Raw genomic sequence first — 288,358 nt, 5'->3', positions numbered from 1 at the left:
CCTTCAGATGACAGGAATGATGGAATCATTTCAAGTTGTTTCTCCTCATTTTTTTTGCTATAAATATTACAAAGTAATAAATAATAACTTATATAACGTTAATAAAGAGAAAAGAAGAACATACTAGGAGCTTTTACTGGGCAACCACTAAGTGTTTCTTCTTCTCCTGATTTTGATTTTGAGAAGGGGCACAAGATCTTGGAAGAACATTGACATAGGTTTCACATGCCTGTTAAAATATGAGTCATATTAAAAATGTTAAGTCTGTTTGAGCAAAAGTTGATTCTAGTTGGGCTATGCCAAACTGGAAGCAGTTAGGAGTTCTACCAACAGGAGCTTGGGAAGGCACTTTTCCAGAGAAAAGGCCCAAACAAAGCAAGGAAAATATTGATTGGCTGTAGCTTAAAGCCTAGTTGGCTGTTTGAGATTGGTTGTCCTTAGGTATAGATTTCCTAACCTTGAGGCATTATAGGCTTAGATTTTGGTTTGCTTAAGTTGGCCACCAAGGCATTAGAGTCCCCCCACGCAGTCTAATGGCCTCCTTGTTTAATTAATTTAACTTGACCCAGGTCCACACTTTGTCATTAACTAGCAGCCCATCACTCCTGGTGACCTCAATTTGCTCATTGAGAGAATGTGTAGTTAGACAGATAACCCTGAGGGCTGATTCTAATGTTCCCATTCAGTGAGTGTGGGATGGCACTGTACCCTGAACTCCTCTAGCATGCATTCATAATACACCCTACTCCATTGTGCAGCTATTAACACACACACATTTGATGGGACAGATCTAGATAGAAGGCTGAATTCATATGTTAGATTTTTTTAAGAATTTTTTTTTAATTTTGAAAATGTTCAAACATATTGAACAAAACAGATATTAACATAGCAAAATTCCAGGTACTTATCACTCCAGATGAACAATTATTAACATTTTGTAATAGCTGTTTCATATTTTTAAAAAGTAAAAATTATCATCGTTTTTCACCCCTCTTTAGAGGTAACTCCTACCTTGAGGTTGGTGAGTATTAATTCTGCCCATATTATAGTGCACTAACTCCCTGAAGATGTATCCATTAGCAAAATAGAGTGTTGTTTCTTGCATTTAAAAAATTTACATAAATAATGTCAAACTGTTTATATCAGTCTGCATCTTGCTTCTTGCTCTTAAATTGATAATTTTGAGACTCATGCATATGAGTACTCCAGGATCCATGATGTAGTTCTAATTCACTCACTTCAACTGTCATATAGAATTTCATAGTATAGATATCCTATAATTTATTTATTCACCTGTTTGATGGCCATGTAGGCTATTTCCATTTTTAAATTATGACAAATGATGCTGTTATGAACAATTCGTGCATGTCTCCTCGGGCACCTCTGCAAGAATTCCCCTAAAGCATATACTCAGGGGTGAAATTTCTAGGGTAATGTGAAGGAAAAGCTTCAACTTCACGGTGCATTGCCAAATTTTTCTTCAAAGCAGGTGTACCAAATAATCCTCCCAGTAAGACTTGCCGACTTCTCCCCAAATTCTTGTTAAACTTGGTACTATCTAACTTGGAAATCGCTCCCAATCTGATAGGTAGGACATGTTATCCCATTGTTGTTGTAACGTGCATTTGCATATTCATTTTTTTTGTCCATTTAGAGTTCTTTTCCTGGGAATTATATGCTCCTGTTTGTATCAATCAGAATCCCAGCAGAAAACAGATGGCACGCTGAAATTAGAATAACTTAAGGGGATTGTTTACAAAGTTGAGGGCAAGGGTTTTTTTTTTATGGTTAAGGAACTTCTTTACTAGTTGTAGTTTGCTGTAAAGGTTTTTATTTTTTATTTGTTGAGAGAGAATGACAGTCTGTTCCAAAGGAAGAACTGTGATTTTAAACGTCTCCTGTTTCTCCCTTTCTACTTTATTCCTGGCAGTGGGATTGTGCAAATGGTTCTGGGGCAGCAGGAATGTTTGCTTTCAATTTTCCCCCCAAAAAAGTGTACCATCAGTTGAGCATCCAAGAAAGATCCCCTATTCCTTCTATCTTCATTTGCAAACTACGGGCCTAGCCGCGGAGTGGGATCTTCCCGGACCGGGGCACCAACCCGTGTCCCCTGCATCGGCAGGCGGACTCTTAACCACTGCGCCACCAGGGAAGCCCGCTGCTCATATTCTGATGGGGGCAATTTTGCCATTCTGTCTCATATAGAGTATTTCTATTCCTTTGTTTGAAATTATGTATCTCTTCCTTCTACTTTTCCTCCTTTCTTCCTTTCCTCTTTGAAGTCAGTCAAACTTGGGTTCAAATTCCAGCTCTGTCATTTACATAACCTCTGCAAGCTACAATCAAGCTACAGTAGCTTCCTTATCTGTCGGGGAGTAACAATACCTACCATGAACATACACGTACCTATGCACAGACGTACATACAGACATATGATTAACACACATATGCAAACTGGAAACTGGGAGGAAGTTCATAAAAATCTTTAAGAGGAGATGACGGTGAATCAAATGCTAATGAGTAGGTATCTCCCAGGCAAACAGTGAGATTGGGCTCTCCAAGCAGGGAGAGCTGTATGAGCAAAGCAGTAAGAGTGAAGCAGCTCATCCTATTTAGAAGCAAGCAACTTGGTACATAAGGTGCAAGCCAGGAGAATGGGTGGAAAAATGTAAGGTAGGAAAGAGAGGGAGGGTAGAGGCCTTTAAATGCTATTCTATGGAAAATGCATTTTGAATGAAGTCCTGTACACATAAAAAGCTATTGAAGGGTTCAATGCAGAAGAGTAATATAATCTGATTTGCATTTTGGAAAAAAAAATTATTCTGGCATTTGGCAAACTAGAAGGGTTTGCGTAGTGTTTAAGAATCTGTGCTCTATTGGCTGACAAATGGGTTGGATTCCTTGGTCTCCGCCTTTATTAGTTTTGTCAACTTGGGCAATTTATTTAACCACACAAAGCCTTAATACCCTTCTCTGTAAAATGGAAATAATTATATGCTTATCTCATAGAGTTGTTGGAGGATTAAATGACATAATTCACATAAAGCACTTGTGTAGTGCCTGGCATCTAGTAAGCAAAGTTAGGGATCTTCCTGAGTTTGTAAGTCTTTGGAACGATCTTACTCTAGCCCAGAAGAGAGCTTACTCTTTTGAACTGCCCCAGTCCTCTGGATCAGTCGATGCTACTCTGGATTGGCTGTGGGGCTGAATTAATGCTGGTAAAAGAAGGGAAAGGAAAATACAAACTAAAACAGAAATAAAAGACAACGTCGGCTGATAAAGAATTTGTGACCTTTTTGTGTGATGAAACAATGTGCATAAAAAAGATTTCAGAATATTAAAATGCAAAGACGCCAAGTAGACATGATGCTAAGTGGAGGGACATCAAGGATATGAATACAGTTAATCTGACCTCTCTCTGGGAACCACTACCGAATGAGTCAGTCATGGACATTGTGTAATTCATTTTTATGACTTGCATTCAAGGAAAATGTTCAGTGCAGGCCTAAATATTCCATCTTGAATATCTAAATTCAAAACTAGCATATGACATTCCTATCCATGCCTGCCTGGGCCTTCCTGCAAAATGGGAATCCTAGAGAAAAGATGGATGTAGAAGAATGGAAATGGTGTCATTGGAAATATTCCTCTTCCTGGCATTTCTTCTCCAATTTGGTATTCACTCCATTCCAACAGATGTTAACATTGTTCACAGATCCTTGGGCAATTTATAGGCATTTCCACTACAAAGCTCAGTTCGCTTGGATGGTATTGGAAGTCTTTTCTGAAGAATACAATTTTAAGATAATAGACAAATTATTTCTGATGGTTCTAGGCGAGAAGAATGGACGCTCCTGAAGAAACTGATGTAAATCTGTATTTCTGCACATCACAGATGGTCGATCTCTTGTCAGGACAGGAACTTCAGTGATGCTCTCAGGCTCCAGCTAATATCTGTGTGTGTCTCCTTGGCAACTGGAACCTCTTTGACCATGGCCCTCAAACAGGATGATTTGCTAATTGGTTTGGGCTGCCATGAGGATGTGCTTCTTTGTGGCTTTGTGGGAGACTATTTTTGTTTTGTATTATTTTATTTTTCAAAATGAAGTTAAATATATCAAGGGAAAGAGAGTCAGAGCATGCGTATATGAGTGTGCTTGCATAGAGGGACAAACCCCTAACAGGGTGCCCCTCACCATGCACAACTTGTACACAACTTGCACAATTGAGCAAGGTCTGTGACCTTGGACAAGTCCCTTTGCCTCTGTAGCTTCAGATCCTCATGCCAAGAAAGGGGGTTGGGTTAGTAGATCCCTAAATCCCCTTCCAGTTTCAAATACTATGAATATATATTACTCACTACTGCTTACAGATGCTTAAAATCAAACAGAATTCTACATTTATTTTCTAAGAAATGTAGTATTTATCGGCTTCATAAAAAGAAAGTAAGGAAGGAGAAAACAAGAACAGCAACTCTACTGAAATATCAGATTGTTTTGTGTTAAGAGTGAATGGGATCATGTACGGAATATATGTCCTTGTAGGAAAATTATAGAGACAGTGATTCTTACAGGATGGGAAATGAATGAGTGGGGTTGGAGTGAGGGCATACCATGCCTGAACTTTAAATCTGGCCCACTGCCTGTTTTAAACAGAGAAATCATGGACTAAGTTCTGTGTTTTAGAGAATTTCTTGTAGTTCAACGAAGACGGTTGATTTGATAGGAAAGACAGACTAGTTTGAAAGGGATCCTGGGAGTCAGGAGAAGAAATGGTAAGGGCTTGGACCTGGGCAGCTGCCACCCTGACTTACAACTGAAATTTTATTGAAACACGGCCAAGCTCATTCATTTAGATTTTTGTCTACAGCAGGAGATTTGAGTAGTTGCCATAGAGACTGTATCACTCATGAAGACTAGAATGTTTATTCTCTCGCCCTTTACAGAAAAGTTTCCCAACCCCTGCTATAGGAAATCAAACTGGCTTGTCTTAATTAGTATTCACGGAGCTCTGTTCTTTATGTAAGTGTTCTACTTGCAGAAGAGTTTGGAAAGCTCCCTTCAACTGGAGGACTCAGCAAGGACCGTGTCCTGACACTACTTTTCATGGGTGTGGCCAATGGATCTTCAAATCTGACTCACATTGACATTTCAGGGGGCCCCGGAGTTTTAAATGACCCTACTCAACAAACACCTCTTTTCCGGAATGATATCAGTGGTGGACATTTTAGGTTAGAGAGCTTTTGGAACAGGGGACTTATGTCTTTCTTGAAGTAATTGCCTAGCTACATGCTGCTGTGATGTGAGGGCCAGACTGGTGAAGGATGTGGACAGGAGGATGGCTGGTGTAAGGCAGGGTGGCTGATGCCCTGGTCCAAGCTCTTATCATTTCTTGCCCTGACTCCTAGGATCCCTTTAACTTATTTAATTTTATTTCCTTCAATTTTTAATTTTAATTTCCCTTTAGTTCCTCTGTACCCCTTCAGGTACCCTCTGACCGATCCTAAATTCCATGAGGGCAGGATCTGAGTGCAATCTATGCTTTTATCCACTGCCCAGCCCCCTCCTTTTATTTATTTATTTATCTATTTATAATAAAGATGCTGAAGACGTTGTCTTTCCACTGATTTCTGTATTGCCAGGGCCAGTGGTGCTACAACAGAGTGTGCCTTCAACCATATTTGTAGAGTGAATGAACGAATAAATAAATAAATGTTGCTTTGTAATTAAAAATAATGTTTTGTAAAACTAAAGAAGGATTGAAACAAAATTTGTATTCAACTTAAAGGATACTACTATAAAGATAAGAGAAAAAAGATTCTGAGGAACTTGGGTTCTAGTCCTAGATCTGCTGCTATGTGACACCAAGGAAACTACTTTCAAGTCCCAGTTTCTTCATATGTTAAAAAAAAAAAAAAGGAAACTAGTCTCCAGGACCTTTAAATTCCTTTCCCGCCTTAATGTTTATATTTGGTTTTGACGCTCTAAGTCTTCTTTTGATGCCTGGTGCCAATTACCTACAGTATCAGGACACCTTAAATAGCACAATGAAGCAAAGAGGAATTTGTCCTATGGAAAGTTTTAATGGAAAATGTGAGCTCTGAGAAAGGGTTTAGAGAAGGGGAAGCTGGTTTCTAATTAATTAGAATTTTATGTTGATCACAGGGAAAAACATTAGAAAAATATACTAGCATAGGGGAGATGGGTGAGAAAAAGAACAAAAATAAGAGAGTGAGTGTGAAAACAAAGGGATAACACATCAGTTCTTCCCACGAACTATCTTTTTCCACATATGCAGGTGACCCTACACTCCCACGTGTAAATTTGGAGTTCAAGTCATGGTGGGTATGGGTGTATTTGAACACCTATGCTTCCCGATTTTGGAAAAGATTCTCTCTCTCTCTCTCTCTGTCTCTCTCTGTCCCCCTGTCTCTCTCTCCCCTCCCACCTTCCTCTACCTCATTTATTTTTTTCCAGGGTGACTCCATACAGCCCAGAATATTCTCCTCTCAGCTCCCACATCTCAGGTCCTTTTAATGCATATGCCATTTAGTGAGGGTTCAGAGATTAATAAGGCAAATACATTAAAATGCCCCTAGCTTAGTAGAAAGGGGTTTTCAGCTGGCTGGGAATTTATGATTCTGTGCAACTCCGAGACTCCCAGGAGGAGAGCAAGGGAACCATTTAATCAGCCTCTCCCTGTCTGTGTCTACGCTCAAGGCCACAAGGGCACTTCCCCCGTGAGATGGTGGGGAGGAGCCATTTTGCTTCCATGGCGTGTGAAATTTCCGGCAGATTTTATTTTAGAAAAGATCAAGGCTCAGAAGAAGAAAGAGGCTTGACTGGCAGACGGCCCCATAAATTCATGTTTCATACTGTCTGTGCACTTGGTATTCAGTGGGAAGACTCTTCACGGTTCTAATTGTCAGTAGCAGTGCCTGTTAGGACAAAGTAACTAGCTCTTCAGAGGATCAATTTTTCGCCATCAAAGAAACCAGTCAATCAATAGGAATAAAAACCTGATTAACTAATAGACTTTATTTCTTAGAGCAGTTTTGCCTTTACAGGAAAAGTGCAGAGAATATACAGAGTGTGCTCATATCCCCCCCTTTCCTGGCCTCCATTTTTCCCTATTAACATCTTGCGTTAGTGTGTTGTATTTGTTAAAATTGATGAACGATATTAATACATGACGTTAAATAATGTCTATAATTTACATTAGGGTTCACTCTTTGTGTTGTACTGTTCTACAGATTTTGACAAATGTATAATGACATGTGCCTATCATTACAGAATCATACAGAGTCGTTCCACTGCTGTACAGAATCCCCTGTGCTCCATCTCTTCATCCCCTCTCCCTTCCTCCCTACCCCGGGTCCTGACAACCACTTTTTACTCTAAGATTAGCCTTTTCCAGAATGTTCTATAGTGGGAGTTGTACAGTATGTAGACTTTTTAAACTGGCTCCTTTCACTTAACTGTATGCATTTAAGCATCCTCCAGGTCTTTTGTGGCTTGGTAACTCATTTCTTTTAATACCTGAATAATATTCCTTTGCATGAATATACCACAGTTTGTTTATCCATTCACCTACTGAAGGACATCTTGACTGTTTTCAAGTTTTGGCAATTGTGAATAAAGCTACTATAAACATTAGTGCGCTGGTTTTTACGTAGACATAAGTCTTCAACTCATTTGGGTAAATATCAAGGAATATAATTGCTGGATCATATGGTAGGAATATACATACTTAGCTTTGTAAGAACCTGTCAATCTGTCTTCCGAAGTGGCTGTGCCGTTTTGCATTTCCACCAGCAGTGAGTGAGTTCCTGTTGCTCCACATCCTCACCAGCATTTGGTGTTGTGAGTGTTCTGGATTTGGGCCATTCTCACAGGAGTATAGTGGTATCTCATTGCAGTTTTAATTTGCAGTTCCCTAGGATACATGATGTTGAGCATCTTTTCATATACTTTTTTTGCCACTTGCATATATTTTTGGTGAGGTATCTATTCAGATCTTGTGCCCATTTTTTAACTGGGTTGTTTGTTTTCTTATTGTTGACTTTAAGAAACCTTTGTATATCTTGGATCAGTAGATTTTAATGAGCTCCTTCTTCTGTGACAAGACTCATGGGAGCCTCAGAGTTTACTAGTAAATCCTGCCCTCACTGAGCTCATGATCTAGTTGAGAATCAGCACCAAAATTAACACACATCAAGCAGAGAAGGGCACAAGACAATAGGTAACTGTCACCATAAATGCATTAATTTTAGTCTGCAAGATACAACATGAAAACTCCTTAGATCTGTTTTATAGCCTTTTAAGTATAGTGGAGTGCCACAGGTTTCTCATTTTTGCATATTTCATCATTTTCTAGATCCCTTTCTTCCATTCTACACATGTACATGGGCAATTAAGAAGTTAGTATTTGATGTTACTGGTGGAGGAACACCCAGTTTTAGGTCATTTTCTAAATATGTCCTGTAATAAAAGTCTATGTTAGGCTTCTAGATAGAGAGTCTTATATTTAATATCCTGGGTTAAGTCAGTGAAAGCATATAAGATTTTTGAATTAGTGAATATTTTTGTTTGTTTTGTTTTACTTTGTACTTATTTTTGTTTTCTGTTTGTTTGTTTTTAGAAAGATGACCTTGAAAAAAAAACAAGCCTAGGAAACATCCACCCTGATGATCTTAAAAGGGAAAAAAATCAGAAATGTCTACCATGCTGCTATTAGGAAAGAGGAAATTCACAGAACTGGAGATTTCTTGGAAAACTTTCTCTCCTGCCCCAAAAAGGCAATAAGGTAAACTTAATGGAAACCAAAAGGCAGCACTCTTAACCGACCTTCTATTACAGTAACAATGAATCATTGCATTTACTTAGCACTTCCCAGTTCACAAGGCATTATCTCATTCATCCTCACCCTACATAGCAGTGATTATGAATTTAGTTTTATAGATGGGAAAACAGTCTAAGGAAGTCCAAGGAAGATATTTTGGACAAAATGGTGAAGTAGAAGGATGTGAGCTCACCCCTTCTTACGGAAACACCAAAATCACAGCTAACTGCTGAACGGCCACTGACAAAAAAACCGCTCAAACCTACCAGAAAAGATACCCTACATCCAAAGACAAAGAAGAAGTCACAACGAGATGGTAGGAGGGGTGCAATTGCGAAAATCAAATCCCATATATGCCAGGTGGGTCACTCACAAACTGGAGAAAAATTATACTGCAGAATTTCTCCCACAGGAGTGGAAGTGCTGAGCCCCATGTCAGGCTCCCAAACCTGGGGATCTGGCAAGGGGAGGAGGAGCCCCCAGAGAATCTGACTTTGAAGGCCAGCAGGGTTTGATCATAGGAATTCCACAGGATTGTGGGAAAGAGAAACTCCATTATTGGAGGGTGCATACATGGTCTTGTGTGCACCAGGACCCAGGGGAAAATGTCGTGACCTCATAAGAGACTAGGCCAGACTTACCTGTTAGTATGGGAGGGTCTCCTGTGGAGGCAGGGAGTGGCTGTGGCTCACTGCAGGGACAGGGACACTGACAGCAGCAGTTCTGGCAAGCACTCATTGGCATGAGCCCTCCTGAAGGCAACCATTCTCTCACCAAGACCCGGCCCCACCCAACAGCCTGTAGACTCCAGTGCTGGGATGCCTCAGGCCAAACAACCAACAGGGCAGGCACACAACACCACTCACCAACAGATAGGCTGCTCAAAGTCTCCTTGAATAAACAGGTGCCCAAGAAACACACCCCCTGACATGGCCCTGCCCACCAGAGGGACAAGACCCAGCTCCACCCACCAGTGGGCAGGAACCAGTCTCTCCCACCAGGAAGCCTGCACAAGCCTCTTAGACAGCCTCATCCACCATGGGGCAGACAGCAGAAGCAAGAAGAACTACAACCTTGCAGCCTGCATAATGGAAACCACAATGACAGAAAGTTAGACAAAATGAGACTGCAGAGGAATATGTCCCAGATGAAAGAACAAGATAAAACCCCAGAAGAACAACTAACTGAAGTGGAGATAGCAATCTAACTGAAAAAGAATTCAGAGTAATGATAGTAAAGATGATCCAAGATCCTGGTAAAAGAATGGAGGCACAAATTCGCGAATATACAAGAAATGTTTAATAAAGACCTAAAAGAACTAAAGAACAGACAGGCAGAGATGAACAATACAATAACTGAAATGAAAAACACATTAGAAGGAATCAATAGCAGAATAACTGAGTAAGGCAGAAGAACGGATAAGTGACCTGGAAGACAAATGGTGGAATTCACTGCCGTGGAACAGAATAAAGAAGAAAGAATGAAAAAAAATGAGGATAGTCTAAGAGACCTCTGAGACAACATTAAATGCATAAACATTCACAGTATAGGGGGTCCCAGAAAGAGAGGCGAAAGAGAAAGGACCTGAGAAAACATTTGAAGAGATAATAGCAGAAAACTTCCCTAATATGGGAAAGGAACCAGTCACCCAAGTCCAGGAAGCGCAGAGAGTCCCACACAGGATGAATCCAAGGAGGACCATACCAAGACACATAGTAATCAAACTGATAAAAATTAAAGATAAGAAAATATATTAAAAGCAACAAAGGAAAAGCAGCAAATAACATACAAGGGAACTCCCATAAGGTTATCAGCTGATTTCTTAGCAGAAACTCTGCAGGCCAGAAGGGAGTAGCACAATATATTTAAAGTGATGAAAAGGAAGAAGCTACAACCAAGAATACTCTACCCAGAAAGGCTCTCATTCAGATTCCACGGAGAAATCAAAAGTTTTACAGACAAGAAAAAGCTGAGAAAATTCAGCACCACCAGACCAGCTCTGCAACAAATGCTAAAGGAAATTCCCTAGGTGGAAAAGAAAAAACCACAACTAGAAACAAGAAAATTTCAAATGAAAAAGGTCACTGGTAAAGGCACAAATACAGTAGAGGTTGTAAATCATTTGCACACAAATATGATATCAAAACCAGCAATTGTGAGGAGGGCACAAATGCAGGATATTGGAAATGCATTTGAAATTAACAGACCAGCAACTTAAAACAATCTTGTTCATATACAGACTTCTATATCAAAACCTCATGGTAAATGCAAACAGAAAATCTACAGTAGATACACACACAAAAAAGGAAAAAGGAATCCAAACGCAACACTAAAATTAGTCATCAAATCACAAGAGAAGAGAACAAAACAGGAAGAGAGGAAAAAACACCTACAAAAACAAATCCAAAACAATTAATAAAATGGCAGTAAGAACATACATATTGATAATTACCTTAAACATAACTGAATTAAATGCTCCAACCAAAAGCCATAGACTGGCTGAATGGATACAAATACAAGACTTGTGTATATGCTGTCTACAACAGACACACTTCAGATCTAGGGACACATACAGACTGAAAGTGAGGGGATGGAAAAAGGCACCCCATGCAAATGGGAATCAAAAGAAAGATGGAGTAGCAATAATCATATTAGACAAAATAGACTTTAAAATAAAGACTGTTGCAAGAGACAAGAAAGGACACTACATAATGATCAAGGGATCAATCCAAGAAGAAGATATAACAATTGTAAATATCTATGCACCCAACATAGGAGCACCTCAATATATAAGGCAAATTCTAACAGCCATAAAAGGAGAAATCGACAGTAATACAATAATAGTAGGGGATTTTAACACCCCGCTCTCATCAATGGACAGATTATCCAGACAGAAAATCAGTATGGAAACACAGGCCTTAAATGACACATTAGACCATATCGACTTAATTGATATTTATAGAGCATTCCATCCAAAAGCAGCAGAATATACATTCTTCTCAAGTGCACATGGAATATTCTCCAGGACTGATCACATGCTGGGCCATAAAGTGAGCCTTGGTAAATTTAAGAAAATCGAAATCATATCAAGCATCTTTTCCAACCACAGTGCTATGAGATTAGAAATCAATGGCAAGAAAAAAACTCTAAGAAACACAAACACGTGGAGGCTAAACAATATGCTACTAAACAACAAATGGATCACCGAAGAAATCAAAGAGGAAATAAAAAATACCTAGAGACAAATGAAAAAGAAAGCACGATGATCCAAAATCTATGGGATGCAGCAAAAGCAGTTCTAAGAGGGAAGTTTATAGCAATACCATCTTTCCTCAGGAAGCAAGAAAAATCTCAAATAAACAACCTAACCTTACACCTAAAGCAACTAGAGCAAGAAAAACGAACAAAACACAAAGTTAGGAGATGGAAATAAATCATAAAGATCAGAGCAGAAATAAATAAAATAGAGACAAAGAAAACAATATAAAAGATCAATGAAACTAAAAGATGGTTCCTTGAAAAGATAAACAAAATTGATAAAACCTTAGCCAGACTCATCAAGAAAAAGGGAGAGGGCTCAAATCAATAAAATTAGAAATGAAAAAGGAGAAGTTATAACGGACACCACAGAAATACAAAGCATCATAAGAGACTACTACAAGCAACTATATTCCAGTAAAATCGACAACCTAGAAGAAATGGACAAATTCTTAGAAAGGTACAATCTCCCAAGACTGAACCTGGAAGAAATAGAAAATACGAACAGACCAATCACAAGTACCGAAATTGAAACTGTGATTAAAAAACTCCCAACAGGGCTTCCCTGGTGGCGCAGTGGTTGAGAGTCCGCCTGCCGATGCAGGGGACGCGGGTTCGTGCCCCGGTCCAGGAAGATCCCACATGCCGCGGAGCGGCTGGGCCCGTGAGCCATGGCCGCTGGGCCTGCGCGTCCGGAGCCTGTGCTCCGCGGCGGGAGAGGCCACAGCATTGAGAGGCCCGCGTAACGCAAAAAAAAAAAAAAAAAAAAAAAAAAAAACTCCCAACAAACAAAAGTCCAGGACCAGATGGCTTCACAGGTAAATTCTATCGAACATTTAGAGAAGAGCTAACACCTATCCTTTTGAAACTATTCCAAAAAATTCCAGAGGAAGGAATACTCCCAAACTCATTCTATGAGGCCATCACCACCCTGATACCAAAACCAGACAAAGATACCACAAAAAAAGAAAATTACAGGCCACTTTCTCCAGAAAGTGGACATAGAGGAACACACCTCAACCTAATAACAGCCATGTGACAAGCCCACTGCTAACATCATACTCTACAGTGAAAAGTTGAAAGCATTTCCTCTAAGATCAGGAAAAAGACAAGGATGTCCACCCTTGCTGCTTTTATTCAACAGAGCTTTGGAAGTCCTAGCCATGACAATCAGAGAAGAAAAAGAAATAAAGGGAATCCAAATTGGAAAAGAACAAATAAAAATGTCACTGTTTGCAGATTATGTGATACTATACATAGAAAACGTTCAAGATGCTACTAAAAAACTACTAGAGCTCACCAATGAATTCTGTAAAGTTGCAGGATACAAAATAAATACACAGAAACCTGTTGCATTTCTATACACTAACAATAAAAATCAGAAAGAAAAATTAAAGAAACAATCCCAGGGGACTTCCCTGGTGGTCCAGTGGTAAAGAATCTGCCTTCCAGTGCAGGGGACGCAGGTTCAATCCCTGGTCAGGGAACTAAGATCCCACATGTTGTGGGGCAACTAAGCCCCCACACCACAACTACTGAGCTTGCGTCCTTCAATGGGAGAGCCCATGTACCACAAACTACAGAGTCCATGTGCTCTGGACCCCATGTTTCACAACTACAGAGCCCACACGCCCTGGAGCCCGCACTCCACAACTAGAGAAACCCACATGCCACAACGAAGAGCCCACGCCACAACGGAAGATCCTACATGCCTCAACAAAGACCCCACATGCCACAATTAAGACCCAATGCAGCTGAAAAAATAAAGAAAAAGAAATTCTAAAAAAAAGAAACAACTCCATTTACCATCACATCAAAAAGAATAAAATACCTAGGAATAAACCTACCTAAGGAGACAAAAGATCTGTTCTCCAAAAACTATAAGACGCTGCTAAAAGAAATTGAAGATGACACAAACAGATGGAAAGATATACCATGTTCTTGGATGGGAAGAATCAATATTGTCAAAATGACTATACTACCCAAGGTAATCTATGGATTCAACGCAATCTCTATCAAATTACCAATGGCATTTTTCACAGAAGTAGAACACAGTAATCTTAAAATTTGTATGGAAACACAAAACACCCTGAATAGCCAAAGCAATCTTGAGAAAGAAAAATGGAGCTGGAGGAATCAGGCTTCCTGACGTCAGACTATACCACAAAGCTACAGTCATCAAAATAGTACGCTACAGGCACAAAAACAGAAATATATTGAGTTGGCCAAAAAGTTCGTTCAGTTTTTTCCAGACCATCTTACAGAAAGACCTGAACGAACTTTTTGGCCAACCCAACAGATTAGTGGAATAGGATAGAAAGCCCAGAAATAAACCCACACACCTATGGTCAATTAATCTACAACAAAGGAGGCAAGATTATGCAATGGAGGAAAGACAGTCTCTTCAATAAATGATGTTGGGAAAACTGGACAGCTACATGTAAAAAAATGATATCAGAACATTATTTAACACCATGCACAAAAATAAACTCAAACTGGATTAAAGACCTAAATGTAAGACCAGATACTGTAAAAATCTTAGAGGAAAACATGGGCAGAACACTGTGATATAAATCACAGCAATATCTTTTTCGATCCATCTCCTAGAGTAATGGAAATAAAAACAGAAATAATCCAGTGGGACCTAATTAAACTCAAAAGCTTTTGCACAGCAAAGGAAACTGTAAACAAAATGAAAAGACAACCCACAGAATGGGAGAAAATATTTGCAAACGATGCAACCAACAAGGGATTCATCTCCAAAATTTACAAACAGCTCATGTGGCTCAATATCAAAAAAACCAACAACCCAGTCAAAATATGGTCAGAAGACGTAAATAGTCATTTCTCCAAAGAAGATATACAGATGGCCAAGAGGCACATGAAAAGATGCTCAACATCGCTAATTATAAGAGAAATGCAAATCAAACCTACAATGAGATATCACCTCACTCTGGTCAGAATGGCCATCATCAAAAAATCTACAACAATAAATGCCGGAGAAGGTGTGGAGAAAAGGGAACCCTCCTACACTGTTGGTGGGAATGTAAATTGGTACAGCCACAATGGAGAACAGTATGGAGATTCCTTAAGAAACTAAAAATAGAGCTACCATATGATCCAGCAATACTACTCCTGGACATATATCCAGAGAAAACCATGGTTCGAAAGGATACATGCACCCCAGTTTTCATTGCATCACTGTTTACAATAGGCAAGACATTGAAGCAACCTAAATGTCCATCAACAGATGAATGGACAAAGAAGATGTGGTACATATATACAATGGAATATTACTCAGCCATAAGAAGGAATGAAATAATGCCATTTGCAGCAACATGGATGGACCTGGCGATTATTATACTAAGTGATGTAAGTCAGACAGAGAAAGATAAATATCATATGACATCGCTTAAACTTGGAATTAAAATAAAATGATACAAATGATCTCATTTACAAAACAGAAACAGATGCACAGACTCAGAGAATGAACTTATGGTTACCGGGAGGAAAGGGTTGGGGGGCGGGATAGATTGGGAGTTTGGGATTGACATGCACACACTGCTATATTTAAAACAGATAACCAACAAGGACCTACCGTATAACACAGGTAACTCAGCTCAATACTCTGTAATAACCTAAATTGGAAAAGAATTTGAAAGATAGATACATTTGTATGTATAAGTGAATCACTCTGCTGTATACCTGAATCTAACACCACATTGTTACTCAACTATACTCCAATGTAAAATAAAAATAAAAATAAAGAGAAAGTCCAAGGAATTTGTTGAAGAATGTACCCCTGGTTTCAACTTGTATAGTAGGGTATTTGACTTCAAGTCCAATGCTCTAGACTGAAGTTCTGTCTTTGCCTTATGATCTGGGCTTACCACTGAGAAACACCATCCCTAAGTGATGCTGCCTCAGAAAGAGTCTAGGTCACAAAGTTGTGTTTAGATTGTGCTTTATAGTTATCTCTAGTAGACCTACTTATTTGTTTAATTATGTCTGTCATATTTATTCATAGCCAGATTCCCATGATATTGAACTCATGGAGTTTTTATAAAAGACTTTCAAATTTAATATAATCAGTTAACAACACAGGAAATAGTCATTGAATATATTAAATGAAATTAAGTGAAAACAAAACAGAATGATTAGTGTGACTAATTTAGCTACATAAACATGTACTTACATATAAGAAATAATATTGGAAAATTATAAACTAAAATGTGAACAAATATTATGTCTGGGAGATAGCATTATAGATAATTTTAGATTATCTTTTTTTTTTTTTACTGTTTTTTATTTTCCAGATTTTCTTCAATAACATGCTACTTTTGTAATTAGTGTCAAGACAGACAAACGAATGCCATTAAAATATTACTATAACCTTCTCTGCTATAAATTCTCCAAGCTTCTTTGGGCTGACATTACCTGGGAGCCAAGATCTCCATCATTCTCCTCTATGGGAAAAAGCCATCATAGGAATACAATATGGCACACCTATTGACCACAGCAGCAGAGGTGTCTCAGTCAGGACTCCCAGGACCTTGCCCTCCCAGAACCCCTCCAAGCAACATCAGAGCCAAACTGTGTTTTGTAGAGATTTTACTCAGTGCTCGGGAAGCAAAACTGTTGTAGTGAGCTTAAGTCAGGTATAAAACCTAACCAGAGAAACAAAACTCACTTGCAAAATGCATCAGCCACAACCAGACACACAGCTAGACACCCAGTTAGGGATGAGCAGAACTGGAAGAAAGCAGGAGCAAGAAACAGGAGCAAAACTGGCAAGAAAATAAAGTTTGGGCAACTGTTATGAACAGGCTGGTAATGCCTGCGATGCCTCCAGCAGAGTTGGTTGGTCGTTTATCTTATCCTTTGTCTGGGATCGGGTAGGATGGAAACATCCCGACTAAGGGAGAAGACCACAGGCTTGCATGTCATGAAACTGTATATTTACCTATACATACTACATATTGATAATATATGTCTATAATGTAATTGAAACAATCTAACTGCATTTATCTAAAGTCTTTGCTGGGGGAAACTTGAGTCCTGGGTATTGTAATTTGAGGGATAGAGGAACTCATGCCAGTAGAGATTTATTACTTTGTGTTAAACTTTTCGCTATCCAGGATTCCTCTTAATAGGATTTATATGCTCACCGTTTTCACTCTGCCGAGCCTCTCTCTGACACAGTGTGAAATAATCTTTCCACCAAAATTCACACCCTCTGACTCATTCTCTCACTTTCTAGAGAAATTACTGATTTGCCATTTCAACTGGTTGTTAATGCTAATGTCATACTGCTTCCCAGGAGTATGTGCATTTCATTAAAAAATTAATAACCAAAATCCTAACCCCGAATAATGACTCTCTGATGGCATAAATTTTACCTCTCCTGAAAGAAGCACTAAAGGGCTTTTTACCCGGTCTTCCCAAATCATACTACATAAGAAGACTCATTCGAGGCCTCTGGTCCTGAGCAAGACACACATGTGCTCTGTATCCTTAAAGGCACCACCCAGATCCTAACCATGTTTGGTTCAGCAGACTTTTAAGAAGCTTGCTCAAACGTATTCATCTTATCACAGTCTGGGAGCCAATGCTCTTCTAATTGTCTGGAGCTCTATGATCTTTGTCCAATTAATGTTCACACAGGTTTTAAGAACTTTTTATTGATGGAAAATATGACTCACGGTGGCTTGCTGCATACTGTGTTGTTTTGAGGTCCTGTTACCCAAAGATCTTAATTTTCTTAGGAGTACTTGGGTTCTAAATGGCTTTTTTTCTATTGGTCCATAAATAGAAAGTGTGTTTACTTTTGCCAGAGATATATTTTTTTAAGGCATGAGTTTCAATTCTAGAGAAAGAAAGAATTTCATGATAGCCAGAAGACAGGTCCAGAATTGGAGGAGTCTTTGAGTGTCTTTGATGACAGCCTCTATCCCCACTTTGGCCCCCACTGCCCACAGCAAAAGGAGGGGATCTTTTGACTCTGGCAGGCCAGAGAGAAATCATAACATTTACCTTGACTTGCCATTCCGGTGACTTTGGACAGATGCCATGAATAGGACAAATAAAAATGAAGGCTGCTGTTTAGACTCCCTTGTCTAAAGCTGGGACTAGATCTACTCAATGAAACTTCTGCCTAAGGAACTCAGAGTTGCTGGTAAAAAGTACATGGGGCAGAAGGGAGATGACTGGGCACAGTCAGGCCTTGGGCATTCAAGCACTGGCTTTGCAAAGTATGGACCAGCTGAATCTCAGTTCCCCTCCTCCTCTAAGTAGTAACTTTCAGCTACAGATCCCTACTATTTCTACAAAGTTCATACTTCTTCCTTGGAAAGTATGATAGGGGAGAGGAAGAGCTTTTCCTGAGGCTATATTGTTTGAACGTATCCTTTCAGGGTTGAATTCAAATCTCACTTTTCTCAGGAGGGTTTTCCATCCCTTGAGCAGAAAATCTAATTGCGATTGTTTAAAGTGTTTGCTAGAAGAAATCTGGGTTCTATGTATTCATGTTCTGATGCATAGAAGTCCCATATTATGATTATTTGCATGTGTATATATATTTCCTCTACAGGAGTGTAAGCTTTTGCAGAAAGCAAACAGATTTGGGGGGAAGCAAAACTGGGTGCTCAAAAAGGGGATTGTGTTAAAATCTTCAGAGAGTAACTTTTTATTAAAGAAACTATCTTTTTCGCTTAGTAAAGAGGCTGCCTACGAAGAATCTAGGCTACATTTTTGGGGTTTGGAGGATGCTTCATTCCACAAGTAGAGAAGAAGTGATCCCAGAAGTGTTTCTTCCACCCAAGGCAACAAGGGAGGATTTATTAGGATGCTGCTGGCCGATTTGAGGAGAGAGTTTGTGTATTTTGTGTTATTTTCTTGCTCCATGAGTGCTGGTCCTGGTGTTTGTGTGTGTGTTTGAAGTCAGCACAGGAAGTTTGGGTTATGAGAGCCTCACTGTTGGATGAATTCCAAGGTCCCAGGAGCATAAGCCAAGCCATGGGCCAAGAGCCACACAGAATGCTGGCCATTGTGTGAAAAAGTGGGGCAGAAGCGAAGGATGTATCCTGGCCCACTGTCAGGGAAGCCAGTGATTTGGGGTCTGGGAGGAAGGTGGGTAAGAATATTGTGACAGAACTATCATTTAGGATTTCCTTAGCTGGCTGTATTTGTCTAACCTCCAAGATACCTGGCCATGACCCAGTGTGGTAAGAACACTGCTGTGAGAACTTGGACCATAGTCACTGTGGAAAAAGATGTTGCTTCATTGTGAAACGATTTTTACAATCTGTAATTTGCTATAGGCCAGCAATCCTCCCACTGACAGCCTTGAAAAAAATTAAGAATAAATTTAGAGTTTATGCATAATAAAAACTTTATGTGCCATAAAACTGTTTCTCTGGGACTGCACTATGATCCTTGCCTGAGCCACATCTTCTGGAGCTTGTGTTTGGTGATGTGTTGATTTAATTTTCCGATCTATGCCAAATGAAATAAATACCCTTATTTTTGATCTGGTAACAGAGAGCGGGTGGCCAAAGGGATGTGTGATCAAAGGTTGTCCTCCCGCAAGGACTAGGAGTTGAATGCTGTACTTTATACAGCATTTATACTTTATAATACACTATGTACTTTAGCATATTATAGCTTCAGACGGGTTGATAGTCGGGCATATGTTTAACACCGAGACATGTAGTAAAGTAATTGTTAAAACAGATAATTGACTATGCCCAGCTAGTTATGCAATTGGCTTCAGTTGCACATACTTTCATTTGAAGTGGGTCAGCGGAACTCAGAATGTTCCATTTGTAGCATCTTAGTTTGTTAGGATTATATTGACCAAAATTAATTGCATTTGGCTAACACAGTGAGAACAGCTTAATATTTACTCGGTGTTTAAAGTCTTCTGGAAAAGTCATACTGAATCAATTCAAATCAGATAAGATGTGCACAGCGTCTTAAAATGAGCTATTCATATTGCCGAATACCTGGTCCAAGACCATGCCAATCTCTGATTTTGGAGAGAATTCAAGTTTTCTGTCCTTGAAAGATGGTTGTAGCCTCCCCATGTGTACTCTGTTGGGGCCTCGGGTCCTATGTGCAGGGGTAGCCAATCTCACCAGCATTCCCGCCAGCCATCACCTTACTGAGACACCTGTCATTTGCAGATGTATTCACATCTCCTCTGATGCCCCTGTCCTCACATCTATGTAGGTGGACATGTATCTCTGCTAACACTCAATTTCAGAAGCTTCTTAAATCTTCACACTACTACGGAATACATATGGTGACAGAAAGCTATCAAACACAAACCAGCCCTCCTCACAAAAAAAGAAGGGACTAAATTTCAAGTAGGAGTAAGTGTTGTTTTTCTCAAGGGGTTTGGACCAATTTCTTCAGATATTGCATGTTTGAGGAAAAACCCCAGTGGGAAATGTAAGAATAATCCTTGTATGTATTTGTAAATTGTTTGTTTTCATTGTGAAGTGAATGATCTCTGCATGTTAAACAAAGTGGGAAATTGAGACACCAGAGAACTTCAGAAACATGTATGCTGAGAGCAAGCAGTGGATACTGAATCACAGGTCTATGCAGCCTGGATCCCACTTTCTTCTAAAAATCCTGAACACCAAGGAATTCTAGCTTATGTTTACTTCCTCTCTTTGTGTAAGTTATTTCAATGTTTAAAAATATTCCAATAAGCTAAAGGTCATTACTACAGTAAAAAGCCATTGTCCAGTCTGTTTGAAGTAGATATCTTAACATAGATAAAAGATATCATAATGCCTGTCATTCAGTTAACACAACTGTATAGAAGAGTCTAATTGCAGGGCTAGAAACAGGAACCTGCTGTTTGAACACTTCTGAACCATCGGTGTTTGCAATTTTAATGGCTACAGCTAACATCTTCCCATTTCCCTTAAGTGGAAAGATCTCTTGCTGTAAATATTGGTCTAACATACAGCCACACACATGCATACATACAGAATTATCATATATGCTTAAAGTTTCCAGTTAATTTTCTCACTGGTACCATTTTATGTCTTAAGTCCTTAGAAAATAATAGCATTACAACCTAGATTCCTTCAGCATTTTGGAACTGATTGACCACTTTGTGGTAAGACAGTCCCCCAGACACTGTATTCCATAAGGAACATAAATAATAAATATTATTTCCAAAGAAGTTATCTGGTTTTAAATTAAAATGCTTTTGCCAGTTCTAACTAAACTTTTAAATCAGTACTCTACTATGGGTAAAAGAAATACAAATAGCTCCTTTCGCAATGATACCTGGAAGATTTGAGTGGACTCCTTTATACTGACCACTTCCTTTAAAATCACTATTTTCCTAATTTAACTGTAACATTCCATGTAGGCAGATTTTAACAAGTTATGCAAATTTTTCAACATACACAAAAGTAGAGAAAATAATGTAATAAACTTTCATGTACCCATCACCAATCTTCAGCAATTAGCTTTTTTTTTTTTTTTTTTTTTTTTTTTTTGGCGGTACACGGGCCTCTCACTGTTGTGACCTCTCCCGTCGCGGAGCACAGGCTCAGCGGCCTTGGCTCACGGGCCTAGCTGCTCCGCGGCATGTGGGATCTTCCCGGACCGGGGCACGAACCCATGTCCCCTGCATCGGCAGGCGGACTCTCAACCACTGCGCCACCAGGGAAGCCCGGGGACGGGGTTTTGATTCAATAGTTTGGCAGAGGATATCTGAACTATAAGGAAGCTGGCTGGCTAACATCATCTACCCATTCTCAGTTTAGGATTCTACAAATTTAATAATGGCATATATAGTGGGGAAGAATTCTTGAGTAAATTGGAGGGGGATATTATCTCCAAAGTCTGAAATAGGAAGATGGCCAACATAGAGGAAAAGGTTCCCATATTCAGTCTTTCATTCATTTAACCTGCAATTACTAAGCAACTGTTACATGCTAGGCATTGCCAGGCATCAGGAAGCAAAGATGCTATCTAGCCTTCCAGCGGCTGACAGACTGGTAGGCAGTAGAAACCAGCTCTGCCTCACAGCTGACCTCCACCTTAAAAGAACAGAATGGGCTGGAATGGAAAAGAGAAATCTGTTTTTGGTTTGATGGGAAACTCAAAAACAGAATCTCAAAAAAACATACCACAGTAATAAGAAAATTACCATGGAAATGACTACAGTTCAGAGGATAGAATAAGGAACCAGCAAGGGCTTCAGTTCAGTGGATAATATGCGGGTTACAGAATTTCGGCTGAATTGAGTCCAACCATAAACCAACCAATACGGACTGGACTCAAGCACTTAAAATGTTAAGGAAGGCTGATAAAGACAAAAATCCTAAGGTTGTTTTGCAATCCAGAAAGTAAGAGCAAAGTAGGGAAGTTTTTACTAACCCTCAGAAGATAGATTCTTCTAAGACTCATAAAGAAAAGAAATTGTTTATTTTCTATGTATGCTTTAAATAAGCAAATCTTACTTCTATATTTAAGTATCTTCAACGGAAATGTCCTCTTACTTGCCGGATGAAATGAGGAACAACTTGCTAGGTTAAGTATAGCCAATGCTTAAAAAAGGACTGGTTTCATGTTGGGATAAATGGTGGGATAGAGAGAAAAAGAAAAGAACAGGGGGAAAGGAAGAAAAAATGAGAATAGAGGGCTTAGGTCATAATGGATGAATAAATAAAGTCTCACCATTTCCTGGGAAAGCAGCCCTGGAGAGTAGTAAAAAGCATAAACTTGGCCGCCTAAATGCCTGGGTTCAAAATCTGCTTCTATCGTTAGTTAGCTGTGTGTTAAGCAAGTGACGTAACTTCTCTGTGCCTCAACTTTCTCATTTGTACGGTGGGGATAGTAATAGTTCTGCACATAATGAGCTTGTTAGGAGTATTATTTAAAATATACAGGAAGGTACCTGTCATACAGTCTGAACCACACGAATGCTTGCTATTTATCAATTTGGCCTCTCCTCACAATTCTTCATATAAACAATCATTTACTCTTCACCTAATAGCCTCAGTGTAGGCTCCCGCATGTTTGCTCTTTGAACAAACCTTCAGATAAACCATTTCTATCATATTTTCCTTAGAAAGCCCCGGTTAACTGGTCAGATAGGGCCTCTGGCCTCTGGTTTCTGCAATCCTCTGTCATGTAGAAAGAAATCCCAATGTAAGAAATAAAGTGTGTGTGTGTGTGTGTGCGTGCACACCCGTGTGCACAGGAGAGAGAGCAAGAGAGACAGATTGAGAGACTGATACCCAAACATTCTGAAGTTTGGGAAGCAAAACTAGGGCAGAAATAGAAACCACAAGTATGGGCATATTCAAACCAGAATTATATAGGAACTTAGCAAGAAAGAATATTATGTCCTGTTGTGGTTTATCCACAAGTTGGAGTGCTGGGCCAATCCTGGAGATTCTAAGCCTGTTTTCAACTCATAAATTCCTGTTTTAGAAGAGCCAAATGACTTTCTAAAATGTTGCAAATGGACCAAACATCTGCAGGTAATGGCTCTACTTTCTGTGCTGCAGAAAGGTGGGAGCAGGGCTATTATTTCAGTCTTGTAGGATGCTGAGACAACAGATCTCTGCAGGCTCCTGAAATGGATCTCGGTTCCCCCTCAGGGAAAAGATTTTCCCTGGAGCTATTGAAAGATATTGTTCATCTTTTTGCATATTCACCCTTTTTTCAATCTGATGAAAGAGTGTCTATTGTCAAATGGGCCTCAAGATTTGTTGACTGAATGAGGCAATGGGCAAACTTCTGCTCTCTGCTACTAGCAGACCCCTTACTTGCCTGGCTCCCCACGCACCACGTCTACATGCAAAGTTGGGAAGGTGGGTTGTGACGGTACTTCTTGGAAATCTTTTTGGCCATCCCTTTGAGAAGGAACTGGCCTGACATGTCTACAATTTTTCATTCAGTATCATTTGAGGAAACGGCACCAAAACCTAATGTATTGCCCCAATTGGCCTCTCCTCACAATTCTTCATATAAACAATCATTTACTCTTCACCTAATAGCCTCAGTGTAGGCTCCCGCATGTTTGCTCTTTGAACAAACCTTCAGATAAACCATTTCTATCATATTTTCCTTAGAAAGCAATTCCATTACCCTGTCCCAGCAGTCCTCTTTTTAAATGCAACTAGTCTGAACTACCTAACCACTGTGGAACCCTGAAATGTAAAACAAATCCTCAGATTGTTTTCTCTAGGAATCTAGGGAATGAGTCATTGTAGAAACTGGACTTCTGGAGAGGAGACACAGTCAAAGGGAAAGAAAAACGTAGAGAGAGCCGTGGGAACAGGAAGCGTCATCTTACCTACTAGACAACGCAGTTAGGAAAAGCAGGATTCCATCACTAACAAGTTTGAAAACTCTCATTCTCTGTAGCTCAGTTTCTTCATATGCAAACCAAAGATGTGTGGTAGAGTTGTTGAGAGGATGACACGACAGATGGAGAGCTTTCGGAAATTTTCCACTGAAGTAGGCGAGGGCACTTAAAGGGTGGGTTGTGGGGTGCTTCCTTCAGACATAGCCTGAAGACCTTCTGCAAAAGTAAACTTTCTTAGAAAACAAGTTTTATTCTAAAAATGTATAGCTAGTTTGTATTCTATCCAAAAATATAATTCTTCTTTCCAACTCTCCACATCTTTAAGTAAAATGTTTCCCTGAGATGACTATGTTTATCCTGTAGCTTTGTAGACCCCTTGAACTCCCTGATATGAGAATCTCTAACATAATGTGTATAAGAAACAAAGTTTCCTCAGCACAGTGTAGGTGCCAGTTTTTATTATATTTTTATTTTTATAAATATTATTCCTTTACAACTCTGCCAAGGGACAGACCTAGTGAGAACCCACACATTTTCATCATGAACCCTGGACGAACTGATTCCATTTTGTAAATGGAAAAATCGGGTGTAAGTCTCAAACCCTTTTCCTCTCTGGTGTTGTGTTTACCTATTTCACTGAGATTAGCTATTCCTGTGTGTGGCTTTCTTACTAAAAATGTAAATTCTGCAGTGGGAATCTAGAGCTGCTCGTGGTTCATTTCTTCCTCCAGTTTTTCCATTCATTCACTCACTTGATCAATCAATTACATATTCAGTCAAAAGTAACCAAGCACTTATTTCAGTAAGGCGTTAGGTATGTGACTGTGTTAGAAATACAAAAAATGAGATGGAGTCCCCATAACCTGAGAATGCATTTTCCAAAGCCTTACAGATGCAAAGTTGCAGTGGGAAACAAGTCATCGTAACACAAAAAACTAATAAATTGACTGTTTATAACATGAATTGACCCATTCCAACAACATTCCTCTTTAACTCTAAAATCTACCTTCACTCATAATAGCAATGTTTTTGTCTAATAGTTTTTTGATAGCTAGCTGATATTGTAGGCAGCTGAAAATACATTGGGAAAACAATGGGAAAAAAAGAAGCAAATTTTCAAATTTAGAAAATATTCAGACTTTTCTAACATCGATGAAATTGAAGTTGGAAGTATAGTCAATCAGAAAGAAAGCTCTTGACAAATGACATTCTAATAGGGTTTTATTAGTAAATTATTTAAGAAGAGAAAAACTGACAATGATGATGACATGATGGGACTTCCAAAGAGAAACCAGTCCTTCAGAAAACTGACAAATCTTTCAAAGCTTTTACAAAGAAAAAAAAGGAGAAACCCAAACAGGAAGTAGAACTAATTGCATTGTGCTATGATACAATTTTATTAGATAAATTATGCCAAAAATCCCCAATATTTTAATTCTCTGTCCTAAGATTTAGCACATAGCCACAATAATAAAGTTTATTAGATGTAAGGTAAATAAGTTGTCTTAATAATTTTTAGTTTTAAATTTCATAAACAAGACCAAAAGACAACCCTCAGAATGGGAGAAAATATTTGCAAATGAAGCAACTGACAAAGGATTAATCTCCAAAATATACAAGCAGCTCATGCAGCTCAATAACAAAAAAAACAAACAACCCAATCCAAAAATGGGCAGAAGACCTAAATAGACATTTCTCCAAAGAAGATATACAGAATGCCAACAAACACATGAAAGAATGCTCAACATCATTAATCATTAGAAAAATGCAAATCAAAACTACAATGAGATATCATCTCACACCAGTCAGAATGGCCATCACCAGAAAATCTAGAAACAATAAATGCTGGAGAGGGTGTGGAGAAAAGGGAACACTCTTGCACTGGTGGTGGGAATGTGAATTGGTACAGCCACTATGGAGGACAGTATGGAGGTTCCTTAAAAAACTACAAATAGAACTACCATATGACCCAGCAATCCCACTACTGGGCATATACCCTGAGAAAACCATAATTCAAAAAGAGTCACATACCAAAATGTTCATTGCAGCTCTATTTACAATAACCAGGAGATGGAAAGAACCTAAGCGCCCATCATCGGATGAATGGATAAAGAAGATGTGGCACATATACACAATGGAATATTACTCAGCCATAAAAAGAAACGAAATTGAGTTGTTTTGTAGTGAGGTGGATGGACCTAGAGTCTGTCATACAGAGTGAAGTAAGTCAGAAAGAGAAAGACAAATACCATATGCTAACACATATATATGGAATCTAAGAAAAAAAAATTGTCATGAAGAACCTAGGGGTAAGACAGGAATAAAGACACAGACCTACTAGAGAATGGATTTGAGGATATGGGGAGAGGGAAGGGTAAGCTGTGACAAAGTGAGAGAGTGGCATGGACATATATACACTACCAAATGTAAAATAGATAGCTAGTGGGAAGCAGCCGCATAGCACAGGGAGATCAGCTCAGTGCTTTGTGACCACCTAGAGGGGTGGGATAGGGAGGGTGGGAGGGAGGGAGACGCAAGAGGGAAGAGATATGGGAACATATGTATATGTATAACTGATTCACTTTGTTATAAAGCAGAAACTAACACACCATTGTAAAGCAATTATACCCCAATAAAGATGTAAAAAATATAATAATAAATAAATTTCAAAGCCAAGTTTAAACTGAACTTTTTATCTCCCACCATTTTCTACGTCCACTTTGGCCCTGTTTTCAATGGATTCAGTTGAAGCTTTTTATGGTACTAATTAACCTCAGATAATGAGAACCTTTTATACATACGTACATGTTACATTTTAAATAGAAACTTACTGTTTGCAAATACTTTCACATATTTTGTCTTGTTTAATTTTCACAAGAACCCCATGGTTAATTTATTGTTTTCTCCACATTACATAAAGTAATATTTAAGATAGAGTACGTTGCTAGTTTTCTTAACCTTTTACCTTTTTAATAACAATAAAAATCTCATGTTTCCCAGAAATTCTGATCTACCCTATCCCTTAAGGGGGGCAAGCCTTTAACCTTTGATTAAGAATCATCAGTATTTACAAAATAGTCATTTTCTACAGGCACTCTGCAGCCAAAATTTGGTTAAACTTTCCTTTCTATAATTTTTGGTACAAAAATAATTTTTGTTCTAAGACATAAAGTTATACTATTGAATACAAGGTTAAAACAATCTGCGATCCCAGATTTCTGGCAAGTCTTAACTGAGTTGTGTACCTGTCCCTTCTCAGACCAGGTTGGAAATCATTTAAGCAAGATGACAGAGACATCAAATGGCCAAGTTAGCTCTGAGACTTAAGCCTCTGACTCTATCTCAGTGCTGGTCTCACTACTGGAGCTCCCTTTAAGGTCCATGACATTTAGGAGGCACCGTGGCCTGCACAGAGAGTTAACCCATGGGTCCAGCAAGACATGGAAAGCTGACAGTACATGAACGTCCATACATTCTGCAGGAATTCAAAGGCCTGAGATACTACAAGGGCCTGGGGAAATGAGGCTAAATGTACTTAGACGAGATGTCCAAAGATGGGCATGATTCAGAAGGAGGCAGTATTTCCAGGCAAGAGAACAGATAAGGCCGAAGAGAATGGTTTAGACCACAGTTGGAAAGGCTGATGAAAGCCAGGATAAGCGGTGCAGACCTTCATTCAGTAGGCTAGGGGAAGGTGGGAGGACCTCTTCAGCCTTTGAGTAGGAGAGTGAAACAATGAAAGTAATCTGATGCTTCTATATAACAGGGAAGGATACTAAGAGATAAAGGGTGAATACAGACCCGTGAAAAGGTTATTAAAATACATACAGATGGGAGAACCTGAGAGCTAGAAGGGTCTCAGTGTCCTCTAATTGAACATTTTTCCATTGCATTCAATAGGTGATAAAGACCAGAAAAGTGGAAGGGCCAAATAGAGATGGTGGAGTGGAAACACCGGGAAGGCAATGAGTGCCAGTCCTCCCACAAGGAAGAAGCAAATGTGTCTTTAAAGTTAACAAGGACCATCTTGTCCTCTCATCCTGCTGTCTTCCCAGTCTTCTTCACTAGCCCTTTGGAATTCCTCTCTAGCTTCCCCTTCCTCCTGCTGGAGTAGAATCTATTCACTGAGGATGGATCTCCCTAGTTTTTTTTTTTTTTAATAACCTTTAAAAATTTTACTTATTTTATTTATTTTTGGCTGCATTGGGTCTTTGTTGATGTGCGCGGGCTTCCTCTAGTTGCGGTGAGCGGGGGCTACTCTTTGTTGCGGTGCGAGGGCTTCTCATTGCGGTGGCTTCTCTTGTTGCAGAGCATAAGCTCTAGGCTCACAGGCTTCAGTAGTTGTAGCACACGAGCTCAGTAGTTGTGGCTTGCGGGCTCTAGAGCGCAGGCTCAGTAGTTGTGGTGCACGGCCTTGGTTGCTCTGCGGCATGTGGGATCTTCCCGGACCAGGGCTCAAACCTGTGTCCCCTGCATTGGCAGATGGATTCTTAACCACTGTGCCACCAGGGAAGCCCCCCTCCCTAGATTTTTGAAGTAGGTCTTATAAATCTAAATTATACTGTCCATTGACTGAGTATATCCTGGATCTGGGACTATAATTTGCCAAGTGGTAACTGGGCCATTCATAGCGGAACACGGTGTCAGTTGGGCCCAGGCTTTTCATAATCATTACTCACTGGGACTCTGGGCAGGGGTCAACACAGTCTGGTAGCTGACATTTCCAGAAATGGAAAGGACAGGACATTGGTGTCTGAAACCCCAAAGAAATTCTGGAGTTATTGCTCAGGGCTGACAGAGACTGCAACCTTTGCCCACTTTTTGTCACCTGACTTTGCTCAGCTCTCATTATTCTTTTTGAAACTAGATCCATAAGGAAAAAGGGAAATATGGGCAAATAACACCTGTTTGGCCTTTACCAAGCCTCTGACTCTTACTTCAAAAAGCTGTCATTGCATCATGCCTAGGCTTCTGCAGATATATGGCTAAAGTCACGTTCTCTATAATCCTTATTCGGGCTTCTGATGTTTATTGGATCTTACTGTATGTCAGGGGCTGGGGAGGCCATGACACAAAGATAATTTCCCTGTTCTGAAAGGACTAAAAGATGCATAAGAAGAGTGACATTCAGAAAATAGTGACATTAGAATATTGTGCTGGCTATAATGAACCATATTTTTAATGTACTGAGTTGATATTTTTTAGGGAAAGCCCCCTAGAGTTGAGAGGAATTTATTTCGTTACTGTTTTTATAACTATTTATAATCTATTTTAGTTATTTGCAACTTTCTTTTGAAAAATGCTGGGGCATTCTAAATTTGAGTCCAGCAATGTTTTTTATAACATTTTTTTTTCCCTCCAAGGTGAACTTTTTTGCTTTGCCTTTTTTTTTTTTTTTTTTTTGCTTTTAGAGGTAGCGGTGAAGGGCAGGGGGAGTGGGCAGACGATGCTTCAATTACATTGCCTATTCCATTGAGGGAGTTATGCAACCAAAGGGAAAAACGCATTTTCCACTCTTGAGGCCCTTTGATCACTCTTACATAACTCCCTAACAGCTGGAGTTGTAAACTTGAAAATTGGCAGGAACATCGTTCATATTGCGAAAGGAAATCCAACCCACAGCTTGAAGAGAAACGGCTAGATATTTGAAAAGCGATTCCAGTATTTGTGTTCTTTAACATTCAGTGAGTGCTGGTGATGTTGGCATGCATTAGGCCAAGTTCCTTGTCCAGAAGGAGTCTTGACTGGGACTGCTATCAGCTGGGCTGGCCCAGGAGAATGGGCCACTTTCTTACCCTTCTTTTTATTGTTGAGCTCTGGTCTGTGGCAATTCGTCTGCCCACAGATGACCAAAGGAATGCCCACTCGAAAGTTTGGGGCAGCCAGGAGTGGAATGATATCAATCCACCCACTCCTCTTCCAGCAGTCTCATGGTGTTCACTGGCTTCTCAACGGTATCATTTCCTTCAACTCCCTGCCGAAAGGATCCCCTGCTATCTCGTTCCCAGATATCCCCCCCTTTCTTCCTGGGTTCCCTACCTCTCTTCTACCTACTTCTTCTTCCTCCTCCTTTGTCCCTTCTTCTCCTTCTCCCCTTCCCCCTCCCCTTCCTCTTCCTCCATCTTCTTTTTTAAGTTTTGAATATGAACTTGGTGTTCCCTAAAGTGGAAATAAATCTGTACAAAACCACATGTTTGTTGCTGCAACTGCTACATCACGATGAAAAATAGTCAACTCAGTTCAAACCCACTACTTACTTCGGGACTAATAACTTCTTTCAACTGCATTAATACCTAAATACGGTTTAAAACCAAATGCAGAAAATGGTTTCTAGAAAGGTCATCACACATCTAACTTCCTGAAATAAAATTAAAGAAAGGCAAAATTGTGTTTTTCAGAGTGAAACAAGCTACAGGAATCACTGTTACTGGAAAATCATTCAAATGTCTAGAGTTCTGAGGAAACAAGAAACTCGGGCACCTAAGTTCTTCCTGTTATCCTTTCTTCCCCATCAGAGAACTGAATGTGTGGAATTATACCATGAGCAGCAACTGTGGCCTTAAGAGAGACTCCAAACCTGTATCTCCAGGAATGGCAGGTGGCAGGGGTGGAGCGTGACATTCGCCACCTTGTTATACTTAGATGCAGTTCCTGCCAGTTCAAGAGCCTCTGCCCTGAGGTCCTCCAGGATGGCTACTCTGAACAGAGAGACAGCCATGCCTCCATTCCCTGTTTCTCAGGGGTCAGCAAGCACTTCATATGGGAACCCCATCGTGGCTCCCTGAAGCAGAAGCCACCTTTGTCTTGACCTAGAGGCCTCCTCACCCTTGCCACTAGCCATTCTGAATTCTGCTGAAACAGAAATAAAAAAAGGGAAAGGGCTAAATCCACAGAAGTGAGGTCTTGTTTCCCATTCTTTTGCTGTGCCATGATTCAAACTGCTTCCCTTCTGTTTTTAAGCCATGTCAGGGTTCTTATTATTCTGAAGAAGCTTTCAGCTTTTCCTGCTGTGTCTTTCAATGCCTGCCCATCTTTGTTCTTCCTTCTGCGGTATTGAGTGTGTATTTGTGCCTGCTGTAACCACTCTTCCTGCTTGCGGGATGGTGCTTTCGGGCCTGCCTTCCATCTACTGCAGAACGTGGAAGCTGCAGGTTATAAGAAATGCCTAAGGCAGGAAAGCCATCAGGGAGCACTGAGTCTTCCCAGTACTGTGAATCACTCCCATACCCTTCCAGGATCAGGCCAGGCTTCTGAAGCATCTTGAAAGGATTTTCAGGAAGGAAGAGGTATGATCTCTCAGGAGTACAGCACGAGGTTTTTTATCTTTAATTTTTGAAGAATTTTGATGTAATAATAGGATAAGTAGGATACGAGACTGCTTTCTTTCTCTTTTTTTTTAACTTAAACGATGTATATGTTGCTTATCCTGGTGGTTATAAACTGCTCATTTCTTTAATGGTCGAAGAATGAACTGCTTTTCGCTATTTTTTTCTTTCCACAGAAATGTTACAGTGCCAAGCACAGGTATATCAATCAGGCATGCCTTGGGGTAGAGAAATAGCTCACAAATAAGGAAATAAACTTTCCATGAGGCTTAAACTGGCAAGTGCTCAATTACTACAGTAATGACGCTGCTGCTGCTGACATAGATGATGGTACTTATCACATCACGGCATTTGGTGTGGAATTGGGAGCTGATAAATTGACATCACTGGCCAGCAGTTTGCCGGCAAATGCAAGGCTTCTGCTAGCCACTGTCCCTTATGACTCTCGTATGCAATCTAGCTATGACTCTGCCAGATATAAGTTGCTGCATCAGAAAGCTTGCTGGCATTGTTAGAAGTTCACCTGTGACCGTGCCATTTTTCCTCAGTGGAAGCATTTTTGGTTAAAGGAATAAAGAGCTCATGTGTTTGCAGAGGAAGGGGTGTGTGTCTATTTCTTCTCATCTGCTGGAAAGTTGATGCTTTTAGGAATCTTTGCCGAACTTTTTTTTTTTTTTTTTTGTCCTCATGTGAAAGAATTCAAGAAAGAACTTGATGTGAAGTGAGATTTTTAATGTTTTCCATGCCATCTTTATTTTCCTTCAAACAACTTCAGTGATGATCGTGATAATAGTTGACATTCATTGAGTTCTTGTGGCCACGTTGCATACTTAATCCTCATAAAACGTCATGCTACAGACACCCATTCTATAGACAAGTAAACTGCCCAATTTAGAGACAAGTAAACTGAGCCACTGACAAGTTTAATAATGTGCCCGTGATCATACAGGTAATAAATGGTATATGAAATTTAGACCCAGGCATTCTGACTTTAAACCAAGCTCATATCTTGATTTTATGCTGCCTCCTTTTATGGAGATAAGAATAACTGTGGTTTAATCGACAAAGATTTATGGAGCTCTTGCTATGTGCCAGGTTCTGAATTAGGCACTGAGAATACTGAAACAGCAAAGCAAATATGGTCACAGTCATCATGGAATTTAGAATCTATCAAAAGAGATCAATATTAAGCTAATAATTAAATATATAATTGAAAACTATTCTACATGAGAGCATATAACAGGGGACCCATTAGCTCTCTGAATAAGTGACATTTAATGTGAGATCTGAAATAGTACTGAGATGGCAAGATGAAGCGGGGAGATGGGAAAAGGGTCAGAAGGAGGGAACATTTGTCAAAGAGAAAGGCTGGGGATTTCCATTGTCCAAGTGAATATAGAGTGACCACATGTGATGCACAGTTTTGCACTGATACTTCCTTTAAAGTATAGAATGAAATTTGATTTTTTAATATATACAAATGGTCATGACTAGATCATATTCTAATTAGTCATGAGATGGTGAACGGGATGCCTTATGATGACAGAAGCACATAAAGTACGAAACGCCATTGGAATGATTCGGAAGAACAACTCCAAGGAAACCAGAAGTGACCGTGCCCAGTGGGAAAAGACACACAGAGAGAAGATGGTGAACTGGACAAAGGCAAAAGATGTCCTCACATTAAAAGGGTAACGGATTTTTCCTTTTCTCCCCTGGCTAAGAGCTATAAAGTATGATTATTGTGTTCCCAAGTAATCCATAAGAATCCAATATTAAATGAATTATAAAGCCAATTAATTAAACATTGTGGAATATATAGATTAACAGAATGGATAGGAACTCAAGTCATACACTCAAATATGCACAGGAATACCGTATATCCTAAGGATGGCACTTCGAATCAGTGGAAAAAAGATGAGACTGCGGTAACTAACTATTCGTTTGGTTAAAAACAAAGCCAGATTCCAAATTCACTCCTTACACCAAAGTAAACTCCAGATAGAAGAACTTGAATATATTTTATGCTATTAAAAATACTAGAAGAAAACATTGGGGAATATTTTTATAATCTTTGGTTGGGAAAGGCCTTTATCCGCATATCGGGCCCAGTTTATAGACTTTTCCAGATTGGCTGGGCTGTTGAGTTCTGCTGGAAGTTACAGACAACTCTCCAGGAAGATTGCCTTGTACCAACGCCACTCCTGTAGCCCCAAAGAGGGGGGTATGACTTCACTGAGCTCTGTCATAGCTTCACTCTTGCTTCCTCTTGATTAAAACCGCTGCCTACCAATAAAGCATGTAGAAAATTCAGAAACTACAAAGTTAAAATTGGACTCTATAAAAACGTAAAATTTCTGTACAACAAAATTTATGATAGGCAAATGTTTTAGGGTCCTCTAAAGGAAAGTACTGTAGCGTAATTCTCCTTTGAATTAGCACTGGTTGTTCTGCCCCTTATGAAAAGGCTCTTAACAATCCCCTGAACTCAGACTGTCCATGAACTTGGATGGGAAAAAATGTTATCTTATTTTCTCCAACCTCTAGCAGATCTGACTAAAACTTAGCATGTCTTTCAATTATGAATATAGTGGATAACCTATATTAGTATTAGTGTCACCTGTGACTCCATCACTAGTAGAAATCAGATATTTTTATATTATGTTATAGTTGTCACAGATATAATTTACCCCCAGCACTAAATTCCAAATTTATGGTAGTTATCAGACTCACTGCTAGATCTCCTTATTTGATGAGGTAATAAAAATTATGTATATTTCTGTATCACACATTTGTTTTTAAAAGCTATTTTGACAAGTACAATTTAACATAATTAGTTTCTTTTGTAATCCTGTGTATTTTATTTTACATATTTAAAATCTAGGGAATTCCCTGGTGGTCCAGTGGTTAGGACTCCGCACTCTCACTGCCGAGGGCTTGGGTTCAATCCCTGGTCGGGGAACTAAGATCCCACAAGCAATGCAGCATGGCCAAAAGGAAAAAAAAAAAATCTAATCTGAAAAGGGGTCCATGGGCTTCCAAACACTGTCCCAGGAGTCTGTTATAGAAAAGTTTAAGAACTCTGCCTTAAGGTAATGATTTACACAGAAAGACGGTTGTCACACATATATACATTCTTCATGGCCAGCGTCCCCACGCGAAGCCCCACTCACTAGGTGGGTGTAGAGGGTGTTAACAGCACACATAGCACAGTGTGTCTGACCCTCCGGAAGTGAGCCCAGCAGGTGGAGAGAATGCCTGGTGGGCTAGGGCTCCCAGATGACAGTAGCCAGTCTCCTTGCAGCTGGGGAGGTCAGGTCCCACAGCTCATGCTCTTCTGTGGTGTCAGAGCAGTGACTGCTCTGCTGAAGCTGTCTCCCTGTTTCAGTTGAGGATGAAAATGTCTTAACTTCATGGGTCCTTATGGCCATCTCTTATCCCTTAGAGACTGGCACTGAATCATGGGCTGAGAGTGTTAATATATACCAAAAGTCTTAGAAATCAGTGAGAAAAAGAATACCCCATCAGATAAATAAACACAATGTCAACAGGCAATTAAAATGGCTAAATAACATATGGGGAAAACGGACTTGGCCTCAGTAACAATCAAAGAATTGCAAACAAAAGCAAGATTTTTTAAATGTCCATCGATTTGGCAAAGTTTAAAAAATTGACAAAACTCAGTTTGATAAAGACATGGGGAAATAAACAATCATGCCTTGTTAGTGGGAATGTAAACTTTGGGGAAAAGTTCAGTTTAATAATATTTATTTAAAATGTTATTTATGCATACCCTCTGGCTCAATAATCTCCCGTTTAGGAATTTACCCTCAGGAACTAATCATAAATATGTAAACAAATATATGTACTAAAGTGTTTATTACTCCCTGATTTGTAGTAACCCAAAACACTGGAGGCAGCCTAAATGTCTTATATGTTGCAGCAGGGTCATTGATCCAGATATTCTGCTCTGTCTTTCCTGTACATTACCTCTACTCAAGAAAATGGGCAGGCTTCTTTGCCTCAGGGGAGGTGTGTGTCCTACAGCAGGAAGGAGAAGTTGCCACCCAAGAAGGTCTTCCTTGGCTTTTGTTTTTTGTTTTTTTTTTGGAAAATGAGTTCATTTTCAAGTGGTTAAGCCAGGGAGAGGGAAAGTGAGACAGAAAGAACAATGGAGGAGGTCCGCAGAGAGGAGACAGGGCTCTGTGGGTCCTGTGTGTTGTTGGGTCATGTGCTCTGCTCCCAAGCTTTGCCCAAGGGTGGTAAGAGAATGCGGGCACAGAAGGGATGCTCGGCCTGAGACACCTGACCCCACCAACCGTGGCAACAGAGACCACCTGGAAGCACCAAGGTCATTGGACTTCACAGAAACATTTAGGCTGAGTGGATTTGATCTCTGCAATTTCTGGAACGGGTTAAAGGCCAGAGCAATTTCTCTGAATATAAGGCCCCTTGAGTTGGCGGGTGTGGGGAAGGTGGGGGGCAGGGTAGGAGGAGAAGGGAGCTTCAGCGGTGACTGCCTTTGACTTATCCCCCAGCCTGGATGAAAGTGAAGAGTAAGATTTAATTTGATTTAGAGAAGTTTAACCAAACGTAGCATTTCCTGCCCACCTGAGTTTTCCAACTTGTGTCAAATCTGCTACAATGTCTTTCCTACTAACTAAATCTCCTTTCTGATAAATAAGCAGTGAGAGGGCTCACAAGATGGGAAAAGACTAGGGCTGTCCCATGACACACAGTCTCATGCCAGCTGAGAGAGAGAATTTTTTTGCATAAAGGCGATATTCAACGAAACTAGAAACAGAGCTGTAAGAAAGATGTACTGATGTGTTGTTACAGAAGCCACATGCCAGCTGAAAGAAACTGAGGGGAAACTGCTATATGGTTCCAAAGAACAAGGTCTAGTGCTCAAGAAACAGTAAACCACCTTATGAATAAAGGGAACGGAAGGTCTATGGAACCTTTGTCCACTTCTCACTCAGGGCTGGTCTTGGGCGACCAAGGACTATGCAATTGGACGTTGCCACAGAGCTGCAGACTGCAAATGGCTTCTGCACCTTCCAAACAAACAGGAGCAGAACGTTTGCCTTTGAGAGTCTGAACTAGCATGGGTCCAAACACACCGAGAGTCATCAAGCATTTAAAATCAGCAGAGGGGGGTGCCCTGTTGACACAGCTTTCTGATGAAGGGTTTGAGAACCTCAAACCAGATATCTCTTTGGCCCTGGCTCTGGAACTAGCCTTCTGGATGTAGCTGGACTACAAACCTGATTTACCTTTGCCAACTAAGACTGGCACATGCATCAGAGTTTAGAACCAAAAGTCACGAAACAGGAAAACCCAGTCAAAGTATGAAGGGTAACTAACACTGTGCTTTTATTTCTTGGTTTGGGTCTAAAGTGAGTAAAACCAGTAACTGCCTTGTTTCTTTACTTCTCTTTCTTTTTCCACAAAACATTTTCAATACTCTGATAAGGTAGACAGCACATCATTCCATGAGAAACTCCAGTTACCAAAAACAACTCTCAAGAGATGAACCTGGTAGAGAATTGGTGTTTTGTTTTCTTCAGGTAAATACACAAAAGTGAAATTGCTTTATCATATAATAGTTCTATTTTTAATTTCTTGAGGAATCTCCATACTGTTTTCCATAGCGGCTGCACCAATATACATTCTCATCAACAGTGCACAGGGTTCCCTTTTCTCCAAGTCCTCACCAACACTTGTTATTTGTTATCTTTTTGATGATGGCCATTCTGACAGGTATAAGGTGATATTTCATTGTGGTTTTGATTTGCATTCCCCTGACGACTAGTGATGTAGAGCATCTTTTCACGAGTCTGTTGGCCATCTGTATGTCTTCTTTGAAAAAATGTCTATTCGGGTCCTCTGACCAGTTTTCAATCTGATTGTTTTTATGATATTGAGTTGTTTGCATTCTTTATATATTTTGAATGTTACCCCCTTATCAAACGTATCATTTGCAAGTATCTTCTCCCATTCAGTAGGCTGCCTTTTCACTTTGCTGATGGCTTCCTTCACTGTGCAAGAGCTTTCGAGTTTGATGTAGTTCCATTTGTTTATTTTTGCTTTTATTGCCCTTGCTTGAAGAGACAGATCCAAAAGAATATTACTAAGACTAACGATGTCAAAGCCAATTTTTAAAAACCACTATAGACTAGCGTCTTCTGTTGGGAGCACACTGAACCCCTTCATTTGCTTTAGGACTCCTAGACTCTGCTGCTTGTCTTCCCCAAGCTGGACCTAACAGAAAAATAGAAATACAGCATTCAAAAGTAAGTGAGCCAGAGCCACAGCTCTGCCTTTTCGTTTCTTGCAACTGAACCGTTGAAAACAATAGCAAGAAAGGCTCTAATTGCGTGGAAATAGCTTATACAGGATGTGAGGGAAGATTTGAGTATTTCAGGACATAGACTGAGAGGCCCATCACATGCCTTTTAAAAGAGGCACGCCTGCTAATCTGTGGCATGTCAGAGCCTGAACACCAGCGTGTGATATGCCTATCACTTTACTGAAAGGAATCCCACATGCCTATCCCTGTAAGTGCTACAAGAACCCCTGCAGCCAGCTGACCTGGCTGCCAGGCCCCCAGACACCAATGCCTACCAAGGGAGAGGGTGACAGAAGGACAACAGCATGACCAGGCACAGTCTGCGTGAGATCTGAGACGGTCATGTAGTTATAAATGGAACCCACAGAATGTGGCCTCCTTCACATTCATTCCTTGTAATGCCTGATGACACTTGCCGCAGACCAGAGATCCTCAATAAATTGTTGATGATTGCGATAAAGATTTACATAACAGTGAGCCTCACGTGTGTTGCCCCTTCTATAAAACCAGAGACGATGTAAATAATGTATTGGATAGGGTGTTTGGCTTTCGCAAGTTATAACCTCATAGAAACGGCTTGTAAAATGTGAGGGCTAGGACGAATATTAGAGACCCTAGATACTCTAACTCCCTCATCTACAGATGATAAAAGAGGTTCTAAAAGAATATAATGACTTCCCCAATGTCACAGGTACTTCTTTAATATGAATGTTATATAAACATAAATTTTAAAAATATATTGGGACGGTTAGTACTTGTTTTTAGAAAGATATATATATTTTTTTTTTGGGGGGGGGGAGGTAGGATCCAAAATCTAAATTGATCTGAGGTCCATCAGTTTAGATTTTCTACTCCAGTTATGGATGTTACAGAAAAAGTGTGTAATCTGGGCCCCACGGACATCTCCTATAGTATAGCCATTAGCACTGTGCCGGGAGCAGATAAGCATCAACAAATACTAATCATCATTCTTATTATTACTTCTAAGAGTGTCTTGTGACTGCTGTTACAAGTATGTCCAAACATTTCTGATGTACTACCCCTATTTGTAAAACATTTTTAAGCATACTTCCCCCAAATATATATTATTTATATTTAAATTATATAATGGACTACTCAATGTATTAGTTATATTATAAAAATGCATGAAATAGAATTAGAAGGGTAAAATAAAAATTAAATATACATATTTGCATACATGAGGTTTATTTTACCAGTCTGTTACTTTTTTGTATGTTTAAGTGCTCCCACAATAAAAAAGAAAATGGGAAGAAAAATATTAAAAGGAAGCATTTTCTGTTTCTAATCCTTATGAACTGTCTTGTGGTATCTCTTTGCTTTTCTAACTTGAAAGTACAGAATTTAATTAATCACCGAAGACATCTTCTTTGACTCCCTTCACTTTGCAAGGGGCAGGCAGCTTCCAGATTAGCCCACATTCAATGCCTCTGAGAGTGAAGCTTACAAGAAGAGAGGAAAGTCATTCTCATCTGTGTATCCATGCTACGCAGACCTAGCAGGACATACACCTTGAGCTCTTCCATCATTTCAATCCCTTCTCCTTCCTGACTCATAACCCAACAAAGCATCAGAGCCAACTGAGTTTTCTAATGTCAACCACATATTACTGGGTATAGGCGGATCCTAAACGGTGTTGCAAAAGGGCTATTATGGCATTTACTTTCATCTCATCCTCTGATTGGAAGTGAATTTAAAAAAGAACAACAATCAAAAGAAAACCCCTCCCGCCACCAAGCACACAGAATCATGAGAATCATCCATAAAGTACCTGGCAGCCAGAACAAAAGAAGCAGCTTGTGGAGGGAACACAGACATGCTTTTGGACTACAGTATCACACACTCGCCACCAGAGTTTGCAGACTATCCAGGGAGAAGGAAATCAATGGATGAACAATTAGATGCATTTTTAAAGGGGAAAACAACTCTTAGAAATGAGGTTTCTGAAGCAAGGAACAAATATCCTCACTCAGATCTGATCAGAGCACAGGGGACCCAGAGCAGAGGCAGGACCTGGCTAGCTCAGAAGACAGTCCCTGAATTACACTGGCTGAGGATGGTTGTCTGCTCTTAGGTTAGGAGGAACTGCCACCTGCCATCAGCATCAGCGCACATCTTTTAGAGGTTGTCATTCCCGGGTATGGACTAAGAACTAACTGATTTTTCCACCAAGTATGGTTTCAGCTGTTTTTATCACACCCTCCTGTCATCTTCATAAAATTCTGAGTTACGGTTCCCCATGGGTTTCATTTTCTATGGGTAGATTTGGTAAATCTACCTGGTTTTTGGAATCAAGATTCTAGTGGCCAGAGTGGGAAGCCCAGTGCAGTATGGCACCACTTCCCATTCATCTGCAAATCCCCAGTGCCCAGCACAGTGTCTGGTATACAGTGGGTGTTCAGTGGTGTAGGATGAACTTCTGAGCCGGTCCCAACAATTCTTGGCAATTTCTCCTCTGCTCTTCGGAAGCTTTTCCACTCCTGGCATGTGAGTCTCCTTAACGGCCGCTGAAGGTACCTGGCTTATTCTTACCCTTGCTGCTTCATGTTTCAATCTGGAGTAATGCTGTAACTCCTTGCTCGGGACTCACTTCCTCCAGGGAGCTACACGGATGGTTGCCATGTTTAGTATCCTTTCTTCTTTTGGGTCCGGTTAGGGACTATGCTGCATTGCAGAGCCCATACTTACATTCCCTCAGCTGTTCTCTCCCTGCACGTTGTAGGTACACAGTGCCAGTGGGATACATATTGACCTGGGAGCCAGGAGACCCAGGTGTGAATCTCAACTCTTCCTCCGATTAGCTATTCAACCAGCAGTAAATCATGTTCCCTTCCATATGATTCCTCCCTCCTTTGTTAAATAACGGGATTCTAGCTTTAGAGTTTTACAGTTGTTTCCCCAACTACACCGTGAGGTTTTTGAGGGCTTTTGATTTTTACAATAGTATTCATGCATTTGACAGGTGCTCCATAACTATCCGTACGATCTTCATTATGACCAACTAAAAAGGAACTCCCGGCTCACAATTTAAAGGTTTTGTACATTCAGTGCTGCAAGATAGCTTGGATAAAAGGTTTGTAAGCATGCATGAGGAGGCAGCAGGGCGCTGGCCAGAGCTGGGATGCCTGTTTCTAGTCTGGGGCCTGTGTTTCCACCTCCCTCAGGTATTGACCTCCAGCCTCGGCTTCTTCATTTGTAAAGCTGGGTGGTTAGAGGTGATAACTACTCTCACTTTAAGATCCCCAAATGTAATTCCCCCCAAACAGCACAATATCGTCTTAGGCAGCTTCATTCTCTCATCCAGCTTATCCACCTTTCTGTAGTCAGGAGCCATGCAGCCATGAAAGACAATGGAGATCGTGGTCTGTGCTTGGAGATACCAGCACTGGTTCAGCCCAGTACCCCCTGGGAAGTTGCCGAATGACAGGAAATTCAAGGAAGCAACTGAAAGCAGGGGGGGGTTGTTGTGCCTGGGGGGAAGAGACAGGAACAAAACACAGCTGCTCATTTAGTCCTTCAGCAGCAAGACTGTAACATGCTGTTCTGGCAGCTAAGAGGAAGGTGACAGGAAGCCTGAGAACAGGGAACTTAATTACCGCTAAAGCTTCCAGTGACACCTCAAACCTCGTGTTTTCTTCTAGCTTTGATCCCGCACCTGAAACTTACAGCCCCGGTAGGTATTATGCGCCTTATCTGTGTTGGACTGGAAGAGAATTAGGTAAACTGGATTCTCTGTTCACCCATGAAACCTCCGTTTGCTTACGGGTTGAATCTATATAGGATGGAAACACAGAACTTGAATATTACATATAAAATGTTATTAAGAAAACAGAATGTGAAATACAGGCTCTACATGGTATTTTTTGTATTTTGTGCAAGGCATAGCTATTTCTTAATGAAGTCCCAATCCTTTGTTAATTCACTGTTCAACACATTCATACGCTCACTCAGCAGACAATTTTTTCAGCACCATTATGTGTCAGGCACTACCCTAAGCACAAGGAAGACCAAGATGAAAAAAGTATTAGTGGGTCCTGGCTCTTGCATCCAATGAGGAGACAGAACAGACAATTACAATATACTGTGATGAGAAATATACTAGAGACAGCTTAGTCTCCGGGCTCAGCCCCTCGTACGCTTCTTTCATGGTACCCAGTCTAGATTGTACTTACTTTATTTATGTAGTGACTTTGCTCTGTCTCTCCAATTAAAATAGAAACTCTATATGCACAAGGATCTTGTCTGGTGTTTCCACTCTTGGATACCTCACACCTGACCCAGTGCCTGGCAACAGTAAATGCTCAACAGTATTTGTCAAATGAATGAATAAATTTGTTTGTTGTGGAATTCAGTTGTTGACTAAGGAAGTCAAAACCCTGGGCCATTTTAATGTATAGCACTAACTAGAAGGTTTTGAAAGCCGGAATCATTATGAACTAAAATCTGAAATGTAAAATTATAGGAGGCAGATATCTAGATTGTATTGTAATTGTACAGGGCATATATCTAGATAATACTGTACGTATACCTCTGGATAACAAGTGTCTACTTTCTTTTTCAAGGAGGGAATATTCAAAGTACAAGCTTGGTATAGAGACAGTCTCCTTAAGGGAAGAGAGGGGAAGACCATGACACAGAATTGGAGGTTTTGCTCTAAGCCTGACACCTGTTTCCCTGACCAGCTGCCTGGCTAAACACATTTCAGGGTAGTGGGTTATGCATTCTGAGAGAGGAAGGAAGTCTTTACAGTTCTTTGCCTCCCCCGTGGGAAGCCTTAACTGGCGAGATGGTCATTTGCAGCAGGCATTCACATTTTTCTAGAAGCCCCTCTGCCTTTCCTGCCCCACCCACAAGGTTGGGGCTGCTTAGGAGGAGTTTAATGGTGCTCACTCTCTCCTGCCCGGAGAGACACAGTGCCAGCGAGGCCCAAGGTCATAGTCCCCTGTCAACAGGTGCAACCCGCCTAGAAAGCTCCACAGCCTGGGGCGTGGCAGGGTGAGGACAAGTCAGGGCTGCCAACACAGACTTTAGCAAGTATGTCACTTAGTGGCTGTGTGCTCACCACTCCACAGAGCAAGAGAGAACAGAGCTTCTCCCCCACCCCAAGTGCAGTCAGCTCAGGACCAAGGCAGCGTCACAGCCCACACAATCTTCTGCTGAGGCCAGAGCCTGAGGGGAAACCCATCTTCTCCCCAAGAGTTTGTCAGAAGACAGGAATCGGGGAACCCACGGTGCGCAGAGTTCATGCTCACCACTGACTTCCTTCCCCCCAGGGTCTGTTGAAATGGTCAAGCAACCTCTTAGATAAAACTGCTGACCACAATTCACCTTTACGCTCTGGTCCTCTAGGCATGGCCTTTTTTTCCCCCTGAATTGCTAGAGTTAACTTCTGAGCACTATGGAGAAGATAAGGCAGGAAGCAGAAGCTTTAGAAAAGGAAGTGAATCTGTGGGTGAGAGACAATGAGAGTCTATGTGACAGCATTCACAGAGTCTTTGGAATACTCTGCTCTACACAAATTGTCCTGTTCCACAAATTTTAGTTTCGTTGTACCCACAAATCTCCGGGGATATAAGGTTTTATATCACTTAGGATTGGATTCAACTGAATACAAGAGAAAGTCCCAAATAATGGTGGTTTATATACGAAGTTTCTCCCTCTCTCTCTCTCCCTCTCCCTCACTTCCTCACTCCCTCACCCAAGGAAAATTTGCAGAAAGGCAGCTCAGGGCTGGTATTCAGTAGCATGACGGTGCCAGGGACTGGGCTCCTGCTGTCTCTCCCAGAGCTATGGGATCTTGATTCTCGTGGCTCAAAATTGCTCTTCTTCCATAATATCCTTCTCAGCAGTGCAGAGGATGGGGGAGAGGGGAAAGCGTATGCCATTTTCTTTTAAGGAGACCTTCTAGGAGCATCACTCAACACAAGCTTCCACCTCGTTGGTTGGAACTTGGTCACTTCATAATTTGAGCCTTAGAAATGTAGTCTTAGCTGGGTAGAAACATAAGTGATTAGTAGGGATACGTGATAAGATAAAAAATGGCCAATTAAATTTGATTTTCAGATAAACCTTTTTTGGATATGAGTACAATATTTGAGACATATTACACTAAAATTTTATTTGTTTCTTTTCTGAAAGTTAAGTTTATCTTGGTAATCTGTATTTTTATTCGCTAAATCTGGCAATCCCAGGTAGAAATTAGGGTTTCTCTACCGAAAGGAAGAAGCAAATGGATACTGGAATAGGTAAGCACTGCTCTCCATCACAGCTACTTGAAAGGACCTAACGCGATTAAATGTTTTCCAGCTATGGAATCAAAAGATGGACACTAAGATAGGGGATAGGAACATTTCTGAGATCATCTTTGCTATCTTTGAAAACAGACCTAGACTAACAAATCTTTACTAGTAAAGTCAGTGCTTGGGACCATCACATAAAGTTCTTGACCTCTCAAGTCTAGTATTTGTTAGTGAGACTGTGGGTACTTTATGTGATTTTCTATGCATACACTAGGAAGATACTGACCATAACAAAAAAATCTTTGAAAATTGCCTTTATAGTTCTGTAGGTGAAAAGACACACTCTTACACAGGGTCAGATTCCTCTCTTTGAGTCTGGTGCAAAGTATGACCAGACCATGTTCCCTTCTGAATGATCCCTTTTTACTTGTCATAGGTTTTGAATGTTAATTCAGACTTTCTATTTATTTAACTCATTTAGTTTACCTTGGAATATGAAGGGAGCTCCCAGGGACCACCAGTTTTATTTTCGGCACAGGCTGAACTTCCTAAATACAGAAACACTTTTCTGTCAGATCATAAGGTCATCTCTGAATGGAGTAGCTTTCATTCCTGAATGCGCTTTCAGACATCCAGGCTGGATCTGACTCACAGCAAAAAGGAACACTTTGCCTTTCTATTTACATTCCATTTGGCGGGAAGCAGCAAGCTACACCTTGAAGATAAAGCCACGATATCCATACTTGCCTGTCTGCACATCCTGGCCCCATACACTGACCATGAAAACTACATCTGATAAAGATGCCCTTAAACACTTTTTCTTGTTCTCTGTCTCACTTTTTTATCCTTGCCTATTCTCTCCAGGATATCTGTTCCTCTGACTTCAACGAGAACATCTGTAGCAAGTTTTCAAATTATAGCATTTTTATTGCAATAGAATAGAATACAAAAGAATGACTAGAATTTCAGGAACTATTGCTTTTCTTATCCTTTCGGATTCTGAAGCTACTGAATGATTCATAATTCATTTCCAGGCATGAATACTATTCTCTGGCTACCTCTAAGTCACGATAAGGAAGAAAAGAATATCCTCAGAGAGCAAACCGAGAAGCAACATATTTGTGGCTCAAGTTAGATGAGTGGAAAAGAACAGAACACTCAGTGGATTAAACAGGATCCTGCGAAGCTAGGCTTAGTGGTTGAATGGTCGCCCAGTTTATATTAAAGGACTTATTTCCTTTTACAAAATGATTCCCTCTGTATGGTTCAAGGCTTAATATGCTGGGCATCTTCCCAGTCCTAAGCATTTATTTTAAAAAAAGCTTTACATATCAAGAAAATTCAGGTTCAGAAAAGATAAATTTAGTGATGAGATCTACAACTTGAAGTTCTGGCTAATTTCAGGTGCCGAACATCCTCCAGCCATTTTTACTGGAATGGGAGGGTTACATCAAATGCCACGACTCGGTTCCAGTTGTGTTATCACTTCCAATCAGATGAAAATGCCCTTGAAACTGAGGATGTGCAGAAACTGAGAATGTAAGCCTAAGAGTGCTGACATTCAACATATGGTTACACAAGGCCAAACTTCAAGATGAAAGTGAAGGGAATCAGACCGTTGCCCAGAAATTTCTAAGTATTGGCAATATATCTGGATGAATGACTCAATTTTTCACTTTTCATCCATCTCTGTGTATAACTATCCAAAATGGACGTTACCCTGGTGGGTGCCCTGACTTGGCAATAATAGACATTATAAGCTTCCTAAGATCATGGCTTGCAGGACTGTGAATGTTGATATTAGTGTCCTTGAATCCTGACACATTCCAATGCGATTACTGGCAGCTATGCAACTTTCAGTGCAAGGTCCGATTGTTGATCATCTCCAGCTCCTGGTTCTCTGTGTCAAGCCTGCCATATGGTTGGCACTTAATATGTGTCTGGTGAATGAAATGAAATGACTAACAAGGCAGTGGTAACTTAACCACAATAGCTGTTACACTCAGTAGAAATATTTCCAAAGCTAAGCCAAGGAAGAGTTTTAAAAATGCAGCTTGTAAGAAGGGAGCTAAAACAAATATGAGAACCAAGACATAAAGCCAAGTATCAATAAATCAGTAACGGGGCTCCATTGACGTACCCGGTTAGCATCTCACTGAACTTGGGTTTCATTTGGAGGAGTGCACCCCCTATAAACACAAAGACCCCTATAGCAACAAATAACAGTTCAAAGGGCAACATTAATTTAAAAGGAATGGCTTTCTTTATCATTTGCCGCAAAGAATAATTAAAAGGAGCTTACTTTCTAATCCACAGCAATGTTGAAACCTGTCCCTTCTCTTCATTTTCTTCATTCATCCCAGTCATTCATACTCTCCTCAATCTCCTTCACTCTAACTCCCAAGACAATACTATTCTTCCTCCCCTACCCCCCAGGGCCTTTTCCCCTCCTTCCCCTCCTTCACAGTATTTCTCTCAGCCCCTCATTGTGTAGGTAAACTTAACTTCTTTCCAAGTACCAATAATTTGGTCCCTTTAGGGAAAGTACAGAGAAGGGAAATTGGGTTTAAAAAACTATAAAATTGTCTTTGGCAAGCTGGATGAGTGTCAAAGTCTGTACATATTTTCAGATTAATCACTTTTGTCCCAGTGCAGTAATTCTTAGTCACTTAACAGGAGTCAGCATTCGATGTGTAAAGAGAATGAGATCCCATCATGTGTGCAGTATTTATAAACACAGTTTCTTTTACAGCCATCACAGACATTCTAAGGCATAGTAAAGCTCACCCTGGCAGATGATTTATCTGCTATAGTATGGTAGCAAGGCAGGTAGGTAGGATCATACCATTTTTATAGCACAGATTTGGCAGAAGGTGTTGTACAGAACCTGGCACCCTTGAACTTAACAATTTTTAGCCCAATACGTGTCTTGCTTTAGATAGCAGTACTTACTGGTGGAGGGTGGATTAGCCACTTAGCTTTATGACCACCGTGAGCATTCAGGCAAAACAAGATGTCCAAAACTAAGCCAGGTATTTCCCACTTATCCTCTGGTGGCAACATATGTTGTGTGACTATTTCTAGAGAAGGCTCTTGAGGGAATTCTTCTATCACTTAGTGGCAGTGGTTCAACATGTCCCTTTCTAAGGTCGTGTCTAGCTCTGAAAAAATGTCTTTACAAAATCATCTCAACTATAAGTGTTGAAGACGTGTTGTTTATTAAGTAGACATGAGGTCTAGGCACTGACTGGCTATCGCCCACATTGTGAAAATCGGATTAATTTTGGAAAAACACACTAATGCGATAAAGGTAAACACATGTTAGAATGAAAACCAGAATATTATATATTCTGGATGGAATTTCAGATATTGTTGATTATGCTTGAAGAATTCTGAGGCTTTAAAAAATGGTAGTAGAGGGACTTCCCTGGTGGGCCAGTGGTTAAGACTCCACGCTTCCACTGCAGCGGGCACAGGTCTGAGCCCTGGTTGGGGAACTAAGATCCCACATGCTGTGCGGCGTGGCCAAAAAGAAAAAAGGAAAGCATTCAATAAACAAACTATTTAAAATATAGTAGTAGATGGGGAGCTTAGTGGGACTGATATTACTAATATTTTTCTCTCCCTGACCATTCCAATCCCTTTTGAATTGTGTTCCCCCATGCTCCTGTCACGGTCATCCTATCTCTGTGCTAAACGGTTTTCATTTAACACGTTTACTTTCAAGTCACAGGTGTATCCTACTGGACACCTGTGATGTCCCTCTCCAGAAGCCTCTTGGTCGTATTCCTCATTCTGGCCACTTCTGCATTGGCCAACCTATGCCCTGCAGGCTTTGATCAGATCAGCACAGCTTTCAGGGGTCAGAAGCACCCAACAGTTAGTTTGTCTCTGCCCCCATCAGATACTGCTTGCTTCCTCTCCTGGACTTATCTACTCTGCAAAACTGGAGTTGCTCACTTATACATTCACAACCAGAAGCCTGAGAGTGATAATTCCTGAGTCCCCTTTAGCATTGGGGGATGGGAGCAGAAATGCTTTCCTGTTTGTCCCATGTGATTAGCTCTGTGACGCATTTTATAAGATTCCTCAGAAGGTCCCCGCAGAATGCACCACCCGTTTCCTGTAGTAGAAGCCACCTCCACAACATATTTTTGCACAGGTTTTCCCTTCTTCAATATTTTCCTCCCCTGTCATGCACCTCTGTTCTAAAGGATCCCATTCCCAAAGAAATCATGGGCACACGAGTGTCCGTCTCAAGCTTTGGGGAGACACAGGCTCTAATATGCATGTGTCACACTGGTGGGAATCCTCTTCTTATCCTTTGGTAAGGAAGAGTTACATAAAAATCCTTTCCGTGTTCCTTTGTTTGTTTGTTTTGATTACCAAAAACGTATGCCTTAGAGAGGGAATCTATATATCGACACTGTCCAATCAGTAGGTACTAGGTACATGTGGATATTGGGCACCTAAAATGTGGCTAGGCCAAACTGAGATGTGGTATAAATGCAAAACACATACCAAATTTTGGAGAGTTAGGATAAAAAAAGTCGTAATTTTTACATACAGTATATGCTGAAATGATAATATTTTACATATATTGTCTAATCATGTATATTATTAAAACTAATGTTGCTTTCTTTACATCTTAAATGTGGCTACTAGATAATTTAATATTTCATGTGTGGCTCACATTATCTTCTTATTGGACACTTCTACTACAGATGAAGGGAGACTGAAGAGACGAGTCAACTGCAATGCACTGACTCTGCTTGAAGCTAATTAAAACAAAAATTGTGTCTGAGATAAGTCAGACAGAGAAAGACAAATACTGTATGTTATCACTTACATGTGGAATCTAAAAACCAAAACAAACAAATGAATATAACAAAACAGAAATGGACTCAGATATAGAGCACAAACTAGTAGCTACCAGTAGGGAGAGGGAAGAGGTGAGGGGAGGACACGGGTAGGGGATTAAGAGGTACAAACTACTGTGTATAAAATAAATAAGCTACAAGGATATACTGCACAGCACAGGGAATATAGCCAATATTTTATAATAACTTTAAGTGGAATATAATCTGTAAAAATATTGAATCACAATACAAAATTAGTACAAAATGAAACTAATATAATATTGCAAATCAACTATACCTCGATAGAATAATTATGTAAAAATTATGAGACGATGAGAAAAATTTTAAAACTGCCTGGATATCTGACATAAGGAATTACTGTTAAATATTTTTTAGGCGTGAGAAAAGTCTTAACATTATGGTTTTGTTTCTGTTTTTGTCTTTTAAAGCCCCTATCTTTTAGAGATATATACCAAAATATTTATGAGTGAAATGACATGATGTCATGTGTTTGTTTCAAAGTAACCCATGCATGAGGTAGGGACAAAGTGGGCAGGCATATAAATGAAATAAAACCGGCTTTTAGTTGATAACTGGTAAAATTAGGTAATGGTAGCTGGGAGTTTATTATCCTATTGTCTCTACTTTTGTATGTTTTTGAATTTTCTATGATAAAAAATAATTTACCAAAAGAAGAAAACCTTAATGTCTAGTGATGGCAAGGCGCTGACCTATAGGCTCTGTGTGCAACTGATGATATATATATAATAATTTCTTCTCAGCCTTTTGACAAGAAGGGATGACATTTGATACAGTTTTATTGTAGTGGATGTGCACAAAATACTAGGAGTCCTCTTTGCCTGGAGAAGTTAACATGACTAAGTCACGTGAAGGGAATTAATGTGCATTCAATTCCAAGATGATCTTGGTATCATTCAAAGAAAGGTAGCTCTTTTTATATTATAAACATAGAATGTAAATAATATATTCATATATGGAAAATATATTTATATATTAATCTTTATATTTATTATTTGTTTATATATAAAATTAACTGTATAAAATATTTAAATAAATAATATATTTATTTTTTACTTATAAATATATTATTTATTTATAAACCTGTAAGTGTAAAAGGAGCTTCCTTTTAAACAATGCCTTGTTTTCTACTCTCCTCTCCAAATCATTTGCATTAAAATGCTTCTAAAATGTATAGACTCATTTTCTCTCCTTGTTATAAAAGTGTTAGAATCTGATGTTCTATCTTATAAGCTTTTCAGTGAGTCAATGGCCACATTGCAGTAGTCCTGAGACAGAGCAAGATTTAATTTACCCATTAAGAAATAAGAGATGCTTGGGTTCTATAGGCAAGTGCTCTAATAAAACATGTCTGAACTAGTTGTGTTCTGGTAGACTGATATTTGGGGCCATTTTTCTAACCTTTCAATTCAGGAGTGGATTTGGGAGTGGGTAAGGGTGATGGGGATGGGTACTTTCCTTTTTATGCCCTGTCTCAGGATAAAATGACCAGTGAAGATCATTCATGTAGAGCATTTTCCATCTGCTTTCTGATCTCTAATGGATAAAGTGCACTTGATTTCACTGTGCCCCCAGCTGGGAGTCAGGATGCCACCATGCTGTCTACCCTGGGCCTTATCGCATAGACCCCTCAGGCTGCACTGTACATGTTAAATCTATCCAGAGTAGTTCCAGTTAGCTAAAATAAATAACCTATTATTAAAAGCTCTAACTGAGAACACTCCATGTTGTTCTTACCTTGCCTTTTTGAGGGCTTCTCAAAATGAAGAACATTTTCTGGTCCAAGAACCTATTAGACTGAGTATTCCTCAAGGGATTTCAATACTAGCACCTATGTCTATAGAGCCTGGCATGCAGAAGATGCTCGATGAACGTTTACGAATGAAAGCATGACCCAGATTGCTTGCCTGCTGGGCTATTGATCTCACATCTAGTACAGCAGAGAGATACAAGGTCTCTCCTTCTACTGTAGTTCTATTGATTTATAAATCAAGTTGCACTCAGATCTCAAAAGAACTAAAATATGTTTCTCATATTAAATTGTTCATGCTCTGGGATCCACAGAATCACCACACTTTAATCCAAGGTTACCTTAGATAATGTCTAGACCAGGGGTGTTCAAGTTGTGTCCTTGGGAACCCCATGATCCCGTGCACAGCTAACAGACTTCTGAGGGGACATGGACCCTTCACCTCCCTTCACCTCCAGCTTGAATTCAACTCAAGCTTATATTGGGGTTCAGTGGGAGGAGGGGAAAAAGTGATTCTTGGCTTTGCAAAGTTTGAAAATCACTGGTCTTGACCAACTGCTTTATTTTACAGAGAAGAAACTGAAATTCAGAAATATTCAGTGGTAAGTTCAAGCTCTCACTGTTGGAGCAAAACCAAGGCTAGAACTCCTGGTCCAGGCCAAACCCCTACATAACCCCTTCCCTGGGCAACTATGTTTTTCCAGGGCAGAAAGGTACACAACTTTTCTTCCTTTGTGGTCACACTGACCCAAATGCATTTTGAATATGTTTATACATTGTTTAAAGTGACCTTACATTTCCATCTTGAATATCCTCCTTCTATTTCCCAAAACCGATTGTAGTGTTCTTGAGAATGGGAGCTGAAACCTCTATTTTCTTTGTACCCTATTCAGTAAGTGTTCAGGAAGTTACAATATTTATGGACCAACTGACTGACAGCAAATGGAACCTAAGATATATGGAGATTTGGGAAAACTTTGGGGCTTGGCCACATAGGACAAAGGTAAGGTCTCTAATCTATCATACAACATTTTCTGCTGTGTAACTTGGAGACATGGCTTTGATAAACAGCTGCACAGGTCCACCAGTTTCCTAATTTAGAAAAATCTCCAGCTTTCAGAGTGCTTGGAAAATAGGTCACTAGCATGCTTTGTAAACTTTAGGAAAAATGAGGATAAGTGCTCATAATTTCTCACCCACGGCAGAGAAAATAGACACATGAGAACAGAGTCAGTGAATTAATATAGCAATTAATGCTGGCTGTGTCTGAGCTAGGATCAAGGTGACCTCACCGAATTTTAAACGGACACTTAGATTGTTGTTGTTTTCTGGCCTTTCAAACTTTCACAAAGGAAGGGAGGGTAGAGTGGAGTGTTTTCATGAGTGCACTTTGTAATCAGTCTATTTTTGAATCTCAGCTTTGTCACTTGCTAGTTGTGTAACTTTGGATAAGGTACTCAACCTGGCTGAGCCTCAGTCTCCTCTTGCGTTAACTGGAGATAATATTTCCTCAATAGAATTTCTATGAAGAAGAAGTGAGATATTGCACAGGCAATGTTTTGCACAGCACCTTGCCATGTTAAATGCTCACCAGCAATTGTGAGTAATACTGTAGCATGAACTGAGAAGTCACAGGAGGAAGACAGACACTTTAGGCTGCCGCTGTACCTATGGCTATTGATTCTAAGTTTACTTGAGAGGGCAAAACGATGATGATTTGCGCCCTTACTTGTGTCAATTAACTTTTTAATGCTACTGATGTGTGCTTTATATGTTTAGCAACATGTGTGCCACTTATAGTATGTAAGGTAGCTGTGAGAATACACCTCTTAGATCTCCCACTGAAGGAGTGTCACTGACTGAAGTCCCTGATGCTGGGCTGTGAAATCCATCCAGGAGTTAGTGCTGAGGCCATACGTCCCACGGGCTGCTCCCAGCCAAGCCTGAGCACATCGGAGAGACTAAAGCAGGTTCATACCTGGGTAAGGAAGGGGTCCTTTGATGGGCATCTCTGGCTGGAAGATCCCTCCCATTGGCCTTGCTGAACTTCCTTTAGACCTACCCTGGAGCCTAAAATTCTCCCACTCAAGCTGCTTTCCTTCCCCGCTCTCCTTCACAAGGGTCAGACCTACGTAATGATCTGACAGGTCTCCTAGCCTCTCCTGGTTCTCTTCTGATTTTGTCACACAGGTGTTTGCTTTAAGAAAATATTTGCATGTCTACTTCTATCCTGATATCTGCTTCTCAGAGGACCCAGGCTAACGCAACTTAACGTCACAGAGAGCAGGGCTGAAGAAAGTAACTTTGGTTTTCCAATACCTAGTGCATCTTGGATTACTCACTGAATATAATGGTGATGATCGAAGAACTCCAGAGCCATAGGGCACCCACAGAGATGGCATGCTTTGTTCAGCCTTGTTGTCTTGGGACAATAAACACTCCCACAATTGGGAACAGACAGCTGTTTCTTGTTTGAAAGTCTTCTACCTTGGCCACACATCTCAGATTTGTCTCACGTTCTTAAATAGATGAAACTTCTCCTGAGGCTGACAACAAAAACCATCAGCTGCTGGATACTGAGCTGAAGTTAAAAAATAGTTCTGATAAAGGCAAGCTCTTTGCTAACCGATTGGCCAGAGTGAATAGTATTTTACCTTAAGAATAATCTTGTGGGCTTCCCTGGTGGCGCAGTGGTTGAGAGTCCGCCTGTCGATGCAGGGGACACGGGTTCGTGCCCCGGTCCGGGAAGATCCCACATGCCGCGGAGCGGCTGGGCCCGTGAGCCATGGCCGCTGAGCCTGCGCGTCCGGAGCCTGTGCTCCTCAATGGTAGAGGCCAAAGCAGTGAGAGGCCCGCGTACCGCGAAAAAAAAAAAAAAAAAGAATAATCTTGAGAAAATGCTAAAATCTTTGTGTGGAGGAGTAGGGGAAAGAAATTAACCTGCATTCACTAAATATCTTAAAAGTACAGGCACATTATACATGTTAGCTTATTTAAAGAGACCTGTGAGGAAGATGTTAGTATTTTCCTTCTCTGAGCAAGGAAGCTGAGATTGTGTAACTGGCTCTAAGTCACAGAGAAAAAAAAATGGTGTCCTCTGAGAATAGCCCAGATCGGTGCTTCTGTGTTTATTGAGCTGGTTATTGGTTATTTTCAAGTCTGGACCCAAGAAACCGGATCAGCGATCACTAATGCATGCACTGATTTTCTTTCCCAAGTACTGAATGCGCTTGCTATGGCATGGTCAGCTGAGCCCCGGGGGGTGGAATGTCTGGAAGAAACGGTCTGGAGTCATGCGGGCTTCCCTGAGGGGGAAATTATTTTGTTTGCTATTCACTTTATTCACGTCCACAGGGATTTATGATCAGAAAATCTTTTGAACATGTTACTCTATGGACTGTCAGATGTCATATATGACCGTGCCCGGATAAGAAGAGTTACAATTATTTAGGCAATTAGGTCAACTCATGTTTTTTCCTCACTTTAATATTTGATAAGACAGTGCTTTGGCAGCTGGTGGCAGATACTGAATTATTGTAGGAAAGAATATGGTTTGTAGGAACAGCATTTGACTGAGGTCTTGTCTTGCCTTGTATCCAGTGCTGATGGCTGGGAGAAGTCACTTTACTTCTTGGGTAAGTCACTTTACTTCGAACCTCAGTCCCTTCATCAGTGAAACGAGATGGCTGGATTCAATGACTCTCTGAAGTCCTTCCTCACTCCAATATTCTATAACTTGATGATCCTGGCCCAGACTGGCTGAGGACTCTTGTTGACAGTCCCCAGAGGGTTGCCAGCTTCCCTGGAGCAGAGATCACTTTCGCTCAGCGTGCTTCATGCCATATGTCCTGTTCTGTGCCGGTCTTAGGTGTTCCCCTCCAGCACGGGCTTCAGTCATGTATCTGAATCTGACTGTGCTCCAGGCAGAGCTGGCACTACCAAGACCTGTTTAAACCTATCTAGTCTTATAATCTGAGGTGATGAAAAATTATAGGAGCCATACACTAAACTATAGGAGCCTATTAGAATGTCCGGGTCAGGTTCCTTCTAGGTGGCCCCTGATAAAGGTATTTTGAGCCATCACAATAGCAATATTATCGTGAATCTCAAATTCCCACTCTCAGTTTGAGTAATTTTCATAGGGTACCCTTAACCAGAAGCCAGGGATGGCAGGGTGTGTGTGTGTGTGTGTGTGCTTGTGCGTGTGTGTGTGTGTGTAACTCCTTGGTGCCCAGAGCTAAGTAACTCAATATCTCCAAAACTGCATTTCTCATCAAAGTGCCTGGCAGTGCTCTGATGCAAAAGATATGGAAGTTGGAAGGTGCTGCCGTACAATGCTTGTCCCCGTTGACCTCCCCTCCTACCTTTTGGTTTAGTGATTTTTAATGGACAGATGTGATGGTTCGAAAATCCATACCGGTTTCTTCTCATCAAATATCTCACATGTACAAGCCCTAATCGGGGAAATCCCCTAGATACTCTACTAAATCAAATACAGAGAAATCTAAAATAAGCCCCGATATTCCATGTAGCACTTTACTAAAAATAGGATTTATGCTTGAATGTCTATCTGATTAAAATAATTTAAACTGCAGACCCATCTTAATTTAGATCCCAGAATGGTTTCTTACCTACCCCATATCTGAAATCTATCTTAAGATCAGAAACATGACAAAAATTTCCACTTAATGTTTGTTTTGCTTTTGGTTTTTTTCCCCCCCAAATACCCTCTCCACTTTGATTCAACATTGCATTGGTATCTTAGTACAAAAGGCAAAAAAAGGGGAAAAAAACTGATTGAAAAGGAAACAGTAAAGCTGTCTTTTTTTCTCAGAAAACTATGTAGAAAATCTGATAGAATGTACCAAAAGAATACTAGAAGCAATAAGTCAGTTCAGCAAGGTTGAGAATATAAGATCAACATACAGAACATAGATTATATTTCTAATATTAGCAACAAACAATCAGAAACAGAGATTTTCAAAAACCCCATTTATAACAGCATCCAAAATATGAAATATGTAGGGATAAATCTAACAAAAGATGTGAAAGATTTGTACACGAAAAGCTATGAAAAAGACCCAAGAAAAATGAAATGAGACCTAATTAAATAGAGAGACATTCTGTGTTCCTGAACTGAAAGACTCGATATTTTCAAGAAATCAATTCTCCTGAAGTTGAGCTATAGATTCAAAGCAATTCCAATTAAAAAAAAAAAGTCTGCTGGGATTTTTTAAGGGAAGGTAGGCTAAAAATTGGCAAGCTAATTCTAAAATTCATATGGAGATGCAGAAGACCAAACATAGCCAAAACAACTTTGATAGAGAACAAAATGGGAGGGCCAGCACTACCTGACTTCAAGACTTATAGTAAAACTATACTAATCAAGACAGTGTGGTATTAGAGTAATAATAGACAAATAGATCAATAGGATTAAATGTAGTGTGCAGTAGTAAACCCACACATATGTGAAAAACTGATGATCTACAAAGGTACCAAGACAATTCAGTAGAGAAAGAATAGTCTTTCCAACAAAGATGCTGAAACAATTGGATATCCATGTGTTATATATACATACATATATATATACACCTTACACATCTTACATAAAAACTAACTCAAAATGGATCATGGACCTAAATGTAAGACTTCTATAAAATTTCTACCAGAATACATTAGAAGAAAATCTCTGTGACCTTACGTTAAGTAAATAACTCTTAGATACACCATCAACACAGCAATTCATAAAAGAACAAATTGTTAGACTGGACTTCATCAAAGTTAAATACTGCTACTCTCCAAAATACACTGTTAAGGGAATAAAAAGACAAGCCCCAGTTTGGGAAGAAGTATTTGCAAATGCTTGTAAAAGATTTAGATTTATCTAGAATATTAAAAAAAAAAAAAGCTTAAAACTCAGAAATAGAAAAGCAAACAACCCAATTAAACGAAGGACAAAGATTTTAAAATATACTAAAGAAGATACACAGAAGATAAGCACATGAAACAATGATCAGCATCAGTAGTAATGAGGGAAATGCAAATTAAAACCACAATGAGATACTACTACATATGTATTAGAACGGTCAAAATTCAAATGACTGACCATATCACACGTTGGTTAGAGTGTGGAAGAACTGGAACTCTATTATGATGCTAGTGAGAAAGTTAAATTGTACAATCAATCTGTAATACAGTCTGGCAGTCTCCTAAAAAACTAAAAATACATCTACCATATGATCCAGCTATTTCACTCCTAGGTACTAGGTATTTACCCAAGAGAAATGAAAGCACATGTCCATAAAAAGACTTGTGCATGAATATTTATAGCAACATTATTTGTAATAACTCCAACAAGAAACAATCTAAATGTCAATCAACAAGTGAATGGATAAAAGACTGGGGTATGTCCAAACAATGGAATACTCCTCGGCAACAAAGAATGAACAATTAATTGATATATGTTAGATAAATCTCAAAATAATTTTGTGTGATTTAAAGAAGCCACACAGAAATGCTTATATACTAAATGAGTCAACTTACATAAAATTCCAGAAAATGAGAACTAATTCACAGTGACAGAAAGCAGAAACGTGGTTACTTGGGAGTGGAAGCAGGAGGTGAGGAAGAGAGAAAGGGGAAAATCACAAAGGTATCTATGAATATCTATTACCTCCAAGCATTTCCTAGTCATGTGAAAACTCTGGAGGTAATAGATATTCTCATTATCTTCATTGTGGTGATGATTTCCTCTGTGTGTGTCTGTGTGTACATGAGATAAAATATATCAAATTGTATATTTTAAATGTTTATTTAAAACATTTATTTAATGTTTTATTATAGGTCAATTATATACCTCAATTTAAAAAAATACTATGCCATCAAAAATTGATTAAAGATCTGAAAATAATAATAAAATAGATGAACCTCTGACAAACTGGTCATGAAAAAAAGAGAAACACACAAACAATATGCTAGAACAAAAAATAATATGTATAATGATGGGAAATATTAGAAATTTAAGTGGTAAATGAATAAAGTCAACAATTTTATAATACATTTGAAAGCACATGAAATAGGTAGCTTTGTAGAAAAAATATAAAATTTATTCAAAAGTAATAGAATACTTCAGTAGATCAATAATTGTTAAATACATGGAGTTACTAACTAAAAACATTTTCATCTCCAACTGAAAAGGATCCAGGCCCAGATTGTTTTAAGGACAACTACTTTTGCCAGAACTTTAAGGTATAGATCATTATTGTCTTTAATTACCTTTTTCAGAAGACAGAAAAATAGAGAAAGCTCATTTTACATGACTTCTATTATCTCAAATAGTAGAACATGAAAAAAATTTATAGATAAATCTCACTTAGGGACAAAGATCAAAATTCCATATGATATAATAGTAAAATTAATTGTTTTAAGAAATGTTTCATCATGACCAATTAGTATATATCTTGGGAAAGAAAAAATATTTCAATATTTAAAATTCTAATTCACCACATTAAAATATTAATACAAAAATCTTAATCAGCTCAACTGCTACTGAAAAGTTTTTAGTAAAATTCAGTGTACATTTACAATAATATATTAGAAAAAGAAGAGAATATCTTTATACTAAATCATAATCCTGTGGTTAATATTCTTTATGGCAAAACTTCAGAAGCATTCTCTTTAAAGTATAAACAGGATAATGATGCTTGTACTATTTACAATAGGCAAGACTTGGAAGCAACCTAAAGATGTATTGACAGATAAATGGATAAAGAAGATGTGAGATACACACACACACACACACACACACACACACACACACACAATGGAATACTACTCAGCCATAAAAAAAGAATGAAATAAATGCCATTTGTAGCAACATGGATGGACCTAGAGATTCTCATATTAAGTGAAGTAATTCAGAAAGAGAAAGGCAAATATCATATGATAGCATTTACATGTGGAATCTAAAATATGACACAAATGAACTTATTTACAAAACAGGAACAGACTCAAAGAAATAGAAAATAAACTTATGGTTACCAAAGGGGAAAGGGGATGGGGGATAAATTAGGTGTTTGAGACTAGCAGACACAAACTACTATATATAAAATAGATAAATAACAACGTCCTACTTATAGCACAGGGAACTATATTCAATATCCTGTAATAAACCATAATGGAAAAGAATATGAAAAAGCATATATACATATGTATGTATGTGTATATATATATATATATATGTATATATATACATCTGAATGACTTTGCTGTACACCAGAAACTAAAACAACTTTGTAAATCAACCTACTTCAAGCAATATGTGTACAAAAAAGTGAAAAATTATTATAACTGAAAAGAGACCTTGAAAAGTTTGTAGGATATGATATTAACATACATAGCTTTTTGGTACACCTAAAAGAACCAGATAGAAAATGCAATAGAAAGGAAGAACCTAGTCATAATAGCAAAAAAAAAAAAAAGTGTACAGCATCAAGAAATAAACATTTAAAAAGTTTTTGTAAGATCGTTATAGAGAAAACTATAAAACTTTATTCAAAGATAAAAGAAAAACTTGCATTATTAAAGGGATACACCATATTGAGGTTTGGAAAGACTCAATATCATACAGATGTCACCTCTTCCTAAATTCATTTGTAATTTCAGTTAAAATTTTAATTAAAATCACAAAATAATTTTCAATTAAATTTCAATTAAAATCACAAAATAATTTTTCATGAAATTAACAATTTAACTAATATGGGAGGATAGCCTAGGCAATTGAGAAAATGAACAAGGGCAAAGAAGAATTTGCCCTTTCAGTTACTAAAATTTATTATAAGGCCATAATAATTAAATCAATGTTACATAGACAGAGATATAGAAAAATAAACCAACAGAACAGAATAAAAAAACCAAGAAATATATGGAGCCAAAATTCACATATTCCCAGTCCTTGACCTAACTTCAATTATACCTTTGATAGGAGTGATTCCAAAAGGTTAATTTCATTTAATAAAAAATGTAATCTTCGTGCTCAAATGTAACTTGTGTATGAATGAGATTATTCAATAGCTAGCATCACCTTTATTAGAATTAAGTGCTGGTATCTAATGAGTCACATCCACCTTCCTGGAATTCAATTTCAAATTAAGGGAGCTTATCATACCCAGACTATTTCTTGAGGGCAGTGTTTCTCAGACTTTAGGGTGCGTTAGAATCATCTGGAAGACTTATTAAAACACAGATTGCTGGCCCCTCCCCCCAGAGTTTGTGATTCAGTAGGTCTGGGGTGTGGCATCTAAGAATTCACATTTCTAACAAGTTCCCAGCTGGTGCTGATGCTACGGCGAACCACTGCCTTAAGGTATCATCGGGTGTGCAGTGGAAGTCAACACAAATGCACATGACGTTATTTCTTCGTTTTAAACAAGTGTAAAATGCAATTAACTAGTATCTACTACTAGACCCCCTAGATAGATATCAGTGCATTTATTAGAACTTATTATTAGTCAATGCTTCCATGCAAGTGGTACTCCACTCAATATGTCAAGTTAACTAGTCATGGCCCCATACCCTGAGAACCTTTCAACTCCTGGGGCTAGGGATCATGTTTTATACTAGATTTTGCCCTCACTGTACCCAGTCCAGAAGTCAACAAATAAACATCTATTGAGTACCTACTGTGTTATATGAACTGTGCTAGATATAAGATGTGTGAAAATTCATAGGCTTGTGGTCTTATAGGAGACAATGACACATAAAGACATAATTTCAATGTCATATGGTGAATAGTTAGATCATTTGTATGAGAGTATGCCGACGAGGAGCCTTAGCCCAACTCAGCCAAATGACAGTCTTAAATGATGAATAAGTGTTGGTTAAAAAGGGATATGAGAAGTGTAGTCTTGACAGAGAAAATAACATAGACATATGGATAGAGGTGTGAAACAACTTACACATAGGGTATGTGCAGGGCACCAAAAGTAATTTGGTACAAGTAGAGATTAAAGTTTCAGGCAGGTTGGTGAAGGATATGAAGAAATTGACCAGGCCTCAAAGGACCGTATGTGCATTTTATAGAGTTTGAAATCTATTCTGTAGGCAATGGGAGTCTTCAAAGGATTTTAAGTATGAAAGTGGTAGAGTCATATTTGAGTTTCTGATAGCTGCCTTAGTTATAGGGTGGAGGATGATTCAGAAGGAAACAGAAGGCAAGCAAGAGATTGGGTTGTTACAATCAAGGAGTGGTAAAATGGATGAAGAAGAACTTTGAATATATTTTAAAAGCAAAACCAGCAGTACCCAATAATTGTTTAGACGTCAAGTTTGATGTAGAAGGAAGAGTCTAGGATGTTTTCAAGGTTTCAGTTTGAGTAACTATAGATAGTGAGAATGGGAAAAAAGAAAAATGAGCAAGTTGAGAGACAACTTGATACACTCCATTTGAGATATTCAGAGATACCACTGAAATACCTATATGGTTGTGTACCTGTTCCTTAAGCAAGTATTGAATGGAAGAACGGATCTTCCCAAATTATTCAATAAAGTAAAAGCCAAGATTCTGGGAGTGAGGGAGTGGGTGGGGGACTTGAGGAAAGGAATCACGGAGGTGAGTCAGAGAGGATGGTGGCCAAAGACACGTAAAGGGATGAGCAAGGTTGACGACCATGCATTTGTTGTGGTATCGATCAGATCAACTGGTTGATTTACAGAAATGAGAGTTTTATAAGCATTTAATTACTGAACACGTGAATTCGGAGGAGAGAGGGCAATAGGTTTGTTTGGAATGTGGAGGAAGGGTCGTTTGCTCAGTTCCCTTGAGTCACGACAACTTCTGGTAGAAAGCAGGATTTTCCAAAAGCCCTGAAGAAAAGCATATGGCATAAAATCTAAGAACAGGAAAAGAGTGTGTCGCCTGCCTGTGTGAGAAAAGCATGCATAAGGAAGTGGAAATTCAGATAAAAGGAGTGATGAATGTGACCGTGTGGGAGGCCACACAGCCCATTTAAGAGTAAGAACTTTGGAGGCAGAAAGAATGTAAGTTCAAATCCCTCTTCTATCGCTCACTGGAGTCACCTATTCTCCTTACTCCTCAGTTGCTTCTTCTGTGAAACGGAGATAATGACATCTCTTCGTGGGGTTGCTGTGAGGGCTACATGAGGATTACATGTGCAGTGTTCTTAGCCCAGGGACTGTGCCATGATAAAGGGTCAGTGAAGGATACATGGCAGCTTTCTGGGCAGAGGGAAGGTTGGCAGGGAGGGAGGAAAGGTCTGTCCTGGCCGATGTTACTCGGGGCTTTGCACTGGAGGCTGAAATTCACAGCAGCATTTCCAAGAGGGTAGAGATGATTTTGATGTCCCTAACTTTATGTTTTCTTTATTGTTATTTCACCATTAAAAAAAGTTATGCTAGGGTTGTGTGATCTTGGTGGTTTCTAGATCTGACAGGCACCCAGTGCATTCTCGTTAGGAGGACTGAGGTAGGGGCAGAGGACAAAGGAATCAGGGCAAACATGAGCATTGCAGACTCCCTGCAGGCAGGTGGTGGTCTGAAGGAGGCTCAGAGCCACACTGGTGGCAATGTGGGCTTAGTAAAGAAACTGAACGTGAGACTGAATTGAATTGAATCGGTTTGGTTTCTGAGGGGCAGGAGACGATGTGGGGAGAAAGCTTCAGAATTCTGTAATGCTTAGATTTGAGGAGGAAAGGAAAAAGAGGGAACCTTAATCAGGTTTTTTTTCTTAGAAATAAGTGCAAAATGGTGGCATCACCCACAGCAAAAATGGAACTTGGAGGAGCAGTGTGCTTTAGAATAAATGAGACCAGCTTGAACTCCACTCGATTTATCCACTCCCAGATGCCCAGGGTCTGCACATTATAACTACAAAAACATTTGCGGAACATAGTAAGTACAGGTGCAGAGTTGCTCTTCAAGGAAGTTTATAGTTTCAGTGAAATCCAAGTAACGTAACTATTTACAGCCTATTGCATATCTGGTAAAAAGTTCAACACTTATTATCATAATAGCTATCATTTTCTCAGCCCTATGTATATTCTAGGTCCTGGGCTAACTACTTTACAAATAGCATCTATATCCTTAAACTACACTGAAAAGTAAGTATTGTGATATCCATCTTATAGAGGAGAAGACATGAGATTAAGAAATTTACCCAAGGCCACACAGATAGCAGAGAAAGAGCAGGAAATTGCTCTTATTTTCTTTCTTTTCTTTTTAAGGGGAAGGGGAACATTTGCCCTTTAATTTCCATTTGAAATCAGTTTCTTTAAATATTTTAGTTACAAGTTCTGAATAGTGAAGACACAGTAGATGCTGCAGGCACTGGGTACTGGCTCCCACCCCTTCCCTCCACCCTAACCCCCAGGCCTCGCTTCTTTGCTCAAGATACAAGTAGGCACTCTGCACTAAATAAATAGCTCCTGGTGTCAAATGTCAGCAGCCTCAGGCCTGGATGCAGCTGGATACAAAGAGATGAAGCCCAGTAGCTTTCACAACAAGATGTGTGCATTTAACCATGCTCCAAAGAATTCCAATGATTGTGCCCAGACCCAAGGCAGCACCTCAGAGGTGACATCAGCCATTTCCCCACTGTGTACTAGAATCTTGGGCTGGTTTGCACCACAATCCATCCTCCCCCAGACCTGTGTTCTGTGGAGAAAGAGCTAAGACCCCAGTGCCTGAGGGCCATGATACAGGAAGGAACAGGTCTGCCTCTTCAGCCCACAGAACCAAATCTGACACCAAAGCTTGTGCACTCTGTCACATGTGGCTGTCAATGCCTGTGAGTTCACCCACCCTTGACCTTTGGATCTAGACTCTGCATTGTGGTTCCCATAGGACTTGTATTTTATGCCACTGATCCATGATCTTCCTGACTTCTCTGTAATTATTTTTTCCATCTGCTTTGGATCTCCTATTTAAATAAATGAACGTAGCCAATCCAGAAGTCTTCCTCTTGAACCCGGGCAGGAAAACACAAACAGAACAAAACAAATGATGGTGCCATTTTTTTCTGTGTCCTGGCTTGTGCTGGCCTTTTCTAGAGGCAGACAAAGGAGCTCCCAGATGTTTGACGGTAAGAAACAAAAAGGCCAACCTGACCAAAAAAATCTCTTTGGTAGTTTTCTCTTCCAGAACAACTGATCAAATGTGGCTATAGCTTAACCCTTTTGATTATGATGCTAAATATCCATACAACAGAAAGCTTTTCTAGGAGTGGTAACTCAGTAGTCCATTGTCAACAATTAAACAACTTAACTGGAAATAGTTCGCAGGATAAGAGGAAGGTTTTAAGAAATGTGAACCGATATCCACAGGGTTTGTTGGGAGAGAGGTGAGAGAAAGACATGTGTAGGAGGAGCTCCGGAGAAGGGCAATCCATAGCAGATCACCTCAGTGTCCAGTTAGCGCGCTGGTCTGCGTCTGTGTGAAGCATTGGGCTTCCAGGAGGAAGAGGAACAGAAGCACGCAGAGCGGGTGTGGTGGCACTGAAAGCCAGCTTCCCCTCGGGCCAGCTCCACGATTTGCTCCTACAATCCCCCACTCCCACCCCAATTAAGAGCTGTTTCTCTTTAATGCATTTAGTTAAGGAGCAGAAAAAGCCAGAGGAAGTAGAAGGATCAAGAAGGAGAATTTGCAGCTCCTGTTAAGCCTCCCTGCATACCTTCTTAGTCGTTCTTTGTACTTATAGGATCACTTCAAACATGTACATTTTAAAAAATCCTGAAATATAATGGAAAACCTCAATGCCGAGGAGAAGGGGTAATGATTTTGCAGAGTGAGAATTAAAGTCCCCAGAGCAAGGCCACAGACCTGTGAGGGCTTACCGATAGATGTGCAGCGATCGTCAGGAAACCAGTCAGCACCCTGGGGGGCCTCCTGGGTACAAAGGACTTTCTGTGCACCCTGGTTTCTTGCTTGTAGGAAAAGGCGTCAGCCTCTTGGGCTTTCCCTGAATAGCAAAGGGCAGATTCAAACAGTTACTAATTAGGGAAGGGAGGAAATGCAGAAAGAAACAATAGTGCAGGATGGGACAGGGTCCCCCTCTGGGGATATATACATAGCAATCTGATACATATCTCTGAATTCTCTGGCCCCTACCCAGGTGGAGGATGGTAACTTCAGTCTGAGCACAAGCACAGGGACCCCAGACTGGTTGGAACCAGAAGGCTGATGACTGAGATTCCTGGAACACCACCCCATTACCTCACCACCAACCACTCACAAGAAAGTCACACACCCTGCAGCCTTCCCCCCCCCCAATTTTTTTCTATAAAAGCTCTTCCCTGAAAACCACTGGGGAGTCCAGGCTTTCTGAGCATGACCTGCCCATTTTCCTTGCTTGGCCCTTGTGATAAAATTTTCTGTGCTCCAAACTCCAACATTTAGGTTTGTTTGGCCTCACTGTGCATGGCGCACGTGACCTGGGGTTTGGTAACAATAATAATAAAGAGGCTATGGATATAACACCAAGTGAGTCAAGGGGGTTACTGAGTAGGAGTCTACTCAGAATAAAAAAAGAGAAGGCTGTAAAAATCAGGACTGCATACAACGTGGACCTGCAGACCAGAATCTTTTCTGTCTTTCTGGAATTGTATAGGCCAGCTAGATGGTCTACACAGGCACAGAAAGAGGTAAACAGAAGGCCCAGGCTGGACCCACTATCACAGAATCCTGACAAGAAGAACCTATGGACCATCATTGATGAAGAACATTCTTCAGCCTTCAAGTGAACCAGACCTGGAGTGCCCAAACTAAAGAGAAGAAATGACCTTAATTTTTATAAAGATACCCAGGAAGGGTAAAACCACAGACAGTCTAAGGGATTCATTTCACTGGAAGACAATTAACATTATTAAGAAAGCCTTTTGTATTATCTCAAATCCTTCCCAATATAGATTGAACCCACACAGATTTAGGCAATAGTAATTCAAGAAAAGCAGTTACAACCGTGTCTTTGAGATAATCTTTCTATTACTAAGAAGGAAAAAATTAGCATCAGTGTTTTCTACAGTCATATTTTCACCTGGTTCCCTGCTTATCTTTCTAGTTAAGTGAAGGCTTTAAGTGAGAGAAAGGTCTCATAGCCTCATTAGATTTATTTTGTTTATTTTCTGTCTTGCTTCACGAGCTCTAAGAGGGAAGGCATTTTTTTTGTCCTGTTTTGTTTACCACTATTCCCAGAGTCTAGAAATAGTGCCTGACACTTAATAGACATTTAGACATTCAATAAATATTGAAATAATTAGACTTGCAATATCATCTAATCACTCTCCTTGCCCCTTACACTTACACAATATACCCTTACCTCTGAAGACAATCTTTATAAAACATGAACCTTGATGACAGTACTCTCCTTTCTCAAACTTTTCAAAGGACATACATGGTTTAGGAGAAAACCTTTATTCTTTAATAAGCTATTCAAGGTACTTTGCTGTACACCTGAAACCAACACAATACTGTAAATCAACTACACTTCAATTAAAAAATTAAGGAAAAAAAGTAAGCTATTCAAGGGCCTCTGTATTCTGGAAACAGTTTATTTCTCCGAATTCACCTGCCAAGGCCTTTGTGCCTTCTGCACTGGGACTGTGGTTGGCCTGGCTGAGGCATTCTCTCTGCCTAGGACACTCCCTCTCCAACTTCGTTCTTCTCTTAGCAAACTCTTATTTGTCCTTCAAGATTCAGGATGAATGTCACTCCTTCTGGGAAGTCTTCTTAGACTAACCCTAAATCTGGGTTATTTACTTTGGCACATAAAGCTACATAAATGCTTCTATCAACATGTTATAATATACTGGATGATGGGCTTGTATGTTTGTGTTTTCTACTACTGTGTTCCCTATAGTTACCTCTAGGTTAGGTACTGTGGCTTAGTCATTTTTTGTATCCCCAGTGACAGGTAGTGTGTTTGCCGCAAAATCAGCACTTGATAAATATTTGGGGATAGGAACACTGAAAACACTGTGGAATTAGTGACATTTAAAAAATGTTTTTAGTCAGATGTTTATTTTGGCTTGTAAATCAATGTTATTTTAAAATTATATTGATGATCACTGCAAGTTTCATCTATTAAGTACTACATGACACACAGTCTATCTTCTCAAGTAATTAGTTTTCTTTTTTTTATTATGGTAAAATATACATAAGATGAAATTTACCTTTTTAACCATTTTTAAGTATACAATGCAGTGGCAGTAGGTACATTCACAATTCTGTACAACCATCACCATCACTCATTTCCAGAACTTTCCTATCATCCCAAACAGAAATGCTATACCAATTAAACAATAACTCCCCGTTTCCTCCTGTCCTGAGCCTCTGACAACCTCTACTCTGCTTTCTGTCTCAATGAACTTGACTACTCTAGGTACCTCATTTAAGTGGAATTATACAGTATTTGTTCTTTTGTGTCTGGCTTATTCACCTAGCAAAATGGTTTTAAGGTTCATGTATGCTGTAACACATATCAGAATTTCATTCCTTTTTAAGGCTGAAATTATAATCCATTGTATGGATATACCACACTTGGCTTATCTAATTCATCTATTGATAGGTATCTGGGTTGTTTCCACCTTTTGGCTATTGTGAATAGTACTGGTATGGAGATTGCTATACAAGTATCTGTTGGAGTCCCTGCTTTCAATGCTTTGGGACATATACATAGGAGTGGAATTGATGGATCATAAGGTAGTTTTAACCTGTTTAACTTTTTGAGGAACTGCCAAACTGTTTCCCACACTGGCTACAACATTTACATTCCCATCAGCCATGCACAAGGGTTCCAGTTTCTGGGAGTCCTCAACACCACTTGTTATTCTCCATTTTTAATAATAGCCATTCTAAGGGGTGTGAATCAGTGACATGTTGAAGGCATGAAAATTTAGGTTTTTGCTATGTTCAATATTGAGAATGAAATCTGAGTGATAAATTGTTATGCTTAAATTGTGAAAAATTAGAAATTCACTGTTGTTTATAAAACCCTTTCCCGCAGTTTAGGTATAGTTTTGCAAAAAAGTAGAGATTTTATATATACATATATATATAAAAAATATGTAAGTAAAAAGTATATTTATATATATATATATATAAAATATGTAAGTAAAAAGTATATTTATATATATATATATAAAATATGTAAGTAAAAAGTAGGAGGGAAAATGATAATATTCTCGTGACCTGTCATTCAGCGATTTCCTGAGTTAATAACCTTCACAGTGTACTCCATAGGCACTTCTGAAAACATATTTAATTGACAAATGTATGAAGCAGGATAGTAATAATAGTGATAATCTGTGAACTTGTTCCATAGTTTTGCATTAGTTCGAGCATTTTTATGATTTCAAGAATGGAAAAAAGCTTAACAGAAAACCACACATACACAAATGCTGTGGATGTGAAAATATGCATAGAAAAAGTTGCTTGGTTTTATAAAAATTTTTTACAGCACATTAAGGCAAAACCAACGTTATTGCAATATTAAAGTTCACAATTTCAGCAATCTATTAAGGCCTCTAGAGGAGCATTAGTTACAGCAGGGAGCTCCAGCACTTTTGAGAGCTGCCAATGGAGAAGTCTCTCACAGACTTAACTGAGGGAAGCATTTAATAGGAGGAATTTTAGAAAGTGACTACAGTACTCTTTGAAGGCAATCAAATACTCAGAATTGGTTGATTTATAGGAACTTGGTCTTAGTGTCCTAAAATGAGTCATCAGCAGACAGCAGTATTATCAGGAGACAAGAAGTAGGAAGATGATCATGGCTGACATTATATGCTGGTACCATATAAGTACCATCTGTAGTTGTAAGATTTTGTGAACTTTATCATATAGTTAGGCAACAAAATCCTTCTTATTATGTCCCTATGAAGTAGGCATTGCTGAGACAGTCACCTCCACTGGGGGGAAGCAGACCCCGAGGCCTAGAGTAGTATCTTCCCCTAGTTCACATAGCTTGTATCACCAGAGAAGATGGGCAATGTGTATTTGTAGAAGATGCGTGAGCTTTGGAGAGAGACAGAGTCAGGTTCAAACCCCAGCTCTGGCACTCTACAGTTGTCTCCTTGGAAAATCTCCTTAAGTATTTTAAGTCTCGGTTTCATCTCCTGCAAAATGAGATTAATAATATCTATCTCACAGCATTGTTTTGAGAATACATTTTTAATAAAGGGAGTTATTCTGTTACATTTCTCCCAGCCACGCCCATGTCAGATATCACTAATCAATCACAGCACACTTTCACACGAAGCGTGGGGCAACCTCAGAACCCTTCTCAAGCTAGCAGGGCAGGCAGCTATACCAACTGAACAGGGTAGGCGGTAGAGGTGGTGCTTCTTTGTCACCCTGGTCCTCAGAGCTGCACTCACTGCTTTTTGTGTTGGCCCTCTAGCTGTCCCGCAGGAATGTTCTTTATCAGCTTACATGAAAATCCAAGACATTTTATAGCTGGGTCCATTTGCTTAGGACTCCCTCGTCCTCCTTCCTCCCCTCTGTTGATACTAAGCTAATCTATTCCCACCCGCCTGTGACACTATCATTGAGTCTGCAAGAGGCAAACAGAGGAGAAGTTAAATAGTTAAATGGAGGAAGAGCATGGGATAGGAAAAAAATACCCAGACCAACTTGGGTCTTTGCTATTTTTTTCTAATTTTTCTGGTTCTATTGACATTTTTCATTAGAGATTTGTCTGGTAACAGTACAGGTATACCTTGTTATACTGCACTTCACAGATATTGTGTGTGTGTGTGTGTGTGTGTGTGTGTGTGTGTGTGTGTGTGTATTTTTTTTTTTTTAACAAAAATTGAAGGTTTGTGGCAACCCTGTGTTGAGCAAGTCTATTGGTGCCATTTTTCCAACAGTATTTGCTCACTTTATGTCTGAGAGTCACATTTTGGTAATTCTTTCAATACTTTAAGCTTTTCATTATTATTATATTTGTTATGGTCTTCTGTGATCAGTGATCTTTGATGTTATAATCGTTTTGGGGCACCACAAACCACACCCATATAGGCTGGAAAACTTAATTACTGTTGTGGGTGTTCTGACTGCTACACTGACTGGCTGTTTCCTCATCTCTCACCCTCTCTTCAGGCCTGCCTAATCCCTGAGACACAAAGATCTTGAAATTAGGCCAAGTAATAACTTTCCAATAGCCTCTACGTATTCAAGTGAAAGGAGAGTCACATGTCTCTCATTTAAATCAAAAGATAGAAATGATTAAGTTTAGTGAGGAAGGCATGTCAAAAGCTGAGACAGGCCAAAAGCTAAGTCTCTTCCACCAGGCAGTTAGCCAAGTTGTGAATGCAAAGGAAAAAATCTTGAAGGGAATTAAAAGTGCTACTCCAGTGAACACATAAAAGATAAGAAAGTGAAACAGCCTTATTGCTGATATGGAGAAAGTTTTAGCTGTCTGAATAGAAGATCAAACCAGCCACAATATTCCCTTAAGCCAAAGCCTAATCCAGAGCAAGGCCCTAACTCTCTTTAATTCTATGAAGGCTGAGAGAGTTGAGGAAGCTGCAGAAGAAAAATCTGAGGCTAGCAGAGGTTGGTTCATGAGGTTGAAGGAAAGAAGCCATCTCCATAACATAAGATACTTCACCTTGCAAGGTGAAGTAGCAAGTGCTGTTGTAGAAGCTGCAGCAAGTTATCCAGAAGCTCTAGCTAAGATAATTCTTAAAGATGTCTACACTAAACAACAGATTTTCAATGTAGATGAAACAGCCTTCTATTGGAAAAAGATGCCATCTAGGGCTTTCATAGCTAGAGAGGAGAAGTCAATGTCTGGCTTCAATGCTTCAAAAAACAGGCCGACTCTTGTTAGGGGCTAATGCAGCTGGTGACTTGAAGTTGGATCCAACATTCATTTACCATTCTGAAAATGTTAGGACCCTTAAGAATTATGCTCAATCTACTCTGCCTGTGCTCTATAAATGGAAAACCAAAGCCTGGATGACAGCACCTCTGTTGACAACATGGTTTACTGAATATTTTAATGCCACTGTTGAGGCCTAGTGCTCAGAAAAAAGATTCCTTTCAAAATATGACTGCTCATTGACAAAGTACCTGGTCACCCCAGAGCTCTGATGGAGATATACAATGAGAGTAATGTTTTCATGTCTGCTAACACAACATCCATTTTGCAGCCCAAGGATCAAGGAGTAATTTTGACTTTTAAGTCTTATTAAGAAATACATTTTGTAAGGCTGTAGCTGCCATAGATAGTGATTCCTCCGATGTATCTGGGCAAAGTCAACTGAAACTTTCTGGAAAGGATTCACCATTCTAGATGCCATTGAGAACACTCATGATACATGAGAAGAGATCAAGATATCAAGATTAACAGGAGTTTGGAAGAAGTGGATTCCAACCCTCATGGATGACTTGGAGGGGTTCAAGACTTACAGATATTGAAAACAAACTTATGGTTACCAAAGGGGAAATGTGGGGAGGGGGGAAGCATAAATCGGGAGCTTGGGATAAACATACACACACTACTACATGTAAGATAGATAACAAACAAGGACCTACTGTATAGCACAGGGAACTCTACTCAATATTCTGTGATAACCTATATGAGAAAAGAATCTAAAAAAGAATGAATATATGTATATGTATAACTGAATCACTTTGCCGTACACCTGACACTAACACAACATTGTAAATCAACTATACACAAAATCAAAATATTAAAAAAAATTCAGTGGAGGAAGTCACTGCAGAGGTGGAAATAGCAAGAGAACTAGAATTAGAAATGGAGCTTGAAGATACGACTGCACTGCTGTGTCTCATGATAAGACGTTAATGGTTGAGGAGTTGCTTCTTATGATGAGCAAAGAAAGCGGTTTTTCTTGAGATGGAATCTACTCCTGGTGAAGATGCTGTGAAGATTGTTGGAAGGACAACAAAGGATTTAGAATATTACACAAACTTAGCTGACAAAGCAGAGGCAGGGTTTGTGAGGACTGACTCCAGTAATGAAAGAAGTTCTGCTGTGGGTAAAATGGTATCAAAGAGCATTGCATGCTACAGAGAAATCTTCCATGAAAGGAAGAGGCGATCTCTGAGGCAAACTTCACTGTTGTCTATTTTAAGAAATGGTCACAGCCACCCCAGCTTTCATCACCTACCACCCTGATCAGCCAGCAGCCAACAACACTGGGGCAAGACCCACTACCAGCAAAAAGATTACAACTCAGTGAAGGCTCAGATCATATGGTTAGCATTTTTTAGCAATAAAAAAAATCTCTTAAATTGAGGTATGCACATTGTTTTTGTTTGCTTTTAACATAAGGCTATTGAGAATCCTTAAGAGACTACAGTATAGTGTAAACATAACTTTTTTTGCACTGGGAAACAAAGAAATTTGTGTCTTGCTTTATTGCGATAGTTGCTTTGTTACATTGGTCTGAAATCAAACACACAATATCTCTGAGGTATGCCTATATTCACTGAAATAGTCAAGTCCCTCAACCTGAAGGTTAGCTGTTAATACAAGTATTTGTAGAAAGAAAAACAGAGGCACTGCTCTGTTCAAGACCACCCCATGAGACATAAATGAAAGTGGCAGACAGCTTGAGTTTGGCACCCTTGATGAATCTGAGGTTATAAAAATGAATTCTTGCATTTTAACCTATATGTAATTTTTTGAAGTAATCAACTTTTCTTGTATCCTTTAACCTTATGATCAAGGAATGTACGTTTTAAAAAATATTTCAGGGTTGAAGTTTCATTTTCTCTGAGTTACACTGGGAAGAAAACAGGAGTTCTTATTTGCCCTAATGGTAAACAAAGAAAGTGTTATCCCTCCAGTCTTTCAGGCTCAAATGTGGCTGAAAGTATTTCACTTACGTTATGAAACAAAACAAAAACAGCTATCCCACGGGGTTTACCAGGTATTTGTTAGCAACCGGCTTAAAATCTTCATTTGGAATTCTTCCTGACTTAGTGCTCAGATGATGAAGAGTTTTCTTATTCAACCCTCACACAGTGTTTGGTCATCTTCTACTCTACAGCCCTGGTTTGTGTCTCACACCATCTCCTAGATTCATTTGTCACCAAGGCTTGTCCTGGGCCACATTTCTTCCAGTGACTTCCATATAATACAGATGGAAAATGAAGAGAATATAGTCTCAAAGTCTAGACATAATTAATCAGGTCTACTTCCTAATTCCTATATGTTGGTGTGTGGAACAGTGGAGACAGAGTGTACTATCTTGTAAGCTCTCAATAAATGGCTATAGATGTGGACTACCTGGGCTAGTACTGAGGCCAACATACTTCATTTGAGGGTGTCAGTGGACGCAGGGTAATGGAAGACCCTAAGGAGTCAGTCCCTCAAAATCCTGAGAGCACCCATTGGGCTGGGGAACCCAGTCTATGCAGTCCTTTTTGACTACCATTTGCCTTTTGCTCTGCAAAGAACAAATCACTCTGGGGATAAGTAGGATGTTTTAAAAGCCTCATTTTTGTTTCTTAAATGTCTTCATGAGTTGAAGGAACATTTAAAAATAAAAAAAGACATTTCTCAACAATCACAGTTCAAAATGACATGTACACGTCTCCCTGCGGGGCATTTTTAAAACTTAAAAAGCTTGTCATGTTGCCTTTTAAACAGGGAAGCAATGTGAAAATGAAGGAAAGCATTTAGCATTCCAAAATAGTGACCCTGAGTGTTGGCTTCCCTGGAGCGCTATCAAAGAAACTTGGTCCACAGGACTGAAGAGTCAGAGCCTGTGAACATGGCTTATGTTAAAGGACCCACTTCGCAGATGTGCATCAATTCTGGTTATCGTTGGGGTGGACTCTGGGGAAAATTAGGAGAGACAAATTTATCTTTGGCATTTCCTGCACTGTTGACACAGTGGAAAAGAACATGGGCTTTAGAGTCAGATCTGGATTTTCATTCTAGTTCCACCAATAACTAGCTGAGCGACCTTGGACACTTACTGTAACTCCCTGAAGGGGTTAAGATATAGTCGATTTCCACATAGCTAGAGGAATTAGGATACCTACTTTTCAATCTTTGTGTTCAGTAAGATACAGGGCATGGAACGGTATTAGCACGTGAAAGGTACACAGTGGGTGCGCTCATTCTTTCCCCTGCTCCCCTCCCCCACCTCCCCAGTACTGAGATCTCCACTCATGGCAGCCCTCCTGGGTCTTACTTAGCTGTATTTTAGGGTGGCATTCCCCATTAAAATTTACCTGCACTGTCCTTTAATTGTGTCCTCAGCTCCCTGTCTCTGCCAGGTAGGCTCACCACCGTGATATCCTTACATACAGCTCATGGATCATTGAAATGGGTGCCAATGGGTTAACCTCTTACTCCTCCCAACTAAGTGTAATATTTTATCTAGAACCTTCAGAAAAATAATGTCTGAATCCAAAGGAATGCCTATGATGGGAAGAAATTCGGGCAAAGCAGGGAGTTAATTTAAGAATATGTGTGTATGGGGTCATTTTTCAGCATTCACCCTTCAGAGGACATACACAAGTGCTTCCCTTCTGCTTCAATACACAGGGCTGAGCCTTGGTGCTGGTAACCTAACAGTAGATTGATAAGACTAGTGACCAAGTGTTTGCAATGCATATGCTCGAGGTCTCTCCGACCCAAGGCCTCTGCTTACCCTACACTCTTGAAGCTGGAATACTTAGGTCTCACCTAGAGGTTCAGCCCGCCCAGGACCCAGCAACACTCATGATTTCTAACAAAGCTAGTAGAGGACACTTCCCCTGTCAAGCTCTCAGGCTCTCCACCCTTCTGACCCAGCAACTGGCCCTGTTCTGGCCGTCATGACAGTTCCAGGGCTGGCCTTTTCCTTTGTTCTTCTGTTACTAAGTTCTGCCTTGCCTCTCACTTTCAGTAACTGAGTCCCTGTTTGGTGGCTCCATGATGACCTCAGATCCTCCCTGCTTGATATTCCAGTTCCTCCAAAGCTATCACTGAATTTCCCTTCCTCCTGGGCCAGGCTTTCCCACTTCCTGTTCTCTCAGGACCTAAGGTTCTGTCCCTGACTTCTGTCCCTCCAATAAAGAGTGAACACCTGGTTTGGGGATTTGTTGCATCATCAATGTCAGTGAGACCATGAAACTGGCGGACACAAATAAGTGGTACCTTACTGTAGCAGAGAAATGTACATTGAAGACTGAAAGGCAGCTAATGGTGAAAAGCATTAGCACTGATATCAGACAGACCTGGGGCTGAATTAGGCACAGCCTTACTAGTCCTAGCGATGTGGTTACTTTCCCCTGCTCTAGTTTCCTCATTTTAAAAATTGGACTAACAATATTTATCTCATAGAGTTGTTGCAAGGATAAAAATCACAAAATGAATATAAAATAATTAGCACAATGCCAGACACAGAGTAAATGCTCAAGACAAATCAGATATTTTTATCAGTGTTATCATGATAATTATTTAATAATAGGTATGCATGAACACAAAAGAGGAGATTTCTGCCTGTGGACTTCAACTCATCCAAAAATGGAGAAGGCAAAGGTAACACAGGTTATATTCTTAAATAATCATAGTCTCTGAAGTTTGAGAGAAAAATTGGGAACTCAATTGACATGCAGGTTCTAGAGTGACCACATCAACAGATAGCTGCAGAACATGCAAGGGGGTTGCCTCCTAGCCAGGGAAGATACTGCCTTAAAAATGGAGAGGCAGCAAGACTAGAGCTAGGGATAAAGGTTTTGCTTTGGGATGAACCCAGAACACAGAAGTCAAGGAACTTTGAGGTATTTAAAAATGACTGTCAAATATTTTAGATTAGTTTTCAGCTGTATTTTGGAAGATCACATCGTAAGCTTCCAGAATTTGTCATTAGGCATTTCGAATCTCAGATATAAAAACTATACCTTTTACCCATGTAGTATTAATCATGTTTTAAATTTTCTGTATTTTATGATACTTTGCTATCTTGGGGCCTTGCAGACCTGGGGAAGGACTGCCCCTCTCAGGGTTAGCCGATTCCTAGAGATAGCTAACAACTTGTCTGTGGGCATGCCTTTCATATGCAAACCAACCAATCCTGAATCCATACCTCCACCTGCTTCCTTTTACCAGGCCCTGATGTTGAGGATACTATCCCTCTGCTCTAAATCACTCCAGGGGCAGTTACTGGACAGCTAGAGACTCCCAGCATCCCAGAGTCTGCTGAAATTACTCAAACTACCCATTCCTCCCTGCAACAAGCACAATAAAGTTTTGTGCCCATCCTTTCCTCTCACTCCTTTGCCTCCTGACCAACCCTGGTGCTTCCCCATGTAGCCATGCATGATGTGCCGTGCCCCTTCCTCTGGAGAGCTGTAACAAACTCTTATCTTTTCAATGGCAATTGTCTCCTGATCGGTTGGCCTCACCAAACCCGAATAACAACAAAATCCCAGGTGCATTTTTAAACAACCCAAAGGGAGAGAAATCCGTATTCAGAAGTCTCCAGTTTCTGGCTGGATCATCTTGGGCACTTGTATCTCAACCATTTAGAGTCTCAGTTTCTTCTTCTATAAAAACCGAAATAACAGTCTTTACCTCACAGAGCCATGGGGAGGATTTGTACACACAAAAGCACCCATCACTGTTAATGCTTAGCTAATGTTTGTCCCTGCATTTGTTCACTCACCTGGTCATTCATTGCTATCCACCTGTAACCTATAAACACTCTTCAATTATCACCCTGTTTGTGCTAGGTAATTCTGAGTAAATTCTGATATCTTTCCAAACGTCTATAGCTACTAAGCACTATCATAAAATCTCACTCTCTTTTTTAATGTGTGTGATCTCATTGGGTCCACTCCCCTTGGGTCCGTCGCTTGATTTCCGACACAGCTGCTCGAAAGCCATGCAGTTTTGGAAAAGGCCAGTCTCCCTGGTTCTGCTGACATCTATCAACCTTATCGAGCAATTCTGTCTGTAAAAGGAGAGTCAAAAACCTTCTGCCAGGCAGCAAAAGAAATCACATTTTTGGCAGATAATTAGTAAAATAAACATCCGAAAGCTGCAGAGAATTTGTATTGCACTCCAGGCTTTGTGGATGTTTCATTGCCTACTCTCTTCTCATTAGAGGATGGGGCTGATAACTGCTAAAGTGGAGAGAAAGTTCCTGAAACCAGAGAGCCAATGTCCCCGCCGGACCGAAATCTCCATGAGGATCAATAGAAAGAAGGAAAATGATCAAAAAAACTGAGTGTGCCAGAGCTTCTGGGTGGGCCCAAGTCTGAGACAGATGGCAAATGAGGCAACCTCAAGGGAGACAGCCAATCCTGCATTTTTACTTGCATCCTGAGGAACCAGACCAAGGAGAAAACGGAGAACTTGCCAAGAATTGTGCAAAAGGAGCTGGCAAAACCGCAGGGTGGGGTCCATGGGAGATGGGGGCCATGGAGAGCCCAGACCCGCTCACGGGCTCAGAGTCCTGCCCACGGTGAGGCTCCTCTTTTAACAGACATGGCTGATTCCATTGCATTCCTGTAATGGTCATTTGAAATACTATTTTCAAAGCATTTTCTAAATTCCGAAGAGCTATATGAAGGAGGTTATTATCGGTTACAGAATTACTGTGCTTCCATCTCCTGCTTGAAGAGTAAGCATGAATGTTAAAAGTACACAGATCAGGCTTCCCTGGTGGTGCAGTGGTTAGGAATCCCGCCTGACAATGCAGGGAACACGGGTTTGAGCCCTGGTCTGGGAAGATCCCACATGCCGCAGGGCAACTAGGCCTGTGAGCCACAACTACTGAGACTGCACTCTAGAGCCCACGAGCCACAACTACTGAGCCTGTGTGCCACAATTACCGAAGCCTGTGCTCTAGAGCCCATGCTCCGCAACAAGAGAAGCCACTGCAGCGAGAGGCCCATGCACCGCAACGAAGAGTGACCCCCGCTTGCTGCAACTGGAAAAAGCCCACACACAGCAACGAAGACCCAAGGCAGCCAAAAATAATAAATAAATAGATAGATTAAAAAGAAAGCGCACAGCTGTGGAAGCAGATTAAGTAGGTTCCAATCCCAGCTTTGCTACTTGCTTTCTGTGTGAACTTGAGCAAATGACCTGATTTATTGATCTTCAGCATCTTCCCGCACAATAAATAAAATATAGCTCCTGCCCCACAGGGTTGTTGTTAAGGGTTAGAGGAGGTTTGCATATAAGTCTCTTAGCACAGGGCCTGATGCATAGTAAGTGCTCAATAAATGTTACTGGTTAATATTTGCCCAAACTCCTTAGTAAGGTTTTTGACGTGACTAAAATTACAGGGCTTTTCCTGAGGCCTGAGCCTCTGTTACCCAGACAAGGCTTTCTCTAAGTGTGGGTGTGTCTGTTAACTTTAATGGGAGGGTTAGGGGTTGAGACTAGGAAATTCCCATGATGGTAACAAGCTCCTGCAGAAGTGTTGTAGTGTTTAATGTTCTGATACTGTACCACATTCCATGTTGCTGCTATAGATCTTGGGTCGGAGTCTACAATTTACTCCTCTGGAGTATTGTATGGATCTCTCATCTTCTCTTGGATAATTATTATCTATTTAAAAATTTAGTGATTTTTTTTTGAGTTAGTATGTACGCAGTAAAGCATTTCTCCACATAAATTCAGTTAAGCTTTTTGATGGCAAGCTTGAGGATGGAGTGCCTTCTTATTTATTTACTTATTTATTTAACCTTTTCGGTTCTTTGTTAAAACAATCCCTCTATTGTGCAAGTCTTGCGTGAAGGCTGCTCTCAGTAAGCCATGCCTCTAGTCACTGTTCAATCAATAAGACATTCCTTTGTACTAACCTCCAACTATGTCTCTTTAAGCTGTGTAAATATTCAGAAAAATCAGGTGGAATTCTGACCTTAAAGAAGTCCTGGAATTTAAATCTTCAATTTCTCCAATAATCAAAAGAAAAAGGTCCTAACAAGTACTTATTACTTTTCAAAATTCTATTCTTTTCCTGCCTTTTCAGGTCTCCAATAATCAACAGTTTTATACTTAGTGTAGTACTCACTCTACATACTTTTCCTGATGGTAAGCACACTCACTATTAATTAGTTTGGGCCACCAGTCTTGTTTGAGCAGCTAAAATACTCCCCCACCCCATCAGATATAATCCATTATTTGTCTGTGAATAAGAACTCTCAGGATCTGGGGAGCAGAGCAAAATCAGGGGGTCAGGATATATATATTGAGCCAGAGTCCAGCTCCCATACTGGAAGGCTATTTGTGTAAGAAAAGTAGACATCATCAATGCAAAGTGAACAGAGATGGAAAGAGGACTGGGCTTGCCGGGCAACTGGTTCTCATCTATAATGAGGACCTCTGTGTTCAGCGGCCAAGTCATATCAAATAGGATGCAGGCATTAATATACTCTGAATACTAAAACGCTGTGTATTTTAAGGGACTATCAACACTATATTTACTGTTGATTTTATTACTTTATTGAAAACTGATAGACAAGAGAACTCACAATATGATTTAAAAGTTGTGTCTAGATGCTCTCAGGATGAAGTAAATTTCTATAGCGCTCTGAATGTTTTTGATAATTGAAATATATTTCAAATCTCCCAATTATTTTGAAAATAATAAAATATCACATCTGTAGAAAAGTTGAAAAGCAATTCAATGAACACTCATTTACTCTTCACCAAGATTCCCCCCAGTTGTTAACATTTTACCACATATGTGCTCTCTCTCAGTCTCTTTTGCTTTGCAGTACGCGGGCCTCTCACTGCTGTGGCCTCTCCCGTTGCGGAGCACAGGCTCCGGACGCGCAGGCCCAGCGGCCATGGCTCACGGGCCCAGCCGCTCCGCGGCATGTGGGATCTTCCCGGACCGGGGCACGAACCCGTGTCCTCTGCATCGGCAGGCGGACTCTCAACCACTGCGCCAACAGGGAAGCCCTCTCAGTCTCTTTTTATTTATAATTATTTAAAAGATATGAAAGTAAATAGCTTATAACATGATATCTCACTTCTAAATATTTCAGCTTATATCTCCTAAGAATGTGACATTTTTCTAGCTAAGAAGTATTATCTCACCCAGAGAAATGAACATTTATTCTTAAATATCCAATGTACTGTCCATATTTAAATACGCCCAATTAACCCCATGATATATTTTACAGCAGTTTTAAAAATCCAGAATCCAATCAAGTTATCACGCTGTATTCGGTTATGTTTCTTTAGTCTCTTTTAACATAGAAAATTCTCATCTACTCCTGCCTTTTTTGTTTTTCATGACATTGACCTTTTTTTGAAGAGTCCAGGAGCTGTCTTACAGAATGCTCCACACTCTGTATTTATTTGATTGAATTCTCATAACTACACTACTTTTAAACATTTTTGGCAAAAATACTACATACATCCATAAGGTGATACTGCGTATGTTTTTCTATTTCAGATGAGGGGCACAAAATGTCATGTTGTCCCTTCACTTTGCAACTGTGATAACTTTAAGATTGGATTTTGCTGAGCTATCTTAGAGAAAACTCTAAAGAGCACTGGCACCAAGCCTTCTAGCCACTTCCCTTAGCATGCTGCCCTTCCACAGCTCCCCACCGAGACATACCCCAGCTGACAATGCTGGGGACTAGGTAAGGCCATCCAGGCACGACCAGTAAGGGTACTGCTGGAGAAACTTCCTTTTGGAGCCACCAGTTTGACTAATGACAGGCTAAGCCAATCCATTCAAGAGAAAGTTTGGCTGGCATTTGACCAAGAAAGGCACATGTTAGGACTCATCCCCATAATACTAGATTCTTCCAGTAAAGATGGTAGGCCATGTACTGGCTGGTTCCCATTTCTGGGCATGACCGGGTGGGCAGTGATAAACCCACTGAAGCATTATTACCACTGAGTTTTGTTCTTTTAAAAATATATGCCAATCAACAGTATAAGTACCCAGATGACTGAAAGGCAGAGACCAAAAAAAAAAAAAACAAGAAAGAAAACAAAACTACAAAGATGGGAGTCAACATTCTGTGGGTCACCGAGGCAAACATATAACCCCTTTACTGCCAGTGATGTAAACATGTCATTCCAACTTCTATCTGGGAGTTACAGAAGCTTGTCATTTTATGGGTCCTAAAGCTGCATACAACTTTGCTAGAACACTCTTTTCTCTGGAGACAGTTCCCTTAAAGTTGCTCAGGAGGGCAGGCCCAGAGAGTTTATCTCACTATGCATAATACACTGAAATGGAAGCCAAGAAGAAAGATGCAACTGGTTTACTTCCATCTTTCTGAAAAAAGATGTACAACAAGAAGAGAACATTTCACTCCACTGGAGAGAATTCATCAGAATAGACTTGGACAAAGTGTGATCTTCAGGTCATGTGAATGAGCACAGTAGAAGACGGGGTTGTGCCCTCCTTGGTTCTACTTGACAAACAGTGAACCAGCACAGCTGTCTGTCTTCCTCCAACTTAACATTCCTGGTGCTTTCTAAAGGACTTAATTCTAAGTAGGATGAATCCAAGGAAAAGACTTAAGGGAGAAGAGGCTGCATTAGCAGTTTCACTGAGAGTAGCCATAATAGCTGCACTTTGTAGCTGTATTAGTTTCCTATTGCTGCTGTAACATTTTATCACATATTCAGTTACTTACAACAAGATAAATGTATTCTCTGGAGGTCAGAATTCCAAAATCAGTTTCATTGAGCTAAAGCTAAGGTCGGCAGGGCTGGTTCATTTTGGAGCCTGTGAGGGCAGAATCTATTTCCTTGCCTTTTTCAGTCTCTAGTGGCCACTTACATTCCTTGGCTTGGGGCCACTTCCCCCATCTTACAGTGCATCCCTCCAGTGTCAGCTTCCTTCATCACGTCATCTCTTCTGTAGTCAAATCTCTCTCTACCTCCCTCTTCTAAAGACATTTGTGATTACATTTAGGGCCCACCCAGATAATCCTCCCAACCCAATACCCTGAATTTAATCACATCTGCAAAGCCCCCTTTGCCATGTAAGGTAATATTCACAGGTTCTGGGGATTAGGATGTGGATATCTTTGGGCACCATTAACCAGCCTACCCCAGCACCTTACTACTATATGTACTTCACATGTGTGTGTCACTGGGTTCTCATAACAACTGTTACTGTAGCAGATTTTGTTATCAACTTCATTTTTAGGTGAGGAAATAGGAACTCAGAGAGTTAAGTGACTTATGTTCAGGAAACCAACGGAACTTAGATTCCAACCCAAGTCTTCTGGCTCTTCATTCACTGCTCCCTCCTACTAACTCACAGTGAAAGGCAGAAAAATGCCATGAGAGGTGGGGATTTCCAGTAGGCTGGCATATCGATCCAGGTCAAGTCAGGGAACAGAATCCACACCTTAAACAGAGAGAATTTACTCTCAAAAATTAACCGGACATAGGCAGCCTTTGCTTTTCCTGGTAATATGGCACTGTAAAAACTGTACAAGCTGCAGCTACAGAAGGCGATCTCAATAATCAACGGGAAAAATTACGATTGTTCTACAAAAATTTGAAATTTCTGTCAAAACATTAAAAAGTCTCTATCGTCAGTTGTAAATGTATAAGGAAATGAAAAACATACAAAAACTGATATTTACTTAGTACACTATAATTTAAAGCAAACATAGGGATGTAAAGTGTTTTATATCTTTGTAAAATTTTTTCAAGAACAATTTGTACAGCACAGGGAACTGTATTCAATATCCTGTGATAAATCATAATGGAAAAGAATATGAAAAAGAATATGTATGTCTATAACTGAGTCACTTTGCTGTACAGCAGAACTTAATACAACATTGTATATCAACTATACTTCAATAAAATTAAAAGAAAAAAGAATAGAAAAGGAGAGTTCACTCACACAAGGCTGGAGAAATAGGCAGGGGTCAGATCATGCCAGGTCTTACGGGGCACATGTGGAGGCTTTGAACTGTGTCCACTTAACTAAGCTGAACCATGTTTCCCAGAAATCCCTTCCTTGTATGGTTCTGGGTTATTTAGGCCACAAGAGAGATTTTGTGGGAGACTTGGAAGGCAGAAGGGAAGCACCAGCCATAAGTTTCATGCACTGAAGGTTGGTGCAGGGCTTCATGGGCTGTGGTGGACCGTGCATGCTATCTTAGATCCACTAGCTCACCTCACTGGTGTGGGGCAGCACCTAGATCTACTGTTCCTCAGGCTCCTACCAGATCTCTTACTTTAGCTTCTTCATTTCCTGAGCCATGAGTGGACAGCTCCATGGCCACAGTTGAAATTAGAGGTGGTGAGAGACAGACATGGGTTCCAACTTGTCCTTGTGGATTCTAGTTCATCCTTACAGGTTCCATCGTGTCCTTGCTCCTGTCCACCTCCAGCTGGCTTCCGATCACCAGCCTGGTTGATCTAGGATAACTTCAGGCTCAGAACTAGACACAAAGACCGTGGCCAAGATAGACAACTCCATCATCTCCCACAATTGAGTAAGATCTACTCTAATAAATCGCTTTCTTTTTTAAAAAAAAAAAAAGAAGAAGAAGAAGAAGAATTTGAACAGCGCTTGTCTTCTTCCAGTCTTATAACGTACCATGATGATCAAGCATCTTTTCTGTGCCTTGGCAAATTGTCATAGTCATTCCTAAGTTTGGATCAGTTCTCAACATTTTACCTTTCATGCTTTCGATGTCATAAAATATCTCCTGGAGTTTCTTTACTGTGAGGTGTCTTGCCAGTGTCCTTTCCTCTGGGACATCTTCGTCCTTTAAGCCAAATCCACTTTTCTCATTTATGTTGGTAAGTCTGCCCTCACTAACTTCCTCTACCTACACAGCCAGTCTCTCAAAGGACAGCAATATCAGCGTTTCCTCCCGATGGTCAGCTGTTTCTCCTATAACTCCATTTCTGTTCCATTTAGGTTCCCCTTCTAACGGTATCACTTTTCACTTTTTGCTGCATCTTCATCTTTATTGGCCAATTCCCTCTTTCAGTTACCTGTTTTCATCAAACGTCACGAGGCTCTATCACTGGGCATCCGAGAGACAACACAACCACATGCGTCGCTGTTTGTGTGTGTGAAGGGAGCAACAAGAGACATGGAGTGACAATTCAAATGGATTTGGAAAGAAATAATGTGATCCGTCACCAATCATGGTGCCCGTCTGTTATTTAAATAGTGGTTTGTGGACTAAAGAGCTGGCAACAAATTCTGTATGTTACGCAATTACTCCCAGTTAATATACCACGGTAACTAAAATTTGACTGTGTTGTTGGGAAACTGGTGTCATTTAACGAAACTGCAGTAGCTGAAACTCATACCTATTGTAACTGTGCAAAGCAAGGACTCCCTGTGCTAGAGAAGCAAAGAGGCAAGAATTGAATAGTGAGACACTGTACAGGCAGTAACTGCAGGAGCAGCTGCTATACCCACAGATGAGGAATAAAGGGAAATTTTGGTATTCTTAAAGTTTAGAGACTTGGAGGAGGAGCCCACGGAAACCGAAGGGCAGCCTTGAGGTTAATTCAACTGCTGCTGCTCTGAGTAAAGAAATGGCGCTCCAAAGACACAGACCAGAACAAGGAGCAGCGAAGAAACAGCAGGTTCCTTCTCCCTCCCCCAGCCTCACAGCCTCCCCTAGACCCTTATCATCAGAGCCTAACTGGAGCCAGGAGATAAAGGAGGGTGGTCTGTGGTTCACAGAGCTGCAGGCTCACGAAGCAGGGAAGAGGAGGGTGGGTCTGAGGCTGAGACACGAAGCTGCAGAAGCAGCAGAGGCCTGGGTCAAGGTCATCTTGTGAGTGGCTCCTCCTTGTGCCTGTGAAGATGCAGGGGACCACAGAGAAGCTGTCACTGGAGCAGACTTAGGCGTGGGCTCAGCAGTGCCAGGCGGGGGCTTTGCTGGCCTCACTACCTGCAGGGGATGCCAACTGTGACATTTTAGTCCCATAGGCAGTTTTGAGCCCAGGTGTGACAGGAGAGGCGAGGCGAGGCGAGGAGAGAACCGTGTATATGGTGAATCACTGGCAACAGGATTGGCAGACACAGCTGATAAGGAGAACCGGCACCCGCTAGACCTTCATCATGGTGCGCAGTGCCAAGAATGCTGAAGTGTCACCACTGAACACTCACACAAGGTTGTCGAATACCCAGGGCCGATCCTGGGGTCTTATGCGGAAATGTCCCCGGCTGGACTTGGTCCCAGTACAGTGTCCCAGTCCTGGTGTCCTTTCCCTGGGTCTTCAAGCTTTTCCTCAACGCTAATAACCAATGCTTCCACAGTTTTGCTCTTTTACCTCAGAAAGAATAATACAGATTTGGACAGAACTTAACATCTTTCAAAGTATCAAAGTTCTTGGGTTTACTTATTCCATGCAGCAGCCCTGTGAGATGTGCAAACAGCAGTATTATTAGCCCCATTTTACAGATGCGGAAAATGAGTCTCTGAGGTTTCAAGTAAATTGGAGCCTGGACTTCTTACTCCTGGTCCCCTGCTCCTTCCTCTCTACTGAGCCACCCTCCAGAGGTTACCCAGATGACTCCCTCTGAAAACATCAGGGATGAACCCAGAAGGGGTTCATTTCTGCAAGCCAGTTCCTCTGTCTATTCTCATTCTTCTCCAGGCCGTTCATCTGGATGAGCTCTTCCAGCCAGAGATCCTCTGAAGTCTCATGGAGTCTATTGTAAATCCGGCCAGCTCATTTACATTGGTAACCGACTTTAAGAGATTGCTAGGGTTTGCTCCAACGATAGGATTTTTAAAAAATATGTATGTTGAACAGAGTTCCTCTTTCTGGCCTTCCTGAAAGGAAGAACTCTATACTTTAATATTTTTACCTATGCTACAAGGAAGTATTCACATATTTTGAATGACTGATACTTGGTACATTAACTATGAATCATCTACCTTTCTAGAACCTTATTAATTTCCAATAGAATTAAATTAGCCTAGTTCTTAATGAGCTATTATCAGTCGAGAGGATGTTTGTTCTGAAAGGGCGTATTTTCTGTTAGACAAACGTCCACACTCCAAGAAGAAACTATTCATGTGATCTCTAGGCATAACGTGATGCTTTACAACCATTGGTCTAGCCCTATTCTGAGCATGGAGGACAGAGTTTGGGGTCACCAAGTCAAAGCGATAGTCCTCACTTTAAGCCCCAGATTGTCAGGAAAGCACTTGGTCAAATTCCAAACAAGAAGGGAGGACAGTGATGACAATTGCAGAAGGAAGAAAAAAAAAAAAAAAAAAAGCAGCAAAATTATCTCTCTGTTCCCATGGGCAAAGAAAGCCACAGGCTAACTTTTCCCAACAATTTAAAACCCACAGCTTTACAGTTTCTGGAGACACTGCCAGGGTATCTTTGGCAGAGTCAGAAATGGAAGCCAGGTGCTGGCCCCTCATTTTAGTGCTGTCTTCTGTGTACTCGTAGATGACACAGCATCAGTCCTTCCCATGATTCTGCAAACATTGTGTCTGGAAGCTGCATGTTAACACGCATGGATTCTGCTGTATTCGATTCCTTTGGAGACTGGAGAGCTTTCCGTCTGTCTGATGGAGCCCGCCCAGTGCGTGTTATACAAATCCTGCATGTGCTTTGCATTTATCACCATTCCAGGGGCATTTTTTTTGGTCAATATTTATGCTCCTGCAATCAGAATAATTGTAAAACAGAACTTGTTCTCAAATTGCCAGATCAGGCTTTTGCTGACCTAGACCTGAAGAGAAAGAAAATATCCATCTCCCGGATATTTGGGTCCTGAATAGATGCTGCTGCTGCACGCTCCATTAGGTCAGGTGTAAAGAGCAGAGGATGAAACTGTCTGCTAAGTAGGGCTTTAAGGAAGAGATTTCTCATATCTGCTGACAGGCAGTGGTAATTCACAAGGAGGGTGTGGGGATAGCATCTCAATTTCCTGCTTCTCCTCCTGGAATGGTGATCACTGTTGAACGTTCTGACGGCACTTTACAGTTGCCACGTGCTTTCCTGCTTGTCACGCTAAATGCTGGACGCTGCTATATACTATTCCCATCACGATCAGTCTCTTAATGGTAAAGAAGCTGGATTTTTAGAACAGGCAAGAATCTGAGGCACCCTGATCTGGTTCTGCATCTGAATAATCTCTTGGGTAGAAGTGGCCAGAGTAAAACCTAGCTCCTTGTTTCCTAATCAAGACTCCCCCAGACATGCTTTCTCTAGGTAACTTTCCTTCTCTATGCTGATGACTTTCCTTCTCTATGCTAATTACATTCAGGAGTTATTCACTAATTTTGTTATCTGTGCAGAGTTGCATCCTCACTGCGACCTGAGGCCCCATAGGGCAAAAATGACACTTAAACTTTCTTTATGTGCCTCTTGCATAGTCCTGGGCATGTGGCAGAGGCTCTAGAAGTCCTAGTTGACAAGTGATGGATTGCTGGCTTCCCTGAAACTCCCATAATTTTCTCTCAGTTCCCTTCACCAAGTTCCCCTATTCTATTTTTCTCGTTCCTGCATATATTTCTCTATCTTCTTAGCATATGTGCTCTACTGAAATGTTTCTCTGCAATTTCGTACATTCGTTGCTTAGTGTTTTGGAAAGTGTGTCTTTGATCTATCTGCTGCTATTCTCCACGGCAATACATAAGCTCCATGAAGGAAAACAATCTTTTTTCTAACACCAAAAAACCAGTGTGTGTCACACAGTAGTAATTCAAAAAATTCTTTTGAATGAATGATTGGATAATTTCTAAGTCATCCTAAAGTGTAAACTCGTGACCTATAAGAGGAGGTGGGATAGCCTATCCACTACTATTTTTTTTTTTTTCTGGGTATCTGGTGGCCTTCAGTGGGTTACTCAGCTAGAGAAAGGGTGGTCAGGTTCTTAGAGCCCTCTCTCCCTAGAGAATCCAGATATGGATTCAACAACAAACACATACACATACATAAACATAAAGGACATTTACATTACCAGGGACAAACCCTAGAGTTTCTTCTGAGGACTAAAACCTATGTGCAATCTACAACGTTCTCTGAATTTCTAAACCATTTAATGTCACTGGTCCATAGTACTGACATCAATAAAAATGCCTGTATCCACTTAACAGTGCTTTTTTAAGACTCCCTTATAATCTGACAATGGTGATGCTTTCGTGAGCACTCCGTTTGAAATGAGTAGATTCTAAGCAGCTGGACAATATTCCAAATTTCTGCAAGGCATCTGTCAACCATTTCAAATGAAGGGCAATTATCAAGTTATTTTTTCTCCACTTTGTTTCTTGCTGGGAATTTTGTTTTGAATTTTTTGGAAGGTTGGGGGTGGGGGAAGGAGCCTGCCAAAACTGAATTTAAAAGAGAGTTGGGTTATTTTCCCTGGCAAAATTTCATTTGGGTAAGGTCGGTGAATAGCACCTGCTCGTCTTAAGAATTTGCATGAACAGCACAGTTATGGATTTATTCCATACCTAATGTCAACACATTGTCTCAAAAAAAAATGCCCATAGGGAGGGTCCCTCATCATTTGTCATCTGGGGCCTGTCTGCTCTTCTAGCTACTCTTGAAGGCCATCTGGCTACTTAATAAAACCAGTACATCTCTCGGGTCTGTTCAGTGAGGCCTACATGCAAGTTAGCTTTTTCATAGACTTTTCCATATCAGTCCTGACAAGCATACCGTGTGCTCCCCAGAAAATGTCCCTCGGCTCTTTTCTACTTTCTTTGCTCGGAGTCCTGGAAAGTATATACAAGGGCCTTAGCGTGTATGAGCATAAAAATATCGAATGCGTAGTCATTAACAGTGGGAAGAAGGTGTAATATTGTGTTCTTGGTCCTTTTCAAGTACGTTGAAAGCAGAGTCTGTACTTTTGTGTTCATCTGCTTTCATACGAACAAGGCTTGGCTTGTGGTGGAGGTTGGCTGTGGAGCAAGTAACTGGTTCCAAGGATGCTACACAAAGCCTGACTGTATGGGCCTCTTAGAAGTTCCTGCAAAATCCCTTCCTCTAATTGGAACTACAGTCTGTCTTCAAGGCCCAGCTTGAGGCCCATATTTATTCAACAACAGTCATCAAATATTTCTGGATTACCTACCATGTGCCTGATAGCAGGCTAAGTGTCTGGGAGATAGTGAAAAATAAGACATAAAATTTCTGGCCCTCAGGGAGCTTAAATTCTGGCGGGAAATGTGAAACAGACAAAATGATAAATCAGCCAATAAACAGATAAGACAAATAAAGCAGGCACTATATGGATGCCCTCCTTTTCTCCTATTCGCCTCAATTCCTCTTGGCATTCACCTCTACACACCGAAGGCTGTTTCCTGCCAGTACTTGTGACTCTGCCTGAAGGCTTTTTTTTTTTTTTTTTTTTTAATGGTCAGGATACTACCCCTGGCCCATGAATAGAGCAAGCTGGAAAAGCCAGAATGTTAAAACTCCTCAATCAATGGCAGACTGGACTTAATACATAAATACTCCAGCTTCCTTGCAATTCAGGTGGGACAACTCTGAGGTATGTTTTACACTGCTGTCAGCAAAAATTATGAAAGGTTTCGAAACGGGTAAAAGAGATGACTGGATGTTCTTTCTATGGAATTTGAAGTGTGGTCTGGCAACCCTTAGGGCTTTGTCTATTTTCTAAGGGTATGCAGCTTGGATTGTCTTTGACTAGATATTCCACCAGTCTGCAGAGACACACGTTAACTTGTAGAGCATTGATGGTAAAGCCAATGTTTTCCACTCATGACAAAGTCAGTGGATTTTATCCAGCAGAGAATAAGTAAAATTTTCATTTGAACTTGTTGTAACATCTTACTGGTTTCCTTAACAAGTGAGGAGTTGAACAAAATCTTTGATACATGTTAATGTTTGCATGAGAGGTATGATTCTGCCTTTTGAAAAATTTCCCTCGATATTCCCTTCCAGAGCTCCCTGGCAGCACTGAACACTCCTTGGATTCCTTCTTTTTCCTGTCTCACTTCCTCATTCTTTATCTCTGTTTCCTGGGATTACCTCCTAGAGAAAAAGTTTCTTTAACTCAGGGTCTGCTTCGGGGGGAACCCAAGACAACAAGTCAGTCCTACTCCCTGCATATTCCTAAAGTAGCAAACCCATTACCTCCCTGACCTTTTCTCCTGGAATACCTACACTTCTCTGCAACCATTTTGTGAGAAAAGGGGAAAGAATGTGCTGGCTACTTTAGAGGCTCAAGTACAGAGACAGAAAAACATGGGAGTCAGGAGGCTACAGCAGTAGGAAGTCAAACCACGGAGGACTTCGCGATGCAATGCCCCCTCCAGGACTCCGGAAATCTTCGGTGAAGCTAAAATGTTTCGATGTGAGTCACTTTCTGACTTTGAGGGGGCAGAGCTTGATGTCTGGTGATGGTACAGGGACAGAACTGAAACCACAGGAATACAGAGGCAGAGAAAATAAGGAAATAATCTTCACTGGGAGCCTCGAGGCAAGTGCAGTGAAAATCTTTAAGAACAGGGTGTTCCTAAGAAACAAAAGTAGACCCTCTAGTTGGTTTGTGTGCATTAATTTTTCTTCCTCAAGAGACTTTAACATGCTAGGACAGAGCTATATATATAAATCTTATTCTGTCCCTTGTAGAGACTTAGCACAACGTGGTGCCCCTAGTGCTTGTTGAATTATAATAAGCAATTAGAAATCAAGAGCTAGCAGTAGGGCTTCCCTGGTGGCGCAGTGGTTGGGAGTCCGCCTGCCGATGCAGGGGACACGGGTTCGTGCCCCGGTCCGGGAAGATCCCACATGCCGTGGAGCGGCTGGGCCCGTGAGTCATGGCTGCTGAGCCTGTGCATCCGGAGCCTGTGCTCCACAACGGGAGAAGCCACAACAGTGAGAGGCCCGCGTAACGCAAAAAAAAAAAAAGAAAGAGTTAGCAGTATTATAAGCCAGATTTATGCAGACAAACTAACAGGGAACCACCATTAACATATAGAGCCTATAATCTAACGCCGGGCAACAATTTGACAAGGTATAACTCAAGATAAAGGAGAGGGAAAAGTACACATTTTGCCATGCGAACAGGTCACCTTTAAATGATTCACGTGGAGTTTTTCTAAAGACTCTAGGATTTTCTAAAAACTCTATGTCAGTGTTCCATGGCTGCAGGCAAACAGGGGACGCTGGTAGACAGCAGTGTGATAACTGCATAACAAAGCCAAACTACCTAAAGGATGTTTGTTTTCTTATTTGCTAAGGCAGGCAGCAGTACCAAACCAATCTGTTTATGAAATCAATCACTTATAAGTCAAATAGAAACAGGGCGCAATCATGGTTTACTACTTTGTATTCGGAATTACATCTGTCACACACCTGTTGTGCGCATTCTGACCCTGCTTATGATATTGCTAAACCATTACCAAGTTGGAATTTCTCCCAAGACTGAACATTCGGAGTCCAGACTCTTTCTGCCTTGGAATAAAAGGCTGCCTAGAGAGCAACAGAACCTTAGGAGGATCTCGTTCTTAACAATATTTTCAGTAGGATGAAACATCCCCATCGATAGAGAAACATTGTGGTTTAAAAATCTGTTTGTTCCTACTGTGGGTTTAAAGGTCCAGTAGTACTATTTGTGGAAAAATAAGCCAGACTTGAGAGTTGACGCAATGTCCCGCAGATTAATGGATAAGTATATAAGGAAGAAATAAGCTGGGTTCTCTTTTTCAGTTGGGTTGTTCTTTACTATGGATCTGTGTTGAGGAATCTCAAGAAACTAGGGAAAATATCTTGGCAAGACTGTACTCTACAATTCATTATAACATATGCTAGTTCTGGTTTCAAGAGCGCTTCCTTTTTCTGGTGGATCCGGTGCCAAAATTAAGTGATTGGTCAGAATATCCAAGCCGGTGAAACATTTCACTAATATGGACCAATCGAAACCTCTAAGACCCGGAGAAGTGTGAATGTCTTAAAGCATCAGCTCCTAGTTCAGAACCCAGCATAAAATAATGTTCAATTAGGGCTTCCCTGGTGGCGCAGTGGTTGAGAGTCCGCCTGCCGATGCAGGGGACACGGGTTCGTGCCCCGGTCTGGGAAGATCCCACATGCCGCGGAGCGGCTGGGCCCGTGAGCCATGGCCGCTGAGCCTGCGCGTCCGGAGCCTGTGCTCCGCAACGGGAGAGGCCACAACAGTGAGAGCCCCGCGTACCGCAAAATAATAATAGTAATAATAACGTTCAATTAATCTTTGTTGAGTGGTTGACAAGCACACTCTTGAATCTGTTAGCTATGGATAATGGGCATCCTGACCGAGTACACAGTCATTGTAATGCAGCCCCTGGACTAGCAAAATAGGGAGGGAATGTTTGGAAAACAGCCAGCTTCATCGCCAAATAAAGAACCATCATTTGCATCAGGAGAAAGACCACTCTGATCTTGCACCAGGCTCTCCTGCACTCTGGCCTTCCTTCTGTCCCTCGAATAGCCACGCTCTTCTCGCCTCTGGATTTTGCATATGCTATCCCTGCTGTCTTGAATTGTATCCTACCTTCACTTCAAGATTCAGCTTAAGCATCAGTTCTTCAAGAAACCATCTGTGACCTTCTCAATTAAGAGAAATCTCCCCACTATACAGTACACTCTCATAGCATTGAGCACCTATCCTCTGTAGCACTTAGCACAGTTGTGACCTTGGTGTTTGAGCTATTAGCTGATGTCTGCCCTTTTCCGCCAGTAGCTCCATCAAGGCTAGAATTGTCTGCTTTTCCTCACCACTGTGTCCCTAGCACCTAGAAGACGGTGCCTAACACTTCGAAGATATTCAAATACTTGTTGAATAAATGGCTTAATCAGGCTCCCCATAAACCTATCTACCCCCATGTTGCCTTGATGCCCTTGAGAACCTTCCCAGATGTTGTCTCCAACCTCCACTTCTCTTCTCTGCAACTGTTCCACTTCTGTGGACCCTTCACTTGGGGTTTCTTCAAAACTCTTTGCTTAAATGTCCTCTTGCTTTCTGAGTTCCTTTTGTCTACCACGAGCATAATTTCTCCTTTGCTCAAGGGAATGGTGTTTGCGGCTAGTGGTGACTGGCCAGGTCAAATATCAGTCAGACTTTGAATTTAATTCCCCTTCAATTCGGAGCCCTGCAAATACCCGCAATATCTGTCCCCTGGCCCACGCTGCCCTCCAGAGAAGCTAGTTTTAAAGCCTTCCATTTTTTGTATGTTGGTCCTGAGGTCATTATTGTCCTTTATTTGGTTTATAAGAATCACTACAAAGAAGATCACTCACTGCCTTTTCCCCAGGGACTTGAAGGGCCCTTACCAGGCCCTGAAATAAGAAAGCGTCACGTCTATCTAATGACTCAAAAATTACATCTGTGCCATGTGCAGGAAGTAGAAAATCCAAAGTTTGGGTCCATCGAATTCCCCTGATGTGTGCACAGAAGCAGAGGCACTGAGAATTGCCAGTCAGAGCCCAGGCCCCCAGGGGAGAAGAAGGGGCACCTCTGATCCACAGATGCATCTTCTCTTTGCAACTTTCCCTAAGTTCTACATTTGGACAATCTACCTTTCTAAGGGTCTTCTATATGATTGCTATTTTGTTTGTTTGTTTGTTTGTTTTTGGTTTTTTTTTTTGTGGTACGCGGGCCTCTCCCTGCTGTGGCCTCTCCCGCTGCGGAGCACAGGCTCCGGACGCGCAGGCTCAGCGGCCATGGCTCACGGGCCCAGCCGCTCCGCGGCACGTGGGATCCACCCGGAACGGGGCACGAACCCGCGTCCCCTGCATCGGCAGGCGGACTCTCAACCACTGCGCCACCACGGAAGCCCTATGATTGCTATTTAATGTCAGTAAGCAGCAAGGGGAAAGTAGGTCTACCCGGTCTTTGCTGCTGCAAGAGTAGGTCCGGCAAACCTAAACTGCTGTGGGAACAGCTATGGGTCCTTATGAGAAACTGAACCCGAAACATCAGTATCCAAACCCTCTGCCCTCTGATATTGTCCTTAGGCATCAAGAATGGAATTTCTCATGCGCCTTCCTTTTTGCCTGACTATCTGGCAGGCTTAGGTTCTTATGCAGTGGGTAAGTGGGTAGGGGGAGGAGAAGAAGCATGACTACTATATTTACGCAAAAGGCCATTCTTCACCTGGCGCTCCAGAGCTAGAGCTGAATTATATAAACATGACTTTGAGACAGAATGGAAGGTGAAAAAACCACATTCTTACCGATTGGCAACCCTCTCTTCACAAATGGCAGAATAGCTGGCTATAGTTAGAATTATTTTTCTCTTATTTCAGTATCCTAGAGTTCATGTTTAATAAGATATGATAAAATAATCACTACTAAGTATTTATATATTCCACTTTTAGTAGGTAATAAGTCGTATGGCTCTATGAAAAGATAGAGGGAAAACTCTCCATTCAATCTCTGCTCCCGTTTGTTTAGTTGTCACTCTTTCCCATGATTTGTCTGACTGCTTTCTGAAGACATCGTTTACTTTATCCCTATTCTCCCCGTATTTCCTATAAATAGGAAATTATTGCCATATTTCTTATAAACAGGAAGGACTTTATTAGATTTGGGTTAAACATTTAGAGGCAGAGTGTACTCCCTGTGACATCATTTACTTCATATTGCACTCCAGATGGACTGCCCCATCATTAATGATGCTAGATTGAGCACCAGTAAGATCCTTCCACTGCTAAGTTCTTCCCTTTGAGAAATATAGTGGAATTTTGGGCACCATTCCAATGTCTAGTTCCTCATCAACCATCCACCTGATGATTTCAGACTCAAGATCTTTGGGACATGGTGGCAGATGGAGAAAACCCGTCCCTACTGATTAGCAGTGAGTAATCTGCCTGAATCAAAAATTTCATTTGTGGTTGCACGATGGTTTTTCTAAATTTATTATTCTTCTCATATATATCAATTGCTATTCTTCTGTAAAGTAGACCTCTCCCTTACCAACCGGAGCTGGGTCAACTCAGAATACAATTTCTTTGAGAAAGACAGGATAAATGCTCAATTTTCTCCTTTTAAATTACAAACTGTCAAAGTTGATTTGGTTTAACAGTCCCCTCAAATAGTGACCAACGTATTTTTTCCATCTTTCTCTTTGAGCATTCTTACAGACTCGTGGATTTCCATAGATTCAATATCATTTACAAATAGTATTCTTTCTGATGCTCAAATTGTCATATCTTTGGCCAGTTGGAGCCTCAACAACTAGATTCTATACAATTTAATAGGATCTCATTAATCTGTGGAAACTTTTTTCTTATCATTTGTGGCCTCCCCGCCCTAAGGTATTTCTTAAAAGATCTTGGCTCCCTTTAGGGGGCAATGATATTAAAAACCAAACTCTTGGCATGAGGGGTGTGGATGATCCCAAGGTGACCTTCTTTCTAGGCAACTTCAGTGCTAGATAATAAATAACATGTTTTTTTTAAACTACTAGTTCATGTTGATATTTCTAATTTAATTTTATATTGTTGTTACTTAACTTCTTTGATTTTATAACTAAAATTTTCTTTCACACTAGAACATTTTAATTCTAACAACATTAATAAAGCTACTGAATGTTTTTTTTAAATTTATTTGTGGGTTTTGTGTACAGAACATATCCCACTAAAAATGTACCCTCTGACCCATTTTCCTCTACCCCCAGTGGTAATCATTTTTATTAGATATTTGTACTACCAAAGAATAAAGGATTCACCAGAAAAAGCTGTGTTCCCCAATTATTTTGTAATTATAAGCAAATACATATATATGTTCTTATCATCCCACTTTCTCATACAAACAGTAGCAAATAAATGTTATATTCCTTGTATTTTTAATATACAGTATCATAGAGCTCTCTGCATCTTAGAACACAGCAGTCTAATCTGTCATTCTTTCTTTTTTTTTTTCTCCCAATGGATGCATGTTACTACATTCTAAGAATGTATAATACTTTACTCAACCAAATACCTTATTGCTGTCATTTGGGTTTGTAATAGCAACCTTTTGCTATTATAAACAGTGTCACAATGAATAACCTTCTCTATATATCATTTTGCACTTATATGGGGGTATCTGTGGGCAAGATTCTTAGCAGTGAGATTTCTGAAGCAAAGAGTAAAGGCATCTGTAATTTTGATAAATCTCACTATATCTCCTTCCTTCAAGGTTATTCAGGTTACTTCAATTTTACAACTCCATCTGCAGTGTATCAGAGTGCCTATTTCCCAACAGTCTCACCAATACAACATGCTATTTTGGGGGTATTTTCCCCTAAACTTGTAAGCGTAAAATGTGATTGCAGTGTTAATTCGCATTTCTCTTATTATGAGTAAGCATCTTTTCATTTGTCTAGGGCCATTCATATCTCTTCTTCTGTGTGTGTGAACTGTTTATGCCCATTTATATTTATTATCACTGAAAAATTTCACCTTGGTTTCTAGATGCTCTTTGTGTCATGAGAGAGATTACCCCTTCATCTGTGATATGAACTGCAAATACTTTTCCAAGTTTTGTCTTTGCTTATGGCGTTTGTTTTCATGCTGAATTAAAAAAAAAAACAAACAACTTACATGGGTAAATTGACAATTTACAGTCTCTCTCTCTCTCTCTCTTTTTAAGTGATTCTGGATTTCTAGTTAGCCACATAAACATACTTGATTCCAATTCCAATTTTTATGTGTTAATAAAATTTGAGGGAAGAAAGTTGTTTCATGTTTAATTTTTGCCTGGACCTTTCTTATCAATATTGCTCCACATTTTATGTGGTGATTTAAAAGAATATCATGTGTTAAACAAACGCTTGGAAGGGTAAAGGAATCACAAGAGAGTGTTGTGTCCCACAGAAGAGGATATGAATAATTCCGGATGCTTGTGGGAAGACCCAGAGGTTGCCTATAGAAGGGATGGCAAAATAGGAAAGAAGGGTGGAGCTAATAAACACGACTCCAAATTTAATCAAACTCTTCTCCCTTGATTTCTGCAGCCTCATTCTCTCTTGGTTCCCCCATGCTTTTCTTTCTAGTCTTTTTCAGACTAACATACTAGCCCTTCTCCCTGAATAATCTCACGAATCTAAAAAGTCCCAATATTGTACTTCTAGTCCAGACTTCTTTTCAGAGATCCAGACCTGACTCTACTCGCCTGCACAATGCCCTGTCTGAATGTCCCTGGGTACCTCAAAATTCACATGTAAATAAACCGAATTGATTATTTTTCCACTACACTTCTTGCTTCTTATATATCTTCTTACTTGGGTTACTATTATCACCAACTGTTCTAGTCACCCAAGTCCCAGACCTGGGAGACAGCTGAAATCCTTCATTCCACTGTCATTCAGTTCCATAAATTCCTCTCCTTAATCTCTATCTTCCCTCCCCTCCAACACACCCCCTTTCTTAGTCTATTTCCTTTTCATTCTCCACGCAAATCTTGACAAGACATTGCTTTTCTTAAGATACTTGTGTGGCTTTCCTCTGACTGCAGACTAAAGACCAAATTTCTTCAACTAATATATGAATGACAGTAAGTTTACATTAGTTGAGAAGTTATTTTGTGCCACATGTATTATCATATGTTATTTCATTTAGTTTTCACAACAACGTTATGATATATGTACCATTATTATCCCCATCTTATGGGGGAACTGAGGAACTTGCCCTAGGTACCATGGTGAGTGAGCACTGGAACAAGAATAAGAAAGCAACAACAAGGTCCTGCTGTACAGCACAGGGAACTATACCCAATCTCCTGGGATAATCCCTAACGGAAAAGGATATTTAAAAAAGAATGTCTGTCTGTGTATAACTGAGTCACTTGGCTGTACAGCAGAGATTGGCACAGCATTGTACATCAACTAGACTTCAATACAAAAGAAAAAAAAGAATAAAAAAGCAGGCTGATTGCAGAGTTATTCTCCCTCCCTGATGACCCCTTGCTCACTTTTCTGGCTTCATCTTCTGCCATCTTCTTTGTTTCATCAGAAACTCCATCTTCGTGGCCCTGTCTTCAGAATTTATCATATTGTTTCATGCTTCTCTACCTTTGTACATATGGGTCCCTCTGCTTTCTCTCCAAATCTCCTCCGATTCCCAGGAAACCCTTGTACATCACTATACCTGAGAAGCATTCCACGATCCTTTCATCACCTTACTAGGTAGGTTTGATTTTGACTTCCAAAGAGCTTTTCAAGATGTCCCTCTCATTTATCCCTACTAGTATGCTACCATTCTGTGTTTCTACTATGCACTCAGCATAGGACCTTGCAACAATTTTGTGTGTATGCACCTTTTTTCATAAACTCTAAGTTCTTGGAGGGTAAGAACTATGTCCCAATAAATGTGTTCAATGCATGTTTACTAAATAACTAAATGAATGATAAATGTTGACCATCATCTCACAGCACTAGATGTGAGGTTGAATCTCCCCCTCTCAACTTCCAAAGCTATAAATAAAAGTTTTAATAGCACTTGGAAAATTGCAATACTCCCTCCAATTGCCAATGTTATCCCAATCTCCACATTTCATTTGTTTCTACAGCATTCATCTTACTTTTGAGGAAATGGTGTATTTTTTTTCTTTCCTTCATTCCAAGTGAGGTAAACTTACTCCAAAGATCCCTAGATTTGACCATTAATGAAAAGATAGTGCTAATCCATGAGTAGGGGTAACAGGAAAAGTCAAACTATTCAAGCCCGAGGGCAATTTCCTCTCGCAACAAAGTCACTTTTAAATATCATTACTCGATTTACTTTTTACAGAAACACCTTTGGACATACTGCTCTATCCGATACCCTGCCAAATAAATCAACCTATTCTCCAACTTGTCCCCTTTCTAAGCATTCCTTTAGCCTGCCATCATCAGAAACCACTAGTTTGCACAATGTCCCAGTGAGGTAGGGGTGGATGGCATCATCTTTGTCATTTTAGGAGTGGACAGACCTAGCACAGAGACTAAGTAGCTTTGCCCAAGGCCACAGGACAAGTCAGTACCAGAGCTGGAAGCTGGAACACTGGCCCTCAGCCCTGGATTCAGACTGAGGTCATGTTAACCTAGGAATCCTTTTTCCTTGGTGTCATGCTCTACGGAAGATAAGAGGGTGGGGAAACAATACAACTATTAAAGAAAGGGTCTCTTTCCTTTTTGCCAAAGCCAACACAATTAAGAAAGTTCTCTCTAGTTAAGCTACAAAGAAAACAGATGAGTGTGCTCCACTTTTGGTTTTTTGCTTTTGTTTTTGCTTTCCCCACAGAACTGACACCTCACGGTTTTGATCCTCTAAAAGCCTGCCCCTAAACATAAACCTTCCAGTTTGCCCTCGGGAATGTTTGAATTCGGAGCCTTCAAAGGGGGGATTGTTGGGTTCTGCACCTTTACCCTCCGTCAGAGAAAGGATCCTTGGCCGCTCCCTAAGCCAATGTTCCACCTAGCAGCCGTTTGCGCCTTTTTTCTCAGATTCAAGGAAGGTGCAAGCGGCTCTTCTCTGTAGTTGCTCTGGGAACAGGGGCCCCAGCAGCCTGCTGAGGAGGAAAGTATTTTCGAGAGCCATTTCTTGGCAGTCAGCAAAATTTCCATAAAGCTCTTAAATGTAATAAAATGCAATTAAAGTGCCACGTTGAGTTAGCTCCCTTTGAAGTTTCACACTTGCATCATAAACCAAGTCATAAACCAGGATTCAAATTGGAGATTTTATTCCTTTTTACAGATTAATTCTCATTAATTAACTACTTGACCCCTCCTGGTGCAGAGAAGTAAGTATCTGGTACACTATAATTTGCTCTGATAAAAGGTAGTAAAAGATGAACTCACCGCTAAAATGGAACTCTCACACACGGAATGTCACTTTGTAGCCAGAGCAAATTAGAACCTGTGTTTAGAAATCACATTCTCACAGACTCATACAACCTCAGAAATATGAATATAGCCTGCATTTTTTGTCTTTTTTAAAATCACCGAGGCTTTCAATTTTTATGCCAAGTGGTCAGTCCTCTGATGAAAAAGGTGGCTCCTTAAAAGCAGGTTTCTTGCTAACCTAAAGTGTACAGATCTTAAAACGATAGGTCCAGCCATGAGACAATGCTATGGGACAGGGTTTTTATTATTTGTTTGTTCGTTTTGTTTTTGCACTAGCAAGGAGAAGTGAGGTTTTAAGGCTTCATTTCACCTTATCATGCAATTTTACGAACCCATTAATAACCACACGGACAAAGAAGGGTTTTCATCAAGACTTGTAAGAATTCATTAACTCACAGGTTATATCACAAAGACTGACGACCTGTGACTCACACTCAATGAAAGCTACTTTCAATGAACTCTCACTGAGTCTCAGGGCTGAAAATAACTTGCTTTGTGTGCAGGGACATTTATCTGTGTCCTGCACCCCCATGTGTGTTTAGGCTGTCTACAAGCAGTTTATGTGTTCTTTCCCCCGGAGCTGTAGAGACTGAGGAAACTGCAAGTACAGGAGCACCTCAATGTAGTGAAAGGATTAGCAGAGGATTGCTCAGAGGACCAGAAATGAATGACTGGTGTAAACAGGCAGTCTAGGAAAGGCCTTGCGTTGACCTGAACTGATGTTTAAAAAAAGAGGACAGAAGAAAGTATGACAGGTAAGGAAAGCCACAGGTTTCTTTATACAGATTTTTCTTAACTTTGAGGAAGTGGTTGGGCTTGAACAGGAAGAAGAGACACAAGAGAATGGATCACAAAATGATGGATCAGCAGTGTTGAAAATTAAGTAGCAGAGTCAACCAAAGAATAATTCGACCCGATCAACATTTTATGGTGCTTTCGCATCGCACGCCTATTGTGCCAGGTCTCAGTGATGAGAAACCTTGACCACATTCAAGGAGCTACTGGGTTCATTAGATGGGCACTGCATCATGAAGGATGATGATCTCTATCTAGTCAGAGAAGACCAGGTGGTCATTGTAGGCAGATCAATGTCAAATTATGTCAAGTAGCTTCACATATGCTATAAGAGGATATCTGGAAGATAGATTAGTTACCCATTCTTTGGGTTGTAAAGAACAGGTGCCAATTCTAGCAAATTTAATCATAAAGGAAACATTATTATTATTATTATACAAGACTAACTCATTGGACCCACAGGTAAGCATATAGCCAGGCTTTAAAAGGGAGACCTTGGGAATCCCAGAGGCATCCTCTCTCCAACTTTTATCTCATTTATGTTTCTCCCAATCTATCTGCTTGTTTTGTACCTGCAGGCCAGCTTTCTCTCTTTCCCAATGTGGTAGAGAATTCTATTCCTTCCTATAAAACTCAATAGCCAAAAGTTTACAATGCTATATCTCTTTTGTCTAGGAGACCAGCCTGACAGGCTTGAATCTAAATTCTCAAAGGAGAGTTTCTAATTGGTTCAGGTTGAACCAGGTACCCACTCTTGCCCAATCGACAGTGCCTGAGGGTTGGTGTTGGGGATGGGGTGAGGTTGGAGTGAGGTCATGATTCAGCTGTGCCCCTTGTAAGAATGTGAATGTGGTGTTGGAGAAGAAGTAGCAGCTCCCAGAAAACAGGGCCAGAGTGAGTTAGGTTGGTCAGACAAAACCTAGGCATGTACTGCAAAGAAATGAGATAGATAAGAGGACTTAGGACAGATAAAGTAGGCCAAACAGGAAAAAATGATGTCCGTCTATGGAGAAACTATGTAAAGAAAATTCCAGAAAGGGCTTGATAAGATTTTTGTGGCAGGTGCATCAAGGCAAACAGTTTCAGAACATCATCATTTGAGTTGGGAGCTTATGTTCTTGCCACATTCATGTTGATGTTATGAACCAAAAACACAAAGCAAGATAATCAGTGTCGTAGCAGGATGTCAGAGACAGGCTCAATGTTTTCATACGTTTCAGCCGGTAAAACCTGGTTAGTTCATCTTATTTAGGGAAGGGGAAGAGGTGGTAAAAAACAAAACGGATGAAGACTATCCTTTCACCCCTATTTTCACTGACTGCAGAGTCATTTCTCAAAATGTCACCAGAGCTCAGGCAAAGGAAAGCAATTGTGAAGGCAGATGTGTTTACTGAGAAAATGAGTCTGCTTTTTCACTCACCATGTATGCAATCTGGCTGAATCAAGTATTTCACACGGCTATGTGGCTATGTAAATGGTTTCCCCACAAAGAATGCCAGCTTACCCCGGGCAAAAGCCTACAAAGCCAATGTTCTCATAAAGAGTCGTAAAAATTAGTGATGGAAGAAATTTATGAGGTCATCCTCCCCTTCCCTCTGCCATCCAGGAAAGAACGTTCCCCAAAATGGTCCCTGATGAATCTTGTCTAGTCATTCTTTGAATAAGAATAAAAAGAACATTTTAAGGCTTTCTCGGATTGTAGACAGGAGATGCACAAGGTTGTCTGTTTTTGTAGTCTTAAATTCAACCACTTGCTTGGTTAAATTGAATCTCATTTTTCATTTTTTTTGTTTTTTTTGTTTTTTTACAGAAATTGAGTTTGGTATTGGCTGTGAGCATAATGCACAACTGGAAAATGAGGGTGAGGGGGAAGGGAGTTGCTGCAGTCCTACACAACAGCAAATGACAGAAAACAGTGAGGAAGTGTAGGTTATGCAGATGTTCCTCTGAAAATCTTGAGAGATCTTGGAAAGCTTGACAGTGCATGGAGATAGAGGTAGGGGTCTCTAGATACATTTTTGTGTGTGATGGGCCTGCACACCAGGAGATCTCACCCTGCCTTATTGACTAGGAGCCTGACAGGGATCACGTTACATCAAGGAAAAATGTTCTCAGCTCTTTCTTCCGTATATTAAATAGAGAAGAACAGGCTTCCCTTTAACCCTCAGCATTCAAATCCCTCTTTTATTTGCTGAACAAGGACTGAAGCTGGAACAAAGAGGCTCCAGGGGACACAGTGAGGGAAACTTATTCTCCTTTTAATATATTCTTGATCACTTTTTTAGCTGTTTTTGACAAGAATGGACGTGACTACCATTCTACTAGCTGGTCAGGACTCCAGGACCAAAAAGTCATTCTTGACTTTCCCCTTAGTGATAATTGGCCTCTTGTCTGTCTGAACTAACATTTTATTCCTTACCCAACATTCTGACACCCTTTTCCCCATGCCCTCATTCTCTTGACCCAAGAAAAACCCTGATATATATTTTAAAAACAGGCCACAAAGCATTAGGGAACAAGACATAGTTGAGCAGAAGGAGAAAACATTAGAGCAGGAAAAACCAAACCAAAACTCAGCATAGGAATCTAAGCCACTTCTTTCCCATCAAGTGAGTGACACATCCCCACAAGCCAAACAAATTGCACGTGACACTCCAGTGTGTACTGACTGCCGCTCTGTACTCACTTTGTTCAGGGAAGGGATGGCCCCCTGTGTGTTTTGGGTTGTTCACCTGGAAGAGAACAGAGCAGGGGACCCTCTGCTCAAAGCCTTTTCTGGGGATCACATTGTGCACAGAAGCTCCTGATTCTCGGCTGCAGCCTCTGCGATAGTTACTTGCTGGAGTTACGAGGCAGTAAAGAGTCATAGGGAAACAAGAAGCCTTTAGGGAGCCCCAAATGTCCATTTTACCTTTTCAAAGGAGGTGGCAATGATTTTTCTGAAGCTTTTTTGGGGGCCAGTGATTTTGACGGCCTACAGAACATGGCCAAAAGGCTCTCTCTGATGGATGGGTGTCTGAGACAAAGGCAGCAGAAGCATTTTTCATTGCTGTGGTAAAGTATATTACTTACATACCACAGGAAAATAAAGCCCATGCTCATACAAAAAGGCTAAAGGAAGAGCACAGTTGGAGGCAAAATGATAGTTTACCTACTTCTCCCACTCAAGAAGCCTCTGAGCTAATGGGTAATTGTGGAAGGAAGCCCTTCTCACATTTGCAAGGATGGGTACTTGCGAGGCAGGAACAGACAAGCGGAGGCTGTTATGGCAACAGTAGACCCCTGCAAGGGTCTACAGTTAAAGAATGCTCAGGGGCTTGTAGGAATCAGCACAATCAACCCAGTTCAAGTTCTTGAGGCTCGCAGGCCTGTATTGGAGGCCAGCTCCACCTAGGATGTCCATTGATCACCCCTCTGGTACTGTACAGGGAAGAGGCAAGGCTTTGGAAGAGAATGTAAGCCAAGGAGAGGGAGGATGGGCTGGCGTAGAGAGAAAAGAAAGCATTTCTTCTCTCTGCTTGGGGAACACATGTTCCCTGAGGCTCCGGGAAGATGGAGCTTTGTTCACATCTGTATATACTAATGACAGTGAGCTTGGCCCCATCTTAGGCAAAGAGCAAACGGCTCTGAGAGTGCAAGGGAAGAGTAGGCATACCAAGTCATTGACCACACATGAGGGAGCGGGTGAAGCCAGCTGCATTTTAGACTTGATAAACGTCTTGGAGAACTTTCCAATGTGTTTGGTTCAGCAAACCCCAAAACAAATGTCACCAAGGAACTTATTTATTTGCCTTTATTTTAACCCCCTGTGTATTTTTAGGACAATGGAATCCATATGTTCCTGTTTCATTTGGCTTAACTCATTAAAGTGATGTTCTGTGAGTGCCATTTGATGTCCACAGAGTCTTCTGTTACCATTTTATGAGCATTTTGAAGCGTTTGCATTCAGAATCCAGGAGCCAGCTAAACCAGATCTGAACAGGACCCAGTTTGGCTTGAAATTTAAAACTCTTGAGGCTCCGTTGGATCTCACTCTTGGCAACATCTCTACTCTCATCCCAGATCCATAGCCAAGAAGGCTGCTTTAGCAAGCCCAGCCCCAGAAGAAGGGTTAAGGGAAGTGTGTCAGAACACTTAATTGAAACGACAAACCCAAGCAATGTTTCAAACAAATGAAATGCCTGAAGGAAAATTTTTATTTTAAAGATAGTCCCTACTAGCTCTCATAAAATTGCATCTAAAAGAGCCACCATGAGATTGAATCAAGACAGGGTGAGCTTGACAACAAATCGTGATTTGTTAGATGTGAAACTCAACGTTTCTTTGCTCATGTAGATTTCCGCAAGCACTTTACATTTTTCATGGAAGTAATCAGAGAAAAATATAAAGTGTTTGATAGGCTCTATAGAAGCAATGAAAAACAGAGAAGAGTGTCATTGACAAGCCAAAGCAATAAATAATTTTTTAAAGACGCAGTATGGATTGGGCTGGATAGAGGGAAATAAGGCCCCATCTGTGATTCAGTGCATGCTGTGGAAGGAAGGGGGTCTTTCAGAAAAGTGCTGGAAGGGAAGGAGACAGTGGTCAGCAAATTAAGCATGGTCTCTACCCACAGGGAGTTCACAGTTTAGTGGGGGAGACAGACATTAAATCAACCGTCATAAAAGTAAATATCTGATTTTAAATCATGATTGGTACATTGAAGGAAAAGAAGTTAGGGTGATGAAGAGGGAACCTAATTTAGTGTGAGGGGTGGGTCTGGGTAGGCCTCTCTGAAGAAGGAACATTTGAAAAGGATACATGAAGAATGAGCGAGAATGAGGTAAAAAATGGGCCAACTACCAGGCAAAGGAAACAGGCACAAAGGCCCTGAGCTGGAAGTTGGTCGAGACAGCAGCTGGGAGCTGGAGAAGAAGAGCACAACCAGACACGCTAGCCTCATCCTTCTTTAAAGGTGGTGTATTGCATTCACCTGTGCTGGACTCAGTTTCCCAAAGCTACATTATTTGCCAGGCTATGTTATTCTTATTTTGTTTTGTTTTTCCCCTGAAACTCTGTGCCCTGGCTTTTTTTTTTAAAGGGGGCATCCTTGACACTGGAATCATTTGATTTTTTTGATTTGCTACTAAGTACATATCGAATAACATTTTTATTTTTATTTATTTATTTATTTATTTTTGCGGTATGCGGGCCTCTCACTGTTGTGGCCTCTCCCGTTGCGGAGCACAGGCTCCAGACGCCCAGGCTCAGCGGCCATGGCTCACGGCGTGCCCTGGCTTTTTAAGGCTGTGTTCATGTATTTTTATTATGTGCCTGTTCCAAACATAGGTCTCAGGTTTTTTACCCTCTCAGACAGTGGTTCTCAAAGGCTGGTGGTCTCTGGACCAGTAGTATCACATCACCTGGAACTTGTGAGAAAGGAGAAAAAGAGGAGGGGGCGGTACCTGACACTTGAAAGCTGGCCTCACACTCACCGTGGGCCATGTTATTCCCCTCCTGAACAGAAACACAATCTCACAAAACACTAACCCCATGCAAGGTTACTCTGAGACCAGGATAAAATAAGACAAAACAAGGCCACTTCATAATTTCATCTAAATACAGACAAAACCAAGGTCATTGTGCAACCCACAAGTTACCAAACACCCCCTCTCTCGGCCAAAACGAGTGGCTGCTATTTCCCTACCAATTATAGCTTATCCTCTTGGGAGTCTCCCCTCCCCAAAGATAAAACTTATTGATATCCACTCGTAGAATCATCCCTGTTTTCTGACAGCGTCCAATCTAGAGCAAACTCCCAACTGTATCCCTCAGATAGCACAACTAAAGCCCATATCTTATAATAGGATCTTCCTAACACATCCATGGTTCCCCAAGGTGTGTGTTTCCCCTCCCTGCAGCAAATAATAAATCCAACTTATTTAACTACAGGTGTGTTCCTGGTGGTCTTTGGCTGAAGGACATTGATACTTGGCTCCCACCCTAGATCTAATGAATCAGAAACTCTGGGGGGTGGGCTCTCCACGTGGGTATGATACACACTCCAGCTTGAGATCCACTGCTCTAAGGCAATGGTTCTCAGTGCTGGCTGCCCGTTAGAATACAGATGACTGAATCTCCCAGAGATTCCAATTCAATTGGTCTGGAGGGGGGTCTAGAAATCCGAACATTTTTCAAAGCTCCCCAGACGATTCTGTTGTGCAGTCCAAGTCGAAAGCCACCGCTCTGAAACAGTGACGTTTGTGGGTACACCACTGAAGGATAATGTCTATTTGCAATGCACTCCTATCAGTAAGAGTCACTTGCTACAGTTTACAAGAAATTGCTGGGGAAGCCAGTTGTAATTCTGCCCCTAGCTATCATGACATGCTAGGGTCATGCTAGGGTGAGAACTTTGTTCTAGGGGACTTTGCCTTGGCTTTTTGGTCACATGTCAACAAACTTGCCAGTCATGTCATCTGCGCCTGGTTACTTTCCTTCCTTCTTTGATTGTACAGACATTGCTCAGCCATGCACACAGGGTTACTGTATGTACTAATATCTATACCCATATCTATATATCTATCTGAGAGGCATGCTAATTCTTTTAAGAATAACCACAGCTAATGCTTATCTTGTACTTAACTTTGTGCCAGTCACTAGGTTAACAATCTTACAACCATCCCAATGATGCAGATACTATTATCATCTGTGTTTCGCAGACGAGAAAACTGAGGTTTGGAGAAGCTAAGCGGCTACACCCGTCACAGCTGGTGAACAGAGGGAGCCAGGTTTCAGATGCAAGCTCTCATGTTCCAGAATCCACACTTCTAACCACCCTGGTTTAATCTTCTCCGTCAGATGGCCCCATCTCCCCTGTCTGCTTTCCCTCTTGCATCTCCTTAATTTTCTTTGTCTTTGTTGATTCTCCTCTCAGCGTGATGTTCCCAAGCTTTTGTGGAGTTGGGATGGAGGTTGGGAGGGAAGGAAAGACTTTTAGCATGCTGAGATATCTGTCCTCTCAGGAACAACAAACTCTTTCTCTAGACCCCCTCCCCCAGTACCCTCCCCATAGAAATGTCCCTCTCTGTCCACAGCTGTAGAGCAAAAGGAAAGTGGTCTTGCTTGGTATTCAAATACTATGGCACCCATTCAAACTGCTGTCCTGGTACAGAAGCCCTTTTCATCACTTAAAAATGTTTTAACTGTTTCATGCCCCACAATCTGTGGGTTATGTTAACATCATGGAATACTTTTGAATGAGATATCCACTTATATATTCTCCCCCATTTAGATTTCTGGAACATGGTCTTTAGGCTCACCACCACTCATCCTTTCTTAGATACTTTTGATCAGCTTCTGTCCTTATATCTTTCAGGAACAGTTTTCCACCAGAATTACCAAAGGATCTTTCATCATATACAGGGGATTTGGCTTTCCAAGGACTTCATAGCCTGGGATAAATCAAAGCTCCAAACTTAGAGATCATTTTTCCATCTAATAATAAGATTCCTCATAGGGTAGTGGTAAAATTGAGTTAACTATTCAAATGACTCAGAAGAGTGCATGACATTAACTATACTTCCAATTCTAATATTAACTTTTATTTCATATTTAAATATCTATGAAATTTGCATCTGTCTTAGAAATGATGATTGACATTAAAATTATAATTAACTTTTTTGGTGCATCTTTCAATCTTAAATTGATGAAGTGTTTGTAAATTCTCAATAAATGTTATTCCTCCCCCTCTTTCTCTTCCTCCCACTCCTATTTTATATCCCAAGAGTTCCAGTTCTCACCTGGCATCTGAGGATGAGAAATACACAGAAGGTCCTTTTCCCAGGTTGCATGGTCAAGCTATTACTTCTCCCCAGAAGTTGGGAGAATAATATTCACTGCTCATTTTATCACTTTTCAGAGAGAAGGTAATTCTCATCCATGGACCTATACAACAGATATTGAGAGTCTACTATGTGCCGTCAACTCTGCTCTATACTAGGGATACACCAAGCCTTCAAGTGGCAAACAGAGCATGAAGACAACATAAAAAGCAAATAAGAACAGCATGAAGACAACACAAAAAACAAATAAGAACTATACACCCCCTATCCCAGGGACTGTTATCAACATCTTGTCTACCTCAAAGCAGGACCTGGAACTTCCTTTGCAACCTTAAAAAGCAAATCCAACTCTGCAATGATAAAGATATTTTAGGTAGAATGAGAACGTCAATTTTATACTACATGGCAAAACTCAGAAAGAATCCTGACTAGACCTCTTTAACTTCTTCAAATCACAACTTTAATTGCCAAACGTTATTTTCCTCACAACCCTTTTTTCCATTACTTTCTCTAAGTTCTCTGCCTCCAACACAAAGCCCTCTCCAGGACGGATGGCTATCCCCTCCCCTTCGTACTTCCATGCCAACATACACATATGCACAAATACACATACGTACACATTTCTTCCCCTGGATCTTTCCCGTTTGTTATACATAGACCTTTAGCTTTTCTAAGCTTCTCCAGATTATTTACATCATCACACCCATCAACTCTCTCCCCACCTCTCTACCTCTTAACACTTACCTTCTTCAATGCATCAGAGGTTTCTAAATAATAATTACTTTGCACCTGAGATAAATGTGTGTGTGTTGGGGAGGAAGAGAGAGAGGAGACGGAACAGGCAAATAAAAGAAAATATAAGTGCCAGAATGATAAATAGATCCAAGATAACATGAGAACAAAAGCAAATAAGAGCTGCCCCTTGCACTGATCCCAGAAGAAGGTATACCTGTGGTTCTCTACATTTGGGGATGTCTGGTGACAGTTTGGTTGTCACAATCAGAGGACTATGGTGTGTAACTAACATCTAGTACGTAGAGACCAGGGATACTGCTAAACATCCTACAATGCACAGGACAGACTCCACAACAAATAATTTTCTGGCCCTAGATATCAATAGAAGTTGAGAAACCCTGAATTATACATTTTAGAAGTAAAAGGTAACTGAAGTTTTGAAGAATAAGTGGAAATTTCCAAGCAAATGAGTGGAGAGAAGATTCCAGCAGAAAAACCTGTATGACAGATCTTTAGGAGATCACTTTGATAAGAGTTTGAGAACTATTTCAAATATTTAGAAAAAGTTCATCTCTATTTAGGATGTGGAAAGTCACAAGAAAATGTTACTCCCACTAAAAAGCCAGATAATTTACAAAATCACTATCATTTTAAGTCTGTCAGAAAGCTGAGAATGCAAAGCAATTTGATAAACTAAAGGCCAAAAGTGGACAAATTCCTCCTAAGAGAGAAGGGAACCATGGCTATTTTCACCTTTGGTAGAACAGAGAGAAAGAGAAAAGAGTCATAGTTATGGATAAGAAGAAAAACAGCTGAACTTCTAATGAATTTTTGGAGGCTTAATGTGGGCTGAGTATGAGGGCTTAGAATCCCTAAGATTATTTTTGTTTTTTGAGTACTTTCTTATTTTCTTACACCACAAGTTACTCCAGGCTCATCTTGTATACTTCCAGTCTCAACCATTTCTTCAATGATTCCTGCATCCTTTTATTGAAGAATGCCATTAGAAACCAAGATCTGAGCGCTGGGTATTTTTATTTGTTTTCACATTGTCATTATATTTTCCTTTAACTCTTTGAATGTATTTGTAATAGTTGTTATATATAGATAGTTGTTTAACATCTTTGCTGATGTCAACATTTAGCTGCTTTTTTTCTGAGTAACGCTTACACTTTCCTGTTTCTTTTGAATGTCTCATTTTTTTTTGTCGAAAGTGAATATTTTAGGTAAAATACTGTAGCAAATCTGGATTCAGATTTGTGGGGATTTTTTTAACTCACCTTAATTCAGTTTGTGGAAATTAGTCTCTTCAACAGTGTGCAGTCACTGATGTTTCTATGTAAAATTTTTATTCTTATTTTTACTTTTTCACTTGGCTTGTTAGAATTGTTCCTGAGTCTGCATAGTGTCTCTGTTGCTGATTGGTCAGCCAGTGCTGGAGCAGATGCTGTGCTTAAATGGTGCATCCTAACGCACCTACCCTCTCCGTGTGGATCTGTCTATGCGTTGAGAAGTGCATTCAAAGTTCAGGCTTTGTGAAGTCTGCCTCAGCTCCTACCCTCTGCCAGGACCTCTCAGGTCTCCCCTGCACATGGCAGTGGTTAGAAATGTATCAAGATAGGATGTATGAAGAGCATATACAACTGTTCTATGATTTTCACTAAAATCTCTTTGTTAAACTTACAGATGATCTACCATTCTCACTCAAATTGCAACCTCAGGCAAGCAGAGCTCTTTTGTTGTCTACCAAGTTTATTACTTTCACTGACAACATTGCTAGGTATGGACTTTATCTGCTCCAAATCATGTCAACCAACCAAGGCTGCTGGTTTTTATGGCTAGCCCCACCCTGATCATACTCTAGCACCGAGTAAGCGAGCTGGAGCCAGGGAGTAGATGGGTGCAGCTTCAGGCATGACAGTTGAACAGTCTCACTGTTCTCACTTAAAGTTCTAGCAGTTTTTCCTAAAGAAACACTTTTCAATTTGTCATTTGCCTTTGCTTTGGTCAATTTCCAGAACACTGAAATGGTTGCATTTTTGACAATTTTGTTCAGTTTTATGCTTTTTGTGGGGGAGAATATTAGCCTACATGTTCACTTCACTATAACCAGAAATCTGCCTCCTCTGGTTTCCCCATAAGTGTTTTTTTGTTTGTTTGTTTGTTTGTTTTTTTAAGAAAACAATTATAGTGTCATTTAGCAGAAGAGCTCTGGAAGAAATGGACTCAGTAAATGCACTGCCCTACTAACACTAGACACAGGTGACCTAATTATCTGATATTTTACAGTGTAACTGACTTCTACATGGGAAATGTAGGAAGAGAGATAGTGGCTGTGTGAGAAAGATGTCTTCTATAATTTTTTTTCATAGTCTCAATCTAGTGAGTAATTTCCCTGTTGTATCCCTGATGAATACCTAACAAGAGGAAAATATTCACCTCCCCTGGTTCACCAACAGTCCCTAAACCCCCAATTAATTACTCCTTTTCATAGTTGTGGAAAAGGGCAGGCTCAGTGGGTCTTATATCTGGGTCAAAGAAAAGCCACAAAATGGATAGCTAGGACCCTGTCCTCTAATGGGGAAATCTAGTGGTTCCAAGAGTTTTTGAATTTGATAAATGCTTCTTTGGGGTTTTATTTTAGAAAAGCAGGGTAATTTTTACTTTGCCAAATAAAGACATGTTAAAAAACAAATACACTGGCCTTCAACCATCATTATTATTACATAATAAAGACATCCTATCACCTCCAAAATAGGAAAGTTTTGCTAGCTAATAATGCTTATAATTTTAAATTATTTTTCTATAAGACAGGATTTTTAGCTGTAAATGCATTTATAGGAGGGGCATAAAAACATGTCTGTGTGTTATACAACCAGGGACAATGCCTAAATATACTTCTAGATGATTCCATCAGAGCCTATCCTGCCTCCAAAGTTGGCACAGGTATTGCAGTTCACACTGCAGACCCTGGACATGTGATGCTACAAGCAGGCCATCAGCTACAGATCCCTTTAATACAGGATTTTACTAGCTACACTTCTGTCTTATTTCAGGTTCCCTAGAAAATAAAGTCTAAGGAAAAGCTGACATTCTAATGCTTTAAGGGTGGGTGCAATCCTGGAAAGCAAGACTAGAGAATAAAAGCAGGAAAGCAGTGCATTATTGAACTGGCTAAAACTTCACACAAAAACTCAGTGTTTATTTAAATATGTGGGATGTCTCTACAGAGGTTATAAGCGAACACTGTATCTTGCAAAATCCCTTGGTGGCAGGGAATATGGGTGATATACCTGCTTATTCCTTCTCTGGTGAAAGATATCCCACAAGACACTGGGGTTGTATTATCTGGACCCTCCATGAAACTGCTAGAGCAGCCAGAGTTTTCATGAGTCTGGTAGGTTTGGACCTGAGTCCTGGAGCTGCTGCAGCCCTCACCAGGGTGGGGCAATGGAGGCCCATGCTGGAGCCCAGCATGCACCACTGGGGAAGGCAGAGAAAATGGGTTACTAGTAGATGAAGCAGGAGCAATGTGAGCCATCACTGGGGTTTCTCCAAGCACGAAATAAGCAAGAATTTGAATCCTGCAGTAGGCATGCGCTTTCCAACAGCAGTTCTCCAACTCTACCTGGGCATGCTACAATTCAACTCAGGTCTGATGTTAGTGACCTAGAGTTAGCACAAATCCTACATGCTAAAGGCAAAGTGTCGATTCTAACACTAACTACCAGAATTTAGTAACACATCTCATAGGTTAAGGACTCAGTCCTATAAGACTGTCCTCACCTCAGACAGCTGTAAGTCCTGGGGTCCACCCATCCTTCTGACAAGCTGGCTCTAAATTGGGTGTTTCCATGATCTGCTGTCAGGTTTGATAATTCTCTAGAAAGGCTCACAGAACTCACTGAAAGTGGTATACTTTACAACTACAGGCTTATTATAAAGGATACAACTCAGGATCAGCCAAATGTTAGAGACACAGCCCAAGATCAGGGCAGGGGGGTGGGGGGAGGGGAGTTTTGTCCCCACGGTATAGGGTGTGCCACCCTCCTGGAATGTTAATATATTCACTATCCAGGAAGCTCTTTGAGCCTCACTGTTCAGGGTTTTTAATCTAGCTTTCATTATGTAGGCGTGATTGCTTGAACCATTGGCCATGTGCTTGAACTCACTCTCCAGCCACACTTCCCTCTCTGGGGATCAGGAGGTAGGGCTGAAGTTCCAACCTTCTTATCATGTTGTTAGTTTTTCTGGCAATTAGCCCCCATCCTGAAGAAAGCTAGAGGCTTTGTTAGCGTAAACTCGAATGTGGTCCAAAGGGGCTATGAATAAAAAAAGACCCTTCTATCACTCAGGAAGGTTTTTTGAAGCTCTATGCCAAAAGAATCTGAACCCCTGGAGTAGGTATGAGTCTACTGGGGACAAAGAGTAAATCCAGTTTTCTTTATATTACAGCATGGATGAGTGAATCTGGGGAGAGGATACAAACTGGATCCAGTACAGTTGCCAAGTGGCTTTCTGTGGCTCTTGCTTTTTCATTGTTACTGGCTTCCAGATAGAAATTTCAACATGCCTTACTGGTGAGTCCAAGGGCATATGACTGCTTCAAGGCATATAAATACAAGTACTCAAAAGCAAAGAAATTCCCCCAAACATGGGATGTGTTCAAATGTGTCAACTGTCCACTGCAGTGTGGGCCATTGAATTTTTGTTATAGAGTGACCCCAACACAGCTTTTCGAGAAAAGGTCATTAGACCATGGAATTTTTTTCTATAAAGCACTTTGCTGGCTCTGTTACAAATGGGAAACATTCTTTTGTTTGTGATTATCTAACTGTATTCATATCTTCAGACAGGTCTACAATGCAGTTGACTTTTCTTAAGATTCAAGGTTCAAATTTAAATCATTTGAAGCAAAAGGTAATGATACTATAATTTGCTTGGTCTAAGTGTAGATGAACAGTCTCTGCAGTCAATGAAAGGAAGCACAGGCTAAGAAAAAAAACAACTATTAACTCCACATTCATTGGTAATTTAGTATCTAATAGATGTAAATCACTTTCTCTTATGTTAATATGACTATAATTTTCTTATGTTAATAAATATCACAGCAATTCTGGGAGATGAGAATTTTTATTCCCATTTTACAGATGAAAGAGCTAAAACCCTGAGATTAAAAACTTGAGCACATAGATATTTTGTGGAAACAAACAACCCAATTGAAAAATGGGCAGAAGACCTAAAGAGACATTTCTCCAAAGAAGACATACAGATGGCCACCAGGCACATGAAAAGATGCTCAACATTGCTAATTATTAGAGAAATGCAAATCAAAACTACAATGAGGTATCACCTCACACCAGTCAGAATGGCCATCATTAAAAAGTCTACAAATAATAAATGCTGGAGAGGGTGCGGAGAAAAGGGAACCCTGCTACACTGTTGGTGGGAATGTAAATTGGTGCAGCCACTATGAAAAACAGTATGGAGGTTCCTCAAAAAACTAAAAATAGAATTGCTATATGATCCAGCAATCCTACTTCTGGGCATGTATCTGGAGAAAACTATAATTCAAAAAGATACATGCACTCCTATGTCCATAGCAGCACTATTCACAATTGTCAAGACACAGAAACAATCTAAATGTCCACTGACAGATGAATGGATAAAGAAGATGTGGTACATATATAAAATGGAATACTACTCAGCCATCAAAAAGAATGAAATAATGCCATTTGCAGCAAGATGGATGGACTTAGAGATTGGCATACTAAGTGAAGTAAGTCAGAAAGAGAAAGACAAGTACTGTATGATGTCACTTATATGTGGAATCTAAAATATGACACAAATGAACCTATCTATGAAACGGAAACAGACTCATGGACATAGAGAACAAACTTGTGGTTGCCAAAGGGGTTGGGGGAGGGATGGATTGGGAGTTTGGTTAGCAGATGCAAACCATTATATATAGAATGGATAAACAACAAGGTCCTACTGTATAGCACAGGGAACTATATTCAATATCCTGTGATACCGTAATGGAAAAGAATTTAAAAAAACACTTTGCTATACAGCAGAAATTCACACAACATTGTAAATCAACTATACTTCAATTTAAAAAAAAAAAAAAAAAGATACTCTGTGGAAGAAAGAGGATTCAAATCCAGAACAGGTAACTTCAACGTTGGGGCTTTTCAAACCTCTCTCAGCTGCTTTGTGAAATGTAAAATAACCTTTAGATACTCCAGGAATCGAGATCAAAGTTTTGCAGCTCTGTCTCTTCTATAGTTTTACAGAATCAATTAAGTGCCCTCAAGAGGGAAATAACCCTCTCAAATGCTCTTCCAGGAAGCTAAAGAAGAATTTCTTCTTCCAGTTTAGAACAGAGTGGTCTCAAACACCACTTTCCTTCAGACTCGTACTTGATACACTGTTGTCCTTCTTGTTCTCATCAACATTAATAATGGAAACATTTACTAACCTCAGTCATATTCTAGGCTTTGTGCCAAATAGTTCTCATTGAATCTTTATTTTCTAGTTCATTTTGGCCCTTGCCCACATGCTACTTTGTGGTAAATTTGAACTGTTTGGGATGTGAATGTTTCATCTTATCAACCAGAAGGTATGGCCCCTGAGAGAGGGGCTCTATACCCTGTTGCCACTACGGCATTAACCAATAACTTGTATTGAATCACTACTTTTTGAATGGAGATTCAGATAATGAATGACAAAAAGCCCTGGCCTCTCACAGGAATCATCTGTTTGTTCCCTTTCCTGTGTAACCTCTCAACTGGAAGATGGAATCACTTGTAATAATGCAAAAAACTAGGGATGGGGGGTGATTAGTAAAAGAAATGGTGCAAACAGGGCCACCAGTAAACACTTTTGACCTGGAATCAGGAAGCGTCTTAGGGTTGCAGTAATAGGAGGGTGGTTTGGCACTGGGAACATTGGTTTTTCAGCATAACTGTCACTCTCTGCAGGGGACAGAGGGAGGATCATTGTGATTAATATGTCCTTTCTATGAAAACAAATAAATGTAAAGAAATTATGGTCAGTGCACCTTAGTCTTCTGGTGGTTGCATCTGTGTAAAACAGGGAAGAGGTTTGTGCCCTGGGTGTTGCCAGGGGTGAGTTGCTTTCAGCTTCCTTCTGACCTTCTATAGCACAATGTTGGTTTCACCCACTTTGGTTCTTGACCATGCACACTATCTAATAGCAATCTCTCACTTTTGCAAGGATCTCATCACCCAAAATGTGCCGTATTGAAAAGTGAAGTGAGAGTTGCTCCCAGGGTAATGTTCGTTGGTGGTGTATGGCTTAGAATTGTCCAGTACTAATGTAGAAGTAGGGAGGATAGTATGGAATAGAAGCAATGCCTGCCATTCAGCAGGGCTCAGGCTTTTGGACCAAACACACAGGAAGATGCCTGTTAAGGGAGAAGACCGTGTCAGCTTCTCCATGGAAACAGATCTCAGGTCCACTTGGCCTGCACATCACCTTTAAAGAGCAAAGATGTCAACAAAGCAAGATCAGTGATTTTTATCAATAAATGTGAGGATTTAATCTGTTTGAGAGGTTAAGACAATTCAAGGAGGAAAGAACAGTCTTCACAACAAATGATTCTGTGACAACTAGATATTCGCATGCAAAAGAATACAGCTGGATCCCTCCTTAGAAGAAACAAAGGAGTAAAAATATAGGAGTAAATCTTCATGGATTACATGGATAATTCACAGCAAAAACTAAATAATCAATCTAAACAGGAAACCTTATTTGTTTGTTTTTAAAAGGTCATTTGACAAAATTTTTCTTTATCTGATTGAATAATAATAACCTACATAAATAATGTTTCAAATGACAGCCATATTGAAAAACCAGAAACATACAGGTAAATGCAATTTATTTGATAATTATATGTGTATATTTAATATACATTTATTAAATAGTATTTTATTTAATTTATTATACATTATTACATATTAAATATAGCTTATTAAATTTAATAAATATATCATTAAATATACACTGTATTTTTAATATACATTTATGAATATATTTTACAAATATATAAGTATTTGTATATTTTAATAATGTATTACTGATAATACATTATCTCATGTACTATATCTATATGGGTACAAATTATTAAATAAGTGGGAAAAACAGACAAATCTCCCATGTAGAAGAATTTCCAATAATTTATGAAGATATTCCTATCTCAAAGAGGTAGAATTTAATTTCATCCACTTTAAGTGTGGATTGTGCATAGTTACTGGCTTCTAAGAAGTACAGTATGAAAAGTTTGAAAAGAGTAACTTTCCAGTAGAGAAACCGCACATACTTCCAAAGTGAGGTGATCAAGGATAATATCATCAGTGACATCTCATGTTTATTCTATGTACCCATGATGTGATGAGGATAAAACTAATTTATGAACCTCCTCCAAAAATGCATAATTTCAGTCTAACCATGAGAAAAACATCAAACAAATTAGAATTGAAGGACACTTTACAAAATACTAAGCAGTACTCTCAAAAATGTCAAAGTCAGGGCTTCCCTGGTGGCGCAGTGGTTGAGAGTCCGCCTGCCGATGAAGGGACACGGGTTCGTGCCCCGGTCCGGGAAGATCCCACATGCTGCGGAGCGGCTGGGCCCGTGAGCCACGGCCGCTGAGCCTGCGCGTCCGGAGCCTGTGCTCCACAACGAGAGAGGCCACAACAGTGCGAGGCCCACGTACCACACACACACACAAAAAAAGTCAAAGTCATCAAAAACAAAAAAGGCTGAGAATTTGTCATAGTCTATAAGAGTCTAAGGTGACATAAGAACTTAATATAATGTGATATCCTGGATGAGACCCTGGAACAGAGAAAGGACATCAGGTAAAAAATGAAGGAAATCTGAATAAAGTATGGACTTCAGTTAATAATTATGTATCAATATTGGTTTATTAGTTGTGACAAATACATTAACAATAGAGGAAACTGGGTGTGAGGTATATGTGAACTCTATGATTCTTGAAACTTTCTGTTAAATCTAAAACTGTTCTAAAAAAAAGATATTAAAAATCAAATGAGGAAACTTAACAGAGATATAGAAACTATAAAAAATGAAGATTCTAGAGTTGAAAAGTATAATAAATTAAAATGTATAGGGGAGATCAATAGAAGATTTAAGATGGTAGAATGAATCTGTGAACTTCAAGATAGAGCAACAGAAATTATTTAATCTGAAGAAAAGAGAAAAAAGATTGAGGAATAATGAAGAGAGCATCAGAGACTTGTGAGACATGAAACATACTGACATATGTGTAAAAGGAACCCCAGAAGAAAAAAAAGTTAGATAAAATATTTCATGAAAAGTGCTAATCTACTGACCCAGGTTCAATGAACTCCAGGTAGGATAAACATGAAGAGATTAACACCTAGATATATCATAGTCAAAATGCTGAAAGACAAAGAGAAAATTTTAAATGACAAGAGAAAAACAACACAACATACAGAGAAACAACAGTATGATTAATATCTTTTGTCTCATTACACCAGAAGTCTATGGAATGATATATTCAAAATGGTGAAAGGAAAGAACTGTCAACCATGAATTCTATATCCAACAAAACTATCCTCCAAAAATGAGGGCCAAAAAAGAAAAGACATTTCTCAAATAAACAAATACTGAGGTAATGTACTGCCATCAAATTTGCTTTACAAGAAATACCAGAGAAATTTCTTCAAGCTGAAAGAAAATGATATGAGAGACTAACTTGAATTCACAGGGAAAAAGTGGAGAGCTCTGGGAATGGTAAGTTATGTGGTAAACTGTAAAAGACTACAGATACATTTTTCTTTTAAGAATGTAAAATTGTACAGAGAAGTAATTATGTCACTGTATTTTTGAGTTTATTATATATATGGATGTAATACATATGATAATAATAATACATAGTGGGAGGTAGAACTGTGCTATACTGGAGCAAGACTTATAGTTTACTGTAACACAGGAATTTAAATGGTACTCTAAAAAATATTTAACACAAAAGAGGGCAGAAAAGGAGGAACAGAGGAACAAAAACATATGAAAATATTAAAAAATAGAGCAGAATGGCTGATATAAATCAAAGTGTTTGTGGGTATACTGAAAGACAATTGGAATAAATGCAATTGGAATAAATGCAATTGGGAACCAACTCATACCTTTTAGTAATAGTTTGATCTTTTTATAATCAAAGTTTCCTTTTTCTTGTTGGATAAAGTTTTTTTGAAAATGAAATTAAAATGATTTTGATTTCCTAGCACACTTCAAAAATGAAGAATCTTAAAAGAAAAATGCTTTGGGATTTTTTTCATTATTTTTGATTACAGATGTAATAAAAAGCTGGAAAAAGGGCCCATTCTCTCACTTCACTTCCCATGTATATGTCCTTTACATTTTCCAAAAACATGTCTGTTTCTATTTTCTAAGCTCCGATTTTTCAGAACTCTCTGCTTCCATTTTATTGAATCTTAGTTTTTGTTGTGAACACATTTTTACTATTGTATTAGGGTTCTCCAAAGAAACAGACCAAGAGGGTGTATATATATATATATATATATATATATATATATATATATATATACACACGCATATAAAATGCATAAAACACATATGCATTATGAGGAGAAATTGGCTCACATCATTATAGAGGCTGACCACGATCTGCCATCTGCAAGCTGGAAACCCAGGAAAGTGGGTAGTGTAATTCTAGTCTCAGTTTGAAGGCCTGAGAACAGGGGAACTGATGGTATAAATCTCACTCCAAGAGCAGAAGACCAATGTCCCAGCTCAACCAAGCAGACAGTAAGGGGTGAACCTTCCATTTCTACAGTTTTGTTTTTTCTCGGGCCCCACTGTATTGAGTGATGCCCAGACACACTGGGTAGGGCAATGCACTCAAATCAGTCTACTGTTCAAATGCTAGTTTCTTCCAGAAACACCCTCACAGGCACACCCAGAAACAGTGCCTAACAAGATATCTGGGCATCTTGTGACCCAGTCAAGTTGACACATAAAATGAACCATGATGACCACTGACTTGTATTATACCTGCTTTCATTACAGAAAACATTAATTCCAATGGCCACTTCTCACATCTTTTCTTAGGATCTGTTTCAACTGCTCCTTTCTGCTGGCTTTGCGACCACTGCCCCCATTACCAATTTGGCCATTTTCCATTCAGTATTCTCACTGGTAAAATGATGGAGATATATATATATATATGTATGTGTGTATATATATATATATATATATATGTATATATATATCTTAGAATGTTACTTTGAAGTTTGAAAGAGATAAAGTATTTAAAGTACATAGCACATTCTTGGCCCTCAATAAAGATTGACTTCCTTTGCCTTTTCAACAAATGTGCACTGAAAGAATGAATATTGAAGATTGGCCATTTGTAATAAAATCCCTCCATGGAAATAGGATCACACATGAAAATTAACAGATTTTTAGGTCTATCTGTAAAGTCTAGTTTAAATCATAATATTGCTCTGTGGTTCTCAATCTGGGGTTCATATATTGCCAAGTATATGCAATAGCATATAGGATTTATGGAAACCCAGAATAAATGTGGTTCATATTTTGGAAGTGGCTATTTTTAATGCATATACATCATCTAAGAGATTTTCAAATTTAAATAAATATAGCAAGGAGTAAAATGCAAAATGTTCATAAGTTTTTAAGGTAAGTCATACATCTTCAAAACATTTCACAGAGAGAAGGATTTGGGAAAATGAGGGGATTACACAGCCTCTGCCCTTTGATGGACACTTGGGTGGACAAATCTAGTCATCCTTCATCCAGGTTCAGGGCAGTATGTACACAATGGTACTTCAGAACCAATCTTCTAAGTTCAATATTGTTGCTATGGGACAATGTTTCTTTGGACGTTAGTTACACAAAGATCCCATCCCTACCCTACTACCCTTTCACTGGCTATAACACACTTTGACTTGTCTGTCTCAAACAGTGGGGGAGAAAACGAAATTGAAACTCCCAAATAGGAGGAAATGGGAGTTCACGGTTCTTGAGTGAGGATCTCAGGTAGCAGGAAAATGGACTGAGGTAGAGGCCTCGCAAGATCTGGAGGGAGTTCAAGTCTTCTGCAAGTAAGGGTGGAAAGCAAAGTCTTGGAGAATGGTGAAGAAGGGGAAGATCAGGTTACTTAGCAGGTCCTCAACAAATGGCAGTGATGGCTAAGGCCTTTAGCTGTAGGAAGACATCCAGGGATGATGGATCTGAAGCTTCAAGGATCGTCTGTTGACTCCATGCCATTACTAGCCATGGATCAATAAGGGGAAAATATACCAGAGGGAAAACCATCTCAAGGAGGATGGAATAGCTGACCTGCTTGATAAGAGAAGGTTCTGGAGGCACTGGAAGAGTCACATAGAAGGAAAATGAGTCCCTAGTGGGTATTCACAGTGGTCATTTGTAAAGAAGGGATACCCATATGTCAGGCATTCTAAAGCTGGGGACTCCCTGTATACATCCTAGGTGACCACCTGTGACAAACCAGTAGTGTGTGATGTGTATGAATACACAGTAGAGAGCAAAGGTCATGAACTGGAGACCAGGAAGGCAAATCTGTCTCTCAGCTGCTTCTTGTTTGACCTGTCCAGTGCTCTAAAAACAAGAGGGTGTGCCACATGCACGTGGAGATTTCTGGATTTTATTGAAAGAAATATCACAAGATCAGGAAAGACATCCATGTCCTGTTGCCTGGCAACAATCAGCTAGAGAATGTACTCTCCAGTTCTCCACAGTCCCTGTCATTCCCTATCGTCTCACACTCAGCTCTTTTCACTCAGGTATGTGAATGGCCCACATTCTGGAGGCTTTTTAACCCCTGCCAAAGACCAAGTATTTCAGGAGGCTCCATAGTATTCATCTGTTTATTAGAATATAGTTATAGGGAATCCTTCTACTTGGCAATTTAGCCACCTGCCCTAACTTAGCCATTGTTAAATAAAATGAGGTATTATATATAAAAAACACTTATAATGATGTCTGACAGAGCAGATGGTAATAATAATAATAGTAATAACTATTTCTAGGAAATGAAAATTGATATTGAAAAAACTTTTCATTCAGATTTTTCACGGATTCAGTCTGGCCAATTCTCAACACCTAAAAATACTAATTCTTTTTTCCCTCAGAGTCTATTTTACTCAAACTGAATCAAATCTGCACTTACCAATGAGTCAATATGAGCCTGGCTGTTCATACTGAATTCCACAAAGTATAGTGTTGGTACAGTATTACTCATTAACTTGTTTATTAATGATCTGCTAATGGGAGGGGAGCCTGACAACCAATCTGAACGGTAGTAGCTCTCCTCTGGAGAATGAGATTTAAACACAAAGTGAACCATTTTAAATGGAGCAGGACACCCCTAGGATGGACTTCAAAAGGAGAGGTTTCTTTGTTCTCTATTAAAGGAAAAATTAAAACAAACTGCACAAATATGAAATGTAGTCAGAGTTGCTTGGAGCAAGCATGGCCCTAAAAGATGTGGTGGTCTCAGAAGATTTCTCCTGGAGCTAAAAGAGATCAGGCAGTTGACCCAATCCTTTTCTTTAGTTGAAGAAGGTGCTGAGCTGAAAACAGGGCATGTCTCTGGGGTAAGGGCACTGACCGCAGTGGCTGGTGGCCAAGTTAGGCTGGGGTCAGGTTTGTTCTCACAGCCCAGGGCTCCCTCCCCTCCCCAGAGAGATGCACAGGGAGTCAGATATTTAGATTTGTCAAACATGATGATGGATGCCCTGGGTGCTCCTCCTACCTCAGCACTAGTCAGGCTTTTATCAGAGCCCTCTCTTCAATGTTGCTCTGTACCCCTGAGCTGTAACACTGGGAAAGTACAGAGAACTGTGAATGAAAAATGTTGCCTGCCATATGAATAAACAAAGGATGTTGTAGCCATCAAACCATCACATTACAGCTGCCGGAGGTGAGCCCCGAGGGAACTCGGGATGGAGGCAGGATGCCCCCCATCAAGCCATCAGCCGCTGCAGGCACCCCCCAACAGTGCCCCCCGAGGGGACTCAGGGTACTGGCCCCAGATAGCAGAGGTGTATATCAAAGGAATGTTTTCAGTGAACCCAGACTCTTGCATCTTGCCATACAAAGAAAAGTGCTAACTTCATTAACTTGAGACGTCTGGTTTTCTTTAATTAACAGGAATCCTTTGATGTTCTGACTACCTGGTTTTTCTCACAAAACTCCCACGTATTGTGGCTCCTCCCTTCCCTCTTCAGAACGATCCCTCAGAGCTATCTGAGAGGATGCATCCTGGGCTTAATCCTCAGTTTTGTCTGCCAAATAAAACATAATTCTCAACTTTGTGCATTTTTTCAGTCATCAGAACAGTGAAAGTTATTAAAGTATAGAGAAATAGTCCTTGGGAAGACAGGCAGGAGAATCTGCATCATATTTCTGGAGGAGGAGAGGAAAAAAACAGAACAGTCTCTACAAAAGAGGGTAAAGATGTCAGTAAGTAGGCAATGAAGGTGAGGGTTAATAAATCAAAGAAGCTTCATGTTGCACATTCAGATCTTTCGTTTGACTTAGGATGAAATGGAGGCTCAGAAAATGTCACTCACCGATTTGCCTAAAGGTCCTGACAAGAAATGGGGAAAGACCCCAGAACTTCTAACCCCTCACCCTCTGCTTTCTCCTCTATGAGCTACTGCAAACGATTTGCCAGGAAAAAAATAACACATACAGACCCGAAAAGATTAAGAAAATAGTCCAAAGGGCATCAGTATAAGACAAACTTCCATGTTCTTGTCAGTGTCATCATTAAATCATTCTTTTGCTCTGAAGCTTTAGTAAAACGTGGACTTTTCCAGACATTTAAAGCCAAGAGCTACCAACCTATCTTGAACAAGATTTCTCTGGCTAGTCGGACTTTTAGCAAAGGTGCCCAAGGTCTCTCTTTAGTAGATTTTGCTCAAAACCTACGAACGAAACAAAAATGCCATATTCTACCAAGAGAAGATAGAGTTTATTCTGATGCGATCCTATTTTTCCTTCTTTTTCTTTTTTGGCTAGTAAGAATTCAAGCTTTCTATATGTTCAGCTGTATTCAGCAGTGGCAAGGAAAACAATGACATGGGATTTGACTTTTGTTTCTGCTCCCTGTAACTTGAGTTGACAGGCCCGGGTTACCTTCATTTCCATAGCCCCTTCCGCTAATGCACAAGCCACTCTTGCTCCCAAGACACTTCTCTGGCTCACACCTGGGACTTTCAGATACAGAGGCCGAGGACAACGGCAGGGTCTTCTGCATCAGGTAATTAGAACATCCTTTCAGCACCCTGATGTGAGGGCCCCTGGCATAGAGTTACAGACCAGATACGCATCAGGATGGTGCAAAGCTGTCTTCTTTCATTCTCTTTTCATTTCTCTCCCTGTCTCTCCCACAATCTTCCTCAATAGCGAACATGATCTGAATGTTTTCAGCATGCTATTAAGCTCCAACCAGACGTAAATGACTCTTCCATTTTCTTCCGGGAAACATGGCCAATATTAAGCCAAGGTCCCAGGTTTGTAATTCTGAGGTCAGAGTTAACATCTCAATAGACGGTGAAGAACTTGTCATTTCAGCTGCACTGGGCCCCCAGAGGGAGAAGGGGAGCACGTGTACAATCCCTATCCCAGGCTTGCAGCAAGCCTGCTCACCTCATCACCAAGCCTAAGGCTTTCAGGTGAGGGGTAGCTGGATTCTTCCCCAAGTTCACTTCCAGATTACTCTACCATGTGGATGAAAAATGTTGCATGCTGTATCAGCAAACAGAGGATGCTGAGGCCATCAAGTCATCAGCCACTACAGCTGCCCCAGTGGTGAGCCCTGAGGGAACTCAGGATGGAAACAAAAGGGCTGTCTACTGCCAAGCATTCAGCCTCAGCAACCACCCACAACGGTGCACCCTGAGGGGACTCAGGATGGGAAAGAACAGGATTCTGGCCCTAGGTAGCTAAGGTGCATATCAAAGGAATGATTTCAATGAGTCTAGACTCTGGCATCTTCCCATAGGTTTTCTTTAATTAACAGTAATCTTCCGACTACCTGTTTTGTTACAAAAACTCCTATATATCCTGGCTCCTCCCTTCCCTCTTCGGAGCAGTCCCTCTGAGCACTCTGAGAGGCTGTGTACTGGGCTTGAAGTCCTCAGAAAGTCCGCCAAATAAAACATGAGTTCTCAAATTTCAGGTTGTGCATTTTTTTTCAGTTGACAAACATTACACAACTTGTTGGCTTCTTACTGCTTCTTCTTCTTCTTCATTATTATTATTAGTCTCTTTGTCAAGCTTGCAGGTGATTTTACCAAGACTACAGGCAATTTACATTAATAAACCTCTGCTATTTTCAAGGTTAAAATGAACTTATCTGAGAACTGATCCCTGGTGGCCAATGATGACTTCTGCCCACTCTAGGCAAACCCTTAAATTTCTTAAAGGGTTACTAAGCAGAAAAGCCTGATGGTTATACGTAATGATTTAACTAAAAATAATAGGTCAAGAGGACCTATTATTTTTAGTTAAATATCAACTACTCTCAACTATTATCAACTACTCTCAACTACTCTCTCCCATGCTCACTCCATTTGGTCATTGTCTAGTGTATTTCTTCATTTCTTGGGATAAGAGTCAGGGTACCAGTGAGAGCTTTATTGTTACTATTATTGATCAGTTATGTCAACTGGAGCATTTTTACTTTGTTCATAATTTTAGTAATAGAAGTTTGGAGTTGGAAGAAATTATAATTTCTCTCCAACCACATGCTGAAAGGCAGTGAACCAAATTTTGATTTCCTAATTTTAGAGGCAGGGAATGCACCATTTCTGAGGAGCTCTACATATAAGAGACATCACCTCATATTTCATTCCTATTATTTCCAAGTTTTTTTCAGAAATGCAATAATGTTAGTTACAGAGAAGATTATAGATTGCCTGCTATAGATTATATATTGTCTGCTCTCGAAATTGAGTATCTTGAAAAGAACATACGTTTTAGTATGGGAGATATAATGGTAATTTCTTATTATAACATATATATGTTTCATATTTTCACTTTTTTTATAGTGGAATGCATCTTAGTGATGTGTGCATTTAATGTAGAATTACGTTTTTCCCTGAAAAGTTATTTAATTGGTGATATGTCCTACATTTGATGGCATCTTGCAAATGAAGACGTGTGGTGATTATAATACCTTACATCACATGATACTGTAAAGCACTTTTAGTTCTGCTCATTTGTACGTATTGTATACATTTTGTATGTATGTGTACCCAAATTCTACAGAAAAATATATGTTTGACATCTTGCCTTCCAACATCCACTCAAATAATCAGAATTCTCCAGATAGTCAAAGGGATCATGCCAAAGTAAACTCAGGAAAGATTTCAGAAAAGGATAGACATAGGAGCACAAAGACTCTTTTAAGAAATGCATCTGTACGTGAGACAAGTTCTCCCCTCATTCTAAAGCAACTCTTGGAAGATCACAAGGGACCTCTTGTGATTTCTTTAAGCTCAAGCTCAATGGCAAATAGACAATACTCAAAACTTCTGACTGTTGATACTTCTGTTTTTAAATCAAATTTTAGTATTCGGCCCAATGTTGATGGTTCATGTTTCTTCTCAGCTGTCTACTAATACTGTTTCCATTTTCAGACTTCAGAATGTGCTACATTCTGATCTCTAATGCCAGATAGAACAAAAAATGGATTGTTTGAAGAGCAGGAAGGATAGTAGTTCTTTTACGACTCCCTCAATATTCATAAGGATAATGGTGGGTAGAGGCAGTTCCAAAAGCAATTTGAGAAAACTTAAAGAGATGATGTATTGCAAACCCAATATTTCTCTCAGAAATCACACTACAACAGTATTTGATTGATCAGAACTAGACTTGTCAATATTTGGTAGTACTGTGAATCTCGGGACACCAGGAAAGGAGAGATGGAGTCTTTTGTGTGCTGTCAGTTCTTTCCAATTCTGTGTTCCCATGTTTATCTAAGTCATGCTGTCTGCTTTAATTAATCTCAGTCAAGCAGAGATTATTGCCATGTGTATCAAGGCATTCCTTATTAAAAAAATGGGGAGTGTTGTGTGCCTATATGGCTAACATGTTTCTCTAGCTTCTTACCACACTTCCTATTCCATGGCACTACTCAAATCTCTGTCTTTGCCTTGAGTAATCATAATTCCCCATTCAAATAAAAAATGCCAATAGCCCACATGGTATATACACGCTCCCAGTTAAATATTTAGCATTCAAATGAAGATTTAGAGAAAAGTGTAAAGACTCTGTAATGTACAGGGCATCCATAAATTATGCTTCTGATGAATGCTTAGTCCAGGGTTTTGACATTCCACTGGTTAATAGACTTTCTAAATATCATTCAATACGAGGACGCATAAGCAGTGGTATACATAAAACATTCCAGGTCACCATCCACAGAATATTCCTAAGGCTGGCAACTATCTTGTTAGTAAATCTGTGTTGTCCCACGTGTAGCAATTTCCAGAGAAGGCAGCTGAGTTTCCTCTGCATTGTGATCAATATTGTGCTGTGACAGGAACAGCAGAGACTGTGTTAATTCTGTTGATGAGAAGCTGGCTCAGAACAGAGGAATTCACATCAGGGATTTATCAAAACAAAAACTGTGATGCAAAATATTACCTTCCAAGCCCTCTATGTCCCCCAAGAATTCTTTTTGTGAGTCTATGAACGCAGTAGCCTGAAAAATATATATTTTTTCTGATTCCTAGGTCCCTTCATGCTAATAGGGGATTTACTGTGCTAGGAATGGCTTCTTTCTTTTTTAAGAATCCCACCAGCTGAAAGCAGAGCAGCAATGATACAGAAAAAATATTTTGTGTTGCACAGATGTTATGCGCATAAGAACCTGCCTGAAATACCTTTCCTTCAGAAGATCTAGCTATTTCATAACCATTCTAAAGAACTACCAATGGCTCTCCTCCTGCCACACCCTATACCCCCTAAGTCTACTGGATTCGATGGCTGTTTCCTTGGTCACTTCCTATGAGAGAGCATGGAAGGACGCAGAACATCTCAGCAAAACACTTCAGGCCCTGCCTTTAGAAGCATCTGATTTTCATTTTTCCTTTGGCATTTTCCACACATATCCTTTTACAAACTTGATTCATTTCTTTGTAGCTCTGAAAAAAAAGATTCTCTGGCTGGAATGGGAATTCATACATTGCATGCATGTGTGGTTAGTGGTGCGTGTGCCATTTGTACACATCACTGACTGGGGAAGTTAAATCATTTTTGGATACAGTTTGTGGCAAGAGTATCTAGTGTGTCAACTCCAGGTCTTTGAAGTAACATTCTGGGACAACCTGTTATTGAAGCATTTCTTGCCAGCTTAAAGTAGAGGAAGTACCCATTGAAAGAGGAATATTTTCCTTTTCTTGCCATTCAAGCCACACAGGGACATTCTTTCAACATATATATACATATATATATATATATATATATATATATATATATATATATATAAAATAACTTCTAAATATTTCTTTATTTTCCCTCCATCTGGTGAGGACATACTGACTTACCATATGAATATTTTCTCTTAAATTCTCCTTTAGCGTCACATTGCTTCTAAAATAGGATGTAATAAACAGATGTGTAAATAAGATATGGTTAATGTGGGCAGATAGAGTCGAAAGAGGAGCCCATTTCAGGGGGCCAGTGACTGGCTTAGGGGTAAAAGCTGAGAAGGATAAGCCTGCCCTCTTGCTTGGAGGACTGAGTTCAAGTCCCAAGTCCAAGCAGAGTCTTCAGGAACCCTAGCATACCACTTCCTCCCTTGACACTTTATGGATAAAAGGAAGAGAATGACCACTGTGGCATTAACCCTTTCCACAGGGTTGTCCTGAAGCTTTAGCTCATTAAACAGGGAAGGGCACTCTGGGAGCACACACCCCACCATAGCAGCCTTGGCCCCCAGCAGAGCCTTTCCTCCGTTTCCCAAGGTTCATGAACTTGTGGACAACTTTTTAACTCTTCATCCTACTGGGTTTAGAATACTCAGAGAAGCAAAAACCCATGTGATAAGAGAATTCTGAAAGGCCTGTCAACTCCAGCTGTTTACATCAAGGACATTCGATTTTCACCATGGATAGAGTTTTCCAACCAGCAACCCGCTGAAGGAATCATCTGCCTCGTCATAGACAGAGAAGAGTTTTATTACCTCCTCAACTCCTGGGTTTGCACAGTGGCTTTCTGCTTCGCTTCTGCTTCATCTGAGAGAGGCAGAGGGGCACAGCTGACTTAACTGACTGAGGCTGAGAACTGGGACGCTGAGTGAGGCTGAGCTTTTCCTCAGATCCTCCCCAGGCACACATATTTCTCTCTCTCTGGCCTCACCTTCCAAGAGACAGAGGAAAAGCTCCTGTCATCCGAGCCTGTAGTAGGCCAAGATGGCCACACGGCAGCCTGGCTGGGTCCCTTCCTTCTAGTCTGGGAAGCTGAGTCCAAAGGGTGCTGCTCTGTGCTCTAGGGAAAAGGATAAAGGGGAGGCAGTCAGATCGGGTGTGAGCTAGGTGGTTGTTGGATGAAACAAGAGACCTACATTGTCACTGGCTTCCTCATCAGGTCAAAAAGGTGCTGGAGGAGAAACCTTACCCAGGCACCACCTGGGTAGCTGGCCATTTCTTGGGCGAAACGGAAATGCTTTCTCTGAGTATCACATGTAACAATGCTGTCAAATGACTCCCAAGGGGCACCTGCCCTTCACCTCCTTCCTTTAACATCAATTATCATAGTAAAATCAGTTTTGTTTTTTTTAACTCACCAACCCTGTAACCCCACTCCAACCAGCTATCCCCTGGGATTCAGAAAGATGAGATATCAGCTGTGAGACAGAGGCACAGCCTGGGGTCCACCTGGACCCTTTGTTTCCTTTGCCACTTCTGTCAGTGTAAGGAGAGCTCACAGCATCTGGATGCAATTTCCATTAGAGGCACCTGTGGATGAGGTGTGGGCCCTTGTTTGCAAACCCCCTTTCCACACCCCTGACAGTGACCGATGGATCCCCCTACCCTGAGTCAGGATCCGGAGGCCTCTACAAAGCAAAGTGAACAATGTGCGATAGCCCCAAATAACAGTAATGTTTCTAGGATCCAGGTGCTACTTCTTTCTCCCAACTTGTCCACAATGACAAATTACTGCTAAGATGATAAGGTAGTCCTTATAGAAAAAAAAAAAACCCACCCCTTAGCAGCTTTAGGTCTCCTTGAGTTCCTACTCAGGTACTTAAGATGCCTTTTGATTTGGGATTCCTGCTGACAGTGAGAGGGGAACAGGCAGGCAGACAGGCCCCTTGTATGCAGGTGTCACATGTGGGAGAAATGCCAGCCCTCCAGTGAGAAATCCCAGGTGAGGACAGAGGTGAGCAGAGGGAACATCTTGAAGTCATGTTAGCTGTTCTCCAGCAAGGTTTATGAACTGAGCCTTGTGAAGGGTGGGGTAAGTACAGGTTCAAGAAGCATCAGTGCCAAGGGGGAGCCTCTCTGTGATGTCTGGAGAGTTGATTCCCCTTAAGGGGGTGGGTTTTAGGAACAGTGGGAGGGAAACTCTATTGACTACTTATGACAGAATGTGCTGGACACTTTGCACTTGTCACTTTATTTAAAACTCCTAACTGCTTTGAGAAGTTGGCATTGTCATTCCCATTTTACAGATAAGAAAAATGGAAGTTCAGAGAGGCTAAGTAAGTTGCCTGAGACTAGGCTGATAACATTAGCAGTAGTGATGGGATATGAGCCTTGGACTCAGGTTCCAAAGAATATGAAGAGTCCACTAACCCAAGTTCTTCTCACACTTCTGCTTTAAAATCCTTCTAAGGACAGAGAGCATTTGAACCCTGGCAGTGGTGGCAGTGGAGGGCGAGGATGGGATTTGCAGCTTCTGGTGCTAATTTTTAAGGTCTCATGTTTTATCTTAAAAACAATGACAATGTTGCAATTAATCCCCTACTATAGTTACTTTAAAAATACAATTTCTCTATCAAGCCTTTAAGTACAATTAACCGTCCAGAAGAGAGGGCATGTTTAGACCATGGCTGATTATCTCCTGGGTACAAATGGCTGTTCAGAGTGTACATGCTTTGGAGGTGCAGGTGTCCAGTTGGAGAAACACCAGGCTACCCAGTGTCGCCCCCTTACTGGAGGCTGCGGTCACAGATGACCCTGTACTGGGTGTGTTATCAAGGGGATTTGTACATGCAGTAAAAGGCTGGATTAGAGGAGGCTAAATAACTGCTAATTTTCCATGGGATTAACATGACGCAATGATGAAGGGTGAGGTTACGGAGTCAGACAGGCCTGGGATTTGAATTTGTGCTCCAACAACTTCCAGCTGTGTGACTTAAGGCAAAGCTACTTAACTTCTCTAAGCCTCAGTTTCCTAATCTATAAAAAGTACATATGCTATAGAGAGGAGAGGAATAGAGAAGGTTCCATAGCTTTTTACCACTTTTAAGTGGAAGATCATTTGAACCTCAGTCTTCAGCCTCCTGTCTTACTGATTTACAAACTGCTGTCACTGAGGTACACATTTGCCGAGTGAAAGGAAACTGGAATACTCCTTCATAGCTGTTTGTTTTTAAAGCCAGTGTATTAGTGTATTTTTGTGGCAAGAGGGAGAAAAAGTGTTAACATGATTTCTAATGAAGTCAGATATTTAAATGAATGACTAATGTGTTTTGTAGAGAAAAATAAACCAATAAATGATTTTTAAAAAGTTAATTAGACCTACTTCATAAGGGGTGTCATAAGGATTAAATTAAATCGGGCACAGAAAGCACGTAGCTCACAGATGGGTGCACATCACAGGTTCACGAATGGCGGTTACTGTCATGATAACCAAGGGGGCTCTGGCACCTGTGGAAATGGGTCCCCCAGCCATCTCCTTACACCTCCCCTCCCTAGGTTCCCTGCCCCTCCTGCTCTGTCCTAGGAATAGAAGGTGACTGGAGCTCCTCCTGGCAAAAGATGATGGGCTGATGACGTGCCATTTCCTCTGCAGTCAGTACAAAGTTTGGGCTCCCAATCTCCTGCCTGTGGTTTTGCACACCCTTGGAGAAAGAGCCATCCCCGCTAATGCATTTCTTCATCTCTCCCACCACTGTGTATGTGGCTTTGGCTGCAGCAAATGTGTTCACCAGGGGTTTTCTCCTTAGTACCATACAGCAGCACATGTAACACAGAGAAAGAGAAAAGCCAATGAGGAAAGTATACTTTTGTTTTTAAACGAGTTAGACACTGTAACCACGTTTCTAGGCTAAACAGTCTTTTGCAATGCGTAGAAATTAAGAGTCAGGAAGAGCCTGTCTTCCAGCATTAGCAGAGCCAGAATCCATCAACTGTATACGTCGCTGCTCCCACAACTGTGTCATGTCACCAGCCACGACTACAAGCAGGCTTCCTGCCCTGGGCTATATCAGGACTGGGCTGCATGAAACGCTCCCCAAGTGTTTCTGAGCCTTCTTGTTTTTATCATCACTCTTATTCTTGTTTCAAAAAAACCCTACTTTTGCTTTCTGTTTGAGAGAACACTTCAATAGGCAAAATCTGTGAACCGATCCCCGCCTGAAATGAATTTACAATATTAAGGTGACAACAAGAGGTGGGCAACTCTGAATAAAATAAAACTGTCCAAATAAACAATGTTACAATGACTTCTTAGGAGGACTTGCTCACCAGGTAAGCAGACCCTTGGTGGGAAAACAGGTAAGCCAGCGAATCACGATTGCATCTCCTTTAGTTCTTGCTGAGCAGTTTGATTCCCGCAACTACCAATTCTGTGTAGTGAAACGGGTCAGAAAAGACCTTTCCGAGGGAAGTTCATAAAGAGAGCTAACGTAGGAGTGACAAAAGTTCTCCTGAGCGGAGTCATCTTGGATAACGGAGTATCTCCTCTTGGTGGGAATCAGCTTGTTCTGCCGAGAGAACCTGAGGGAGTGATGGGGAGTTTGGCCTATTATGTAGGCAAGTTTATTTTGGGAGCTTTGGGTACGGTGTGTTGCCGCCTTTAACCACAGCCGATCTGTCTCCACAATGGCCACTTCATTCCTGGGCTGCGTGGGACACGGCCTACATTAGCGCTGGGTGAGCAGCCATTAGCACGTGGTGAGGCTCCCAAATTAGCGACATGTTCCCATGAAGCTGCTGAGCTCTGCCTAGAAATGAGCTATTGACTTGGGAATTTAAAGACACTATTAGTTTAGTGGTGAGTCAACTGCGCTTGGATTCCCATTCACAAATGTACCTGAAGGCCCCTTACTTTACTCAGCTTTTCTTTCTGGGTGAAAGTCTCTGTATTTTCTACTTTATTTGGTTACTATAAGTATCGACCAGCCTCCCTTAAATGAATTCATAATGCAAATTTGGTACGCTTCAAACTTAAAAGCCCAAGTAGTATGGTTCTGTGTTTGAGAAGTTCATATATCTCCTAAGATTGTCTCAGCCCTGCTGGTGCATACTCCTCTCTCCTTTATATGGCTCTGCTGCCTATATTATTCTGAATATATTTTTTCCAAGGTGCTTGATGGGCTCTCTCAATTTCCTCTTTCAATTGGCCCGACAACTGTTAAAGTGTAATCTTCAAAAAGGTAAAAATCACCATACTCGGGCACATGGAAAACAAACACAAGACAAGCATTCTATTTAACTCATCAATTAAAGAGGAGCCAGTAAGATGTTAAAACCAGTCCAAAGAGCACTTGAAATATTACCTTATTGTCAGTTTAACAAAGAAATATTAGGATAGGTTTTCTGGGTTGGATGCAATACTGATTGGCGTCCAAAAGGTCCTTAAACCTGCTTCAAACTGATAGACCATTCACTCCAGATAGAAATTAGGGGCATCTCTGCTGGGTAAAAACCTCCACATTCTGCCACTGCAGAACTGTAAATTGTAAAAAAGCGCAGCCTTCTACCGAAAGTACCCCCAGTAATCTCCTCTCCAAATACTGAAAAAGTCTGCAGACACCAGCTAGAGTCTCTCACCTTGCAAACAAACCAAACCAAACCGAACAAGCTCTCTTACTGGATTCCTCATCTCTGGTCATCTCTTCCCTATCTTCTCATCCCCTTTCACAGCCAAAGTACTGGAAAAAGGCATCTAGTTTCATTAGCTCCATTTTCTCACCTCCCATGTACTCTCTAATCTGCTCCAGTATGAATTCTGGCCCTATATATGTACGTATTTTCCATCTTTTGCTCTGGTTACCAGTCATTACTTGTTTCTAGAGCCAAGGAATATTTTTTATTTCTTATCTGACCTTTCAGCAGCTTCTGAACTTTTGACAACATGCCCCTTTATACATTTTCTTACTTTGACTTGGGGGATCTAATATTCTCAGGGCTTTTCTCTGACTAATGGGATGCTTCTTCTCTGTCTCCTTTGCAGGCTTATTCTCTGCTAACCTGCCATTAAATGTTGGAATTTCTTTAGGTTGTGTCCTCGGCTCCCTTCTATTCTTCAATGCTTTCTTCTTCTCAGATATCATCTAAGCTAATAACTTCAGTTATCCCCGTTTGCAAACAAAGCACCAATTTGTATCTCCAGGCTGGATACCTCAGCTCATATATCCATCTGCCTACATGAAATACTCTCTTGAATTCCTAGAGACATTTCAAGTTCAACATGTATAAACTGGTCTTATGAAGTCCACTCCCAAACACTCCTGATTAAAGCCAGTCTTCTTTCAGAGTTCCAGAATGACAACATTATTATATAAACGATATATACAATGCTGGAGAAGGAGTTCCCATTTCAAAGACAAAATACCCTAACTTGGAGAACTTGTTAATTTTCTTAGAGATGTACATTTCTAAGGTCTAGATTTCAAAGCCACTTTAAGCATACTGGACATCCTTTTGCCTTTCAATATTTCCTTTTCTGCTTGCCATTTTCCGGCCTTCTTCTGTCACTGGGTTCCAGCCAAGAACCATACTCAGCGCCCGCAGCACAGGTAAGAAGAACAGCTCTGCCCAGAAACAGTTTACAGTCAACGATGAATATTCACAAGAGGGCTGAAGGTATACTTGAGACACAACAGCCACAAGCTAACAACAAAATTGATTTTCTTATTTCTTCTTTCCCCTCATCTACTTAATTGCTTTCATTGGCTGGTGAAGCTACAGTTTGAGATTATAGCAGAAGGAATGGTAGCGGTGGGGGGCAGTGTGGGCGTGGAGGCGTTGGGGGAACGTGGCACAATGGAAGTATTCTCTACCTTGCTAGGGATTTCCATTACACAAATGGGTATGCACCTTAATATCAGATGATCAAAATTACCATGTAGCAAAAATCTGGTTTCCGACAGAGAAACTGTGAGTCCAGGGAACATTACCACCATCTAGTATTCTGTTTTTCACTTGTTCTCTCTTCTGTTGACCCTCTGATTACAGATTAAGAAGTTACACTTCTTAAATACAAAGAGTTTAAATTAAAAATAATTAAAAATTAATAACCCAGAATAAATATGTCTCCCAGAATTATTTGATGAAAAACTTATTTATATATTTATTTCTGTTAATGTGGGAAAACACGTTAGAAAGAAGCTCCTACACTTCAGGATTATTGGCATTGCTATAGTGACTGTCAATACTTCAGAGTTCATTCTTCTGGCTCCTCTTCGGTATTAATGGAACCACAGTGTGGTCATAAAAAAAAAAAAAAAAAAAAAAAAACACAATGTAGGAGTCACAATATCAAATTAAGTATCTGAATTCTCTTCAAGGAAATATATGTTAAACAGGGGTTGATTTCTTGAAAGTGGCCTAACTATCCTTAGGCAGTAGTCTGAGGAGGAGAAAGTCGAGGAATTAGTCACTTGGAATCACTGCTAGAGAGCTGCCCACATGTTCAGAGACTGACTTTACTTCTTACATGAGGGTCCAGGATAACCACGTCTTGCATTTGACAAATGTGGTAAGGACTGGCAAAGTATTCATCAAACCCACATCCTCTTTCTCCTGGGCACATAGCTAGACTATATACTCCAGGTTTCCTTGCAGCTAAGTGTGACCTTGGGAACGAATTCTTGCCTATAGAATTGACACAGATCTGTTCAGTTCGGGACGGGCCCAATCACACCTCCTCTCTTCCCCTCTCTCCCTTTCCCAGTTGGCTGGATGGAAGCAAAGGACTCTGAACTGTGGAACTGAAGGAGCTGCAAGGTGGAAGGCGGCTGGGTCCCTGCCTCACATCTTGAGAGACTATCTGCTAAACACCTTCATTTAGCAGCCAGAGGAAAACACTTCAAATCTCAAAAGCTACTAAGATGTTGGGCATTTAGCAGGTAAGGTTACCTTAACTTACACAATCATCAAAGTAACATATGTAATAGTTTTTCAGTATCTGGGCAGTCCAGCATTACCTCCCATAAAATGACACAAGGTCATTCTTGATGGGGCCAGCCTTCTTGTCTATCTCTAACTTTCCCTCCTCTACCACTTCCTCTTCACTAGGCAAGGATGTGTTGTTCCCTAAACTCAATATGTATTTAAATTCTCTACCTTTGTAAATTCTTTTGCCTCTGCCTGGGGTGCCTTGCCTAAAAAAATCCTTTTCCTCTCTCCAGAAACAATTTAAGTGTCACTTCATCTGTGAAGCCACTCAAATGGCTCTGCCCTCCTTCTTTAACTCTCCCTTCACCCATCCATTTATCCACCTGGCCATTCAAGCATGTACTGAACATGATAATGTGAGAGGCTCCCAGCAGCGGAGACTCCAAGATGAACGATGCATTCTCCCCAGGAAAGGCAAGGTCCAGCTTCGCAGGAGAGACCTACAAGCCGAGAGTTACAATACAACAGATAAAGGCAAAACTACAGAGTAATACTGGGAACTGCAAGAGCAAGCAGAGGGCTTTGTGCACGTTGCTCCCTCCCCCAAAGAACACTCTTTCCTGATCTGTGCGTGACCACACCCTCCTCTATCTCCAAGTCAGCAGTTCTCTCAGAACCCCAGGCTTATTTTCTTCATACCAATGATAACAGACTGTCTCTCTTTCTACTTGTGGGATTGTTTTTGTTCATCGCCTGTCTCCCTCATTAGGATGTAAGAACTCCCAGCACAGGATGCAACTTTTCTTTTCATCACTGCCTTTCTAGATCTGGCACAGAGACTAGTGCATTGTAGGTGCTCAATAAATGCTTGTTGAGTGAATGAGTGAATGCATAGAACCTGCCTGCCTGGGGAGGGGCTGTTAGGAAGAGTTTCCTGAAGGAGTTGACACCCGATCCAAACTCTAAAGGTTAAGTAGGAATTTGCCTGGAAAATGGAAAAGGAGATTCCTGGTAGAGAGTACAAGTATAAATAAGAACGTAATACATGGCCTGATGTTTGTGGAAAAATATAAGAAATAGTATGTGGCTAGAGCAAAAATGCTAAGAGTGGTGGAAAAGGCTGAAAAATAAACAGTAGGGAGATTATTGCCTCATCGTCATTTTTCCATCAAGCACCTTCTCTGAATTCTTAAAGTCTTTCACACACAACACTTATGACACCATGTTGTTACTGTATTTTTTAAACATGTCTATGGGCTTGAAGGGCAGAAGCTGATTCTTACACACTGTGTCCCCAGCTCCCAACTTTATCATTGATGTAAATTGTAAGCAGTTGAAACGGAAAGGGACTAATTATAGTATTTCTGGCTATTCTTCAAACAAAGATAGGCGATACGCAGCTTAAGAATATAATAGAGTCAAGATGTATGCCGACAAAAACTGCCGTGGTGGAGGAGAAAAAAGCCCTATGATGTCCTTTTCCTCGCACCAGGTCAGAGTGGTACATATGGTGTCCTTTCTTCCCACAAAACAAGGAACAAGACAAAGTTGATAAAGTATCAAATCTAGAACAGACTTGAGCTGACTTCCAGCATAACCTTACTCAAACTTCATGTGTAGAAAAAGTTAAGAGATACTAATGTTGTTAAAGAAAACATACTGAGCCTGAAAATGGCTTATTTTTGCTTTCAAGAAAAATAGAAACAAATATAAAGCTGAGTCCTTAGGAAGAAAGACAAAATGAAGCTTTACCTGTAATATGCACCTTGAATCTTAGGAAACAAATACCCTAGAATTTTAAAAGATGTTTCTTTCCACTCGTCTGATTATAAAAATTTGTGCTCAGTATAAAACATTAGGATAAAAGAAAAATTTTGTAAAATCCTACTAACGAGCCATAAATAGTTAACTTTTATCGTATATCCTTCCAGATAGTTTTAAACGAACACGCATATAATGAACACACTCAAGCCCACATATATTTTACAATGGGGGTCATATGACACATGCTATTTTAAAATCTACTTTTCTACCTTAATATCTCATGATATTATTTTTCATATTAATGACTGAATATAATTATTTTAAAAGTTTGCATAGGATACAGTCTACTGTGTGAATACTTATATTTATACATTCTTTAATACATAATTTATTTGTAGGTCAGTCAATCAACAAATTTTGATTGTCTCACCCAATGCCAGTGACTGTTCTATACAAAGAAGCAGAGCTTGTGTCTGGCACCTTAGACCAGTTGGCCACCCTGACACCTCCAGCAACTGTTCACACTGACCACACACCAGTGGACAAAGCTGACTCCCAGGCATCAAATTACTCCCATTTAACTAGGAGATGAGGAACAGAAAATAAACACATAGATAAAAAAAATTAATTCAGGTACTGATGAGTACTATAGAGAAGATAAAAGACAGTCATATGCTTTAGACTGACTAGGGTTACTTCAATTTCTGGTAATATGGTTGACTAGTCTGAAAACAGCCTTTTTTTTTTTTATAACCCAATACATAACACAGTTTGGAAAGAATACAATTTTTTTTTTCGTCTGTAACATATAGCCAAACTATCAAGAAAGCAGGGAAACTCCCTAGAGACCAAATATAAAAGTAAGCGATTATTTAAAATAACACTTAGCACTGAATCTCCGAGGCCATCTACCAATATGGCGTTTTCACGGCTTCGGGGTTAGAGCGGACAGCGGAGCATGAGAACTGAAAAGTCAGCAAATTCAAGGCCTCTGACACTCAGTGAAAGGGTGGGATGAAAAACATTCCACCTACCTTCCGAAGGGGATGAGGAGAGAACTCTTGCCTTGGTGTTCAATCCGGGAGGAAGCAAAAAATGGTCTCTCCCGAGAATTTATCAACATAGCCCTGCCCTTGCGTGGGTTTGAGGTTTAAATTTGTACCACCTGTGTGATCTGGAAACCCCTAAAGGGAGAAATTAACACAGAATGGTGATTGCCCCGGGCACCTGGCCAAAGCCAAAGAAAACCCTCTGCTCAGTGTGAACTGAGGTCCTTGTGAATTCCAACAGATTTAAGTTGCTCAAGTAGCTCAAAGATATTGAAAGACGTGTTGGAAGCCAACCACCATGAGAGTGAGATATGTGAAATTCAAGAGACATTTACAGCTTTAAATGTTTACAGAAGAAATGGAAAGGCACTGATAAAGATCTAAGCATCCAATGAAGGTGAAAAAAAACATAGAAATAAATGGAAACAAAGATAATACCAAAAAGTTTCTTTTTTTTACGGACTAATTAAATAGACAAAACTCAGCAAGAATGATCTACAAAAAAGGAGAGAAAGTGGGTGCAAAAAATTTTAGAAGTGAAAGGGGTACAACACTGAGGGGTGGAGATTAAAAATATATTAACATCGTACAATGAATTTGTTTATGCCAATAAATTTGAAAACTTAGGAAAGGTGGATCACTATCTTAAAAGCCAAAGCTTAAAACTGATTGTAGAAAAAATAGAAACCCTGAACAGTTCTGTAATCATTCTAGAAATTAGATCACTACTTAAAAATCTACTACCAAACAAACAATGCTCACGTGCTTGGAGGCTCCCTCATCTAGGCTCCAAGCCTCTGAGGTGGTCCATTTCAGATGAAACCCGAATGGTGAGGAGTGAGCCATGCAAAGACCTGGAAAACAGCATTTCAAATCTAAGGAACATCAAGTGCAGAGTGTCTAAGACAGTGGGAGAGAAACAGCAAAAAGGCAGAAACAGACTAAAAGGGCTCACTTAAGATACTTATAAACAGCTAGTATTTACTGAGTTTTTCTCTGGACCAGGTGCAGAGCTCCCAGCTTTATATACATGATTTGCAGTCCTCAAAAATCCCCATTTTATAGAAGAGGTGATGGAGGCTTAGGGAGGCTAAATCTGGTGGCCCACAGACACAGGCACAATTCCAGGATATGAAACCAGTCTGACATCCGAGTTTTGAACCGCGTGTGCTGTGGCTAAGGAGAAAGTGCTCCAAACGAACGCCGCCGGGAGCGATGACTCCCATCGCGGTCCGCATTAGCAGCATCAGCACCACCTGGGATCCCGTTAGAAATGCAAATTCTCACATTTGCAACCTCGCCGCAGACTTAGGAATTCCGAAACTCTGGGGGTGGGGCTCGGCAATCTGTGTTTCAACAAGCCCTCAAGGTGATTCTGAACCTCTGGTCTAGAGCAACTAGAAAGGTAGGAGGCTGTCGTGGAAATGGTGTGGACTTTGGAGTCAGATGAATCTGGTTTCCAGCCCCAGTTCTGCCACTTCCTAGTGATGGGATCTATACATCACATACAATTTCTCCTACCTGTAAAATAAAGATAATTATACTACCTACGTTTAGGATTTTGTGAGGATTAAGTAAGGTCATGTAAATATTAATAAATCAGTGCCTGACACATAGGAAGTGCTCAATAAATGTTCTCAAAAAATGTTTGCTCTTAGTATTCTCTCTTCCATGCCAGGAGCCTGTCTTCCCTTAACCTTCCCACAGATGCTCTGCACCCTCCCTGTTCCCTGGAGAAGAGAGGTTGGAAGGATGAAAATAGCTGGAGGCCAGAAAAGCAGCTGGAGTAAAGTCCAGGTGAAAGACAACAGAGGCTATACTACAACAACGGCAGTGGCAAAGGAGAGAAGCGGAGGGTCCAAGAGCTGCTTCTCTGGAACTGTGGGTAGACCTTGGTGCCTGATCAGATGTGGGGAAGAGCAAAGCAAAGAGTCAAAGATGAGTCTGCGCCTCTAGTTTGGCTGATGGGTCAAGAGTGGTTCTAGTGGAAAAATGGATCCAGGAGCAAGAAAAGGTCTGGGCTTATGATAACGTGTTCATATTTAGGCAAGTGAGTTGGAAGTACCTGAGGTAATGCAGAAGTGCCATTCCAGGGAAAAAGAGTGTGTGTGCGTGTGAGAGAGAAAGAGAGAAACTAGAACTCTAAGTGTCAGTGTTACAAGCCCACGCTCTTAGTCCTTTGTCATCGAAACTGCTGTTTCCTGTGGGTATCAATGTGACAGAGGAGGGTGTTACTTGCAGCCAGCAGGCCCTGCTGGTAATGCCACGTTCCACTGATACCCAGCAATCGTGGTCAGTGCTAATGACACAAAGAAGTGTCACTCAGGAGACTGAATATGTGGGGAGGGGATGAAGCCGTCACTAATGAGTAGGCTAATGGAACTTGATGAGCAGTGAAAATCAATGAGGCAAAAACTGCCTGCCTCAAAAAAATAAATGAGGTTGGAATGGACGAGTGCCAAACCACAGCTTATCTCAAGGCTGTGCTCCAGACTTTGTCACCCAGTGGGACAAAATTCAATCGCACATCCTCCCCAGCATGGTCATGGGTCAAGGCCATCAGTGCATTCAGTCCTATAATGTTAATAACAGCACATCCCTGCAGGGCCAGGTACAGAGCAAGACACTGAGCATGAAGTGAGGAAAAAGACAGACCCCGTCTCTGCCCTCACAGAGTCATCCACTCCTAGGCCAAAAAGAAATTTTAGCTTCTTTAACCCATTATGTATAAATTAGACACTGCATGTCTCCTCCTTCTTCTAATCAAAACTACTACTCTGGGCTTCCCTGGTGATGCAGTGGTTGAGAGTCTGCCTGCCGCTGCAGGGGACATGGGTTCGTGCCCCGGTCTGGGAAGATCCCACGTGCCGCGGAGCGGCTGGGCCTGTGAGCCATAGCCGCTGAGCCTGCGTGTCCAGAGCCTGTGCTCCGAAACGGGAGAGGCCACAACAGTGAGAGGCCCGCGTACCGCAAAAAAAAACAAAACAAAACTACTACTCTCATAATCTTCCTCATCATCAGCATCACTATTCATGTTATTTGTATCACTCAGTATCACCCACAACTACCTCTGGATCTCTGTAGCTGCACATAACTATCTTGAAAGATCATAATCACTTTCACAACTAGGAGAGTTTATGTTATTCCTATCAGTTGTCCAGCTGGCACAGGCTGTGCCTGGGACACTTTCTACCACCTTCTCTAATAGTGGAGCACCCATGATATCTGGAGCTCAAACTGTCTTGAGCACAACTCATAGGATCTCTATGCCAGCCTTCCTGCTATAGGCCTAGGAATGCCCTAAAGTGTGCTCGGATCCATAGGAATGAGGGCGTTGGTGATGGGGATCTCCCACCCTGGCTTCCCACCAAGTGAAAAATAAACCCTTCAGAGATAAACTGAAAACCTTCCGACCAGAGGAGAACCCTTCTTTAGACACAGATCCTAAAGGATTCTGGGTTCACAGAATTAACCTAGCGACTCAAGCCTTAAGTAATGCCAAATAATGGAGTAATCAGTGGATTCCAAGCCGTATATTCTGTTCCTGACTCAGCCTCCTTGGGTAAGTCAGTGCATTTATCTGGTCTCAGCTTTTCTCACCTGAAAAAAGGGCCGCATTCAAAGCAAGCCACGATATTTTAGTATTTAGATTTCTCCATAATTTAGTTGCTAAGTTCATTAAACAAAGAGAGCACCAATTGGTGCTTTACATTTTCAGGAAGGCATTTCTCCACCCAATACTATAACCCACATCAGTGATCCCATTTGCTTGTCTGCATCTGAAGGCTCTAGGCAAGCTGTACAATGTGCTAATGCTTGTTTAACAGAAGCAGCGTATGAACGTCCTCTGGCCGCAGAGAAGTGGCTTCTCACATAGAAGCTAAGCCTCTCTCATGCTGCATTTGCTGGCTTCTATCTGTTGGCTACCCCGGGTCCCCAGATTCAGCAGTCTCGTCTGTTGGCACTTGTGCCTCCTGGTTTAAAGGCCACCACTTCTCTTGATGACTGGGCAGATGCCCAGACCTCTGTGTCCCTGCCTGGATTTCTGACTCCATGTTTTGATTAAGCCATCGACTTTCTGGTCCCTGGCTCCTGGCGACTCCTCACATCTGCCCCAGATCTGGGAGACTGCATCCATCCTCAGACACTTCGTTATCTCAGGCCCCATACCCTGACCTGTGTCCGTGACTCATGATGACCCGCTGTCCAAACAGCATCGCGCAGATACAACTGTACGAAATGGTGCTTCACTGGCTTTACGGAGGTTGTTTACTCCGTTGGACACTGAGGAGAAAAGACTTCAATGATAATCACTAAAGCTGTATTCATTTCTTGCTATTTTCTGCCTTCTAAAAACCCTGCTAAGGATAAAGGAAAGGGAAGGGTTTGAACTTGCCCTGCCTTTCTGTTTAAGGACTTGCTCAGAGAACTTGCTCTGGTTTAGACCTCTGACCAAGGTCTAGCAGCTGCTGCCTTTACCGTACGAGGCAACTTGAGCTAAACAAAATGAATCGGAACTGAACAGTGTAAGCAAGGGATATTATTTCTGTCATTTTTGGCTGCCAACAAAATGCCAAGAAAATTACAAAGTAATAGCTACCACTGTGAAAGAGAATAAGAAAGAAAATAAACGTTTTATGCCTCAGGAAAAGCTTTCTGTTCTCTCTTTTTTTTTTTTTTTTTTTTTTGTGGTACGCGGGCCTCTCACTGTTGTGGCCTCTCCCGTTGCGGAGCACAGGCTCCGGACGCGCAGGCTCAGAGGCCACGGCTCACGGGCCCAGCCGCTCCACGGCACGTGGGATCCTCTCAGACCGGGGCACGAACCCGTATCCCCTGCGTCGGCAGGCGGACTCTCAACCACTGCGCCACCAGGGAAGCCCTGTTCTCTCTACTTCTACAGGGCAGCACAAGAGCTTTCTGTGGGTCTTGACATTGGGTCCAATGTCCCGTAAACAATCATTTGCACACACTAGGAACCCAAATGTGTGTTGTTCCTGGGGTCTGTATCCTTCACCTTGACAGGAACAGAGAAGGAGTTTTAATCAGATTTATTTTATATACAGCAATTGCCTCTTTTGTCAGCAAGAAAGAAATCCAGTTAAATGGATATTCTTATAAAAAGCAGCCTAAGCATTTTAAAAATTAAATCACACCTTATGATACTTGGCCTTTCTTCCCCTTCTCCCACTTACCCCTAAATTCACCGCACAAACTTGGCAATGAACTGCCTTCTTGTTGCTCAAAGCACTGGCAGGATCCTACAGAGAGAGAAGAGTTATTGTCCAATTAAGCTCTGACTGTATATTCAAGCCCCGTTGAAAATTTAAAAAAAGAAAACGCCACAGGTGGCAGTGCCACATTTAACATGTCTCCATGGCTTTTCCTGCTTTGTTTCAGGGTTGAAATCTGTAGGGCCTAGACAGGGCATTGATGGGGGAGGGGGTACCTGGAGTTTCCTGGAGTTGTCTGTCTGGAGCCAGGAAGGGACTACAGACTGGGAAAAAGACCAAACCAGGGGCAAAGGGGAGCAGTAATGTAAGAACTGATTGCACATGCATTGCTTCAGTTCAGTTTAGGACCTGATGATTCACAGATGAGAAAACATACTCTGAGAGTGGTGTGGCTTGCTGGACGCTGTTTACCCCTGGAGAGCCCGTCATGGGCCAGCATTTCAGACAACTGCAGAGGGAGTTTGCTTCATTACGCCCCCAAACAATGAGAAGATTAGACTGTAAGTTCCTCTCGGAAAAATAACACGTCCTGTACTTTATTTGTGGCATTTGTGAAGGCCCTGTAGAAAAGGGTGAATCTCCTAATTTCCAAATCTCCAGCTCTGAGCTTTCTGCATTATGTCATGTCTAGTGGTCAGCAAGGTGACCTCCTTTCTATTTTGGAAAGGAGGAGGAAGATGAGAGGTTGTGAATAAAATGTAAGTATCTTTGCGTGGCATTTGCCATGAGAAACTCGGGCAGTTCCTAGGGGAATGATGGTGGTCGTTTGCATTGGGTAGATGAAAAGTGTCTTAACTCTATGCAAAAAGTAGAGAAGTTTGAGCAGAAAATCTAGATCCAAGTTCTGGTTCTGCGTTTTCCTAGTAGCAAGATTTTGAGCATGTCCCTTAACTTTTTAAAGGTAAATTTTATTCATCCATTGGGTAAGGATAATACTTGCTTGTCTTCCCTTCTCATATGGTATTCGAGAAGGTCAAAAAAGAAATGAAAGGGGCTTGTAAGTACAGTGTAAAGTGTATCAAGCAAACATTACTTGATCAAGATCGTTTAAGCAGTCTTAACTCTCAAAAATCAAATAATGTAATCTAATCATCAGGTACTGGTCTCTGGGGGAAAGCATAGCCATTGAAGTCTAGGGACCAGCAGTACCTGGTAAGAGCAATAAAACGTGTCTCCATGCCATGTCAGGTATGTTAAACTCATCTTAGATGTGGTGCCACAAACCAAGTGTAGGAGTTGAGTGGAGTGTTGGGATGGCGTCTATCAGAAGCAAAGTGGTACCCCCTCTGGCCATCTCCATCTAACTCAGATGAGAGATTGAGACCTTGGCTCTCATGCTTCTGGTCTACTTTCTAAACATCAGCTTTTCTTCTCTCATTATCGCTTTCTAGGAAGTCCAATAAGGAAACAAATTGAAGGTGAGATTAGAAAATCACTTGTTTTCAAAGGGAAATGAGATGGCCTGATAGGGTTCACCTATCTAATGATTCTCAGTTCAAATATGAATATACAGATGTATTTAAAATTGTCTGAAATGTGACCACTTTTTAAATGTTACTATACAAATGTGTATGGTGGTTCTAAACTCCCACCTGCTGAAGTGTGAGAAGGCCAGTCTGAATATTTCCAGGAATTCATGGGGATGAACACATGCCCCCGAATCAGACTCTGCTATCTCTTGCCAATGCTGGCTAGCCAAACCAGTGCTTTGGAGTCTCTGAAGTTAAAACTTGTTCTTAAAACTGTATTCACACTGGGACGGCCACTTTCACAGAGCTGTAAATCCATGGTTCCCATTCATGGTGCCCATGGTGGAGAAACTGGATGGTGGTTGTGCCTTAGGGCTCACAAAGTGACAAGGGAGCACTTCAGTTTTAAGCCTAGCATGGTGCTAGGGAGGGGTTCCCAGTAAGGATATCTGAGTCCCAATAGCCACAGTTGTACTTAATGCTGCATTTCTTTCAGTGGACACTCACACCTTTCTTCCAGGGGAGCAAACACAACACAAGGGTACCTGGGTCAAGATGACTTATGGGGTCTTTTATCATATTTAACCTGGAACCGTCAGTCTCCTACAGTGCTCTGGCTCGCTACTGGTTTGGGTCCACTTTTTAAAGATTTTCTTCCTTTGTTGGGGCCACTTCAATAAGCTGACACATTTGGTGACTGAATCCCAATAGGCAAACAGGTTTCAGTTCCAGTATGTTCCTCAGGTCCAATGTCAATCAATGGATGAAAAGAGAATTGAGGGAGATGGGACGTTGCCTTCCTCTACTCACCAGAACTAGGTGAGCCCTGGCTCCAGCCTGGCCAATGCCCCTGTTACTGTTCTCAAACCACCACAGCTTTCGTTTTGTTTCTTGCATGTGGTGAGTTCCTTCTTGCTTCAGGGACTTTGCACTTACTTTTCCTCTTCTGGATACTCTGTCCCCAGCTCACCACTGATTCCTCAAGCCTCAGCTTAACTGTCACCACCTCAGAGAGCCATTTTCTCAGCTAGTCTGTAGTATATTGCCCTCAATAACACTTTTCACAACCTACGTTTTTGTTGTTTATTTACTTGGTTTTTTGTTTCATGGAAAAACCATCAGAGCAACGGCCTGAACTGTCACTGCTGTATCCCTGGGCCTGGCAGGGTGAATGGCAGAAAAATCAACAATAACAGTCAACACTGATGGAACACTTAAGATTTGCCAAGTACTGTGCTAAGAAGTCCTTTTACATGTACGAACTGATCTAATCTTAACTACAAGCCCAGGAGGTAAGTACTAGTACGCCATCCCTTTCTGTAGTAAGGAAAATTGAGGCTGGGTACGTGTAGTGACTTGTCCAAGGCACAGAGTTAATAATTGCTGGTATTGGGAAGAAAACCTGGGCATTCTGACAGCAGAGTTCATGCACTTAACAACTGTGCCATATGGCCTCCTAACTTACTATACGTTGATAGTCATTTTGCCCTATTCCAGGGATACAGCAAAAGAGCAACATCCTCTGCTCACACTTACATGTGAAAACACGGCCACCTCGGCACACATTCAGAGGGAACGTCTACAGAACGCTGATTCTAGTGGAAAATATACATGGGCGATAAACACCTCTGAGGCGCTGTATAAAAACCTACTACTTCTTATACATATATAACTTCATGAGCCCCAATCCCTTCATTAACACATCCTAGGTTAGAATATGAATGGGAAAGCTACTGCCTGGGTTCAGCTTCTGGCTCTGACACTTACTAGATGTGCAAACTTGAGTAATTTACTAAACCTCTCTGTGTCTTTCATAGGATTACTGTGAGAATTAAATGGATTAATACATATAAGCCATTTAATACATATAAGCCATTTAAAACATTCAATAATTATTAGCTATTTTTGTTAGTATTTTCAAGTCTCCATGTGACTAATTTTCAAACACTATTGCATTTGACTCCATTGAATCTCACAAAAGCCCTCTGAGGTAGGTACGATAATTATCTAAGCTGGAGATTAGAAGGGATTTAAGAACCTGGCCACATGTCAAGCACTTAGTAAGAGATGAGAGTACGGGTTAGGTCCCATCAGTGGACTACACAGTTCAAGCTTTCAGCTTTACAGTATTCTGCCTCTCCTCATTTGTTTCTGAAGATGGTCATGCTAGTAGCATAGACCAAGGTCATAATACGGTCCCAGCACCTTTTATCATTTCAAAAGTTACCTCTGTATTCATTTGCCTGTGAAAAAAAAAAAAAAAAGCCCAGCTACTATTTTCCCCTCTCTCTAGCACGACATCTTACTTTGGGGGAGAAGGTCCTGGGTCATCAGAGGCATCAAAAGAGTTTTCAGCCCCAGCCTTTAAGACCTGTGTGCACATATTCTCTCTAGAACAACTGGTCCCTGGTAGCAGGGGGACTGTCCTGCTGTAAGCTCTCCTGCTCATCCTCCAGAGTACAGATGACACCCAGAAGCTTTTCCCCTCCCCATGAGTAAGCCTTCTTAGTTCTCCTGTATGGGTGGCGTCTGTTCTGATATTAAAGCTGATTTCTTTCTCTCATTCTGTGTGTGTGTATTATGCATGGTGCTTCTTCAGTACCCACTGCCACACTGCTACCAGCTCTCTCTGCACTCAATGCCTCTTTCTTGCAGCCTGCCCAGACTTGGGAGGGACTGGGGAGAGATTATTTTTTGCCTGTGATACATTATTTCCTTTCCTCATAAAGTGATTCCTCCAATGCTGTCTCCTGGGGACACGTTGCTGCTCTTGCCTGGAGCTGCCCTGGTTACTTGGTCTGGGCTCATGTACAGCTCTAATTCAATTTATAATGCAGTTACATAACTGTTCCCAGTCTCCAGTTGACCTTGATGTCAAGCAGCGGTCAAGTTGTACCAGCCCGGGGAGAGGAGGAGAAATCTCTGGTCAGACCTTGAGAACATTTGAGCTGGGCTTCTGGAATGGAATGTGGCACATAAAGGCCAAACCAGACCAGTAAATTCTTTGGAAGGGGGAAAAGCAAGGGTTGTTGATTTTTGTAAGATGGATGCTGTGGGCTCTAAGGGCAATCCTGTGTCACTCAGTATCATCAGAGCTGTCCTCTTACCAAAGATAAGTGGGCTGTCTTCTTTCCCTGTGAATCGTTGATAGTAAACGAGACTTTGGGCCTCAGGGGAAGTGCTCCTAGGAGTGTCATCAGCTTGGAAACCACTCAAAGACAAACTTTCAGCACATTCTTTTCCAGAGAGTCCTGGTTCTACTCAGTTCTAAACAGTGACAAGAATAACCAAGTTTTGATACTTTTGCTTCCGGTCTGAATAGAGGCAGGAAAGCCAGGGGTTTCAACATGAAAGCAAAACTACAAAGTAAAGACTGAGCAAATCGGTCAAAATTTCCAAAATTCAATAGTATGAAAGCTCTCTGAGAGCAGGGACTCTGTTTATTTTGTTCTCTGTTATATCCTCACACCGCAAAAAAGTATCTGGCACAGAACAGAGACCCAGAGAATATTTGTTGAATGATATCTCACATGATGCATAACATGATTTATGGATAGTGACAAGTGACCTTCTTCTAGTTTATTCACCCAAGGCTACCACATCAGAGTTTTTCAGAATTATATTTTACATATTTTAATCATATATATATATTTATATATGTGTATTTGTTAAAATATGTTAAATATTATACAAATTTATACTTATGTTGTAAATATGTATTTACATATATATATACATGTATGTATATATGTGTATATATATATATGACCATTAACTGGTTGCTCATCTATGATCAGCACACTAGTTGACTGTGCCTTGATGTAGAGGTTTTGCCTTAATCATAGTTCATTTACACTGATTTGGCTTTCCCCATCAGCAGGACTAGCTTCATGAGTGTGTGTCTTGTATGGTTGTACAGGACCACTTACTTAGAAGGGCCCCATACTTAGGTTTCGTGCTCTGTTGTAATCATCTTGAAATTCTTAATTTTTGAACAGAAGGACTCCATTTTCATTTTGCACTGGACCATACAAATTATGTAGCCTGTCAAAAGTACAGAGAGAGCTACTGTACAGAAATACCAGCTACACATGCTAACAGCCCTTGGTGAGAAAAAGCAGCTGCTTATTAAGCAAGCCAACCACTAGGATAATATACATATTGAGAAGGGAATAGTCTACTATTTACAAGTCATTAAGACATATTAACTGATCCATTAACCTGACTAGTAGCAGATGCATGATACAGGTATGCTTTGAAAAATGATAATCAGGGAAATAACTCATGAATTCACTGGTGCTTCTTCTCTGCCACGATCTGGCTAACTCTTTTTTTTTTTTTTTTTTTTTTGCAGTACTCGGGCCTCTCACTGTTGTGGCCTCTCCCGTTGCGGAGCACAGGCTCCAGACACGCAGGCTCAGCGGCCATTGGCTCACGGGCCTAGCCGCTCCGCGGCACAAACCCGTGTCCCCTGTATCGGCAGGCGGACTCTCAACCACTGCGCCACCAGGGAAGCCCTGGCTAACTCTTCCTTAACTATCTTTACCAACCAAAATTCTAACAATTATTCTACCAAATATTCTTAAGTCATCTTTACTGTCGACCTTTATCTTTTCTTATAACACAAACTTCTCAGGTCCCAACTATCCCTACTGCTTAGTCTCTGCCACACTTTAGTACTTGATCAAAATCAATATGGGACTTTAATACATGCTGTCTATCTAGTGCTTTGAGAAGAGTGTTTCCACATCAAATTATTTCCAATATCTTGCTTCCCAGGAAGCACAGATAGGACAACACACATAATGTTAATTTTTCTAATAGCACATAACCTGGACTAGGCACATATAGCCACTGAGTAAACATCTAATTAGTTAAATTGAACTAACTACCAATTAGTAATTTCCTGGGTATCACACATTAACATACACAGAATAACTTTTACATATCTTTTTTTTTTTTTTTTTTTGGCTGCGTTGGGTCTTCGTTGCTGCGAGCGAGGTTTCTCTAGTTGCGGCAGTTGGGGGCTACCCTTCGTTACAGTGCACAGGCTTCTCATTGCGGTGGCTTCTCTTGTTGCGGAACACAGGCTCTAGGCGCAGTAGTTGTGGCTCACAGGCTTAGTTGCTCCGCGGCATGTGGGATCTTCCTGGACCAGGGATCGAACCCGTGTTCCCTGCGTTGGCAGGCGGATTCTCAACCACTGTACCACCAGGGAAGTCCTACGTATCTTTTTAAAGTAAAAGTTAAACTTTCTAAATAGTTGTTTTTGCTTAAGTGAGTTTTTTAAGTTACCATAATATTAAACGGTAGCCTACGCATGCTGGTTGTATAAAAATGAAATTCACAGAACAAGCAAACAAACGAAACACAACAGAAATAGACTCATAGATACAGAGAACAAACTGGTGGATGCCAGGGTGGTGCACGCGGGGGGACAAAGGAAATTATCTCATAATGTGTAAAATAGTGAATCACTATATTTTATACTTGAAACAAATATAGTATTGTAGTCAATGGAAAAAAATAAATTCAAATCTCTTTGTATTTCCAAACTAGGGGGCTAAATTTAGAAATCTTAAGAAACAGAAACCTTTGAAATAAATAAAGATGGTCTTTTGGTAGATTTAATTTTCCCAAAAACTTCCCCCAATTTTCCTAATATTAAATCTCCCAATTTCAAATCTTCCAATTTCAAAGCCCACTAACTGCTCAGCCCTTGCTTTGCTGGACCATTTAACACCCACTTGCATCTCATAAAGTTTCCCATGTTTATAATTTCAAAGGATACTTTATGATGGTTTGAATGCTTATTTATTTATTAAAATGTCAAGTCACTCAGCGTGTTGGCTGATCAGAGCAGTCCAATTCTCATGCACATCTTGATGCAAAGCAGTGAAGCTGTTGCTTGAAGTCAAGCTGGGGCCAGATCCTCACAGCCAGATAATTCTTAATTGCTTTATTTTCGAGATAGGGATTTTCTGAAATCTATTTTCTTTGCAGTGGAGAAAAGTTTTAAAACTTTGCTTTCACTTCACACTGAGAATAAGAAATAGGCAGACGGAAAATAACGAGTTTCCCTCAATACTGTCTTGGCGGGAGAAATATTTTTTTTAAGACTCCACCTTTTTCTACATAGTCCAGCAACACCAAACTCCTGTTTTTCATTAGTTTGATTCTCTTTAGCTACACTTCAATTCTCTCTGGGTAGAGGAGATCACAGATGGGTTTCCATCCTACCATGATGCCCAGAGAGGAAACATGTTCTCAAACCTGGATGTTGATAGAAAGTCTAACATTTAAACTCACACCATCACATACAACCTAACGAAGGGAGCCCTCATTTATGCTGTTCTTTTCTAAAGAGGCCCAAGCCTTTTATTGTTTCTTTGATTAAAAAAAAAATCCCTAGTCCAAAAAACAAAACAAAACTAAAGAACACAACGAAATAACGAGTTACAATATACAAATGGGCTAAGTTAGAGTAAATAATCTCTGAAGATAATCATTTTAAAGTGTTTAAATAGCTATTAATTTAGTCACCAAAATAATTCAAACCCACGTACCTGGGCTAAATGAAACAAAAAGATTAGGCCTAAATGGAAATCAAGAGACATCTTAAAAGTGCCTACATCTCCCATCATTTTTCACAAGGTTTGCTTTTTATAAAACTTGTCTTTGGGAAAATTCAATCCTTCATTTGCTGCAGGAAAATGATTCTCTTTTCTTGTTGTCAACATTTTCAAATTGGAATTCAGGGAGCACAGGTGGTTTCTCTCAGGTCTTTCAGCTTTGCCTGATTTTCAAATCACAGTTTCTCCATAAATGTTCGCCTACATTCAAAACATAAAACACTTTCAGGAAATCTACAATAATGATTAGCTGATTAGACACTCCTTCCAAAAAACAAGAGGAACAAACAAACAAACAAAATGGGGAGCTTGAAGGGATTGTTTAAAGAAGGTGATCCACTAGGACAATGGGACCAAATGATTTCCCAGACTCAAAACCTTGAAAAACACATCCTTCTTTTCACGTGAGCTAGGAGGCCTGACTGACAGAGGTTGAGCTCAGGAGGGTGGCACGGAGAGGAAGCAAGTGCACTCAATCAAGTGAGCAGGGGTACAAATCCAGTACGCTTCCCTGACTTTCTGCTTATCAGGTACCTCTAAGCAACCACTTGGAAGGGCTGATGACTCATCCTTTGAGCTAATGTAAGTTATCAGACACTGGTGTCACCATGGAAAAATACAAATTTGACATTGACTTACACTCTGAGATTTAGAGAAATTAAATGGATTATTAACTGTGAATTTATGAAATTCTCAAGACACAACTTTAATTCATTTTAATTGAGAGAGGTTCTACCATGTATTGTATGGGGTGAGTGGGAGAAGTCAAGACTGTCAAAAAGTCAAACCATAATACACTGAGTTAATGACTTTAAATAGGGTGAATATTACTAGCCAATATTCTATCTACTGATAATGTTTTCAAAACCTTAAAACTATGACTTCAGTTTTAAGGGAATATCTGGCCGTGGAGGCTTCGTCAGCTTTGGTCCAACCTGGCCTGTAGTCCCAAGAATGCTCAGACAAGTTAGGGCTTGTCAATAAATGAAAACCAAAGTTAGATTTAAGCAGTAATTGAGAATACTTGTAGATTCAGATGAGTATCTAGTCGTATTCACATCACATATTCATTATTATAAAAGATTATAACTCAGGAGCAGCCAGATGGAGAGATGCATAGAGCAAGGTGTGTTGGAAAAGACACAGAGCTTCCATGCCCTCTGTGAGCACTTTGCTCTCCCAGCACCATCATGTAGTCACCAGCCTGGAAGCTCTCCAAACCCCATCTTTCTGGGGTCTTAGGGAGGCTTCATTACATAGGCACAATTGATTAAATCATTGGCCATTGTTTGATTGATTGAACCTCCAACTCCCTTCCCCTCCCTAAAGGTCGCCGGGTGGGGCTAAGTTGTAACTCTCTACTCCTGGTTGTTTCCCCCCCAGGAACTAGTCCTCAGGCCTAGAGGATCTCCAAAAGTCACTGAGTCAACATAAACTCAGGTGTGGTTGAAAGGGGCTTGTTAGGTATAACAAGATACTCCTCTCACCTTTATGCTCTGAAGTAGTTTCAGGAACTGAAGACAAAATACCAAATAGTATAACAAAAGATGCTCCCATTGCTTATACTTCGGAAATTCCAAGAGTTTTAGGAGTTCCCAGAAATGGGATTAAAATCAAACATATAAATTTCTTTTATTATATATAACCTATTTTAGAGGCTAGATCTACCAATTACTCATGCTAAAGAAAATCTTTTAAGCCAAAGTGATATCAAGCATCTATTAACCATACTTGCAGAAATATCTATATAACTGAATTGGGCTGATAAGCTAAAAGCATCCCAGGATGTTGGGGAAAGAGGGAGGCAGAACATCTTGGGAGGCAGGGAATCCACTCTGGCTTGTGGAATGGCTAACGAGCTCTGCCTGACCTGGGCAGGGAGTTCCTGCTGAGAAGCAGCAGCTCACCCGATGGTTCCCGAAGGTCAGAATAAAGAGAGCACACTCGTATAATGTTGGGACAGTCCTCTCTCTATTGTATGCTATTTTTCATATCCTGGGACTATTTCATAGGTTAATTTTAAAATTCTTTCCTATTGAGATTTATGTTTGCAAGTACCTCCACATCATGAAGTGTCCTATTTTTAAGAAAAAAAAAAAAAAAAAAAACTTACAAAGCTCTTATGAGTGCTTTGGCCCCTGAAATAGAATAAGTATATTGTGTTTTATAATCAAAGGAGGGCATCTGCAACTCCCACCTTACACAAGGACGAGTCATTGAACTTATGTTTTTAAAAGGAAGAAAAAGAGCTTGGAAGAAATTCTTTAAAAGGAGTAAAGCCACTTACAAAGAAAACCAAATAGTAAAAAACTGACCAAATTACATGCACTAACTCTGTGCTTAGTAACCAATTAATCATGGTATTCAGGGGAGCCTGTCTAGCACTTGGTTTTCTGGGGTCTTAAAAACAGACAAATAGAATCTTGGAGAACAGAGGGCCTGTCAGGTGTTTTTGTTGTTGTTGTTGTTTAAGAAAGGCATTGATGTACTCAGAAGTCCCTAAATGAATTCACAGAGCCAGGCAATATGTTGAAATGTTTGTTACTATAAAGCTATGTTAAGTATCAGAGCAGATTTTTGAAGCAAAGGTGTTTAAATAAAAAACATATAATTTAAAGAGGATTGTGGTCCAGTGGTTGAAAACCAGAGCTTTTCCTTAATCCACTATTTAGTGCAGCAAAAGTTATGATAATCACCAGGTTGACAGGTGATTCTGAATTTCTACTAGCTATCAGTGGCGTGTCATAAAGATGCTGATAGTGGATTGTGGGTAAAATGAGCCTTCAGAGAGATAGGGAACGACAGTTAAACCTTCTAAGAGTCCATCTGCGGGACTTCCCTGGTGGGTTCGATCCCTGGTCAGGGAACTAGATCCCACATGCATGCAGCAACTAAGAGTTCGCATGCCACAACTAAGGAGCCCATGTGCCGCAACTGAGGAGCCCACCTGCCTCAGCTGAGGAGCCTGCCTGCCACAACTAAGACCCGGCACAACCAAATAAATAAATAAATATTAAAGATGATCAAACCAAAAAAAAAAAAAGAGTCAATCTGCAAAGACAAATCTCTTATGCATGGGAATTTTTTTTAAACTTCTCCTCCTTGCACTCTACCTCCATTATAAATTTTCCTGAACTGAACTGGCAACTAAATCTGGACAGAGGAAAATCCTACATATAGGCATGAGAGCTAGAAAAGCCTCACCTCAAATCTAGACTCTGCCACTTAACAACCCCTTTCCTTCCTCTGTAGGAGTGACAGTGGTGATGCCTCCAGGCACTGTTGTTTCTAGAATTAGACATGATGAAGAATGTAAAACGCTTAGTAAAATGTTTAGAACAGATTAAACTGCCTTCGCAGATCTGATTCCCCTTCCCTTTCACTTTCCATCCTCCAGCCAGGACTTGCTTCGGAAGGACCCCGGGAGAATCTTCCTCTAAATCCTTCCATTCCCATCTCCCCTGCTAAGGAAACCCTCCGTATCAGTGCAGGTTGGGCTGCTTTTGCTGCTTCCCTGCTTGACTTGTATGTGGGGAGAGGAGGAACACAGAGAGCAGCACAGGAGGAAGGAAGGAGGGGGAAGGCTGAAGCCGACAGAGGTGGAGGGGAACAGAGCCTCTGTCCTGCTCTGGTGGAACTGGGTAGACTGCAGAGCTTGCACTGGGCCTCACTCACCAGTCGGAGGGGCTGCTTTGGCTACCCCTGTGCCTTCACTGCCTGCCTCCTGGAAGACGGTAAGAGAGACCATACACATTCTTCTCTTTCCTGCCATCGTGAAAGTCATACACCCGGGTTCAGGTCCAAGGCCTGCCTCTCAGAGGCAGGGCCGATCTGGCCAGGCAGGGCTGACTTATTCATTAGGTACAGTTGCCATGGTCCTCTGGCTCAAAATACTTGCAGGGACCCACAAAAATGTTTTAACTGCTGTTAAAATCAGAAGAAAAAATGAACACATCACAAGCAATGTTTTAATAGATACTATAAATATATTAATCTTTATACCAACACTGTCAAAAAATATAATTTTTTATTGTTGTTTCTTTTGGAGGAAGGCGCTTACATAATATACCTAAGGCTCGTGAAAGTCACAGTGTGGTCCAGCAGCCAAGCTCTCACGCTCTTCTTGCTGTGGCCGACGTGGCAGAAGGGAGTCTGCGCCCCGCATCTTGACAGAGTCTGCTCAGCGGCACCAACCTCTCCCCGACGTGGGAAGGGAGATTAAGAGACCTCACCTCGACTTTAACCCAACCTATAGTTTCCACTCGATTCTTCTTAGACATCCCTATTGGTCATTGCACGTTTGCCCATTAACAAAGCTGACTGTTTAGCTTTTCTTTTTTGTCTTAATTTTCTTTTTAATTTCATCTGACTATCAACTTCTTGTGTCTGTTTTGCATCAAGTCCAAGCTGGTAGGGAGTAGAGATAGATTAGGTCCCCATAATCTCTAAAAGATTTCCCCAGCTGACCGTGACCAACTTTTTCTACATTTCCCCTTGGAGTTAGTTGGTCCCACTTTATTTCCATTAGATACTAAAGACTTATTTGGAATCTGAAGACTTTAGTGGAACGAGAGTTGTGCAAATACAAGGCCTTAGCTTCAAAAAGGAAACTTTGGGGCTTCCCTGGTGGCGCAGTGGTTGAGAGTCCGTCTGCTGATGCAGGGGACACGGGTTCGTGACCCGGTCTGGGAAGATCCCACATGCCGCGGAGCGGCTGGGCCCGTGAGCCATGGCCGCTGAGCCTGCGCGTCCGGAGCCTGTGCTCCATAGTGGGAGAGGCCACAACAGTGAGAGGCCCGCGTACCGCAAAAAAAAAAAAAAAAAAAAAAGGAAACTTTGTTACCAAGGACACTCCTCATACTATTTATTGGCTCTAGGTCATAGGGATCTGTTGAAGTGATTTTGCACCACAATTCTAAGGCATTCACGATTTACTGAATGCTTACTAAGTTTAAGTCCTTACGCCTGACCCCAGGGGTCAGGAGACAGACCCTGCCCTTCAGAAGGCTGCTGTGCAGAATTTGGTGACTGTTATGGTTTGAATTGTATCTCCCCCCAATTCTTATGTTGACCAGTAACATAAGAATTATGTTACTGGGTAACACCCAGTACCTCTAAATGTGACCTTGTCTGGAAATAGGATCACTGCAGATGTAATTAGTTCAGATGAGATCATTAGGGTGGGCACTAATCCAATGTAACTGGTGTCTTATCAATAGGAGAGATTTGGACGCAGAGACAAGCCCATAGGGGAAGATGCCAGGTGAAGCTGAAGGCAAAGTTCAGGGTGATGCTTCTATAAGCCAATCAATGCCAGAGGTTGTCAGCAAATCCCAGAAGCAGAGCAGGAGCATGGAAGAGATTCTCTCTCACAGCCCTCAGAAGGAATCAACCCTGCCGATACCTTGTTCTTGGAGTTCTAGCCTCCAGAACAAATTTCTGTTATTTAAGCCACTCAGTGCATGGTACCTTGCTATGGCAGCCCTAGGAAACTATTATAATAATTAACTAAACCTCTCACATAAAACAACAGAAACACATAATTATTACTAAGCAAGCATGAGCTTTTCAAAAGACATTTATCCTACAGAAAGAAATATGGAAAAAGACATAAAGATGCAAAAGCTTAGTAAATGCTTTCATTCTGAAAAAATGAGAGCTGCTTTTAAAACTCACCAGGGAGTGCTCCATTTTGGTTTTACTCATCATCTTTGGAAGAGGGGGAAGTTGGATTTTTCCGTTAACACCTCACGCTGCTTTCCTCTCTGGCCTGGGTGGTGACCACGCGGCTGTCAGCCCTCTTCACACCACTCAGCTGTGGTCAGGGTTGGCCCATGACGCTGGATTTGGTGTGGGCCTTTCAACAGACTCATTTACTGGCAGATATCCTGCTGCCACAGAGGAAATTTTTTGACCAGGTTGCAGCAATTTGCAATGAAAGGATAAACATAAATGGAACTCTCTGTACTTTTTCGTTATAGAAATAGTCAATATTTTGTACTTAAGTGATACATTGTACTCTTCTCTGAATTGCTCTGCAGGAAGCATTGTAAAATATGATATCTAGGTCTCCAAATAGATAGAATGTAATAGTTTTAGATCCACTCTGAAGCTGAAAGGAGACACTGTAAAGTCTTGTACAGCATCACAAGTGGTGTGGTACAGTCCCCCATCCCAAAACATTAATGATGATAGAACCTAGAGTGTCTACTCTGAAAAGTTTTTGAAAGCAAACCTTCTTCTATCTTAATAGGATTTTCACAAACATCTTATGTGGATGTTCATCTTATATGGATGCCCAATGTAGGCAGAAAAAAAGTAGAGTAATGAAATAAAGAGGACGCTCTGATTAGGGATGAAATATGCAGAAACCCAGATGTAGAACCAACAACCTGAAAAATTATTTGGGGCCGAAAGCCAGTCTGAGACTAACCGAGAGGACAGGCTGAAGTTAGAGAAACTGTGTTTCAAGGAAAGAGTCAACCAAGGGCCAGATCCTCAGGATTGATTGACTCAGTCATTCATTCATTCTTTCACTCACCCATTCAAAACCACCAAAACCACAAAAGTGGTGAACAGGGTACTCGGGCCTTGTCTTCATGTAGTTTTCACAGGATGTGGGAGAAGAAGCCACGCACAATGAAGCCAGTACAGTACAATGTGGGAAAGTAGAGGTCGTTACAGGAACTGGTATCATCTGAGTGATGGAAATGCCCTAGATTTCTCCTAGACCTTCAGGAACCAACTCTCTGTCTTCATCACTCTCATTTCTACCATATTAGAATCAATGGGATACAAGGTACATGCAATAGAAATTTCCAGATACCTGGCATATGATAAAGTGTTTCCTAAACTAAAACACACTCAACATAATCAAATCTTTCCTTGGTGATTTAGAAAGCCAAGACTAGGAGAGTACTGCTAAACAGTGGGCTCAATGCTTTTGCTACCTGTTTCTCAACAGGACTTAGTGATTCAATGAAAAGAAAAAGGGATGTTCTTAGGGTTAAGTACCCAGGAAAATTTAGAGTTTAATGTGTATTTTCCCTTGTTCTTTTCATTCATGCTCATCCACTCTCAGTTAATTCATTAAGAGGTCTTTTTTTTTTCCACATCTTTATTGGAGTATAACAATATTGTGTTAGTTTCTGCTGTACAACACAGTGAATCAGCTATAGGTATACATATATCCCCATATCCCCTCTCTCTTGAGCCTCCCTCTCACCCTCGCTATCCCACCCCTCTAGCTCATCACAAAGCATTGAGTTAATCTCCCTGTGCTATGCTGCAGCTTCCCACTAGCCATGCATTTTACATTTGGTAGTCTATGTATGTCCACGCCACTCTCTCACTTCATCCCAGCTTACCTTTCCCCCACTGTGTCCTCAAGTCTGTTCTCTACGTCTGCGTCTTTATTCCTGTCCTGCCACTAGGTTCATCAGTACTGTTTTTTTTACCTTCTAAATATATGTGTTAGCATACAGTATTCATCAAGAGGTCTTAAGGATTATCCCTGTGAAGCATATCCCAGATTGCAAATGCTTCTCCACCTAACTAGCCCTTAGCATTATCTATTATCTTTCTTATCACTTTTTTCTGACCTTTTTCAAGAGACTGTAAGTTCCATAACTATCTTTGGTCACTGATGTGTCCCTAATACTTTGCACATCCCTCGCACCCAAGTGCCATTTGTTGACTGACTAAATGTGTTCCTCTTTTACTATTTGCTAAGGCTGTTGAGTCAGTTCCTCTCAGGTTGCAAGGAACATAAGTTGTGCTTAAGTTACTTTACTTATTAAGGGCATCAAGGGAGAATAGGACACAGCCTAAGAACCGCCCAGAAGATGTCATAGCCCTAGCAGCCCCATGACCTGGACTCTCCCTTAGGAGAAGGTGTCTGTTGCTCTCTCCTCCAGTGCCTAGAGGCTTATCCACCCACTTTGTTTCGAGAGATCTAGCCACTCCTGATGATTCCCTTCCTGAGTGAGGACCTGATTAGGACACCGCTGTTGGCGGAGGTGCTGATTCAGAAGGCTTCACAGGCCACTGGCTCACCTCACCCAGGCGTGAGGTTGGTGCTCATCCTCCATGAAAACAGCTGAGGCCAAGATGACAGGGGTTGTATGGGGAGGGAATCCCTCCACCTCACCCTCACAAAGAGGGTTGCTGGCAATACAGCCATTCTGAGCCTTCTCAAAATGGGAAAACATTTGTCAAGTAACTCTCCTAGTCTGCAAATTAATAGTGGAAGTTCTAAAATATATAAACATAAAAATGGATGAGGCCAGGGATTGGCTAAGCACAAAATTATGGGGCAAATATATTCTGAGGATTAATCGTAACTGATTAAGATTAATTTCTGACCATTTCCTTAAAATGTGTGATCAAAATGTCTATGTTTGGACAATATTTTGTTTTTTAAAATAAAATAGTTTGCAAAAATGTTTAAGTATCAATTATAAATTGTCCACATGCAAAAATATGGTTGGCTACAAATTTGAAGAAAATGGGTATAGATTGTAGATTTAAGCAACATTGCTTAATTTTAAGTGTTTTCAGTTTAAGAGAATGGTGCACTTGTTTTTAAAGATTTATTTCAATATAACCACAATAGAAGGCAGTTTGGCTCAGCATTTCTCAATAAATTTGCATTTGTGAGCAAAATTGTACCTACAAGGATATTCATTGCATAATGGTTTGTAGTAGCAAAAGTCTAGAAATAACCTAATTCCTATAAATAAGGGACAGACAAGGTAAATTACAGCACACCCTTAAAACAGAATACTCTGTATCTACTAAAAAGAAGGTCAACCTACATATGCTGATATTAAAAACAAATCTCAAAATATATTAAGTGGAAAAGCAAGGTATAGAAATATGGATGCCATATACTTATTTATGTGGGGGAAGAAAGGTGGCCTCCAAAGAGAGGTCTAGCTATCTAGGATGGGAATGAGGCCTACTTTTCAGTCTATAAGCTTTTTTACTCTTTGATTTTTTTAAATCCCATTCATAAATTGCTTAAAATGTAGAAAAAACAGAACCTCATTTTCATATTAAGCAAAATATATATAGTACTAGTTTTCCACTGAGTTTAGAAAAAATAGAGAAGAAATCTGAATATTCAGTACCTCACATTAAGAAAACTAAGTCTATCAGTACATAAAGAATTTACACAATCTTTGCCATTTTCCCTACTTTCTTTATATAATTTGTAACAGGAAGAGCTTATAAATAGAAAATCCCTAAACACAGTATAAGGATTAAAAGCATTTGCAATATAAGAAAGTACTTAGTACCAAAGTGAATGTTTCCCTGAGGAAGAACCAGTTAGACATGGACTCTCATTACGTCACTGGGCTCTCCTGGGCATTTAGTATGACACACAAATTACACAATTCTATAATTAATATAAAGAATGCTATGCAGTTCTTTTCTACTTCAGTTATTATGAGAGAGTAGAGATAGAATAAAAATTACTTTGATGTTAGACTTTATGATGCTTGCATGACCTTTATCTTTTCTCTCTGCTTTAATATTTACTTGTGTTATTTTTGGTGTTACTTAATGAATTAAGACAAAGAATTAAAGATAAATTTATATTTCTAGTCAGGATAGCATTATAAATTCATAATTTTAGACACTCCAAATGCTCCAGACATATAACAGTAATAGATTTTAAAAAGAGAAAAAATTGTAAAAATAGATATGATAAAAAAAATTAGAAATTTTCATGGACCAGAAGAGGAATATAAATTATAGAGTGAAAAGGTGGACTGAAGTTGAGAGACATTAGGCTGGAGAACCTTCAGGCTCTAGGTCTGGAAACTAGCAGAGGATACTAAGGATGTTGATGCTTGTGGGATAATGGGAACTAAAATTGCCTGGTGTAAGACTGGAGGTTGGCTTACTTCTTGAACTCAGAGGCTGGGTTAACCTCACCTGTAAAAGAGGCTAAAATAACACTATTTGCTACCATCTTGGGCTATGGCTTCTATAAAGCTATGTGATTGGGATACAGGAAAGAGAAATATAGCTTCAGTGCCAGGAGTTGAGCCAAACTGTTTACTAGCTTGGGCTGGGTGTGTAATATTTTCAATATTTTCCATCATGGATGCCCTGAATATCCAACAGAAGGCCTAAATCTGAATTCTGGGTCCTGAGGAAAAGGGCAGAACCAACCACAAAACTAGTAGATAGCACTAGCTGATTTCCAAAAGAGAAGAAGAAGAAAAATGATACTGCTACCCAAGATTAACCTTCAACTAGAAATCCCACACATAAGAGGGATGCAAATGCCAACAAAGTCAGCAATCAGGAGGGGAGTTTACCTAAAGACAAGAAAAATACAACAATCCGAACATTAGTTTAAAAGTAGTGTATTAAGGATGCTCAAAGTGATAAAAAAGGAAGAACACTTTCTCCCTAAAATACTAAACAAAAACAGTTAAACAGAGAATTGGTAAATTAAAAGACAGTTTTAAGGAACTGATCCAGGACACAGTACAGAGAGAAAAGTGATTTGAAAATATAAAGGAGCAGTTGAGAGACATGGAGGATATAATGTATTCAACAGGAGCCCCAGGAAAAGAGAACAGGGGGAATGAGAGAGAGGCAATATTCAAAGGAAGAACGGCAAAAAATATTGTCTAGGATTAATAAAATACTTGATTTTTCAGATTTAAAGTGCACATATAGTACTGAGCAAAATCAATCAATCAATCAGTCTAGACCTAGAAATTGAATTGATATTTTATATATCAAATATAAAGATAAAACAAAGTATAAGCTAATAGATATAGAAGATAGATGACAATTAGAAGGAAAGTGGGCTTATATCAACAGCAATCGATGTCAAAAAGCAATGGGATAGGAGATTTCTGGGAAGATTGCACACACCATAAATCTGTCTCCCCACCTAGACAACATTTACACTGGCAGAATCTGTCTATTCAACTATTTTGGAGCTCTGGAGCCTGTTGAAGGCTTGCAACTTCCAGGGGAAGCCTTCCTGCTCTTGGTGGGAACATAAAATGGACAGAAAAAAGCATGATGGCAGTTCCTGAAAAACTAAAAATAGAATTACCATATGATCTAGCAATTCCACTTCTGAGTATATATTCAAGGAATTGAAAGCAAGGCCGCAAAGAGATAGCTGTACTTGCATGTTCATAGCAGCATTATTTACAATATCTAAAACATGGAAGCAACCCAAGTGTCCATTGATGGATAAATAAAATGTGGTGTATACACAGAGTGGAGTATTATTAAGTCTTAAAAAGGAAGAAATTTTTTAAAATTAATTTTTATTGGAGTAAATTTGCTTTACAATGTGTTAGTTTCTGCTGTACAGCAAAGTGAATCAGCTATACATATACCTATATCCCCTCTTTTTTGGATTTCCTTCCCATTTAGGTCACCACAGAGCACTGAGTAGAGTTCCCTGTGCTATACAGTATGTTCTCATTAGTTATCTATTTTATACATAGTACTAATAGTGTATATATGTCAATCCCAATCTCCCAATTCATCCCACCCCCTCCCCTTTCCCCCTTGGTATCCATGCGTTTGTTGTCTATGTCTGTGTCTCTATTTCGGCTTTGCAGATAAGATCAGCTATACCATTTTTCTAGATTCCACATATATGCGTTAATATTAGATATTTGTTTTTCTCTTTCTCACTTATTTCACTTTCTATGACAGTCTCTAGGTCCATCCACGTCTCTGCAAATGACCCAATTTCGTTTAAAAAGGAAGGAAATTTTGAAACATGTTACAAAATGGATCAATCTTTTTGTTTGTTTTTATTGGTTTTAATTTTTTATTTTATATTGGAATATAGTTGATTAAAAATGGGAACACTGTTCAATATTATGTAACAAAATGGATGAATCTTGAGAACATTATACTGAGTGAAATAAGCCAGTTACAAAAAAGAAAAATACTGTATGATTCCACTTATATGAGGTACTTAGAGGAGTCAAAATCATAGAGACAGAAAGTAGAACGGTGGTTGCCCAGGGCTAGGCGAAGGGGAAGAGAAATGGGAAGTTTTTATTTAACGGGTACAGTGTTTCAGATTTATAACATGAGAAGAGTTATAGAGATGGATGGTGGTGATGGTTATATAATAATATTAATGCACTTAATCCCCTAAACTGTACACTTAAAAATGATTACGATAGTAAATTTTATTAAGTATATTTTACCACAATAAATGTATGAAAAAGAAAAAGAAAAAGCGATGGGATAATATTTTCAAAGTGCTGATAAAAAATAACTGCCAATATAAATTCCACAATCAGCTAATCTATTATTAAATAGTAAGGTATAAGATCTAAAATATTCATAACTATTGCTAATAAACCACTAGTTGATGTACTTCACAAAGAAAAGTAAACCCAGAGGAAAGACATGAGATAAAAAGGATGGGGGTGACTGTGGAAATTGGCAAAATATGTTAATGTGACAGGTTGCATTTTCCAAGAATGGTCACAGCAACATTTTCAGTCTTTCCTATTATAGAACACTGCCACATCACCATCAAGAGATTGAGTCTATTTTCCCTGCCCTTGAACCTGAGGTAGGTTTGTGGCTGCCTTATAATGAGTAGGATACAGTGAGGGAGCCACTGTGTGACTTTCAAGGGTAGGTGATATGGCTTCTACTTGGCCATCTCTTTCTTGGGACACTTGCCCTGGGAACCCAGCCATCATACTCTGAGGAAGCCCAAACTAGCCTACACAAAGAGACCACCTGGAAGGGAACACAAGCAGAGAGACTGAGGCCCCCAGCCAACAGCCAGATTCCCATAAAGGCCTTACATGGTTTGAAAAAATGACAAGCCATCCTTAATTTGCCCTGCTCAAATTCATGACCATAATAATGATTTTCTTTTTTTTTTTAATGCCACTAAGTTTTGGAGCAATTTGTTACAGAGCTACATGGAAGAATAAGTATATTTAACTGTTGACTGTTGAAAAGACTTTGCTAACTAATAATAATAAAAACAAGGAAAATAAAAGGTAGTAAATAGAAGTTGTTTAGGAGATAAATTTCTTGCTTGATTTGGGAGAAAGGTAAACATGTATAATAAATTTAGGCTTTGACAACATTTTACAGTTGTTTGTGTGCTAAAAATTTGAAGATAAACATTAAAAAGAATAGAGATGGAACCTAATTCAGCAAAGAGAAAAAGTGGGATGGGTAATAATGAAAATTTTATAACTGTATACAATCAGAGCCAAACAACAACATAATAATAATCAATTGACTGGTTCACATTGCTTTTCAAATTCTCAGAATTCTACTTGATTTAGGCTACATTAAATGAAAACCCAAGGAGTGGTAGGAATAAGCCCCACGTGTCTCAGATTTTCAGATAGTGTAAAGTTCAGAAAGTTCTGGTCTTTTCGGTTATTTTCAGTATAAACCTCTATACTTTTGAAAGAATGCCTATAGACAGAGTCAAAGAACAGAAACCAAGTGGTTTTTATTAGGCCACGTATTGTGGTATTTTAGTTAGAATATATGGTCACCATGTGATTGTTAAAATTAGCTTTCTCAAATCTCTCTTTTGGAAGAACATGGAAGAGAATTATTCTAAATAGTTGATTCTAAACCACACTGGATGAGAGAACTGATTCATTAAGGAAGAAAATGGCAATAGTTTTCCCTCAGCTATTTTTATTCCCACCTTATTTTTATTTAAACAGCACACACAAAAATAGTAATCATTCATGACAGTGAGTATTTGGTTCAATTTGCCAACACATCTTACCACGTTTTGTGTTCACCATTGTTCTCTGCATCTCAGTCCCCACCCCCAACCGACCCCTGGCCTGTGATTCTAAAGGGCGTACTAACAAACACCCTGAAAAATGCTCTAAGATGGGGAAAAGAGGCACAGACATCACAGCTCTGTGCTTTTAAGCTGTGCCCTTTATTCCACTGTTCTCATTTCCATGCCAGTGGGATCCAGTCCATGGAGCCAAAGATGGCAGCCAGAACAAAGGGAAATGGAAGAGGATAGCAGAGAGCAGCTATGATGACTTTATTTGCAGGACAAAAGAACTTCCCCTTTGCCTCTGAAGAGTTTAATAGTACTTATTGAAATGACCACTTATTTGTGTCTTGGTTCATAGGTTGCTTTATACTGATAATTTAACTGTATGTGTCTTATCTCTTTAATCAGGCTGTGCACCTTTTAAGGGGTAGTATTTCATTAATCTAAGTATCTCCAGCACTTAAAGTAGTGCTGGCACATAGGGAATACAGTAATGTTTGCCAGATAAATAAATGCTACAGATGAGAAATGAATTTTCTCATAATTTTCTCCATAATAAATTTTCTCTATAAAATGAAATTAAGAAGTCTGCCCAAGAAATTTAGTGACAGAAGGAGGACAAGAAACCAAAGACCGTGCTGTCCTCCCACTCCTCAGGGTCAGTGTCATACCCTCTAAATACAGAGAGCTCATCCTCAAAAGCCTCCAGATTCCTTAGGCTCCCATGAGACGATGTCTATGGTCTCTGCTGGTTATAAAACACCGTAACAATGATCCAGTGCCTTTAATGATAACCAACAATTGTAAGTAAAGAAAGCAGTCTAAAGGCACATGCATACTGTAACCATAATCTTAGGTGGAATCCTTTTGTGTCTATTATTTTTATATATAAAAGAAATATTTCACCCCTTCTGCAGATCTCTCCTTCTTTGAAATAGTCCCAAATATTGACCCTAAGAGATGACCTCCTACTTGCCCTTATAATGAGTATTCATTTATTTATTTAATATTACATGTCCTTCCTTTATAGTTTCTGTGTTAATAATCCAATAATCCTGGGTTCACAACCTTCCTGGAGCCCAAGGGTGAAAGGCAATAATTTTCCTCCTTCTCAGCATATTCCTTCCCTATTTTATATACTTTCCACGTGTAGTATAAGGATTTGGGGAGAACACTAAAAATCAGTTGGCAATTACTTTATAAGGTATGAATAATATAAAAATTCCCCACTTATTTTCTCTGGGTAGCTTAGACTTTTTTTTTTTTTTTTTTTTCCATTAGAAAGGACCTATGGGTTCATCGATCAGGACATATTTTTCTTCCTTTTAACCTTATCTTTGAAAGGCTTGTGAAGTTCTGCCTTACATTTATTGCCTAATAGACTTGAAAGACAGGAGAAAAGTGGCGGCAAGAACAGCTGAATGGAATTGTTGATTATGATTGACAAAGAGCTGCAGTGTGTGAGAGAGAAACAAAGGGGCCTCTGTGCGGTGGGAAGCATGTGACCAGCTGCCCCAGTTAGGCCAGAGCAATTCCATTTGTTACTCTACTTTTCTGGATTTTCTTCAAGATTCTGATTGAACCTGCTCCTTTCCACAGCCCTTCTCACTTTCCCCCAGTCCTCATAAGGGATAGAAAAAGAGGGATTAATAAAAATAGCTTTATGAATTGTTTTAGTCTCTTGGCTTTTTCCTCCAAATGTTCTCTAAAGCATAGTCTCCAAATATTTTTGATCAAGAATTTAATCAGTAAAAAATATGGCCCCATTTATAAATTATATTCATGAACTATAATGCTTATGTTGATACTTTGTGCTAATATATTACATGTCATAAAACACTCAAAAACAAAGGAAAGGAGTGATGCAAAATAAATATAAATAGAATTTTTCTTAATATTTTCCCCCTAATGCATCGTTTGTGCCCTCCCAGGGTGTTTGCACCCTATGTTGGAGGCTCCTGACTAAAAGACAATTGTGAGTTGACCAAAGGAAAGTATAGTCCAATCTGAGAAGCTGCATCCTCCTTCTGATATCATTTGAGGATGTGACAACTCAGGCAGCTTCCCCGTGTTTCTGGACACTTCTGGGAAGACCATGTCAAAAGCACAGGCAAGTGTCCAAACTCAGGGTTCTGGAGACCTGAAATCTAGTTCCAGCCCCATCATTTGCAGCCCCCCCCCCACCCCTTAACTAGCTCTGTGACTCTGAAAAAAACCATTTAAACTTTCTGAATTTAATGTCACTGGTAAAAATAGTAATTTTCCTGCCTATTTCTCCTAATTGCTGTAAATATCAAGAGGCAATAGGCTGGTAAGTTCCTGCTTATTTCTCCTATTATAAACAACAAACAAAGCAATGGATTTGTAATTGTTTTGTAAATAACATGGAATAGAACTTTAGGGCAATATTGTTATTATTTTTTTTAAAGACCATGGTAGGTAGGGTTATTTTCCCCCATTGTTTATTATATCAGCAAAACTAATTCACTATAGACTCACCTCCCTTTTGCCCTCCCCTACCAATATAAATGATCACTGGTGAAAATCCAAGCCTTTTATTTTAGATTTTAGTGAATAATTTCCCAACTCATCCTCTCAAGGTTTTAAGAATATAAAAGGTAAGAAGAAGACAAAAATTCTAGGGGTGAAGGAATGTAAAAGATTATCTCAGCTCATGTTGTTATTTTATGGATGAAGAGGGCTGAGGGATTTTCCCAGAAGCACACAGCTGGGAAAGGAGCCACGTTAGGACCTAGGCTTCCTATTTTGCAAACGATTCTGCCTTTCAGGGGTGATTCACAGCACCATGGTTCTCTAGTAAATCATTTATTCCTTACTGGCTGTTTGTTTCTCTCAGTAGCAAATCATGTCCTGATGAAATCTAGTCCATATCTATTCTCTCTCACAAAAGGTTCTCTCTCTCTTCATATCTTTAAATCTTACAAGTCAGTCCTACTCACCCGCCAAAACTGTCTCCAATTCTTTCTTACTTTTATTCTACTCCTACTCTGATGGCCTTGTTAGCTACCAGTAATATTTTCTTGTCAGGAAAGGACTGTGGATTTGATGTCCAGAGATGGCCACTTAAATTGTCACAGAGGTCTCTGCCCCTTTCAAAGCCCTGACGGCTGTTGTGTAAGTCACTCAAGGTAAAATAACCTTCTCACAGAGGGTAAAAAGAAGAAGGTAAAAATAACCTTCATACAAGTCTCACACCAGAAGTGGGTGTGCCTATTTTGGAGAGGAGAATTTAGAAATTAGTGATAGAGATCACAAGAGCAAAAGCTGGTTAAATGGCTGTGTGGCCCTCCTAGAGGCTGTTTCTTCCCTAGAGCTGTTTTCTCTGGTCAGGAGGGCCTTCCTCTTTCTTCTTCTCTCCTTTTCTTCCTTCAGCTCCAGCCTCCCCACCTCCTAACCTACCCACCCCAAACAGTCTCTGATCTGATTTGAAATTGTGCTCATGTTCCCTTTTCATTGGGTTCCATTTCCCCTATTTAGGTTGTTTCTGGGTGTTTCATGGAAAAATATTCTCTATGAGTGAGATATATGAAACCTCAGGGCCCATGTTTCTATTGGGATAAAAATAAATTAGTGGATTCATTTAGTAAGATGTCTATGAAGGAAGCCTTGACCCAAGTTGTCGCTGTAAGATGAAGAAGAGATCCAAAGCAGAGCTAGCAAGATTTTGTGTGTGTGTGATTTCCATTCTTTCTTCGCTTTGTTCTCATAAAATATCCAGTTGGTGTGCAATCAGTAGGATCAGAATGCAAATAATCAGACCACTACTACAACTTTTGAGAGCAAAGAATAAGTTATGTATACTCTGTTACTGATTTGTCTTTTGGGAAACACCTGGCCATTTAAGTATTCATATCACCCCTGTTTGTGCATGGAAGAAAGTCCAGCATTTTCTAGTTTATCCCTTCCCCCGCCTGAGTGTATACTATATAGTTATACAGTACGTTTGACACCAAAGTACTTAGCAAGGCCCCTAGCGCAGAGCAGGTGTTCCATAAATGATTACTATGTTTAACTGACTGGTGTTCAAACCCAGGAAAACCACAGTCAAGAAGCTGAAATGTTTGTCTTTCACTAAATGCTAATGTTAAACACAACGTGAGCTCAAACTTGAAAAAACAGAAATTAGAAAGTGATGAGTTAGAGGAGGGGCGGATAGGACAGCAGACATCAGACTCTGAGAGCTAGCCTGACACATTTCAAAAAGTGAAAGAGATGAGAGCTCAGGGTTTCTTGGAATGTGTCCTAAGACTCTTAAGACAAGAGGTCTGTTAAATAATCACTAATAGTGAACTCTGAGCACAGAAGATGGAGGAGGAAGAGGGGTAGGACAGGAGGTGCCTGTAGGATCCTGGAATTGCCTGCTCATCTCCTCTTCCTTCTCACCCATTCCAGACCCTGTACATTGGCTCGCAGTGAAGGGGGTGTTCAGGCTCAACTCTTGCCAGGTTCATCCCACTTGAGTTCACTGGGAGAGAAGAAGGAATGAATGACTCTTTGCTTCTCTGCCTCTCACTCCTCCACCCCTGCCAAAAATTAAACATATATGATGGAAGGAAACAATCTCTCTGACCGCTAAGCTCTGATGTAGCATACAATATGGTCCAAACATGTCTGCCGGCCTTTCTTAGGGAAGTTTTTTGCTCTAAAGCCACACATGTCCTTTAGTATATGTGTGTGTGCATGCATGTGTGTATGTGCCTCTGTGTGTGTGTGTGTGCGTGTGTGTTAGTACAGAGGGGATCAGCTTTAACCTTAGGCTAGATTCACCATACTAATAAATATTTTTAACTTCTGAGGGTCACTAGGTTCACACTGGAGTGTTTTTCATAGTACAAATGGAAATTTGTGAATTTTTTAAGATCATATATTAGAAGGTAAAACAACCAAACAACCAGCCAACAAACCTCACAACAACAACAACAAAACCTACCCTAAAGTTTTAAACTTACTTTCAAGGCTACTTCATATTATAAAAAATTTTATAATCAGTGTTTAAAAATGGACACACGTTTATTTTACAGGACACGTACCAGATATCTTCTCGATCAAATGCTTTTGCTTTCTGTTATTTCTCCATCTTAAGACCTTTCCTCTTTCCTCTAAAGCCCTTCGGAAGCCTGACTGAGCAAGTTCGAAAACTCCATCAACTAGAACTTACAGATGAGATCGCAAAGGCCTGGGTGATTTGGAAAACTTTCAGAAATGTTCAGTTGCCTCAAGTTCATTTACAGCATTTGGAGATTTGGATGAGAGGAAGGGTAAAGGTCTACAGCTGCTCTGTCCAACACAAAAGCCACAGGCGGCCGTGAGCAGTTACCGTGCAAAGAGTGCAACCAAGGAAATTTTAAGTATGATTGGAACAACTTGGATACATGTATATACTCTTTAAAAATTAAGTTTATGAAATCTAAGTACACGTCATGGGTTTCAGGTGAAAACTTGGTATCTGAAATGAGATGTGCTCTAAGTGTAAGATACACACCAGATTCTGAACACTTCCTAGGAAAAAAGTCATTAATGTATTTTTGTATTGATTAAATGTGAAAATGATAATATGCTGAAGATATTGGGTTGAATAAAGGATATTATTAAAGTTGTTTTACCGCTTTCGTTTTATTTGTTTAATGTAACTACTAGAAAATTTAAGATTACACATATGGCTCACATTTTATTTTCATTTGTTAGTACTGGTCCAAAGGGCAGTTTTGACTTAAATGTAACTATTGTAGTTCATCCACCTGCCTTATCATATCTCCGGCAGTAAGCTTTAATATTTATTTGTCAAACATGCTTTTCGTGTTCAAATAGAATTACTTAAATCTTCAAAGGGAAATTGAGGTCAGGAAGGAAGAGAACCAAAAGAGACAAAAGGCTACAGGCAATGAGCTTTCTTCTCCATGAACAAGCAAATGCAACCGCTTCTTATTGCAGTCACAAAAATTTGTAAGTGTCTAATTCTTGAGTGAAATATATATATACAAACATATATTCGTATGTATATACATACATATATATATACATATACAAGTATATGTATGTATATATACAGGCATACCTTGGAGATGGTGTGGGTTCAGTTCCAGAACACCCCAATAAAGTAAATATTGCTTTAGTCACACAATTTTTTGGTTTCCCAGTGCATATAAAAGTTATATTTACACTATACTCCAGTCTATTAAGTGTGCAGTAACATTATGTCTAAAAAAACAATGTACATACCTTAATTTAAAAATACTTTAGGGGGCTTCCCTGGTGGCGCAGTGGTTGAGAGTCCGCCTGCTGATGCAGGGCATGCTGGTTTGTGCCCCGGTCCAGGAAGATCCCACATGCCGCGGAGCGGCTGGGCCTGTGAGCCATGGCCGCTGAGCCTGCGCGTCCGGAGCCTGTGCTCCACAACGGGAGAGGCCACAACAGTGAGAGGCCCGCGGACCGCAAAAAAAAAAAAAAAAAAAAAACTTTAGGGGACTTCCCTGGTGGAGCAGTGGTTAAGAATCTGCCTGCCAATGCAGGGGACATGGGTCGAACCCTGGTCCAGGAAGATCCCACATGCCACGTAGCAACTAAGCCAGTGCGCCATAACTACTGAGCCTGCACGCCACAACTACTTAAGCCCAAGCGCCTAGAGCCTGTGCTCCTCAACAAGAGAAGCCACTGCAATGAGAAGCCCACTCACCGCAACGAAGAGTAGCCCCCACTCACCACAACTAGAGAAAGCCCGCATGCAGCAACGAAGACCCAACGCAGCCATAAAAGAAAATATGTTAATGCGAAAAATTGCTAACCATCATCTGAGCCTTCAGCAAGTCTTAATCCATTTGCAATAGTAACATCAAAGATCACTGATCACAGATCACCATAACAAATATAATAATAATGAAAAAAATTGAAATATTGCAAGAGTTACCAAAATGTGACACACAGACATGAAGTGAGCAAATGCTGTTGGAAAAATTGTGGCAATAGACTTGCTCAATATAGGGTTGCCACAAACATTCAGTTTCTAAAAAAAAGTATAATATCTTTGAAGCACATAAAGTGAAGTACACTTTTATGTACACATATATGGTCACTGATAGAATCACAGAGAGATTCAAAGAAGTGAAAGTTACAACAAGGTGGAAGGTGGAAAGGAAATTTCATTCTGACCAGTTTTCCGTGACACTATATGGACAAAAATTGGGAATAGGAAAGGAGTGCTTTAAGAATAAATTTTCATGGCACTGTCAACGGAACTTTGGACTTACAGAAAACACATTTCTAATGATACAGTAACTACAAAATGTCAAGGGCTGGTGGTGGGAGAGTAGGCGTCAAGGGAAGAAAATTCACGACATTTCCAAATCAGAGGAATTTTCTTTGGACATTTTTACATTTTCCTCTCCAGAAGGTTTATCCCAGCTCCAGGTTGAGCTGCTTCTGCACCTTAAAAATCCTACCCTTGAAATCTCTAATACTAGTCCTGCAAATCACTACTGGATACAGTATCCATGATTCTGGCACCTTGGATTCTCTCTGCACCACTGCTTCTTAGATGGTAGTTGCACCTCCAAACATCTATAGTGCTTAATCCAATCGGTAGTTCCATTATCCACGCCATCACAATGTAGAAACCTGAATTTGTCCCAACTTCTTCTTCTTCCTTACCTCCCCAACACCTAATCAACCAATCACCATGTCCAGAATCTCTCAACTTTATCCTCTCTCTCTATACCCACTCATCAGCTCTCTAGTGGACCCAAAGCCTCAGAAGTTATCTCCCAGTGTTCAGTATTATCCCCTTACATCCACACTTCAAAACCTTTCAAAAATTATCTATCTAAAATTTAAATCTGAAAACATCATTCCCCATTTAAATACATTCGAAGACTACACATCATCTACAGAATTCAGGTTCTTTTGCTTGTCCCACAGGCCCTTGGTGCCTGGCACCTACTCGCCAACTTCTACAACTTCATCATTTGTTATTTCTTGACTCATAACTAATGCTTAAATCATACCAACTGTTTATGATTCCCTGCGGATCCTGTGCTATTTTATGACTTTCTGCCTTTGCTTATACTTATCCCTCCATCTGGAACACCTTTTCCACTTATCTTACTGTTGCTTATCCTTCCAGGCCCAATTCAGTTATAATTTGTCACAGGAAGTCTTCCCTGAACCCCAAGCTGAGCTGTGGGTACTCTTCTCTGTATTCTCATGGTACAGGAGGCAGATTTCTACTTCAGTATTTAACATGTTATGTTGAAATCATTAAAATTATCTGCTTAGTGTCTGTCTCTTCTTCCAGACCCTAAGACCTACTAAAGTGGGACAAAAACTTAGTTATCTTTACAGTCCCACTGTCAATGTCAGCTGACTTTTGGCAACTGATTGTTGGAATGACTTGAACAGCGGGAATTGTCTAAAGGGGTTGAGGTGGAAAACTCTACACCTGTAAAGTCAGAGCTTGTACTCCTGGTGGTCTCACCATTGACCAAGGGACTGAAATTGCAGGAAAGTAATAACATAGTGGCAGAATGAGAGTGAGAGAAGAAGGTAACCACAAGCTGTTGACATAAAAATAATCCTAGAGGGAAGGACTTATATAATCAGTGAACACATGAGGCTGCCCTCATCGGTAGCCTGAAATCTGGAACCTGTCCTCCAGGATGCATGTGGTCTTGTTAGAATATTGCCCATCTCTGGACCTTTAATTCTACCTTTACAAATTATTTAATCAGATTTCACCTGTATAAAACAATTGTGGATTCAGGGAGTGTAATTTTCCAAAGTACACACAGATCTGATTATGTTTGTGATTAAAACAAGATCTAGTGGATTTAAGAGCCAGCCCTTGGGAAACGAACACATCAACTCTCAGTATGAAGAACAGAGCTGAAAGCAATATCCAAATGACTTACCCAATCACTTTTTCAAAAAAGTTTTCTGAGGACTTTCCCAATTGGCAACCAATACCTAGTGGTCCACAGTGCGACAGCTATCCATTTCCAATCTGGGAAGATCACTGGGACCTGCAAGATTGAATTGGCACTCTTAATTTCTGGCTCAGCACCAAGGCTTTGCCTAGATGAGTGACTAATGGAGAGGTTGGCTTTCTTTTATGCTCAGTTAAACGTATTAGGCAGAGTGTGCTTGGAGTGTCGAGGGATGGTGACTAACATTTCATCTCCCACTTTACTGAGATACCACTTTATATGTTATCTAAGTGATGGAAACTCAACAGATGCCCATAATGAAGAACTCCTGTCCAGAGGGCAGCCAGTGGAAAGGAGAGTTGCCTCTCACTGCCTCTTCTCCCATGTTTGCATTTGGCTTTATTACAGCGGCAAACCAGTCACCCTAAGAAGAGCTGATCTTGTGGCTTGAGATTTTCCAAGCCAGATGTGCAAATGAACAGGAAAGCATATTTGAAAAGCTTTCAAGCCCATTTGAACTTGCGTAGGTTTCACATACACTCTGTGAGCCCAAAGCTTATGAAAGGGTGTGTTCTTGGACCGTGGCGCCTGGAGGCCGGCACCTGGGCAGGTATTTCCACACCAAGACACTGAGACAACTGTAGCCCTGGAAAATGAGCACAGCCGCCTCTCCCTACTTTTCCCACACTTCTGGGCAGAGAATTGGCCCCAGGAAAGTATAGTGTGAGCTGGGAACAGCAGGAAGAGGTAGGCAGAGGAGCAATGACAGCAGAAAGAGCAACGAGGTCAACACTAATAGCAGAGTAGCAGGAGGAAGGTGATGATCTGGGAAGAGCGGCCAGTCTGACAACCCTGCATTATGTTGTCAAAGGCTAAACCGAGCAGTCTTACTCCCTTTTCGACTGTGGGAAAGGGTTATTATGACTGGGCCTGGTTTCCCACATCATTCTCTAGTGATCGTACCTCTCCAAATGTTAAGTAGATGAGAGACGGCATTGTATGCAAGACCTGCAGTTGAGCCCAGATGGAAAGGGCATGGTAAAGATAAAATCATGTGTTGCCCATGCACCATTACATACATTTAGAAATAAAACTTTCCTTATACTATGCCATGCATTATGAAAATTTCCCTCCCAGTTTCTTGTGTTATCAGATAGTTGTTCTTGTACATGACATCCCAAGCATGAATAGCAGAAGTACGCACTCACGTGTCAAATGCCTACTGCATGAAGGGACCAGCTGTTGGTCCTGACCCGCTGCTAACCCAGGTGGGTTCTGCACAGGAAGTGAATACCTTGTATGAAACACAATGTGGGCCTCTTCTGAGCCCCAGATGGACTGGTGCTGTCAAGTCCTCCCAAGGAAAAGGTCAGTGGCCAAATTCTCTTCTGTCCAAACACAGAGCTCTTACTGCGTGGTCAAGACACATGGATATGGACCATGGCAAGGACACCAGAGCTCCATTTCCTAACATTTGCTATCTCCTAACATTTGTAGAGTGAGTCGTCGGGTACCCTGTGGCTGTCCTACACACTGTTCATCTCTGTGATGGCTCCGGTGGTAAGGTCGATGTTACTGCTTGGACCTCATCTCCTGCCAGCTTCCCACTTTGCACACCCACTCTAGCACCACTGACCTTGATGTTCTCACCTCAGCCCTGGGCCTTTGCAATCGTACTTCACATCCTTTCCTCCTGGGGCTAACTCCCTTGGGTTCAGTTTCTGCTTGAACATCACAACCTTAGAAAGGCTTTCCCTGACCATCTTATCAACCTCCTCCTCCAATTCACTCCCCTCTATCTCTACACATTCTACCACCCTAACCCTGTCTATTTCTCTGCAGGCACTTTTAACTAAAAATTATATGAACCTTTATTTCGTCATTTTGATATTGTTGTCTATGCAACTAAAATGTAGGACCTATAGAGGCATGGGCTTTACTCTCTTCTTTACTGATTTCTAGTGCCAAGACAGTGCTTGATACATAGTAGGGGGGGCAACAAATACTGGTCGACTGAATGAATGAGTGAATGATGCGAGGAGAATGTACCATTAACTGGCTTGTTCTCCACCACTCCATTAGGCAGAGAGCGGGCTGTGACTCAAATCAGGTCTTTGGATTTCGAATTCCATGCTATTTCCTGTACACAAGGTTGCCTCTATTGCAAAACTTACATTTGGTTTCAATGTTTATTCTGGGGAAAATAAACTAATCTAGACAGGAATCCTAAGGCCACTGTCACCACTCATGATTTAGAAACACTCTGATGAATTATTATCAGGCATTTTATTTTTAACCCTCCTAAAACTAAAAGCAGCACTTTCCCTAAGAGATTGCAAAGCTAGACACCCAAGACAATAGTTTCTAGAAGAGTGGGAGCTAACAAGCCTCGATGAATTTGGGTTGTTTTCAATTAGCTCCTAATAATGAGTGATACAAAAGGACTCCCAGAGAGCAGAAGAGTCACCATCTTGATTTCAAGTAAACAGATTATACTCTGGATTATAATGTGTTGCTCAAATGGTCACCTTACATATGGGTAATAGCAACTTTCCTGAATCCCCAGGTCCTCTGACAGAAAAATCTCTCCCTTTGAGATCTGTGGCACTTGCCTGATACCACATGTAAGATCCACATATGTAAAAGACTACACATATTCTAAAATTCTTATTATGTACTTAAATATGTATTAAGCATTTATATCATTATCAAGTATTTTTCATTATCAAGTATTAAGCATTTATATCATTATCAAGTATTTTTTCAGATATAGAAGTTATATATGCTCTCATATAAAATCTGGAAAATTAAACTCCTAAATGAGAAAATCATTCAGAATCCCACATAATTTTACAGATGAACTGCAGAATCATTTAGCCAAGCTCAAAGAAGAAAAATTCTGCTGGAATTGTATTTGATTTTTTTATGTTTATATTTCATGAAACATAAATTAACACAAATATTTGGCATTTTTATAATATTCAGTCCAATTCTGTAAGCATGATATATATTTCCATTTGTTTAGTTTTAAAAATATAATCTCAGTATATATAAATGCATTATAGATATAATGTATGTATTATATATACCTGCATTATACACACACCAAAATTAATCAAATATATGCAGGACTTATATGAAGAAAAATGCAAAACTTTACTGAGGTATATAAATAAGACCTGAGTATATATCTGAGTAATGTATCTATTATATATGTATAGAAATATATATTTTTTTGAATAATGTATGGATCATTGTGTACATAGTTTTACAATGTTTTTTGAAATTGAAAATAATTTTTAATAGTTCTGTTACATTTCATCATGTGATTGTCACATACACTATTTAACTGTTGTCCTACCATTGGCTATTTAGGTAGATTCCAAGTTTTTACTCTAAGCAATGTTGAAACGAACATTGGTTTTCAGTAGTGGAATTATGAGATTGAAATATATGAACTTCTCAAGAAATCTTGATACATAGTACCAAATACTTTTCTAGAAGGGTTGAACTAATTTACATGCCTTTGATATCTCAATTTAGTTTACCATTGCTCTCTTCTAATATTTGCTAATTTGTAGGCAAACATGGTATCTAGCTCTCATTTTAGTTCACATTTCTTTGAGCAATGAAGTTGACATTTAGGAAAACAGTTCAGAGGTATTACTTGTGCTTTGATAAAGTTCCTTTGTTCACGTTCTGAAATCTGATTCCAGTTGTTTTAGGGAGATAGTAAATGGTGGGTTGAGAACTATTTAATAATTAGCTTTGCAGGGGGAGTTATTTGGAGCACATGCTGATTTCTGGTGTAAATACTCCCCTCATAGCTTATTTCAAGCTACCAACACGACATGACTGAACATGTAGCTGGGAAGAGGTATATGCAGTGGACTCTAGCAAACGGGAATGAGCTGGCCCCAGCACATCACTGGAGTGTGGCTTTATGTTTAAATACTGAGTTTGGAGTTGTGGTCAGGCTTGGGTTCCCAGTCTGTGTACTAGCTTTGTGATCTTGGGCATGCATATCATACACAGTTTTTTTTTGAAGATTTAATAAGATAATTAAAGTATTTAGCACAGTTTCTAGCCCAGAGTAATAAGTAAATAATAGCTGTTATTATTATTTTTTATATAGCACTAGTAATGTTTGTTTTTTCCTTTGTTGAATTGTCTATTCCTATTCTTTGACCGTTTATCTTTCAGGTTATTACTCTTTTTCTTATTGATTTACAAATACTTTACATATTGTGGGTATTAACCATTTGGGATATTTTGGGCTTCTTTTTCTCAGATTTTTGCTTCTTAATTGAATATATGTTTTTATACAATTAGAAGTTAAAAATAGCTGTTTAGATATGTTTGTGATTTCTTCTACTATATTTATGTCTAGAAAACATCACATAATCAGACATGCCATGAATATTTTTTTAAAAATTCCCTTCTAGGTACTTTTTTCATTTCACTTAGTGCATTTAACTGTTTAAATCTCTTAGAATTTATTTTGGTATATGATATGGGTGAGAAACTAATTTTTAAGTATATAACCTGCTAGCTATGTATGTACTGTGAATTATGTACTATGAACATATCTCTCATTAACTCAGCTTCCTCATTTGTAAATTAAAGATGATAATATTACCAACTTCATACATTTGCTAGAGAACTATTCTAAGTCATAACATGTAAAGCACAGAGAACACTGCCTGATACATTGTGAGCGCTAGATGGGGTTAGCTATCCCCTCTTCCCCATCATTGTCATCATTATTAATAGCATCATCGCCATCTTCACTTTTATGTATCCCATCCTTTCCTTATTGATTTTTTTACATTTAAAGAAGACACTTGATTAGCAAAGCAAGGCAAATAAGATACCACCACAGACAACAAATAAATTCTGACACATTTCTACCTGAGGCCAGAGCCCAGCTTTCACAACTGAAAACACAGCTGTGAGGGGCACTGTGGGATTAAGTTGTTTCCCTTAGTCAAGTTGTTAGAGAGGCAGTCTTGAGACTGCTTTCAGCCTGCAATCCTTTATACACAGAAATAAGGTGCTCCAGGATGCTGTCATTCCCCGGGTCTATAACTGAAGTTGGAGCTTGGACCCGTTTGTCGTGGACACTGTACGGGTGATTCAATCCTAAAAAGAACAAACAGCACTGGAGGGCTACAGCCTGGTCCTTTTCAGAAACCTGGAACTTTGGGAAATTTGTTCCATATAGAGAGAGGACATTCATTGCCTTACAGACACCAAAGCACTGATTGTCATGACCAGGCCAAGCTGTGACTTCAGGGGCCCACAGAAAGACTTCTGCCTCTGCCCCAAGTTTTCCATCTGCAAACTGGAAACAAAACATGCTGTTCCACCTTCAATACAAGCATTGGAGGGGCACTCAGTCAGTTTTTGCTGTGAATAAATGAATATCTTGTCTGATTATTTGCACTAAGTTGTACACGGCTGATCTAAAATTTTGGTTGAAAGTTGGAAGAACTGACAGAGTTGTCCACTGCACGCTTAAAGAAGTAGGGGGGGTGGGGAGTCAGTAAAGATTAAGGCAAAGGGACAGAATGGCTAACAGGGAATAGCAAGAAAGCCTGGCACTGCTTAGGACAGTCGTATCTCATCCCCAAAACAACTTCCTGGTTCTGTACAAGGGAACTTTCCACCACAATGTGACATAAGTTATTATGTCAAAGAGATTGTGTGTGTGTGTACTTCCCACGACACAACTCTGAACAGTACACCAAACTTGGCGCCATAATCTGTTGAATATTGCTTTAATGTATCATTTTATTTCCCTCTTTAGAGCCCTTTAGTCAAATGGTTATCAGTGGGTTGCCCCTCCTTCCAGGGAGGGTTTTCTAGGAGGACTTGCTTTATTACATGGTTAGTGGACATATAAGCAGAAGAGAAGCTGTCACAGGGAGCTGTGGTCCCTGCTGTGGGGAGTTAAGTAGGGTGCTCCTATAATATGGCTCAATTTTAACTTTTCTGAGAAAGTCTTTATTTCTCCTTCACTTTGGAAGGATAATTTCTCAGGATATAGAATTCTACGTTGGTAGGTTTTTTTTTTCTCAACACTTTAAGTATTTTACACTACTCTCTTATGCTTACAGGGTTTCTGGGTAGAAACGGATGTAATTCTTATCTTCACTCTTCTACAGGTAACATGTTTTTTCCTTCTCTGGCTTCTTTCAATATTTTCTTCCATCTTTCAATATTTTCTTCTATCTTTAGTTTCCTGCAGTTTGAATATGAGATGCCTAGATGTCCGTTTTTTTTGGCTTGTATTCTATTTGGGTTTCTATGAGCTTCCTGGATCTGTGGTTTGGTGTCTGACATGAATTTGGAAAACTTCTCAAAAAATAAGATACAAGCGTGGTTGCTTTTTTTTTTTCTTTCAGCAAACATTTATTGTATTCCCACTATAAAGAAAGTTTGCGTTTGTATTTTTCTCCTTCTCAAGAGAAGGAAAAAATAGGGATTTTATATGCAGGTTTGCAAAGTCTCTACTCTAGCTTCTGACGTTTCTATCTTATTACAAAAAACAGGTTATTTTTTGTTTTTAATCACTACCAAATTGGCAAGTAGAAAATAATAACCCTACACTGAATTATAGATGCTGTGATAACTAGGTTTACACACTATCTTTATACTCCCATACATAGTCTCACCTCAGTAAGGCTTTTAGGGTTTCTTGAGTTATGAAAATTAATGATAATAAATTTGTGAATGCTACTGATTTACTATATTAGGATCTTATTAGGCTTTTCTGACATTTGAAATATAAGCCTAGTTACTGAAATTTTTATACAACTTTAGGGAGAGGATGGATCTGTTTCCTTCCGTTTTGCTCAAGGTAGCTGAAATTGGGAAGAGAGAATCTGAAGGGGCCTGTTCTGTGCTGACTCCTTTCTCATCTTCTCCTCCCCTCCTGTGGTTATCTTTTAAAGCACAAAAATGGGTGGGTTCCAGTTTCTTGATCAGGATATTCCTACTTGTCTCATTACCTTTCACTTTCGACAGGTTCATGTGTGTGTCCAGACCTTTTACTTTCTCTTATGCTGTTGAAGATGTCCATTTGTTAGAAACTTGCTTAATATGTGGCATGCCCCTTCTTGTTTCTGCCAGTGCTGGTCTCTTAGGCTGCAGTTCCTTTTTTGTCACTTGACTTCATCTAGTTCTACAAGGTTATAATCCTCCCTCTCATCATTTTCCTTTGACTAAGAGATAAAATTTTTTAAAATAAATTTATTTACTTAAATTTTTTTAACTTTAAAGAAGTAAAACCTTGTTATTTTCATAAAAAGAAAATATAATCTTTTCTGTCTTTGAGGAAAAGTTTTTACAAGAAGTGTTTCGTATTACATTCGTAACTGAAAATTACGATCTCATTCAGAACTTTATTTGGGAAGATTCATTCACCCAGGAAGAGGGGGAAGAATTTCTTTCCTTACTTCTTTCCCTCAGTGCACCTGGACTGTTATTCAAGCTAAAACTATGAGGTCAGCTACTGTGTGTGATAACTGGGATGTTTATTTTTTTACTTGAATCACCATCTATAATAGTTCTCAGAGGGAAGGTGTATACAGGATTTCAAAGTCATTTACAAATGAACTTTTGAGGATTTCTTGTAATCTAAAAAGCAGGATATTTGTTTTTGCTTTGGGACTAATAAGACTAGAGGGCATATTTGGCGGTGACCATTATTTGGATTGATTTACCTTTTTTTTTGTTGTTGTTGTTAGTTTCTGCATTACAACAAAGTGAATCAGTTATACATATACATATATCCACATATCTCTTCCCTGTTGCGTCTCCCTCCATCCCAACCTCCCTATCCCACCCCTCTAGGCGGTCACAAAGCACCGAGCTGATCTACCTGTGCTATGCGGCTGCTTCCCGCTAGTTATCTATTTTACATTTGGTAGTGTATATATGTCCATGCCACTCTCTCACTTTCTCCCAGCTTACCCTTGCCCCTCCTCGTGTCCTCAAGTCCATTCTTTAGTAGGTCTGCGTCTTTATTCCAGTCTTGCCCCTAGGTTTTTCATGACCATTTTTTGTTTTTTTTTAGATTCCATATATATGTGTTAGCATACAGTATTTGTTTTTCTCTCTCTGACTTACTTCACTCTGTATGACAGACTCTAGGTCTATCCACCTCACTACAAATAACTCAATTTCGTTTCTTTTTATGGCTGAGTAATATTCCATTGTATATATGTGCCACATCTTCTTTATCCATTCATCTGTCGATGGACACTTAGGTTACTTCCATGTCCTGGCTATTGTAAATACAGCTGCAATGAACATTTTGGTACATGACTCTTTTTGAATTATCGTTTTCTCAGGGTATATGCCCAGTAGCGGGATTGCTGGGTTGTATGGTAGTTCTATTTTTAGTATTTTAAGGAACCTCCATACTGTTCTCCATAGCGGCTATATCAATTTACATTCCCACCAAGAGTGCAAGAGGGTTCCCTTTTCTCCACACCCTCTCCAGTATTTATTGTTTCTAGATTTTTTGATGAGGGTCATTCTGACTGGTGTGAGATGGTATCTCATTGTACTTTTGATTTGCATTTCTCTAATTAATGATGTTGAGCATTCTTTCATGTGTTCCTTGGCAATCTGTATATCTTCTTTGGAGAAATGTCTATTTAGGTCTTCTGCCCATTTTTGGTTTGGGTTGTTTTTTTCTTTGTTATTGAGCTGCATGAGCTGCTTATAAATTTTGGAGATTAATCTTTGTCAGTTGTTTCATTTGCAAATATTTTCTCCCATTCTGAGGGTTGTCTTTTCATCTTGTTTATGGTTTCCTTTGTTGTGCAAAAGCTTTTAAATTTCATTAGATCCCATTTGTTTATTTTTATTTCCATTTCGCTAGGAGGTGGGTCAAAAAGGATCTTGCTGTGATTTATGTCACAGAGTGTTCTGCCTAGGTTTTCCTCTAAGAGTTTTACAGTGCCTGGCCTTACATTTAGGTATTTAATCCATTTTGAGTTTATTTTTCTGTATGGAGTTAGGAAGTGTTCTAATTTCACTCTTTTATATATAGCTGTCCAGTTTTCCTTGCACCACTTATTGAAGAGGCTGCCTTTTCTGCACTGTATATTCTTGCCTCCTTTATAAAAGATAAGGTGACCATATGAGTGTGGGTTTATCTCTGGGTTTTCTATCCTGTTCCATTAATAAATATTTCTGTTTTTGTACCAGTAACATACTGTCTTGATTACTGAAGCTTTGTAGTATAGTCTGAAGTCAGGGAGCTTGATTCCTCCAGCTCCATTTTTCTTTCTAAACATTACTTTGGCTATTCGGGGTCTTTTGTGTTTCCATACAAATTGTGAAATTTTTTGTTCTAGTTCTGTGAAAAATGCCATTGGTAGTATGAAAGGGGTTGTATTGAATCTGTAGATTGCTTTGGGTAGGATAGTCATTTTCACAACGTTCATCTTTCCAATCCAAGAACATGGTACATCTCTCCATCTATTTGTATCATCTTTAATTTCTTTCATCAGTGTCTTATAATTTTCTGCATACAGGTCTTTTGTCTCCTTAGGTAGGTTTATTCCTAAATATTTTATTCTTTTTGTTGCAGTGGTAAATGGGAGTGTTTTCTTAATTTCACTTTCAGATTCTTCATCATTAACGTATAGGAATGCAAGAGATTTCTGTGCATTAACTTTGTATCCTGCTACTTTACCAAATTAATTGATTAGCTCTAGTAGTTTTCTGGTAGCATCTTTAGGATTCTCTATGTATAGTATCATGTCATCTGCAAACAGTGACAGCTTTACTTCTTCTTTTCCGATATGGATTCCTTTTATTTCCTTTTCTTCTCTGATTGCTGTGGCTAAAACTTCCAAACTATGTTGAATAAGAGTGGTGAGAGTGGGCAACCTTGTCTTGTTCCTGATTTTAGTGGAAATGGTTTCAGTTTTTCACCATTGAGGATGAAGTTGGCTGTGGGTTTGTCATATATGGCCTTTATTATGTTGAGATAAGCTCCCTCTATGCCTACTCTCTGGAGGATTTTTATCATAAATGGGTGTTGAATTTTGTCAAAAGCTTTTTATGCATCTATTGAGATGACCATGTGGTTTTTCTCCTTCAATTTGTTAATATGCTGTATCACATTGGTTGATTTGCGTATATTGAAGAATCCTTGCATTCCTGGAATAAATCCCACTTGATCATGGTGTATGATCCTTTTAATGTGCTGTTGGATTCTGTTTGCTAGTATTTTGCTAAGGAGTTTTGCATCTATGTTCATCAGGGATATTGGCCTGTAGTTTTCTTTCTTTGTGAGATCTTTGTCTGGTTTTGGTATCAAGGTGATGGTGGCCTTGTAGAATGAGTTTGGGAGTGTTCCTCCCTCTGCTATATTTTGGAAGAGTTTGAGAAGGATAGGTGTTAGCTCTTCTCTAAATGTTTGATAGAATTCATCTGTGAAGCCATCTGGTCCTGGCCTTTTGTTTGTTGGAAGATTTTTAATCACAGTCTCAACTTCAGTGCTTGTGGTTGGTCTGTTCATATTTTCTATTTCTTCCTGGTTCAGTCTCAGAAGGTTGTGCCTTTCTAAGAATTTGTCCATTTCTTCCAGGTTGTCCTTTTTATTGGCATAGAGTTGCTTGTGGTAATCTCTCATGAGCCTTTGTATTTCTGCAGTGTCAGTTGTTACTTCTCCTTTTTCATTTCTAATTCTATTGATTTAAGTCTTCTCCCTTTTTTTCTTGATGAGTCTGGCTAATGGTTTATCAATTTTGTTTATCTTCTCAAAGCACCAGCTTTTAGTTTTAATGATCTTTGCTATCGTTTCCTTCATTACTTTTTCATTTACTTCTGATCTGATCTTTATGACTTCTTTCCTTCTGCTAGTGGTGTTTTTTTATTCTTCTTTCGCTCATTGCTTTAGGTGTAAGTTTAAGTTGTTTATTTGAGATGTTTCTTGTTTCTTAAAGTAGGTTTGTATTGCTATAAACTTCCCTCTTAGAACTGCTTTTGCTGCACTGCATATGTTTTGGGTCATGGTGTTTTCATTGTCATTTGTTTCTAGGTATTTTTTAATTTCCTCTTTGATTTCTTCAATGATCTCTTGGTTATTAAGAAGTGTATTGTTTAGCCTCCATGTGTTTGTATTTTTCACAGATTTTTTTCCTGTAATTGGTATCTAGCCGCATAACATTGTGGTCAGAAAAGATAGTTGATAAGATTTCAATTTTCTTAAATTTACCAAGGCATGATTTGTGACACAAGATATGATCTATCCTGGAGAAAGTTCCATGAGCACTTGAGAAGAAAGTTTATTCTGAAGATGGCTGAGTAGAATGATGTGCTCTCACTCCCTCTTGCGAGAACACCAGAATCACTACTAGCTGCTGGACAATCACTGACAGGAGGACACTGGAACTCACCAAAAAAGATACCCCACATCCAAAGACAAAGAAGAAGCCACAATGAGATGGTAGGATGGGCGCAATCACAGTAAAATCAAATCCCATAACTGGTGTGTGGGTGACTCACAGACTGGAGAACACTTATACCACAGAAGTCCACCCACTGGAGTGAATGTTCTGAGCCCCACATCTGGCTTCCCAACCTGGGGGTATGGCAACGGGAGGAGGAAGTCCTAGAGAATCAGACTTTGAAGCCTAGTCGGAATTGATTGCAGGACTTTGACAGGACTGAGGGAAACAGAGACTCCACTCTTGGAGGGCACACACAAAATAGTGTGCACATTGGGACCCAGGGGAAGGAGCAGTGACCCCACGGGAGACTGAACCAGACCTACCTGCTGGTGTTTGAGGGTCTCCTGGAGAGGCGGGGTGGGGGAGGGCTGTGGCTAACTGTGGAGACAAGCACACTGGCAGCAAAAGTTCTGGGAAGTACTCCTTGGCGTGAGCCCTCCCAGAGTCTGTCATTAGCCCATCAAAGAGCCCAGGTAGGCTCCAGTGTTGGGTGGCCTCAGGCCAAACAACAAACAGGGAGGGAACCCAGCCCCACCATCAACAGTCAAGTGGATTAAAGTTTTACTGAGCTCTGCCCACTAGAGAAACAGTCAGCTCCACACAACACCAGTCCCTCCCATCAAGACTCTTAGATAGCCTCATCCACCAGAGGGCAGACAGCAGAAACAAGAAGAACTACAATCCTGCAGACTGTGGAACAAAAACCACAGTCACAGAAAGATAGACAAGATGAAAAGGCAGAGGGCTATGTACCAGATGAAGGAAAAAGATAAAACCCCAGAAAAACAACTAAATGAAGTGGAGATAGGCAGTCTTCCAGAAAAACAATTCAGAATAATGATAGTGAAGATGATCCAGGACCCCAGAAAAAGAATGGAGGCAAAGATCAAGAAGATGCAAGAAATGTTTAACAAAGACCTAGAAGAATTAAAGAACAAATAAACAGAGATGAACAGTACAATAACTGAAATGAAAACTACATGAGAAGGAATCAGTAGCAGAATAACTGAGACAGAAGAACAGATAAGTGACCTGGAAGACAAAATGGAGGAATCCACTGCTGCAAAAGAGAATAAAGAAAAAAGAATGAAAAGAAATGAAGACATCTTAAGAGACCTCTGGAACAACATTAAATGCAACAACATTCACATTATAGGGGACCCAGAAGGAGAAGAGAGAGAGAAAGGATCCGAGAAAATATTTGAAGAGATTATAGTGGGAAAATTCCCTAACATGGGAAAGGAAATAGCCACCCAAGTCCAGGAAGCGCAGCGAGTCCCAGACAGGATAAACCCAAGGAGAAACACGCTGAGACACATAGTAATCAAATTGGCAAAAATTAAAGACAAAGAAAAATTATTGAAAGCAACAAGAGAAAAATGAAAAATAACATACAAGTGGACTCCCATAAGGTTAACAGCTGATTTCTCAGCAGAAACTCTACAAACCAGAACGGGGTGGCATGATACACTTAAAGTGATGAAAGGGAAGAACCTACAACCAAGATTACTCTACCTGGCAAGGATCTCATTCAGATTCAATGGAGAAATCAAAAGCTTTACAGACAAGCAAAAGCTAAGAGAATTCGGCACCACCAAACCAGCTCTACAACAAATGCTCAAGGAACTTCTCTAAGTGGGAAACACAGGAGAAGAAAAGGACCTACAAAAACAAAAACAAAACAATTAAGAAAATGGTCACAGGAACATGCATATCGATAATTACCTTAAACGTGAATGGATTAACTGCTCTAACCAAAAGACACAGGCTTACTGAATGGATACAAAAACAAGACCCATATATATGCTGTCTATAAGAGGCCCACTTCAGACCTAGGGAAACATACAGACTGAAAGTGAGGGGATGGAAAAAGATATTCCATGCAAATGGAAATCAAAAGAAAGCTGGAGTAGCAAAACTCATATCAGATAAAATACACTTTAAAACAAAGAATATTACAAGAGACAAGGAAGGACACTACATAATGATCAAGGGATCAATCCAAGAAGAAGACATAACAATTATAAATATATATGCACCCAACATAGGAGCACCTCAGTACATAAGGCAACTGCTAACAGCTATAAAAGAGGAAATTGACAATAACACAAAAATAGTGGGGGACTTTAACACCTCACTTACACCAATGGACAGATCATCCAAAATGAAAATAAATAAGGAAACACAAGCTTTAAATGACACAATAGACCAGATAGATTTAATTGATATTTACAGGACATTCCATCCAAAAACAGCAGATTACACTTTCTTTTCAAGTACACATGGAACATTCTCCAGGACATATCACATCCTGAGGCACAAATCAAGCCTCAGTAAATTTAAGAAAATTGAAATCATATCACGCATCTTTTCTGACTACAACGCTATGAGGTTAGAAATGAATTATGGGCAAAAAACGTAAAAACACAAACACAAGGAGGCTAAACAATACATTACTAAATAACCAAGAGATCACTGAAGAAATCAAAGAGGAAATCAAAAAATGCCTAGAGACAAATGACAATGAAAACACGATGCTCCAAAACCTATGGGATGCAGCAAAAGCAGTTCTAAGAGGGAAGTTTATAGCTATACAAGCCTAACTCAAGAAACAAGAAAAATCTCAAGTAAACAATCTAACCTTACACCTGAAGGAACTAAATAAAGGAGAACAAACAAAACCCAAAGTTATCAGAAGGAAAGAAATCATAAAGACTAGAGCAGAAATAAATGAAATAGAAACAAAGAAAACAATAGCAAAGATCAATAAAACTAAAAGCTGGTTCTTTGAGAAGATAAACAAAATTGATAAACCATTAGCCAGACTCATCAAGAAAAAGAGGGAGAAGACTCAAATCAATAAAATTACAAATGAAAAAGGAGAAGTTACAACAGACACCGCAGAAATACAAAGCATCCTAAGAGACTACTACAAGCAACTCTATGCCAATAAAATGGACAACCTGGAATACACGGACAAATTCTTAGAAAGGTATAACCTTCCAAGACTGAACCAGGAAGAAAGAGAAAATATGAACAGAACAATCACAAATAATGAAATCAAAACTGTGATTAAAAATCTTCCAACAAACAAAAGTCCAGGACCAGATGGCTTCACAGGTGAATTCTATCAAACATTTAGAGAAGAGCTAACACCTATCCTTCTCAAACTCTTCCAAAATATTGCAGAGGAAGGAACACTCCCAAACTCATTTTATGAGGCCATCATCACCCTGATATCAAAACCAGACAAAGATAGTACAAAAAGGAAAATTACAGAGTGATATCACTGATGAATATACATGCAAAAATCCTCAACAAAATACTAGCAAACAGAATCCAACAACATATTAAAAGGATCGTACACCATGATCAAGTGGGATGTATCCCAGGGATGCAAGGATTCTTCAATATACACAAATAAATCAATGTGATATACCATATTAACAAACTGAAGAATAAAAAGCATATGATCATCTCAATAGATGCAGAAAAAGCTTCTGACAAAATTCAACACCCATTTATGATAAAAACTCTCCAGAAAGTGGGCATAGAGGGAACCTACCTCAACATAATAAAGGCCATATACGAGAAACCCACAGGAAACATCATTGTGAATGGTGAAAAACTGAGAGCATTTCCTCTAAGATCAGGAATGATACAAGGATGTCCACTCTCACCACCCTTTTTCAACATAGTTTTGGAAGTCCTAGCCATGGCAATCAGAGAAGAAAAAGAAATAAAAGGAATACAAAGTGGAAAAGAAGAAGTAAAACTGTCACTCTTTGTTGATAACATGATACTATACATAGAGAATCCTAAAAATACCAGCAGAAAACTACTAGAGCTTATCAATGAATTTGGTAAAGTTGCAGGATACAAAATTAATGCACAGAAATCTCTTGCATTCTTATACACTAATGATCAAAAATCTGAAAGAGAAATTATGGAAACACTCCCATTTACCATTGCAATAAAAAGATAAAATACTTAGGAATAAACCTACCTAGGGAGACAAAAGACCTGTATGCAGAAAACGATAAGACACTGATGAAAGAAATTAAAGATGATACCAACAGATGGAGAGATATACCATGTTCTTGGATTGGAAGAATCAATATTGTGAAAATGACTATACTACCCAAAGCAATCTACAGACTTAATGCAATCCCTATCAAATTACCAATGGTGTTTTTTATGGAACTAGAACAAATCATCTTAGAATTTGTATGGAGACACAAAAGAGACCGAATAGTCAAGGCAGTCTTGAAGGAAAAAAATGGAGCTGGAGGAATCAGACTCCCTGACTTCAGACTATACGACAAAGCTACAGTAATCAAGACAATATGGCACCGGCACAAAAACAAAAACATTGATCAATGGAACAAGATAGAAAGCCCAGAGATAAACCCACACACCTATGGTCAACTAATCTATGACAAAGGAAGCAAAGATATACAATGGAGAAAAGACAGTCTCTTCAATAAGTGGTGCTGGGAAAACTGGACAGCTACATGTAAAAGAATGAAATTAGAACACTCCCTAACACCATACACAAAAATAAACTCAAAATGGATTCAAGACCTAAATGTAAGACCGGACACTATAAAACTCTTAGAGGAAAACATAGGAAGAACAGTCTTTGACATAAATCACAGCACAATCTTTTTTGACCCACCTCCTAGAGTAATGGAAATAAAAACAAAAATAAACAAATGGGACCCAATGCAACTTCAAAGCTTTTGCACAGCAAAGGAAACCAACAACAAGATGAAAAGACAACCCTCAGAATGGGAGAAAACATTTGCAAACAAATCAATGGACAAAGGATTAATCTCCAAAATATATAAAAAGGTCATGAAGCTCAATATTAAAGAAACAGACACGACCCATTCCAAAAATGGGCAGAAGACCTAAATAGACATTTCTCCAAAGAAGACATACAGATGGCCAAGAAGCAGATGAAAAGCTGCTCCACATCACTAATTATTAGAGAAATGCAAATCAGAACTACAATGAGGTATTACCTCACACCAGTTAAAATGGGCAGCATCAGGGAATCTACAAACAACACATGCTGGTGAGGGTGTGGATAAAAGGGAACCCTCTTGCACTGTTGGTGGGAATGTAAATTGATAGAGTCACTATGGAGAACACTATGGAGCTTCTTTAAAAAACTAAAAATAGAATTACCATATGATCCAGCAATCCCACTACTGGGCATATACCCAGAGAAAACCATAATTCAAAAAGACATATGCTCCCAATGTTCATTGCAGCACTATTTACAATAGCCAGGTCATGGAAACAACCTAAATGCCCATCGACAGACGAATGGATAAAGAAGTTGTGATACATATATACAATGGAATTATTACTCAGCCATAAAAAGGAACAAAATTGAGTCATTTGTTGAGACGTGGATGGATCTAAAGACTGTCATACAGAGTGAAGTAAGTCAGAAAGAGAAAAAGAAATATCGTATATTAACGCATATATGTGGAACCTAGAAAAATGATACAGATGAACCGGTTTGCAGGGCAGAAGTTGAGACACAGATGCAGAGAACAAACGTGTGGACACCAAGGGGGGAAAACGCAGTTGGGTGGGGATGGTGGTGTGCTGAATTGGGCGATTGGGATTGCCATGTATACACTGATGTGTATGAAATTGATGACTAATAAGAACCTGCAGTATAAAAAACAAACAAAAAAACAACTAATACTAAACTTTCTTTGGGTTATTTGTATGGAAATATGTTAATATAAATGTTTCAGACATTACATGAAATTTCTAAAAATGTTATATGTTCTGGTATAATGTTGTAAGTCATAATTCTAGTTATTACTTTAAAATGTATATCTCAGAAATAAATTTCCTTGTCAACTGCATTATTATGAACTTTCATCAAATCTTTAACCATGGTCATTTTAAAATCTTTTGTCATTTACACACAGTTCTGGGTATACTTTGATGCTTTCGCAAAAATGTTCCTATAAAAGTGTTTCATCTTCAAAGACTTCATGGAAAAGACTCTGACAAGTACAGGTTTCTGGTAACTGACTATACTGCTGAACTGAATGAATAGCACTTTCAGAACTCTAACGGAAAACTGATGAATTCATAAAAGTGCTAACAAAAGATCAAGATGAAAAAAAATTAATTACATGGGACTGAGGGAACTGATGAGGATGATTATAATTGTTGTGACTTTCGGTTTGAATTAAAAAAATCCCACAAGGACTCAGGGGCAAAAAATATACAAATAAATTTTCACTGCAAAGTAAAGGAGCTGTTACAGTGGAGGATTACTAGACTGAATGTCAATATTATGACATAGTACGAGTCTGTTTCGTGTTTGGTAATTGCAATCATTATTGCTTTTGTTGTGGTCATCCATTTACAATGCTTGGTGTCAGTTTATTTGTCTCTTGTAAAAATAAAATACAGTGTGTGTGTGTGAAAAAAAAGAAGAAATGAAAGTGTATTCTGTTGTTTTTGGATGGAATGTCCTATAAATATCAATTAAGTACATCTTGTTTAATGCATCATTTAAAGCTTGTGTTTCCTGATTTATTTTCATTTTGTATATGTCCATTGGTGAAAGTGGGGTGTTAATGTCCCCTACTATGATTGTTACTGTTGACTTCCCCTTTTATGGCTGTTAGCATTTGCCTTATGTATTGAGGTGCTCCTGTGTTGGGTGCATAAATATTTACAATTGTTCTATCTTCTTCTTGGATTGATCCCTTGATCATTATGTAGTGTCCTTCTTTGTCTCTTGTAATAGTCTTTGTTTTAAAGTCTATTTTGTCTGATATGAGAATTGCTACTCCAGCTTTCTTTTGATTTCTATTTGCATGGAATATCTTTTTCCATCCCCTCACTTTCAGTCTGTATGTGTCCCTAGGTCTGAAGTGGGTCTCTTATAGACAGTGTATACATGGGTCTTATTTTTGTATCCATTCAGCCAGTCTATGTCTTTTCCTTGGAGCATTTAATCCATTTACATTTAAGGTAATTATCAATATGTATATTCCTATTCCCATTTTCTTAATTGTTTTGGGTTTGTTATTGTAGGTCTTTTCCTTCTCTTGTGTTTCCTGCCTAGAGAAGTTCTTTTAGCATTTGTTGTAAAGCTGGTTTGGTGGTGCTGAATTCTCTTAGCTTTTGCTTGTCTGTAAAGGTTTTAATTTCTCCATCAAATCTGAATGAGATCCTTGCTGGGTAGAGTAATCTTGGTTGTAGGTTTTTCTCCTTCATCACATTAAATTTGTCCTGCCACTCCCTTCTGCCTTGCAGTGTTTCAGCTGAAAGATCAGCTGTCAACCATTATGGGGATTCCCTTGTATGTTATTTGTTGTTTTTCCCTGCTGCTTTTAATATTTTTTCTTTGTATTTAATTTTTGATAGTGTGATTAATATGTGTCTTGGTGTGTTTCTCCTTGGATTTATCCTGTATGGGACTCTCTGTGCTTCCTGTACTTGATTAACTATTTCCTTTCTCATATTAGGGAAGTTTTCAACTATAATCACTTCAAATATTTTCTCATTGCCTTTCACTTTCTCTTCTTCTTCTGGGACCCCTATAATTCGAGTGTTGGTGCGTTTAATGTCGTCCCAGAGGTCTCTAAGACTGTCCTCAATTCGTTTCATTATTTTTCTTTATTCCGTTCTGCAGTAGTTATTTCCACTATTTTATGTTCCAGGTCACTTATCCGTTCTTGTGTCTCAGTTATTCTGTTATTGATTCCTTCTAGAGAATTTTTAATTTCAGTTATTTTGTTGTTCATCACTGTTTGTTTGCTCTTTACTTCTTCTAGGTCCTTGTTAAACATTTCTTGTATTTTCTCCATTCTATTTCCATGAATTTGGATAATCTTTACTATCATTATTCTGATTTTTTTTTCAGGTCGACTGCTTATTTTCTCTTCATTTGATAGGTCTGGTGGGTCTTTACCTTGCTCCTTCATCTGCTGTGTGCTTCTCATTTTGCTTAACTCACTGTGTTTGGTGTCTCCTTCTCACAGGCTGCAGGTTCGTATTTCCTGTTGTTTTTGGTGTCTGCCCACAGTGGTTAAGGTTGGTTCAGTGTGTTGTGTAGGCTTTCTGGTGGAGGGACTGGTGCCTGTGTTCTGGTCGATGAGGCTGGATCTTGTCTTTCTTGTGGGCAGGTCCACGTCTGGTGGTGTGTTTTGGGGTGTGTGTGGCCTTATTATGATTTTTAGCAGCCTCTCTACTAATGGGTGCAGTTGTGTTCCTGTCTTGCTAGTTGTTTAGCATAGTGTGTCCAGCACTGTAGCTTGCTGGTCGTTGAGTGGAGCTGGGTCTTGGCGTTGAGATGGAGACCTCTGGGAGATTTTTGCTGTTTGATATCACATGGAGCTGGGAGGTCTCTTGTGGACCAACGTCCTGAACTTAGCTCTCCCACCTTAGAGGCAGAGCCCTGACGCCTGGCTGGAGCACCAAGAGCCTGTCATCCACACAGCTCACAATAAAAGGGAGAAAAAAAAGAAAGAAGAAGATAAAATAAAATAAAATTAAATTAAAAAGTTATTAAAATAAAAAATAATTATTGAAAAAAAAATTTTAAGTAATTTTTTTAAAAAAAGAAAGAAGAGAGCAACTAAACCAAAAAACAAATCCACCAATGATAACAAGTGCTAAAAACTATACTTAAAAAAAAAACAAAAAAAACGAAAAAAACGGACAGATAGTACCCTAGGACATATGGTAAGAGCAAAGCTATACAGACAAAATCACACACAGAAGCATACAAATACACACTCACAAAAAGAGAAAAAGGGAAGAAATATATATATATATATATATATATATATATATATATATCATTGCTCCTAAAGTCCACCTCCTCAATTTGGGATGATTCATTGTCTATTCAGGTATTCCACAGATGTAGGATACATCAAGTTGACTGTGGAGATTTAATCCGCTGCTCCTGAGGCTGCTGGGAGAGATTTCCCTTTCTGTTCTTTGTTTGCACAGCTCCCGAGGTTCAGCTTTGGATTTGGCCCCGCCTCTGCGTGTAGGTCACCTGAGGGCGTCTGTTCTTCCCTCAGACAGGACGGGGTTAAAGGAGCAGCTGATTCGGGGGTCTGGCTCACTCAGGCCGGGGTGGGGAGGGAGGGGTATGGATGCGGGACGAGTCTGCGGCGGCAGAGGCTGGCATGACGTTGCACCAGCCTGAGGCGTGCCATGCATTCTCCCGGGGAAGTAGTCCCTGGATCACGGGACCCTGGCTGCAGAATCTCCCGGGAGGGGCGGTGTGGATAGTGACCTGTTTTCACACACAGGCTTCTTGGTGGCAGCAGCAGCAGCCTTAGTGTCTCATGCCCGTCTCTGGGGTCTGTGCGGATAGCCGCGGCTCGCGCCTGTCTCTGGAGCTCCTTTAAGCAGCGCTCTTAAACCCCTCTCCTCGTGCACCAGGAAACAAAGAGGCAAGAAAAAGTCTCCTGCCTCTTCGGCAGCTCCAGACTTTTTCCCGTACTCCCTTCCGGCTAGCCGTGGCTCACTAGTCCCCATCAGGCTGTGTTCACGCCGCCAACCCCAGCCCTCTCCCTGGAATCCGACCTCCGAAGCCCGAGCCTCAGCTCCCAGCCCCCGCCTGCCCCGGAGGGTGAGCAGACAAGCCTCTTGGGTTGGTGAGTGCTGGTCGGCACCAATCCTCTCTGCGGTAATCTCTTCCCTTTGCCCTCCGCACCCCTGTGGCTATGCTGTCCTCTGAGGCTCCAAAGCTTTCCCCCCTCCGCCACCCCCAGTCTCTGCCCGCGAAGGTGCTTCCTAGTGTGTGGGAACCTTTCCTCCTTCACAGCTCCCTCCCACTGGTGCAGGTTCCGTCCCTATTCTTTTGTCTCTGTTGTTTCTTTTTTCTTTTGCCCTACCCAGGTACGTGGGGAGTTTCTTGCCTTTTGGGAGGTCTGAGGTCTTCTGCCAGTGTTCAGTAGGTGTTCTGTAGGGGTTGTTCCACATATAGATGTATTTCTGATGTATTTGTGGGGAGGAAGGTGATCTCTGTGTCCTACTCTTCCGCCATCTTCAATTTACAACAAGCGTGGTTCTGAAACAGCTAATAGAATATGTCTCCACTTAAATTTTAATGCTTTTCAAAAATTTTTTTTAGTTATTCTTGAATGTTTTGTTTCACTTTCAGGTGAAGTTAGAATAATCTTATATTTAAAAAAGAACAGCTTCTGAATTTTAAATGAAATATTAACTTGTTAAGATTGAAAATATTATATCTTGGAAAAAAGGGTGCGTGTCTGTGTTTATGTGCGTGTATGTATGTATGTATATATACCAATTGATGTTTTATAATATGTGTATCTATCTCCTAATTAATATAAATATACAAAAAGACTTTATATAAAGAATATGTATATATATCACTATATATATATATATATATAATATATACGCAAATTTTTGTGCTTTCCTCATCTCTAGATTGCAAGTTCCTAGAAAATAGAAACCCTATTTCATTTGTAATACCCTGGCCCTGGCCAAGTACCTTCCATATTTTGAGCAAATGAATCCAGGTTCACTTTTTACATGGAGGCAACAGGCTAGCACCATGTTAGGCAATGCCTCCCATACTCTTTCCAAGAGGCAGCTGGAAAATAATTACACCTGAATGTTAATTTTTTCTTTTCTCCTTTATATCCTGCTTTGAAGGGATGTTGCTGATGAGGTGGGGGTAGCGTATAAGGGAAATGTTGTAGGACATCTTTTGTCTCATGCGCACAAAGACAGCAGATTCCACAAATTAAGAATTATATCTCGGGCTTCCCTGGTGGCGCAGTGGTTGAGAGTCCGCCTGCCGATGCAGGGGACACGGGTTCGTGCCCCGGTCTGGGAAGATCCCCCATGCTGCGGAGCGGCTGGGCCTGTGAGCCATGGCTGCTGAGCCTGTGCGTCCGGAACCTGTGCTCCGCAATGGGTGAGGCCACAACAGTGAGAGGCCCGCGTACCGCAAAAAAAAAAAAAAAAAAAAAGAATTATGTCTCAACATCTTAAGGAAAGTGTCTTCACCCTTGGTACATGATAGAATTCTTGTTCACCAGGAAGGGATATAAAGAAATGGAGAGATCAGTAATTTAACTGTGGTCAGATAGTTGCTCACTGCAACAAGGGGGATAGTAAACAAAAGATGGAATTCTCCAGTTGATTTCCTTAATGTGAGAGGTTTAAATTCAGTCTCTGGCTATAGAATTAAGGTGAAGAGTAAATTATACAACTGTCCAGTGGATTTGATCAATGTAGACTATGAATATGGATTATTCAGTCCAAAGAATCCTTTTCAATAGCAGTGATTTTTTATTTATGTAGAAAATTATTTCAACTTGCTAATAAATTTTTCCTGATTATAAATAATCTTTTTTTTTTTTTTTTTTTTTTTTTTTATTTATTTATTTACTTTTGCGGTACGCGGGCCTCTCACTGTTGTGGCCTCTCCCGTTGCGGAGCACAGGCTCCGGACGCGCAGGGTCAGCGGCCATGGCTCACGGGCCCAACCGCTCCGCGGCACGTGGGATCTTCCCGAACCGGGGCACAAACCCATGTCCCCTGCATCGGCAGGCGGACTCCCAACCACTGCGCCACCAGGGAAGCCCATAAATAATCTTAATTCTATTTTTCATTTCACAACTTTGTAAAATATGTGTATTCTTTACACCATCTTGAATGTTTTTCAAGCATATGCTTTTTTAATATTTATGATATTTAAATAATATGTTAGTTATAATTATTGAAGTCACATTATTTCTATATATATTTAAGTTTTTTACTTTAAAACCAATATAAATGTTTTAATTAAAAATCTAATTAGAAAAATAAATTAATATAAAAATGAGGTAGCTATATCTGTATGCAAATGAGTCATATCTTTGTCTATTCATGAATAAGGCAAATATAAGTTTATATCAACAAATGTGTTCATTTAAATTTACTCAGGTACATTAATTACATAAACATTTCTGGGAAGAGGATATAAAAGATATGAATATATGATGGCATTGAATGCTTTTCTTGTTTTAATTTAATTTTATATTTTTTTCTTTCTTTTTTTTTTTTTTTGCAGTATGCGGGCCTCTCACTGTTGTGGCCTCTCCTGTTGCGGAGCACAGGCTCCGGATGCGCAGCCTCAGCGGCCATGGCTCACGGGCCCAGCCACTCCACGGCGTGTGGGATTCTCCCGGACCGGGGCACGAACCCGTGTCCCCTGCATCGGCAGGCAGACTCTCAACCACTGCGCCACCAGGGAAGCCCTAATTTTATTTTTAATTGTGTGAAGAAGTCATCACAGTTTACCACCTTAACCATTTCTAAATGCACAGTTCAGTAGTGGTAAGTATATTCACATCGTTGTGCAACCAATTTCCAGAATTTTTTCATCGTGTAAAACTGAAGTGCCATACCCATTAAATAACAACATCTCATTTTCCCTTCCCTCCAGCTTCTGGCACTCACCATTCTATGTTCTCTTTCTATGAATCTGACTACTCTAAGACTTTGTACAAGTGGAATTATACAGTATTTGTCATTTTGTAACTGGCCTATATCACAGCATAATGTCCTCAAGATTCATCCATGTTGGAGCATGTCCAAAATTTCCTTACTTTTAATGATGAATCATATCCCACTGTAAATATATACCACATTCCATTTATCCATTTATCTGTCCATAGGCACTTGGAGGGCTTCTACCTCTCTGCTATTGTGAGTAGTGCTGCTATGAACACAGGTATACGGGTATCTCTTTGAGGTCTGGCTTTCAATTCCTTTGGATATACACCCAGAATTGGAATTGCTGAGTCTCATATGATAATTCATTTTTAATTTTTTAAGGAACCACCATACTGTTTTCCAAAGCAGCTATACCAGTTTACAATTCCACTAGCAATGCACAAGGGTTCCAATATCTCCTCATTCTCACCAACACTTGTGACTTTCTGGTTTGTTTGTTTACTTTATGTAATAGCCATCCTAATGAGTATGAGGTAGTATCTCATGGTGGTTTTGATTTACATTTCCCTAATGATTAGTCATGAACATCTTTTCATGTGCTTATTGACCATTTGTATATCTTCTTTGCAGAAACATCTATTCGGGTCCTTTGCTCATTTTCTAATCAGATTGTTTTATTATCGTTGTTGAATTGTAGGAGGTTTTTATATATTCTGGATATTAACACCTTATTAGTTAAATGATTTGCAAATATTTTCCCATTTCCTAGGTTGCCTTTTTGCTCTGTTGACCGTGTCCTTTGATGCATAGAAGTTTTTAATTTTGATGTAGTCCAATTTGTCTTTTTACTTTTGTTGCCTGTGCTTTTTGTGTCACATCCAAGAAATCCTTGCCAAATCCAATGTCATGAAGATTTTCCCCTATGTTTTATTGTAAGAGTTTTATAGTTTAGGTTTTACATTTAGGTTTTTGATTAATTTTGAGTTAATTTTTGTATATGGTGTAAGATAAAGGTATCACTTCATTATTTTGCATGTGGATATCCAGTTTTCCCAACACCATTTGTTGAAGAGACTGTCCTTTCCTCCACTGAATGGTCCTAACACCCTTGTTAAAGATCACTTGGCCTTATATGTGAGGATTTGTTTCTGGGCCCTCTATTCTATTCCATTAGTCTAAATGTCTGTCTTTATGCCTGTATCACAGTATATTGATTACTGTAGCTTTGTAATAAGTTTTGAAGCCAGGAAGTCTGAGAGTTCCAACTTCGTTCTGTTTTCAAGATTGTTTTGGCAATGCTTTTTTTTTTAGTTTCTTATTTCTCATTCTTCTCTTTCTTCCTTTAAATTTGTTTCTCTGATTATGGTACCTTTTCTTTTATAGTTTATATTACTGCATCTTTCACCTCTGGAAGAAAACTGGACCAAGACAGCCTAAATGAGTGACCGAAAAGTAGTTGTCCAAAGTAGGCAGGCCTTAACACCGTGTGGAATAAATCTCTAACTCCTTTCTAGGAAAGGAACTATGGGGCTGGAATAGAGACCTGAAGCAGGAGTTAACAAACCTATGTTTTTGCCCTGTCTGCAGTTCTCATTAAGTATCTAATTTTGAGCAAGCCACTTTACTTCTTTGGACATCAGTTTTCTCAAGAATCAAAAGGAGGGGGAAGGTTTCTAAACTCTAGAATTCTACCATTCTTCAGGAAGACCAGACTTAGGAACTGAATCTTAGCCCAGGCAATTCAAACCCTCAGGAGCTGGCAGTCTGCTTTTGTCCTCTCTCTATTCTTTTCTCTTTTCAATTATATTTCTTTTCTGACTCCCACTACTTTCCTTTCCTTCCTGGAAAACTCTTTTTCCTTCATTTTGTCATCATTGTTTCTAGTTTCTCAATTTTAACTTTAAAATTTTTCATTCTATTTTCAGAAGGGGAAAAAAAGTACCAATGTTCTGATCCTCATGCAATTAAACACCATGCCACACTCTATCCCTTCTTGTGGAAAGTTCAGTTACTTATAGAGATGGCACCCAAAGAGGTTGAGTAGCTGAACATCTACATAAGATGATAAGAGAGAACTGGGCAGATACACACTTCCATCCTCCGCTACCTGTCCCCATTTCTGAAATCTGCCATTGGGGATACGGAGAACAGTGAAAGGTGGGACATTCAAGCCTCCTATTTCTTCCTTCAGAATATTAATGGATCCTTTCTGTCTCTTTTGTTTTTTCCTCAAATCCCTGACATAGTCCTCCTAACTTGAATGACTCCACTAGGCTCGAGCTGGTCCCCCTCACCTCATATTCTCTGTCATCCACCTTGTGCATCACTGCCAGGCTAATTATAAAACTGTACTTAAAGCTGTCGTTTGCTCAAAAATCTACAGTGGCTTAATGTTATTTTTGGCATTAGTTACAAATTCTTCTGTTTGTCTTTCCAGGCCGCTCGCCATCTGATGGTACTTTATTGCCCAGCCCTCCCCTTCAGGATTCTTTAACAGCTCACCTCCTTTCATGTATGCTGCTCTTATTTCCAACCCCTTGCCTTTGCCCATGCTGTTTTTCATCATTTGTAAGAATGTCTCTCTTCACCCCGTCTACCCAGCAATTTTTGTCTCCTTCATAAAGCTTCCCTCAATTACTCTAGATAATACAGATTTTCCTCCTAATTTTGTATGCCTATACAATCAGTACCATACAGTTCAGCATTTAATTTTTCTTTATATTTTTGTTTTGTTTCCCCAGCTGGATTGTAAACTCCTTTAGGAATGTGAACTTAGACGTTTTCAAATTTATAATACCACGTGTAAATGAAAGATGCCATGATTATTTTTAGAACCAAAAATGTTTCTATGTGTTCACTGACCTATGTATTCAAGTCCCTGGAATTAATTCAGCACACAGAACTATCTCACATCTTATGCAGCATGCCACTGCTCTGAAAAATGATTCCTAGTGTTGATGGAGCCATTGGGTTTACTCCAGCGAGTTCCAAATTGAGTTACTTATCTTCTCTGCACTTGAAAGTCTAGCAGGTTCGTGTATTTCTCTTTTAGGAAATTACTAAAGTGAATCCTTCTGATCAATGCATCCAAGAGCAGCTCAGTGTCTTCCAAAATGACGACAATGTACAAAATAAAAGAACACACAATTAAGCCAAACCAAGAAGAAATCTCTCAGCTTGTCAATGAGATGAAACAGCTTTACAGGCAGATTCCCCAAGTGGCAAGCCTCCAAACCCCTTGCAGATATAAATTACAGCATTTGAGAAGTCACACAGCAAGGAAGGAGCCTAATTCAGTCATTTCCCAAACTGGTTTCTGTTCCTCCTCATGTACTGTGCAATTCATATTAAATTTTTTTCATATGAAAAAGGAATGCCTTTAGTGCTGCCTTTCTAAAGAGGTCACATCTGTGGTAACCTCATGAATATGTTGACAGTTCACAACTCTATTAGTTATGTATAGCTTCTACCCTCCTATGTTCCCTAAATCTTGCTCATTTCTCACAGATATTAAAGGCTACCAAGTGAATAATCAAAAGGAGAAAGACCACTGGTTTAGTCGCTACCTCATTTTAAGCCAGCCATGTGATTAACAGAGAATTTATACAAAGTATCTATTAAAAGGACTCCTAAACGTGTTCAACCTTTTGAATAAACATGAGTTAAATACAATGCTAGGGTTTTTAGGAAAAATATAAACTTTCATAGATTTCAGTAACACAATAAAAGCTAGGGTTAGAAAGAAGAAGTGAGACTGTTTAGTGAAATTTTACTTTGGCCTTTGCTGGCAGAGGCTAAAGGACCAAGACTGTTTTGCCACAAATATGCTTTTGCATATAATTCTGAATGTCTGCATAGAAGCATCGCTTTATCTGAAATCTAGAGAAAGAGCTGTGGTCTCCCAGTCACTGTAGAAAAAGAAGCTCTGTGTTATGTTGCAGATGGTCAATTTCCTCTGGTCACATTCACTCGTTATACACTGGGAAGGCAAAAAGAAGTGTGAAGTGATTTGATGGGACGGTGCTTTTTATATAGGCATAGTGGATTATTTATTTTTAAAAGGTCGGTTAGGAAAGGGTGTCATGCTTGTAGAGTAATACATATGAAAATTAAAGTCACGAACTCCTGCAGGGGGACTCATATTGAAAGTCATCCAAAGACCTACAGTAAATACTCTGTTAGCTGGCATGGTTAGAGAATGAGGTCCTCTGATTAAAAATATGTTGCAGTTAAGCATCCATTGTAATTGCTTCATCATGCCTAGATTTTAAATATTCAGGATTTAGGGTAATGTAAAGTAGTGAAGAAACACAAAGGCTCTGAATTCAGATAACCTGATTCCAATCCTAGTTATAGTCCTTGACAGAAGTGTGATGTTGATTAAGTTATCTATCCTCTCTAAGCCTTAATTTTCATATCTGGAAAATGGAGACAAACCTGGATTAAAAACCATGCTAGGACTTCCACTTCGGGCCAATATGGAGTTTTGGGAACTGGATTTTCCCTTTTGCCTCACACATAATAATAAAGTAGACACGATATATGAAGCATTGGTTTCCAAGACACTGGATATTAGGCAATGAAGAACATAGACTGTGAGATGTGAGAAATGAATGAGGTGAGAACTCTGGCTGCCCAAGCTTACAACCTTGAGAAAGTTTCTTGGTCATGGAGCAGAGAGGGAAAACCAGGTGTAGTCCAGCAGAATCAGAGTTAAAGAGACAGAGCTGGGTACCTAGGGACATCAGGGCAGCTGTAATTCATAAGGCAGAGTTCAGAGAAGAAAGAGTCACAAAGAAAGAACTCCAGAGAACTGCACAGAGTCGATCCTTCAGTGCAACAGAGTACTGATCACCACATACATGTGATGAAAGTAATTGAGACTGGGAAGAGAATCACTAACAGGATTAGAGGGACCAGTACCCATTGCTCACACAGAGTCAGGAAGTACCTATTCCCAACAGTTAGAGTAGAAAACTGTAAGTCACATGGACTTGGCAGAGTACTAAGAATAGCCTTGGCCTCAGTAGTAGAGAATAATTAGCTCTAAACTAAACATGGCTCTGGTACTACATAACAAGTCTTATAGAAAGATCTGAAAATATGAAAATGTTTCCAAATAACTATGTCTCAGAATACAACACAAGAATATTTATAGAAATACAAAAATATCCAACACCTAGAAAGGTAAAATTCACAATCCTTAACATCCAATAAAAAAATGACCAGGTATGGAAAAAGAAGGAAAAAATATGACTAATAATGAGAAGAAAACTCAATCAAAACCAACCCATAACTGACACAGATGTTAGAATTAGTAGCCAAGGACAATAAAACAGTTGCTATAACTATAGTCCATACATTCAGAAAGTTGAGACATGGAAATATCAGAAAGGCATGGATCAAATTTTTAAAGATGAAAACTAGAATGTCTGAAATGAAAATGTAACTACATGGGATAAGTTTCAGATTAGATATGGCAGAAGAAAAGGTAGTGAACCTGATTATAGAGTAATGGAAACTGTTCAAAATTAAACACACAGAGATAAAATAATTGAAAAAAGTGAAAAGAATACCAGTGAGCCGTGGAACAACTTCAAGTGGCTTAATATATGTGTAACTGGAGTCCCTGAAAGAGAGGGGATGATAGAAAAAATATTTGGAGAAATAATGGTAAAATATTTTTTCCAAAGTTGATGAAAACTATAAACCCATAGATCTAAGAAACTACGCAAAACCCAGCACACACACACACACACACACACACACACACACACACACACACACTACATTAAAGCACAGTATAATAAAATTGCTCAAAAATAGTGATAAAGAGAAAATCTTAAAAGCAACCAGAGAAAATAGATGTGCTATATACAGAGGAATAAAGCCAAGGAACAGCAGATATATATATATGAATATATATATATGAAACAATGAGAAAAGATAGTGGCCAATATCCAGAAGAAAAAATGTCAACCTAAAATTCTATGCCCCAGGAAAATATCTTTCAAACACAAAGGCAAAAAAGACTTTTTCCACCATACAAGACCTGAAAAACTTTATCACTAGCAGAAACACACCACAAGAAGCATGAAGGAACTTATCCAGGCAAAAGGAAAATGACATCACCTAGAAATCTGGATCTACACATATAAATGAAGAGCACTGGAATGAAAGCCATGTAAGTATACAAGATTGTTTTCTTGTGATTTAAATAACTTCAATAGAAAATTGGCTATTTGAACAAAAATAATAATGTAGTATAGGGTTTATAACAGATAAAGGATATTGAAATGCACCAATAGTACCAAGGCTAGGTAGGAGGAATTTGAAGCATACTATTGTAAATTTCTCAAAATAAACATGAGGTGACATGTCACTTAAAGATAGACTGTGATAAGTTAACAATGTACACTATAAACCCTAAAGCAACACTAAAAGAAGGAAACAAAGAGAGCTAATAAGCCAACAAACAAGATAAAATGGAATCATTAAAAAAAATTCAGTTGATCCAAAAAAGGGAGAAAAGGAGGACAAAGAATGAATGGAATAAATATAAAACAAACAACACGATGGAATTATACCTAACCACATCAATAACCACATTGAATGGGAATGCTATAAACACCCTAATTATAAGGCAACAATTGTTAGCTTGGACGTAAAAGAAAGATCCAACTATTCAATATTTTCAGGCTTTTTTAATAGAAATTGGCAAGCTGATTCTAAAATTCATATGAAAATGTAAAGGATCTATAATAGCCAAAACAACTGTGAATAAGAATAACAAAGCTGGAGAATAACACTACCTGATTTTAATATTTATTATAAAACTTCATTAATCAAGACAGGATGGCACTGACAAACATCGATAATTAGGGCTTCCCTGGTGGCGCAGTGGTTGAGAGTCCGCCTGCTGATGCAGGGGACGCGGGTTCGTGCCCCGGTCTGGGAAGATCCCACATGCCACGGAGCGGCTGGGCCCGTGAGCCATGGCCACTGAGCCTGCTCGGCCAGAGCCTGTGTTCCACAACGGGAGAGGCCACAACAGTGAGAGGCCCGCGTACCGCAAAAAAAAAAAAAAAAAAGATCGATAATTATATCAATGGAACAGAATAGAATCCAGAAATAAACCCACATATATATTGACCACTAATTTTCAACAAAAGTACAAAGATAATTCAATGGAGAAAGGATATCTTTAAATAAGTGGTGCTGGAAAAATTGCATATCCATATGCAATGAATAAATTTTGAATCATACCTTGTATCACATACAAAAATTGACTAAAAATGAGTCATAGACTAAATGTAAAACTAAATAACAAAAAAGACATCATTTAGAAAAAAACATAGAAAATCTTTGTGACCTTGGTTTGGTCAAAGGTTTTTTTAACTATAACACCAAAAATGTGATCATAATATTAAAAATTGATAAATTAACTTCAGGAAATTTAAAAATTTGAGCTTTTTGATAGAAACTCTTAAGTAAATAAAAATAAAAGAAAGATTGAAAGAAAGTATGTCAAACCATGTACCTGATAAAGGATTTGCATCTAGATTATATAAGGAACTCTAAAAACTCAATAATAAGAAAACAGATAATCCAGTTTTTTAAAAAACTGGCAAAAAATTTAATCAGATACTAACCAAAGAGGATATACAGATGGGAAATAAGCACATGAAAACATATTCAGCATCATTAGTCATAAGAACAATGCAAGTCAAAACCACAATGAAATACTACTATATACATATTAGAATGGCTAAAATTAAAATATCTGACCATACCATGTGTTGGTGAGAATTTCAAGAAACTGGGAACTCACATACATGCTGCTGGGAACGTAAAATGGTGCAACCATAGTTCGGCAATTTCTTAAAAATTAAACATGTATCATTCCGCTCGTCGGCAGTTATAAGATAAATGTAAACATATGTCATACAAAGACATATAGAAATGTTCATAGCTCCAAACTGGAAACAAAGCAAATGTTTATCAACAGGTAATTGATAAACAAATGGTGATATATTGGTAGGAAAGAACACTGCATCAAAGCCCTGAAAGAGGGCTGGTTGTAGAAAGAGCTGGCCTGGGAATCAGGAGTCCAGAGTTGTAACCCTGATTCTTCCACTAAAAAGCTGTGTGAACTCATTCAAACAACTTCATTTCTCTGGACCTCAGTTTCTTTATCTGCTCAATAAAGCAGAAACATTTACTTTTACTCTGAATTGTTTTTAATTCCCTTATTCACACAGGCACAGAAGACTAAAGAAAATGAGGCAGGGGATCTTATTAAAAGGATAATGGAGTCTGATCAATTTCTGTTATTATTTGATTGGCTACTGTAGAGAAGCTGTGCTTGCGATGGAGTAAGAGAGATCAGATATGGTTGGAAAAGGACTTTCACTCCAAAAGGAATAAGGAGCCAAGAGTGCACTCCTGGCCTCTGAAGCACAGAATTCAAGGTGTGATCCCAGAGTATAATTCTCTAGTTTCTTGGTATCTCCAAAAGAGTTTTTAGCCAAAAGTTTTCTGGATGTTTGCTTTTTCCCCTCCTCTACCCTACCCCTCCCTAGTGTTTCAAAATTATCTATTTTATAGCATTGCAAAACAAAATTACATAACTAAGTAAAAGCTTATTTGCTGTTTAGTCTATTCAATTACAATGACACCTGTATGGAAAGAATCTCAGCAAAAATACAAATCCTCAAAGTCACAGGAAGTCATCTTTATAGTCAAGCTTTCTTAATTCCACAGCTGGGCTATAATAAAACCAATCTTGACATGGTGATCGAAGGATAATTGGTCATCTAGAAAGTTACATTCCCACTGAATATTTTGTACGTTGACCAAAATTTGTAGTGGTGTCAAATTATTTAAGATATACACAGAAGTGTTTTAAGCCAAGAAAATTTGTTTTCTAGTGCAAGAGATAAAAGTGAGTAATTTTAGCTATGCCTGAGGGAGTGGGCTACATTTGGAATTTTCATTTAAATGAGTATATATATATATATACACACACCTATCCATATATAAACAGATATATAAGGATCTTATTGCTTATTCTTGTCCTGGTAATGAGAATAAGCACTATTCTGATTTACTCCATGCCTTATCCCTCTGAAATCTTACATGGTGTTATTTGAAATGTCTTCACATTGAAGAAATTCTACATTTTCCTTTTGCTGTCAAAAATAAACTACTTTAACATGGACATAATCCCCTGCAAACATTCATACTTATAATCACATTCATGCACATCCTGGGTCTTTTCTGACAGCTTGCAAATATCCCCATTCTCCTTTGCATGCAGCCTTCACAGTTACAAAACTGAAATTTCTTTGGCCACTTTCTCTCTCTCTCTCTCTCTTTTTTTTTTTTTAGCCTTTCAGATTGTTTTTATTTTTTTGTTTGTTTTGTTTTGTTTGTTTTGTGTTTTTTTAGCATCTTTATTGGAGTATAATTGCTTTACAATGGTGTGTTAGTTTCTGCTGTATAACAAAGTGAATCAGCTATACATATACATATATCCCCATATCCCCTCCCTCTTGTGTCTCCCTCCCCACCCTCCCTATCCCACCCCTCTAGGTGGTCACAAAGCACCAAGCTGATCTCCCTGTGCTATGCGGCTGCTTCCCACTAGCTATCTATTTTACGTTTGGTAGTGTATATATGTCCATGCCACTCTCTCACTTTGTCCCAGCTTACTCTTCCCCCTCCCCGTATCCTCAAGTCCATTCTCTACATCTGTGTCTTTATTCCTGTCCTGCCCCTAGGTTCATCAGAACCATTTTTTTTTTTTTTTTAGATTCCATATATATGTGTTAGCATATGGTATTTTTTCTCTTTCTGACTTACTTCACTCTGTATGACAGACTCTAGGTCCATCCACCTTACTACAAATAACTCAATTTCTCTCATGTTTATAGAGCTCAGCTTTTCAAATGGTTTTTAAAAATGGCTTAGACACACCTAAGAAAAATATACATTTTTTTCATTACCTGGCTACAGGTCAAAATTTTTTAACCCCCATTTGCCAAGAAAGCAGTGTTCCCAAGCGTGCTGTGTATCAGCAAATCGAAGATGCTCTTGAGAGTCACTTTTCTACCTCAAAAAGCTCCTATCATCTTACCATTTTCTTCTACCCTTGTTGCACACGGTCATTTGTTACCCACAGATGAGCTATGCATGTATCCCTATTCTGTTGATGAATCTCTGGCTCCTATGTAGTATCTAACCGAACCCCATAAACTTAATCTTTATAAGCCTTGGAAGGACATAGTAAGTGAACAAAGATTTTCTATTTTCAGGGACAGTTTGTTTCTAAAAACAGTTTACATGATGTCTTAGGTTGCGTTCCCCAGAAGCAGACCTTTGTCAAGGATTTGTGTGCAACTGATTTAGTGAAGATATGCAGAGAAACGTGCAAGGGAATGCAGGCAGCAGAGGAGGGAAGGAGAAGGAGTCCAGCCGTGGGTGATATCAGGCAAAGTCTTGTGGGGCTTCAAGTCCATTCCGTAGAGAGAGTTGGGAGTGTGATTTACACCTCAAAGTTTGTCTCCTTTGAGTCAGGGGCTATGCCACTGGCTAAGGAAGGGTCTGGGAGATATAAAACTCCAGGCCCTTCCAGCTCTTGGAACATCCTGATAATGAGGGTCTAGATGTCTGTGGGGAGTCCCTCAAAGTCAAGGTGCAGGCCACTAGAAGCGAAGGCACACAGAAGTCAGGGGAGGGACACTGAAAGGATCCTAGGGGATATGGTCAACACCAGCAGCGTTGCGGCACTTGGCAAACATTCACTGAGCACTTGCTCTGTGCTGGGTACTATACTCGATGCTGGGGACAAGTTGGTAGCAAGTGGATCTGTTGCCCATTCCAGCTAAGTTTAAAGTGGGATTGAAAAATAATGGATGACTCAAGCCAAAAACCACACAAATGAGTGGAACATTACAACCTATGGAGTACTTTGAAAAAAAGTCATGAGAGCATTTTTTTAGAGGCACCTGATTTAGTCTTGGGCTCCACAAATGCTTTTCCAAGGAAACGACTGAATATGTAGCAATTTGGTTTCTTGGCTCTATGAAGAAAACCCACATTGTAGTTACTAGTGTTTTAGTGGTTTTGCTAGGTAAAAACAATTTGCACACCTCTAGATGTCCTAAAGCAATTCCCAAATTCAGGATAAACCCTGTGAAAAAGGTTTGAAATAGTGAGTCAGTGGAAAGGAGATAATAGGAGGGTGTTCAGATTGAATGAACTAGGAAATATTCTACAGTCTAAACTTTATATAGGCAACACAACATAACAAAAAACAGCCTGAATAAGAAATTACACACACATAAACAAGCAATGGTCAGGTTTTGACAGCAAGGATGATTTTCTGACCAGGGATAATGAATGATAGGGATTCCCCATGGTGAGACAACATGACTGCCAGGCACCAGGCTAGGTGCTCTATTCATTATTTGGTTAAGTCCTAACCAACAACCCATGAGTTAGGTACTACCTTCATCTCTACTTTGCAGAAAGGAAAATAGGAGAAGAGGGTAAGAAATTTGCCCAAGGTCACACAGATGCAAAGCGACTGAATTAGATTGAAACGGAAGTTTGACATCAAAGCTGAGCCATAACCAGTTTGTTAGACTGGCTAGGAAAGCAGTACCCACTTTTGTGAAAACTCTCACTGGAGAAAGAAGTAGAAACTGTGGCAGGTTAAAACTAGCAGGGTACTGGCTAATTATCCACTTTAGCTACAAGACTGGCTAGCTAGCTAATATGCCCCTTTTCAAACAGCGTGGGGGTCCACAAAGGAGTCAGCTGTGCACATAGCAGTCACATTCCCTGTTTCCTTGTAGGCGAGCAGGCTGTGAAGCCTTCTCTGTGGCCTCAAACACATCATACCTTAGACTATTAGTTCCAACATTTTTATCAAGGGATGCACAGGGTCAATGCCTGAGAGTAGGTTCCTGATGGCCACGAGATCTTGACAACTAGAGTCACCATCAGCAAAAGAAGGTGCCTTTTACCACAGCACAAGGCATGGCTTAGGAGACAACACACGCACTGCCTTTTGAGCATAACAGCTCAAAAATGTGAATTTCACCTCAGGAGTCTATCACCCATAAATTACACTGGGACGATAGATTGGTTTTGTCCTCTCTCGTATGGCGACTCTGAGAGATTGGTAGGGACTGCCTGGAGCAGAGAATGCAGGCTCAGCAGGAGGGAGCACCAATACCAATGGGTGAGGTCCTTGCTGGGCACTAGATGGGGGAGAATGTACAACTTTTTGGCTACACTTGGTGAAGACTCACAGAGGACTCTGGACAAAAACACAGGTTCCCAGGTCCAGGGCAAAGCCACTAACCCTGCAGGCTAGGTGCCTGGGAAGTGGCATTTTTAACACGTGATTCTTATGATTAGGTAAGTTTGGGAAACATTGAGATAGCTATGTTTTTCATCCATGTGCACTTCCAGGTTTTGCGGAGTCAAAAAATTTCTCACGGTTAAATTGTATTTGAGTTGAACAGCCCTTTCTGTCGCCGTATGTACTTGCACACATATGTGTGCATGTACCTGTGTAAATGTGCAGGCATAGGTAAGAAGGATGGGCTTTTCTACCCTTTAGCCAACCCAACAGAGACTAGTGATGGGATCTTCCCTTCTGTATCACCTCCGCTCCTCCAGGGATCCAGAACTCACACCTTCTTTTGAGTGTGGCAGGGAGTTAAAAAGTGTCCCGAGTAGTTCACAGTCTCAGCCAGTTCTCAAGTGAGAGGCAAACAGCTTTCAGTTGTATGATCACAGCAGGATGCAGGCGAGAAGCTGCCTAGGGAGTGCCCTTTCATCACCTCCTCTGCGGGGCCAGCAGGCGCTCCCAGTCCAAAGGCCAGAGGTCTGCAGCTTCCACGGTGGCTCCTGTTTCTGACCCCAGGCAGTTACTGGCATTCTCTTTTTGTTAACAGCTTCCTTTCTCCTTGACTTTCCCCAGTTCCCTGACTGACCTCCTCCAAGGTACCACCTCACACTTCTCTTTCTCTTTTCAGCACAGATATACCTCATCTATACCCTATTTTCTTTCCTCTGCGTGCGCATGTGTGTGTGTACATGTCACAGACTTTTATACTCCACTCTCCTCCAGCCTCTCCTCTGATTTTCCTGGCTTGGAAGAAATAAATAAAAAAACAACAGCAAATATGTACTGTTTATTTTCTTCTCTTCCTGCCATAACAGTCCTAAGTCTTTCTTTAGGCAATATGAACATCTCTGGCTCTATCTGACTTTATGATCAGGAAATCCAGGAAAGAAAGAAAAGGCCAAAGTTAAATACTTCTCACTCTTATCTTGTATTTCTTCACTAGAACATAAGCTCCCTGAGGGCAGACACTTTGCCCGTTTTTGTTGTGACAGCTTCAGTCCTTGGTATATACTATGGCATGTGCTAATAAATCTCATGGAATCAATGCATGAATGATCATATTTCCGGCCTTGACTCCTCTAGTGCCCTTTTTCTATCCATAACTCATCCAGGGTTTCAAGGCACAGCTCAGGTCTCCCTCTTCTAAGAAGCCTCCCCTGTGTATCCCTGTTTTTCTCTAACCCCTTTGGCACTTTTATCTGTATATCACACTACCTCCTTGTTTGTTATTTCAACAACTTTTAGCTAATTTATTTAGTGAAGGCAAATGATGTTTTCAACAAACTTACAATAAATACTGTAGTGAATTTCATTCAAGTTGTTTCTTAGAAATCTTTAAAGCAGACCGATGGCAACATTCCAGAGTCTAATTCAAGAAAAGTAAGTTGGGTCAAAACAGTGCTCTCTGGGCACACAGCTCTTTGACTCTGACTTGTCATTCTTCTTTTATTTTTAATATGTGTCATATTTCCTCCTCACTTCCTTCATGAACAAAGGATTGTGTGTTTTCCCCTACAGAGATGAGCGTGGCTCAAGGCACGTAGTAAATTCCTACTGATTACTTGATTGATTTTAAAGACAGGAGGGTTATTTCAGACTCTGAGATTCTTCACATGGATGGCTGTGGAAAATGTGTCCTTCCTAATTCACAGGAAGGCCTCCCTAGTCTTGTGTCGTGGTTATAATGCTCTGTGGACAATAAAAGAAAATGTGTATGACTGTAAACCATGTGCTCTCCCATCCTCCATCAGAATATAAATGAGAACTAAAGTCCATGAAAATGATTAATTAAACCTTAAGGGGGTGTTTCTATTTGTTCTGAAATGTGGCCTATGACTAAAAGAAAATACAATTCTAGGATGCTTGGGCTCTTGAATGTTCTTTTCCTTTTCAAAACTTTGTCTCAGTTCAGAGCTGCCTTAGCAATTTTTGGCCAGCAACTGAAGGGAAGGGAAAATTTTTGCCACAGCATTTGTCTCCATTTCAGCAATGAAAACAAATGGCCAGAAGGTACTGGCTGCACAACTCAAACTCAAGGAGGTGATTTTTCTTACACATCAATCATTAACATCAAAAAAAAAGAAGCAATAATATTGATGGGATTTCATACTAAACTCTAGTAAACTAAAGAATCTTTTAATGAAAGGAAGCAGAAGATAAAGAAAGAAAAATGAAAGAGGACATCATTAAAAGTGAAGCCTGTACCAATGAGAGAACAAGGCTTTGATTCTTTGCCCCAAGATCTAGCAGGGCTGGCAGGGAAGGAAATGATGAGGGTTTGTATAATAAGTAGCCCAAGCCCAGTCTCCTTTTACCACAAATCCCTCATCTCAGAATTTTCTATTCTTGAGCTCTAATGCTCTTCCCTGGTAAAGCAAACACATGTATGTTGTTAGTGGTTTCTCTATAATTATAAGAGTTGTGGAGCACTATTCTAATTGAGGATGTTTATACATGTACTTCAACAAAGATTAAAAAAGAATCACAGACATTTACAGGGCACTGGCTTTTTTTTTTTAAACATCTTTATTGGAGTATAATTGCTTTACAATGGTGTGTTAGTTTCTGCTGTATAACAAAGTGAATCAGCTATACGTATACATATATCTCCATATCCCCTCCCTCTTGCGTCTCCCTGCCACCCTCCCTATCCCACCCCTCTAGGTGGACACAAAGCACCGAGCTGATCTCCCTGTGCTATGCAGCTGCTTCCCACTAGCTATCTATTTTACATTTGGTAGTGTATATATGTCAGTGCCACTCTCTCACTTCGTCCCAGCTTACTCTTCCTCTTCCCCATGTCCTCAAGTCCATTCTCTATGTCTGCGTCTTTATTCCTGTCCTGCCCCTAGGTTCTTCAGATTTTTTTTTTTTTTTTTTAGATTCCATATAGATGTATTAGTATACGGTATTTGTTTTCCTCTTTCTGACTTACTTCACTCTGTATGACAGTCTCTAGGTCCATCCACCTCGCTATAAATAACTCAATTTCGTTTCTTTTTATGGCTGAGTAATATCCCATTGTATATATGTGCCACATCTTCTTTATCCACTCATCTGTTCATGGACACTCAGGTTGCTTCCATGTCCTGGCTATGGTAAATAGAGCTGCAATGAACATCGTGGTACATGCCTCTTTTTGAATTATGGTTTTCTCAGGGTATGCGGGCAGTGGCTTTTAAGCATGAGAATTTTCTCAATTTATTGATGGTTTCTTTTGACTTGCTTACAAAAGTAATATAGTTCTTGGTTTGATAATAATTTATAGGAAAAAAATCATTTCATAGGTATGTGCTAGCATGAAAAACTTCATGCACGTGGTAAATGGGTCACCTCAACCCAGATGAATTTAACAAGGGTTTTGAGTCTCCTGAGATTTGGACAATTTCTAGGTGCCTGAACTCTGGATGAGTGCATTAGACTAGATAGAAAGCATCTTCCATGACAATATGTGCTCTTCACTTCGGGACTGCTCTTTTGATTCTTTTGCCTACAGGGGACTCTAGCCAGATCTTAACTGCATAGTGCTTCCCATGTCCTCAACTCCTCAGCCAACTGGCAAAAATGATCCAGGCCTGCGAGCAAAAAAAAAAATCATTGTCTTTTGATTAATCTGGATAAAGTGAAAAATGAGAAATAGGAGCCAATAACAGACCATGAATTTTGCAAAATGTAGTTAAAGAAGCCCCTCTTCAGGCTTAGAATCTCACAGAAAATTACAGAAAAAAATGCTGTAGAAAGGATTCCTTGTTTTCATTCACAGGGAAAAACATCATTGTAGTGCTTTTTCTGGTAAAAAGGATGTATCTGGGGAAAAAATATTGCCAAACCAACCAAAGCCAAGTCATAATATCCAGTACCTTGGGAAAAATAGATTCTAGTTTCTTCATTGTACCATACCTGGGCAAAAAAAAAAAAAAAAAAAAAAAAATCTAAGATTGACTAGAAAAAAGGAAAACACTTAAAAGTAGATTTACAATGTCCTTATCATTCAAATGTTAAAAATGGAAATAATTATACTGGCAATGAAAATAAGCACTGAACAGGGACAGGCCACAGGGACAAGATCCTCAGAACATCAGTGTAAAATGAAAGAAAACTAAGGAGTCGGTCTAATGGGTGTTGACCCTAAAATATATTTGGTGATTGTGTCCTGTTCCTTATCTCTATTTTTGCTTGACAGTCACCTTCACATATTTCTTTCACCAGCTTATCTGGTGTCATATTAGAGAAGCGTGGACAATTTGAATAGTGTATTACTGTCCAAGCTTACAAGCCTGTCTTCTGTAACAAAGATCCCAAAATAACAATGGCTTAAACAGAATAGAAGTGAATTTCTCTTTCGCTAACAGTCTGAATATAATGGTGATGGTGTCAGGGACTCTGACTCCTAATTGTTTGCTCTGCCAACCTCAACCCTCATCTTCCATTTGACTCTAAATCAGCTACTCCACCTCCTGCCTTCACCTGAGAAGGGGCCTTTTCCTTAAAGGGCAGGTTTCAGAATCTTTGCATATCACTTTGATTCACATTCATTTGGCTGGAGCTTTGTCATGTTGTCATGTGACCACATCTTGGCTGAAAGGGTGACTGGAAATGTAGTCTTTGAACTGGACGTTATGTGTCCCTGGTAAAACTGAGTGAGTCTCTTATTTTTCGTGCTCAATTTGCTAATGGTCCTTTGGCATTTCACCTGGCTTTCAGGATTCTTATTATTTTAGGGACAGCACTTACTTCCAGACACATTTTATGTGCTTTGGTAAGAATTCAGGGTGCTTCCATCTATTTATTTGTCAATCAGAAACAGCAAGCACCTTACACTAATGATATTATTTGCTCATGCTTTCCAGTTCCTCCCTGATGGATACCTCTGACGTTACGCTAAAATTTTAGTTTATTTTTGCTTGTGATAATATTTATCATAGTACTCAAGTCCCACTAAATTTCGACTCTAAAATGCCCTTTAGTTATTGGATTTGTTGTGTGTGTGTCCGTGCGTGTGAATAAAAGTTTTGTTTTATTGGTGAGTAGGGGGTGGCCTTGGCTGGGCTGAGGGGTGAGTTTGGTAATCTGAAAGAACAACTAGAAAATCTGGACAAGAGTTTTTAAATATTTGGAGACATCTCAGAGAAAACAGCCAGTGGAGGGTCTTCCCTGGTGGCGCAGTGGTTAAGAATCTGCCTGCCAATGCAGGGGACACAGGTTTGAGCCCTGGTCTGGGAAGATACCACATGCCACGGAGCAACTAAGCCCATGAGCCATAACTATTGAGCCCATGTGCCACAACTACTGAAGCCCGCGCGCACCTAGAGCACGCGCTCCGCAACAAGAGAAGCCACCACAATGAGAAGCTCGCACACCACAATGAAGAATAGAATAGCCCCCGCTCACCGCAACTAGAGAAAGCCCATGCAGCAACAAAGACCAACGCAGCCTAAAAGAAATAAATAAAATAAAAAATTTTTAAAAATTATAAAAAAAGAAAACAGCCAGTGGAAAATATTGGGGCTATATTCTAAGAGAAGAACAAAGCTGAGAGGTCAGGCATTTGGGTTCACTTTGCTCCTAAGGGCTTCTATGAATTCTGCAAAGAACCTGAGCAGAGTATTCCTCAGATGCACAGGTGTGTTCCCTTTATAATAATTCATCAAGCTATAAAATTAGAATTTGTATAATTTCAATGTGCGATATCCTTAAAAAAATTTAAAAGGAAGCATGTTTGAAATAAAACAAAGAAATTATATAGAAAATAATATACAAACACCTACAGGCCCAAGATTAAAAGGATTCTATCATTTAAAAAATTTTATTTTCTATATTTGTAATAAATGTTTATAGTAAATGTTTTGGATATAGCCAGAGCTCTGCCCCCACCTGTGTTTCCCCCATCCTTAGAGGAAACACCATACTGAATTTGGTACACCATTCTTAATGCATGGATTTGTACTTTTTCTATACATATAGTAAACATAAAGAATCTAGTCTAATATTTTGGGTTTTAAGTTTCGTATGGAATATCACTATCTTTTGCTATTTGGACTTATCACTCCATATTGTTTTTGAGATTTATCCATGTTAAAATGCATAGATCAAATTTATTCATTTAGACACCTATATATAACTTTAGTGTATAGATAAGCCAACTTATTATTCATTCCCCTATACATTTGCTATTACAAACATTGCTGCAAAAAACATCACTGTACATGTCTCTTTGTTCTCATGCTTGAGAGCTCCCCTTTAGGTGACATCTAGAAAGGAAAAGACGGGGTCCTAGGGCATACATATCTTCAACCTGAACACATATTGTCAGATTGCTCTCCAGAAGGGTGTCATAATGAAACTCCCAAGAGCAACGTGGAAGACCTCCTGTTTCCCCACATTCTTGCCAGTACTTGGTATTATCAGGCTAGTTATTATGTTATGTTTTGGGGAGTTTAAAATGCTATCTCAATGTTGTTTTACTTTATCTGCTCCTGACTACTGGTGAGGTTGATCACATTTTCCTTATGTTCACTGGCCATTATTTTTTTCTCTTTGTGAATTGCATGCTAAAAATGGACCATTTTTTTCTATTGGGTTCATTGCATTTTTCTTACTGATTTTAAAATGTATTCTGTGGGAAGAAGTGAGAGAGTGGCATTGACATATATACACTACCAAATGTAAAATAGATAGCTAGTGGGAAGCAGCTGCATAGTACAGAGAGATCAGCTCGGTGCTTTGTGACCACCTAGAGGGGTGGGATAGGGAGGGTGGGAGGGAGACGCAAGTGGGAGGGGATATGGGGATATATGTATACATATAGTTGATTCACTTTGTTGTACAGCAGAAACTAACACAACATTGTAAAGCAATTATACTCCAATAAAGACGTTAAAGGTATGTAAAAAGCAAATAAAAATAAACATTATATTTGTTTTCCAAGAAAATAAAATAAAATGTATTCTGAAACTTTATTCTTTGCCTGATAAATGAGTTGCCAGTATCTTCTCCCAATATATGACACATTTTTTGTCACAATGAAGCTTTTATTATTATGAAAAGTTTTTATTTATTATTAATGACAATGTAGTTCAAATTTGTCATTCTTAAATTTTTGTGTTTTTTTCTATCTTAATTAAGAAACAACTACTTATTCCAATGACATTACTTTTTATTCTAATAATTTAAAAGTTTTGTTTTTCAAATTTGAGTCTTCAATCCATCTGGAGTTGTTTATGTATAATATGAGGCACGTATGTAACTTAGTATTATATATAGAACATCACAGTAGTAGCAGAAGTTCCATCCTTTCCACAGCTAACTGAAATGTCATCTCTGTTACAGGCCTATCTCAAATATGTATGTGTGTCCTTTTAGAATGCACACTGTGTTCATCCCTGAATGAAGGTCTCAGTGTCCATCTGGTATCATTTCTCACCAGCTTTATGGAATTCCTTTAATGTTTCATGTAGTGAAGCTGAAGCTGTGACACTGACACATTCTTTCGGCTCTTTTTTATACGAAACTGTCTTTATTTGCCTTTTTCTTAAAGGATATTTTCACTGGATATAGAATTCTAGGTTGATAGGTATTTTGTTTTATGTTTTTCCTTTCAGCACTTTTAAATGTTATTCTTTTATCTTCTCTACATTATTTCTCTTGAGATGGTAGCAGGTTTTTTTTTTTTTTAAGATTATTTTTCTCTTCATTTTCCCTCTGCCTGCTTTTAAGATATTCTATTAATCTTTGCTTTTCAGCCACTTGATTATGATGTGCCTAGGTGTGGTTTTCTTTGTGTTTATTCTGCTAGAAATTTTAAAGACTTTCGGAAATGTGAGTTTAAAATTTTCATTGAATTTGGAAATTTTTTCTTTATTATTTCTTTTTTTAAAAAGAGATTTATTTATTTTTGGCTGCGTTGGGTCTTCGTTGCTCTGCACAGGCTTTCTCTAGTTGCAGTGAGCGGGGGCTACTCTTTGCTGTGGTGTGCTGGCTTCTCATTGCGGTGGCTTCTCTTGTTGCGGAGCACGGGCTCTAGGTGCAGGGGCTTCAGCAGTTGTGGCTCATGGGCTCTAGAGCGCAGGCTCAGTAGTTGTGGCACACAGGCTTAGTTGCTCTGCAGCATGTGGGATCTTCCCGGACTAGGGCTCACACCTGTGTGCCCTGCATTGGCAGGCGGATTCTTGACCACTGTGCCACCAGAGAAATGCCCGTTATTATTTCTTCAAAAAATTTTTTTCCACCCCACTCTCTCCTTTTTTTTTTCTGTGTATCTAATGATACATATATTTTCTTCTTGTCCCATATGTCACTAAGGCCTTGTTTATTATTTTCACTTTTTTCCCTCTGTATGTCTAAATTTGAATAGTTTCTATTGACCTATTTTCAGATTCACTAATATTCTCTTCTGTAGTTCTCAAGCTACTTTTAAGCCCATCTAACAATTTTTTAACACGTTAGAGACTATTACTTTAGTTTTAGAATTTCTGTGTGGCTCTTTTCTGTAGTCTTTGCTTTTCTGCTGAGCCTGCCTGCCCACCCTCTCATTATGGCCAGCTTTTCCTTTAAGTCCTTGAACATACTTCTAATCATTGTTTTAATGCCTTTGTGTGCTAATTGCAACAACTGCCTCATCTATGGCTGTTTTTATTGACTGTTTTCTATCCAAGTTTGGGTCACATTTTCCAACGTCTTGATATGTCTAACAAATTTTTATCATATGGTCAACTTTATGGAGGCTCCATTGTGAGAGTTTGGCTTATATTGTCTTTCTTTAAGGAGTGTAGAATTTTATGGTGGATCAGCTTGATCCTACTGAAGCTTGATTTTAGACATTTTAGGAAGAGTCTAGATAGCCCTTACTGTGGGGCCAGAGCAGCTCTGCTAAAGGCAAAGTATTTTTGAAGCTTCAGTTGAATGCCTGGGTTGTTCACGAGGTCTCTTCACTCTGGCTTGTCAGAACACCAATGTTTTAATGTGTCACTCTTAGAATCCCTGATCTCTTCACTGTCTCCTAGAAACTGTTCTCTGCAGGCATCCTTGAGTCTTGCTTTGTGCATTCACAGCTTACTGTTCGGCTTAAGAGTCCAGAGGACCCTTATAGAGATTTTGGGGGTTCTTCCTCTGTACAACTCTATCCTCCTGGTACCCTACTCCCATAAATTCCAGCTCCCTCAGCAGCCCCAAACTCCATATTGCATTCTCCATCCAGGCCTATCATTGCTGTCTAATAGGTTCCTACTTCTTGTTTGAATGGAAAGTGTCCTAGTCTGGAAAGTGCCCTCAGGCAGAGAGCTGGGTGAATGTGGGCCTCACCGCATCCCTTCACTAGAGGATCAGAGCCCAGTGCTGCTTGTTATCCAATGTCTGGGAACAGCTTCTTCATATATTTTGTTTTATATGTATTTACAGTGGGAAGATGATTGTGATCCTCATTACTCCATTACTGCCAGAATCAAAGGTGTCTACTTATGAATTTTTACATCTGTTATATCTAAATTCTGGTCCCTTCTTTTATTCTTAGCATTATAATTTGTGCTACCTCACCTTTTTTCTTCAGCAATTTAAGTAGAGTCTGACCTTCAGACTCAGACTGGAGCTATACCATTGGCTCTCCTGGTCTCCAGCTGAAGATCCTGGGACATCTCAGTCTTCATAGCCCCATGAGCCAATTCCTTATAATAAGTCTATCTACCTATCTATCTATCTCTCTATCTATCTACCTACCTACCTACCTACCTATCTGTCGTGGTTTGTCTTTTCATTCTCTTAACCATGTCTTAGAGCAGAAATGTTTTAATTATCATAAAATTCTACTTATCAATTTTTTTTCTTTTATCAGTCATGGTTTTAGTGTTGTAGTTAAAAGTTCATCTCTAAACCAAAGTTTACAGATTTTTCTTCCATGTTTTCTTCTAGAAGCTTTACAGCTTTGCATTTTACATTTATCTCTATGACCCATCTTGAGTTATCTTTTGAGGAAGGTGTAAGGTCTTACCCAGGGTTTTACTGTGCATGTCAATATCCAGTGGTTGACATACAGTACCATTTGTTGAGAAGACTATGCTTTCTGCACTGAATTGCCTTTTCTCCTTGGTCAAAGATCCATTGGATATATTTGTGTGGATCTCTTTCTGGGCTCTCTATTTTGGTTCATTAGCCTATTTGTCTATTCTTTTATCAAGACCACATTACCTTGATTACTGTAGCTTTATAGTAAATCTCGATATCAGGTATTGTGGGTCCTCCACCTGCGTTCTTTTTCATCAGTGCTTTACTTCCTTTTTTTCCTCTCACCCTCCTGCTCTGTTCGTCCCCTACCACATTCCAATTAGCATCGGAATCTTTGCCTTGTGTTCTACTTATGGAAGACCAATGTTATGGACTGAATGTTTGTGTCCCCACAAAAGTCATATATTGAAGCCCTAACCCCAGTGTGTCTGTATTTGGAGATAAGGCCTCTAGGGAAGTAATTAAGTTTAAATGAGGTCATGAGGGTAGAACCCTGATCCAACAGGATTAGTGTCCTTATGAGAAGAGACACCAGAGCCCTCTCTCTCTCTCCCTCTCCATGCATGCACCAATAAAAGTCCGTGTGAAGATATAGCAAGAAGGTAGCCATCTACAAGCCAGGAAGAAAGGTCTTAAAAGAAACAAAACCTGACAGCTTTTAACCTTGGAGTTTCAGCCTCCAGAACTGTGAGAAAAGATATTTCTGTTGTTTAAGCCACCCAGTCTGCTATTTTGTTATGGCAGCCAGAACAGACTAATACAACAAGAATAAGACAAAGTACAACTTTTATAAATATCAAGTAGCTGGATTCTGTTTCCTTAATCCAATCTGGTAATCCTTGTCTTTTAACTGATGAGGTTAATTCATTTAAAGTTATTCTATCCCTGACAGTTTTCATTTCTATCACTTTATTTTATGCTTTCTATATCACATATTTTTCTTTTTTTTCCCTCTTTTCAAAACAAGTATTAGACTGATATATTCCTTAATTCATTCTTTCCTTTCATTGGTTAGGAAATTATACACTTAATCTTTATGATGTTATGGTTTATGGTTTGATTTTAAAAATGCATCCCTTCTGAACAAAGTGCAAAGTGGATCAAGAATTTTACCACATTTCCAAATATTACAAGGACTTTAGAAACTTTAACTCTGATGGCCCCCCTTCTCTTACATGTCATTTTCTCAGATGTTTATTTTGACTTGTTTTTATGAATCTCACATTGTTCATAATTATTTTCATTTTTATATTGTTAACATGTGTTTAGGTTTACCCTATGTTTGCCAATTATTCTGCCCACTATTGCTTTTGGAAACCTCTCTTCCTTCTGGGTCCAATTTTCTTTTATCTGAGGTAAATACTTTAATAATTGCTTTAGCAAGGTAAAGTGGGTGGTAAAGTCTCTATGTCATTTTGTTTAAAATTGCCTTTATTATGCTTTCACTCTTGATTGATAGTTTGTCTGATTTATAATTCTAGGTTGACAGCTATTTTTTTCAGCAATATGAAGATATTAGCCAATTGTACTCTGGCTCTATTGTTACCACAAGGGGTCTATTGTCAGTAGTTTTTCCTTTATTTATCTTACTTAAAACTTTTTATTCTGTGACCTAAATATTCATGCTTTTCATCAATTTTATAAAATTCTCAGCCATCCTCTTGTTACTATTTGACTCTTCATTATTCTTCTTCTTTTCCCTCTTGAACTTTTAGTAGACATATATTAGACCTTCTCATTCTCTCTTCATGTCACTGAATCTCACTTTCATATTTTTAATTTATCTTCCTCAATTGAGCTTTACTTAATTTCCTTAGATCTATCTTCTAGTGCAATATTTTTGCTTCAGCTGTTTCTAATATGCTCCATAAGCCATTTGGTTATTGCTTAATTTTAAAAGTTCCATTTGATTTATTTTAATCTTCTTGATATTTGTTTCTTATGTATTTCTTACAGTTTTGATTCTTTTCATTACCTTTAATTATTTGAACTCAATAATTTTATATTCTCCATTAGAATATGCTGTAATGTGAAAATATTGATCTTCTAACGCTGCTACCTGTTCCATCTTTAGTTTCTTACCCATCTTGGATTGTTTACCTGTGAAAGTTGAACTTGAGAAGCACTTCATCGGTGGGAGTCATGGAGCATGTATGCTTTGGACTGGTGGGGTCTTTGTGTCTGACAAGTGCCCCAGAATTATCATTGGTACAGGGGCACATTGGCGTTCATTTCTCATTGTGAGGATTCCTAAACCTTGAGGACCTTGAGGGTAGTGTAAACTCAAACCCCACATCTATGCCTGCAGCAGACCCAAAATATAAATTGCCTAGGAACTCAGGCAGAGACAGATAAACTTTCCTGTTGCCTTCCTGTGTCACTGCACACAGCATTTTCAGTCCTGTATTTTACTCAGGAACAGCCCTTTAAAGTTTCTAGTTCTCTCTTCATGGGCTTAAGGATTTATTCTGCTACCCTGAGGATCTTAAAATAAAAGCTCTTAGGGCGCTTGAACCAGCAAAGTCCTAACATCCGATTTCCCCCACACTCACTTCCACCTGGGGTTAACGGCCAAGGGAAGCCTCAGCTGTGCCTCATGGGATTGTGCTCTGCTTTTCAGATTACCTGCCACCTGAGAATTGTTCTTACTTTTCCTGTTATCTCAACTACACCTTTTGAATAATGTTATACTTTGTGTACTTGGGGGAAGGGGTTCAGGTAAATGAATTCACATTATTTAGGGAACAAGAAGCCCTGAATTTGCTTCTTTAAATGTCTCAAATTTTGAAGTTTGATGAAAATTATATGCCAAATCTGAAGTTACTTTGTTATTTTGCCCACCTAAATGACACTCAAAGAAAAGTAACATACATTTAGTTATTTATTATTCTGCTGTGTTGTAATGATCACAGAGTCAGGGCTTGATGTTTCCCAAGAGTCTATTTTGTAGGAAGTATTTTCCTACCTTCAGTAACCCTGTTAGTAGCTTGAATCACTGCACAAACACTCATGTTTCATTCAGAACTCAAGTTTTCATGCATATAAAGAAACTACATCCCAATTGAGGGCTCAAATTAACATGTGGAATACGTTAATTAAGTATATTTTATGTTCACTAACTGTATCATACATTAATTTGAATTCGTGCTTTTTACCCTGAGAATGTGAAACAAGATGGGGTTTCACAGCTGTTTAAATCTCCTTTAAAGAAGCAGAATTGTATTAATGAAACAAAAAGGAATATATTGGCAAGAGAAGACTCACCTTGAGTTGATAACACACGGATCAGATGCCTCTCTTTGTTGGTTTAGGAGCATCTTTAAGGCAGGCAAAGTGATGTACAAATTATCTTAGAACCTCTGAAGTAGAGCATCAAGCTTGCCACATGATAGGTGGTAAATAGCTGTGGAAAGAAGAGAGGAGAGAGAGTGTGAGGATGGCAGGAAAGGAGGAAAAGATGTAAGGAAGAAAAGAAGAAAGGGAGGGAGGGAGGAAGGGAGGAGGGAAGGAGGCAGCTTTTGCCCATGATACCTATACCATGATACTATGATACCTATAAAGAAAGAGGAAACCTAACCCACTTCTAGAACCTGGGTGTCTGGGGCATAAATGCAGATGTCCTTAAGTGTTACTTCAAATGTCTCAGTTCAGTGAAATCTTACATATTCCATCAACATGATTAAAGATTTTAGCTCCTTGCAGCAAAGGTTACATAAGAATCTCTTAAGCTACATGCCTGAACTGGAATTTGTGTTTTCAGTGGCGTATGGCACTTGAAAGTCTCTGTGGAGTTGCGGAGCACGCAGCCCATGTCAGCAGATCTTATCACTCCGATGAGTCAAGTATCTCTGAGCTGCAACCATGTTTTGAGAGGACTGTTTCTTCCTTTCTTAATGACCTAAACTTCATTTTTATCCTGACCCATTTCTTAAAAACTCCCATGTCTTTTCTTTCAGCAAAAACTAAATTTCATAGACAGGATAGGATGGTAGAAAGCTCTTGTACCCTTCCTGCTCTTGCAGAGACCTCATCAACTCTGTAAATGTTTCCCTTCAAGGGGAGGAGGTATTGTGACTGAATTGTACCTTCAATAAACCTCTTTCCAGCTCAGGGGAGAAATTTCCTTGGCTTGGTCAGGGCAGTCTAGCCACACCCAGATGAAATAATGAACGTGAAAGCACTTTGAAAGTCAAGTATCTTGTCAAGCTGTATTAACGTGGCGAGTGTTATACTCTGCACTAGGACATGGGGTGAGGATGGCCAGCCATGGGTAGCCACACAGCCAAAAGCTAGTACAGCACAAAAAGGTAGCATCCATTCTGCTCCAATTGCTCCCTCCCTTAGTCCAGGCTGCCATAGAAAAATATCATAGATTGCATGGCTTATAAACAACAGAAATTTATTTCTCACAGTTCTGGTGGCTGGAAGTCTAAGATCAAGGCTCCAGCAGTTTTGGTGCCTGGTGAGAAATCACTTCCTGGTTCATAGATGGCTATCCTCTTGCTGTGTCCTCACATGGTAGAAGGGGGCAGGGAGCTCTCTAGGGTCTCTTTTATAAGGTAACTAATACCATTCGTGAGGGCTCTACCCTCATGACCTAATCACCCAAAAGGCCCCATTTCCAAACACCATCACGTTGGGGATTGGATTTCAACATGTGAGTTTGGAGGAGACAATCGCTAGCCCTCCCAAATGTGCAAATCACTGCCCAAGAGTTTCAATATGGGAGAACTACCAACAATAGAAAGGAAGAGGAATGTACCGTGTTCTGAGAGGAATCTCAAACAAGGAAAGATTGGGGCCATAGATCTGTGGACTTGGTTCTCCATTTCTTATGTTCCCTCTGGAGGAGAGGGTGGGAGGAGTAGGGTCCCCTGGTCATAGGACTCTGGTTGCTGTTGATGTCACTTCCTGCCTTGGCAAATTTGACTGGGAGAATGAGTGTATAAAAGAACATGCTCTCTATTTCCCTCTTCCCACCATTACTCTTTCTTTCCTCATTTGCCCTACTCATCTTTCCTTTAAATATATTAAAAAAAATAATCTTTAATACAATTTTATTGGTTTCCCATCGAGGTAACAGTGTTTCTTCAAGTGTGATCCATAAACCTCTGGTGATTCCAGGGAATGTAGAGACAATTTGACAGTTTCAGAAGCTACAGCATTGATAATAAAATACTAATAATATAACAGCATAAATCATTTAAGAGCTTATATAGTTGATAGCATACATTTTGCTTCATATTTGGCTAAAACCACTGATGTATAGAATTTGAATAATCTCTCAGCATAAGTGGAGCATATATGAAGAAGAAATGATCAACATGTTTTTATTATGTTAATATTGAAAAGTCATGGTATAGAAAGATAACATTTTAAAATAGTTAGCAAAGAGTTAAATACAATTCATGAGATAGATGTATGGGATCAGTACTAAAGGACACCATTTATATATGCTGCTGTGAACATTAAAGGAGACTAAAGTACTTGAGCATTAGAACCCTACTGTTTGCAAAGAGAACAGTTAGCAGAATATTTCCTGATCTTGATCTAACATTGAAATAAATGAGGAAAACTGAATACTACTATGTTCTAGCCAATAAGCATATATCTTTTTGGTTCATGAGCAAATACATAGGCATCTTGTATCAAAACCTTGCTTTTTTCCATTAAAGTATGAGGAAGCCAAGGAGAAATTTGTCATAAGGGTTTTTGAAATGAGGAAAGTGAAAACAATCATTTCTCCATGACACTAATGATGTCAATAAACACCATTTCAATGATTTCAAGGGTTTTTTCAAGAGGGATATCTCAAAATACAGTCAATATCTTGAATAGCTGAAATTCATTACTTGTGAACTGAAACAGCATAATTTGTAAGGCTAAGTAAATGATACCAGGATTTCTGATACAGATCAAATTGAGCTAAATGCTTGACTCTCTACTGATACATTTTTTTTCAAGATAGGCCTGGTGTTGACTATATTATTATAATTACATTATATATTATAACATATAAATATATAATATATACAAATTATATATGTAATATATAATATTTATATTATGGTAGACTGTTAGGGTCTTGATGATAACGTGACATTTTAGTTAAGACTTGAAGGAAGTGCAAGAGAAGAGCAAGCCATTTGGATGTCTGGGGAAGAAAACTACACTCAGAGGGAACAGCAAGTGCAAACTTTCTGAAGCAGAAACATGCTTGGTGTCCTCAGGGGATATCAAGGAGGTCACTATAGATGAAGTACAGTGAGGAAGGGAGAGAGTAAGAGTGATAAAATCCGAGGTAGCAAAAGATTTGGATAAAGGGAGGACTTTGGATTTTACTCTGAGATGAGAAGTTATTGGAGAATTTTGAGCAGAGAAGTGTTTATCTCCTTTTTAATGAGTTCACTCTGACTGCTGTGTTGGGAATAGACTGAGGGAGGCAAAAGCAGAAGAAGGGAAATCAATTAGGAGGCTATTTCAGTAACTGAGGCAAGAGAACACAGTGGCTTATACCAGAGCAGAAGCAGTTGAGGTGGTAGGAAATGGCTGGATTCTGGGCATATTTCCAGTCACTTATTCAATAAATGCTTCTTGAACATTTACATACCTGGTGCTATCTTGAGTACTGGAAATGCCACGCTGAGCCAAACAAACAAGCAAAAACAAACACAAACCACCATGGTCTCTATTCTCTTGAGTTATGGTCTATTTGGTGATGGGAGGTTGGGAGTAAAAACAGGCAATATAGATGTAAACAAATAAGCAAGAATACATACTGTGAAACAAGTAAACCCGTATAACGCCAAAGAGTGTCTGGGTGGGTGGATGGACTTTGCTACTTTGAATTGTGTGTCTGGAAAAGGCCACTGAGGAAGCAGTGACCTATCCACTTGGACCTGAGTGAGGAGAAGGAAGAAATCAAGTGAAGATCTGGTGGATGATCATCCAGGTAAAATGAACTACAACTTCACAAGCAGAGAGCTTGCTCAACCAACAGACATAAATTTGGTAGTGTGGCTGGAGCATAGTGAAAGAACGGGAAAATGATAGGAAGTGAGATTAGGGAGGAAAATTATGTAGAACCTTGAGGGCCACAAAAAGGAATTTGGAAGTTTTTTAAAATTAATTAATTAATTTATTTATTTCTGGCTGTGTTGGGTCTTCGTTTCTGTGCGAGGGCTTTCTCCAGTTGCGGCAAGTGGGGGCCGCTCTTCATCGCGGTGCGCGGGCCTCTCACTATGGCGGCCTCTCTTGTTGCGGAGCACAGGCTCCAGACGCGCAGGTTCACAGTAGTTGTGGCTCATGGGCCTAGTTGCTCCCCGGCATGTGGGATCTTCCCAGACCAGGGCTCGAACCCATGTCCCCTGCATCGGCAGGCAGATTCTCAGCCACTGCGCCACCAGGGAAGCCCAGGAATTTGGATTTTATTCTAAGTATTTTAGAAAGCCGTTGGAAGCCTTTAAGTAAGAAAATGGCATGATCTACTTTACAGTTTTAGAAGATCCCTCTGGCAACTTTGCAGAAATGGATTCTGTTGGAGACATACAAATGCAGAGCTCAAGTAAGCAGTTGGAAGCATGAGTCTGAGGCTTAGGAGAGAAGTCAGGTTTGAAGCTACAAGTTGAGGAGTAATCAGTGTATGGATGGCATTGAAAGGGAAGGATATAAGTGAAATGACTTCAAAGTGAGTGTGGGCGGTGAAGAGTCAGGACCCCGAGGACTGCCCGGTCTCTTTCAGAGACCACTCGTTCAACCGCTTCCTGTCACAGCAAGACTCTCTAGTTCTTACCTCCCACCCCCTCCTCAGCCCACTCGGACATCTCTCCCCACTGCTTTACTGCATCTGCCCCTGTGACGATCACCTTTCCTTCCCTGAAACACACAGCAGAAGGGTTTTAGTGAATGAATAACAAGCAGGAGAATCGGGGAGAATGAGAGCATTAGAGTGACAGGACGCCAACAGAGAAAGAGCAATGCCTCCAAAAACTGAGGAGTGACAAATTAAAGTGTTGAGGAGGGTCTCCACCATATCTGAGAGAAAATTCCTACCAGAAGCATTGTGGCTTGGGTCTGACCTCTCAAATTTCAACTGCTTGCCTGTGTTTCTGATCACCATCTGCTCCCGAATCTCCCAAGGCCAAGATTTACCACCCACCTCTGTGACTCCAAGTTGGGCCTCCCCAGGGCTGTGCCAGCCTGGCATGCCACCTGCTATCTGTTATCAGGCCTCTCAGACTCTACATTATTCTGCCTGCTAGACTGAACCTCTCTCTCACACCTACTAATACACGTCCCCTTCCCACCATCTCTTGTGTGGCTCTCGTCCTAATTCCTGATTTTGGTAGTCTGTGCATCTTGCAACAATTAATGAGGTCCTGATCAGCCATGTCTCTCAATGTGACATTTCCTATAACTATTCCAACTTAGTATCCTTTTACAGTATTCTTTAGGGTCTGGCAGATAGCTTACGATGCTGAGTTTTAAGTTCCTAACTTATTACGCCGTAAGAATTTGCAAACCTTAAAAGGTCTCTGGGCTCAGTTTCATACATACGCTGTGATTAAGCCTGACTCCCAGTGAAGGCTGCCCCTTCCCTTTACAAAGCATGTGCTCTCATATGTTTATCAAAATTAATAGAAACAGTGAGGGAAACAGTGACTGAAATGAGGAGCACTTGGTAATAAGGTCTTTTTAATATCTTGTAATGGGAAAGGCTAGACTGAAATTCGGTGGACAGTAAGGGCTTTGCTGAAAATTATAACTCTTCTTTCTGCTGCTTGGTAAAGGAAGACACAAGAGTCCTGAGGGAGTTACTGGAAGTTGAAAAGCAAATGTCACACTAATCTTGAAGAATCAACTTACAATTTAAAATATATTCATTGAATTACATAGTCTATTATTTATTTGAAGCTTGTTATGGGTTGAATTGTATCCCCTACAAATTCATATGTTGAAATCCTAACCCTCAGGATCTCAGAATGGGAAAACAGGTTTGTTGCAGTTGTAATTAGTTAAGATGAGGTCATACTGGAGTAGGGTGGGCTCCTAACCTAATATGACTGGTGCCTTAAAGGAGAAATTTGGACACACACACAGGGAGGGTGTCATGTGAAGATGAAGGTGGAAATCTTCAAGCCAAGGAACACCAAAGATTGCCAGCAAACCACCTGAAGCCAGGAGAGAAGAATGGAAAAGATTCTCCTTCAGAGCCCTCAGAAGGAGCCAACCTTGCCAACACCTTGATCTCAGACTTCCAGCCTCCAGAACTGTGAGACAATAAGCTTCTGTTGTTGAAGGCACCCAGTTTGAGGTACTTTGTTACGGCAACCCCAGCAAACTAATACAAAACTTGAGCAGACATAAATTAGATTTTCTACAATATTTTGGTCACATTTTCCATCTTGCATTAATAAAAGTACAGCACAGTTTGTCCGCACTCCAGAATTTTGCTAGCACAAACACTCACCTCATCACAATCACCACAGGGAGGAAGAAAAAACAAGCCAAGCCGAGGTGTGTGTGCAAACACATGCTTGCTCTTCTGAAGAAACTGAAGGCACATTTCTCAATTTAGGCATATTTCCAAAGAGGCTGAAGAAAGGAAATCACATTTAAAACAAACATTTACCCCTGTTGCTAAGTAAATGCCTCACAACATTACTATAGTATCAGACATGAAAATTAAACCAGAATTATGCAGCTGGGTCTAATGCTGTCTATTCAGGCGCTAGTGACTGACAAAGAGAAATAGTTGCATCTTGTATGATAATTGGTTGGGGATGTGCAGCATGCATTTAAAAACTGTGTCAGGGCTTCCCTGGTGGCGCAGTGGTTGAGAGTCCGCCTGCCGATGCAGGGGACACGGGTTCGTGCCCCGGTCCGGGAAGATCCCACATGCCGCGGAGCGTCTGGGCCCGTGAGCCATGGCCGCTGAGCCTGCGCGTCCGGAGCCTGTGCTCCGCAACGGGAGAGGCCGCAGCAGTGAGAGGCCCGCATACCACAAAAAAAAAAAAAAAAAACTGTGTCAGAACACTTTTGCATATCAGAAAACAATCTCATTAACACATTTCATGAGATGCTGTGTAGTCAAGGAATTTTCATAATTCCCCAGGCCTTGGACAAGGAATACAATTCAAACCATTTCAGTAATAGAAAAAAAAAATCGATAATCTTTATATTGCCATTGGTAATGTCAAACTCATAATTCCACCTTTATTAATATTTCATCGTTTTATCGGAATAATTACTACTTTGTAGTATAAGTAATATTATGTGCTTATGGAAACATGGGCATGAGCTGCATATTTCTTCCATTCAGCTGATACAGCAGAATCTACTGAAATCGAGACTAGGATGACAGAGGGTATGCAAGAAAAATGCTCACGTCTTATTTGTTGTTTTCAAATTTTTTTTTTTTTTTTTTTTTTTTTTTTTTTTTTTTTTGCGGTACGCGGGCCTCTCACTGTTGTGGCCTCTCCCGTTGCGGAGCACAGGCTCCGGACGCGCAGGCTCAGCGGCCATGGCTCACGGGTCCAGCCGCTCCGCGGCATGTGGGATCCTGCCGGACCGGGGCACGAACCCGCGTCCCCTGCATCGGCAGGCGGACTCTCAACCACTGCGCCACCAGGGAAGCCCTGTTGTTTTCAAATTTATACAAAACCCAAAGGGTAAAAACCAGCCCGAACAACAGGTAACCTCCCCAAGCCTGATCTGGTGGTTTGACTTCATGAAACTTGTACTAAACAAGACATTAGGCTTCGCACAGCTGACCAAGGACTTAGGAAATCACTGCTTCTATTCTGATGCCACATTCTTGATCTGCCCCACTCCCATCCCGCCTAGACACACAGGGCTCAAGACTCCTTCTGAGCAATTCAGACAGGATGGAGCAGCACATGGAATCCACCTAGCAGACCCTAACCAGCCTGGTTTCCAAAGCCTGTCTGTTAGAACTAAGGTAAGGGTGAGTCATGGGGCCCATGTTCACCACCCAACCTGTTTGGGAGCATTGCTCTGTCATTTTCACAACTAGACCTGCAGGCAACATGTGCTCTGTTATGATAGGGCAAGGAATGCTCAACTTATCAGGGACCTGATTGGGAGAGCAGCCTTAGTACTTTATAATAGTTGTTAGAACTGTTTACAGAACACTGTTTTTTGCACCTCAGGGTAAATCATGTGGCGTGAAGCCATGCCCCATCCCATGTGGAGCTGGGGGCCAGTGGGAAACTTCAGTTTTCCCAGGAAGGGGGAGCCTCTCTCTTTAAGCACTACAGAGGAGGCACTAAATTTAAATGGAAACAAGAGAGATGTAGATGAGATCTGAAGAGCTTAGGCTCCTACAGGGAGAAGAATGGTTTGTCTTTCTAACAGAATTCAGAGTCTCCTTGGAGGGGTTTTAAACAATGACAAGGAAGATTTCTCTTTCACCCATTTTGGAATACCTATATTCCATGTACCTTGGAAGATATCGAAGAAATATGTCAGACAAAATGGTGCCTCATGGTTTTAAAGGACTAGGACTCTGTTCTTTTCTGTTGCTATGAAATCCCTTGGAACTATAGGAAAGAAATTCGTTTTTCCAACTCTTAATCAATGAACACCTCCCATTCCACCCACGGGTGCTCTTCTTTTAGGTGTCTTTGCTGCTAATCCTCTTTAATCTCCTCTTTCTTCTCTATGTTTGGTCTTCCAAAACTGGCCCTGCATTATACATTCAGAGAGTCCTCCTGTGGAAAAATAACTAAAATAAAAAATACAACGTGCCTTCAAAAACGGTTTAACGCTTTGTGCATTCAAGCTTAGTATACTCACATACAGAGAAAGATCTAAGACCCACTCGTTGCTATACTTTATCTTGGTTTGTTGGACTCGTCAATTAAAGGAAGTATTTTCATGTTCAGACATACCCAGGGAATAGTGAAGGAAAAAGAAGTGTGGATTTAAATAAAGGCTCACTAAGAAGGAAACGTTAATGGATGGATGGAAAAATCAGCTTAGTATAGAAATAAACTTATGTTAATCTCAAGTCCAAATTCAGACGGGTGATACAATGCTCTAATGATCTGGAAGTTAAGCTTTGAAATGCCTGAAGTCTCATGTTCCCAATAAGTTTCAGATTACTTCAGCTTGACTAAAAGTAGGGAGAAAGGGAAATGACATTTCTGCTCTCATTTTTCCCCTCTTTGTGAGTGTCAGTGATGAACCGTGGGTGAATGAGAGCAACTGGGGGTTTTGACCAATGAAAGAAAATTTGGAAACCTTGCTGCCATCTATATCCAGTTTTTAAATTATTTCACTCAATGGGCAAGATTCGGTGATGAGAGTTCAGAGAGACAACACTTTTCCATCCCAGCTGTGCCAGCAGCTCCCACAATCATAGTTTCCTTTATTTAAATGCAATTATTAAATCATTCTTTCATTGGTTCAACAAAAATTTACTGAGCACATGCTATGTGCCAGATATCATTCTAGATCCAGGGTTACAGCCATGAAATATCTGATAGATGTTCCTACCTTCAGTGAGATGGAGGAAGTGGACATTAGACAAGTAAGTGAAACTGTAGGGTATCCGATGGCTGAAAAGGCTATGGAGGAAAATAAAGCAAGGAAGGGCAATGGGGACTAACGGGGATTGAGTTGAGTACTCAAGTTCAAAGTAGGGAAGGCAGGCAAGACTTGGCTGGGAAGAAAATATTTGAGCAAAGATCTGAAGAAGTGGGAGGACCAGATGTGGATATTTGTCAAAGCATGCCATATCCCTTTTCCTACCAAAGTAAATGTCACATAGAATGTAATTCTGCTCTAACAAAGGTAGCCAACAGCATGTGAATTCTGCATTCGTAGTACAGTTTATTCTGATCAGTAAGATTATTACACCAATTTGATGAAGTGCCTTGGTCCATGTGTTACATCCATCTTATGTAGCTTTCTATTTGTTTTTGTCTTATACTGGTAATACATAAATACTAAATTATTGAAAAGATAGAAACAAAACAGACCTTTATACAGTGTAATGTGACAGTTCCTTCATCCCACTTCCTCTGTTCTAGTCCCCATCCACCTACTGACCTCCTCATCCCAGAAGAAACTACTGTTAATAGTTTGATATATGTTCATATAGTAACTTCATGGTTAACCTTTTAAGAAACTGTCAGATTGTTTTCCAAAGTGGCTGTGCCATTTTAAAATCCTACCAGCAGGGCTCCCCTGGTGGCGCAGTGGTTGAGAGTCTGCCTGCCGATGCAGGGGACATGGGTTCGTGCCCCGGTCCAGGAGGATCCCACATGCCGCAGAGTGGCTGGGCCCGTGGGCCATGGCCGCTGAGCCTGCGCGTCCAGAGCCTGTGCTCCGCAGCGGGAGAGGCCACAGCAGTGAGAGGCCTGCGTACCGCAAAAAAAAAAAAAAAAAAAAAAAAAATCCTACCAGCAGTGTCTGAGGTATCCATTCTTTCTACATCCTTAGCAACACTTGTTATTATCTTTTTGATTAGAGTCATCCTAGTGGGTGTCAAGTGGCATCTCATAATATGATTTGCATTTCCCTAAAGAAAATGAGGTTAAGCACCCTTTCCTGTGTTTGTTAGACATTTGTATATATTCTTTGGGTAAATTTCTATTCAGATTCTTTGCCTATTTTTAATCATTATATTACTGAGTTGTGAGCGTTCTTTATATATTTTAGATATAAATTCCTTGTTAGATACATGATTTAAAATATCTTCTCCCATTCAGTCTTTCCACTTTCTCTGTGGTGACCTTGAAGCACAAAAGTTTTTAATTTTGATGAAATCTAGTTTAACTATTTTCTCTTTCATTTTTGCTTTTAATATTATATATAAGAAGCCATTGCCAAAGCCAAGGTCATGAAAATTTACATCCATGTTTTCCTCTAACAGTTTATAATTTTGACTTACATTTAGATTTCTGATCCATTTTGAGTTAATTTTTGTATATAGGGTAAGGCAGGGATCCAACTTCATTCTTTTGCGTGTGAATTTCCAGTTGTCCTAGCACCATTTGCTGAAAAGACTCTTCATTCTCCATTCAATTGTTTTGGCACCCTCTTCAAAAATCAATTTACTGTAAATGTGAGGATTTGTTTCTGGATTCTATATTCTAGTCCACTGATCTATCCTTAATCACTGTGACACGGTATTGCTTACATTTGCTTAGCAGTAAGTCTTGCAGTCAGGAAGTGTGAATCCTTCAACTTAGTTCCTTTCCAAGACAGTTTTGCAATTTTGGGTCCCTTGTATATTCATACAAATTTTAGGATCAGCTTGTCATTTTCTGCAAAGAAGCCAGCTGGGATTTTGACAGAGATTGTACTGAATATGTAGATCAATGGGGAGAGTATTGCTATCTTAATAATACTGCCTTCTAATCCATGGACATAGGATGTCTTTTCATTTACTTACGTCCTTTAAATTCTATTCCAACAATATGTTTTCAATGTACAAGTCTTGTACTTCTTTTGTTATAGTTATTCATAAGTATTATTCTTTTTTGATGTTATTGTAAATGAAGTTGTTTTCTTAATTTTATTTTTGGATTGTAAGTATATAGAAAAACAATTGATTTTGTATATTGATCTTGTATCCTGAAAAATTGCTGAACTTGTTTATTACCTCTAAGTATTTTGGGGGATTCTTTTATATTTTCTATCTACAAGATCATGTCAACTATAAATAAGTATAATGTTAGTTGTAGGGACTTTTGTAAATAGCATTTATCAGGATGAGGAAGTGACCTTCTATTCTTAGTTTTTTGAATATTTTTACATGAAGCGGTGCTGGATTTTGTCAAATGCCTTTTCTGCATCTATCGAGAAGACCACGTTGTTTTTGTCCTTTATTCTATTGATATAGTATATTACATTAATTGATTTCAGGTGTTAAACTGACCTTCTATTCCTGAAATAAATCCCACTTGGCCATGGTGTATATCCTTTTAATATGTTGGTAGATTCAGTTTGCTACTATTTTTTGTGCGGGGGGGGGGGGGGTGGAATTTTGTGTTTATATTTATGAGAGATACTGGGCTGTAGAATCCTGGGGGTTTTTTGGGTGTTTTTGGTGATGTCTTTGGTTTTGACATCAGAGTAATACTGGATTCAGAGAATGATTTGGAAAGTGTTCCCTCCTCTTCCGTTTTTTGGAAGAATCTGTGAATAATTACTAATAATTCTTTAAATATTTGGTAGAATTCATCAGTAAAGCTGTTTTGGCCTGGGGTTTTCCTTGTGAGGAGTTTTTTGATTACTCATTCAATCTCTTTTGTTATGATCTATTTAGATTGTCTATTTCTTCTTGATTATTTAGCTGGTTGTGTTTTTCTGGGAATTCATCCATTACATTTAAGTTATTCAATTTATAGTATAGTATTTACAGTATTTTCATAGTATTCTTTTAGGACACTTTTTATTTCTGTAAAGTTGGTAATAATATCATCTCATTTATTTCTGACTTTAGTAATTTGAGTTTTCTCTCTGCTGTTTTTTGGTCAATCTAGGTAAAGGTTTGTCAATTTTGTTGATCTTTTCAAAGAATCAAACTTTTATTTTGTTGATTTTCTCTATTGTTTGTAATTCTCTATTCCATAATTTTCACTCTACTCTTTATTATTTCCTTCATTCCACTTGTTTTAGGTTTAGTTTGTTCTTTTTCCATTGTCTTATGGTAGGTGTTTAGGTTATTGATTTGAGATATTTCTTATTTTTTAATATAGGTATTTACAGCTATAAATTCCCCTCTAAGTATTTTTTAACAGCATTTTATAAATTTTTGTTTTGTGTCTTCATTTTCATTCTTTTCAGTCTATTTTCTATTAATCTTTCTGATTTCTTCATTGATTAATTTGTTATTTAGGAATATGTTGTTTAATTTCCACATGGTCATGAATTTCCCACATTCCTTTCTGTGTTTTGATTTCTACTTTCATTCTATTGTGGTTGGGGAGAATACTTTGTATAATTTCAATCCTTTTAAATTTTTTGAGGCTTTATATGAGATTTTTAGAAATATTTTTACTAGATATTGTCAAATAGCCCTCCCAAACCAGTACATATCTTCCCACTATGTGATTGATTAAAATATTCAAAAGATTTGTCAAAAACCAGAGTGAAAATAAAATCTTTTGTAATTCCCTTTCTGAATTTATTTAGTTAATCACTAAAATTAGCTGAAATTATGTTATCCTTGTGGAGATCACAGAATGATAATTAAAGTGCCCACTTAACACTATCGTTCGCGCTAATGCTGCATATTTAAAATACGTTATCTGTAATCTTCACTATAAAATAGGTATTAATATTCCCATATTACAAAGGAAGAAACTGAGTGCCAGATCCTTTAAGTAACTTGTCGAAAATCACATAGAAAATGAAGAAGTATTGGAATTAAGACTCAAACTTATTTCTACCATCATACTCTTCTTCTAAGGCCAAGGAAAAATGGTCACACAGAGTTCATGCTTTTCCCTCATCTTTCGTTGCTTCTGTAATACCCTAAGGCCTATCAGGAGTCATGTTCAGACTATTCTCAGCAGCCACAAACTTACATTTTCCATTTCTACTTTTACCTTTTTCCTATTCCAGAGGTCAACTGCAACTTATAATTGGACAACATGCTTATTGGCTTCTTCCCAACTGAATTAGGTCTGCATAGTGGATTTTGCATTTTAAAATACTGAATCATTCATACCTTTAGATGGGGCATGAGCTCTCCAGTAATCTACTGTGCTCACAGCCTTATTCTGACTGGTATTGGCCTAAGCAAAAATGTGTGTTATCTGCCTGGTCCTTGCGGATCTCTGAATATGTGAGTATTGATGTAGAACCTTGGCTCTTTTTTTTTTTTAACTCAATCTATGGTAGGAAATGTATTTTACATTTTGATCCAGTACACACTCATTTCCTAAATATGTATGTAAAAGAACACACCCTTACTATTGATACATTCTATTATTTAAAAAACTCTGGTCATGATTCAATAAGTTTATTTCATGAGATAATAATGGGCTATAACCTATAACTTAAAAATAACTTATAGTTTGAGAACCCAGAGAAAAGGCTAAACTAGGCCAGTTGTTCATTGTGCACTAAATAATAATTACTCATCATTAAGAATAAAGACACATCTTTCTTCCCCCTCCACCTCCCAAATTCCAAGGTCATACCTTCTATAATTATTGTCCTCGACAGCCAAGTCCCCAAATGCTTGACTACTTTGACCCCTAGAAAGCCACAGTAAATGATAAGCAGAGACTAGACAAATAACACTATTCAACGGCATGTAACGTTTTTGAAGGCTCCTTTGACTGGATTTCCAGCACTCCCACATTCGTATTGCAAGACCAAGTTTAGAAACAGGTAAAATAAGGAAAATGGAAGGCTTGGCAGGAGGGGAGGAACCATACAATGAGCTACTTGGTTGGGGCTTTGGGCCAGCACGCCCTGCCCAGTAAAGGAGTTCATTCTATAGCTTCTAAAAGGTTAAGTATTAAAGCTCTGAGATGGGACTTGGACCAGCCTGAGCTTCCCTGGAAGCTGAAGTAGAGGCAAAGGCATGGATGGTGACATGAGTGAGGTGGGTCTAAAGTCCAGAGACAAAGACTTTGTGAGAGGCGACAGGGCACAGATGCCCATCAAGGGTCACTTTCAGGCAATGCCAAGGCAAAAATCAGCCTGTGATTCTCTCTTTGGGAGAGGCCATAATGATCCACTTCCACTATGAGGATGTGGACACCTTTTTCATATATCTGCCCCCCTGCATTCTCCTGCCACCCCACCCACCCCCTATGATTGCATTATTTAATGGGATTAAGAAGGTTGATCTAACAATGAGGCATCATTCAACATACTCTACTCTGAATAAAAATTTAAAAGAACAATATTTGGAAGGGACACTTTCTGGGCAGCTTTAAACAAACAAAATTACTTAATAACCCTTGTGGAAAAAATTACAGTAGGTTACAAGAGGGGAGGAAGCCATGGTAATTGGAAAAAATGTATGCTCCTTTGGAACGACTTAACTAATAGAAGACACTTGGTTTTGTTAGTAATAATTGCAACAGATTTCTATGATGAAGTAGGTGAAATGCTCCCATGCTTGGAATTTAGTAGAGAATTGTTTTAACATGTTGCCTTTTCCTTTGCTGGCATTCTAGAGTCAAAACACAGAGTTTCTCTATAACCCTAGCAATACTTGTATGGAATTTGGGATTTTCGAGGCTAACTTAGATCTTTTCCCAAAGAGTCAGTTACTGCAAGTATCAGAAGGATCTTGATACACAGTCACATCCATGGCACAGCAATACATCCTCCAGCAAAAATGGTTTCTATCAGTTTCTGCTTAGCTGACTACACACACACACACACACACACACACACACACACACACACACACATAATCTCAGAGTTTTCCCTGGAACATGCATGAGTTCCTACTTGACCTATTTATATGGCCATAGCAATCTGTTCAATTAGGCTCTCTGGAAGCTTTCCTTGGTTTTCTGAAGTTAAGTCCATCTGTTTTGCTGCAATTTAGTGCATTAGTATGACTTGGAAATATAAGTTCAAAACCCAGTCTAGTTGTCCCACTTACATCCAGGGGCACATACCCTTTTTGTGGCTTTGTCATAACCCTCCTATAGGTGATGTGCTTTGCTGAATACAGCTTGAGACTTATCCATCATTGTTCTCAGGCAATTTCTGTGCCTCATTAGTCAGGATAATCGAGAATCAGCTGGATTTGTCAAACAAAGTCCACTGGCTTAGCTTCAAATTCTTCTTGCATTTGTCCTACACTAGATGACATTAGGAAAATAGTGTTGGTAGCAGATCAACTCTTGTACCCAATCTTGTACCTAATGGTTTAGCTGCTTGACATAATAATTTATATGACTCTGCAGTGATGTCTACTGGCATGGGGTGAGACAAAATGCCGTCTGGCTGGGACAGATAGGGTCCCCATTCCTGGAAAATAAACATATTTGCTGGGTTATTCTTGGAAGAGCTATTTGAAAATTCTTAAAGCAAGGGGTAGAGAGTGGTGATGAATTACAGACATAATGCCAAATGAGTCTCCACCTCCCCAGCTCATAATTCCCACAGTTGGCTACAGATGAAAGTCCATAGGGATAGAAGCAGAGATTAAAAGTGCTGGCAGCTTGGACCACCCCTTCCTGTGAGCTCATTCTATGCATAAAGTGAGAGAAAACCTTATGTAAACCCCAGACTTTGAGAACCTCAACAACCTGGACATTCAGAGCCAAGGATGACCTGCACCTAGGACCACAGCTGTACTGCAAAAACCTCCCATTCATTCCCCCAACCTTCTCAACCACAGAATAGAACATCCTATAGAGAGCAGTAGCTAGAGATGTGAAGCCAGAACCCATGAGAGACCATGACTACTGACAGGCAGATTCTTCATGTCCAAAGTCAGAGGGCGAGCACCTATGCCAAGTCCAGCACAGCCATCTTACTAAGCCTCTGCCTGGCTGCACCCGCCTCTCCTGCACTTCTAGGTCTCTAGCCCTTGTTTAGACTCTCCTTGTTGAGCCTGCTCAGCTACTCTCTTTCTCTCTCTTATTGCACATTAATACTACTCTTTGAGTGGTTACTGGTGACTTATAACTTCAATCTTTCTTCAGCTTCTAGCACAAACCATGAGTATAGAATTCATGGGTTTTGTAATGAGGCAGATCTGGATTTGATTTTTAGCTTTTTTTTTTAGCTTTTTTTGGCCTATTTGCAGTGGCACCTTGAGCAAGATGCTTAACTTCCCATCTGTAATCCCTGCAGGATGGCTGGAAGAATTAAATCGCCCTTTCATTTAGCAAATGTTCATTAAACATCCTAAAATAGGAAAAGCAGAAAGCACAGCGCCTGGCATATAATAACTTCATGACAAAGAATAATTATGCTTAGTGTGATGAAAATAATAATAGAGACAGAAGTAATATTAAGCACCAATCTGACCTCGTCCCACATCCTTAGCTACTTCAATCTGAGATCAGTAAATATTGACCCATTGCCCATAGTTTCTATGGTTTTGGTTGGGCCTCTAACTTCTAGTTCATTATCACTATACATAGCATTTCTTTCTTGGCTTGGCTCTTACAGAGTTCTCAGGTTGTAGTCTTACCTTTTTATCTGGATAATATAATCATCTACGAGAATTTGAACTCCTTCACAAGCTTCGTGTATCAAGTGACGCTCACTAGAAGAGTTCCTGTGCGGAGGAGCCGTTGGATGGCATCCTGAGATATCTCCACCTGCCATATGGTGTGGCAAATGTCATGATGTAATTGCTTCCTTCATTCCAGGCCAGCTTGCCAGGAACCTGATGCTACCCCTGTAACACATGATACCAGTGGCTTAACTGTTCTAAGGCCTTCAAAAGCAACTACTTTGCATGTTCTAACCCCATGGATTCCCTAAAGTCTCCACCATCCTACAGAGCTGGGTTTTCTGAGTTCCTCCTCCTAAGTACAGCTCTCTAGTTTTATGTTAATTGTGCTTGTTCCTACTACTCATTCCTGGAATTGGTCTAAGTTAATAAGAGTGTTCTAAATACAATTACCAAGTGACTGTTCCCTTAGAATTTATGGTTCATACGCCCCAGCTAATAATCTCGTAACTTGAAAGAACTTGTTTGTAATTGTTCATGAATGTTCTATTTTATTTTCTTTACTTAGAACAAAATACTAATTATGTTTTTTTCTTGTTCTACAGCTTGTTTATGTCATTATATGACAACATCTACAACATGGGTGTCTAGAGGGCATTGTCTTTCTTTAGGTGAACATATTGTCTAATTTATTAAACACATGTAATGGATAATGATCAAATTAGTGACTTTACATAAGAGGCCTTGTAGAACAAGGTTTTTATTTAGTTATTTCTCTTGGTCACATCCTTAGGCTTCGGTAAGCAACAACATAATTCATCCTTAACTTCTTGCAACCTGTGTTTACTAATTGCCTTGTTAGCTGTTTTGATATTTTTTCTTAGGGTTGCATTCAAGTCTCTCAATAGAGTGAAAAGGGCACATGGGAGAGAGCTGGAAAGAAATGGTGAAGCCATGGTTCATATAGGTAAGCTCAGTGTTGCTGAGGTTTCTGATTTTTCAGAATATTAAAAGATACTAGAAACCAAAAGAAAAATCAGTGGATCAGACTTAATTGATGGAATGGCAGTTTACAACCCCTGATTTACTATCCTTGGGTTCTTGCTTCCTTGAGTATTCGTCACATAATAAAGGCCAAGGTACTTAACAATGAGATCTATGCTGTCAGAGGCTGAGGACATTACATTATGTTAAGAATAGTAATTATTCTTAGGATTTAAAACATATTTTAGAGGTTTTTGGCTGTCAGTGGTTGATCTGTCAACTTTTCAATTGATTCTGGAGAATATGTGTATGTATGTGTGTGTGTGTGTGTGTGTGTGTGTGTGTGTGTGTAAAAGAAATGACCCTCCTCAGTTCTACATCTAGGTATTTTCTTATTAGCATAACGTACATGTATCTGTAGGACTTTGCTTGTACATTCATATAATGTCTCAGAGGGTTTTCTCCCACCGTAAAGTCATGGAGATACAATTCAGATTTTTCTCTCAAATCTTCAAGAATTTGGCAAAAGAAGCATTTAACCAACATTTTGGTTGATAGACCCAGAGGTGAGTTGCTGAGTGTTCGATAGGGCTTTCTGCTATGGTTGGCATATCATGTTCCCTGGACTTTCGTAGAGTGTGAAAATGTTAGTAAAATCTAAATTCTCAACTTCCTTAATCATCGGTTTAAGGAACTACTTAAAGCCCATGCCACAACTACTGAAGCCCGCATGCCTAGAGCCTGTGCTCCACAACAAGAGAAGCCACTGCAATGAGAAGGCTACACACCACAACAAAGAGTAGTCCCCGCTTGCCGCAACTAGAGAAAGCCCACGTGCAGCAACCAAGACCCAATGCAGCCAAAAATTTTTAAAAATAAATAAAATAAATTTAAATAAGTAAATAAAGTGCATTTATTTATTTAAATAAATAAATTTAAAGTTTATTATTTATTCCTTATAGTTTCTTGATAGGCTCTTAATTTTTCTGTGTCCACCCTAGAAAGCATGTTAATAGACTCACACAGAGATAAATGCTGATGGAGCAGGGAGAACTGAAGGGGAAAGCAGAAGCGAAGGGAAAAGAAGATTTCATCATTCAAAGAAACTTTATACCTTTGACAAGTACAACTGGAACTTCTGTTGAAGAACAACTGGAGGAGTGCACAATTAACCCCCCCAAAATCTCTAGCACTTTCTAGTAGCCTTTACCCTCACAGCCTGCAGATAGTTTATTTAATATCTCAAACACATGCTTCCCTTTTCAAAAGCCTGGGATAATTCTTAGATAAAACAGAAGGAATGTGACTTATCCCTAAACAAAGATTTTGCTTATATTGCCCCAGCAGGATATTTTCTTGCTCCATTAGATTTCTAGTTCTTTGTCTTTCACTGATTTTTTTTTGCGGTACGCGGGCCTCTCCCGTTGTGGAGCACAGGCTCCGGACGCACAGGCTCAGCGGCCGTGGCTCACGGGCCCAGCCGCTCTGCGGCACGCGGGATCCTCCCGGACCAGGGCACGAACCCGTGTCCCCTGCATCGGCAGGCGGACTCTCAACCACTGCACCACCAGGGAAGCCCTGTCTTTTGCTGACTTTTAAAATAAATTTTGCAATCTTAAAATGCAACAGAAGACTAAAATTGCAGTAGCATTCATTGGGATCTTTATAGGTGGATCACGATGTAGTGTATACTGTCCTGTACCACTCAGATGCCCTCTTCAGGACCAAGGTACTCATCCCCTCAGTTGCCAGAAATGTTGGCTGCTGATGGCTCGCAGCTGTCTCAGCTCCATATAGTATTTGCTTGTGGACAAAGGGACCTGACTCACCCAAGTTAACATACCTTCCCTGGAGGTGGCCAGAATCCAGTGACTGGTTCTGGAGACCTCCTAGCCTCAATTTGGGAAATCCCTGACATATCATCACAGTGCCATAGATCCCAGAGAGACCTGCTAAGGCCTCTATTGCAACTACATTGGAGTTCAATTTCTCCTTCTCACAGTCTTACTTCTCTCATTTCCCCTGAAAACTTCTTGCATACAAATCTTTATCTCACAGTCTATTTTCTGGGGAATTGACAAAAGAGAGTTGATACCAAAAGTGGTCCTAGGAAGCAGCCTCTAAACTGGAATTTTTGAGCGAGATTATTTGCCAGCCAGCTGCCAATGAGAACCTCATCACTAGTGACAGGTTGAGGACTCAGAGCCCCCAGTGTGTGTGGGTAGTACTGGTGCAGTTATTAATGCTATTACCAGTGGCAAACTGGAATGAGATACCAGCTAAAAAGAGTGCACTGGTTGGTTCAAGATCTGAGGAGAGTTTGAGAAGTATGGGGGAAGTAGAAATCATGGAGATCATGAAATTGGATGGCTGCTCTTATGCTATGTATTAGGATAAAGACAGCAAAATGCTGAGGAAGATTAATCCCCAACATAAGACAAAATGTGAAAGTCAGAGGGTCTTATTGGCAGCATAGAAAGAGACTTATTTCTAATAACTGAGGACAGAAAAATCTGAGAACCAGGCCCAGAAATTAATCATCAGGATAGTAGAGCTCAGAGAAGGCTGAATACTCAACCCCAATCAGTCTGCTTCACCAACATCAATTTTCTAAACTTGGGCCTATATCTCAGATTTGAACTCACTGACAGAAAGGGAAGCCATGTTCTGATCAGAAAGGACCCTGCAGTATCATAGCAAGAGTGTACAGGAATAAGTCTCCCAATTGGAATGGAACAACATCTACCTTGGGTAGCAACATACTGAGGAAAGGGGATAACCAGATATTCTGAGAACTCCTTGGGAAATGTTCTGTGTTACTGTTGCTAGCCTAGGACTTAAAGCATCATCATAGTCCCTGTTAGAGTGCTGGCATCTGAGTGCCAGGTAATAAACGGGATCATGTCCCATGTTTGGCTCAGAGGGTCCAGTTGGTGGACCCTTCAGCATGGATGGTCATGCTTAGAAGTTGGCAGAAACCCTACATTGGTTCCTTGGCCTGTGGTGAAATAGCTATTATAGTGGGTAAGGCGAAGTAGAAGTTTATGAAACTGCCCCTTCCTCTATCCAAGAGAGTGAATCAAAAAGAGTTTTGCATCCTGAGTAGATTGTCAGAGGTTAGTCTTACCCTTAAAGACTTAGAGGGTGGTCACCTTCACTTCTCCATTGAATTTACCAGTCTGGCCCCTACAAAAAGCAGATGGATCCCCACTGATGATACTGGACTTCCACTAACTCAACCAAGCATTAGCCCTAACTGTAGATGCTATGTCAGTTGTGGTATTTCTACTCAAACAGATCAACATATCCTCAGGAACATAACTGGGCAGATGACTTCTTTTCCAACCTTATCAAAGAAGGAGGATCAGAAGCAATTCCCATTCATGCAGGAACGACCATATTTAAGATCTTGCCTCAGGGCGCCATCAATTCTCTAACCCTCTATCATAGTGTGGTATGAAGGGACCAGAACCATCTGGATATTCCACAGAATATCACGTTGGTTCACTGTATACATGGCGTGTTAATTGGACTTGAAGGCTATTGCAAAATACCTTTGTTCCTGAGGGTGGGAGGTAAACTCTATAAAGATTTGAGTTTCTTCTACATCAGTGAGGTTTTTAAGTGTCCAGAGGTCCAGGGCATGCTTGACATTCCTCTAAATTAAGGGACAGATTGTTGCATCTTGCTTCTTCTGTCACTATGAAGGAAACACAGGTTCTAGAGGCAGCATATTTCACACCTGGGAATACTGCTCCAATCCATTTACTAAGTGACACTAAGGCTGAGAGCATTAAGTGGAAAATAAAGTAGCAAATGCAGTCCATGGGATAATCATCCCTGTACCCTGGACCACAAAATCCAGCAGATGCTATGGTACTAGAGGCACTGGTATCAAAAAGAAATATTCTGTGGAGCTTATCACCAGCCCTTCCAGGGAAATCACAAGGTAGACCATTATGGTTCTGGAGCAAGGCCCTGCCATCTAAAGTCTAGAACCACATACACCATTCAAAATACAGCTCCTGCTATGCTACTGGGCCCTGGTAAAGACTGAGCTTCTAACCGGACCACGAAGTGACTATGAAGCCACAGCTGTCCTATAGATAGGTTTTGTTTACCAAGCCATAGATCATGCAGTCTCAAAAGCAATCGTAAGATGGAAATGGTACACCTAGGATCAGAGATGAGCAAGGCCACAGACACAAGTAAGCTGCATAATCAACTGGTCAAGATTGCCATGTCATCAACCGCTATTTAACTGGCTTCTCTCTCTCAGCTCACATCTATGACCACATGGGAGTCCTTCAGACTCAGGAGGAAGAAAAAGACTGAGATTATTCAGAGATGAGTCAGTTCAAATGTGGGCACACATGAAAATGGACTGTTACTGTAGTACAGTCTTACTCAGGGATGATCCAGGGAAAGGACATTGAGGAAAAATCCTGCTAGTGGGCAGAGTTTGGGGCAATGCATCTGGGCATCCACTTTGTGTAGAAGGGGAAATGGTTGAGGGAAAAATAGACATGGATACTTGGGCAGTAGTGAATGGTTTAACTGGTGGTTCAGGGGTCGCGAAGGAATAATATTGAAAGATAAAGAAGACAGAGGGCAAAACATGGTGATGGGCACAAAGGGTGAAGACCTTTATTTTGCCTGTCAACACTCCCCAGAGAGCATCCACCCAGGAGAGTGCTTGCCAGGGTTCTAGGCAGAGAATAAGTCCTCAACAAAGATGTATTAACTGGGAAATAACAGGTAATGGTAGTTGTCCCCAGGAGAATGCAATGGATAAAACTAAATGTTTGCATCATATAGAGGAACAAAAACCCAAAAAATTCTCGGTTGAGCTAGGTTTTTAAATATGAATAACTAGAAGCAAAAATGAATAACAAAGCAACATCAAGTGACACTTAAATCTTACATTGTCTGATGAAGAGGATGTTTTAACTTGGAGTCAATGAATGGGCCTCAGCATTTCAAGGGAGATTTTTGTGAAGCTGAGTGGATGTTTGTGTGTAGGTATATTAAATGGGAAGTGTTTCACTACCTTAAACACTGGCTAGTTCAAAGAGCAGTGGTTGAAGAGTCAAAGGACCTGCATTCAAGCCTCCTCTTTCTACAAGCAAGCTTTAAGACTTGAATCTTTCTAGACCTTGATTTCTGCATCTATAAATAAGGGGGGGCAGCCTAGATCAGAAGCTTTTTAAATTTTTCCTGCTCTAGCATGTATGTGTCTTTGTGCAACCCAGGATCATACGTGATACCTAGACATGTACACTCAGACTTTGACCATAGGCAGCAGCCCCGATAAACTGACCACTTTAGAAATGCCCATGCCTCAACCACTACATATAGGAGAAATCTTGGTCAATAATGTATTTAAATTGCTGTTCAATTATGAAGTTCTATCTTTTTTATATAGCTTCTAGAAATAGAAATTGTTATGTAAGAGGCAAACACTAGGCTTTTTTTTGGGGGGGGGAGTCTCTTTTCTTGAGCTTCTAGAATACTCCAGGACCCACACATTTTTTTTTCAATTGCCAGTCACCTTTTAGTAAGTGTGTCTTCATCTTGGCCCAAAAACACAAATAGGAATTTAAAAAAGAAATTTATAATGTCCTAATGCCACTTTTATGCACTCTATGCTCTTCCTGTGAACACATGAAACATTTCCTATGTGACTACAAGTCTACAGAAAAACGAAAAGAACAAATAAAAGTGAATTTGAAAATATTCATTCCATAGGGAGGGTGTTAAGTAATTAAGAAGACGTCTCAAGTGGCTTAAATACATGAATTAGAGTAGAATAAACTGCAAAATATGACCCCACCCCATAAAAGGGCATTTCGGCCCATACAAGTATTTTTCTAAAAAAAATTACTTTTGGATACACTTTAGCAAAATTAAACAGTAGTAAAAGATTAGCCATCAGGAAAATGCAAATCAAAATAACAATGTAATACCACTGTATACCTACTGGGATGGCTATAATAAAAAAATAGATAATAGGTTTTGATGAGGATGTGGAGAAACTGGAAATCTTACACACTGCTGGTGGGATTTTTACATGATATAGCCACTTTGCAAAACAGTGACAGTTCCTTAAAGATTAAACATAGATATACCCAGACTTACCATATGCTCCACCAATCCTACTCCTAGGTATATACCCAAGAAAAATGAAAATATATGTTCACACAAAAGCTTGTACATGAATATTCATAGTAACATTATCCATAATAGGCAAAAAAGTGGAAACAACTCAAATTTCTATCAACCAATGAATGGATAAATAAAATGTGGTATATCTATATAATAGGATATTATTTGGCAATAAAAATTATGAAGTATTGATGCATGCTACAACATGGATGAACCTTGAAAACATTGTCAAGTGAAAGATACCAGATGCAAAAAGTCACAAAGTGTATGATTCTATTCAAATCAAATATGCAAAATAAGCAAATATATAGAGATATAATATAGATTAGTGGTTACCTAGGGCTGGGGTGGGGGCTGGGTGGGAAGAAATGGGGAATGACTACTAATGGGTATGAAGTTTCTTTTGTGGTGATGAAAATCTTCTAAAATTGATTGTGGTGATGGTTGCACAACTATGTGACCATAATAAACATCATTGAATGGGTGAATTGTATGATATGTGAATTATATGTCAATGAAATTGTTGTAAAACATGATAGAAGAAAGACAAACATTCAGAATATAAGATATAGCACACCGTGTAATGAAGAAGTGAATGCAAGAAATCCTACTATGACAGCTAGGCAGCTAACTGACAGAAGTTGATACATATTAGAGCAAACAAGGCTACAGGAAGAATATCTTCAATAAGAAAACAAGTGTCATTACACACTTATACAGTTTAGAAGTGCAATAGAGTATTGATAAAGTAAAGACATACATGTCTTCTGATAAATAAGAACAAAGAAAGGCAATTAGAAGAAATACACATACAAAAATCATCACCCAAACACAGCATGAGATTTAGCAAATGATGTCCAAGGAAAAGAACTGTCTGAAACACTGAGCTACAACCCCGCAGGCTGAGTAATTCAGGAGTGAGGAGATGACCAATGTCACTCAGAATTCATAGGTAATGTACTTGGGCCAATAGCAAAACAGTTAGAATTATTTTGTTGTGATGAATTTGTATTTTTCCTGAAAGTGAGTTGTCACTTTGATAGCATATTTGTTCACAGAACATTCTTTCCCTTTTAATCATTTATGGAAAATCATTCAAAAATATGTTTGCATCTTAAAATTTGTTTTTCTTTTATAAAAATAAAAGGGCTTACATAAAGGATATTTTTGGATTTTTACTTGTGAATATTTTAGAAACAACTGACTAAATTTTATCTTCTGGAAAATTTAAACTTATTCCCATGTAAGAAACATGTAGCTCAAAAAAATAACCCCAATATCTTAAAGATTTCATAACCTCTTTTTAATTTATAATGAATTTTTAGGAACCAACAGCTCTAGTTTTGCTCTAGCTTTAGAGAAGTTTTGGCTGAAGTTTAGCAGCTTTTAAAATTTCAACTCAATTTCTTTTCTTTCTATGTAATTCAAATATAACTACCAGATTATTCCTATTTAAAAAGTGAAATAATTACTTATAGCTTATGTAATTTATAATAATTATAATTTTCTACTTTTTTTGTTTTTTCAAAGTCTTTCTAACATGGCCATATGTTACTTTTAAAATAAGAAAAGTGTTATTTACAAATTTAAGCTTGTCTAGTTCTAGTTCTAGTTCTAGTTCTTCCTGGTTCAATCTTGGGAGATTGTACCTTTCTAAGAATTTGTCCATTTCTTCTAGGTTGTCCATTTTATTGGCATATAGTTGCCTGTAGTAGTCTCTTATTATGGTCCTTTGTATTTCTGTGGTGTTGGGTGTAACTTTTTCATTTCTAATTATGTTGATTTGAACCCTCTCCCTTTCATTCTTGATGAGTTTGGCTAAAGGCTTATCAATTTTGTTTATCTTTTCAAAGAACAAGATTTTAGTTTCATTGATCTTTTCAATTGTTTTCTTAGTCTTTATTTTATTTATTTCTGCTCTGATCTTTATGAGTTCTTTCCTTCTACTAACTGTGGGTTTTGTTCTTTTTTCTCTAGTTGATTTAGATGTAATATTACGTTGTTTATTTGAGATTTTCCTTGTTTCCTGAGGTAAGCTTGTATCGCTATAAACTTCCCTCTTAGAACTGCTTTTGCTGTATCCCATAGGTTTTGGATTGTTGTGTTTTCCTGTTAATTTGTCTCTAGGTATTTTCTGATTTCCTCTTTGATTTCTTCAGAGATCCATTGGTTGTTTAATAGCATACTGTTTAGCCATACTGTTTGTATTTTTTGCAGCTGTTTTCTTGGGTTGATTTCTAATCTCATAGTGTTGTGGTTGGAAAAGATGCTTGATATGATTTCAATTTTCTTTTCTTTTTTTAAAAATTTTAATTTTTTTTAAAGTCTTTTTTGAATTTGTTACAATATTGCTTCTGTTTTACGTTTTGGTTTTTTGGCCGCAAGGCATGTGGGATCTTAGCTCCCCTACAGGGATTGAACCCACACCACCTGCACTGGAAGGCAAAGTCTTAACCACTGGACCCCCAGGGAAGTCCCAATTTCAATTTTTTAAAATTTACCAAGTCTTGCTTTGTGGCACAGCGTGAGATCTATCCTGGATAGATAGATGTTTCATGTGCACTTGAAAAGAATGTGTATTCTGCTGCTTTCAGATGGAATGCTCTATAAATATCAATTAAGTCCATCTGATATAATGTGTCATTTAAGGCCTGCATTTCCATATGATTCTATGATTCCTTATGATCTATGACTTTCTGTCTGGATGATCTGTCCGTTGATGTAAGTGGAGTGTTAAAGTCCCCCACTATTATTGTGTTACTGTCAATTTCTCCTTTATGTCTGTTAACATTTGCCTTATGTATTGAGGTGCTCCTATGTTGGGTGTATATATATTTACAATTGTTCTATCTTATTCTTGGATTGATCCCTTGATCATTATGTAGTGTCCTTTGTCTCTTGTAATAGTCTTTATTTTAAAGTCTATTTTGTCTGATATGAGTATTGCTATTCCAGCTTTCTTTTGATTTCCATGTGCATTGAATACCTTGTTGCAGCCCCTTACTTTCAGTCTGTATATGTCTCTAGATCAGAAGTGGGTCTCTTGTAAACAGCATATATACAGGTCTTGTTTTGGTATCCATTCAGTCAGTCTCTGTATTTTGGTTGGAAGATTTAATCTGCTTACATTTAGGGTAATTATTGATATATATATGTTCTTATTGCCATTTTGTTAATTGTTTTGGATTTGTAGGTCTTTTTTTCCCTTTTTTTTCTTTTGTTCTCTTCTCATGTAATTTGATGACTATCTTTAGTGTTATGTTTAGATTCTCTTTTCTTTTTTTGTGAATATTTATATAGATATTTGGTTTGCAGTTACCATGACATTTTGATATGGCAGTTTATATAGATAGGTAATTGTTTTAAGTTGATGATCACTTAATTTCAAATACATTTCAAATATCCTTACTCTCCTCCTCTTATGATTATTGGTGTAGAGGTCATATTTGTGTGTGGATGATTTCTTGCCTTTAGAAAATATGAACAGACTAATTACAAGTACTGAAATTGAATGTGTGATTTAAAAACACCCAACAAACAAAAGTCCAGGACCAGATGGCTTCATAGGTGAATTCTACCAAACATTTAGAGAAGATTTAACACCTATCTTTCTGAAACTATTACAAAAAATTGCAGAGGAAGGAACACTTCCAAATTCATTCTATGAAGCCATCATCACCCTGATACCAAAACTGGATAAAGATACCACAAAAAAGGAAAATTACAGGCCAATATCGCTGAAGAACATAGATGCAAAAGTCCTCAACAAAATATTAGCAAACCAAATCCAACAATACATTAAGAGGATTATACACCATGATCAAGTGGGATTTATCCCAGGGATGCAAGGAATTTTCAAATACCCACAAATCAATCAGTGTGATACACCACATTAACAAACTGGAGAATAAAAACCATATGATCATCTCAACAGATGCAGGAAAAGCTTTTGATAAAATGCAACATCCATATATGGGAAGAACTCTCTAGAAAGTGGGCATAGAGGGGACGTACCTCAACATAATAAAGGCCACATATGACAAACCTACAGCTAACATACTCAATGGTGAAAAAAGCTGAAAGCATTTCCTCTAAGATCAGGAACAGGACAAGGATGTCCACTCTTACCACTTTTATACAACATAGTTTTGGAAGTCCTAGTCACAGCAATCAGAGAAGAAAAAAATAAAAGTTAAAGGGATCCAAATTGGAAAAGAAGAAGTAAAACTGTCACTTTTTGCAGATAACATGACACTATACATAGAAAATCCTAAAGATGCTACCAGGAAACTACTGGAGATCATTAATGAATTTGTGAAAGTTTCAGGATACAAAATTAATACACAGAAATCGGTCCCATTTCTATACACTAACAATGACAGATCAGGAAGAGAAATTAAGGAAACAATCCCACTTACCATCACATCAAAAAGAATAAAATATCTAGGAATAAATGTACCTAAGGAGGAAAAAGAACTGTACTCTAAAAACTATAAGAAAGACACTGATGAAAGAAATCAAAGATGGTACAAACAGATGGAGAGATATACCATGTTCTTATATTGGAAGAATCAGTATTGACAAAATGACTATACTACCCAAGGCAATCTATAGATTCAATGCAATCCCTATCAAACTACCACTGGCATTTTTCACAGTATTAGAAGAAAATTTTTTTCAATTTGTATAGAAACACAAAAGACCCTGAATAGCCAAAGCAATCTTGAGAAAGAAAAACAGAGCTGGAGGAATCAGGCTCCCTGACTTCAGACTATATTACAAAGCTACAGTCATCAAAAGAGTATGGTATGACACAAAAACAGAAATAAAGATCAATGGAACAGGATACAAAGCCCAGAAATAAACCCACACAACTATGGTCAATTAATCTATGACAAAGCAGTCAAGGATATACAATGGAGGAAAAACAGTCTCTTCAATAAGTGGTGCTGGGAAAACTGGACAGCTACATGTAAAAGAGTGAAATTTGAACATTCCCTAACACCATACACAAAAATAAACTCAAAATGTATTAAAGACCTAAATGTAAGACCAGATATCATAAAACTAGAGGAAAACAAAGGCAGAACATTCTTTGACATAAATCGCAGCAATACCTTTTGAGTAATGGAAATAAAAACAAAAATAAACAAATGGGACTTAATTAAACTTAAAAGCTTTTGCACAGCAAAGGAAACCATAAATCAACATAAAGACAACATACAGAATGGGAGAAAATATTTGCAAATGATGCAACCAACAGGGGATTAATCTCCAAATATATAAACAGCCAATATAGCTCAATAGCAAAAAAAAACGAACAACCCAATCCAAAAACGGGCAGAAGATCTAAATAGACATTTCTCCAAAGAAGACATACAGATGGTCAAAAGGCACATAAAAAGATGCTCAACATCGCTAATTATTAGAGAAATGCAAATCAAAACTACAATGAGGTATCACCTCACACCAGTCAGAACGGCCATCATTGAAAAAATCTACAAACAATGCTGGAGAGGGTGTGGAGAAAAAGCGACCCTCTTACACTGTTGGTGGGAATGTAAACTGGTACAGCCACTATAGAGAACAGTATGGAGGTTCCTTAAAAAACTAAAAATAGAGTTACCATATGATCCTGCAATCCTACTGCTAGGCATATATCTGGAGAAAGCTATAATTTGAAAAGATACATGCACTCCAATGTTCATTGCAGGACTATTTACAATAGCCAAGACATGGAAACAACCTAGATGTCCATCAACAGATGAATGGTTAAAGAAGATGTGGTGTATTTATACAATGGAGTATTAGTCATAAAAAAGAATGAAATAATGCCATTTACAGCAACATGGATGGACCTAGAGATGATCATACTAAGTGAATTAAACTAGACAGAGAAAGGCAAATACCATATGATACTGCTTATATGTGGAACATTTTAAAAAAAATTAATACAAATGAATTTATATACCAGAAAAAAATAGACCCACAGACATAGAAAACTTATGGTTACAAACGGGGAAAGGAGGTGGGTGGAAGGGAAAAATTAGGAGTTGTTTGGGATTAACATAAACACATTACTATATATAAAGTAGATAACCAACGAGAACCTACTATATAGCACAGGGAACTATAATCAATATTTTGTAATAACCTATAAGGGAAAATAATCTGAAAAATATACATAAATATGTATAACTGAATCACTTTGCTGTATGCCTGAAACTTACACAACATTGTAAATCGACTACAATTAAAAAAAGAAACAAAAATTAAACTCATCAAAATTATCTTTGAAAATATTAACTTATAATGTTATATTATTCAATAAATACTATCAGGCTGACTGGCTAATTAAAAAAATAATAATTTTCTCTTCATCATACCATACCTCAAAATATATTAAAGATAGATTAAAAGCACGTCAAAAAAAACCCTTACAGTAAGAAAAAAAAAAAAACACAAACACTTGTTTATTATATACTAGTATATACTGGAAGAGGGAAGTTTTTAAAAGCCTCACATTCAAGGCAAAGCCAAAGAAGGAAAAATAATAGATTGGCCAACATAAAAATTATGTTTGTACATAAAGGCATACCTCAGAGACTGCAAGCTCAGTTCTAAACCACTGCAGTAAAGCAGATATCAGGAAAAAGTTAGTCACAGGAATATTTTGGTTTCATAGTGTATATGTAATTTATGTTTACAGTATGCTGTAGTCCATTCTGTGCAATAGCATTCTGTCTTTAAATTGTACATACCTTAATTAAAAAATACTTTCGTTGGGGGCTTCCCTGGTGGCGCAGTGGTTGAGAGTCCGCCTGCCGATGCAGGGGACACGGGTTGGTGCCCCGGTCCAGGAAGATCCCACATGCCGCGGAGCGGCTGGGTCCGTGAGCCATGGCCGCTGAGCCTGCACGTCCAGAGCTTGTGCTCCACAACGTGAGAGGCCACAGCAGTGAGAGGCCCGCGTACCGCAAAAAAAAAAAAAAACTTTCATGCTAAAACAAATGCTAACCATCATCTGACAATGCAGGGTTGCCACAAACCTTCAATTTGTAAAAAATGCAGTATCTGTGAAGCATGAGAAAATAAAGTCCAATAAAACAAGGTATGCCTGTACATGCGAAATGACGTTAGGATAAATGAAAGACAAAAAGAAAACAAAAAGGGCATATTTATAACATGTAACATACAATGAAGTTATTTTTTTACTTAAAAAATGAGATGTCGGGCTTCCCTGGTGGCGAAGCGGTTAAGAATCTGCCTGGCAATGCAGGGGACACGGGTTTGATCCCTGGTCCAGGAAGAGCCTACATGCCATGGAACAACTAAGCCCACGAGCCACAACTACTGAGCCCGCGTGCCACAACTACTGAAGCCTGCGCACCTAGAGCCTGTGCTCCACAGCAAGAGAAGCCACTGCAGAGAGAAGCCCACACACCACAATGAAGAGTAGCCCCCGCTCGCCGTAACTAGAGAAAACCCGCATGCAGCAACAAAGACCCAACGGAGCCAAAAGAAAAAAAAAAAAAGATGCCAATAAAAATTAAAGGGCAAAAAAACCAATAAATTCAAAAAAGAAGAATTACAAAGGGACAATAAAATATTAACTCTCACTAGTAATCAAGGAATGCAAAGTAAATCACAAATGAGATACTGTTTTTCCTGAGCAAAGGAATGAAGATATTTTATAACAGTAGAAGTTTTATATATAATGTAACAATATATGACATAATATAAAATTTTGTATATTAGCAGGCCATGAATTTGCTGAAAGAAAAGATCTTTGTATGAAAATACAGAATGAAAAGCTCTTACCTTTTTTTCTAAATTAAAAATTCTTTTTAGAATATGTTCTGGGGATGTAATGTACGGCATGATGATTATAGTTAATAATACCATATTACATACTTGAAAGTTGCTAAGAGAATAGATCTTAAATGTTCCCATCAGAAAAAAGAAATGATAATTATGTGATGTGATGGTGGTAATCATTTTGCAATATATAAGTGTATCAAATCAACCTGTGTACACCTTAAACTTACACAGTGTTATATATCAATTATAATCTCAATAAAGCTAAAGAATAAATAAACTTTTTAATTAGGGACTTTCTTTCATGTATCATTGAAAAACTATCCATCTTACTGTCACTGAACTTAAAAATCTAACACAGTGGCTGGCAACTAAATAGTTAATATTTATCTGAATGAATTCATAATGATATATCAGTTTAATGAAACAGTTTTCCCAGAGTTCTTTTTTCTGCATGGCTGAGTCTTCACCCACAGAGCCTCATGAGGCTGCTGATCCTGCAGAAGCGGTGGGTGGAGCTCTTTTGACAGCCTACAGGGCCCCAAGGAAATAAGGCTCCATTGTGTCCAGTCAAGGAAGGAGCAGCAATTCCTTAGGCAGGCAGGTCTCAGCAAGCCCAACCATAGGGAAACCATTCAGGTCAGCTATCTACAGGCTCATCTGTTGAGCGTGTCACCCATGAATAATTAAAAACTAATGCTAAAAGATTTTCCATTTTTACATTCTAACAAAAAATAATGTTGGAAGCTAAATTTAAGCTCCTATATTATAATTTACTTTTGTCAGTCAGCTTATTTAAAGCCTACAGGTTTCCACTTATTTAAAAATGAGGTTGCATTTGTTTAGGGGCCTGGTCCCCTAAATAGGATTGTCCCAGAGCCTGCTACCAAAACATCTAAGAAATTAATATTTAATAAGAGCTAACATTTATTAAGCACATACTAAATTCCAAGTGTTATTCTAAGTATTCTACATATTTTAATTCATTTAATCCAGTGAGAACAGTTGAGGAAAATAAGGCTCACACAAAAGATAACTGACTTGCCCAAGGTCACACAACTACAAATGGCAAGGCCAGAATTTAAACTCTGGTGACAGCGTGCCTGAGACTCTGTTCTTAACTACCAAGATATTTGACAAAGATAAAAGAGAAAAAAGGACTGACTATGGGAGAATAGTTGGCTATTTTTCTAATTATAGATTGTTCTAGCAAATATAGAGTTGGAAATTTATGATGTGACTAAAGAAACAAAGTTACTATCTCAAAATTTAAAGGAGAACAAAAAGGTTTCAAAGGCAGGTAGCGCTGACTGGGATGGTGGGTTAAACATGGAACTGTGGTTGCCAGCGATTTGCGTCTTTTAACGTGTACCAAGCCAACACATTAAGCCTCATTACCTCAGTCATATTGAATTACATTTTATAGTTTAATAAAATGTGAAGTTAGACCATGAAGTGCAGTCATCAGCTCAAAGTGCTGATGTGTTCTCTGGCAAAGGATCAACTGGACAGACCTGATTCCCAATCTTCCCCACTGATGCAGGTGATCAGATCATGATACTTCGGCCAAAGCGCCAAATGCTTCTTTTTCTGCATCTTTTCTCAAGGTGGTTATGTTAGAAGTAAAATAGACAAATTATATTTTTATCTTTTATCATTATTTCTCTTTACCTTTTGATAAGAAGGCCATGAGTAGAGAGACTGCTGGAAAAGTGTAGCCCAAGATTGTGAAGACTCTAATACGAGACAGAGCCTTGCTTAGATTGACTCCAGTGTCAATAGAGTAGAGACCATTAAGTGTGCTCTTGGGGATTTTAGAAAGATCCTGGTACTTTGGTAATTAGATCCTATTAGCTGAGCTGCAGGAAGAACTTGCCTCATGCCCAAGTTGTTTTGTTTGTTTTGTTTTTTAATCTTTATTTTTATACAGGAAGAGGAGGGTGTTACAGTGAGGTTTCAGAGCAGGTATGTTGAACTGATGCTGTAAAGGTCCCTCAAAGTAAAATAAAGATACAATGTCAGAAGAGAGGAGGAGGTAAGAATGGCTTATGCCCTCGAGTCTCTTTCTATTTTCTCTCTAGTCAGTTACTCCATGAATAAACAGAGTCAGCAGGCTTCTCTTACAGCAGTGGTTCACAGAATGTGGTCCTTGGTCTATCAACATCAGCAACACCTGGAAGTTTGTCAGAACTGCAAATTCTCAGGTCTACTAAATCAGAAACTCTGGGGGTGGGTCTCAGCAATCTGTGGTTCAACAAGCCCTCCAGGTGACTCTGATGCACACGCTTATTTGAGAGCCAGTAGCTCAGGTTACTCCTAAGTGTTTCCCATCTGTTGATAATTAATAGTCAACAATTAATATTTTGGAAGCAAATAACTGATGTTAACCCAAATGCACAAAAATAGAAGATTTTGTCATTATGAGTTGTCTCCTGATTCATGGAGCTGTGTCAGATCCTCACCTTAAGTCCAATTTAATGACCTAACTCAGGTATCACATCCAGAGTTGGGAGTGACAGGAAATAAAAGCCAATATTTCCTCACCTAAAAAGACCATTTGAAAAATAAATATTTTTTACAGATGGCATTTGTACCCTTGTCCAATTATTTACTTAAAACATACTCTTAGAAATGGACTTTCTGAGATGAAGACCACAATTATTTAAAATTGTAATCTGTTTTGCTAAATCCCCCTTGAGAATATTGTGATAATCTACACCCTCATCTCATGGGTGCAACATCATTGCTTGGTACAATTTTTCCCAATTTAATTGGCAAAAAAATACAGTATTTTAAATTTGTTTCTGTCTGATTATCAGTGAGATTAATTTATCAGATGGATTTACTTGTCACCCATATTTCTTCTCTGAATAGCTTTTCTTTATTCTTTTTTTTGCTTTCTCACTTAGCGTCTTAGAATACACTGATACTGATAGATTTCCTATTGTATCCCAGGGATAAATACCAGCTAGGCGTGACACATATGCACACGAACACACACATTCACACACTCACATGCACATGCTGGATTCAATTGACTAGTGTTTTTAGTATTTTTTATCTACCTTTATAAGAGTAATGGGACTAGGAATTTTTTTCTTAAATTTGTCTCATCTGATTTTGAAAGCAAGATTATACTACCCTTACAAAATAAGTTGGGCATTTTTCCTTTTTTTTTAATGCTCTTAACAAGTTTTATAGTATTTGGATTATCTATTTCTTTACGTTTTGTAAAAGTTGCCTGAAAATTTGTCTGGGTAGGTGGGTGTTTTTTGTGAGAAAACTATTTTTGCTATAATTTCAAACTTTGATAGTTACTGACCTACTGAGATTGTCTACTTATTCTTGGGTCAATTTTGATAATTCATATTTTCTAGAAGAATATTTTATAAATATAGATGCAAAAACATGAATAAAATCTGATTAATTACAATAGAGAAATTCAAAGGCTACTGAGGTCTCCACAACTTAACAGTCTGATTTTTAAAAAATCTTTTTATTTTGAAATAATTTTAGACTTATAGAATAGTTGCAAAAATAGTACAGAATTCCCATCTTTCTCTAGTGTTAACATCCTATGTAACCACAGTAACATTACAAAAACCAGGAAATTAACATTGCTGTAATACTATTAACTAAACTATAGACTTCATTCAGATTTCACCAGTTTTTTCACTAATCCTGTTCCAGGATCCAATTCAGGATCCTGATCATTGTACTTAATTGTCATGTTTCTTCCAGTTTGTGATAGTTCCTTGGTTTCTCCTTGTCTTGTATGAACTTGACACTTTTGCAGAGTACTGGACAGGTATCTTGGAGAACAGCCTTCAGTTTGGCTTTCTCTGACATTTTCTCAGAATGGATTAAGGTTATGTATTGGGTTGGCCAAAAAGGTCATCTGGGTTTATCATAAGATGTTACGGAAAAACCCGAATGACCTTTTTGGGCAACCCAACATATTGGGAAGAACACCCGAGAGATTTGCCCTTCACAGCGTATCCTATCAGGGTTTAAATGATGTCAGTAAGTCTTACTATTGATGATGTTAACTGTTCTCATTTGGTTAAGGTATTATCTGCCAGGTTTCTCCACTGTATCTTGAGGGAGGTGATACTTTGAGGTTATACAATGTCCTGTTACTCTTAAACTTTTACTCACTAATTTTAGCAATCATTGGTGGATCGTACCTGTAACAACTACTATGGTATTCTATGGTGATTTTCTGTTTTCCTCATTTCTTCTATATTTATTAATTGGACTTCTTTGGCAAGGAAGAGTAGTCCTTTCTTCATCCTTATTCATTCAATTATTTATTTATACCATCACAAACTTACAGATATTTAATTATCCTTTCCTAATTCTGAAATCAACCACTTCTCCAAGTAGCCTTGGTTACTTTTATTGGAAATGGTATTTTGAAACTAAGATCTGAGCATGGATATTTTAATCTTATTTTATATTATCTGTCTTTTAGAAAGTGAGTTAAATTCATTTATATTTTGTTATGGAGACTGACATATTTAGAGTAACTTCTATCACCTTTTTAAAAATAAGTTTCTGTTTACTGTGCATTTTCTTTCATTTTTTTACATCTGTCCTACCTTCTATTAACTTGATGAAATTTACCTTATTCTCTATGTTTTTTCTTCCACTGACTTGGAAGCTGCAGAGTGTATTATGTATTTAGTTATGACCATTAAATTTTTATTGTAAGTATTTATCTAAACATTTTTCTAGCAAAGTCCAATGTTATTCAGTATTCCTAGCCCCCTCCTATACAAGGCATCTATCCATGGCATCTACATACTGAATCCTCTTCATCTCTAATAACTGCTCTAATTTTACTTCAACAGTTAAAAAACTTTTTGAGTATACATATAACATGTGTACAATTGGATTAATTTTCCTAAAATGGACAATTAAACACACTGTATAAAATGCATGCAGATCAAGAAACAGAATATTATCAGTACTCACAGAAGTCCTCACTAATGCGCTCATCCTGGAATCACAGCCTCTCCCTAACCCCTTCCTGCATAACCATTACTTGACTTTTAGCAGTATAGATTTGTTTTACTTTATTTTGTACTTTTATGTAAATGAGTTTTTGTAGCATTTACTCTTTCATTTTTAGCTTCTTTCATTCAATATTATTTTTGTGAGATTATATTTTTGCATATAGTAAGTAGTTTAGTCTTACTGCTATATACTATTTTGTTGTGTGAATATAAAACTTATTTATACATTCTCCTGTTAATAGGCATTTGAATAGTTTCCAGTCTTGGGCTACTTCTGCTGCCTTTGCATGAACATGTACAGAAGTCTGAAGCCTGCATGACTTTTTCTCCCATTTTAGGTGATCTGTGACTTCTGTCTCAATCCTTTTAGAACTATTTGCCTTTGAATTTCAAATATGTCATAAGAAATTGTTGACAGCATTCCAATAATTTCACCTAGTAATTATTTTTACTCTGCACAGTTTCTTTTAATTCAATTACAGTTTTTTCTTTTGTATTTTTAACTTATTTTTAAGTACTTCATTCACACTCATTATTCATATGCAGGATCTCTGTTTTTGCATTTTATGTCTATTACTTTCTCTTTTATTATTTCCAGCTTTCTGCCCTTCCCCTCTGCATGCTTTAGAATTTCCTCCAATTCATCTTTCAGGCTACAGATTTATCTTTCTGCATTTTTGATTCTTTTCTCTATATCTAGATCTCTGTCTCTTTGACTTACAGTACCATTAAAAATTTGAAATAACTTATTTGTTTTTATAACAAAGCTGGTACTTTTTAATTTCCAGTCTCTTATTTCATCTCTCCTCTTTTTTTCTTAGTTCATGTTTTTCTCTTTTTTTATATATTTCCTTTAAAATGAAAATATTTATTATCTACATTTTTTTCAGTTTCCCAGAATAAGTATTTTCTAAAACGATGTTCTTTCTCGGAATGTAGTATTTATTTTCCTTTTTTATTACAGATGCTTTTCAGAAGTCTCGTTTATCCCTTTGCTTGAGTTAAAGAGACAAGGCTATCTATAACTGTCATTTTTAAATAAACAAACAATAAATAGTATAGATGGAGTCTTGTATTTCCTCTCATTGTACTTGGGTGAATTTCCTGTCTCTCCTTTGAATCTAGGCTGAATGCCTGACTGGACAAACTAATGTCATCTGTTCAGCCATTTAAGTCATTCAGAAGTCTTCTGTTGAGCAGATAGTTGGGATTATGAATGCTTACGATTAAAAAAATGTTTAATTATAAGCTTTTCCTACATATGTTTGAAACTAGTTCATCAAGTTCCAGTTCCACTGAGTTGGGAGAATATTCTGGTTTATTCAGTAGGCTCTAGTTACTAGCCATACTGGTTCAAACTCAACATCAAGAAATTCCCACTACTATGTCCTTTTTGTTTGGTGAAAGGGCATATATTTTTTTCTTCATCACCAGTTTCTTCCCTTCACATACTACCATCCACTTTATATGTACAGCAGAAATAGCTCCAAGTGAGGTGAGTTCCATCTCTTCAATGACCCATATTCTAGACACTACTTCTCCAGATTACCACTGCTAGTAAACTTCTGAGTCAAAGAAGCCCCAGGGAAAACATCCCTTGCTTTCCTCAAGGGATCTATGACTTCTAAACACAGCACACAGATGGTTTCCAACTTCAGTGGTTTCTCCCAACTCTTTCAGTCTTTGTCCTTTCAAACTAAGGGATATTTAGAAGAATGTTTCAGAAAGATCTATTCTTATTTGTTGCAATTCATAGTCCCTCATCATTCTCTCAGTTGTGTGGTAGCTCACTGAATCATTTTCTGCTATGTTTCAAAGGTCATTTTTTTCTCTTAGAAATGTCAGAAATTTTAGAGTACCAGATTGACACTATTACAAAGATTAAATGCTGGTATAATTTTTTTATATTGCCCTCTTCGTAGTCTTTGAGTCAGTTTTGATGATTAGAAGGGAAGGACTGTTAAAATTGCTTTCACTTCCATCTTCTACTAAACCCTTGTATTTTCAGTATTAGATGTTGTATATCTTTTCTGTTTTTCTTAATGAATCCTGTATGGACCTAAGCCTTATAGGGTATAATATCTTGGGACAATTCACCACTTTCTTTATCTGTTTAATAAGTGTGGCTTTTCATAAATTAGGTTTAATACATATGGAGCTTAACTGTGGTTATGGCAACATACTTCCCAATTTGCTCACTTTTTTCTTTCCCTCTTTGATTTTTAATGAGGCAATTATACTCTTTTTCACATATGCAGAATTCTTCTGCTGGGAATAATATTGCGACTTACTTTGCCAATAAAATTTCTGTTGCAGCAATATGGCAGGAAGTAAAGTGTTTTTTCCATAAGAATTCAGTTTTAGTTCATTTCTTGAAGGTTTCCACTGCATAAATCGAATACACTGTAATTTATATATGAATAAGAAAGCTTCTGAACTCCAATCGCAAAAGATGATGAGAGCTACTTTAACAGTGCTTTCATACAATCACTTTGTTTTAAAAATTCCTTTGCATGGTAGAGTGGTATGGGGCTAGGGGAAATGCACAGGTGAAGTAAGTTATTAAAAATAGCATTTGTGATCTATAAACCTCTCGTTTCCACCCCTTTCACTTTCTTTTAAGATCAGATATGAATTGAGGGCTCTCAGTGCTCAGCATCATAAAGAAAAGAAAAGAATACAGAAGCAGTGGGGCTGCTCTACAGTATGTCCTTCTGCAACGGTATCATCTCTTTGAATTATTAAATCTCTTATAAAAGTTTGTGAATATGGTCTTATAAAAGAATCTATGGTGTAGTAAGTCAAGACTGGATTAGGAATCAGGTGATATGGGTCTAGTACTGCCCTTGCCCTAAACCAGTTGTGTGACCTTGGGTGAGTCACTTTACTTCTCCAAGCATCTGCTTTTCAATCTGTAAAATAAGGGGGTAACATTAGGGGTCCCCAAGCTTCCTTCCTATTCTCAGACTCTGAAACACAAAGAGCCTCAGGTGTGCAATTACAAATGAGGGGTCTGCTGAAGCTCCTGAGCAGTCAAGCAGGCAGGGAGATAGAAATAGTTTCAGTAGCCGCTAGGATATGCTTAGATATTGTCCAACTAAATATTGTGGGAAAACACTTTGATCACTATGCAAATCACTAGAAACTCATTTAGTTAAATACGAGAATAGGCTTGACAATTTAAAACCAATTGTGACGGCAGTACTGCTGCCTCAGACACATGGCAGATATCACTCATCATGTCTGAGCATTGGCACTGAGCCCGTTCCTCCCACTCCCCCTCTCAACAGAGCATTCCAGAAACTGCCCCTGTCAGTTAGGGTCAGCATGTAAGATGTCACTGCTCTGCCATCCTAAACCCTAAAGAGTTACTCAATATCCACAGTAAGTTCCATTTTCAGAAACCTGAGGGAACTTGCAGTGCCCTACACTGCTTGCCAATTATTTACTGAGAAATGCCCTGCCATCTTCCTTGAAGAAACTTCACAACTGAAAATACTTGGAGAAAAACTTTGAGAAGAAATTTCTATGAAATATTCTTGGCTTATGGAATTTAGTTTATCTCTACTTTAGCTTTAGTTATAATTGATCCATTGTAAGAACATGATATTAATTCCTTCTCATGAGGATAAAACTTGAAAAAAGTGAGCAAAGAGCTTTAGAATCTTGCCCTCTGGTAGAAGCGCTGCTAGAAACTTTCTACAGAGGTTTCCTGACCTGGAGCATCTCATTACAGTGAGAAAATACAGAATGACCTAATTTCAGGACTCACTAGCATACTCCCAGCAAAAGTACACTACGAGATCCTTGGAGAAAGAGTGCATTCTTAATTGCCATTTTCCATTTATATAACAAACAAATATTCAATGTCAAAAACTAAGAGAGGGAGGGAGGGAGGGAGAAAGGGAGGGAGACAGAGAGAAATCTAAAGAGAAAGTTAAAATTGCCTATTATCCCACTATTTTTGAAAAACTGCCATTAAAAGTATTGATATGTAGGTATTTTTTAAACATCTACCTGCTAAAAAGGCCCATTTTTTTCTTAGCATTTCTCTGCTCTCAAGCACATTTCATGTGTTGGCTAAAATTTTTTGAGGTAGAGAAGATTCTTTCTCACCTAACTGAATCCCTCAAACCATAAAACTGAGACACAGCTTTTAACACTCAGGTTTGTGTCCTTTGAATTGTCAATTAGAAACAAAGATATATTTTTATTGGGAATGGGACCCAGAAACTCGAATCAGAACTAAGGAAATGTCCAGATTCATCAGTCTCCAGTTTCCTTTTTAAGCATTGCCATCTGATTCTCTCCCTTCTCCACCCATCACTTTGTATAGGATGAACACTGTTTCAGTATTTCTCTGAAGCAGAATTATGCCATTGCCTGGAGCCCAGTGACAGTGACCTGATGTTTAAATCAGCATTGTTGTAACAGTGAGCATGGAAGTGGAGGAGAATGAAGAAATAGACTGCACTTTACTACATTTTCTAGTGCTTTTTAGCCTACTGGCCCACCTGCAGGAAGGATGGAACTTGAGGAATTATGCTTGTTTACGTTAAGCAACTGTTCTAACTCATCAGCAGAGGAACATTTGGAAAGGTTCTCCTTTCCTTTGGAATGTTGGCCAGTCCTGCATCCTTCCCTCCACACGGTATGAAATGTGAACTGCTCACTAACTAGGATTTTTAGTATCCATGTGTTTTCTGAGGAGTGGCAATGTTCTTTTTACCTGTCAGGGATCTAAAACCATGTGACTGATATTCAAAGAGAACCAGAGGAAATTCCTCTTTTAGGAGAACACAACTGTCAGTGAGATAGTTAAAGAAGAAGGAACAGGGTGAGTAACATCCATTAATGGATGACCACATGCAGCCAGGACACATGTCCCATGTGAATGGGCAGAAGACTGCAGCAAGGTGCTTCTTTTCTCGCTTAAAACCCAATGACAAGGATGATGGGAGGACAGTTCTGGCAATGTTTCTACAAGAGCATGTGAAACCCCGAAACACCAGACCCAAATAAAAGAACTGCCAAACCCTAGAAAAAACCATAAGCACAGGGACTCCTAAAGCTTTCAGCAGGGCCAAAAAAGCAAAAGACTAAATCCACCAACTTGATTAAGTGAGCTATTCATCTTATGGACTGTGGTTCATAATTGTCATCCTATTACTTGGGAATCAAGGATGGATCCTGGTAGTGACCCAGTTAAAATTGAGGGGATAGAAAATTAAATTGTTGTGTCTGGTTTATCTTTTTTTTAAGTGAACAATGAAACAACTGCAAGTCATATACTGCATACTTCATGTCTTGGATCAACAAGGGAGCTATGCCAAATGTCAGATTAAATATTCCACAGCTGAAGTGTTTGCATAACTTTTTGGTGGCTACCATTTAAAGAAAGAAAAACAGCGATGGGCCTTAAAAAAAAATATTCCCTTAACTTGACATGCTCATGGTGTCCTGCCAGCAATTGCTCTCAACTTGGAAGGCGAGGCCACGCATATCTTGTCCCTCGAGGGACAGTGCCAGGTGGCAAGTGTGTCCCTGGGTTTCCATTTGCCCCAGGAGCGTGAAGCCCCACTGTGCGCCCTGAAGGCCACAGCTGCACTGCTGTACTGTTTAACCATCTCTGTTTTGGCTAAGAAGCAAGGCATTTCCAGAAAGAATCTCCTGGTTCCTGAAGTGTCCCTCATGTTTCAACAATGCGTTTGCAATGGCCACGTGCGTTTTCAGTCTGGGCTGGCTCTGTGGACCTGCCCAGGAAAGTGGAGGCAGGTCTCCTATTGAAACAAAATAATAAGTCTGGACAAATCAGCTTTATTGTCATTGGCTCTGGCATGGCCTGGATTAATTTTAGCTTTAAGTTTCTAAAGGATTGCTCAAGAGGTGACACTCTTCAATCTCAGGTTATTTGAGGGAAGAGAGGGAACTGACATATTTTAAGTGCCTACTAAGTGTCAAGGGCTTTGCATGTATGATCTCAATGACTTTTCCTAACCATCTAAGGAAGTAGTTGTTCCTCTATTCATTTTACCAATGAGGAAATGGAGGCACTGAGAGGGTCATTCCCTTGCCCAAGGTCACATAGTTAAGAGCACAGGCTGTGAAGTCCAATTGCTTTGTTTTATCCCAGACCTGCCACTTACTCTCTGTGACCTGGGGCAAGTCACTTCACCTCTATTCTCCAACTTTCTCCTCTGGAAAATGAGAATACTAATAGGAATCCTCCATCGAGAACTAAATAATGTGTGTAAAGTGATCAATACCTAAGCTGGTCAATACATTCAGCCCTTGTTACATGACAGTGCAGAGATTTCAACACACTGCAGCTCCCTTCCCTGCTGGTGCTAATGCCACCTGCTCACCAGTTTTGCTGACCAATGCCACTCTTCTCCATGGGGAAGGCTTAAGTCAACACTGATATTCAAGACCCAAAGCTGAAGGCAGATTTAACGTCCTTGTTTTAAAATTATTTTCTCTATTGAGGCAAACAAGGTCTGCAGCTCTGGCTCAGGCTCAGGCTCCTATAAGAGAAGCTCTTTCTGAAAAGGAACCCGAAAGAGAGGAGAAATGGTGGGAAGTATAGAGGCTGGAAGGCTCTATTGTCTCATCGTCCAGGCCAGGCGCTTGGATTCAGAACTAAAAGCTGAAAAATTACCATGTGATATGTTTTCTCATGACAGCTGATGTCTAGTGTATTCACTGCAGCCAAAATCAGAGCTAAACTGGTGATGCTAACTGATATCAACCATCACAGGGCCTGTCAGCCTGGCCCTCAAGCCCTGCCTGGGAGCTTCCTGGGTGCCAGGCTCTTTGCTGGGCCTTGGGATGCAAAGATGGGTAAGACATGGTCCCTGTCCTTCCAGAGTTCAGACAAGTGATCAAATGAGCCTAAACAACACAGGGACCTTGTTTTCCAGCAAGGCTGTTTAAAATCTAGATCCTCTGAAATCCATTCAGAAAGAAACACATACTTCATTAGCTGTCTGTAACCAAAAATTTCTGGAGCTTTGTGAAGAAGCTTAGGTAACTTTCTTTAATAATCCTCAGTGAAAAATCAAAATCCACAAGTAGGAGGGAGGCCCATAATGCAACCAACTCAGTTAATCCCACTTGGAAGTTTTTCCAGTCTTGCGAGAATTTCTTGGGCACCAGTTGCCCCAATAACTACCCCCAGGGACTTGGAATCAGAAGACCTAAACATAAGTTCCAGTCTCACCACTCACAAGCTGTATGATTTTAGCCCAAATCACTCAACCTATCTGAGTCATATATTTTTATCTGTAAAATGGGGAAGATAAATAATATTCAGACTACAGGTTTATTATCAGAGAGTAAATAGATTAATGTCTTTGAAAGCCTTCTTATGCAGTAAAAACTTGTAAATACTTGTTCTTGTTACTTCCATTCATGCTTTCTCTTGCATTCATCTTGGAATCATTTGTATCGTATGACTTTTAGATTCTAAGTTTCTTGCTTTATAGTTTGATGTTTGTGAATATTTCGATAAAGAAAAGGTGGGAAAGAATAGCATCAGTGAGCAATTTTTCAATACCACCTCCATGAAGGACAATAGGTAAAAAGAGGGCATCTCCCACTATTTTATTTTTAAACAATTATTTGTGAATTATTTACTTTATGTCAGGTATTGTGTTAAATACTGTGTGTGTGTGTATGTGTATGTAAAATCCCACAACATTCTCATTCTCACAACAAACTCCTCAGGATATCATGATTTCCATTTTACAAATAAAGAAACTATGGTTTCAAAAGCCTAAGCAATATCCTCAAGGTCAGAAATCTAGAACCAATTGAACCGGGATGTGAATTTCTATCTGCCTAACTCCAAAGTATGGGTTCTAAACTATCCTATATCTGAAGTGATGATAATAATAATCTGAAATGGGAAAGGGGTGACTAATAATGATGTCCACTTATTATGTTTATAGGAAACTGAAATGTGATCATTTACGACTATCTTTGTGGGTTGGATAATAATTATAAATATGTACCCGTGGATAGAAATTTATGAGTTATGATCTAAGCAAAAGATGAGTGAAAAATATAAAAGACTATGTAAATATGTGGTGCTTTTATACAAGCCTCCTCTTTAGCAGGACCTCTATTTTCCCTGAACTGATCTTGAGGGTCTTATATCATTATTGACTCCTTAGCTAGAAATAATCTCATCAACTCTGAATTCCCAGAGCCTGTTAGAATATTTTTTATGACTAACATTCCTGCCTCTGGACATCTGCACTTGCTGTTTTCCCTGCCTTCAACATTATCCTCCAAGAAACCTGTTAAGCTCATCTGCTCACTTCATGGAAGTATCTGTTCAAATGACCCTTATGAGACTGACCCTCCAGTCACATGACTTGACTAGGTCTTTTCTCATCACATTGTACAAAATAGCCAAGTCTCCCTCACCACAATTTTTCCATTGCCTTACTTTATTTTTCTTCAAAGCACTTCTTACCACTGAATATATTATTTAATATTTATGTATTTGTTTATTGACTGCTTCCATGACTCACATAAAAGCTCTGTAAGAAGAGGGAATTTTTTGTTTGCTTATTGCTGCCCCAAATCTAGCACTTGGCACATAGCAGATGCTGAATATATGTCTGTTAAACAAATGAATGAATGAATGAAGAATGAATGAATATGGCCCTTTCTCTTTTGTATCATAGTTGGTAATACATGAGTCTTACCTCACCTAGGAAACTGAACTTTTTGAGGTCAAAGTCAGTACCTGACTCATTTTTACATCTCTCTAGCTCCTAACACAGTACTCATAATTTGTTTAGTGATCGAAAATTTGCAGAGATTTTATATATGTCTCATTTGTGATCTAAGGACTCTATAATATAGGTTGGTATTTTTATCCCCATCTGTTTTAGTCAGCTTGGCCTGCTTTAACAAAATACCACAGACTAGGTGGCTTAAAAAATATACATTTATATTTCACAGTTCTGGAGGCTGGGAAGTCCAAGAATAAGATGGCAGCTGATTTGATTTCTGCTTAGACCCCTTTTCCTGGCTTGCAGACAGCCACCTTCTCACTGAGTTCTTACATGGTGGGGTGGGGGGAGGGAGGGAGGGAGGGAGAGGAGAGAGAGAGAGAGAGAGAGAGAGAGAGAGAGAGAGAGAGAGAGAGAGCGCCCTTGTCTCTTCTTATAAGGGCACTAATCCCGTTCATGAGGGCTCCACCCTTATCACCTCATCTAAACTTACCTACCAAATCCCCACCTCCAAATATCATCATATTGGGGTTAGAGCTTCAACATACGAATTTGGGGAGGACACCAACATTTGGTCTAAAACACCATCTTACAGATGAGAAACCATAAGTCAGAGAAATGTAATGATTTTTCCAAGGTCGGAGATAATGGATAAGTCAGATCTCAAGCCCAGTTCTTTTCTCTACAAGTCTAGGACTCTCTCTTTGAAGGGCCACTGCCTCTCCCTGTGTTAGGCTCATAAACAACTACTGAACCAGGAAAGAATAAATGGATACTGAAGCAGTGGTCCCTTAGAGGTACAGAGGAGACAGGAACTGTAAAAACATTTCATACAGTCAATATAATCATAGATTTCTACTTTCAGGTTTTCTTGAATATTATTTTTTAATCAAACATGGCTTTAAATTTTTATTTTGTGATAGGAAATCTATCCTCACACTGTTACCCCCTCTGCCTTCAGGTTGAAGGAATAGAGGCTCTGTAAGGTAGAATAATTTGAATAGGCCACATAGCAACCAAGTTGAGAGAGACAGGATTTGAACTCAAGCCAGGCTGTCTCTTTTTATACCTGCAAGGGAGCTCAGTTCTTAATATGGCCATTGAGAAAACACTGTGCATCCTATTTGGCTTGCTTGCTCTGGTGGGCATGGTTTAGAATAGAGTTCTCTTCTCCCACAGAAGTAGAAAAGACATAAGCCTCTGAAAACTTGAAGCTTTGGTTATTAATTCTTCCCTAAGTGCGTGTGCGTGTGCATGTGTGTGTGTATACACACAAACACATATATTTGGGGGAACATCCTTAAAGGACATGCATTTTTTCCCTGGATTTGATGAGCTCTTTAATCTCCAAATACTTGTGTAATCTGTCACTAAGCCCCAGAATTCCTGGAACCCTTATATAAAGTCAACCCAGATTCCAAACTTAATGAGATTTATCCACCACTAATCTCCATATCTATTTTTAACAGAAATATCTTACTTATTTTCAAGACAGAACATGTCTCTATAACATGCCATTGCAGCAAATTCTACATCCTTGTAGATCAGAGTATAAGAGAGAATACAGGGTTAGATCTCAACCCAGAGAATGCTTTATCTTTTATGTTTTAGGTTGCACTACAGATAGAAGGAAGAACTGTGAGATTTAGACATTAATCAGACTAATTCAAAGTCAAAGCAACATTTAAATTTGTTTGCCTGGGAATGCCTGATTATGTAATTCCATTCTCTGTTCTACCCTACCATGGGCCAAAACAAACCAAAACAAAATCCTGCCTTGTTTGATGCCAATAATAAATTCACATGAAAAGCTGCCTTTCCCCGGTACCCACTATACATAAAAAATTGTGGCCTAAGCCAAGAACCTTCAGAGGAGCCACTTCAGAAGGTCTCCATCTCTGAAGCCAACAATGCCAATCCTTCTTCGGAACTGTTCATTGGAAGTGGATCCATCTCTTAAGGTTAGCTTGGGAAGAGAAACAGAAATGCTTGGAAGACAAAACAAAGATGCCTATTCTACTTTTTGCACCGACAGTATGCAGGATTTTGCCTGATTAAGAGGGTGCTAAGGACCATTAAAGCTCCAATATTCTCTGATGATCTGATTTTCCCCATATAACACACTGTTCTGCCAATCCCAATCTTATTTTCTTTCTTCACAGAAATCCAAACAACTTGACATGGAGTAGGCAGTTTAATATGATTTCCCTGTGAGTAAAATAAAATGAATTTTCTGAGGATGGAAACTGATTCACAGCAAATCAGTGCTGGAACAATCATTTTCTTCTTTGGCCTCTTATTCTGGATTCACAAGCCACACAGCACATGACACAGACAATTAGCTGTTTATCCTACTTCTGGCTGGCTTCAGAAAGTGTCAAAGGCTGTGCTAGAATAATGAAGAGAACACACGTGTGCAGCATTTCCAGAAAATCCAGAGTTCCTGGGAAATAAATGTTTTCAAACTTTAAAATGTACTAAAACAGCTTCTTATTTAAAGTGTTGACACGGTAAAGGATCCTTTTCTTTAGCAGTCACTTTGCCAGCTTTTCTATTTGGCAAGTCTAAATTTTTATAAGTGGGATTTATTTAAAGTGAGCACACCTGTGAGTAAACAAAGAGCATTAGCCTCAGGAAAGTGACATAATTCCTGGTGGACGGGCTGGAGCTGGTGTTTGGAGCCTGTGGCAGCAAGGCCATGAGGGTTCCTCACTGTCATTGCATTTAGAAGCTAAGAATCTTGGACATGACATTTCTTAAAAGCACATATTTATTGCCCCCATCTGTATATGACTACTTGCAGAGTACTTTCATCATGATACCTAAGCAAGGTAAATAGAAAATACTTTTAAAATGAAGTCTTCCCAAGAGTCATTCTTGAATGTAAGTAAAAATAAAGTGTCAAAATAGCAATTCAAAAAAAGAGGATGACTGCAAAATGTTAAGATGTAGGCATGTACTCCGAATATTTTCTGAAGTAGACAGAGACCTTTCTCTCTTCTCCATGTGCACTCTGTATTTCCAAGCCTTCATTTAACTAAGCAGGGAATGGTTGAAATAAGCTGCTTTGAATATGAAACTAATTTGGGGAGGCTACAAAAGAGTCATTTTATAATAGTACTGGATCTGATAAAATTTTAACCTCCAAGTTTTCCTGAGGGACACTGTGAGGAAGATTTTTATTAAAATCCCCAGTTTCCAAGGCTTCAAGAGACACCACTGGCAGTGTAGGGCTGTCATCAGCATCACTTTTCACTTGATAGGCTGTGCGGGGTGCTTTCTGAGCCTATGCAGAACCATAATGTTAGAGACTGAATGTTTGTCCCCCAGAATTCACATGTTAGAAAACCTAACCCCCAATGTGATGGTATTAGGAGGTGGAGCCTTCGCAAGGTGATTTCATGAGGGTAGAGCCCTCATGAGTGGGACTAGTGCCTTTATGAAAGAGACCCAGAGAGCTCTGTTGTCCCTTCTACCATGTGAGGACACAGCAAAAAGACAGCCATCTATGAACCAGGAAGCGGGCTCCAACCAGACAACAAATCTGCTGGAGCCCTGAATTTGGACTTCAGCCTCCATAACTGTGAGGAATAAATGTCTGTTGTTTAAGCCCCCCAGTCTATTACAGCCTTTTGTTATAGCAGCCTGCACAAAGACACACAGTAAGCCCTGATACTGCCTGACTGCACTGCTAAGAAGCAAACTTTATAAACTTCCCCTTCCTTCTTATAAACTCCAGCATTTTACCCGCAGCACCTTGTAAGCCCATACAAATCCCTGTCACATGTTGCTTAGTTTCTTTAAAGCTATTTATAGCTCAGCTTATATCCTCCTCCGACTCCTCTTTTTTCCTCCTCATTTCATAAACTGAGTGTCATGTTTCAACTTGTGAGGCTTGTTTTAATTGTTCCCTCCATCACTCCCCATGTTAGGGATAATTTGCAGTGGTTAGAGAAAAAAATTATGCATCTGCCTAACATTTAGTGAACATCTACATGCAAAACATCGTGGAGCAGCCAAAGCTGAATCAGGGTCAGAACCAGCTCTCACATAGTTTCAATTTATTGGAAAGATAAAACATTAAAAAGTATGTTACAAGAAAAGGACGGAAGAAGCCGTTAGATGTTAGTAGCAAGTTCCAAGGAAAATGACATTTGGTCTCCCCTGGAGATCAGGAAGAGTCTCATGGAAGTCATTTTTGGACTGAGCCTTGAAATATTCTTTTTAATTTTATATGAAGCAATATATTTAATTTTTCTGACATCACAGCCCCAGCAAGTGGTTTTGTACCGAATTTAATGGAAGTTCCGTAGAACACTTTGTGTGTGGGAGCAGGAAGAAAGGGAAGTAACCACAAAATTTCAGAAAACAAAAACAAAATCCTGGATAACTGTTAGCATCTGTTCCATCCCACATTAATAAAATTCACCTGGAAATTCCGCAGAAAAGGAGACCAGAAAACAAGAGTGGAGACAAAAGAGGGCATATTGGCAAAGAAAAAGTCACCTGGGAGAAGAAAGCCACAGAGCATTTCAGGGACAGACCTCACTCTCCCTCCCCAAACCAGGAGGATGCTCAGCAGGGATGCTGAGGCTTTACTAGATCTATCTCCCCAAAATAATGCTGAGTACGCAGCACCCAAGGGAAAAGAAGGGGGGAAGGCAGGGCGTGAGCAGCCTGGGGGTGGGCATGAGGGAAAGAAGCACACTTAATGAAGGAGATGGTGAAGGGTGAAAGAGGTGGATGTGTATATCGAGAGAGACAGACAGTGATGAGGCACACTTAAACTGAAAAGCAATGTCCTAAGTTTCATTATTAAACAAAAAATAGATTTCCTTATTATTCCTACCCTACACTGAACTTAGTCTTTTTTAATTAATTGTGTGTCTGTGTGTGTGTGTTTCATTAATATTTTGCTCTTGCCTGAGAGAGGCCAGTGATTGTATTGGGTTGAGGCTCAGCATGGTTACACCTGTACCCGGAAGGATGCCCAGAGTTTCCACAAACCTGGGACCTCCCAAGCCAGGCATTCTGGGGGCTGGTTTGCCCATCATCCCCTGTGCAAAAACCCAGGTCTAGGACCCCAGGGCTGTTTATGGCCTGGGAATTCCCCTCATGGAACCATTTCAGTGTCTGGCTGGGCTTCTCAGGTGGAGTGTAGAGGACAGGTCCAACTCAGGTATGACTTCCTGCAGATCTGGGTCTGAAAAGACTGAAGACAGGCTATTCCCCAGCACAGTGATGGAGTCAGGACCACTTGGGCCCCCAGGCTTTTAAAGTGCTGAATTCTAAATTGGGTGTTAGAATGGCCAAATGTGCCTTCTCCTGGGACACCCACGTCTCCAGGAAGTTGCTCTGCCTCCACTGGGGCCATGGCAAGAAAATGATACCTGCTGTGGAAGAGACTCATCTTGGAGGGAACTCCTGCGAAAACCCCTCTGTCCTTGAGATGCCATCTCAGGCTCCTGGGACCCAAGACCCATCATAGGATTGTGTGACATCAAATCAGACCCCATTGAAACACCACGAGGAAGCATGTTGGTTCCCAAGGTAACCAAGGAGGGCATCTGGTTATAGTGAGGAGTGGCTGGGTCATTCCCATGGGGTTGAGTGTTGGCATCAGAACCTGAAATTCGAGGATTTTTATGTATTAATGCCCATTTCTGGCAGGTTATTCATTGATGAGAAGTTGAGTGAAGGAGCTGGAGGGGAGCTTGTCATCTGAGTCGATTGCCATCTTGATGGCATAATGGAATAATCAGGTAGAACTGGGACATTGCAAACTTGAACATTTAAGACACCACAATGGAGAGCAGGCTTGGGGAAGGATAGGCTCTGGAGGCGAGTTGTACTAGAGAGAAGACATCTGGATATTCACAGAAGCAGATCATCCACAGAGCAGCAGCAAACCCTACGAAGGCTGTTTAATGAAGGCAGTAGCATCTGGGCCTGCCATCAGGCCTACCATGTACAATGGAATCTGGAGGCACTTGAGGTTTCCTGAGGGTGAGCCCAGCATTGATGCCTGGACAGTACATGGTGGGAGGTTGCAGAGGGTTCAGACCAGGAGAATGCACAGGGCTTTTGCCCCAGGCCATTTCAAACTGGAGGAGCTGTGCTGAGGCTAATGGCATTTCTAGAGGGTTGAGATGTATTGGTGGCTATGACACAGCTGGCCATTAGTCCTTCTGGTGGGTCTGATTGTTTCTCTGAGATTCTGCAAACCACCGTTGCTTCCTGGACCTTGAGACACGGAAAGTATGGCCTAAAGCCCAGGACATACTCTTGCTGAGGGCGCTCACCAGATGGCAGGGGAGCCAGCTTCTGCTCAGCAGGCAGCATCTCGGAGCCACCTGAGTGCAAGTCATCATCTCCCCAGGGCACACTGAGCCTCTCGTCTTTTGAGGTGTCGTCTGAAAGTTGGATCCCTTGTTGACATTTAAGTTGACATTTCCTTTCATGACATTAAGGATCATCCCAAACTCAAATTCCCAACCAGGGCTCATCGGTGGGGAACCGTTTTTGGAAAGTTATCCTGGCAGGACTGCAGGAAAATGGGAACGTTCACTGAGAGCCTGGGATCATGCTAGTCATCTCCATGTTGGACCTTATTCCTGTTATGCTTATCCCAGGGAGGACACCTGGAAATTTCTCTGCAAGCTGCTGTTGAAGCATCTCTGCAGAGAATCTTTGGGGATTTTGGAAGCAATCCCATCAATCAAAAAGACCCCCTGGCCAGGAAAGAAGTTTCAATTATTTGGAATTTTTGACATGTTGTCTGGCCAGCTGACTCCAGAAAGACGTGGTCTGGATGCAGGGTTGGTGACATTTGCCCTTCCATTTCAGATTATCATTCCTGCAAATCCAGGAAGGTATATCTGATCCCTGGTATGTTGCAGTCGAGGGCCGTGTGCCTAAGAGCAGAGAACATGGTGCAGTCATACTCTCAGAAGATGGTTCTGCTTGCCCAGGTGCCCAGCCTTCACTAGGGGTCATCTGGTATCTAGGGAGAGGCTCTTAGAGAAATTCTAAGGTCCGTGCAGATAAACCTTTGTAACCTGGAGGGAGCGCTAGGGTACAGCCACTTTTCTCTGATACCTCTTCTTCTGTTTATTAAAAACTCCTGCTATAATTTCAGCCAAACTATCTACTCAGGAGTCATATGATCTGGGTGGTTGGGTCTTAGGGGCCCAGACAGGGAGTTCATGGAAGGTGGAATCACTTCATCTGGACAAAAGGGCACATCTCTGTATCCTGGAAGGACAAGTGGAGCCTCCACAGCTGTCTGGGACCCGGGTCCCTTACCTAAGCTTTGTTACTAAGCTACTCTGGCCTGTATCAACCCTTCTGGTTTCTTTGGAGGTTCATTTAACACTCCAGCATTCTGCATCCCTTGTGCTGCTATGAATGTCTTTTCATCAGGGGAAAGCATGTGCTAGATTTGAGAGTGTGTAAGCAGTGCTCCCGATGCTGAAGCTGCTCATGACGTAGTCTATCTGGGGTTTCTCCCAGGGTGGGGGGATCTCCACTGGACACTAGTGGAGGGAGGTGGGGAAGGAGTACATTGGGATCTGCCAGAGCCATTGTCCCTGTAGGAGACAGAGGTAACTGCTTGGTTTGGGGGCATCAGGCCTGGAGCACTACCATGTCGGAGCAGTGGAGTAGAGCTGGCAGGGCTGCCTGCAGAAGGAATCAGTTTGTTTTCTACCCCAGGATTATCTCAGGGGACATATGGGAGCAGCAGGTGTGGGTGCTGGTGCCAGAACGCACAGAGTTGGCTGCGGTGTGGTATTCGGGGAAGAATTCCAACCCTGGTTGGCTGGAGCTGGGAGAGGTTTCAGGTCATTCCAAAGGCACATATCTGCCTGTTCACAGAGGTATGCTTCTCTCTGTCTTGCTGTTAGGGATGTCATGGATGTGAAAAGGGGCAGCAGTTTCAACTTGACCCTTAGTGCAGAATCTGCAGCTTGAAAACATACACACTATTTGGTCTAATGTCTTCGGAGCAGGTGTGGGTTTGGATAATAGCCTGGCTGTGGAAAGGTCTGGAAGAGCTGTGGGTTGTGTAATATGATGGGGTCATCAGTGGGTTGTGCACTGGGAATCCTGGGACTTTAGTGGTCAGCAGAATTCCATTCTTCAGTCCCAGGAGCTCTGACCAAAGCAGTGAGGCGGCGAGGGACGGGGAATACCTTGCTCCCTTGGCACCATCTGCAGCCCCATTCTTCAGGTCCAGGCTCCCATCAGGCCAAAGGAGTGCTTACAGTGTATGGCTCCCACTCTTGGAGTCATTAAGAGGGGGGACTAGGATTGACTGGCCAGCCCCCTTGTTTTCTCTGCCTGGAGAATTTGAAAGGCAGGTGGGGATTCCCAGATGGGGTCATCACTGTAAGGGAAGGCCATCATCTCCTGCTTTGACTTGGACTTTGACTCTTTTTTTTTTTTAACATCTTTATCGGAGTACAATTGCTTCACAATGGTGTGCTAGTTTCTGCTCTATAACAAAGTGAATCAGCTTTACATATACATATATCCCCATATCTTGTCCCTCTAACGTCTCCCTCCTACCCTCACTGTCCCACCCCTCTAGATGGACAAAAGCACAGAGCTGATCTCCCTGTGCTATGCAGCTGCTTCCCACTAGCTATCTATTTTACATTTGGTAGTGTATATATGTCCATGCCACTCTCTCACTTCGTCCCAGCTTACCCTTCCCCCTCCCTGTGTCCTCAAGTCCATTCTCTACATCTGTGTCTTTATTCCTGTCCTGCCCCTAGGTTCTTCAGAACCATTTTTTGGTTTGTTATTTTAGATTCCATATGTGTTAGCATACGGTATTTGTTTTTCTCTTTCTGATTTACTTCACTCTGTATGACAGACTCTAGGTCCATCCACCTCACTACAAGTAACTCAATTTTGTTTCTTCTTATGGCTGAGAATATTCCATTGTATATATGTGCCACATCTTCTTTATCCATTCATCTGTCGATGGACGCATAGGTTGGTTCCATGTCCTGGCTATTGTAAAAAGAGCTGCGATGAAAAGATACTTGATACGATTTCAATTTTCTTAAATTTACCAAGACTTGATTTGTGACCCAAGATATGATCTATCCTGGAGAATGTTCCATGAGCACTTGAGAAGAAAGTGTATTCTGTTGTTTTTGGATGGAATGTCCTCTAAATATCAATTAAGTCCGTCTTGTTTAATGTATCATTTAAAGTTTGTGTTTCCTTATTTATTTTCATTTTGGATGGTTTGTCCATTGGTGAAAATGGGGTGTTAAAGTCCCCTATGATTGTGTTACTGTTGATTTCCCCTTTTATGGTTGTTAGCATTTCCCTTATGTATTGAGGTGCTCCTATGTTGGGTGCATAAATATTTACAGATGTTATATCTTCTGCTTGGATCGATCCCTTGATCATTATGTAGTGTCCTTCTTTGTCTCTTTTAATAGTCCTTATTTTAAAGTCTATTTTGTCTGATATGAGAATTGCTACTCCAGCTTTCTTTTGATTTCCATTTGCATGGAATATCTTTTTCCATCCCCTCACTTTCAGTCTGTATGTGTCCCTAGGTCTGAAGTAGGTCTCTTGTAGACAGCATATATACAGGTCTTATTTTTGTATCCTTTCAGCCAGTCTATGTCTTTTACTTGGAGCATTTAATTCATTTACATTTAAGGTAATTATCAATATGTATGTTCCTATTATTATTTTCTTAATTGTTTTGGGTTTCTTATTGTAGGTCTTTTCCTTCTCTTTTGTTTCCTGCCTAGAGAATTTCCTTTAGCATTTGTTGTAAAGCTGGTTTTGTGGTGCTGAATTCTCTTAGCTTTTGCTTGTCTGTAAAGGTTTTAATTTCTCCATCGAATCTGAATGAGATCCTTGCTGGGTAGTGTAATCTTGGTTGTAGGTTTTTCTCTTTCATCACTTTAAATATGTACTGCCGCTCCCTTCTGGCTTGTAGAGTTTCTGCTGAAAGATCAGCTGTTAACCTTATGGGTATTCCCTTGTATGTTATTTGTTGATTTTTCCCTTGCTGCTTTTAATATTTTTTTTTGTATTTAATTTTTGATAGTTTGATTAATATGTGTCTTGGCATGTTTCTCCTTGGATTTATCCTGTATGGGACTCTGTGCTTCCTGGACTTGATTAACTATTTCCTTTCCCATATTAGGGAAGTTTTCAACTATAATCACTTCAAATATTTTCTCAGTCCCTTTCTTTTTCTCTTCTTCTTCTGGGACCCCTATAATTTGAATGTTGGTACATTTAATGTTGTCCCAGAGGTCTCGGAGACTGTCCTCCATTGTTTTCATTCTTTATTCTTCTCAGTGGTAGTTATTTCCACTATTTTATCTTCCAGGTCACTTATCTGTTCTTCTGCCTCAGTTATTCTGCTATTGGTTCCTTCTAGAGAATTTTTAATTTCATTTATTGTGTTGTTCATCATTGTTTGTTGGACTTTGACTCTTTCGTGGTGGAGTTCCTCCCTTTAGGGTTACTGGGCTGCACTGGTTGAATGACTGAGCCTGCAGTCACAGACAGGGACAGGCTCTCTGAGTTCTTCTTGGACCACAGCAGAAGCAATTGCTGAGTCAGTGACAGTGGCTTGCTGCTTGCTGGGTGTGTTCCTGCATGTTGGCTGCTGGTATACCTTGTTCCTCTTTGTTTTTCTGTGCTCTGGAAGTGGGTTTTACAGCTTCAGCATTCTCAGAGTGTGCTTCCTGCTGCCAGAGGAGAACCTTGCATGTTGAGGGCACACAATACACAAGGGCCACCATGCTGCCATGCTGATCCTGGAGCTCTAGGGTCTAGGAGCCATGTTCTCAAAGGCAACCCCCACCTTTCGGGAGTTCAATTTGCTCTTTAATCTACATTGGGACACAAAAGAACTTTCCAAAGATGATCTCTGCCACCTAAACTGAAGTGACTTTCTAGGTGAAAATTGGGCTGACACCAGCTAGTTCCATATTTAGTCCCTGGAGGCAGGGTGGTGGCAGGGAATGGGGAGTGGGCTTGGGTCCAGGTCCCAGCCAACTGTTTAGCTGGGTGGCAGCCTCCCCTCTTCTGTCTCCCCACTGCAGCTCTTAGAGTGTTTTAACCACTGGAAGGACCAGGTAAGGAAAGCATATAATAAATAAGCTTGGAAAGGTTAGTTGGCACAGATTTTAGGAAAGTCTTAAATGCTCGATAATAAATTTGGAGGGTTTCTTTGGTAGGGAGTGGGGAACTACTGAAGATTTCTGAACGCGGGAGCAACATGATCTTGACTTGGCTTTAGAATGATTCACTCTCCCATTACTGTTTGGAGGAAAAAGAGTCAAGATATTTCCAGATACAAGTAAGAGAATACCAAACCAAGATGGTTTGGATGATAGAGATTTATTACCTCATATAATAAGAAGTCCCGTAACTGTAAAGAGAGATTCAGTTGTTTTTCACAGAGCAATGAGGATATTTGAAACCAAGAGACTGACTGAGGGTGTCAAGAAAGAACACAGAAACAACAGCAACAAAAATCGACCAATAACAGAAATCTGTAGAACGTCAAGGAGGAAAACTGGGAAGCAGAAAAACAACAAAATAAATTCCTTATTATCTAATTTTTGCTACTTCTAGTTTAGTATGAGAGCTCACCTCTACCCCCTAAATGATTATTTTTAAATGAAAATAGTTCAATATGAATACTCATTCTCTCAGGAATATTACATTCTCATTTCAGAAAACCAATTTAGCCAAGCATAAGGATAACTGAAAGAGTCCTTTCTCTATAGACAAGACCTCTGATCCATTTCAAAATAATTTTATTTACTGTCACCAAAAGTAATTAGAGCATTCATTCCTAGTGGCCACTGGTCATCTTATGAGAAGTTTCCACATTCATATAGGGAGCACCCCTGAAATCTGTAAAGAAACTCAGGAACACACAGAACACTGTTTCCTCCCTGGAAACAGGAGCAGGCAGCTGCTACAGCTGTCTGTAACCAGGCAAGGTGCTCATCAAGAATTTCAGAATGCCCAGGTCAGGGGCACCTCTTCACATGCCTTGGCAGAGTGTCCTCCAAGACCTTACTGTGATCACCATGAGATCCTATTTTGTACAGCAGGATAAAGGGATGTAGATTTGAAACTGAAAAATGAAAACACTATTCTCCATCTTTTACTTTTGACTGAGCATAGTTAACGCATCACCTCTATCATTCTTCTGAGCACTCCGGGTGCGAGTGGCAATACCCAGCCAAGGCAGGTGTCACTCAGTGCTCTGTCACATAATTGTTTTTTTTTTTGCCAATAGACCAAAATGACACAGTCATAAGAAATGGGCGCTAACGATTCTGCGAGGAAACAAAAGGGGATGTTGAACCTTCGTAGATGATGAAGTTGATGTCAGACAACCTGTCCTTGCAGATTGATTCTACTGCCCACACCTCAGGACTCAACTCCTTGCCCTTGGGGTGATGTGCTTTTGCCACAGACAATAATGATAAGGTCTAAATTGAAACTAACAGTGCTACATTCTGTACAATTATACCAGAGCTTTTAATTTAAAAAGCTCAATTGTATAATTTTTAGGTTGATCCCTCAGATACCATGTATTTCTTCAGTGGATTTGAATGAATGAAAAAATAAGTAAATATCTATAGATGTATAGATACAGGTATAGACAGTTAATATTTACTGGGTACTTAGTATGTGCCAATATGTTTACATATATTAGATCATTTAAACTTTATGAGGAAGATACTGTTATCATTACATTCTTTTCATAGATGAGAAACAACAGGAATAGAAAAAGACATTGATAGGTGGGTTGCAATGAGTTCCAAAATGAAAGTAACAAGTAGAATGTCAACAATGACATTTGCATATCCCCAATTTATACATACTTATTTTGTCTTTTTTTTTTCCTTTCTCCCAGCTTCACCACACAAAACAGTTTTGAACCTGGATAGGCTGAGCAACCATCCTCAGGACTGTAAGGGAAAGCTGCTGTTAATTAGAAGCTCTTAATTAGCAGCTTTCCAGAAGACAATGTTCCATTCTCCTCTGGAACAATGTGTCCATGGACATTTGCCTCCAAGAGGTAGCTGGTAAAGAGCTCGTGGTGGCTCTTCTAATCCAGTCTTCATATTTTGCAGTTACAACATGCACTCAATTCAATGCGTTAAGTAATTAGTTCTCAGCATCTGTGAACTGAGGACCTATTTCCAGAATGATTTAGTGCAGTTTCCTCTGAAGTCCCTGATAACAGAGGAAATAATTAGGCTCAGAAGGGTTTTACTTAAAACCTTGTGTCTCTACTTATATAAAATGACTGTGCTAATTAAGCCTCTCATAAATTTCCCTGCCATGCTTCACTCTGAGGACTTGGGTCTTTACCTCAGGTTTTCCCTCAGGGTCTGGCATAGTGCTGGGAACACCCTGAGGTGGGAGCCACTCAGATTGGAATCCCTAGAGACATGTAATTCACTTTGGGACACAGGCTCTTCTCTTGTACGGCCAGCCGTACATTCAAATGTGTTTTTGTTTTTGTTTTTTTTCTGTAGTCATATTTAAGTCAGTCGGCTTGAGGTTAAAAAAAATACTGGTCTAATCAGGGCTACATCAAGTGTGGTCTACAGACCAGCTGATGGTCTGTGGATTGTTACTGGCCATTTCATGGAACAATAAGTATAAAACATGGGAGCAAGCATGTAGAAACTTTTATAGCAATTTGACAGAATAATTTCTTTTATGTCCATTAAATTTAATAATTTTTAAAAAATGGGTCTTATATTTTTATGTCATTTTTTGGTTTCATTTTTATATAATTCATCTTCTAACAGTTGAGTTTTTCCCTTCGTAAGGATCATATTTCCTACTTTTTTGCATACCAGGTAATTTTTTTTTTAATTGGATTGGGGACTGTGTAAATTTTCACTACTGGGTACTGAATTTTGCTGTATTCCTTTATGTAGCTGTGGTCTTCATTCTGGCATGCAGTTATGTTACCAGGGCTCAGTTTGATCCTCTCAAGTGTGCTTGTGGGCTGCCTCTAAGCAATAAGCTGAGGTGACAGGTCTCATCTTGTTTGTTTCTTTCCTCTGAAGGGATCACACTCCTAATGCGACTTTTGTTCAATATCTGAAAACCATTGTTTCATATATTATTCTGGTTTCCTAACTGTTTAAGGTAGAAGAGTGAATCAATCCCTTTTACTTCATTATGGCTAGAAACAGATGTACTAGGACTTCATCTTAACATCCTTTATCTTGATATCCAGTAATTCACTGGTGGTAATTTTACTGTATTTTATAAAAGTATCAATCTATAATGGAAGAGAAGTTAAACAACAAAATAAAGCAAAAAAGGGACTTCCCTGGTGGCACAGTGGTTGAGAGTCTGCCTGCCGGGGTGGGGGACACGGGCTCGAGCCCTGGTCTGGGAAGGTCCCACATGCCATGGAGCAGCTAGGCCCATGTGCCACAGCTACTGAGCCTGCGCTCTGGAGCCCACGAGCCACAACTACTGAGCCTGCGTGCCACAACTACTGAAGCCTGCGTGCCTAGAGCCTGTGCTCTGCAACAAGAGAAGCCATCACAATGAGAAGCCTGCGCACCGCGAGTAAGAGTAGCCCCGCTCAAGGCAACTAGAGAAAGCCCCTGTGCAGCAATGAAGACCCAACGCAGTCAAAAATAAATAAATAAATAAAAATTTTAAAAAATAAAATAAAGCAAAAAAGAACAGAAAAAAAAAAACAACTCAATTAAAAAATGAACATACAATCTGAAAAGACATTTCACCAAATAAGATTTACAAATGGCCAATCAGCACATGAAAAGATACTCAAAATCACTGATCATTAGGGAAATGCAAATCAAAACCACAATAAGATACCACATTATATCCATTAGAATGGCTATTTTAAACAACGACAAGAAGCTCCAGAAAATAACAAGTCTCAGTGAGGGAGAAATTGAAACGCTTGTCCATCACTAATGGAAATATGAAATGGTGCAGCCTCTGTAGCAAACAATATGGCAGTTCCTCAGAAGATTAAGAATAGAATTACCCTATGATCTAGCAATTTCACTTCAGGATATACACTCAAAAGAACTGAAAGCAGAGACACAAACAGATATATGTACACCATATTCATAGCCATCTTATTCACAATAGCCAAAAGGTGAAAGCAACTCAAGTATTTATAGGATGAATAGATTTTTTAAATGTGATATATCCATACAATAGAATACTATTCAGCCCTAAAAATGAAGGAAATCATGACATATTCTACAACACGAATGAACCTTGAAGATATTGTAAGTGAAATAAGCCAGACAGCAAAGGACAAATACTGTATGATTTCACTTACATGAGGTACCTGGAATAGTCAAACTGATAGAGTCAAAAAGTAGAAGAGTGGTTGCCAGGGGCTGGGGAGAGATCGGAATGGGGAGTTATTGTTCAATGGGTATAGAGTTTCAGTTTGGGAAAATGAAAAGTTTTAGAGATGGGCACTGGTGGTTGCACAGCAACATGAATGTACTTAATGCCGCTGACCTGCACGCTTACAAATGGCAAAATAACTTTACGTTATGTGTATTTTACCACAGAAAAAGAATACTTAAAAAAGCAACTTCATCTCCCCTCCAGATAGCTTGAGAATCACTGGATTGCAGAGGCTGAAGGTAGGAAAAGGCCTAAGTGAGGGGGAGTTTGACAAAATTTCTACCAGGGTTAAAAGATGACAAACAATACCCTTTCAGGCCACCCAGGCACTCTGGCCAGGGAACCAGGAAGGTCTGTCAAATCTTACAGAACGTGCCACAATGGCTATTTTTGTATTATCTGTTTTCCTACTCAATTACCAGTGAAATCTTTAACAATGATCTGTGAGGTGGGCTTCATGGACAGTGAGGAAAGCAGAATCTGGGGATGTTGTATTGTCTTCTGCAGTATGTATTAGGGAGACACCTCAAGAAATTGGTGAGGTGATGGCTGCTCTGAAAAGGAAGAAAAAAGCAATTAAGTCCCTGTGGCCTGAAGGGAGGAAGAGAGACAATACCAACCCAGGGCATACTGTTTATCATGAAAGAAGAGAATACTATTAAGTAATATGTATAACATGATGCCATTCCCAAATATTAGGAAAGTAAATATATATTTCTATGTATTTATGCATAGAAGAAAATCCCCTGGAAGAATATAATCCAAAATAACACTATGGTAATATCTTATGCATGCCCGTATGTATGTATATGTTGGCTTATATGTGTATGTATATATAGAGAGATATACATGTATAGTCAATTTGTAAATTAAAATATCTCTATGGAAAACAACAACAACAACAAACAGATATAACACGGTTATATCTGTGTGGTCAAATCATAGGTGGTTTTTATTTTCTCTTTGTACGTATTTTTTAATTATATGTTGTTTTTACAATGGGTAGGTAAAACTTTTATATCAGAGAAAGAAAGCAATTTTTATGTAAAAATTAGGAAAGGATTGTTAGGAGATGTTATGTAGTCCCGGCTTGAGATACCTTTAATTGTTTTTGGATATTTATGCATAAATTAGTCTATGTTGCATTATCTCTCATTCTGTTTTTGTTTTTAACATTAGAGATCAGACCAGCAGCTTACACATTATAAGGTAACAATGCCTACCATTTTACATGGAAATGCATTTCATTCATTTAGGTCGATAAGATTAGAGTAATTAAGGTCACTGGGCTTTGCCATTTAACAAATCCTTAAATCCAATTCTAATCTCATTCATTAATGCCACAAACAAAAGGGTTAATTGCTAACATATAATGTTTCAGACCCACCCTGGCACAAATGTTATAATATTAGATGGTATTAATGCCTTGCTGTGTAACTTTAGAGAAGGGCTGATGTATTCAGTATTCAAAGAGTTACAGATTTATTGGTTCTGAAGAGGTTATCCCTAGGGTAACTCATTATCACTTGTACAATCATGGAATGTTCTGTGACAGGAGAATGTCTAAAATGAAACAAGCCAATTAATCAAGATGGGGCAAGCATGTGGTGACTCTGCAGTACGAGCAGATGCTGTCAGCTCCTGAATTGTCACTATGCAGCCTCGTGGCTGAGGCAAGGCCCCAGCCAGAACAGGTTGGCTGCTGATGTGGGGATCCTGATAGTCTGCTGTCACATCAGACTTATGCTCAATTGCCTCACTTCAGCTCAGACCCAGCTGGAAAGGACGATCCTGTTGTCTTATGATTCTCCCGCACCAAACCTTTCACCACTTCAAAACGGAGAGAAATTGATTTGAATTTTAATCTCTCTCCTTTCTTCTTTTTCCAATTCTGACAAAGGTATTAAGGGGAAGCGAAAATTCCTAAAGGTGTTCTTGAAAGGTCAGTCTCCAACCAAATGTGTTATCTCAATGTCTGGAATCCTCAGCAGCCATTAAAAATGATGTTGCTAAAGGTTCTTAAAGACATGGGGGTGGGCCGGGGCCTGGGGTCTTGCCCTAAGGCAGCAGGTTTTGTTTTGTTAGCATTTCCCGGCCAAAGCCCGCCTGACAATGAGAGCATCTCTGGAGCTCAAGTTTATTCTGAAAATACTTCAAGTTCTACCTGTCCTCACTTATCTGTGGATTTCTATGTGACCAGGTATAGGGAAACCTTTCTCTCAAACTAATTATGACTTACAGTAATTTTCTAAATTATACCTTTGTAAGCAGAATCGAAACATTTATTTTGGGGGGGGACCTTCA

At 39.7% G+C, this 288,358-nt stretch overlaps 3 pseudogenes; all 3 read right to left on the bottom strand.

The window, feature by feature from the left end:
- Positions 1–180,357: 180,357 nt before the first annotated feature.
- LOC136120173 (B-cell CLL/lymphoma 9 protein-like) lies at positions 180,358–276,482 on the bottom strand (annotated as a pseudogene).
- Positions 276,483–276,527: 45 nt separating this feature from the next.
- On the bottom strand, positions 276,528–277,612 carry LOC136120172 (B-cell CLL/lymphoma 9 protein-like; annotated as a pseudogene).
- A 74-nt stretch (positions 277,613–277,686) lies between these two features.
- LOC136120170 (B-cell CLL/lymphoma 9 protein pseudogene) lies at positions 277,687–278,593 on the bottom strand (annotated as a pseudogene).
- Between the last annotated feature and the right edge of the window lie 9,765 nt (positions 278,594–288,358).

This window comes from Phocoena phocoena, chromosome 3, assembly GCF_963924675.1.
Source record: "Phocoena phocoena chromosome 3, mPhoPho1.1, whole genome shotgun sequence".
NCBI lineage: Eukaryota > Metazoa > Chordata > Mammalia > Artiodactyla > Phocoenidae > Phocoena > Phocoena phocoena.
Note: the sequence above shows the minus strand (reverse complement) of the source record. Positions and strands in the feature narration are given on the sequence as shown.